At 59.9% G+C, this 209486-nt stretch overlaps 5 protein-coding genes across 10 annotated transcripts; all 5 read left to right on the forward strand.

The window, feature by feature from the left end:
- The first annotated feature begins 8669 nt into the window (after positions 1 to 8669).
- On the forward strand, positions 8670 to 105585 carry RPS6KA2 (ribosomal protein S6 kinase A2). 3 transcript variants are annotated; one of them, XM_070417355.1, is made up of 23 exons: positions 8670 to 8746; positions 11409 to 11474; positions 20765 to 20812; positions 80476 to 80592; positions 81712 to 81793; positions 83877 to 83957; positions 85561 to 85640; positions 88517 to 88623; positions 89451 to 89488; positions 90256 to 90398; positions 91031 to 91101; positions 92521 to 92609; positions 93036 to 93100; positions 93529 to 93631; positions 94982 to 95112; positions 96105 to 96230; positions 96559 to 96648; positions 97341 to 97499; positions 98345 to 98506; positions 99277 to 99352; positions 101199 to 101317; positions 101955 to 102092; positions 103034 to 105585. In XM_070417355.1, exons 1-23 carry the CDS (start codon positions 8684 to 8686, stop codon positions 103157 to 103159), a joined length of 2280 nt encoding a protein of 759 aa, XP_070273456.1. In that variant the 5' UTR covers positions 8670 to 8683; the 3' UTR covers positions 103160 to 105585. The 3 variants fall into 3 exon arrangements, with proteins under 3 accessions (XP_070273456.1, XP_070273459.1, XP_070273458.1); XM_070417358.1 differs by lacking the exon at positions 20765 to 20812; XM_070417357.1 differs by lacking the exons at positions 8670 to 8746; positions 11409 to 11474; positions 20765 to 20812 and adding an exon at positions 54903 to 55193.
- Positions 105586 to 113192: 7607 nt separating this feature from the next.
- On the forward strand, positions 113193 to 119607 carry MPC1 (mitochondrial pyruvate carrier 1). 2 transcript variants are annotated; one of them, XM_070417364.1, is made up of 5 exons: positions 113193 to 113358; positions 115433 to 115436; positions 118008 to 118104; positions 118705 to 118837; positions 119124 to 119607. In XM_070417364.1, the coding sequence occupies exons 1-5, from the start codon at positions 113288 to 113290 to the stop codon at positions 119146 to 119148; spliced, it is 330 nt and encodes a 109-aa protein (XP_070273465.1). In that variant the 5' UTR covers positions 113193 to 113287; the 3' UTR covers positions 119149 to 119607. The 2 variants fall into 2 exon arrangements, with proteins under 2 accessions (XP_070273465.1, XP_070273464.1); XM_070417363.1 differs by lacking the exon at positions 113193 to 113358 and having other exon boundaries at positions 114955 to 116488.
- A 6594-nt stretch (positions 119608 to 126201) lies between these two features.
- On the forward strand, positions 126202 to 138681 carry SFT2D1 (SFT2 domain containing 1). 2 transcript variants are annotated; one of them, XR_011471792.1, is made up of 9 exons: positions 126202 to 126331; positions 131789 to 131875; positions 132393 to 132475; positions 133420 to 133501; positions 135241 to 135276; positions 136306 to 136364; positions 137560 to 137589; positions 137707 to 137941; positions 138231 to 138681. XR_011471792.1 is itself a non-coding variant. In XM_070417362.1 (8 exons), the coding sequence occupies exons 1-8, from the start codon at positions 126269 to 126271 to the stop codon at positions 138268 to 138270; spliced, it is 480 nt and encodes a 159-aa protein (XP_070273463.1). In that variant the 5' UTR covers positions 126202 to 126268; the 3' UTR covers positions 138271 to 138681. The 2 variants fall into 2 exon arrangements, 1 of the variants encoding a protein (XP_070273463.1); XM_070417362.1 differs by lacking the exon at positions 137707 to 137941.
- A 1808-nt stretch (positions 138682 to 140489) lies between these two features.
- PRR18 (proline rich 18) lies at positions 140490 to 145129 on the forward strand. 2 transcript variants are annotated; one of them, XM_070417361.1, is made up of 3 exons: positions 140490 to 140605; positions 140803 to 141754; positions 143040 to 145129. In XM_070417361.1, the coding sequence occupies exon 2, from the start codon at positions 140816 to 140818 to the stop codon at positions 141545 to 141547; it is 732 nt and encodes a 243-aa protein (XP_070273462.1). In that variant the 5' UTR covers positions 140490 to 140605; positions 140803 to 140815; the 3' UTR covers positions 141548 to 141754; positions 143040 to 145129. The 2 variants fall into 2 exon arrangements, with proteins under 2 accessions (XP_070273462.1, XP_070273461.1); XM_070417360.1 differs by lacking the exon at positions 140490 to 140605 and having other exon boundaries at positions 140720 to 141754.
- A 34603-nt stretch (positions 145130 to 179732) lies between these two features.
- On the forward strand, positions 179733 to 188046 carry TBXT (T-box transcription factor T). The gene is given in 9 exon segments (XM_070417359.1): positions 179733 to 179938; positions 180385 to 180649; positions 181354 to 181488; positions 182668 to 182729; positions 182828 to 182889; positions 184312 to 184421; positions 184423 to 184489; positions 185543 to 185678; positions 187773 to 188046. Coding segments are annotated over 9 exon segments (1317 nt in total).
- The last annotated feature ends 21440 nt before the right edge of the window (positions 188047 to 209486 follow it).

Here is a 209486-nt window from a genome sequence, read left to right on the forward strand (position 1 = left end):
TCCCCTCTCTCCCTCCCAGTGGGGACCTGGGTGTGTTCCCCGGCGCCAGTCGGCTCCCACGGGCACACAGCGCTGCCCTGCACACGAACCCGAAGGCAGGCACACAGGTCCCTCCTTCCTGCCTGAGGGCCTGGGCCGCCACAGGTCAAAGGTCAGTCCTTGGAAACATGGTCCCATGTGGGCCGGCCTTAGGGACCGGCTGCCAGGCACCTGCATAGGAGAGGAGGTGCATAGGATCATGGGATGAGGCCCTCTTCTCTCCCAGGCTACCCACACGGTCCAGACGAGCGCTCCTCGAGTGGCCACAGTGCCCTGCACAACTGCTTGGACATGACAGGGGCTGGTAAAGGCGCCGGGGTGTCACCCGAGTGGTATGAGGCTCAGAGCAGAGGGAGGAGCCGCAGCCGGAGGGAGTGGGGAGCCCACAGGTGCTGTGTGTGCAGCGGCTCTCGTTCCAGGTGGTGGACAGGATGCAGTGCTGCAGGGAGCTCCCTCTAGGACGTGGGTCAGCGGGGGGCCACTTCCTGAGGGGAGCCCTGAGGAGGAGGGAGAGGTCCTTGGGGGGAAGGCACCAGCGAGGGCACTAGAGCTGGTGGCAATGATCCGTGATCACATCCGTGGCAGTTCCTCCACATGTCTAATGCCTATCACCAGAGTCAACATGAAGACGTATGTTCACGGAAACCTGATCTACACACGTGCTGGTCACATAGGGTTCTTACAGTTATAAGTAACAAAACATGGAAGGTACCTTTACACATGAAAGGAGCCCTCATGCACCGCTGGTGGGAATGCAGACGGGGGCAGCCACCGGAAAATGGTGTGGAAGTTTCTCAAAAAATTAAAAATGGAGCTGCCTTCTGACCCAGGGATCCCACTTCCAGGGAATATGTCCCAAGAAACCGAAGCACCACTCAGGAAGAATGTGTGTACCCCTGTGCTCACAGCAGCACAGGTTACAATGGCTAAGGCCTGGACACAGCCCACGTGCCCACCAGCAGGTGAGTGGGTAAAAAGCTGTGGTACATCTACACCATGGGATACTACGCAGCAGTGAAGAAGGACCTCCTACCCTCTGAGGCAGCACGGAGGGGCCTGGAGAGGATTGTGCTGAGTGAAATAAGCCGGTCAGAGAAAGACAAGTATCACATGATCTCACTTATGTGTAGAATCTAATGAACAAAATAGAACCAGAGACATGGAAGCATGGAACAGGGTGCGGAACCTCAGAGGGAAGGCGGGGAGGGTGGGAGGTGATCAACCAAAGACCTTGTGTGCACATGTGCATCACCCACGGACACAGACAACAGGGTGGGGGCGGGGGCGGGAGCTGGCTGGAGGGGGAAAAGGGGACGTATGTGATACTTTCAACAATAAAGACTTTTAAAAATACATTAAAAATACAAAAAAAGGAAAGAAATGCAGGGTATTATTGGCCCGAGTAATTGGGAACCTCGCCTTCAGGTGCAGTTTGATGAGGGCTCCCCCGCAGCTCCTGTGGGGTTGGCCGGGCTCCGTCCTCCCACAGGCTTCCCGCCGCCTGGCTTCTCCCCGGAACAAAAAGGCGGCAGCCGACCGGCCTCCGCCTCGTCCATCGGGGAAGCTCCAGGCCATCCTTTTTGTGAGGCAACGCAGCTCCCCCTCAGTCAGCTCCCTAACCTCCTGTTCTCCCCGTTTTCTGTGTGGCTCAGGACAAGCGGCCCCCCCTGCAGGCGCTGCCCCCCTGGAGGGGTCGGTGACAGGGCCGCGTTGTATGGTTCGTGCTTGATCGCAGCACAGGAAGTGCCTGCGTCCTATCCCGGGCGCTTCACACGCAAGTTCTCCTTTAATTCTCACAACCAGCCGGCAGCAGCTTCCCTGCCCTGGTCCCTGGAGACGGGGCGGGTGCTCAGCCCCCTGCTCAGGGCGCAGCAAGCGAGACTGCTGAGCCTCGGGACGTGGCAGGGCCTGTGCCGGCACCCGCTGGGCCCACTTCCTGCCGGCTTGTTCCTGTGAAAGTGAGCGAGGCTGAGTGAGCAGCGGCCTCTGTTTCAGGGCGATGCCCGCCCCCCCCCCCCCCCGCCGCCCCCCGCTTCTGTGCAGACAGCTGGTGCCTCGGAGCCAAGCTGAGGTGTCGCCACTTCCTGTCCATGGCCAGCACCCCACTTTCACTTGCCAGGGAGCGGGTCTCAGCTATAACAGATAAACACTCACCGAGTGACCGGGAGGAGGGAGAGATCGGGGAGCCCTCAGGGTCTCGGTTCCCGCGGCCTGCGATTCACCCGGGGTCCTGGCGAGGTGGGAAGAGGGGGCAGGTGGCAGGAAGCACCAGGGAGCAGGTGGGCGCGTGCCGACACCACAGGCCACTGGCACCGAGGTCGCCCAGGTCCAGTGTGGACGCAGAGAGCGTCGCAGGTCCGAGTGGGGCACTGCGCACGCAGCCGGGCCCAGGATAGCGCCACCGTCACCTCCACCCCTGCCTCTGCGTGTTCCCGTGTGAGCCTCCTCCACCCCCTGCCTCTGCGTGTTCCCGTGTGGACATCCTCCACCCCCTGCCTCTGCGTGTTCCCGTGTGGACATCCTCCACCCCTGCCTCTGCGTGTTCCCGTGTGGACATCCTCCACCCCCTGCCTCTGCGTGTTCCCGTATGAGCCACCCCCTGCCTCTGCGTGTTCCCGTGTGAGCCTCCTCCACCCCCTGCCTCTGCGTGTTCCCGTATGAGCCACCCCCTGCCTCTGCATGTTCCCGTGTGGACACCCTGTATCACTCTGCCCTCCCCCTGACCTTGTCCAAACGAATGGAGCTGTTTTGTTTTGCTTTCCATTCGCCAGAAGGTTTTCTCAAGGCCTCACAGTGCCGTCCAGTCCTGCCTCTCCAGGCGGGAGGCGCGAAGACCGTTCCGGCCACGTTTAAAGCCCCCGCAGAAGCGGCGCGGCCACCCTCCCGCGGTGAAGCCGCATGAAACACGCTCTGCCGCCGCGGATGGTCCAGGCGCCGTCCTCACGCCCGTCCGAGCAGCCCAGCCTGGATCCCGCGCAGCGCGGCTGGGAAGCTCTGCGGGCGTCCGTCTGCGGGAGCCACTCCACGGGGCAGGCACCTCACACGGAGAAGGGCCGGGTGCTGCATGCGGGGAACCTCTCCTGGGCCGCGTGGCGAGAGGCGACTGCCCGTCCTCCTGCGTCCCCGCTTGTTCCACTGTTGCTCCTCTTCACGGCCAAACCCACCCACCCCCCCACCGCCTCTGGGACTCAGCAGCCCCTCCCCTGCCCCGAGTTCATGCCCACGTCCCACCCAGACACCCCTGAGCACACGGGCCCTGGTATTTGTTCCTGTTGGTCCTCCAGGGGCAGTGTATCGGGCCGGGGACTCAGTCTCTGCTGTTATGCCCAGGCTAGAGGGCACCTGGGGGCCAGGCCAGTGGATACCTGGAGCCAGGCCGTGTGGGCACCTGGGAGCCAGGTGTGTGGGCACCTTGGATCCAGGCAGGTGGGCACCTGGAGCCAGGCCGGTGGGCACCTGGGAGCCAGGCATGTGGGCACCTGGGGGCCAGGCCATGTGGGCACCTGGGAGCCAGGCCGTGTGGGCACCTGGGAGCCAGGCTGTGTGGGCACTTTGGGGCCAGGCCAGTGGGCACCTGGGAGCCAGGCGTGTGGGCACCTGGGAGCCAGGCCTGTGGGCACCTGGGAGCCAGGCCGGCGGGCACCTGGGCACGGGGACAGCGCTTCAGCAGACCTGGAATGACCAGCCAGGCCGCTATGTACCAGGCCCTGGGGCAGTGCTCACCCCCGAGGACGCGAATAGGTCAGAACAGGGGCAGGGTGACCGAGAGGCCACAGTGTGACCGTCCACTGAGGGCGGTCTCAGCAGAGCCCAGGGCTGGCCTCCCTGGGAGGGGCTGAGGTCAGTGGACAGCTCCCCCTCTCCCGCCCGCCCCGCCCGCCCCCTGCGTGGGGGTAGGGGAGGCTGCCCTTGTTTCGGAGGAGAGTGGTCCCTGCTCGGTCACTGCGTGGCCGGGGGCTGTGCCTTTGTGTTGGTCCCGGGAGGGGAAGCTTGTACAGAGAGGAGGGCAGGGCACCCCAAGTCCTGTCTTCCCGTGAATCACCTGGCTCCCGAGGGGACACGGGTCAGACCGGGCCTTCTCGAAGCGGGTGTCCCGGACCGGGGGCTGGTCCCCGTGTGGTCACCGCGGTCATGGCAGGCTCTGGAGGCCAGGAGAAGCCATGTCCTCCCAAGGTCACTCCGCCACTTCTGAAGAGCGAGCAGGGGAGCAGCAGGAGCAGCCGCGGGGGCCCAGGCAGGAAGCGTCGTCCACGCCAATCAGGAAGCGCCTGTTCCTGCGGGAGGAGAAGGCGAGCGGGCGCCGGGCCGCGGGCGCAGCTGTGGGAAGGGAGGCATTCAGACGCGAGACAAAAGGCCGTTTTCAAAGAAAATCAACAGCAAAAAGCTGATGGGAAGCAGATTGGAAGGCTGAAGGCTCGTTTCACACAGATGACGCGAGAGTGCTCACAGGGAAGGAGCTCCGCCCACAAGGAGCCCAGAAACGTGTCCCTCGTCCTGGTCAGGGATGCGGGGGAAAGGTCAGGGCTCTGGGGGGTCAGGTCGGGGGCCCAGGGGTCAGGTCGGGGCTCTAGGGCAGTGGTCGGCAAACTGCGGCTCACGAGCCACATGCGGCTCTTTGGCCCCTTGAGTGTGGCTCTTCCACAAAATACTGACTTCTGCACATGGGCCACGGAGTTTCAATCGCACTGTACGTGCGCGCCCGCGCGTGGTATTTTGTGGAAGAGCCACACTCAAGGGGCCAAAGAGCCGCAGTTTGCCGACCGCTGTTCTAGGGGGTCAGGTTGGCGGACACTGTCCTACAAACGTCCTGACCGCCCAGGCGACGGAGCCAGCTCTGGTTCTGCCACGCTGGTCTGGGTTGTTACTGCCGCCTGCTCCCGGGCCTCCCACTGACCTGTCACCTGTCCCAGGAGAGGAACTTCAACGCCCCCTAGAGACCGACCAGGGCAAACGCGGTGATGTCTCTGCTGTGGGCCAGTCCTTCCGTTTGTTCGTGTATTACCCACGGGGCATCTCTCCACATTTTAAACAATACATATTTTTATTGATTTCAGCGAGGAAGGGAGAGAGAGAAACATCAGTGATGAGAGAGGATCACCGATCGGCTGCCTCCTGCACGCCCCACACTGGGGATCAGGCATGTGCCCTGACTGGGAATCGAACCCTGACCTCCTGGCTCATAGATTGACGCTCAACCACGGAGCCACGCCGGCCGGCTCCACATCTTTCTTGAAGCCATGGTTGCTCCCGTGAACTCCAGTGGGAACACCTGGCCCACAGGACGCTGACGCCTCTGGACGAGGCCCAGCAGCCAGGCTGTCCCCTGAGTGCTGTTGTGTTCGAGGTGTCAGTGGCCGTGCTTGTGATGAGCCTTCGGGAAGCTGAGGGACATCTTAGAACAATGTGTCTGCTTGAGGCTGAGTCCAGTAAACGGGCAGCTGCTGCCCAGGAGCCGCGTCGGGAAAGGGCCGCGCTGGCCCGGCCTCCCTGCAGGTCCGTGTGCCCGCCCAGGAGTTTTCCGCACGACCGTGCTGAGCCCTGGGGGGCATCCCACTGGCAAGCCAGGTGGGCGCTTTGAAAAGGAAGCTGGAGAGATTTCACCATTCTCACTCCTTCTGAAGTGTGTGTGTGCGCGTGTGCGTGTGTTCATGTGCATGTGTTCATGTGCGTGTGTTCATGTGCGTGTGTTCATGTGCGTGTGCGTGTGCTCTGTCTCCAGTCTGAGGTCCAGGCACCTAGAACTGATGGGTATTTGCCCGGCTGTTTCTCCCCCACGCAGGAGGGCCAGGCTGGCGGAGGAGGCCTGGGCACCGGGCTGGGTCAGGCTGACCGCTCAGCAGCGAGATGAAGAGCAGTGGCTGGGCGGCCAGCACGCCCCTCCCTCACCAGGCCCCTCGCTGTGATCTCCTCTCCGCACAGAGCCGTTCACGCTGCTCCAGCCTCTCCGCTGAATAACGTCCTTGGGAAGCGGCTGCCGGTACGGCTCGGCTGGTCACGACTCCGTCGTGTGGAAGGGGGGCTCCGGCGGACCCCGGGGACGGGCGGGCACCGTGCAGTTACCATGTCTCTCTGGGCCAGGCTGCCGAGTGTCCCTGGGCAGGGCGGTTTCTGGGCACCTCTGTGCCTGTCTGAAGCGTCACAGTCGCCAGCTCACACAGTGTGGCCGGGGCCTCCACGCAGCCTCTCGCCTGGGCCTCGGCTCCTGGCCACGTGGAGCTCGGCCGCCGAGGACCCCTGATTCCTGTCCCCTCCCCCTCCCCTTCCTCAGCTGCTGTGGCACCAGGAACTGGGTGCTGAACCAAGCAGTGCAGGGTGTCCCTCTGGAGGCGGAGGCCGAGGGCACTGGGTGGGCAGGGCCCCTTAGAAGGACGCCCGTTGTATTGAGTGGGGACCACCCTTCTCCAGGGGGACCTCATCTTAAGAAATTACAACTACAGTCCAGCGGGTGTGGCTCAGGGGTTGAGTGTCGACCTCTGAACCAGGAGGTCACGGTGTGATTCCTGCTCAGGGCACAGGCCCGGGTTGCGGCTCCATCCCCAGTGAGGGGCATGCAGGAGGCAGCCGGTCCATGGTTCTCTCTCATCAATGATGTTTCTACCCAATCGGCATGACCGTGATATGCTGGGGGGAGGTGGCCCGGGGGCGAGGCCCGGTCTCCGTCTTGCCTGGCGGGGTGCTGGGTGCTGGGTGCTGGGGCTCTCCACCTGGTGACCTTCGTGCTGGCCACGGCCCCTCTCTGCTCACGTCCGACGCCCACCCACAGGGACGCTCTTCGATCAACACAAACCTCTCCTGTGGAGTCCGACTCTAAGTTTTGTTTGTTTTTGCTCTGAATACAAAGTATCTGGGATTTTGGCTATTTTTTTTTTAAATTTAGTGGTGTGTTTTGATTTTTTTGTTTTGTTTTGTTTTTAGGGTTTTTTTTGCTAATAAACTAGATTTCTCAGTGATTTTGTAAAGATGAAGAAGACAAAGGGGCCCTGACCGGTTTGGCTCAGTGGATGGAGCGTCGACCTGGGGACTGAAGGGTCCCAGGTTCGAGTCCGGTCAAGGGCATGTACCTTGGTTGCGGGCACATCCCCAGTGGGGAGTGTGCAGGAGGCAGCTGAATTGATGTTTCTCTCTCATCAATGTTTCTAACTCTCTATCCCTCTCCCTTCCTCTCTGTAAAAAATCAATAAAATATGTTTTTTTAAAAGACAAAGGGATTGATAATGTTGGGAAGCAGGAAACCATTTCCGAGATGTTTTCCTCAAAGTGAGGGCATTTGCTCCGTAAGTGGACGGTCGGGAAGGAGCAGCGGCTGCATTAGCCGTGAGCACCGCTCCCCCAGGGGGACGAAGGGGTCAGAGCAGCTCTCTGGGGAGAGCGAGCGTCCTCGTGCCCTTTCCTCAGAGACAGAGAGGGGGCGAGGGGAGACAAAAGAGACAGAGAAGGAGAGGAGAAATGGGAGTTTCCCCAGAAAACTGTGCTCCGAGTGCCCCTGTCAGACCCCAGCGGGCGTCCCGAGTGAGTGGGCACTGGGACGTCCTGCCCGCCAGCCACGTGGGCGCATGTCTGGGCAGGGCCCGCGCCAGTGCCTGGCTGTTCCCATCTGTGAAATGGGTGTGAGTCCCCGTTAGATGGGAAAGTGATGAGGAAGCTGGCGGCCCACACGGCGCTCTTCCGGAACCTGGCAGACGGTTGAGTTCTACTGTTTGAGTGAAGATCCTTCCCCCCAACCCTGGTCCTGCCTTCACAGATCGTAAGCGGGGAGATTAAACCGCACGGCCTGTCCACGCTCGCTCCCGAGAACGACTGTGGCCACGGCACCAGCCCGAGGCCAGAGCTCTGCCCAGGCAGCCGTGGCTCCTGGGGACCAGACCCCCCCCCCCCCCCGGGCTCCCCGCTCAGTGCGATTGGGGACACTGGGAGCCTCTTCAATACTAGCACCGGGAGCCAGCCCCAGGGCACCGGGCCGCTGGCCTTCCTGCCTGGCCCCCTCCTGCCCGGGGCTAAAGGTGGGCGTGCGGGCTTAGAGGAGCCCTTGGCAAAGGAGGGAGGGGGTGTGTGTGTATGAGTGTGTGAATGTGTGTGTGAGTGGGTGTGCATGTGTGAGTGTGTGTGTGTGTGTGTGTGTGAGACTGTGCGCGCGTGTGCGTGCATGCTGGGAGGGAGAAGGGCAGAGCCTGCGGCAGGGCCCCTCCCTCCTCCCGCCCCTCCGCCAGTCCTTGGTTGCTAGGCAGTTTCTATGGCAGCAGCATCCTCAGACCCAACTCTCACCCCTCCTTTAGAGCCGAGTAAGGTAAAATAGTGGGGGGGTGGCGATGTCTGGGGGGGAGGCAGGGACCCGGCCGGATGCTGCCGGTCCCGCGTGCACTCACCAAGTCGCCGCAGGGGCTGCAGCTGCGGCTCCTTCTCCTCCTGCAGCCCCGGGAGGAGCAGGGCGCGAGGGGCCGGAGCAGCAGCGGCTGCAGCCAGGAGCCTGGGGTGGCGGGAGAGGACGCACCCGCCCACGGCCACACTGAGGACCCTGGGCTCCCTCCCACCCAGGCCCCAGCCTGCGGGCCCACCTCTGCCGTCAGCTCTGACGTCCTGGGCCCGCTGAGCCGGCTCCCGTCTCCGCTCTCCCAGCAGCTCTGGACCGGAGGGAAAGTTTGTCAACATGCCGATCGCACAGCTGCTGGAGCTATGGAAGAAGATCGAGGTGGAGCCCATGGAGATCGAGGTGAGCAGGGAGGGGCAGGGTGTACTTTCTCAGCGTCTGGGAGAGCCCTGCCCGCAGCAAACCGAGCATGTGTCTTCCCATGGACTCAGGCTGAGTGAGGGATGGTGTGTGTGTGTGTGTGTGTGTGTGCGCATAGAGGTGCGCACTGTGCTATAAATATGCGTGTGCACACACAGACGCACACGTAAACACCATGTATGTGTGTACACACACGCGCGCAGCACGGTGTGTGGTGCGAATGTTTTTATGGACACCAATGAATGGAAGACAACGTTGCTCGGAGCCGGCTCAGCCCGCCTCTCAGCCCCCGTTGCCCGGTTACCCGCATCCTGGGTTTTTCCTTCAACAAGTGGCCCCGAAGGAAGAAACTCTGCTTGCCGCAGGGAAGGGGGGGCAGAGGCAGCGAACGGGGCTGTTCCGGAAGGAGCCTGAGGCTGTGCCATCTCACAGGGCCCAGACAGAGGGGGCCAAGGGGGGCGAGGGGGCCGGGCTGGGCTGGGACGGCCAGATCAGCTGCATCGGGGGCAGTGCTGGCGGGGGGCGGGGGGGGGGGGGGGAGGCGGGAGGCGCCTGCCCGGGGTTGGATCTGCTCGGTGTGAAGCGCAGGTGGCCAGCAGACTCGCTTCCTGGCAGAGAAAGTTCCCCGAGGTCACTGACCGACCGAGCTGCCCGCAGCCCGCGCTGCTGGCAGCCACGCACCCTGCCTTGGAGAACAGCTGATCTCAGGCACTGGCTAAATCCCCACAAAATCCAGGCTCTGATTTTTGCCCTATTTCCTGTCCCCACCGACATGCCTATGAATTTAATTCTGACCATTTTAAATGCTTTATACATGTACTGGCATATACTCTCTATGTTAAGATAGTCACGCAACGTAATTGCAGACTGAATGAGAGCTTCTGTTTTAGAGGAGAAGCTACTAGTTTGTATTTACTACCGTTTTGGGGCCAGGCTCCCCGAATAGCTGGGCCCACACGGAGGTTTCAGCAGAGACGGGACGCGCAGCCCGGTGCTGAGCCTGCTGCCGGGTGGATGGCGCCGACAGGGGGAGGGAGAGGTTCCCCGTCTGGAGGGAGGGGCGGCTCCCGATGTGGGGACTGTCTGCACCTGTGCGTGGGCGACCGGGCGACCTCGAGGGCGCACAGCCTCCGGCCCAGACGGCAGGGCCTTCGACGGAGCCTGACACCCACGGGGGCCGCTCGGTCCGCTGCCGAATGGGATGAAAGTCGCTGAGTTAGGGGTCGGATCCTCCCCGTGTCGGGGTGCAGGCCCCGCGTCAGCCCCGGAGCCGCCGGCCCGGGAGGGAGGCCCTGTGCAGGGAGGCTCGGCCTCGGGACGGAGGCAGGAGAGAGGGGAGGCTCTGGAAATCTCCCCGGGCCTCAGGCTGCCGCTCCTGCCGCTGACGGAAGCTCGAGAGCAGCCAGTGGTTTTAATATTTTTATTTTATTTACTTATTTATTGTTAATCCTCACCCAGGGATACATTTTCCATTGATTTTGTTAGAGAGAGTGAAAGGGAGGGGGACAGACAGAGTGAAACATCCACGTGAGAGACACATACAGTGGGGCCTTGACTTACGAGTTTAATTCGTTCCGAGACCGAGCTCGTTAAGGAGCTCGTTAACTCAAATTACTCTGTCAACTCAACGCAAAACATCGGCCGAGAGACAGCTGGTATCTCGTTAGTCGGGACACTCGTAAGTCAAGGCCCCGCTGTAATTGGTTGCCTCCCACACGGGCCCCAACCAGGCCAGCGATCCAGCCTGCAATCAGGTACGTGCCCTTGACCGGAAGAGAACCCGGGGCCCTTCGGTCCATAGGCCGACGCCCTATCCACGGAGCCACACCGGCCAGGGCCATGTTTTTAAAAATGGACTGAGTATGGGCCTGCAGTGAACACACTCCCTTTAAGCATCCATCACGCCCGGAAAGGACGTGCACATTGAAAGCGTCCAGAGCCACGCTGACGGCAGGCGGCGCTGCCTGGCCACCCGCTGGAGGGCGGGAGCTGAGTGTTAGAGGCTGATGTGCAGCAACAGCTTGTGAGCTCGGGGTACGGTGGGAATGCCCAGGGCTCCCTGGGCGAGGGCCTCAGCACCAAGCCCCCGGGCGGATGCTGGGTCCGCGTGACGTCATTGCGTCCCGCCAGGCTCCAGGCCGTCGGTGCTGCTGCAGCCTGATTGCGTGATGGAGGAACTGAGGCTCAGGCCAGCGATTCGCCCGCGGTCACTGAGCAGCGAGCAGAGACCCGCCCTGCAGATCTCCTCTCCCACACTCAGCTCCTCCTTGGAGCGGAGCGGGGTGAGGGCCTCCCGGCAAAGGGAGCCTGACACCCCCTGCCCTGTCGCCCCTGTGACTCCAGCCGCCCCCGCCCGCCGGGAGGTGCGTAAGTCACCGGCTTCTCCCGTGGTGTGTGGTGGATGCGGCACACGGTTGGCCAACCTGGTCACGTGCACTCATGGCCTTAAACAATCGCTGCCTCACCTGCGGCCGTCCTGGCAGGAAGTATGGCGCAGGTGCAGTGAACTCGGGGTGAAGGGACGTGGGCCCCACGTTCTCCCGTGCTGACGGGGCGTCTAGTGAGCCCTCGGTATCGGCACCCGCTCGACGCTGCTCGCAATGACACCGCCCTGCTGACGGCCTTCCTGTGTGTCTCTCCCCAGACCCCCGAGGAGGACATGGCCCTGGACTCCGCGCCCACCACGGATGCAGACGCCGCCGAGGAAGAAGTAACTGCACGCATTTTGTTACAGGGCTGCTTGCGGGGAGGGGTGTTGAAGGTGACAGTCCTGAGTGGTTACCTGGGTGGTTGCCTGGGTGTGCGCGGCCTTTTCATTTAATTTTATTTTTAAAAATATGTTTTATTGATGTCAGAGAGGAAGGGAGAGGGAGAGAGAGCGAAACATCAATGATGAGAGAGAATCATGGATCGCCTGCCTCCTGCACGGCCCCTACTGGGGATCGAGCCCACAACCCGGGCATGTGCCCTTGACTGGAATCGAACCTAGGACCCTTCAGTCCGCAGGCCGACGCTCTATCCTCTGAGCCACACTGGCCAGAGCTGCGCGGGCTTTTTAAAGAGGAGTGGCCTGTTGTCAATAGGATAGGTGTGAGGACTCAGGGCACAGGTGAGGTACATCTCTCGCTGCTGGGAGTCTGGATGGGAGCCCCTCGCCTGCCTGGGGATGTAGGGGCAGCGGAGAGGCGTGAGTGCCTGGCATTGTCCGCGGGAGCGTGGCCGTGAAGATGCCGAGTCCACAGCTGAGTGGAGGCTGCAGGAAAGGGATCGTCTTTCTGTCTCTTGTAAAGAATTTCTTCAAGCAGCAGGCACCACGGCGGGGACGGCAGGTCAGGAGACGCAGTGACCCCGTGGCTCAGCCGTGACCACGGGGGACCAGAGGCTGCGAGTTGAGCTGTGCGAGCCGAGCTGTGCGAGCCGGTTGGCTTTTAGACCAGCTGCGGGGCAGCGTCGGTGGAGGGCGGGGAGGAGCGGCCGGGTCTGCAGACCGTCCCCCTTCGCTGAGTCTAAACGCACACACAGCAGTTCCCGTTTTGAGCTCCGTGCCACCGGATCTGCGGTCATGAGACACCCGTGTTGGCTAAATAAAGCCGAGCACAGGCTCCCGTCCTCGCCGGCTGCCCTTCAGCGCGGGTTGCTGAGCCGGCCCGTCCCCGGCTGCGGCTGCTGCCTGTTCCCGCAGCAGAGCCGCCCATAGTGCCCCAGGCCTGGCCACGCCCTGCATTCCCGGGTGGGGGCTCCACGGGGTGGGAGGGCAAGCATCCGGCCAGTGGCTTTCCTGAGAGATGGAGATTCACTCCACACCTGCCCGAGCAGGTGAATGAGGGGGGCCCTGCGGGTGGACAAGGCCTGAGGCCCGGGGGTCAGAGGAGCCCAGCACGGCTGCCCCCTTAGTGGCACTCGCTGGGCATTCTCGGGGACTGTGGTTTCCTGGGCGCAGATTATAGGCTAATTTAGCAGGCGGCCCAGGAGGCAGCGGGATGGACTGTTCATCTGGGAGCTGCCGATCGGCAGGTGGGGGGTTGTGTGGGCAGCTGTGCTCCAAGGTGCTCACACCACACTCGAGGGTTCATTAGCCTGTGTGTGTGCACCTGGTTGCCCTGCTCTCTGCTGGGCTCAAGGCCAGTTCTCACCTTGCTGATGACCTTGCCCATGACCTTGCCGATGACCTGGCTCTTGCTGACAATGTGCCCGGGTTCCTGCAGCCTGAGCAGAGCGAACGCCGGTTACCAGTGACCGTGGGGCTCCCTCCTGCAGGCGCGCTCGGCTGTCGGGAGGAGGGACGGGAAGCTCGGTGGAGCGAAGTCACAGTAGCTTAGGAGCCCGTATTTCCGGTTTGGTGGTTGCTTCTGTCTTTTCCCGAATGTCCCTCGGTTGGAGCCGAACAGCGTGGAGACGCTTCAGACCGGCTTCGCCCCCTTCCTTGGTCTGCGTCGTCTCTCCAGAGCGCTCCATGGCGGGCAGCTCCTCTTAAAGCCATGAGTCAGGCTCATCGTCGGACGTGTGTCACGCTCGTTATAGTGTCTCTGTGTCATCCCGGCCGAGGGGCTGAGAGAAGCACAGCCCCCCCCCCTTCATGTTCCTCCTCAACACGCAGCCCAACGGCCTGGCTGCGTCCCCACGGGGGGTGGGGGGGGTGGGTGCATCCCCATGGTGAGGGGGCCGGCTGTGTCCCCCCAGGGAGGCCAGGCACCTCAAAGCCCCACGCTCCTGCCCCCCACCAGGGGTGGGGGTGACAGCCTCTCCATTTGCAGGAATGAAACGAGGTGGAGGTGACGTTTCTGGGCACCTGGTTGGGGGAGATGGTGAGACTCGGGGGAGATGGTCTGCTCACAAGCAGACCCAGTTCACAGACGCATCGCCAACCCCGAGAGCAGGGGTGCCAGTGTGGGTTTGCGAGCAATGCCTGTACCTCTCAACCACATCTGCAGAGCGGGGGCCCCCTTCCCCCCACTTGGTTCCCATGCTCGGGAGGGCGGCCACCGCACGCCGGGGTGAGTCCGTGCGGAGCACTTCGCAATCACACTTCAAATGTGCCCGTCCGCACTCCTTCACCCCAATGGGTGCACAACTCAGCCCAGCTGGCTGCGGGGGCCACGCCCTCCTCCCTCCTCCCCCCGCCCATGCCCCCCGTGTCAGCGCTCACACCAAAGGTCGCCAGGAGCCTGCAGCCCCTCCTGGCGGAGCGCTGTGCTGTGCTACTTCTGAAGGGTCACGTTAGAGGCACTGAGTTACTTGCGGAAGATTTTAGGCAAAGAGAAGGGATTTAAAATGGTGTTCCTCAACTAGCAATTAACAGCGCACTTTTAACTTCTAATTGGCTCCTTGTAATTAAAATAATTCGAGGCTGTCATTAGTGGGCTAATCATTTTTCGTTAAGGCGGCGACTTAGTCTCTATGACACATGTAGTTTGACATATTTCTCAGGCACAACTACCTTCCGGGAGACGAGGTTCGCTGGAAGGTCCATGAAGTTCAAGGCCAGCAGGCAGCCCTCCTTGGAGTCCCTGCGACAAACCTTTCAGGTTTCAGAAGGGCTTCTCTCCACAGCAGAGACACACAGCCCCTCGCGGGGCGGGCCAGGCGGCCAGGGTGAGGCGTGGGCTGGTGGGAATGTGTGTCTGACCTGCTCTCTCTTGTCGAACAGCCCAAGGCAAAGCTCTTTGTTTGCTCAAGGCTTCTCTTTAAATGCCGCCGACACAGCGAGGAATCCAAACATAATGTAAACCGAGGCTAAACCGGAGAACCTGGGCCTCAGAGCAGAGGCATTTAGGAAATCAGGGGACTCTTCGAGGAGAAATGGGCCTCAGAGGGGGGCTCCGCAGGACAGAGAGCAGTTGGCTGGGCGTGAGGCTGGTGTGGGAGGGTGGCGTGGCCAGAGCTAGAAGCGTGGGCGGTGTTACAGGCGGGAAACATCCGAACGGTATAGGAAGAGTCTAGAAGGGAGGCTGGGATTCAGGGGAACTAGACGAGGAGTGTGTTCAGTGTCTGGATCAGCCTTGTGAGAAGAGGGACAGAGCTACGCGCCGAGAATCCCTAGAAACAGGAACCTGAGGACACAACCGATAGGAACAGGTGACCGTCGTCATGCTCACTGAGCACCTGCCCCGTCCTCAGAGGAGGCTCGGCCCCAGCCTCGTTTTTAACCCCCGAGAGCTCTCGCGGTCGCGGTGCTCCTGGAAGTAAGTCCCACGGCCGCTTCCGGGAGGAGCTGCACTTTGGTTTGAATTCACTCCTTTTATGTGTAGATGAAAATGAAGAGAAATAGGCCAACGCCAGGCCCTGTCCATGGTGCTGAATCCTCACCCTGACTGACCACCTCCGCGGTCACTCCCCACGTTCTCAGCCGGCGTCCTTTTCACTCTCCCCCTTACTGTCCGCTCCTCTCCAGTTCTGCTGCCATGGACACTCCGCAGGCCCACTCGGCCTTCCCGAAGGGCCCGTCGCCTTCGCCGACTGGCCCGTGTCCTGGGGAGAGGAGGCGGGAGGGCACCTCCAGCCAGGCCTGCTCTCAGCGAGATGTCTGTCTCCTCTGTGCTCCGACGTCTTCCCAAGCTGGTTGGTACCTGCCGGTCCCAGGTCCCGGCTGGATGACACACCCGTGGGAGGCTGTGGGCGTGTGAGTTTAGGTTTCAGTCGTGTCTGCGTCGTGAGCGTGTCGCTGTGTGTCAGCATCTAGACAGCCGAGCCGCCTCGGAGCAGTGACACTGCCCCACCGTTGCGCACTTTGACAAAATGCATGTCCCTCTCTTCCCACCTCACATCCAGCGAAGTCGTGGGTGGGCAGCCTTCCCAGGCGGTGAGCTGGCTCAGCCATTCAACCTGGGAACCCCACAATCCCCGTCCCCCCCCGCCCCCGCCTCCCTGGTCCCACATCAGTCAGGGGGAAGCAATGGAGATGAAACCTTTTCTAGACTGTGAACCGGTGGCTGCAGAACAATTTTTAAAAATATATATTTTTATTGATTTCAGAGAGGAAGGGAGAGGGAGAGAGAGAAACATCAATGATGAGAGAGAATCACTGGTTGGCTGCCTCCTGCACGCCCCGCACTGGGGTTCAAGCCCCAAACCTGGGCATGTGCCCTTGGCCAGAATCAAACCCGGGACCCTTCAGTCTGCAGGCCGGTGCTCTAGCCACTGAGCCACAGCAGCCAGGGCTGCAGAACAATGTCTAATTCCTGCTCCATCCTCATCACAGTGGTGCTCGGTCACTATTTCCTGAATAGACCGTGTGCCAGAAGCAGCTCCCTCGAGCTCGCTGCTCGCCCTGCCGCCCACAGCACGCCGCCCGCAATGCCGGCGGCCGCATCCCGGCTAATGGATTTGAGGGGAAGCATTAGCACAGACGCCGAGATCGCTCCCTTCAGCGTCTGTGAATACTAATGAGCAAGTGGAAAGCGAGATGCTTGTCTCTGCCTTGAAGTGGAAGCGCCTGCCTCATCTTCAGATTCGCTCTTAAGAACATTCCCCTTTGTTCTTTGCTGGTTAAGACAGCCAGCGTTTTAAAATGGTGCCTGATTATAATTGGCTTCTCAATCTTAAAAACACACAATGCCTTTCCGCGTGGTGTCCCAGTAAGATGATCCTGGCGCAATGAGAAGCTTTAGGCATAAAACCATTCATGTCTTTGAAAAACTTTATGTTTATTATTGCAAAATGTGTGTACACGCCCAGCTGGCGGGGCTCAGTGGTTGAATGTTGACCTTTGAGCCAGGAGGTCACGGTTCGATTCCCAGTCAGGGCACAGGCCCGGGTTGCGGGCTCCATCCCCAGTCGAGGGCGTGCAGGAGGCAGCCGATCCGTGATCCTCTCTCCTCATTGATGTTTCCATCTCCCTCTCCCCTCCTCTCTGAGATCAATAAGAGCATATTTTTTAAAAACACACACACAGAAAACAACAAAGTGTGTGTGCGCCAGCGACGTGAATTAGTCAGCAATGCAGGGTCGCCGGCTGCTGCTGAGCGCCAGGCGCGCGAGGGTGCCGGCCATCGTGCACGTCGGGGTTCAGGACCTGACACCCCACACGAGGAGCCGGCGGGAGGTGAGCGGAAGCCGAGGGCAGTTGTCCCCGGTGACATGTCTGCTGTCAGTGCCATCTCAATGCCCTTCCTTTAGAACAAACAAAGTTGCCACGGGGTTTCTTTACAGTCAAAGCGCAGCTTCTCCCCGACATGCCGTGTGCCGACGGGAGTGCCCCCCCCTACCCCCCAAAGATGTCTAATAGCCCCACCTAGGCCCCGAGGGTGGGCCTGTTTGTAAGAACGGTTTCCAGTGGGGACCGGGCTGAGGCCCTGAGGGGGTCCTTCATGTAACGTGATGGAGCCCTCACGTGGAGGAGAGGCCGCGGGCGTGAGGCAGGGGCTGGCGTGAGGCAGGGGCAGAGGCAGAGGTCACGGGCGTGAGGCAGCTACAGCCAAGGACGCCAGGTCGCTGCCCCAGGAGCCTCGCCACAGGTTTCGGGGGAGGAGGCCCTGCCCGCACCCGGTTCCGACATCTGCCTCCAGGAACCCCGGTTGCTGTGAGCCCCGGGGTGGCCCTGGGTCCTGGTGGCCCCGGTGCCGACACGGTGCCTTCCAGGGGGACCGGCCACGATGCCGAGCAGGCGCACTCCTGTCTCCTGCCCGGTGTGGGCAGGCGCGGGGTCTCAGCGGCGCCTTCTCAGAGGCCGTGGGTGGGCGGTCGCTGTGGGTCCGGGTTCAGTTCTGGCCGTGGGGCCTCCCCTCACCCTCAGGCCCTGGAGCTGCCCACAGAGACGCAGAGGGTCTCGGGTTCGAGTTCTTTGGAAACAAAGCTGAGGAGGCCACGTCCCCTGAATCGAGAATGACTTTCCGCTGGAGCCGGTCTGGCTTTTGTAGGAAACGGTGCTGGGTGTTGGGGGGTCGCTGGGTTCGCCCATCAGCGCCCCTGCGCGTGTTCTGGGTGCGAAACGGTGAAGCTGAAGGACGGACGGAACCACGCGAGGCTGTTGAGTTGATCTGCTCATTATGCCCCTCAGAGCCTGCACATGGGGTTTCCGCCTTTAAAGATGTCCCTGAAACGAGATGTGCGTGCGGGAACGGGGACTCAGACCTGCGGGGAGGTTCTGGAAGCGGGTCCCTGAGCTTTCCCTGGACAGCCAGTGGGGAGGGGGCGCCAGGCGTTCAGCCCCCTCTTGTCAAGGGCACACTCTGAGCACTGCCGTGTAAGCTGAGGCCTGAAGGGAAAGTGGGGGGAGCGGGGGGAGTGGGGGCTGTAGGGAGGGAAGGTGGGGGCCATAGGTGGGGGTAAACCTGCGTGAGGCTCCGACACTTGCTTTCGCCCCCTGTCCTGTGAGAGGAGCGGGTGATGCCGGTGGGACCAGCCTGCAGGGCTCCAGGCTGCAGTCTGCAGGCAGCGGGACTGTGTTCAGCCCCCGACAGCCCCTGAGCGAGGTGCTGAGGCCCCGGGGGTGACTTGGGAACAACGGGAGAAGGAGCACGCTGGGACCGTGTGCTTTTCCTGCTGAGTCCCTGCTCCTCTCGCAGCTTTGGTTCCTGTGAGGACTTGATCCAGGAGAACGGGGTTCCCAGGACGGCATTTTGACCGCGACCCTGGAGCGGTGCCCGGGCTGCATCCACCCCGTCGCTCAGCCCTGGGAGGGGCCGGAGGCGCCGTCCACAGCTGACGGGACTCGGATGGAGGGTGTATTCAGCGGCCCCTGATCTGCGGTTTCGCCCTCCGTGGTTTCGTTACCTGAGCTACAGACGTTTCAAATTCCGTGCCGTTCTGAGCAGCCTGCGGAAGTCTCACGCTGCCCTGCCTGGGACGAGCCCCCTCGCTTGGTCCGGCCTCTCCACCCTGTAGACCCTCCACAGCCACCGCTTGGTCACTTAGGGCTGTCTCAGAGGTTGGATCTCCCGTCACAGCACCTGTGCTCACGCGTGGGCTCAGGTCACCCTTATTTTATTTAACTAGAGGCCTGGTGCACGAAATTCATGCACTCGGGGAGGGAGGTGGTTCCTCAGCCCAGCCTGCACCCTCTCACCGTCCGGGAGCGCTCGGGGGATGGGAGCAGGCCTAAGCCGGCAGGCACATCCTTAGCACCTGCTGCGGAGGCGGGAGAGGCTCCCACCACTACTGCTGCTCTCGCCAGCCGTGAGCCCAGCTTCTGGCTGAGCGGCGCTCTCCCTGTGGGAGTGCACTGACCACCAGGGGGCAGCTCCTGTGTTGAGCGTCCGCCCCCTTGTGGTCAGTGTGTGTCATAGTGACCGGTCATTCCGCCGTTCAATTTGCGTATTAGCCTTTTATTATATAGGATGACAGCCCCGAAGTGAGGAGAGGGGTGCTGGTGATTCGGACATGCCCAAGGGCAGCGTCCAGTTAGGTGTGTGTTTAGGAAACAGCACAGTATGCAGGGTTCAGTCCCAGCCACGGGTTCAGGCCTCCGTGGAGTTCTCGGAATGTCTCCGAGTGGATAAGGGGGGTCTGCCGTCCTGGCCACTTTCCAGGGGGCAGTGGGGAAGGCGTGTTTCTTTTCAATAAAACTGTCTCAGGAGGAGCCAGGAGGACCGGTGAGCCTGCTGCCGGGGCTGCGGGCCTGTGTGTGCACTTCCTCCTGTGACAGCCTGAGGAGCTCCTCTCCTTTCGTTCCCATCTGAGCATCTCGGGATGCTGTGCATGGAGTGCACACGTGCTTCTATCAGTCGCTCGTGTCCAAGGAAAATGACTTCCGTCGCCCACAGGGGGCGCCAGAGAACAGGAATGCCCAGAACGCCTCATGTCTTTGTAGAATTTTCACAACTAATGGATAACGGCAACCAGAGGGATAGAAGGCAAACACAAGATTTTACAAATAGATAAACATAAAATACTCCGGGCAACGCCCTGGCTTTCCGTGGAATTGTTTATTTTTATGGGGTCATTTTTAAAAACATATTTTTATTGATTTCAGAGAGGAAGGGAGAGGGAGAGAGAGATAGGAACATCAGTGATGAGAGAGAATCATGGATGGGCTGCCTCCTGCACGCCCCACATCGATGTTTCTAACTCTCTATCCCTCTCCCTTCCTTGTTGTAAAAAATCAATAAAATATGTTTTTTTTAAAAAAATAATCAACACCACAGAGAAAAGTCTGGAGAAACCCAGCGTCCGTCCTAAGCAAATGATTCTGTACTGTCTCAATGGCTTCACCATGGCAGCGAGGGAGGCTGATCTGCGCCCAGTTATGCAGGGGAGGTAGATGGGCGGTGAGTCCACTGCGGTCCAGCCAGTCATCATTCCTGTGCAACGGCGCCACCTGCTGGTCCTCCTGTGCCATCTCACCCTCACCAGCTGCAGGTGGTAACTGGGTGGGAAATAAGGAGCCAGGTCTATTCAGACACCTCGAGGGCCAGATGCTGACGGCTCCCAGCCCAGAACCCAGAGGCCGCTGTCCTCACAGAGGGTGAGAGGCCTGGGTCCAGCTGGCCACTGCACCCTGGGCCTCTGCCGGCTGCCCCCCCCACCCCTCCCACGGGTGCTGCCCCGCCCCAGGTCGCCAACCAGGAACCCAGGCTGGGGCTGCCGTCCAGGGCAGACTCGGGCTCGAACCCCGTGCCTGCCGTGACTGTTGTAATTAGTGCACGCCGAGTGTGGGCAGATCGAGCCTTCACGCTCCTGCAGCGGGGCCAGCGTCTTGCACAGGATGGCGAGCGAGAAGCCCTGCCAGATGGGCCGGCCCCGTCACAGCCAGGCCCGTGGGGGAGCCTGGGGCCTGGGGGTTAGACGGGCGGCGTTGGGGGCTGGGCCCTGAGGTTAGCGATGGGGACACCGTGCTTCCTTTGGTGAGCGTCGTGTTGCACAAAGCCTTGCAAGTTCCCGTCTGGGTGCCGAGTAGAGGTCTCCTGAGAGAGCCCCGGAGGCCGACACCATGTGGAGGTTAATGTTCAGAAGCAAAAAGTTTCCAGGCCTGGTGGGTGCCCGTGTGCCCGTGTGCCCGCAGCTGCCACCCGCTCCTGCCCCACCTCCTGACTTACAGGCTCTCTCCGCCTTCTGCCTCCACAGGGCCAGTGTGACGCCGCCTCGCGGGAGCCGCCGGCCAAACCTGCCCAGGTAAGACGCCCTCCAGGGTTACTTTTCTCTGCTGAGAAAGTTAGACGTCACGGCTTCTCTCCGTCTGTTTGGTTTCTTCTCTGCCCGAGGCCCGGCAGCCACTGTGCACGCTCTGGGAAGAGTGGGGCCGACAGAGCGCAGGTTAAGCTGCTTGTGGTCCGGGCGCTGCTGCTGACACGAAGCCACGGGTCGAAAACGTCAGGAACCAACCTGTTCGGTGTCTGTGTGCCCCCAGGTCATCGACTGCCGCTGGTCTCGTGCCGTAAACCTATCTGTCTGCGGCCCCATAAAAAGTCCAGTGGCACTGCAGGGTACATTTTCTTTCTTCAAAGCTTAGTCTGGCATCACCCATATTTCAAATCAATTGAACCTGAAAAGGAGTGAAAATTAAGCGAGTTGTCAGCTGTTAAAGTGTGTATGCCTTTTGGGGGCCGCCCTGTCTATAACGCTATGTGCCGTGTTCTTTAAAAAAACCTATTGGATGCTCTTCAAACAGTGAGATGTGAGAGTGAGACGACGCTAGAATGAGGGCCGGCCCTGCTGCGCCTGCCCGTCCCCAGGTGGCCCCCAGGTGGCGGGTGGAGGCCCCCAGGTGGCGGGTGGGGGCCCCCAGGTGGCGGGTGGAGGCCCCCAGGTGGCGGGTGGGGGCCCCCACGTGGCGGGTGGGGGCCCCCAGGTGGCAGCTGGTGGCCCGCCAGCTGGACCAGCCTCCTGCGTGGGAAGTCCAGGTTCCCATCGGGAGCTTTTCCAGGAGTTGGGCCTGGAATGGATCACAGGAGATGGAGGTAGATTTCTGGAAGTATTTCAAGCAGCTGTGTGGGTTGAATGGTAACATTGTAGAGAAGTTTTATGAGGTAGTTTTTGGGGTGTTTCCTTTCTCCGGCTCCCACAGTCCGTGGGCAGCGTGCTATCTGCACAGGGGACACGGTGGCCGCGGGGACGGCCTGGCTGAATGTCATGGCAGGTGTGGCAGGTACGTGTCCTGGTCACGCGTGGTTAGTGTGTGAACGCACGAACCTGCCTCTGGTTCATACTAAACAGCAACTCACCTCGCCTTCTGCGTGTTTGGCAGCTTCCTAGTAGCTCCACATCGCCGGCCGGGGAAGGCGGGGGCCGCACGGGGACGCCATGGGCTCCTTGGCCACTCGCCGTGGACTTTGAGCACCGAGGGCTGCGGAGTCCGGCCCAGACGTGACCACACAGGATGTGCTGCTGCCTGCCTGCACTCACGTGTGTGTGTGTGTGTGTGTGTGTGTGTGTGTTGATGTCGTTTTAATTCTTAGTAATTTGTGAAGCAATCTGTTCTTTTGTAAGATTCCTTGACATGCAAATAGGAGAACTCAAACGAATCCTTTGCAAAGAACCGTGGAGAGTGGGTTAAGCTGCTGATATGCCTGGACCCTGGCGGCCACTCAGCTGGTCCGGGTGCCCCTGCCCGGCCTCCTGTGCGAGGCCTTGGAGTGGGGCCCCGCCCGGGGGCTCCTGGGTCCCACGCGCCCCTGGTCGAGTCACAGCCAGCTTTCCGACGAGGGGTTTGAAATGGGGCGTAAGCGGGGCTCTCCTAACTGACCCTCGTCCCGCCTCCTGGGCCGCTGGACCCTCGGAGCCTTCGCTGCCCCTGGAGGGGCGACTCCTCTGTTTCTTTGTCTCTTCCGCCCCCTCTGCCCTCGGCTGTGCGCCCCAAGCCTGGGACATGGTCGCCAGAGATGTCTTTTGTGTCCTGATGGTGTGGACGATGCAAGGGTGACCAGCAACATTAGAAAACGGATCAAGTGAGGGGCTACGATGCAGAACCCTGGTGCCCGTCTGTTTTCGGGGACAAGTGCCACGACGCTGCTCACTCAGCTCCCTGGCCAGGCCCCTGCGTCCCTCACACCACGGTGACTCGCCGTGACTCGCTGACGGTCTGTGGGCCAGGATGGCGGGGCGAGACGCTTCCCCCTCGGACCGTGGGCATGGGAACAAGCCCTGAGGGCTCCCTGGCGGAGGGGACAGGCACAGGGGCTGCAGTGGGCCACAGGGTGTGGCAGACTCTCCATGGGGCAGGTGGGGAGCCCAAGGAAGGTTCCAGAACAGCGTGTTAGCAGAAGGAGACGCCCACCCACAACCTCTGAGCTCTTCTCTTGTCCTTGAATAGTCACAGGAGCGGAATGCGTGTCGTTCCTGCATTACTTTAATCGGTGCCGTCGCTCCACCTGTGGGGAGCCCACCCGTAGAAACCAGCTACGTTTCAGGGGCAGGTTTGAGCCAGACGCTCCCTTCGATGGAGGCCAGACCTTTACGTTGACTCGTTTAGCTGAGGAAAAGCGAACATCACTGTCAGAGTAAAAGGTTGACCCGGTTTTAGCAGATTCAGCTGTCGCTCTTCCCACCTTCCAACCCAGACAGATGCAACCACAGAAAACTCCCCGAGGCTCTTCATCGGGTCCTAAGGTCACAGGAGGTGTTGTTTCCTCCTCCTACGTGTTCATGATTTACAGAGATCTAAACCGCTAGCTTCGATTAGTGTAAGAAATTGACGAGTGAGCGCTCCACTTCTCCTAAAGGACCGACGTGACTGCAATCAGGGTGACCGTAGAGGGCAGGGGCCTCGGGTTTAGTAACCGGTGTCCACTCTCTTAGACAACGTCAGCCACGGAAGGCGACCTTCGTGCCCTCAGTGACCACAGCGCGAAAAGGAGCAGTCAGCTCCCAAGTTGACAGGTTGCTGGCAGTGACAATCAGCGTGAAAGACGTTGTCATGGCAATGATACACCCAAGCCCGTGGGGGTATTCTGTCCGTTTGTGACCATGTGACCCTCATGTCGTAGCCAGAGCCATTGACACTGACCCCCAGTGACCTGGAGGCAGGAAGCGCTCTGCTCCCTGTGGATGGCGGTCGCTCCCCTGTCACCTAGAGGAGTTGTGATCACGGCTGCCCCTGCCCCACCCCTGCCCCAGGATCGCTGTTGTTCACAGTCCAGGATGTGCAGGGCATGGGAGCGGGGAAGGCGGGGGGGGGGGGGGGGGGCGGGGGGGCACTGAGTCGTCTGCCTGGGTTGGTCACTGCACGGGCGTGCTTGGCCTCGTGTCCTTTTTCTTTTTAAATCATATATTTTTATTGATTTCAGAGAAGAAGGGAGGGGGAGGGAGAGAGAAACACCCATGATGAGAGAGAATCATGGATCGGCTGCCTCCTGCACGCCCCCCACTGGGCTTGTGTCCTGCCCGGGAATCGACCGTGACCTCCTGGTTCAACCACTGAGCCACGTCGGCCGGGCGGCCTCGGGCCTTTCAAACAAGTAGGAGATGCGTTTGCGTTCTCGTCTGGGGGTGCCGCGTGGCGCCCCACCCTCCCTCCAGGGTGGCAGCATTTTCTAAGTGACGGCCTCGGGGGGAGCGAGCTGTGGGGAGTTCTGGCTGAACCTTAGACGAAGCTGGCGTTGCTCCGTGGGCGGGCTCTGCGCCCCTCTGGGGGGCCTAAGGGACAGGAAACAGCTTCTGGTCGGGGCTCTTTCTCGGCCGCGTGGCCTGAGCACTTGGTGCTGTCCCCGGAGGTGGGTGCCCCCCGACAGCAGCGCAGCCCCTCCCCCAGGGGCCGCTTCCAACAAGATTCCTTTCTGGGATTGTGGGGAGATGAGTGAGCCCGGATTGTCATGACAATCTCTCCTGCATCACAGAAGAGGCACGCGCCTGCCGGCGTCACCATGGCAACATCCAGTCCACGTGCTCACATGTACCTGCACTTAAATCCCATTAAAAGGGAAAGGTTTCTATGGCAAAGCTGCCGGATCTGACACGATGCCAACCAGGCAGGCCCAGGGCCCGTCCGCGCTGCCGAGGCCTTTCCCAAGCCCGGCCCGGCCAAGGCCTTTCGGTCCCGGCCAAGGCCTTTCGGTCCCGCCTCTGACCGCAGCCCGCCGCCCTCCTGCTCTCCGTCCGGTGCACACGGCTCCAGGCAGGAGCGAGCGTGGCCGGGGAACGGGCGTGGCCGGGGAGCGGGCGTGGCCAGGGAGCGGGCGTTTGCCGGGATGTGGGCAGCGTGGAGCTGTGGGGAAGATGACGAATTAGGGTGAACTTTCCGAGCTTTCCCGGGGCTTGTGCTCATCCTACCCGGACAGTCTCCCGGGAGAAAGACCAGCCTCAGACTCCCGGGCGGCCAGCACCAGGCAGGAGGGAGGCCGGCTCTGAGCACCCTCATGGCGGCTCCTGCTCGCAGAGACTCTGGGCGCCGGCGGTGGGAGAGGCGCTCGCTGCTCGTGCGCAGCTCCCGGATTTCTCCCGGTCGGTGGGAGACCAGATAGACGTGCCCTTAGGGACCATTCAAACCATTTCTCAAGGAGCCTGAGTTCTATTTTGTGCAAAAAATAACCGAAGGAAATGTCTGTGCCCCCAGGAAGCTCACTCTTGTGTCTCCAGAGAGCCGTCCCCAGGCAACCTGCGTGGGGGCTGTGGGCGCCCCCGCGAGATGAGCACCTTCCCCCGGGCTCTGGGTTGCAGAGTGACAGCAAGCCCCCGGGAGTCTGGGATGATCACACCCACAAAGGAACTTAGTAATAAACTCTTTAAGCCTCAAGCCTGGATACTGCGTTCTTGGCTGAATCAAAAACTATTAACATAATTAAAACAAAATATTCAGGAAGCTACCACAGGGCCTAAGTTTTAAAGAAAATCTTTTACACCAGAGGCCCGGTACAGACTCGTGCACCGGGGGGTCCCTTGGCCTGGCCCACGGGGATCGGGCCGAAACCGGCTCTCCGACATCCCCCCAGGGGTCCCCGATTGCGAGAGGTCGGTTCTCGGGTGACGCACCCCAGAATCGGGCTCCCTCCTCTCTGGTTCTGGGTGTGTCACCTGAGAACCGCAGATGCCAAGTCACTGCAGCTCGGCAGCTCCTGCGATGAGCGTCTGCCCCCTGGTGGTCATTGAGCATCATAGCTACCGGTCAGAGCATCTTCCCCCTGGTGGTCAGTGTGCGTCATAGCTACATGTCAGAGTGTCTGCCCCCTGGTGGTCAGTGTGCGTCATAGCTACATGTCAGAGTGCCTGCCCCCTGGTGGTCAGTGTGCGTCATAGCTACCAGCTAGTCATCCAGTTGGCCAGTCACTTAGGCTTTAATATAGAGAGACTAGTAGCCCTGCACACGAATCCGTGCACCAGTAGCTCGCCAGTAGCTCGCTGCCGCCTCCTTCAGCTCCCCCTGCCTCCCTGCCCCCCGCCCGCCCCCCATATCTTGCTGCCCTGCCCCCTCCTGTAGCTCTTCTCTGCCTGCTTGTAGCTCACTGCCCCACACTCCTGCTGATCCGTGATCCGGTCTTTACGCTGTTGGTTGTGCTGCTTCACAGCGAAACGACCATTTGCATATGACATCTTTATTATATAGGATTGTTCTCTTTTTAAAAAAAATATATTTTATTGATTTTTTTACAGAGAGGAAGGGAGAATGATAGAGAGTTAGAAACATCAATGAGAGAGAAACATCAATCAGCCGCTTCCCGCACACCCACAACTGGAGATGTACCCGCAACCAAGGTACATGCCCTTGACCGGAATCGAACCTGGGACTCTTCAGTCCGCAGGCTGATGCTCTATCCACTGAGCCAAACCGGTCAGGGCTGGGATTGTTCTCTTAACTCAGAAGACTGCAATGGGGTTTGAGGAGCCATAAGCTTCCCTTTTTAAAAAATGTTTTTCTTCCTTTGTTGACTTTTAGAGGGAGAGAGAGAGAGAGAGAAACATCAATGATGACAGAGAATCACGGATCGGCTGCCTCCTGCACACTCCACACTGGGGATCAAGCCTGCAACCGGGGCCTGTGCCCTGACCAGGATTCGAACCGTGACCTCCTGGTTCATAGGTTGACGCTTAACTATTGAGCAGCATGGGCTGGACTCACCCATTTAAAAAGAACATTTTTTAAACTTATTAAGAGAGAGAGACGTGTTGCTCCACGTATCCATGTTCACTGGTTGATCCTTGTATGTGCCCTGACCAGAGACTGACCTGCAGCCTTGGCGTATGGGGGCGTATGGGGCCGACAGGAACCCCCTCAGCTGCTCTGCCCCCCACCCTGCGGGCCATGCGGTCTCCCTGGTGCCCTCCCTGCCCCCACCCCGCCCGCCGCCCTGGACCTGCTGCTTCTTCGTCCTCCGGGCGGAGGACCCAGTGCTGTGCTGCCTCCAGCGTCGCCATAGAGGCCGTGTTTGCAGGCAAAAGGCCCCGGGGACCCAGAGGCCACCAGAGGCTCCTAGGCTCCCGGGCTTCCAGGACGTGCGGGCAGCAGTTACCAGGCTTCACGTCGGGGTCACCATGGCCCACGGGGGACCCACAGGGTGGTGGCCGTGCGCCCCTGTCAGGGCCTTTGCCTCCCCGGCACGGTGAGGCCCGGGGCCTCGGGAAGCCGCGTCTGCGGGTGCGTGTCCTCAGAGGCTCTGAGCGGGAAGATGCAGGTCGGTGCACGAATCCAGGCGCTGCGCGAGGGTGGCCCTGGGCACGTTAGCGTTGTTCCCGGGGCCCCTGGGGCGCACGGAGGCATAGACTCGTGATTGGGGGCACCTGGGGTCCCGGCGTGGCCCCCGGCGGTCGATGGGGACCCAGTGCCAGAGCCGGTGTGGAAGGAGACTGTCCGGGCTCCAGGGGTCTGACTGTCTTGTTCTCCCTGCTGCTGCCGGGGCCTGGCCTGCCCACGGAGGCGGGGTTGGGCATTGGGGTGATGGACATGGGAAAGGGAGGAGGGGGAGGGGAGCCCTGGCAGCATCCGCGAGCCCAGGACACGCACGCCGGCCCCCCCGGCCGGACGGTCCAGGTGTGGTCAGTCCTGCAGGTCTCCATGCACCGAGGTGCCAGGGCTCCGAGGGAGGGTGCCGGGCGCAGGGACACGAACCAGGTCTCTGTGGAGTAAGCGGCGCTGTTGTTATAGCAACGAAGGCCAGAGCCGCGGCCGGGCTCACCTGCGTGTGCCAGGCTCGCCTGCCCCGTCACCTGGTCACGCACGCGGTAGGAAGTGTGACCGCGGAGCAGCTGGAGTCTGGATCCGGGGGATGGGGCTCGGTCCTCGGTCCCCGGGGCTGCCCTCCAGGGCTCCCCGCCGAGCTGCCCCTGTGGGCTGCCCTGGGTCCCTGCCCGCCGCCCAGGCCCAGGAGCCCGGGACCCTGCAAAGTTAGCTTTTAGGGGCTGCGTCCAGGTGGTGGAGGCTCTGTCCTCCCCACAGAGGGCACCTGAGGTTCCCCTGTGGCCTGGGAGGGGTGACCCCGGACGTGGATATGACACTGAGCACCCGCCCCCCAGGCAGCAGGGAGAGCGCGTGCTGTGAGGGAGCTGCCACCCAGCACCTCCCCCGCCGCCGGCCTGAGCTGTGTGTTGCTTTTGAGCGAACAGTTGTGTTCGAGTAATTATTTCGGGATCCTCGTGGGCTTCCTGGAACCGTGTATCGGAGTTTATTTGCTCACAGTGGAAGCTTCTGGCGCCGTCGCGTTGCCGTGCAGACCGGGGCTCGCCAGGGGTGGAGGCAGCACCGCCGTCTCTCTAGGAAAAGAGGAAGCGGGAGCGTGGAGGGCGCGTTTGGACACGTTGCATCTGGTGACTCACCGCAGGCCCGCGGGTGCCGTCAGTTTGGAAACATCTGCTGCCTCCCGAGGCGCTGGCTTCTGGGGGTGGGTGCTCGCTCTCGCTCTCACTCTCCCTCTCGCTCTGGATAAAAATAACGCGCGCTTTTCCCCACGGCTCCCCTGCAGCCACACGGCGGGCGCGGCCTGGGGCTGAGCGCGCGTCCCAGCCCGTGTCCGTTTCCGAGGCCTGAGTCTCACAACACGCCCTCGGGCCCGGGCTCTCCCGCACCTCCTGTTGGGGGAGGAGGGGTGTCTCGGTCAGGGAGGGTCTCAGTCAGGGGGTGTCTCCTGTCAGGGGGGTGTCTCTCGAGAGCCGTGGCGGAAAAGGCACGAGTGGCCGCGGACGCCTTTGGGTGTCTCTCGGGGGGCAAGGGGGTGGGGGTCACTGTGGAATCCGATGTTGCTCCCCCGGCCGTGCCCTTTGAAAGGCCGGGATTGGTGCTCCCAGTTCCGTGTAAAAGTCGTCAGCGCCCAGGGAACCACCGTGCACCCAATTTCGTAGATTTTCTAAACCTGAGAAGCCGTGTCTCTCACCCGTAAAGTGGAGCGGGTCCTGGCAGCTGCTCGGGGCTGGGGGGAGATGGAATGAGTGGCGCTGGAGACACCACCACATGCCCAGCTGCAGGGCAGCGCCACCCGGAGGCACCAGAAAAGACAAGCGTTAGTGGCTGTGGGCCTGGTGTCTGACCGTGGCCTTCGTGTGGCCGTGGCCTTCACCGTGGACCCTCGGCTCTAAGCTCTGCCATGGCCTCTGCTCTGTCCCGCTCTCAAGCGGCCGTGGGCCTGGCCCTTCCCTTCCCCCTGTCCCCCTGTCTTCCTCCAAAGCGGGGCACCCTCCCACCCCCAGTGCTCTGCGACCTCCCAGCAGCAAGTGAGGGTTTGCGAGACATGTGCTGGGGCCTGGCCGGGGAGTTTGCTGGGAGGGTCTCTGAAGTGTTGGGGCCCCGCCCGGCCAGAGTGGCTCAGCTGGTTGGGTGTCTGTGCACCAGGTCGCTGGGCGATTCTTGGTCAGGACACACACCGGGGTTGCAGGACGCAGCCAGTCTCACACCGATGTTTCTCTCTCCGGCCCTCTCCCTTCCTCTCTCTCCAAAAATCAATTAAAATGTCTTTTTAAATGTTGGTGAAGTCCTTCCAAAGCACTGGCTTTGAGGTTGTCGAGTTATGACTTCCCTTCTGGTCATTTTATTTGTAATAGTAATAAACTGGGGATAACCAACGGGTGCATTGATGCCTAATGGGAATGTGCAGCAGTGCAGCAGATTACCACTCGGAAAAGAACAAACACAGGCTGTGTTCCTGGGGGGTTGGTGCATGGGACTTGGTGGTGGGACCGTGTCGCTGTGGCCGAGGGCGTGTGTTGGGGGCTGGTAGCCTGTGCATTGCAGGGAAGGACGGGAGCTCGTCCGTCCTCAGAGACCCGGAGCACCAATCAGAAGACCACATGCACCCTGCGCTCACAGCAGCACAGGTTACAATAGCTAAGACCTGGACACAGCCCACGTGCCCACTAGCAGGTGAGTGGGTAAAAAGCTGTGGTACATCTACACCATGGGATACTACGCAGCAGTGAAGAAGGACCTCCTACCCTCTGAGGCAGCACGGAGGGGCCTGGAGAGGATTGTGCTGAGTGAAATAAGCCAGTCAGAGAGACAAGTATCACATGATCTCACTTATGTGTAGAATCTAATGAACAAAATAAACTGATGAATAAAACAGAACCAGAGACCTGGAAGCATGGAACAGACTGACAAACTTCAGAGGGAGGGCGGGGGTCACGGGTCAGGCGTTGGGTGGGAAGAATGAACCGAAGAACTTGTATGCATGTAAGTATTGGCCATGAACACACACAATAGGGTGGCAAGGGCCTGGGCGGGGCGGGAACCGGGTGGGGGGGGGGGGAAAGGGGGGGCATCTGTCAGACTCTCAACAATGAAGGTACTTTTTTTAAAAACGCCCAAGTCAGGAGCGAGCCCGAGGGAGCGTGGCCAGCGACACAGCTCAGCAGCAAGGTGGGCCATGTCCCGTGGTCTGTGGTCACGTGGCTGAGCCCCTCAGTCTGTGCCCGTGTGTGTGGCTGCTTCCTGAACTGTGAGGAACCCCCACCTCCGTCACCCACGTGCTGCTCTGTTCCCGCAGGACCTGCCTCCCACCCGAGGGCTGAGGCCGCCATGAGCACAGGTGGCACGGGCCACGGGCGATGGGGCAGCTCCGGTGCGGGGCTCCTAGGTCCGTGGCCGGCAAACTGCGGCTCACAATCCACATGTGGCTCTTTGGCCCCTTGAGTGTGGCTCTTCCTAAGCCTTAGGAGTACCCTAATGAAGTTAATAACAATGTACCTACCTATATAGTTTAAGTTTAAAAAATTTGGCTCTCAAAAGAAATTTCAATCGTTGTACTGTTGATATTTGGCTCTGTTGACTAATGAGTCTGCCGACCACTGTCTAGTGAACCCTCCTTGGCGAGAGGCCAAAGGCTCACCTCCGGGCGCGGCGACAACCGTGGTTACTGTGCCCCATGTGCCTGGGTCGATGCTGCTCCCCTTCCTCTAGATCAGTGGTTCTCAACCTTCCTAACGCCACGACCCTTTAATACAGCTCCTCATGTGGTGGTGACCCCCAACCATAAAATTATTTTCGTGGCTACTTCATAACTGTCATGTTGCTACTGTTATGAATCGTCATGGAAATATCTGATATGCAGGATGTATTTTCATTGTTCCAAATTGAACATCATGAAAGCATAGTGATTCATCACAAAAACAGTATGTAATTATAGATGTGTTTTCCGATGGTCTTAGGCGACCCCTGTGAAAGGGTCGTGCGACCCCCAGGTTGAGAACCGCTGCTCTAGGTGTCTGAGCCCAGGACCCTGCCCTGCATCCTCCCTCGTCAGCTCTCCAGCCCAGCCCGGGACTTGTGGTTTTCGTGGTTGTGTTTTCAGATCAAGTTTCCTCTTCGTTCTCCTCGCACACCCTCTGTCCCTTGGCCGAGCCCGCCCACTTCTCTGATGTCCCGTCATCGCGTGGCCTCCGTGTCTGCGATGCTCGCGGGAGCAGCTCACGCTGCAGTGGGAGCTCCGTCGGGGGCTTTTAACGCCGCCTCCTCTTGGTCCGACTGTCTCCCCCGAGAGCCAGCATGCTGGCTCCTGGGAGGGTGCGGTATAACAGAAGCCGGGCTCCCGGGACCTGTGCTGGGGCAGCAGGTCTTATCCGGCCTCTGGTCTAACGGCCCCTCTGACGCCATCCCCGCAGGAAGTGGCGCCACTTGTTATGCCAGGGACGATGCAAGGCCCGGGCTGCACGGCCTCAAAGACTCTCCCGTGTGTGTGTGTGGGGGGGGTGAGGGTGTGGGTGTGTTTGGCTCCCCCGCTGACCTCACTGGTACAAAGGGCGGTGGCCTCATGACCACGGGGCAGTGGGTGCCGTGTGTGGGGACATTGGGGTGCCTCCTCACAGCCTGGCAGGGGGTGCCCTCGGCTCCCCGCACGGGGGAGCAGGCTTTGTCGGGGCTCCCTCCTGCTTGTGCTCACTGGCATTTCGGGGTCGCTGGGTCTTCAGCTCCAAGTGTGGGGCGCACAGGAGAAAGCCCGGGCGCTGAGTAACCTCCTGTCACCCTGGTCCCTTCCTTCTCTCCGCCTTCCCGCCTCCGTGGGCTTGTTCTATAGGAAACGTCCCAGCTACAGGGGTCCGTAAGGAGGGGAGAGCATGTCTGTCCATCATCCTGGAAGCGGGAAGCGAGCACGTAACACGTATGCCTCCAGGAAAGAGACGGCGTCTGACCACACACACACACACACACACACACATACACGCACACACATGCACATACACATACACACATATACACACGTGCACACACGCGCGCACACGCACACACGCACTCGGCGGGCACGCTGAGGGGCACAGAACAAAGCAAGTGGCTGGGGGGCCTGGTGCCGGGAGCAGGGTGGGGTGTCCGTGGGGTGTGGCTGACGTGCGGCCGGCGCAGCATGGAGATTGGAGCTGACGCTTCACCTTCTTTGTCCCAGACGCGAAATACGGCTCCACGTACAGAGCGGAATTGGCCCGAGCCTTTCGGCTGTTCAGGTGTGAGCTGCACGCTCGGCCGTGGACACGGCCACGGTGAGGCCGCACCGGGGGCGCCCAGCGGGAGGCCGGGAGACGGCGGGAAAGGGGGCACGGCGGGAGCTTAGGACACAGAAATGACTCCTCGTTGATCGTCTCCCTGGGGACTGGGACCGTGGCTGTTGGTTGGGGATCCAGGTTAAAGACAGGCCGTGGCCCCTGTGGAAACTGGAGCTGCCCCCATGTCTGAGCCGCCCCCCCGAGAAACGCGTGGGTCGTGCAGCACGTGGCCCTCCCACCCCGTGGCCTCCCGCCGTGATGAGTCAGAGGCGGGAGCGGACACTGGCGTGTTTGTTGGGAAAATACTCTCAACGGTAATTAAGTTTGTGGGGGAGAACAGAGGCTGCACGGGCTGCCTGTGGCCAGGAGGGGACCAGGCAGGTCAAATGCCGTGGACGCCGCCCGGCCTCACCCACCCTTGCTTGGTGGTTTGACGTTTCCTAATCCTCTCAGCACCCAGGCACCGGCTTCTGCACCCGCTCCCCCTCGCCCTGACTCTCGGGAGAGGCGGGTGGTGGAGTCGCCATGAGGAGAGCGGCCTGTCCTGCTTCATCGTGAGCACGCGCCGCCTTTATCCCCGTTCCCGGGCAGTGGCTCTTCATTTTCCTGCTTTTTATCAGGTTCCCGTCTTGTTCTCGTGGATAACAGGTTAGCCCTGCGGTTATCTCACTGGTGCAGAAAAGGCATTTCAACGTAATTGGTGTAATGAGAAATGTTAGCCCCCTGCCCTCCCACTCCTCCCCCCTCCTTCCCCTCCCTTCCTTCCCTCCCCTCCCTCCCCTCCCTCTGCCGCAGTCATGGGTGCCCTGCCACGCAGCCCGGATGTTCCCGCGCTTGTGCCCTGGCCTCTGATTTCAATGTTTCTCACTAAGTGCTGTTCACGGAATGGTCTGGGAATTGAGTTTCTGCTTCGGAAGCTTCGGAAGAGTTTGTGCTGAGGGGGCACTGGGCTCAGCAGGTTTGGGTTTCATGGGGAGGGGGTCCCATGAGGGGCCGCGGCAGCGACGGGAGCGCAGTGACCGGCTCAGTGTAGATCGAGCGTCACCCAAAACCACGGGAGGAGCCGCGGGAGCCAGTGCGCACTGAGCCTGCAGAGGCTCCGGATGGACAGCGGGACGCCGGGCAGGCGCAGGGTCGGGGGCATGGAAATGACTTCCTGTACCTGGGCAAGCGTCAGAACACCCGTGTGTGTTGTGTGTGTGTGTGCGTGTGCGTGTGTGTGTGTGTGTGCGCGTGTGTGTGTGCGTGTGTGTTTTCTTAAAGAGCTTTGTGGGGGGTTTTTGTTTTTGTTTTAAAGAACAGATTACTGATTTTAAGAGAGAGAAGGAGAGAGAGAGAGAGAGAGAGAGAGGGGAATATTGATGATACCGATCGGCTGCCTCCTGCGCGCCCTCCTGGGATCCAGCCCGCACCCCTGGCCTGTGCCCTTGATCGGAGTCGAACCTGCAGCGTCCTGGTGCCCAGGATGGCGTCCAACCACCTGAGCCTCGGACCAGGCAGGACCCCGGTGTGGAGGGCGCGCTGCCGGGAAGCGGAAGCGGCTGCCCAGGCGGAGGGCTTGCTCACAGGCCTAACCTCCCGCAGTGTGGCCTCGGCCTGGAGGCTGGGAAGCGGGTGATGACCAGTGAACTGTGAGGCGCTGGTGCCTTCCCTTCACTGTGCAAAGGCGCCTCTGGGAGGGAGATGTGGGAGCACGGGCGGGGTGGGGGCACTGGGACGCACGGGCGGGGACGGGGCACTGGGACACACGGGCGGGGACGGGGCACTTGGACACACGGGCGGGGACGGGGCACTCGGACACACGGGCGGGGACGGGGCACTGGGACACACGGGCGGGGACGGGGCACTCGGACACACGGGCGGGGACGGGGCACTCGGACACACGGGCAGGGACGGGGCACTCGGACACACGGGCGGGGACAGGGCACTGGGACACACGGGCGGGGACGGGCACTGGGACACACGGGCGGGGACGGGCACTAGGACACACGGGCGGGGACAGGACATTCGGACACACGGGCGGGGACGGGGCACTCGGACACACGGGCGGGGACGGGGCACTCGGACACACGGGTGGGGACGGGCACTTGGACACACGGGCGGGGACGGGGCACTCGGACAATGGGAACCGGACACCAACGGAGAGATCGCCCTCGTGAAGCACCCTGGTGTGGAAAAGTGCTCAGTTCAGAACCAGTTTGGACACAGGGAACACAGACGTCGCTGTGACAGGAGGAAGCAGAGGAGAGGACGCAGGAGGAGGCTGCGGGGAGAGGACGGAGAGGACGGAGAGGACGGAGAGGACGGTGGGGTGGCTGCCCCTGGAGACAGGACAGTCACCACGGTGGCGGGCTTCGCCCCAGCGCACCGATGCCAGCAGTGGGGCCTGGACGGTTGTGGTGCTGAGTCCAGACACAGACCCAGGGGGCCGGTGAAGACACTTCCGTGCGGCCAAGCAGGACCAGAAGGGAGGACGTGGGGTCAGAGGGCAGGGCTCACGGGAGACCCTCCCCTGAGGGGCTGCGCTCACGCCCTCCCCACCCCCCCCACCCCCCCCCCCCCCCCCCCCGTGGTGACCTGGGACTTCATGGGCCAGAGAAACGCCCCGCACCCACCGCCACCTCTGCGTTACCATCGTGCTTGGGCCTCGGACCCGCCAGCCGCAAGTGCCCCACACGGCACCCGCCTGCGCAAGCCCCGTCAGCAGCTCCAAGTGTCTGGGCTTTTTTTTCCTTTTTGCAGAAGGTCGGCGGTGGGCGGTGGGGGACGCTGACTCTCCGCAGACGCTTTTAGAAGAAGAGAGTGGCCTTGAGTGTCCTTGGCCGCGCACTGTGTGCTGCCCACACCTGCACTGTGACCGCTTGAAGGTGTTCTGGCGACCTGAGGGCCTGAGGGGTACGTGTGTGTCCGGTCTGTGACCTAGTGGAACGTGTCACCCTGACTCTCCGGGCCGGGCAGTTCTCTGCCAGATGTAACCTCACCTCTCCCGCAAGTCAAGTCCCAGCTGCTCCGCGGTCTGTGAGAAATCTGAGCCGATTTCTTCCAAATAAAGGAAATATTAGCCAGGATGCATCCCAGCTCCTCTGCACGCAGCTCAGAACCGAGAGGAGCTCGCGAAGCAACGTGCCCGAGGCAAGCCCCCGGCTACGCCACCCATCCCGGCACCTTCTCACCCATCCCGGCACCTTCCGTCCTCACAACCGCTGTCTTTCTCTCCCTCGAGAAACTGACACCTGAGAGCAGAGGGTGCCCTTGAAGGCACTAGAATGCAGAGGAGGAATGGGGGCTGCCACCCACCGGTTCTGTTTGTGATCAGCAAACAGGGGAGAAAAAGGTGTGTTGTTAATGATGCGGGTGTGGGGCCCAGGACGCCCTAGGTCTCAGCCTGCAGCCGCCGCCGACCTGGCCTGCCGACCTGCCGGGCTGCCTGGCTTTGCTTCTGCACCAGCTCCCGGCTGAGGCTGCGTCTCCATCTGATGAACTGGGAGGTGGTAAAAGCACCCTGTGTTTCCGAGTGAAGTCAGGGTGTCTGTTCTTTGCATTTAAAAGCTGGTCTCACCCTGGTCGGTTTGGCTCAGTGGATAGAGTGTCGGCCTGCGGACTGAAGGGTCCCGGGTTCAATTCCGGTCAAGGGCATGTGCCTCAGTTGCAGGCTCCTGGCCCTGGCCCGGAACATGCCGGGGGCAACCAATTGGTGTGTCTCACATCGGTGTTTCTCTCCGTCTCTCCCTCTCCCTTCCACTCTCTAAAAATCAATGGAAAAAACATCCTTGGGTGAGGATTAAAAAAATAAATAAAAGCTGGTCTTAGCCCGGCCAGCATGGCTCAGTGGTTGAGCGTTGACCTATGAACCAGGAGGTCACAGTTCGATTCCTGGTCAGGGCACAGGCCCGGGTTGTGGGCTTGATCCTCAGCAGGACGTGCAGGAGGCAGCCGGTCTGTGATTCTCTCTCATCACTGATGTTTCTCTCTCTCCCTCTCCCTTCCTCTCTGAAATCAATAAAAAAATGTATATTTTGAAACGATGCTTAAATTCTGCTGAACAGCAGTGTCATAATGCGCGTCAGGTGTGGTGGGTGGCCCGCGGCCAGACGGGAGCTCGGGAGTCGGTGCGGGGAGGACAGGAGGCACTTCGGACCCAGAGGTGATGCCACGCGGTTCTGGCCTCCTCGCAGCCACGCAGCCAGGACTGTGGGCTGAGCGGCGTCTGAGCTAGAGCCTGGCCAGTGCGGCTCCTTGTGGATGGATGGCTTGTGTTTTTGTTGACTTTCTCCCCAAAATGGTTACCATGTCGAAGCTGCTGTTAGGGAAACACAGAGATGGAATCGAGTGGGCACGGCTGGGGCTTCGAGCTGTGGGCACCTGTATGAGCAGAGATTCGAAACCACGCGTCACAGCCCCCAGGGATCCTGGGGGAGGTGTCACTGTGGTGTCGACTGCTTAAAGCCACAGCACCGCAGACGGATGGGCCACGGCCTGGATCCCCTGGGTGTACGTTAGACACCGTGGCCGCGGACGTGGAGAGAGGTCCTGATGTCGGAGAGGAGGGCGCGGGCACTTAGCCAGCTGTGGGTCTCTGTGGCTTTGAGGTTGAGCTGTGTGGCCGCCGGGACGTGGCTCACATCCTCCAGGCTTTAGGTTTCTTAGTGGAGGCCCTGCTCATGGTACGGGGAGATCGGGGTTTTAAAATGACAAAGATAGAGTCTCCGGGAGAAAAAAGCATAAAAACAGTATTAACAACAGGAAGCAGAGTCCTGCGGAAGGAACAGACCCTGCTGGGCAGCCGTGGCCTCGGGCGCCATCGTGGCCAGAGCCGCTGGCTGTGCTCCGTGGCTCCTCTGCCTCGGGCTCCGCTCAGCCCGGCGGCCGGCGGCAGAACAGGTGGCAACCCCGTTAACTCGAGCCCAGTGGGAAGAGCAGTCCCTATATTAAGCCAGTGACCGAGGTGCTGGCTTCGGTCCGTTACTAAAAGCGGTTCTGACTTCCCGTCCTGCAAGGAGAGGGAGCCGCGGCCCCTGGATGGTGCCGTGGGAACCCGCCGAGCGCCTGCGGATTCCCCTACCCCCCGCAGCCGGCTCTGGGCCCCGGGGAGACCCCGCACCCTGCAGCGGAGGTCCCTGCGGCTCCCGGCCACGTCTGCGCCGACTAGGCGATATGCTCTCCCGCTTCCGCCGAGCCTTCTCCAAAGTCTACAGGGCGCTGGTAGGTCCCCCTCCGTGTCCAGGGCACTTTGGGGCGCGCAGTGTGGGTGTTGCAGGCCGTCTATTTGGTTGCCACACTGGCCGGCCGGTTACCTTATTTTCACATGTGACATTTGTAACCTTTCCCCTCACTTCTTATATTTCACTTACTATGAAACGTAGAGTGTGATTTTTTTAAACATTCACTCTTCTGACTTTTTCTTTGTTTAGGTCAGTGGTTCTCAACCTGTGGGTCGCGACCCCTTTGGGGGTCAACCGACCCTTTCACAGGGGTCGCCTAAGACCATTGGAAAACACATATATAATTACATATTGTTTTGTGATTAATCACTATGCTTTAATTATGTTCAATTTGTAACAATGAAAATACATCCTGCAGATCAGATATTTACATTATGATTCATAACAGTAGCAAAATTACAGTTATGAAGTAGCAACAAAAATAATTTTATGGCTGGGGGTCACCACCACATGAGGAACTGTATTAAAGGGTTGCGGCCTTAGGAGGCTTGAGAACTGCTGGTTTAGGTACAAACGTGTCCTTTCTTACTGTGGTTCTTTACAATTTGCTCAGTTTCCTGCTCTGCATCTCGCTGTTCTCTGTCCGTGTGACTCGACCTTGTCCTTGAGTCTGTGAAGGTCGAGTCTGTGCAGGTGTTGACCTCGGTGGTGCCGACGTGGCTTCTCCGTGGCCCCTCAGGAAGGGCTGTGGTGGGGTCTCCGGGGCTCGGGCACAGGGGAGCATAGCTGTGTCCTTCTGTATTTTCTTCTGCTCCTTCCCCTCACACTCTTTTGCTTTTCTCCCCTCATTTTACCCCATTTTCTCCTCTCCCTCCTGTTACTCCTGCCCCAGGAGAGCAGGTGCCGGTGATGGTGAGCAGGGCGGGGTCCTCACTCCAGGCTCGGCTCAGGCACTTTGTCACAAGGACCCTCGGCCCATGTCTCTGTCCTTCCATGCCACTCAGTTTCATTGCAGCTTTGCAATTTGTAGTTTTCCCCCCAAAACCGGATGCCCTGATCCCGGCAAAGGGGTGGTTTCCTTGGCCACGGCCGTTCCCTGGGCATCACAGACGGCGCCATGGAGCCTGTGGCCGGGGCCTCCTCCTAGCTCCCCCGTCTCTGTCTCGGCTGACCCCTGAGTGGCAGGAGCCGAGCTATTTTGGGACGTCAGCCGGCAGATCTCTCCAGATTACGGATTACGGGGAGAAACTGAAACCGGGGAGTCTTTGGAGGCAGAGGCAGGCCTGCGGGGTGTGGGGCCCGGGCGGGCGTGGAGAGGGCGGCAGAGGGAGCCACGCCGCCTGGGTATGAGGTCAGGACCCGAGGCCGGTTCCCTTTGCATAATCCCCTCGATGTCATGCTCCCAGCCGCACCCAGAGGAAGACACAGCCCCCCCCGAGCGCTGGGCTTCCCCCACCTGGCTTGTCCATGCCTGAGTCTCCTGGAACCTGAGGCTGATGTCATGTTTCATGTTCTGCGTGAAGCCATGGAGGGCGTATCACACATCTGCGCTGTGGGATCGGAGAGACCGTCCCTGTCGTGACCAGCTCAATCCTCTGCTCAACCCTCAGCGCGCCTTCACCCATGGGTGCTCCTTACCTTGTCAATTTCAGAGCAGAGTCCACAGCAGATGCTGAGGGCCGGGGTGTGCAGGAGGCAGTGGTCCATGGCTCTCTCTCCTTCCCTCCTCCCCCCTCTTTGAAATCAAGGAATATCTATATTTTTAAAATGGCACTTTCCGGCATTTCCACAGAACAGACAAGTGTCCGGATTCAGGCACCTGACCGGCCACTTAACTAGGTGCGACGCAGTGATTGACGTGAGCGGGTTCACGGCCATCAACAACCTTAAAGCGAGCGTTTCCATTCCCCTGGGAGACGCCCCGGACGCCCCTCGCTCTGCCGCACCGGGGACGCGGGCCGGGCGCACTCAGGTGACCCCAACGAGGACTCTGATGAGAGTCAGCCTCTTTGTTCCGTCGCTTCTAGATCAATCGGCGGCGAGAACACTGCCTCATGTTCCAATAACGTTTCTATTCTGGGATCACTGATGGCCCTCTTTTCTGATCAGGGCCCTGGGAACGCGGTGGATGGGGTGGGTTCCGCTTTGACCTCAATCTAACTGTGTAACCGGGCTCACGTCATGACGCAAGGCAGGCTCTGGGGACCGGGAGCTTTTTAATTAGTTTAAAATACCTTTTTATTGATTTCAGAGAGGAAGGGAGAGGGAGAGAGAGAGAAACATCAATGAGAGAGAATAAGCAAAATACAAACTCTCCACCCAGCTTGTGTGGCTCAGTGGTTGAGCATCGACCTATGAACCAGGAGGTCACAGTTTGATTCTCGGTCAGGGCACAGGCCCGAGTTGCAGGCTCGATCCCCAATGTGGGGCGTGCAGGATGCAGCCGATGTGTGATTCTCTCTCATCACGGATGTTTCTGTCTCTCTCTCCCTCTCCCTTCCTCTCTGACATCAATAAAAATATATTTAAAAAGGGGACAAACTCTGAAAACAAAATGGGCCAGAGACATGGACATGATTTACAAAATAGAAACATAGCAAACAACCCCCGGCATTTTTACACACTAATAATCACAGATGCCAATTCAGTCAGTGAACAGGTTTCGGCCGTGTGTGTTGCCATGGATGTTGGCCGTGCGTGTTGGCCATGCGTGTTGGCTGTGCGCTACCATTGGCAGGTGCACTGTGAGTGATGTGTGTTAGCTCTGTTGGGGGTGGGGGTTGGGGGGAGAGGCGTGAATTGCTTCAAGCTTTTGGGAAACAACTGAACGTGTATTATTCACCTCGAAATTTTTGTGACTTTTAATTCCATGTCCCAATGTGTAGGAACATGTTTGTTCTAAGGCAGTGATGGTGAACCTATGACACACGTGTCAGAGGTGACACGTGTGTCAGAGGTGACACGTGTGTCAGAGGTGACACGCGAACTCATTTTTTTGGTTGATTTTTATTTGTTAAATGGCATTTAAATATATAAAATAAATATCAAAAATATAAGTCTTTGTTTTACTATGGTTGCAAATATCAAAAAATTTCTATATATGACAGCGCCAGAGTTAAGTTAGGGTTTTTCAAAATGCTGACACGCCGAGCTCAAAAGGTTCGCCATCACTGTTCTAAGGGCACAGTAATACATTCATTAATGATCTATGTTCAAGCGTGCTCCTTGCCCTGTTATTTTTCACTTAAACAGAAGTGAGGGGAAGGTCACATTACGTTGCCCACACAGGCGGGTGTTGTGCGCCCCTCAGAGGCTGTGGAAATAAACGCTGTTGTCCGATGTTGAGTGAAGAGACCAGGCTTACAAGCTGCGGGCTGTCAGGGCTCGGTTCAGGGGGTGCAGCACTTCCTGTGAGTGAACCCTAATGGTGAGAGTCCACGTGTCTCTCCAAACAGCATGGACACTCCCAACAAGGCGGTTCCCCAAGTGTGTGCCAGCAGACACTCACGTGGTCCTCAACTATCTGTGCTCAGTTCTCTCTCTCTCTCTCTCTCTCTCTCTCTCTCACACACACACACACACACACACACACACACACACTCACACACTCACACGTTGTAAGAGGACACACCAAAGTAATAGTGCTGATTCCATACGTAAGAGCCTCCACTTTTAACGAATGGCATGTCTCCTCTGACGTGGGAGCCACTGCTGTTAGTGCCGTAAAGACATCAGCACGAGTGTACGTCCCTCAGAGCCTCGCCTCAGCAGGGCCTTCTCCTCCACAGAAGTGATTTCTGAACGTCCTTCATTCCCTTAGATCCCTCTCACTCGGCCAGTCAGACAAGAGCAGGCCTCCTCATTTCCCTACTGGGGGTCCGAGGTCCAGGAGGCGCTGTCCCTGCCCACGTGGTTGGCGCCGGAGCCAGAGGGCAGGTGGACGCGGGCTGGAGCGAGAGGCCCCCGGGGTGGACACTCTCCACAGTGCACACCTGTCCCCGCCTTCGGGGACGCAGCCCTGAACCATCCTCCTTCTACAGGTCCAGTCGTTTAGGAAAGAAAAACAAAATTTGGAAGCAAACAGTTTCTTTACAGGATAGTAAAGAAGAGACACAGGCCCGTCCCTGTAATTCAGACCTGTCCTGTGGACGGCTACGGTGTGGAGCGTGTGGGCTCTCTGTGGGCGGCCAGGTGCGGGGCGTGTGGGGTCTCTGTGGGCGGCCAGGTGCGGGCGTGTGGGCTCTCTGTGGGCGGCCAGGTGCGGGGCGTGTGGGCTCTCTGTGGGCGACCAGGTGCGGGGCGTGTGGGCTCTCTGTGGGCGGCCAGGTGCGGGGCGTGTGGGCTCTCTGTGGGCGGCCAGGTGCGGGGCGTGTGGGCTCTCTGTGGGCGGCCAGGTGCGGGGCGTGTGGGGTCTCTGTGGGCGGCCAGGTGCGGGCGTGTGGGCTCTCTGTGGGCGGCCAGGTGCGGGGCGTGTGGGCTCTCTGTGGGTGGCCAGGTGCGGTGTGTGTGGGCTCTCTGTGGGTGGCCAGGTGCGGGGTGTGTGGGCTCTCTGTGGGCGACCAGGTGCGGGTGTGTGGGCTCTCTGTGGGCGGCGCCCGCCCTCTGTGATGTCCCCATCGCCAGGAGTCCTTCCAGAATCCGAGCCAGGGGGACAAGGGTAGGGGGATGGGGGTGGGGGGAGAGTCATCGTGCGATTAGTGTTGTCAGCTTGTGTTTAAATAAAAGACTTAATGAGGGATCCTACATAGTTTTAATTTCGCTTTTTAATTAATAGGCTGATATTGAGATGGGACTTTGTGTCTCAATGTTCAGCATATTGGACTGTGTTTCTTCCTGCCTCATTAGTGCTTCGCCTGGGACATCTGTCCCTCTTCCGCGGATGCTCTGTGGTCCCCGTGGGAGCCACCGAGACCTTCGAGAAGGAAACAGCTTGATTGTCGCTGGCGGTGGGTGAGGAGGGGGAAGGCGGCCACGAAGGCAGGGAGCGCACCAACTGGACAAGCATGGAACCTGCAAGGGACGGCCTCACGCACTGTCGAGGGGAGGACGTGGGAGGCTCGTTCTGTGGCCCTCGGCTATCGGCCCAGGTCAGGGTGTGAGGCTGGGCTCACGTCTCTGGCCTGTCCTGTCCTGACTCCACCCTGAGCGCGTGTCACGGCTGACACGGGGTCCCGCACACAGCGGGTGGGAGCGGAGGCACAGGCTGACCTTCTGTGGGACTGATTGCTCCCTGGTCGGTGCTGTCCCCGACTCCCCGTCTTGGGGTGCACCCCTCCCCCCAAGAGCCACAGCCCGAGCCCACTGTTCTTGCGATGCCCTAGGAAGCCGGCTGGCGTGGCGGGGCCTCTCCGAGCTGAGCTCGGCCCTCATCCTGCTCTTTTCCACTGTGAGCTGTTTCATCAGCAGCTCGACCCCTGGGCAGGGCTGGGCGCTCACTTCTGCACGTCTCTTATTGATACGAGACGCAGGGAACCGTGGGCTTTCCTAGGAAGAGACGTCACTTACCGGCTCACCAGCTCCCTCAGCACTGGGGCCACGGAGAGTCCTTTTCCTCTTACTGATTTATTATTCTTGTTTTAGAGAGAGGAAGGGAGAGGGATAGGGAGATAGAAACACAGATGAGAGAGAAACATCATCGATCAACTGCCTCCTGCAGGCCCCCCACAGGGGATCGAGCCCACATCCTGGGCAGGTGCCGTGACCGGGAGTCGACCAGTGACCTCTTGGTTCCTGGCTCAACGCTCAACCCCTGAGCCACACCCGCCCGCCGGGCACAGTGCAGATTCTGTCTTTTGCGTCTGATTGAGGAGCTCCCAGGGCCCAGTTTGCCTGGTGCTCATACCAAGAACAAGCCTGAGGAGTCGATGGAACCGAGAGCAGAGAGCGCAGGATGAGCAAGGCAGGGCCGGCCAAGGGTCAGGGCTGCTCCGACCGACCCCTGCAGCCAGGTGCCCAGTGGGTCGACCTGTGCGGAGGGGGAAGGGCAGCGGGCGGTGCAGCCAGGAGGGTGGCCCCGCTCTGGGTTGTGCTGGGGGGGGGGGCGGTTGAGGACAGGAGAGCCACCAGGCTGGGAACCCCAGTACAACGTGCAGCGGCCAGCAGGCCTGCGATTCAGAAGTCCCCTGGCACCCCCGGCACCGGGACCCTCGGACGACCCTCGGCGCCAGCCGCGAGGTGCTGGTGTGCCCGTGACCTGCCGCCCTCTGCCCAGGGCGCACGGTGTCGCTCAGGGACACGAGAAAGCTCCTTCTGGTTGCAGATAGGACTTGATGTGGTTCAGCCGCGAGGTGGTGGCGGGTTCGAGGCTGCATCCTAGACAGCGGCGTCGTGTGCCCCTGGGAAGGCCCTCACCCCGGGAACCTGGCTGGGACTCATGAAAAGGAAAGCAGACCGACTTCTTCTGCTTTGAGGGCGAAGCATTTTTATCTATTTTTGTTCATCCTCACCCGAGGATATTTTTCCATTGATTTTTAGAGAGTGGGAGGGAGGGGGAGAGACAGAGAGAGAAACATCGATGTGAGAGACACATGGATTGGTTGCCTCCCGCACGTACCCCAACCGGGGCCAAGGGTGGCGCCCGCAAGCACCTCAGTGCGTGCCCTTGACCGGAACCGAACCCGGGACCCTTCCGTCTGCGGCCAACGCTAACCACTGAGCTGGGCCAGGCAAGGACTGAGCATTTCCAACCATCGCTCAGTAAGACCAGTTGCTGTAAACGTCCAAGGACACTTGGCCGAAGGCAGTGAATGCAGTGTTTGAAACGGGGACGAAAAGTGCAATGGAAATGCCGTGGAAGTCAGTTCCTGGTGGGTTGTTTGTTCGAAGATGGCGGCTGGAGACGAGAGGGTGGCCGCCCCACCATGGCCTTTGCCCGAGTGACTGACAGTGCTCTGAGGCGGGCCCGCTCGCCCCCCCCCACTTCTGCTCCCATAGCGCCGTGCGTTGAGAGCGATATCCTCACACAGGCTCTACTTGAACACCTCTAACATCCTTACCGTAAACTCGTTCAGCGTCAGGGCGTGTGAAAACCCGACGCCAGGGAGAGGGCGGCGGGCGTAGGCCATGCTCCGGCAGTCAGCGTCCTGCCCTCCCTCCCCTGCGCACTCCGCCAGCTCGGGGAGGAGGGACAGGCCGGGCACTGGTGTGTGCACCTGGGACGATGCAGAGCGGTGGCTCCCACGCGGCTCCTGGGTACGAGATCGCTCTCCTAACGGGCGCAGGGAAAAGCTCAGCGATGTCCTAAAATAAACCTTCGCCAGCAGCATGATGTGTCCATCCTCGTCAGCCTCACGTCGCTACGGAAACGTCACTCACCGGTCACTGGACCAGCGGTTCTCAACCTGTGGGTCGCGACCCCTTTGGGGGTCGAACGACCCTTTCACGGGGGTCGCCTAAGACCATCGGAAAACACATCTATAATTACATATTGTTTTTGTGATGAATCACTATGCTTCAATTATGTTCAATTGTAACAATGAAATTGGGTTCACCACAACATGAGAAACTGTATTAAAGGGTCACGACGTTAGGAAGGTTGAGAACCACTGCACTAGACAGTCACAGCTACTATTTCAGAATCCCGGCCGGTGTGGCTCAGTGGATAGAGCATCGGCCTGCGGACCAACGGGTCCTGGGTTCGATTCTGGGCACGTACCTCGGTTGCAGGCTCCTCCCCGGCCCGGGCCCTGGTCGGGCGTGTGCAGGAGGCAGCCAGTCGATGTGTTTCTCTCACATCGATGTTTCTCTGTCCTTCCCTCTCTCTTCCTCTCTCTGTAACGTCAATGGAAACATGTCCCCGGTGAGGGTTCACAGCCGGAAGAATGCGGCGTAGGGTTGTTGCCATCACGCGGGTTCGGAGCAGGGAGCGTGACTGGGGCAGGTTTGGTCACCGTCACCAGGGTCTCAGTGACGTGTGAAGTGCTTCCAGGCAGTTTTGTCCCCGTCTCCACAGGTAACGGCTTTCATGGTTTCCGTGGGCTCCCTGGCCTGTCGGGCAGAACTGTCTGCGTTGCTAAAGGTTCCACTGAAGCCGGAGCGCAGCCTGTGGGCATGACAAGTCCTTGGCCGACTTTGGAAACGCAGGCGAGTGGGTGCCGGCCTCGGTCTGGCTGTCCGCAGCGGCTCTCAGGCACTTACATAGCCCAGCGCCCAGGCCGGTCAGCGGGGAGGAGTCTGCCTCTGCCCCACGCTCCCGGACTCGCTGAGCTGCGCGCGGGGCAGACGGTCGGTTCGGAGGGGAAGTTACGTTCTGCTTTTCCTGAGAAAAAGAAGCAGCTGTGAGGTGAAGTAGAAGAAGTCCGGGTGTGAACCGGCGACGCAGGTTCCGACTAAACTGGATCCTGAGCAAAGCGCCCGGTTCCTGGGGGACGGTGTCCGCAGCCCCGGGACGCGCAGCCGGAGGAGGAGAGAGAATCACGGGGCCACAGCGAGGCCAGGACCCGCCGGCGGGGCCGTTACAGAGTCAGGGCCACAGCAACAGGGGCTCCAACAAACACACAGAAAGGCCCGTCCCGGGATAGACCCCAACCCCGAGCCCCCCCTCACGCACCCCCCTGAGCCCCGCGAAGCTGTCTGCATGCAGCCGTGTCCCACGTCTTATCCGTGCTCCCAGGGGACACTCGCCACAGATTGGAGTCATTTAGACTCAAAGGGGCCGTGGCAGGTGGCGGGATCGGGTGAGCCTGAAGCCAACCCTGAGCTTTCCCTGCCCATGTAGCCCAGGCGCCTCTGTGTGACTCAGTTTACCTCTGCGCACAGCATTAAGGGACAGGATGCCGCCGGGCTCTGTGTCTGAGACAAGCTGTGGTGATCACAGGTCACGGGTTTGAGAAGAAATCGGTTCATGACCCTCAAGTGATGGCAGTAAACAGAGCAGGAGGAAAGGTGGCCCAGCTCCCCCGCCCCCTGCACCACTCTCCCCCCGGCCCCCATGCCTCCTATTCTCCCTGATCCCCCTGCCCCTTTCTCCTCCACCCCTGCCTCCCTCTCCCCCACCCCTTACCCCCTCCCCCCCTCCTCCCTGATTCCCCCTGCCCCTTTCTCCTCCACCCCTGCCTCCCTCTCCCCCACCCCCTACCCCCTCCCCCCTCCTCCCTGATCCCCCTGCCCCTTTCTCCTCCACCCCTGCCTCCCTCTCCCCCACCCCCCTACCCCCTCCCCCCCCTCCTCCCTGATCCCCCTGCCCCTTTCTCCTCCACCCCTGCCTCCCTCTCCCCCACCCCCCTACCCCCTACCCCCTCCTCCCTGATCCCCCTGCCCCTTTCTCCTCCACCCCCCCACGCCTCTGGGCCGCCTGAGTCCCCGTGTCCCTGTCCCAGTCCCGGGCAGAGGGGGCGCCGCACTGTTTCCAAGTCTAGGAGTGAGAGTGCGATCATGAGATTCCTGTGGGGACCCCAAAATAGAAACCCGGGGGAGGCCTCTCCTCCTCCCACGGAGACAGCGGCCTGCAGAGCAGCTGGGGGAGTAAACAGTGCATGATTCCGGGCACGGGAAGGAGCACCATGCTGGGCCTCGTCCTCGGGGCAGAACGGCCTCCGTGTTTTAAGGACGAGCGTGATCACGTGACCCCATCTGACGTGATGTTACCAACATCAATGACGTCAGCCTTGAGCCCAGTGCCTCTCCACGGGCACGAGGACTTTAAAAACAAGCAGAACTGAGAGACCGTGAGCTCCCTGCCTGTCCGCGTAGATCTGACCGCATGCTGCCTGTGGTGAGCCCCGTGTTAGGAGAGCGGCAGAGTCCTGCCAGGCCGTGCCGAGGTGCTGGGCACTGTCCTCGGAGTCGCTGGGGTCCCGCCCTCCGTGCACAGGGCTTCCTGGGCCGGGCGAGGTGCGAGGGGTCTCCCAACACCACGTTCTCCTCATCAGCTCCCGCACGGTCCCTTCCTGAGCGCCTGCCGCAGAGGGCAAGGTGCTGTCGGGAGCGGAGGCTGCAGGAGGACTGAGGCGACACCCTGTCCACGGTGGCGTATGATGTAATGGGAAGGACAACACAGAAACAAATCATTAGAATGCGAGTTCAAGTGCGATCGTCAACATAATAGCCACACAGTGCAAGGGGTTTGTGGAAGAGGCCCTAGTTTTCTCTAACTGGGCACAAGGAGACGCAAAAATGAAAGGTCCTGTTTGAGTTTCACCTTAAAAGATGGAGAGGACACCTGGAGGCAAAGACTGGGGTGGAGGTGGGGGCGGGGGGCGGCAGGGGAGCCAGGGCAGGACAAGGGCAGGAAGGTGACCCGGACTGGCAGCTGCCCGGTCCAGCGGGACTGGAGAGAGGAGCGTGAGGGCAGATGGGGACGAGAATGGGCACTGTGAGTGGCAGTTGAGTTGAGTTGGCCCGGGTGGCACAGCAGGTGGGGGCCGCCCAGGGCAGAGGTGCTAATCCGTGAGTGACGCGCGGGCTGGATTGGATGACACCACAGGAGGGAGGTCAGCGGGAGCGCTCCGGCCTGGGCGGGGCTTGCGCAGGGGAAGTGAGTCCGCAGACATTGCCAGGTGAGCTCCATGGGACCTGGCGATGGAAGGGGTGCCTCCTGGACCGGGCAGCGCGTCCGAGTCTGGTGGCTGAGCCTTCGGGAGATGGACCGGGACCTTACAGAGGAGGGGGCTGGGACAAGGGGCAGGTGTCGGAGTGAATATTGTAAATGCAGATTGGGGGACGCCAACCGCACCAGTCACCCCACCACCACGTGGAAACGGAGAACCCCAGACCTCGGTTGCTTTGGACTTTTCCTATTTTTAAGCTGTTGCTTAAAATACTTCCAAGCTGAAGTGCTTTTGCACTGTGCTTTCATGCTAGCAGCTGACATCTAATCCCTCCTGAAAAGATGGGGAGACCCAGCTACCACCCCGCCTCCTAGCCAACAGTGACGGGAGTGGGGCCTCAGACTTCCTGCGCCGGCACCAGACCGCCAGCCGCTGTCCCTGAAGGAGGTGCGACCTCGGGCTCACTAGAGGCAGTGATGGCATGGGCTGGGGGGCGGGCATGGCACCAGGGACACACGTGGGCTCAGGAGTGTGGGCTGCACAGTGTGGAACGACAGGGTGTCCCACGGGGACCTCACACCTGTCCTCCACGGAGGAATTCTCTGTTTGTGCATAGTAGCTGCCTCGTGTCCCTAGCAAACGGAGAAGTATTATTTAGGGTCACTGGCTTGTCCCCTCCGCTAGCCCAGGCGATGTGCCAACTCCTGGCTGAGAGATGGAGGTGGGGAGAGAAGGGACAGCTGACTTTTCTGCGTGAGTCTTCATTCTACACTCTGTCCCGTAGCACACAGCTGCCCGACCCACCCGTCTGTCCATTCAGCCCATCTTGATGTTTGTTTATTTTTTCAAATATTTGTATTGGTTTCAGAGAGGAAGGGAGAGGGGGAGAGAGAGAGAAACATCAATGATGAGAGAGAATCATGGATCGGCTGCCTCCTGCACACCCCCCACTGAGGATCAAGCCCGTAACCCGGGCCTGTGCCCTGGCAGGGAGTCGAACCGTGACCTCCTGCTTCATAGGTCGACGCTCACCCACTGAGCCAGCTGGCCGGGCAGCACATGTCTGATCTGCATGCACCAACCTTGTGCCTGGAGAATGCTCAAAGCATGCAGTCCCCGACGACTTGGTCAAGGGCATGGACCTCCTTTTTCTTAGATTATCAGTTAAAAAATGACAGCAGCCCAAACAATAGCTGTCCGGTGTGAATGAATCAAAATTACACCTATTTTCTTGTCCGTTTGGCAAAATATATATTTCTTGGCGTGCCTCGGGATTTGAGTAGTTCACGTGCTGTGAGATGAGAAGACTGAAATCGCTGCACTGGACGGTCACCCTCCCGCTGCCGTCACTGTTTTTAAATCGGTTTTCTAAGGGCCGGGCTCTCAGAGTACGCGACGCTCCACCTCCATTTCACCATCCGCGTGCTTAGGTGCCCGCACATCTTCGCGGGGAGGGACGTCTCGGGTTTGATCCGGAAGCAGCTCCCTCTGCTCTCCTTCTGGAAAGAGCTTTGGGAGGTAGAGCGTCTGAGGCTGTGTTTCCTCTCCGACGCCGTGCGTGTTCTTCCACTGTCGCCGGCTCCCAGGGACAGGTCGCTTCCGTCTGGCGTCCCTGGGCAGAGAAGTCTGTCTGTCTCTGGTGGCTTTTGGGGTGGGGGGGTGGGGGAGGGGGAGGGGTCTGTTTTTGGCATTTTGCAGGCTTAATAGGCTGTACGTAGGTATGGGTTTATTTTTACTTAATTCTTAACATTTGGGCACACGAGGATGGGTGTGTTTTATGAACCCTAAGTGCCCCCACTGTTGTCGCCCCTCTTCGGTCCTGCCCACTCCTGTCCTGGCCTCTCGCGCTGAGACTCAGAGGCAGGCTGGCTGCTTCTCTCTCCGGCGTCCGTACCGCTCACCCTGCCCTTCTTACGTCCTGTGTTTTTGACTTTCTGGTTTTCATTCTGTCACTTTTCAGCAGATCTGACTTTTCCTTTATTAACCCTTTCTTGGACTTGGTCTACACTGCTGTTTATCTACTGAGTTTTTTTAATTTAAATTGCTACAGTTTAATTTTTAGAGTTTCACTTACGTTTACAAATCTGCTTGATTGTTTTATCATCTCGAACTTCTTTGGAATGCTGTCAATCACCCTTTTTGTTTTTTAAACATAATAAGCAAACATTTTATATTATTTATACAAAAATGTCGACCCCTGCGTCTCACAGTCGGATTCTGCAGTCTGTTATGTCTGCTGACTCCCGCTCGGCGTAGCTCATTTCCTGGTGTATTTGCACTTGTGATGGCGGGTTGTGTCCCTCAGCCGTTCTCTGCATCTGAGCTTTGAGGCAGGTCTAAGGCGCGTCTCAGGGGACTGACGCTGCTGTGCCTGGTCCTTGGAGTGCTTCCACTGGGACCCTTTGTAAAGGCAATTGGCCATTGGCTGGGCGTTTTTCAGGCCGCCCCCTCCCGCCCCGGGGAGTGGGGAGTGGGGAGTGGGGAGGGGGATGGCCTCCCACTGGAGCTGCAGGAATCTGGGAGGAAAGAGCCCCCTCTTTCGCCGCCTCCAGGTGCACACGGAGGCGCTCACCTTACAGTGCGCTCTGTGAGGGTCCTACCCTCTGCAGGGGGCTCTCTCCCCTCCCGCCTGTGACCAGCGTCTCCAGTCCCCCCCATTCCCCAGGCCTGGGAAACCTCGGCCACAGGGCACGGGACTGACAGACTCCAGGACAGGTGCCCCTCACAACACCGGGGAATAGCGCCTCAGCCTCTTTTTTGGCCTAAATTCATTCCCCTGACCCACTTACTATTGGATCAGCCATGCTTTCAAAGGGTGAGGATTTCCCCTCGCTTTATCCAGCACTTCTGTGTGTCTCAGGAAACCGCTTCCACACGTGTAATCCTAGGAGAGCCAAGGTTGGGGCCCGTCTGCCTCCTCCCTCTGACTGGGGCAAGGGGGCAATGGGCCGCGCCTACACCCCCTGTGCTCACGCCCTGAGCGTTTCTCGCACGTGTCACGTGTGCATCTCGATGGAAGCGGTTCGTGCCGGACCTGCCTTGATGCCTACGACGTATCTCTAAAAGATGCACATTTCTTGCTGAAAAGAGTGTCGTCAGGGACCCGGCGTCCTCCTCTGGCCCGTTCCAGGTCTTGAGAGACTTCCCTGTGATGAGGGCTTTATTTTTCCTTTTTAAGACGCAGACACCCTTCCTGCTATAGTTTAATCTGCTTCCTCTTCCTGCCGACTCCCTCCCTTTCAAAGTCCCTCTGTCATCTGTGTATAGGCTCTGACCGACCCAAAGTAGCTCCTCATTTCTCCACTCACTGCTGTTTCCCTATAAACCGGGTGAGGAGCGTTCGGCCCTCGGGCCATAAAGGCCGCCCCGCCCCCCCCAGACCATTTGGCCTGGCCCTCCTGAGGCGTTAGGGGCGTTCCTGAAGGGTTTGACCAGATAGAGCAGACTCATGTAAGTGGCTCGTTGTGTATGGCCGGCGAGTGATGTCGCAAAGGTCCAGGGGCCCCTGGCCGGAGAAAGGTCCCCACCCCCGGTCTCTACGGTTAGACCAGACGCTCCAGTGCTGTCCGTCGTCCTCGCAAAGCTCCCGGGAACACGCGGGGTGAGAAGAGCTGCCTCCTGCGGCCCCTCTGGCCTGCGGGAGCTGGCACACGCTCCTCCCACACAGGCCCTGGGGGTAGAGGTCACGCGGCGAACAGCCCCTCTGTGCCCCCAGCAGTGTTCACCCCTGCGCGGCGCTCCGTCCCCGCAGACAACAGATGTCACGGTGGGGCTGGCAACGAGGGAGGCGCCCCTCCCCGCCCAGGGCATCCTGTTCTCCGGAGAGTGGGTCTCCCCGGCTGGGGAACAGCTCAGCATCTGCTTCATTGGCAGCGTTATTTGTCCTTGAAATGTTGAAATTTTATACCGCCTGTGTCTTGGGGACTGGGTAGGACTGTCCATTAGTCATCACGAGGTCCTGTCTGTGCCAAGTCCTCAGTCACCCTGACCTGCAGGACCCGCCTCCCTACCTGCCAGGCAGTGTCTCCTCAACCCCAGGAGTCGCCCCAAATGCCCCTCCGCCTAGACTTCTCCAGTTAGGATCGACTTCTCATTTATCTTGGTTCACATAGCATTTCTTTTTTAAATTATTTTATAATTAAATTTTTCGGTATTTTTCATATGTTTTTATTGATTTTTTTTTTTAGAGAGGAAGGGAGGATAAAGAAATAGAAACATGGATGAGAGAGAAACATCATGGACTGGCTGCCTCCTGCACGCACCCCCACTGGGGATTGAGCCTGCAACCTCGGCACGTGCCCTGACTGGGAATCAAACAGATGGCCCCGTGGTTCCTGGGCCAGTGCTCAACCACTGAGCCACACTGGCTGGAGCACATAGCGTTTCTCACATGTCTCCTCGCTTTGCATACAAACGGCATCGTGGGTGTCTGCTCACTTTCCTTCTCTCCCACGCCACATGGACATCCGGAGGTCAGGGCCATGTGACCGCTTCTGCGTCCCTACCGCGAGCCCAGCCCAGGCTTGGAGGTGACCCACAGTCATCGCTCGGCCCGAATGGGGTGCCTGTTGCCCGCCGGTGCTTTAGGCATGGAAGGAGCCATGGAGGCCAGTCCAGGTGCTGTGCTTAGGTCCGAGAGAAACTCAGGCAACAAGCAGAGGTAACAGGGGTGCGCCGAGCTCCGCGTCCCCTCCCCAAGCCCCGCACCCCTCGTCTGGGCATCAGCCTTTGTGAGTTCGCTGTCCTCCTCCGGCATTCGGACCCAGGTGCGTGGGCCTGGCACGCCCCGGCTTGGTGGTCTGAGGGCTTCCTTGTAGAGACACACACAGTGTGGCCGATGGGTGGCTGCAGGGAGGACAAAGGCAGCAGGTGTGTCCTAGCCTCGACAGGCACTCCCAGGTGCATTACGAAAGCTTCCTTTTCTCTTGTTGTGGGGTTGTCCACGTTCAGTAGAACAGTCCTTGCATCCACGTTTGGGGGAGTCATGACTGTCCTGGGAGATGTTTCCTTTCCAGCCCGTCACACCCAGGCCTGTGCCCTGAGCCGGCAGTGGGCACAATGTGCGGTCTGGCCAGGCTGTCCCCCCCCCCAGTGCAGCTCGGTGGAGATGGCCCTTCCCTGGTCCCGGAGCTGGTGACCAGTGTCTGTCAGCTGCTCTCTTTGCCAGAGCAGCACCAGGGCATACCCCACCTGCCTTTGCATTTGCTGAGAGCTGGGGTGCCAGAGTGGGGTGCGTGTGTGTGGGGGGGGGGGGCTGACCACGGGATGGGGGTGGGGGTGAGAAGCTGGTTCCCAGAGCAGGAATGATCGCCCTCCAGCAGAACCCTGCAGGGAAGCAGGAACCGATTTTGACATTTTCACTGTTGATTCCCAGTGGGATCACAGAGCATGCCACTGAGCCACGTCCACCGAGCAAGGTGGTGCAGTGCCCGCATCCACACACGCCCTCCCCGTGCTGGCCGCTGGGCCTGTAGCGCCCATTAACCCCGAGACCTCGCCTGCGACCTGACGCAGTGTGAACTTGCCAGCTCTCCTTGGGGTCACCTGTCGCTTTAGCACAGGTCGCCTGTCACAGGTATTCGTGCAGCTTTTGCTTCTGCCCAGGGGGGTGGCATGACTCCTGGATTTTCACAGTCTGCCCGCCTAACTGCTGGGCTAGGGACTGTGGACTGTGACCGTATGCTAATGAGATCGTTGGGCCCAGTCTTCAGCTTACACTGAACACGTGGACATTGCACAAGATAAACAAGACAGGCTGGGACTGCCTCCAGCCCTCCGGCAAGCATTTGTAGAAAAAAAGTCTGTTTCCCTTTAAGGCAAATCCCTTGCCGCCTGCACCCAGCAGCTGGCCCGAGAGCCCAGCCTCCGGACAGGCTCCTGCAGGCCCTGCTGGGTCACGCGTTCGGGTAATATTCTATATATGGAGTCGAAGGTCAGGGAGAACGGATGTGTCTTTGTTCTCCAGCCACTGCCAAGGGCGGCTTTCCCAGCCGCTGCCCGGCCCCCGACCACGTGGGGATCTTCTCATCACCCGGGAGTGGCGGGTGGACCTCCGCCGCTGGGCGCCCCCCTGCAGGGCGGGGGAGGGGGGTGCAGCGCGCACGCGCCCCCGGATTTGGTTCCATTCCCTAGAAGTGTTTGCTAATCAAAAATTAAAGTTCTGTTCGGCACAGAAGAACATTATGCCAAAGTGTGCACATGTATGCTTTAAGGAAAGGAAACATAATGACACCCTTAAGCCAGGAACAAGCACCCCGCAGGGTTAATGGAGCAGAACCCAGACCCCAGAGGCGAGAACCAGCCGCAGTCACAGCGGAGCGGCCGCCCCACCCACCCCGGCGGCGCAGCGGGGCGGTCCTGGGCGGGGCTCATTAGGCATGCGCCACGGAGGGCGCTGATTGGCGGTAGCGGGGCGGGGGCGGGGCGACGCTGCAGGGAGTGAGTACTACCAACGAGGAAGGGGGCGGGGGAGGAGTGAGCGCCTGGCGTGGAGCGGCGGGCGCTGATTGGCAGCAGCGCAGGAGAACAAGGAGTGGGTGTGGCTGGGCGTGGCGGCGGGCGCTGATTGGCCGTAGTGGGCGGGGATGGGCGGGGTTGCTTGGGGCCGGTCTTTGCGGGGTTGGAGAAAGAGGCGGGAGCGCCCGGGGCGGCGGGCGTTGATTGGCGAAGGTGGAGCTGCCCGGTCCTCGCCCCGAGGCAGCAGCTGGAGGGGCTGGAAGAGGAGGAGGAGGGATCGCTGGCACCCGGGCGCTGCGGCCGCCCGGCCTGCCCTTTGTGCCCGCAGCCCGTGCCCCGCGCGGATGGCCGCCCCGCCGGGCTCCCCGGCCACGCGCGCCCGCCCGCGGACCTAACCTCCGCGCCGGGGCTGCGCCGGGGATGCGCGTCCCCGGGCCTGCGGCTCCTCCCGGCTGCGCGCGGGCGATGGAGCTGAGCATGAAGAAGTTCACGGTGCGCAGGTTCTTCTCCGTGTACCTGCGCAGGAAGTCGCGCTCCAAGAGCTCCAGCCTCGGTCCGCTCGAGGTAACGCGTCGCCCCCGTGCGCGCAGGGTCCGGGTACGCGCCGCGCCCCGAGATGCTGCGGGCGGTCGCCGGCCATCCGAGCCCTGCCCATTGTCACATGCATGGTGCCCGCCCCACGGACGCCTGCCGGTCCAAGCGCTGAAGTTGTCGGAGAGCTGGTCCGGTTTCCCTCAGACCCAAGGGTATTGTTGGGACTTGGTGATCACGGGACCGGCCGCGGTCCGGGCAGGATTCGGGCGGTCACCTCGGTGCTCGGTGAGGAGGGCTGGCCGGTTCCTCGGGGGGCGCCCCTCGGAAGTCCCGAGTGCAGGACCTCCCAGCCCTGCCCTGCGCCGTGCGGTGGGTTTGTGTGACCGCCGCCCGGAGCCGCACGAAGTACCCCGCGTGGTGCGGATGGATCGTTGGTGGGTTTGAGTCAGGGGAGAGGGTGCAAGAAAGGATGGATACCAGCCACACCAGCCAGGCCGGCGGCTGTGAGCGCTGATGCAATACCCCTGCAGGTGCGGGGCTGAGACCCATTCGCCGGACCGGACCCCGGAGAGCCTGCCCTGTCCCTGTCCCTGTCCCTCCTCTGTGGTCCTCGGGTTCCCAAAGCCATCCCTGGACGCTTCTCCGATGTGTTTTTTGTTCAACAACCCAATCTTATTCTCTGCAGCCCCGTGTCCACATCACATTGTAGAATCTATAGATGATGAAACGGTGAAATACGTTCAAGTGGAAAGAGCCTGGGGGCCGAGGGGGTGGTGGGCAGGGCGTCGCTCCCTGGGGAGGCTTCCTGGGAGGGTCCTTGCTGGCCACAGGCAGGGCTGGCCCCTGGGAGGTCTGGCTTGTCTGTTTCTAGGGAAGTCGAGTTTGTGGGAACAAAGTCCCATTCTTCATCTCGGTTTCTTTGTTCAAGTGGCCACGGTGTGAGACACAGCAGGGCTCGGTGACAATGGAGACCTTTGGGCAAAGCTCAGGGCAGACAGGAGAGCAGAGGGAAGGACTGCTTTCAGAAGTTTCTGTTATGGCCTCGCCTAATCCAAATTCAAAGCGTCGGAAAGGGTCTTATCGGCTGGTTCCCGGTGGTAAACAAATGCAACTTATTAGTGAAATCATGGAGCGGCTCGCCGAGCTGGCGGCAGATGGGACATCGGTTCACGGGGATGAGTCCTGTCCTGGGTCTTGGGCGCGTTACAGTGCGAGTTGACAGAGAGCCTCCGAGCAGCGCTCACCTTATCCCTGACGCCCCTGAGGCACCCAGGCACCGGGCTTGTGGCACAGCTGCCGTCTTGGCTCACTCGCCGTCCTTCCCGAGGGGAGGCACACGGGTGAGCGGCTCCCAGGGGCTCAGGGAGACCCCGGGGACCCCGGAGGGTTAGCCATCGACAGCAGGTGCGCTGGCCTTGGGGTTAGGGTTCCGCGGAGAACTGGGCTGTGTGAGCGCCACACAAATATCATGGAGCCTCGTGGAGGGTTTAGAGATGACAGCTCGTCAGTGTGACCATGACGTTCCTGAAAACCACTGCTGAACGCCAGAGCCGCAGGGCTGACCATCGGGGAGAAATGGGTCCATTAGCGCGCAATCAGGGAGCATTCACCCCACCCGCGGCCGGCGCCCGGAGCTGGAGAGCAGCACCACTAATAACTGACAACTAATAACTAACAACTAATAACTAATAGCTAACTAATAACTAACAACTGATAACTAATAGTGCTGACCAGCACTGACACGGCTCTCCACTCCCGCATGAGCGCTCACCAGCCTCTGCCAGGGATGCTTCTGAGACCGTGGGTAGGCTGTCTTCCATCCACATGCTACTGCTGGGGGCAGAAGCCTGACAAACTGGGGGCCTTGCTGAAAGCTTACCAAGTAGTTCACTCTGCATGTGTTTGCCCAGGACCTGCCAGGGGCCCGCCCTTTTCTGGGCATCGTAGCCCGAGAGACAGGACCCGTATCCGGGCCTCAGGGTGCCCCCCCGTCTCGGGGACCCAGCAAGTGGCTGGCCCTGGGCGCTGGTCCATGTTCCTGCCCAGGTCCTGTCGTTCCCCAGAGAAGCCTGCCTCTGGTCGTATACCCACAGCTGGTTCTATGCCGGAACCACTCACCAAGAAGGTAGAATCTAGGAGGGAAGAGCTGTCTCGATTTGAGGTTGAATAAAACACTCAACAGCTGCATATTTCCTGTGTTTGGACTAATGAAAGAGATAACACATTTGGCCAAAAAAAAAAAGTTTGTTGTTTCTTTGAAATTTATATTTTTAAATATATGTGGAACCCAGTATGGCTCAGTGATTGAGCATCGACCTATGAACCAGGAGGTCATGGTTCAATGCCCAGGTTTTGGGCTCGATCCCCAGTGTGGGGTGTGCAGGGGGCAGCCGATCAATGATTCTCTCTCATCATTGATGTTTCTCTCTCTCTTCCTCTGCCTTTCCCTCTGAAATCAATCTATATATATAAAAGCCTAAGCGACCGTTCAACCAGTAGCTATGATGCACACTGACCACCAGGGGGCAGATGCTCAATGCACAAGCATGGAAACATGGAACAGACTGATGAATCTCAGAGGCAAAGGGGAAGGGGGAGGGTGAAAAGAGATTACCCAAAGATCTTATATGCATACTAGAGGCCTGGTGCATAGATTTGTGCACCGGTGGGGTCCCTCGGCCTGGCCTGCGGGGATCGGGCCGAAACCAGCAGTCTGACATTCCCCGAGGGGGTCCTGGATTGCGAGAAGGCACTGGGCCTCTAGTATATAATTTAAAAATTTTGTTTTTTGAAATTCAAAATCTAGTGACAAAAACGGGAAAGTGGGGGGGGGGGGGAAGGACACTTATGTAATACCCTTTGTAATACTTTAAGAAAAAAAAACAAAAAAAAAACGGGAAAGTGGCCGTCGTTACTTTAAGTTTAAAACAACATCATCTTTATTTAAAAGGCTGCCGGGAGAGACAATGTTTCATGCTCGCTTTTAAGTTTCACTTCACACCTAGAGCCCAGCATTGGGCGAACTCTAACCAGCAGAGAAGCCAGGCTGCTTCATCCGGCCTGGGAGCAGCTTATGAGCCACAGTTTGGTAGCGTCGCGCCGACCTAGATGGCCACATGGGTCACCCCGGTGGGGCGGTTCCAGGCTCTCTCGGGGGAGATGCGGGACCTTGCATAAACTCCTCTGCCCGCCCGCGTGCTGGGAAGGTGTCTGCCAGGCCCTGACCCCCCAGAAAGCTCTGACTTCAGGGTGCTGACAGCTCTGCCTGAGAACCCCAGCGCCCGCTCATGCATCAGCCCATTTTACAGATGAGAACACGGAGCCCAGGGAGCAATGACTGCGTGTGCCCTCCTCCCAAAGTGCTTAAAGGAAGTCCCTAACGTAAGAGCTGCCTGGGAGTCACTGTAGACATCTTGGCGGTGGTTGGCCTTCGCCATATGTCAGATGAGGCAGGAGGAGGCTATTCTAATTTTTAAAGGGGAGTCGCTCGGGGGGGCACTTTGGAATGTGCTCCCCGGCCTAGTTACCCCGAGAGCCTTCTCTGGGCGCGAGGACGTCCCGGTGACGGGCTCTGCTTCTGATGCACTGACACTGTGCTCCCACTTCTGCCTTTCACCAGCTCCAGCCTCGCTTTTCTTCCTGTGAAATGGGTGTGCCCTAGACCTCCCTCCGGGGTTAAGATGATGTGTGAGAACCTAGCGTGGGGCTGGACGGTGGAAGCGCTGGGCAGCACGGTCAGCGGCGGATGCGTAACCGCTTCCCGGGACGGCAGCGCTCCTCGTCCTGCCCTCGCGCCACCCGGGAGGGAGGCCCTGTCCGAGCGGGTGCCCTCGAGGCGGCCCCCTGAGCTCAGGCGGCTTCCAGAGCCAGGAACGCCCAGGCTGATGTCCCAACGTGGCCGAGCTTCGGGGAAGAGGCCTCCCACTCGGCTTCCGTGTCCCGAGAGCCACCAAAGGCAGGACTGGCCACGCAAGCTCCACGCCAGACGGGGCTGGGCCGGCGACAGGGGCTGGCGGGAAGGGTTTGGGTTTAGAATGAATGAAAGTGACAGGAGTTACTCAGGGTCAGAGGCATCACACTCCGTTCCCTTCTGGGGTGGCTGCTCAGGGCGGGTCCCCCAAGCCGGGGCTTGGCCCTGTGACCTGTGTTTGACGTTTTGACTGAAGGACAGTTCGGGGGGAGTAAGAAGGACAGAACACGAGATATTTACCTGGGATGCGATCGTGGTAACTGCTGCTGGGAGGAGAGTTTTACTTTTTGGCTCAGTTGTCACAGGCTCGGGTCGTGCTCAGCGTGTCCACCGTGTGCCTCGCGCTGCGTGATGCGGGGAAGAGGCTGGTCTCTGCCCTCGGTGAACGGAGCCTCTAGCGCAGCGGTTCTCAACCTTCCTAACACCGCGACCCTTTAATACAGCTCCTCATGTTGTGGTGACCCCCAATTTCATTGTTACAAATTGAACATAATTAAAGCATAGTGATTAATCACAAAAACAATATGTAATTACATATGTGTTTTCCGATGGTCTTAGGTGAACCCTGTAAAAGGGTCGTTTGACCCCCAAAGGGGTTGTGACCCACAGGTTGAGAACCGCTGATCTAGCGAGCCTCGCAAGAAACATAAATGCAGATGGAGAGGAGGCGCGTTAAGTGTCGGTGGACCGTCAGGACCCGCGTGTCTAAGGGAAAGCGCGGCTTTGAATGTGGGGAGACTAGAACGGGTTCGTCTGTGTGAAGTGGCGACCAGCGGCCGAGACCCTCCTCAGCGTTCCCCCGAGGTCCGTGCTGGTCACATGAGCGAAGCTAGCCGGGCACTGGCAGCTCAGAGCGTCTCTGCGAGGCTCTGCTTTAGGCTGACGGAGCTGGGAGAGGTTGTGCTGCACCCACAACCCCCCACCCCCCGGCGTTATATGTCTGCTGATGTATTTACACTGTAAAAGCCAAGAAATTAAACGCAAGTGGGAATTATCAGCGACTTGTTAAGCTGCAGCGTGACTTAAGCAGGCGGGTCAGACACAAGCCTGTTCAGTGCAAACCATCGCTCAGCGTCGGGGGTTTGCAGCTGTCAGAGCCTCCGCGCGGGCGAGCGGCCAGGAGCCGTCCCGGTGCAGCTGCGTTAGCCGCGAGGCCGCACCCGCCGGCCGAGGAGGATGTGCGGGGCCCACGCGGCTGCGAGGGCCCCCAGCGGGAGCCGGTGTTTGGAACCACGGGATGTGCATGGACAAGGGCTGTCCCCCAAACTCTACCCAGCACCCTGAGCCCTCTCCTCGACCTCTGTGGGGCCTGCACACCCCGTTTAGCAAGAATCCTGCTGAGTGGGTTTAGAGAGGACCCCCTCCCTCCCCCCATACGTGATCGCCCTCAATTTCTGACCTAATTCTCCTCCCACCCTCCCCCAGGTGATGCCTCAGCAAGGACCCGGGGGGTCAGTGTAGAGCAGGGTGGGGAACGTCCGGCCCGCGGGCCGTATAAGGCCCACAAAGCCATCTGGTCTGGCCCTGCCAAGGCATTGGGGTGAGGTGATTAAATGCTTGACCAGATGGAGAGGCTCATGTTTAAGCTGATAATTCCGTGTGGCCCGTGAGCGATGTTATAAACATCCAATGGCCCCGGCAGGAAAAAGATGCCCACCCCTGGCTTAGAGAGGATTGGCTGTCCCTCAGGGCAGCTCCATCCACCGCCGCCCCCGCCCCCGCCCCCCAGCCTGGAATCCCCCTCTTCCTCATGGTCTCGGAGCTGGGCTCGTCCCTCTCCCTCTGCGGGTCCCTGAAGAGTCTCCTCGCGTCTTTGGCGAGTGTCAGGCAGTAGCGCTTAGTGGGTTTGCACGTGCCCCTTGAGAGCCGTCAAAGGCGCCCAGGACGGCTGATCAGGGAGCCCCGCTCCATTCCAGCCACCAGTGCAGCGGCCTCTCCTCCTCCAGGTCTGGTTCGCAAAGGTCCCGGCCCCCAGGCGGTGTTCCTGCCCCCGACGCCCGCAGAGCCTGGCACAGGGCCCCGCGCTCTGCCCTGGACGGACCCCCTGGCTGGCTGCCCCCGCCTGGCCCCTCACACTCCCTGCCCTCCTGCGGGCCTGCCCAGCCGCGTCGCCCCTTTGCGCTCCTGTGACATGGGATCACGTGTCATCATGCCAACCCCGGTTACCGAATGCTTGCCAAGGGCACGTGCCTCGTCGGGGAAGAGTCTGCTCTGGGCTCTGGGTGCCGCAGGCGTGGGCCTCAGTGCCCCCTCCCGCCCCTCCGAGCACACGTGTTCCAGGTTCGTGTTATCACCAGCAGCCGCAGTTCCAGCCGTAACTCCGTTAAGGTTACGAGAGCGAGGGTTTTATCCCCGTGGCTGTGGGTTTAACATAATTCATGGAGAAGCCGCTCTGGGGGGAGCAGAGCCGCGCGCTCGCTGCGGGAGTCAGCTCGTGGCTCAGCGCTCAGCGCCCGCAGAGGGAGGGCAGCCGGCAGAAACGGTCTGCTCTGGCTCTTTACAGAAGAGAATTGTTTCTCCTTCGGCTGTTCTACTCTCCCGTGTACTGTAAGCTTCAGCTGGCCGGCGTGGCCCAGTGGCTGAGTGTCAGCCTATGAACCAGGAGGTCAGGGTTCGATTCCCAGTCAGGGCACGGGCCTGGATTGTGGGCTTGATCCCCCAGTGTGGGGCGTGCAGGAGGCAGCCCATCAGTGATTCTCTCTCATCATTGATGATTCTGTCTCTCTCTCCCTCTCCCCTTCTCTCTGACACCAATAAGACCATATATGTATAAAAAGTAGTAAGGTTCAAAAAATGAACCCAAAAGTGAGCATTTGGGCTATTGGCCCGAATTGCCAGAACAAAGAGGTCCTACACAAGATGGACAGGCGAAGCGAGACCCCCTGGGAGGATTCGTGGGCCACATGGTCACCGTCGGGATCCCAGGGCCACGAGCCAGAATGGAGGTGGCTTTGCTGTGTGAGTCCTGTCCCGAGCCCGCCTGGGACTGGTGGGTGGAGCCTGGCACCCAGGGGCGGAAACCGAGGACAATGTCAGATGGTACTGTGGCCCCTGAGACGGTGGGAATGTTGGAGCCCCCGGACGGGTGTACGGAGGGCACGGCGTCTGTGCCGAAAGCCCCGAGAGGCGGCTCACCAGGTCCCGGGCACTTCCCCAAGCCCCTCAGAGCCAAGTCCTCCAGGGACGTCACTCTTCCGGGCCACCAGGCCATCGTGGCCGCGCTCCGGCACGTTTGGAGACACGTGGTGCTCCACATGCCGTTGGCACATCTCCTGTTTCCCAATGCACGGCGGGCCCTGAGCAGCAGTGGGCACAGTGCATGCCCAGAGTTCCCCACCCTCACCCTGCACCCCCCACCCTGCACCCCCTCCTCCCGGAGAGAGAGGCGAGGGCGCTGGCCTGGGACGCTCCGATGCTGTGGGTCCATGAAGGTCTGTGCACGCAGGTGCTGTAGGCACCAGTTTGGAAATGTTGGTGGAAGCCTGCCAGATCCTCACCAGGAAGAACATGGATGGGTCTTCATAGCATGTGTATTTGGAAAAGATAATACTTTTAAATGTACGTTTCCAAACATAGTAGAGACACGTTTTCAGATTTTCCGGTTTCATTGAGATGGTAAATGGGGAAATTGAAATTAGGTTTTTAAAAATTCATTGAAAAGATGAAGTGTATTATTTTATACGTTTTCAGTTATTCTTTATTCCCCCGTGTGCTTTGGGGCTAAGGATGCTTTTGTTCATTTTCTGTGTACTTTTCTTTCTCATAAAAATCTCCAGTCTAACATGTAGACTATGTAAATAATAACTTAAAGAAGGACTCAAAACAAGATAGAAATGGGCAGTTATTCTAGAAAAGCTGTTCTGCTTATTCTACCTACTTCCCGCTTCCTGAAGCTATCCAGTTATAACTCCACAGAACAAACGATTGCGCAGATTCATTTACTGAAATCGTTTTGTGAGAACACCGCAGCATGGCTTGCTTTGCCGTTGCATTCCCTACGCCTCACGGCCAACTTGGTGCCGCCCCTGACGGTGACGGTCACACTTCGGTAAATCACCGGGAGGGACCTGTTACCAGACGACGTACAAGGCTCCGTAGGCGGCTCGGAGCGGGCAGCCCCCTGCCCTGGGAGCGGCCACGCGCTGGCTGTGAGCACCTGCTTCGGTGTCGGGGTCACGAAGCCTGTGACCTACTTGCCCAGCGTTTTATCTGCGTTCGCCTTGAGCTTTCTTTAAATGGTGTCCTCAGCTTCTGCTTGGCCACGCTGGGCGGCTACGTCTTTCGGGATCGTCTCCTGTCCGCCCTCTGCCACGTGGTCCGAGTTGGTGGGAGTGTCTGTTATTCACAGAAGAGACAGCGCTCGCAGTCCTCCATGATGCCTTTACGCGGCCGGAGTGTGAACAGGGCTCGCTTTTCCCACCTTCGCGCCGCACGGCAGGAACGCCTCGCCTCTCGGCCGCGGCTCCGGGACACCTCTCCCCGGGCGCCTGCCGCTGGCCTTGCCGTTCCTGGCAGCGCCTTGTAAGAGATGTTGTGGTGACTTACATGGAAGGAGCTATAACGGGAGGCCGGAGCGGAGAGGAATCCAACAGGAATGAGAGAATAGTGCTCCTGGCCGTCGCTTCACTTCGTCCCGGGGGGCCTGGCGCCACAGCAAGTCTGGGTCGGCGTCTACGCGTCAGGAAGCCAGGTTTTTACCTGTTTTTAAGAAAAGAGCAGGAATGATTAGAAAAACATATAAAAGAGAACGAGACTATACAATTCAAAGCGAGTAGCTTCTCTTTATGCCGAGGTGAGTGTAGAAGGGCATCGCCCGAGGCCCCGACTGTCCCAGTTGGCGGCCTCCCCAGTGCTGGGCAGTCACAGCCAATAAGACACACCCGACACGACACATTCCAAATGAAGTCGGCTTCTGGCCACTCCGCGCGTGCCGATGTGCCCAGGTCGGTGTGACTCTCACGCCCTGCCGTCCGCCCTGCAGCCACCACGATGTCATCTCTCAGACGGCAGGTCGCTGCCTCCGCGGCCGGGCAGCCCCGTGCTCTCTGCACTGACCCTGAACGCAGGTGCAGACCAGGGTTTGGCCTCCGCCTCCGTTCGGGCCCTGATGTAAGCATCCGTGCGGGGCTGCAGGGCGCAGTGTGCGAGGCTGCAGCGCGTGGAGGTGAGCCCTCGGGGTGCGTGGGGTGCGTGGGGTGCGTGGGGTCTTATCTTTCTGTGGCCTCCCCCCCTCTTCCCGGGGCCAAGCCACGGGACTCCAGGTTTCCAGGAAACCCTAGTTTGAGAACCACCAGTCTAGACAAGCGTCTCTCCATGGGGGAGGAACTAAATAGCAGCTTCCCTGTCTCTCTCACCTCCAGCCGCGCATCCCACAGCGCAGGAACCGCAGGAACCGTGGCTCCCCCTCTGCCCTGCCCGCGTCCCCGATGTCCGCCACGAGCGCCCGCACCCACTGAGCCCATTCTGGGCTCCGGAAGTGGAGCGCCAGGCACACCCGGCTCACATTGTCCCGTCATCCCTGCTGAGTTCCTGTTTCTTGCTCGTACACGCTCTATTGTTAAAAGGCAGCCCTAGCTTCCGGTTGCGTGGATGGGGGTAAACAGGACTTGGTGTAAACGTGTGTCAGCCGTGGGAGAGACGGAAAGAACACCCCATAGCGACTGCCGGCCCCACGGGCCACGCGGGAGGCTGGGCACTTTCCTCCAAGGACAGACCTGGGCCAGGAGAGGGGGGTGCTCCCTAGGCTCCGAGGGGACAGCCCGCGCTCGGCTCCCCAGCTCCTGCCATGGCGCCTTCCGCATGAGGCGTCCGGGCCGTCTGCCCAAGGCCGTCCAGATCCAAACAGTGGTCACAATGCCCTGCTTCCCAGGAGCCTCGGAGTCACTCGGGTGTCCTCTCCCCCCATGAAATGACCCCGAGCCCGTAACCGGAGCTTCTCCGAGGAACACTCTCTCCGCACACACAGGCGGCTGAGTGAGCTGAGAGCGTGTGGGCCAAGCATCTGTGCGCTGGTAGCGCTGGCGGGACAAGTTCCCGGGCTGTGGAGGCACTTGTTAGCAGCTCACACTCGGTCACCCCACTGCGAAACGGGGGGCTGTTCCCACGGCAGAGGTCACACCCGGGACTCGCGTCCCCAGTGGGTTGCGTCCGCCGAGACCCTCTCTCATTGTCACAGCAGACGTCCTGGGTCCTTGCCCCAGGGCCCGCTGGGGGTCGGGGGAAAATTCCAGGCGTTTCCTGGAACTGACTCGGCTGGACTTGGAGAGGAGAGGTACACGCTTAGTCCGAGGAAGCCTCGTCTCCCAGGCACCTCAGGAGTCATTTTCTCTCAGTTCCCTCGAGTGGTGCCATGACGATTTTTTCCATAAACAGTTTCATGAAATCTAAGTCACTCCCGTTTGGCGTGGCTCAGGGGTTGAGCATCAACCTATGAACCAGGAGGTCACGGTTTGATTCCCGATCAGGGCACAGGCCCGGGTTGCAGGCTCGATCCCCAGTGTGGGACGTGCAGGAGGCAGCCGATCAGCGATTCTCTCTCATCACTGATGTTTCTCTCTCTCTCTCTCCCTTCCTCTCTGAAATCAACAAAAATATATATATTAAAAATTAGGTGATTTTAAAAATTGCTGTTGAGTTGCCGGAGGTCTTTCTACATTCCAGACACAAGTCCCTGGTCAGGCATATACTCTGCAAACACCTCCCCGTTGTGTGGGCTGTCCTTCCGCTCTGTCGATGGCTTGTTTGCCGCACCGGTGCCATGGCTGTGGTCTTCACAGGTCAACCCCACCCCCACCTCCCCACCCCCCGTGACGTGTGGTCACCTCCCGCCCCCGCAGCCCTGCTCCGTCACCCAGACTCCCAGCAGGCTGTGTGTTCAGGATACATTTGTGCAGAATTAAACTCACGCTGCTACTCGCCCTTCTCATGGATAAAGCGAGGAAGGCGGGGGGTCTCTTTAGCGTGGCTCCCCCACAGTGGACAGGGAGGCACGTTTCAAAGGCATCACTTCGAACTCTCTGAGGTCTGCGGGTCTCCAAACAGCAGGCGCAGACGGCCGGCCGGAGAGAGGTGCTTGGTACTGCGCTCTCCATTTGATGTTCGTGTGGGCAGGAACCGGAGGCCCAGCCGGGCTGCAGCTCAACAAAAAGCACTGGAGACTCTGATGTGAGAGCTCCTCCTCCGCTCCGTGGGCAGCCGGGGGCCGGGCTCGCTCTCCTGTGGAGCTGACCCGGGTTCTGAGCCTGCCGGGACCTCGGGTTCTGAGCCTGCGGGGACCTCGGAGGCCAAGGCCAGCCTGCCGACTGGGGATCTGATGGCTGGTGGTTTCCACTTCAGGCTAAATTCACATCAAACTGCAAAGTAAAACGCTTTCCATTTGGGTGGTGAGGTCTTGGGCAGGGAAGGCTTTTCTATCTCCACCGTTCACCATGTTTCTGGGGTCTTATTCCCACAGAAAGCAGTCTCTGGGCTGCTCTGTCCCGTGAGGCCTTTGTGCCGCTTTTGTTCGGAGGTCACCTTGCAAACACTCCGTGGGATGCAGGGAGGGAGCGTGTGAGCGTCCTGCCCGCGTTTCTAGCTCAGGTGCCACCCCCACGCCGCCTCTCCGTTTCCATCAGAGGCCGAGTGTTCGCTTTTCGCGATCATGTCACACTGGATTTCAGTGCCCACACAGCGTGATATTTTAAACCTCAGAGAGGAGTGTCTGCTAGAGACTTCCAGATATAAGTTGTCCTATTCGAATGGCATCGAGCCTTAACAAGCAATTTTAAGTTCCAAGCCAGACCTCGAGGACTTGCAGTAAATCTCACCTTTTAGGCTCTGCTGACCCAGAGCTTCTAATATAACTAAGGAGACAGTCACGTTCCTGGGGTCTCGGTCACGGGCGTGGACCACAGTGGGGATCTGCCGTCAGGAATCTGCAGGAAGGCCCAGGGCTGAGAAGACCCAGGGCTGCGGTCTGGTGGGTAAAGTGAACACATGTCCACGGACCGTGGCCCTCAGGAACCGGGACCCAGTGCAGAGGAGGTGACTTGGTTGCAGCTTCCCTGCAGCCAGACTCTTTCGAGAAAGTCTGATGGACACGATTTTCAGAGAGGGAGTTGGATGGTGAGCTTGGCAAGGGAGGGTCTCTGGTGAGGGGCACCGGGCCAGCCGGGAGTCAGCACCCGTGCTGAGCACTGGGGGGAGCTGGGCGGGCAGCCTGCAGTCGCTGCCCTCCTGCGGGTGAATGGTGCTTTGCTGTGTGACGGGATTTAGGAGCATTTGCTGTGGCCCATGGACCTGCCAGCGTGGCACTTGCTCACCAGGAAAGACACACGGCTTCATTTCTATCCTCCCTCCTCGTGCGTCCTGCAGCCTGTGGTGCTCAGGGAAGACCTGCATGGAGTCACAGATAGTCGGGCCCAGGCAGGCCAGTAGCTGGGATTTTTAATTTTATATATTAACTCTTTTTTTTGTTGTTTATCACCAGCTTTTTCAGGTGAGGGCAAGAGGTTTTAAGAAGTACTGGATGTGCAGGGTATTTTAATAAGTTGCTCCCGATGTCCACTAGGCAGGAGCAAGACAGATTTCAAGGGGAATAATATAGTAAAAACGACCTCAGGGTTGGAATTTAATTTCCTACTGGTTTTGAGAAGACCATTTTCAAAACGCACCGTATTCCACTTGCTGTTTCTATTCACGTTGTGAAGTAAGGAGCTTTTTCCGCCCGTTTCTACACGTTTGAAATTCATTTTAGTCCCAGTGGTCTGCGTGCAGCTTTATGACTGAGTCCTGAAAACGGGGTGAGAACAGCAGCTTCTCTGTTCAGAGAATCATCGCTTTGTGCTCCCGTTCACTTGTTCAGCCAGCCACTGGGCAAGACTTTCTTGTAGGTGCTGAGTCAGAGACTAGCATTCACATTCCCAAGGTGAGGGGATCTAAGTCCCCCCAGAGTGAGAGACACCCCGAATTCCTACGGCAGCCTGTCGGAGAGGAAGCGACCCTGGTGGGAGCGGCACCTTCAGCCCCCCCTCGCGCTGGCACTGCCTTGGAGAGAGTCCAGGAATGAGACAGCAGTGTCTGCCCTCGGGGCCCATCTGCTGGGAAGACAGGCAGACCCTGACCAGCCGTGTGCAGCCATGACGCACTGACTAAGGCAATGGTCGGCAAACTGCGGCTCGCGAGCCACATGCGGCTCTTTGGCCCCTTGAGTGTGGCCACAAAGTTTCAATCGCACTGTACGTGTGCGCCCGCACGTGGTATTTTGTGGAAGAGCCACACTCAAGGGGCCGCAGTTTGCCGACCACTGGACTAAGGGTCTGACCTGATGGATGGTCAGGAGCGGTGTGATGGTCAGCGGGTGGGCCAGCAGCAGCAGCGGATTCGATGCCATCTACCCGCCCACTGTCACGTCCCCTGCTGCATGTGCTGCTCATCGTCGTCCTTGTCACACCGTTGAGCCCATGTGGACGATGGCTCGTCGCTAGTCTTGCTCCTGGTCAGCAGCTGTTTACCAAGAACGGGACCTGGCGTTGGTTTTGGGATTGGTTGTCGTGGCTAAATCCAGCCTCGCCGTCTCGGTGTTGTCGGAGCTGTGCGTCTGCCTGTCCTCCTGCAAGTGGACGGTGCCTTCAGCTCCGGGAGCCCGCCCCCGGCCCGTGTGAGACCTGACCTGCAGAGACCTCCCTCCTGGTGGGCAGGAGCGGCCCGCCGCTCCCCTCGATGGACTTGGTCCACAAAGAAGCCACCAGCCAGTACTGCTCCATCCGCCTCGGCGTGGCCGCGAGAGCACCTCATTGGGCGTCTCCCCGAAGGCCGGACAGCGTGCCGACCGCTCCCTCACCGGCCGTCTGGCAGCCCCGGGAGAGACGAGGAGGAGCCACTCCGTTAGGTGACTCTGATCCCCCCCCCCCATCCCGGCTTCCCATCTGCTGTGCCCTCAGCCACTCCCAGTCCCCGCCTGTGGGTCAGAGCCCACTGTCCTGAAAACCTCTGCCTCCTCGGGATCAGCTCAGCTTCTTCAAACACCACCTCTGGGGCCTTCCCCTCGGAGCCGTGATGCTGTGACCAGCCTGCTGGGCAGTTCCCCGCCCCGGCTGGCCTGGGCGAGTGACCCGGCCCTGCTGTCCTGCTCCCACCTCCCCTCCCATCAGCCCCGAGGGGCCCCAGAGCCTGTCCCAAGAGGGCGGAGGCGGCGCCCCAGCTGGCAGGAACAGAGGAGGGAGGAGGGAGGAGGGAAGATGGAGGGAGGACAGACATGGACGGGAGCTCATGGCCAAGGGCTGGTGGCGACTCCAGGCTGGGGAGCCAAATGTCTCCAAGTTCAAAGGCTCATCTCCACATTCAAGGCTCTTCAGGCTCCAGCTTCTCCTCCCAGAACCAGCTTTGCAACAGTCTGGACAGAGCCGACTCAGTCCCGTCCCTGCCGTCCACGTGGCTGAGGGTCCGTCTTCAGTTTGCAAACTCCATCCGTCCATCTGTGTCTCTGGATCGTTTCCGTGAGAGCACAGCTGCCTGTGAGGTGATGGGCACCTGGCCATCCTCCCCTGTGGGGACCTCCCTGGAGAGAAGGACCGGCCGGGGTCAGAGCCGGCAGCAGAGGCCGCGCTCCCACGTGGCCCGCGATGCCCCCTCCTCCTGAGAAGGGCTTTGTTGACTTGCTGCCGGGAGGCGGACGGTGGGAATAATGGCAGCAGCCTGTGCGCCTGTGACCGGAGATGTCGCCGAGCCGCTCCTGAGCCCATTCAGACGGGCACAGCGTGGCCGTGTTGCAGGAAGACGAACACGGCTCGCACACACGCTCCATCTGCCGAGTAGCTGCGTGGTCCTGTGACGGGGACAAAGGTGCCAAATAAAGCAGAGGAGGGGGAGGGAGGCCCAGGACAGGCCTGTGCAGAGCAGCCCGGCCGGCGAGCAGAGCGCAGAGCGGGCGGGACCACCCACCCCGGCCCCGCCCGCTCCTCCCGTTGGTGCTGCTGGTTAGACGCAGAGGCTCCTGGGAATGGGTGTTGCCTGTGTCCCCTGTTCGAGCCGCAGTCCTGTGCGTTATCCACTACAAGGCCATTGGCTTTTCCCCTAAAGTCTCTGGCGTTCTAGCTTAACTTTCCCTGGTGTTTCATTTCTTTTACACTCACCGTCCCCCTCGTTTCCCTGGGAGGGAAATCACCCCGGTTCTCTGCGCCCCGCCAGCCGCGCCACCTTCTGAGCCGGGAGCTGGGCTTGGCCCGGTCGGTGCGCCGGCCCTCACGGCGGCTCTCCCACTGCACCCGCCGACCAGCTACCGGGCGCTTCGCCGGGACCGTGCGTCCTCCTCCAGCTCCGTGGGTTTCCTGTTGTGGTCGGTGGTGCCCGTGTGCGGACCGGCACCCCGTCTCCGGTCCCCCCTCCAGCTGTCTGTCCCCGGCTCCCAGCCCTGCGAGCTCGCCTCCCATGAAGTAAATCTCCCTGTTCCTCATCCTGCGCTCTGAGCCGTTCCTGTGCCGGCGCTTCCTCCCCTCGAAGCCGTGACAGGGCCTGTGCCGCTGGTGCTGTTTCCGCTGTAGCCTGTGGTGCAACCCGTACAATATCGACTCTCCGGTGGTCATGCCGCCCTGGGGCTGGGGGCTGACGGAGCTTCAGCGGGAGGCCCGCTGCTGCCCGCGGCTTGTGTCCCGTGGGGGTCGTGACGCCCACACACCGGGGGCTGAGACAACGGCACGGCTGTGCTCACAGCAGGGAAGCCAGGAGCTTCGAACGGAGCTGTGCTCACAGGCCGCCTCTCTCCAGAGCCCCCTCCTCGCCTCCTCCAGCTCGTGGAGCGTCGGGCCAGTCCCTGGCCGTCCCTGTGGTGCGGTCCCGTGTGTGTGCTCACGCGGCCTCTTACCGGGACTCAGTCATACTGGTCACCCACCCTCCCCCCACTTAACTGATTACATGGGCAGCGGCTCCATGTCCACAGGTCACTCCCAGGGGCTGGGGGCCAGGACTTCGCCGCATATTTCCTGGGGGACACATGTCGACCCCTAACACACGCCAGTTACCATGCGACAGCAGCCACCCCACCACGGCCGGTCTAAGGGCTGCTGACGCGACGCGCGGCTTCCATTGCTGGCCCTCAGCTTCGCTCCACCTCTGCCGTCCTCCCACGCCCGCCCCCCCCCCCCCCCCGCCCCCACACCTTCCGAAGGAGAGGCCTGGCGGGCATCTTTGCGGAGCCCTGACGCTGGCTCTTTCCATCCCTGTCCATGAAAGATTAAAGCGCCCGTCCGTCTTGGTGCTCCGCGCCCTGAAACAGGATCTTCTCTCTCCCGGGCCTCAGGGAGCTTTGAGGTCACGTCCGGGGATCTGTAAATGGGCCTTAAGTTGATGTTGAACCTGCCACGCCTGGGTGGCTCCCCTCCCTGCGATTCTTGGAAGGGCCTTGCCCTCCACGCCCGCCGCCGGGGAACTAATAACTTACTTTTCTGAACGTATTTCCCACTGTTTCCAAGTTTTAAGCAAAAGGTAGAAACAAAACCACCTAGAAAGGAGGCGGATCTGAGCAGGCCGACCCTGGCTTTGCTGGCTGCCACCTGGGGCCTCTCCCGGCCGCGTCCGAGTCCTCCGTTGGCCCATTTCCGCTCGGATGCCTCCCCGGTCGAGCCAGCCCCTCCCCCTCCGGCCTCTCCTCTCTGTCCACACGCTCACGTGGCGGGTCCACGGCCTGGAGGTCTGTGTTCGGGGACAGAAGATCTTGTCTCCCCGACTGGATTACAAGTTTATCTCCACTCGGCTCACATGGCACGAGTTTAGTTTATCCTGTTTACAAAGTGGGAGGCGTTTTGGAAAATGTTTCTGTCCGACACAGCCTGTGTGGCCTGGACCTTCCTCCAACATCCTTCGAGACGGATAGTACGCTCTCGGCTTCTCACGAGGAGACGCTGGGGACCCCGGTGAGGCATCTCCAACGCACTTCTTTCCCCTGGATTTCTGCTAAAAGGCAGCGTTGGCGCCCATGTGAAAGCCGTGAGTGCAGCCCTGTCCGGCCGGCGTGGCTCAGTGGTTGAGTGCCGACCTATGAACCAGGAGGGTGATTCTCAGTCAGGGCACATGTCCAGTGTGGAGTGTACAGGGGGCAGCTGATCAATGATTCTCTCTCATCATTAACGTTTCTCTCTCTTTCCTTCTTCCTCCCTGAAGTCAATAAAAATGTATTTTAAAAAATAAATAAATAAAGCCATGAGTGCAGTTTCCATTCTCTAAGGGTAGTACCTTCAGGCCTCCATCCTCCGTGACTGAGAAAGTTCACTAACACAAGGCCGAGGGCAGATGCATCGTGGGTGCAGCTTTTCCATTAAACACGGCAAATTCCAGTAGATTTCTGTCCAATAGGCGCAGCCCTGGTGCCAGGAGCAGAGTAGGTCAGCAGTGAAGGCTGGTCCCTGGCCAGTGAGTCAAGGCGGCTCGCTTTCCAGTGCCCGTGTAAATCGGTTAGAACACATGTCCACGGGGCCACACTCTCATTCTACAGGGCCATATAGTCAGCCCACAGAGCCTCACGCTCAATCCACAGAACCACACGCTCAGCCCACAGAGCCTCACGCTCAATCCACAGAACCACACGCTCAGCCCACAGAACCACAGATTCAGTCCACAGAGCCACATGCTCAGTCTAAAGGGCCACATGCCCAGTCCACAGGGCCACACAGTCAGTCCACAGAGCCACATGCTCAGTCTAAAGGGCCACATGCCCAGTCCACAGGGCCAGTCAGTCCACAGAGCCACATGCTCAATCCACAGAGCCACATGCTCAGTCTACAGAGCCACACACTTAGTCCACAGAGCCACACGCTCATTCCACAGGGTCACATGCTCAGTCCACAGGGCCACATGCTTAGTCCGCAGGGCCACACAGTCAGCCCACAGAGCCACACGGTCCACTGAACCGCACATTCAATTGAGTAGCTCTACAGACAGGTCCCACCCACTCCTGTCTTTCTTCAGTGAAAACGGGTGAGGTCCCGGGCGGGGCCCTGGATGCCCTCAGTTGCGTGGTGAGATATTGAGCTCACTTCCTCCCACCGGCCAGTAAGCACGTGGACTCCTGGCCTTCGCTGTGGCCAGTGTTTTCGTGTCAACCTGACCATCCGCTCCCAGGCTCTTCTGTAAAGCTCTTTGCTTATGAGGTGGGTGACGGCTCCGCATCCTTGGAGGCACGTGCTGGTTGCGGCTGCGACTCCTCAGAGCTCAGAGCCTCTCCTGTTCCGCGAAGGGCACCCACCTCCCACAGCCCCTCAGCCACCCCGTCTCCTCCTCCCACGTGGAACAGAACAATGTGTTCCCTCTGCTCTGCTGGAACCTGAGCCCCCGGAGCCCCCCGTCCTTGCAGACCCGTGCCCGCCGCCCAGGCGCTCCGAGGGCCAGAGGCAGCCGGGCAGCTGCAGGCCACCTCAGCTGTGTGCCTGAGACGCTCCGCCGCGTCCCCCTCCCCATCCCCCGCCCCCCGCTGATCTCAGAATCTCCCACGCGAATCTCTAGTCACTGTTCATGAAAACCCCGAGTTCTGCCAAGTGTGTCTGAGTTTCTGGATCAATACCACGTTCAAGCAGATCGGTCATGATCTGCACGACAGGAAACGGGTCCTACAGAGATGAATTCTGAGTTTACAGCCCTTCTAAGAATTTATTTACTAAGAACTCGGTGTGGCGGCGTAACCTCTTTCTCATTTAAACTTCCAGTTGGGAACGACTATAAAATATGATGGAAGAGTGACAGGTTTGATCACATACGAAAATGAGCAAATGGGCCCCGTGTTGGAATTCGTTACCTACCGAGGGCCCTGTGCGTCCATAGGAGGCCTGGGCATTCTCATTTATTGACGGTATTTCATGGCATAACTATACGGCATTTCCTGGCCATAAAGTAGACTGTGAGATGCACATTTTTATTGGCATTTAATTACAGAGTGTCTGTCCCGGTGGGCCAGCTTCTGAGTCACTGTACATACATGTGCTGACCGTTCACTACGTTACGTCGACAGGAATAAAGGGCTGTGGGGACCAGCCCGTCGGCACATGGCTTTCCGAGCACACTCGTTCTTCACTCTCACGGCGCTTCCGGGTGGGAACGAGCAGAGAGGAGCAGCCGCGGCCGCAGAGGGGACGCTGGGAGGCCAGAAGGCTGCCACCCTCTTGGTTATCGGAACTTTGAATAAGCACCCAGAGGAGTTGGATGCACTGGGCTTTAGTTCTTTATAAATATGTTTTTGTCATTGATTTCAGAGCGAGGAAGGGAGAGGGAGAGAGAGAAATCAATAATGAAAGAGAATCATGGATCAGCTGCCTCCTGCACGTCTCGCACTGGGGATCCAGCCCGTAACCTGGGCCTGTGCCCTGACCAGGAATCAAACCGTGACCTCCTGGTTCAGAGGTCAGTGCTCAACCCCTGAGCCACACCGGCCGGGCAGGCTTGTAGTTTCTTAGGACACGCTGTCACAGGCAAGTGTTTCTCAGGGTGTGTCTTCTGGTGCCATCTGGTCCCACACCGCCTCCCCCTTCCTCCTCTCCCCCCCCACCCCACCCCCACCCCCCCCCGTAGCTACGAAACATGTGCAGGATGCTCCAGCCTCCCCGTCAGGCTTTTCCCGCGGCTGCTCTGCCCTCTGCAGCTTGAGGCTGTGCAGGTCCATGAGCGTTTCAGCCACTGAGACGTACGGGAGGCAGAGGGGAGGGGTCACTTCACAGGTCAAAGGTGACTGGGGCCGGGTCAGGCCCACGCGTGAGACCGAGGGTTTGCTGAATAAGCAGTTTCCGTGCTTTCAGCGCACAAGTGGCCACGTGTTCATTTCCAGGAACTGGCTGACGTGTAAGAGAATATCCAGGTTCAGCGTAAAACTTGTCAGATCGCTTTATCTTCTTAGAAATGCTGTTGAAATAATTGTTTTGTTTTTCCAACTTTGGTCTGTGTCTGTGCTTTAGCTCTATTTTCCCCAAGTGAACTTTTATGGCTAAAAAGAAGCCAGCAATCGAACTAAGATCAATGGAATGCATTTCAGTGTAGCAGGAAGGATAAAAACATAGCGAGTATTTTTCCTAAACATCCAAATTCTTATCCACGGCAAGTTACGAAAATACTTAAGCTCTACAACCAGCTTCTCGCCGTACGCTGTGTGTTACAGCTGTTAGGGCTCACGGGGGTTTTCTCCCGCCCTGTGAGTCGGCGCAGGCTGGCAGCTCTGACGTAGGAACCTCTGGCGAGTGCTCTCACATGGCCTGCTTCCCAGTTAAGAGGGAAATCACATCTAACGCTGCTGACACTAGAAGTTCAGTGCTGTCTGCTTCTAATTCGGCACTTACTTCCTCAGGGAACATTAATGTGTGTTGACTTCTACATGTGTTTGTGTTCTGCTAGGAACTTTGTAAAACGTAATGTCACCCTATAAACCCGGTGACGAAGAATGAGTCGCAGCTCCGTGGCACATGGCGCTAGTGAAGTGTGATTGGTGCTGGTGAGACGATTGCCATGTGGTCACCGACACCCAATTCCTGCGGCCCCTGGTGCTAAGCCCCCGAGAAGGGCCGTGCCGTGGGATCGGAGGCGGCGATTTAGAGATCTTTTACTGTCCCTGGAAGTTTGGTCTTACCAGACATGCCCCATTCACGTTAAAGGTGTTATTTCCACAGCCTGTGCCCTCGCAGTCAGCCCCGCAGGCCCGAGAGCCGTTGATGGCACAGCAGCTGAATGGGCAGTGCCTGCCTCCGCCCGGCCCATTCGCTGGGCCCCCCCACCCGGCCGCACCTGCCCAGCCGAGGCTCAGTTCCACAGGCCTTTTCAGATAGAGACGGGAACGCCCCTCGGCCCAGCTCCTCGTGGTTCCGACGGCAGGCGGCAAGGAGGAAGTGCTTACACACGTACCGGCCGCCCCTCCAACCAGAGCCGACCTCTCTCGTCTCTGACCTGCCTGCCTGGGTCTGGGGACACGGAATCCCACCTGGGAGGGAAAGCCGTGCGGGGGCACGGAAGGCTCCTCCTGGGGGCAAGGTGGACCCCAGAGTCCAGGTGGGTGTGGGCGGGGTCGAGGCTGGGTGGGGAGGGTGGTGGGGTCACCGCCCAGGGCACGTCATATGGCATACGGGGCTCGCAGGGCAGGCCGGGAGCCCTGTCCATGGTCCTGGTACCTGTCCCTGCAAAAAAGTTTGTCTAGTGGGAAAAGTAGATAACATTAAAAGTACAGTGGATCTCGCCCGGCCGGCGTGGCTCAGTGGTTGAGCGTCGACCTGTGAACCAGGAGGTCATAGTTCAATTCCCAACCAGGGCACATGCCCGGGTTGTGGGCTCGATCCCCAGTGGGGGGCGTGCAGGAGGCAGCGGATCCATGATTCTCTCTCATCATTGATGCTTCTCTCTCCTTCTCCCTCTCCCTTCCTCTCTGAAATCAATAGAGATTAAAAAAAAAAAAAAGGCTAACCCAGAAAACAGCACAACTGTATACAGTTTACTGAGCTGCATAAACAGACTCTGGGCATGTTCACAAACTCGCAGGCCGGGCCGAGCCCAGGGCTGGGCCGTGTGACTCATGGCTGCTCACTGCATCCCTGCACGGCTGTGCCTGCCGCGGTCTATATCCCAGGCCAGGAAGACTCCCCCTTCCACCTGGCTTTCTGGCTGAACACGGGCGGCGATGGGGGGTCCTGGGTCCCCCGACAGGCTCCGAGTCCCCGGGGTCCTAAGAGCAGTCTCCTCCGTCACTCCGCGGTGCCTGTGTCTGTGCAGGCTCTCGCGACCCCTGGGGCGGTGGGACGGTACAAACATGGCCTGGGCGCCCCAGCCCGTTCGGCTCAGTGGTCACCCCTGTTCCCCGAGGGGGTCAGAGGTGGGGGCACGTGCTTTCGGGTAAAAGGAGCTGAGTGTTGGGGTCAGGAGCCGGGCCCCCCCCCTCATCCTGGTTGTGACTTCGAGTCACCCACTCTCGCCTGTGGGCTCATCTCCACGGGAAGTGACTGGATTTCCCAACGAGCTCCCTCCCACCTCAAACCCAATCCTTCCCAGTCGATGGAGGGAATCCCTTTCCAAGGAGAGATGGTGAGCCCTGTGGATGAAGAGGCCCTGGACCGTCCCTTCTTCCGATGCGCCGGCGTGGGCCTTGCTCTGAGCCTCAGCCCTCCCGTGAGCTGTTTAACAGGAAAGTGCGTGGGCAGGACAGTCGCCCTCCGTCCCGGACGCCGGGAGGATCACCCAACAGCACAGACTCAGGGCCCATCGGGGCATCGTGTTTAGGACAGAAGTGCGCTTTCTTCTCTGGAAATGCAGTGTTTATTGCACAGTAAACAGACGGAAGGAGCAAGCTCACCCTGCGCAGGCCCCTCTCGGTGCTGGGGCACCTGTCCTTGCTGGGCCGTCTGGACTCCAGGCCAAGCCGCCGAGGGTGGTCCCTGCGCCTCCTGAGCCCCCCCTCTCCCTGCCCCCCCCTCTCCCTGCCCCCCCCCGCCCAGGTCAGACCCAACACCTGGCGTCCTGCTTCCGGCTTCTAATGCAGAGATGAAAACAGACAAACCGTTACAGCTCTTCGGGGAGGAGCCGCGGCATGTTCTCTCTTTAAACTCACCCCCCACTGCCCACCCCCACCCCGACCCCGCCCTGTGAGGAGTCGGTCAGCTTGGGAGGAGGAGCCGCGGCAGAGCCCGGCCTGTGCATGGTGTCCCCCACGGCGGGCCTGTGCCTGTCGGGAGTCAGGGGTGGCTCGTGTACAGACGGTGGGGTACACGGGAGTTTTGAAAGCATCTGCTCCCTCTTGGTTTGTTAGTGTAAAACCGTTCTTATCTGTTGGGAAGAGTAGGGTCCCCATGGAGCTTTGCCTGGTGGGAAGGGACTGGGTTGGAGGGGTTCCTTCGCAGCAGCCGCACGGCCTGCATCACACCGCACGACGCTCACTTTAAACATCTTACCGTTTTACCTGCCTGTGACACGTTGATAAAGCCAGAAATAAATGCATAGGCGATCAGTCAGTCAGTCAGTGAACTGAGCCAGACACCGTGCACAGGAGGGAGGTCACAGCCCCGCCTCCGCTGTTTCTCTCTTTTTGCTCGGATCTACTTTGTCCTGTGATGTTTCCGTCGGCTTCTGGTCTCCCCTTCAGTTGTCGTTCTACTACTTTGCACGGCTTTGAAGGTTGTCTGCTTTCCCTGTTGCATTTACTATCTTGCTAATTTTTTTCCCTCAAAGAATCTCTTCGTTCATAAATCTGGGATATGCTATTTTCCGTATATTTACTAAAGTAAGTGTAATTTTTAAAAGAAATATATATTTTATTGATTTCAGAGAGGAAGGGGGGGAGAGAGGGTTATCAGTGATGAGAGAGAATCAGTGATTGGCTGCCTCCTGTACGCCCCGCACTGGGGATGGAGCCCGCAACCCGTGCTCTGACGGGGAATCGAACCTGGGACCCTTCAGTCTGCAGGCCGATGCTCTGTCCACTGAGCCACACCGGCTGGGGCGTACGTGTAATGTTTAAGCCACGGCTCACCTGCGCTGTTGGGTAAGTGACACTGAGCAGACTATGTGTCCAAAACCCTAAAACCAGGAAGAAGCAGGGTCCAGACCGAAGCCCAGACTTCCTAACTGGAAACATCCAAGTTCTTTGCGCAAAACTCACACATCGCTTGCTTGTTTGTGTCCGGTTGCTCAGACTTTGCCAAAAACCTTTGGAGGCCCTGTCAGCGCGGGTGAGGTCTGTGTGCTGATCGGCGGGGCCCAGAGGTGAGAGACCGAAGGCCCAGAGGGTTCCTATGTCGGCTGTTCCAGAAGCACTGAGATAAACTCAGCCCCAAAAGAGAGTCGTCGGTCACGGCTGGATTCTATCCCTCGTATGTGGTCCCGGGAGAACCGGTTCCTCACCGGGGCCTGGGGCGGGCCTGGGGTTCCTCACCTCTGGCACACGTCTGGGGTTGGGTCACCTGCCTGGTTTTCTGGGAAGAAGATGCCAAGATTGCATCGTGTCCTCGAGGGTCCTGTCCCCAGGAGAGTCGAGAAATATGGCACACCAGCTCGGCCCCCTCGGCAGTTACAGCGAGCAGGGGCGGCCGTGAGGGTGACTCCTGGGGCAGGCGTGTGCTCCGGGCAGGGTCTGTCCTCCGCCCTCCGTGGCCCCCACGCCCACGCTGGCCTGGAGGCGGCAGCACGGAATAGTGCACGTCGGAGCCGCGCTGTCCCCAGGGGAGTGGGCTTAGGAAGAAGGAAGGAGGTTTATCGGGGCCAGCGGTCACCAGGCCTCCGGGCCTCACGGACCACCAGCGTCTGGGCTGTTGTGTCTTGTGACAGCCCCGGGGGAGGTACGTCTGGCGGACAGTGAGGGAGGGGAGAGGGAGGGGAGAGCTCGGGCAGCGTGGGTCTGGGAAGCTCTGCGTTTCATCGCGACGCCCGGGCTCGCTCTGAGCAGACGTGGGACGGAGCTCGGTCCAGCTGCAGTTCCCACCCGGCCGGGCCAGCGGTCCGGTGGATTCACTGACCAGCGAGGCCGGCGGTGCTGTGGGAGCACTTGCCGATGGGAGCGAGTCCCAGTCGACAGCTGTTTTCTTAGAAGCCGAGCCCTGTCCGCATGGCAGCGCTTCCCCAGTGAATCGCGGAGCCTCCTCCTTGTGTTCAATCGGCGCCAGGGAATGGGCCACAAGCACCACCCCTCTCACTTCCCCGCGAGCGTGTGCGCATCTCCCCGTCGCTTTCACTAACCTCTGTCTTCCTTGCGAATCACTCCTGCCCAGGGCACGTGGGCAGGGAATACAGGTTGTGCCGAGACGGGGGCTTGCAGGGGGGCCGGTGGGGATCGAGCCCGCAACCCGGGCCTGTGCCCTGACCAGAATCGAACCGTGACCTCCCGGCTCATAGGTCAGCGCTCACCCCCTGAGCCAGCGGCGGGCTCGGTCAGTATTCTAGTTTAAAGGCCGGGGCTGCTCTCTCCTGCTGGGGGCTCTGGCGCTGGGCTGGGCGAGCTCCCTGCCGCTGCTGCTGCGACATGGCCTGTGGGAGGGCAGTTGCATTCGCTGTGGCTGGATGTCGGGCAGTGAGACCGACACGAGAAGCAGACGCATCTCCCAGGCCGCATTCACGGCGAGTCCACTGAGCGGCCGCGCGGGCTTTAAAACAAGTCCCCAGGGTGGCCTTGTCCCCGAGCCCCCCTCCCTCCCTGTGCAGACCTTGCCCGTACCCCTCAGAGGCAGGCTGGTCTCCCGGAGCCCCTCCATTTCCCTGGGACGTGGTAAGGCCGTGTGGCAGACGTCGGAGAAGCCGGGGGCCCACGGCTGCAGGCGGCATCGCTGGCACGAGTAACCGAGCTGCCGAGGCCGTGGCTGCGGGTGGGACGGGGCCGGCGCAGCCGGGCCCCCGCGTGTTCACCGGGCGCCTATCTTGCAGGAGGAGGGAGTGGTCAAGGAGATCGACATCAGCCACCACGTGAAGGACGGCTGTGAGAAGGCCGACCCCTCCCAGTTTGAGCTGCTGAAGGTCTTGGGACAAGGCTCCTACGGGAAGGTGAGTCCCCTCCCCTGCCTCCGAGCGCGTCCTGTGCACCAGCCGGTCCCCTCGCCCGTGGCCGGTCCCCTTGCACGCAAGCACTCGGGTGTCTGCTGATTGGGAAGGAGGTGGGGATGCCCCTGAACACGTGGGAAGGCGGCCCCGGCTGAGGGGTGCCGTTCGCAGGCGCCCGCCCTGGGCAGGTCCATCCTGATGGGAACCGCACGCAGGTCAGAGCTGTGCCGAGCGGCACCGATCCCGAGAGCGCCACACGCTTCCTCTCCGCCGCCGCCCCGGCTCGGCCTCTCCCACGGCGTGTCCCCGGGCTCTGTTCAGGCCACGGCCCCGGCCAGCGGTATAGACGCCGGGGGTTACGGTTCCCACGTCCTGAGAAGGGAGCAAACCAAATCCCCGCCTCTCACTGTGCCCCGCCCCTAACGTGGGTGACACATGGCTGTCCCCGCCCCTAACGTGGGTGACACACGCTGTCCCCGCCCCTAACGTGGGTGACACACTCTGTCCCCGCCCCTAACGTGGGTGACATGGCTGTCGGCCTGACGCGGGTCTGAAATGCTGAGAAAGTGCCGTTCAATGTCCACGTGCCCCTGGGAGCCACGTGGAGACCAGGCTGTGAGCTCAAGTGCCTCAAAGCTGAGATGTGGGTGAAGAAAGCACAAAACCGGGGAGCAGGCTCTGTGCCCTCAGAATAACTCGGGGGGCTCCCCAAGGGGTCCCGAGGGGTGCTCACAGGGGACTGGGCAGGCCCCTTGGAACAGTGAGTTCTTGTATTTAAAAAGGAGGGGGATTCCTTCTGACATGAAATGCTTAGTGGGAGGGTCACAGCACCAGAAACAACATGATTCTCCTGTGACACATGCACACACACACACACACACACACGCACACACGTCTCTAGACATGCACACACACGTCGCCACATGCACACACATGTCGCCACAAAGCCGTGGGAGCGAGGGGAGCTCCTCCCGCCTCCCGACTGCCAGAGAACATGCTGCACTTACCCTTCCCTGTGCGCATTTGTTGTCGGAAGCTCCGCGAACTCCCTGTGTGTCCCTTGTCCAGGCAGGACACGGGGAGAAGGACACATGGCCGATCATGTCCCGTGTCCCTCTGCAGGTGTTCCTGGTGCGCAAGGCCGTGGGGCCGGACGCCGGGCAGCTGTACGCCATGAAGGTGCTGAAGAAGGCCACGCTGAAAGGTGGGGGCTCGGAGGGTCTTGGGGGGCTCGGAGGGCCTCAGGGGGCTTGGAGGGTCCCTGCGCTGCTCACATCACATTCTGTGCAGTGCCACATGGTTCAGGAGGGCGTCCCTAATGGAGGACACCAGACACGTGGCTCTGACCGATACACAGTGTGACACTTCCGAGTCTGCCGTATCCCTCGTTCCCAGAGGAATGTCGTGTGGCATCACACCCTCCTTCACACATGTCCACGTGCACGCGTGGCAGAGCCTCGATCGGGGGCCGGCAGGTGGTCACGCTGCGTGTGGACGGCGGGTCGGCCTGAGTTCATGAGGCGGGTCGCTCAGCTTCACACACACGTGGCTCGTGGCCGCTCTGTGTCCCTTCGTTGTCGCAGGGACAGGTTAGAAGCCAAGGCCCGCACCTGGTTCCCAGCCCCCTGTGTGCCCACCCGCCCTGAGCACAGGTCCAGATGAGAGACGTGGACACGTGTGTCCCCACACACGCGTGCACGGGGTGTTGGTGCCCGCAGGTCCATTCTCACGGATGCCAGGAGAGGGAGAGCCGGTCAGGCTCGCCGCTCGGTTTCCCAGGGCACAGCCCGGTGTGCGGTCCTCACACGGCCCGCTGGGCGTGGCCCCGGGCGTGGCCGTCACACAGCAGACGGTCAGCAGGGGGAGGACCTGGCCTGCGGGGAGCACACCTTCCCTGCGTCCGGCCGCCCCGGCCCTATCTGCGGGGGTTCGACCAGGGTCTGCCCAAGCGTCGGCTCCCAGATCATGTCACACATGGAAATGTTTCCCGGACGTGTTTTATCTGCGTCCCGGGATGGGCACCGCGGCCGGAGCAGGCCCTCCTCTTGTTTTAGGTGCCATCAGGGGACTCGGGGTGTTGACGGGGCTCCCGGCCCTTCGCGGTTGGTTTCCGGTCATCGCGCACGTGCGTTGGCCTCTGGATGCCGATGTGCAGCTGGTCCGTAGCTCGGCCTGTCCCTTCCCGGTGCTGTGTCTTCGCTGACTTACTAGGCAGGTCCCCAGCCTCCGGCCGCACCGTCTCGGGGACCGTTGCGTGGCTCGATGCTCGTTAGCACTGAACTCCCTAGTGGACCCGGGTTTATGGGGGTGTGACTGTAGGGTGGACACAGACACTTGCTTTCCCACTGTGACTACAGCCCCTGGGCAGCTGGAATGTCCCCAGGCTCACGTGTCCCTGGTTTCCATTCACTATCGGGCGTGTGACTGCACAGGCTCATTACATTCCAAGTGGATCTGAGCGCGATGACAAGGACATCGATCCCGGAGGGTTTCAGGGTCTCCTACCCGGCACCGAGGCCGTGCTCTGCAGGGAGACGGCGAGGGGTGCAGGAGCACGTGTCCCCTCTGTCCACCCTGCCTCCCGGTCACGTCACGGGGCCAGGGCAGGGGGGCTGGACAGGCCGATGGACCGGGACTTTCCCCAGAAGAGAACCCACCTCGGGTGACAGAAGACGGGTCGCAGGCTCGATCCCCAGCCCCGGTCAGGGGGTGTGCAGGAGGCAACCAGTCGATGTGACTCTCTCACATTGATGTTTCTCTCGGTCTCTCCCTCTCCCTTCCACTCTCTCTAAAAACCAATGGGAAAGTATCTTTGGGTGAAGATAAGAGAGAGAGAGAGAGAGAGAGAGAGAGAGAGAGAGAGAACAAAGGAACAACGATGTGTGAACTTGAGAGCTTCCTAGGTCGGGAAAACCCGCTGTAAATGACATGGGGTTTGGGGAGGTTGTTCAGTGAGATCATGGCATGAGAGCTAATGCCCTAGGGGGTGCCCTTATTCCCAGGAGGTGCTGGGCCTGGGGGTCATGGTGTCGGCCGGCAGGTGAGAGTCAGATTTCTGGCTACAGTGTGTGTGTGTGTGTGTGTGTGTGTGTGTGTGTGTGTGTGTGTGGAGAGAGAGCGTGTGCACAAATACCAGCGATTGTGGGGCCTCCTGGTCATCATCCCCTTAGTTCCACTCTGTGCACGTGTGAATGCTTGTGACGAGGAGTTGAGGGTGACTCACGTCAGTGTGTGGTGCCGAGTCCCTGGGCCGGGCCTGCCTGTGTGAGCCTGGTTTCTGTCCGCAGTTCGGGACCGTGTCAGGTCGAAGATGGAGAGAGACATCTTGGCAGAGGTGAACCACCCCTTCATCGTGAAGCTGCACTACGGTAAATACAGTGAAAAATAAGATAAAGCCACTGCTCTGGGGCCCGGGGGCAGCGCCCCCAGACGGGGCACTGAGGAGGAGCCAGCGTCAGAGAGGGCCCCCGAGTCCCCCTGCCCCCTCCGAGTCGCTCGGCCCACGTTTTCTCAAAAGGAGCAAGTGCCTTATTTTTCTCTCGAAGGCTGACTGTGAGGTGGCTATACATTATTATTCTTTAACTAGAGGCCTGGTGCACGGATTCGTGCACCTGGCCTGCACCCTCTCGCAATCCGGGGGATGTTGGACTGCTGGTTTCGGCCCGATCTCCGCAGGCCAGGCCGAGGGACCCCACCGGTGCACAAATCCGTGCACTGGGCCTCTAGGATGCATATAAGACCTTTGGTTAATCTCTCCCCGCCCTCCCCCTTCCCCCTTTGCTCTGACATTCATCAGTCTGTTCCATGTTTCCATGCCTGTGGTTTCTGCTCTTGCGTTGAGCGTCTGCCCCCTGGTGGTCAGTGCACATCATAGCTACTGGCTTTTATATAGATAGATTATTGTCATTGATTAAGTCGTTAAAAAAAGTCTCTTGGCCTAGAATGGGGCCGAACCGATGACATTTTTGTGTTGTTTTAAAATAAAGTGCTTTGTGATGCAGTAGTTTATGTAAAGCAGAGATGGTAACACTTCCTGCATTTTAAGTGGCTCCTGCTTCAAGCATTTTAAACTGCCCTGCAAAGCAGGTTATTATTTCGATTTTTCAGAAGACAAAACTAAGGCTCAGATCAAATAATTTGCCCAACGCCACTTACCTGCTGGGCCACACACCTCCTGTCAGTTTTCTGCCTTTTTATCTCTTCTGGCGGGGAATCGAACTGTGACCTCCTGGGTCATGTGTCGACGCTCAGCCACCGAGGCCCACCGGCCGGCCGGACGGTCTCTCGGCCCTTGCGTGCACGGTCAGCCCATTTGGCTGGGCACCCTGGCTAAGTGGTGGGCGGAGCTATGTCTGTGGCCCGTGACTGGGGCACAAGCAGTGCGCTCATAATCGTGGCGCTGGGATCAAACCCGGAGCGCCCGCACCACTGCCATGATGTCGAATAGCCACCCAGCTGGTCACTGCACTGCCGTGAAGGAGGGGATCGGAGCGTGGGTGCCCTCGAGCCCCGAGCCGGGGAGAATGCAATTCCGTGGCAAGGAAAGGAGGCTCCACCCAATGTGGTCAGAGCATCGCCCCCACCTCTCTCCCCTCCCCCCACCCCCAGCAGAGAGAGACCCGTCGTCCCCCAGGCCCAGCCTGACTGTGGCAACAGCAGCCGCACAGGGACTGCAAGTGCCTTTCTCCCTGTGTCTCCTGGCCCCTTTGTGGTTAAAGCAGGAGGGGAGGAGGGAAGGGAGAGAGAAATAGCCAGACCCTAAGAAGTGACGGAAGCAGGAGACTCGCTAATATCGGCCCCTCCCCACATCCTCCCGGCCGCTGGCTCCCACCGCTCCCTCCGTTTGTGAAGTGACCCAGGTCACAGGGTCGCGACACAGGATCCTTGGAGCCGCAGAGACTGACCCGGGGGCACGGCCACTCCAGGGACCACGAGGCCCAGACTGCTGACTGCTCGCTCTCCCCTTCACAGCCTTCCAGACGGAGGGGAAGCTCTACCTGATCCTGGACTTCCTGCGCGGAGGGGACCTCTTCACCCGGCTCTCCAAGGAGGTAAGCCCGCCCCGGTCGCCGGTTGTGGTCGCCGGTTGTGGTCGCCGGTCGTGGTCGCTGGTCGTGGGCTGTCCCTTTCTGTCTGGGACTCAGGGACAGAGGGAGGGAGAGCCTGGGCAGGGGGGGGGGGGGGGGCGGGGGGGGGGACAGTGTGGGCTCTCTCCCTTCATTTCCTGGTGGTCCCTTGGGCAATGGCACAGTGACCTATGGGGCTGCTTGCCTATAGTTCAAAGCCTGAGGCTATAGAATCAGACCCAGTTCTGGCAAAAGCCCTCCTAGAGCAGCCATCCTTCCTGCCTGGTGCCTGGTCCCTCCTGGAACAGGTGTGTGGTCCCTCCTGGAGCAGGTGTGTGGTCCCTCCTGGGGCAGGTGTGTGGTCCCTCCTGGGGCAGGTGTGTGGTCCCTCCTGGGGCAGGTGTGTGGTCCCTCCTGGGGCAGGTGTGTGGTCCCTCCTGGATCAGGTGTGTGGTCCCTCCTGGATCAGGCGTGTGTTCCCTCCCAGGGCAGGTGTGTGGTCCCTCCTGGATCAGGTGTGTGGTCCCTCCTGGAACAGGTGTGTGGTCCCTCCTGGATCAGGTATGTGGTCCCTCCTGGGACAGGTGTGTGGTCCCTCCTGGGACAGGTGTGTGGTCCCTCCTGGAGGAGGTGTGTGGTCCCTCCTGGAACAGGTGTGTGGTCCCTCCTGGGACAGGTGTGTGGTCCCTCCTAGGGCAGGTGTGTGGTCCCTCCTGGGGCAGGTGTGTGGTCCCTCCTGGATCAGGTGTGTGGTCCCTCCTGGGGCAGGTGTGTGGTCCCTCCTGGATCAGGTGTGTGGTCCCTCCTGGAACAGGTGTGTGGTCCCTCCTGGATCAGGTGTATGGTCCCTCCTGGAGGAGGCGTGTGGTCCCTCCTGGAGCAGGTGTGTGGTCCCTCCTGGATCAGGCGTGTGGTCCCTCCTGGAGCAGGTGTGTGGTCCCTCCTGGAGCAGGTGTGTGGTCCCTCCTGGGGCAGGTGTGTGGTCCCTCCTGGGGCAGGTGTGTGGTCCCTCCTGGATCAGGTGTGTGGTCCCTCCTGGAACAGGTGTGTGGTCCCTCCTGGATCAGGTGTATGGTCCCTCCTGGAGGAGGCGTGTGCTCCCTCCTGGATCAGGTGTGTGGTCCCTCCTGGGACAGGTGTGTGGTCCCTCCTGGATCAGGTGTGTGGTCCCTCCTGGGGCAGGTGTGTGGTCCCTCCTGGGGCAGGTGTGTGGTCCCTCCTGGATCAGGTGTGTGGTCCCTCCTGGAGCAGGTGTGTGGTCCCTCCTGGAGCAGGTGTGTGGTCCCTCCTGGGGCAGGTGTGTGGTCCCTCCTGGGGCAGGTGTGTGGTCCCTCCTGGATCAGGTGTGTGGTCCCTCCTGGATCAGGTGTGTGGTCCCTCCTGGAGCAGGTGTGTGGTCCCTCCTGGAGCAGGTGTGTGGTCCCTCCTGGAGCAGGTGTGTGGTCCCTCCTGGGGCAGGTGTGTGGTCCCTCCTGGAGCAGGTGTGTGGTCCCTCCTGGAGCAGGTGTGTGGTCCCTCCTGGGACAGGTGTGTGGTCCCTCCTGGGACAGGTGTGTGGTCCCTCCTAGGGCAGGTGTGTGGTCCCTCCCGGGGCAGGTGTGTGGTCCCTCCCGGGGCAGGTGTGTGGTCCCTCCTGGAGGAGGTGTCTGGTCCCTTCTGTGGTGGTCACTGCAGAGCCTGCTGCAGGGTGTTTCGTTTCTGTGGAGATGCTCTGTGTTTTGTCTTTGGCACCACGGGTGATGCTGAGAGAACTGGCCTAGCCGAGAAGTCTGTGCCCTCTGAGCACCTGCTCTATGTACAGGGTGGAGTCAGGTCAGGGGAGCTGGGAGGCCTCGGAGCGTCTGTGAGGAAGCCCGTGAATGTGGTGACCGTTTAGGAAAGAATTCGGAGCTGGTGGAACACGGAAGGCAGAGTGGGAGATCCCAGAGGCTGGAGGGAGGGCGGCAGCACCAGGGTCCCCGCCAGGCTGTGGGCATGGTCCCTGCCCCACTGGGAGGACCCTGTGTGAAGTGAGGTGTTGGTGTGGGTGAGCCTGACAGTCACCTCCGGTCCCCACCACCGTACGCTGCGCCCTGGCTCACGCTGAGCACCCTGGGGCTGATTTCGTGTCGCCCTCAGAGGGAGCTCTGGGCTCCGGTCGGGACTTTGATCTCGGGGTGAATGTGGATAGTGTTCCCCGCCCTCTCTGGCTCCCTGCCCAGCAGCCACGACAAGTACCTGCTGCTCTGACACCCTGGGGACAGGGGAGTGTCCTGGCGGCCCGTTGACCTTGACGTGTGTGATGTCCCGGCCTGAATCGGGTGCCCCGACACCCACGCGCCCCCTGTCCCCGGCTCGGGGTGCTCAGCTGACCCCGCACCACGGAGTGTCATCCTGGGTGGACCCCGTCGCCCTCTGGGCAGGCAGCCGCCGCCAGTTTGCGTGAATCCGTGAAGGTGACCAAGGAGAGGGGGAGAAGCGTGTACCAGGCATGATGTCAGAGCTCCTCGCCAGCCTCGTGCTTGGCTGTGTTGAACCTCACGCGTTCACATCAGAAGCTCCTTTGAAATGTAAAGCCCGGGAGACTGGGAGCTGGTGACCGGCGGGCGAGGACCCGGGAGGAGGTCCAGGCGCCGATGGCGTCAGCTTTGTAGGCCTCGCTCTTCGCCTTCCCTGACCTGAAACTATAAATAGACCCGTTTCCACTGTGAGCGCCAGAGGCATCGCCTGGGGGGTGGCAGAGTGGGGGGCGTGGTGGGGGGGACCGCGTGCAGAGCAGGACCCACCGGGTGTGGACTCCGCGGGGCTGAGCCGGGTCCCCTTGGCAGAGCGTTGATAAAGGGACCAGCCGCCAGCTCGCTCGCCTTGCTCTCTGCTCGCAGGTGATGTTCACGGAGGAGGACGTCAAGTTCTACCTGGCAGAGCTGGCCCTGGCGCTGGACCACCTGCACGGCCTGGGCATCATCTACAGGGACCTGAAGCCCGAGAAGTGAGTGGGCCACGTGGGCGCAGGCCTCGCCCCTGCTTGCCAGCCCCCCTCCCCGCCCCCCGCAGCCCCTGCTCAGGGTTCAGTTTCCACGGAGGTCACCCCAGGAGTGGGCGGGGCTTCCTCCTGCCGGCACCTCCCAGGCGGGGATCCAGGTGGGATGAGCCGTTCCACCCGCTGCCCTGGGCGGTGCCGGACACAGTGGGGCTCACGCTGAGCTGCACCGGTTCCCAGCGCTTGGACCTGGTCCCGGGGAGGCCGGCGGAGCTCAGGGCCGTGGCCGCAGGTCAGGTGGGCAGGCGGGTGGCACACCCTCACCCGCTGGTCCCACACCCCCTCATGGCCTCTGACGTCACCGCCAGCACAACACGCGTCGCTGCTGCAGGTGTGACTAGCCGGTCACACCGTCGCCAGGCCCTGCCTGCGTGTCCCACGGGGGGAGCAGCGTCCCGTGACCTCGGCGCCCCTCCTCTAGCGAGTGCAGCCGGGGGGTCCCGGCCGGGAGCCCCGAGCCCTGCTCTCTCTCGCTCTTTACAGGCCGAAGGGATCTTTATAGGTAAAAAGAGTCATACATCGTGGTGGGGCTGCAGGAGAAAAGATGTCAGTGAGGACTAGTGAGGGTTCATGGCGAAAGCTGCTCATTTCTGGGCCAAGATTAGGTGTCACCGAAAAGCAAAGATGGAAACACAGGAAGGGGTCCTTTTAGTTATGCACGGGCAGCGGGCAGCTCCCGCACGGAGACTGTGCACGGGCGGCCTGGGGTCCCTGGGTGCCGTGCCCCCCACGTGCCTACCTGCCGGGCGCTGACAGAGCCTCTGCTCTCCCCTCAGCATCCTCCTGGACGAAGAGGGTCACATCAAGGTCACAGGTGAGTGAGCGCCGGCCCTCGAGACCTCCCCCGGCCCTGAGAATCTCCCTGCAGCGGGAGGAGGGCGAGGGAGGTGGAGAAGAGAGGATGTTTCTATCTCTCTCTCTCCCTCCTCTCTCCTCCTCCTCCCTCCTCTCTCCTCCTCCTCCCTCTTCCCTCCTCCCTCCTCCCTCCTCTTCCCTCCTCCCTCCCCTCCCTCCCAGCAAACCCCGCCTACTGTCTGGTCAGTGGCCCCCGTGCTGTCAGGCCCTCTGCTGGCCCATGTGGGCGGTTAGAAATCAGGTCTCCTGGGGACTTCATGGTGGTCACTGAGAAGTACAATTTCTTTTTAAAAATATATGTATTTTATTAATTTCAGAGAGAGGAAGGGAGAGGGAGAGAGAGAAACATCAATGATGAGAGAGAATCACTGATTGGCTGCCTCCTGCACGCACCACACTGGGGAACGAGCCTGCACCCTGGGCCTGTGCCCTGACCAGGAATCGAACCATGACCTCCTGGTTCACAGGTCGACACTCAACCACTGAGCCACGCCGGCCGGCAGAAGTACAATTTCTTGACACCTTCCAGGGCTCCTGAATCTGTGGCTTCTGAAGACGGTTGCCCGGGGAGCGCCTGTGGGTGGGGCAGCGCTGGCGTCCACGGGGGTTGAGTTGGGCAGACAGAGTGGGTGGGGCCGTGATGCCCATTGGGCAGAATTCACAGAAATGCCGCGGAAGCCTCTGCTGGGTCTCAGAGACTGAGAAGGGCCGCGGCTGTTTCCCTAGACTTCGGGCTGAGCAAGGAGGCCATCGACCACGACACCCGCGCCTACTCGTTCTGCGGGACCATCGAGTACATGGCGCCCGAGGTGGTGAACCGGCGGGGCCACACGCAGAGCGCCGACTGGTGGTCCTTCGGCGTGCTCATGGTGAGGGCTGTGTGCTCATGGTGAGGGCTGGGTGCTCATGGTGAGGGCTGTGTGCTCATGGTGAGGGCGGTGCTCATGCTGAGGGCGGGGTGCTCATGGTGAGGGCGGGGTGCTCATGGTGAGGGCGGGTGCTCATGGTGAGGGCTGTGTGTTCATGGTGAGGGCTGTGTGCTCATGGTGAGGGCTGTGTGCTCATGGTGAGGGCGGGTGCTCATGGTGAGGGCGGGTGCTCATGGTGAGGGCTGTGTGCTCATGGTGAGGGCTGGGTGCTCATGGTGAGGGCGGGTTCTCATGGTGAGGACAGGGTTCTCATGGTAAGGGCGGGGTGCTCATGGTGAGGGCGGGTGCTCACGGTGAGGGCGGGGTTCTCATGGTAAGGGCGGGGTGCTCATGGTGAGGGCTGTGTGCTCATGGTGAGGGCGGTGCTCATGGTGAGGGCGGGGTGCTCATGGTGAGGGTGGTGCTCATGGTGAGGGCGGTGCTCATGGTGAGGGCTGGGTGCTCATGGTGAGGGTGGTGCTCATGGTGAGGGCGGGGTGCTCATGGTGAGGGCCTGTCCCCTCCCCGGGACAGCACGGCCCTTCCAGAACCTTCTCTGCGAGTCTGAGCGCCTCCCTGCTCTGTCTCTGCAGTTCGAGATGCTCACGGGGTCCCTGCCGTTCCAGGGCAAGGACAGGAAGGAGACCATGGGCCTCATCCTCAAGTGAGTAGGAGCCGCCCCCGTGGCTGCACCCCGTCAGCTCCTCCTCACATCGGGGTCCTCGGACCTCAGCACCAGGGGCCTTCGCAGGCGTTGGCGGCGATGCCACGGGGGATACAGGGCGGCCACCCTGAGGGGCCCCGAGGGACCGTCCACCCACAGGCTCTCCGCCAGGAAGGGTGCTGCAGGGTGTCCAGTGGCCGGGCCTGGGAAGTGATGATTGACGGGTCAGAGGGCGAGGCTTGGGCTCAGAGACCATGGAGGGGTCCCCTTCTTCTCACCTGGTGCAGGTGCACACGTTCCTCCCTCCTCGTCCCGGGGGCTCGTTCACCACACGGAGGGGTTTGCCCTTAGAATCCCCACAGACTCTAACCCAGGGCCACCGCCCTGCGTGGCATCGTCCACCCGCCCCGGGTCCCTGTGGGCAGGACGTGGGCCGAGCTCCTGGAGGGAGGGGCCGAGGGCGGGGCTGGGAGTGGGGACCCTGTCAGTGTCAGGGAGGGGCTCGCTGTGAGTGAAAGGGGGCCCCCCAAGGCTGCTGTCCTCACAGCGCCTCACTCAGCCCCGCGAGTGGACACGTGGCCGTTACAGAAGCCGGAGCCCCTGAGGCTGCGGTGTTTGTGGGTGACGTGCCCGATGGAGAGGGGGGCTGTGGAGGAGACCCCGGGAGAGGGCTTCCCAGGCTCCGGGCGTGGACGACACCCTGGCTTTGGGGTGATCGCCTCAGTTCCTTTAAGGTTGAAGGGGGAATGGACCTGCACTTTCCCTAAAGCTACACTCGTTCCTCGGCAAAGCCGAGGGGGGAGGTGGGCATGTGACCCGTGGGGGGGGGGAGGCCGGCATTTCTGGGGGGCAGCTCCCAGCTGGGGTCCCGCCTTCCCCAGGGGCCTGAAGCCCCCACCTGGGCGTGCGAGGCCCTCCTCCCCCAGGCCCCCAGGACGAGACCCCAAAGGAGAACGTCGGTGCCGGAAGCCCCCTGTGCTGCTTGGGAATCAGTCACTCCCGTGGGAAGTCACAGACGCTCACGGTGCTGGGTTCTTGGCGGCTTCGCTATTGTCCAACGAAGCGATGACATAGCTGCCGTGACGCTTCCCAGTTCTAATGTCTAATGTGCTCGGCATCACCGTGCAGCCCACGTGAACAGGACTCGCCGATACAGCGCGGAAGGGCCTGAGGCCCGGGTCAGGGCGCGGCTGCCGGTCACGGGGGTGACTGGTCTGTTAGTGCTGCCGGCCGGTCGGGAGCACGGATGCACCTGATCACCGTGCCGGGCAGCGGGTGGTCGCCCCTGGTGGCCGTGCTGGGCAGCGGGTGGTCGCCCCTGATCACCGTGCTGGGCAGCGGGTGGTCGCCCCTGGTGGCCGTGCTGGGCAGCGGGGTGGCCCCCCTGGCCGCCCTGCGCCTGACCCCCCCGCCCCGCAGGGCCAAGCTGGGCATGCCCCAGTTCCTCAGCGTGGAGGCGCAGAGCCTGCTGCGAGCGCTCTTCAAGCGGAACCCATGCAACCGGCTGGGTAAGCCCCCCCACCCCCTGGGGACCCGGGGACGGACACCTGCCCCCGCTCGGCTCCTGCTCCGGGTTCCCGGGTCCCGGAGGGGGTTGGGGGGGGGTGCTGTCGCCTGAGCTCCAAGGACACGGGCCCGCGAGGTCCGAGCTCATGGCTGCTGCCCAGGTGGTGGGAGCTGCTTTCACACCAGGTGGGGGCACCGTCCTGCCGGGGGGCCGCTCTGGGGCGGAGACGAAGGGCAGCCTGAGGGGCTGCTTCTGTGCAGCCCCTTAACTGCGAAGCCTCAGCAGGTGCCACCCCGAGGTCGCCCCCCACACTCACCTCCATGGCCCGTCTCTGCGGGGCTCCCAGGGGCCTCTGGGGCCGCCCTCCACGGGGAGGGGGGGGCTCCCCGCTGACACTTGGTCCTCCCGCTCACGGCTGTCCTGGCAGGTGCGGGCAGCGACGGCGTGGAGGAGATCAAGCGTCACCCCTTCTTCGTCACCATAGACTGGAATGTAAGTGGCCGTGGTCCCCTCACAGTGACGGGGGGCGGGGGGGGCACCGAGGCCACGTCCACTGTCACCTGGGGCCCGGAGCCTCCTGGACGGGCTGGAGTCTCACGGGCACTTGCTCAGGGAAGAGACCCCCACGGCACACGTGCCCTCAGACTTTCCACCGAGTAAACAGAACGGCCACCCCCTCAGCGGCTCCGTGTGTGGGAGGGTCACCCACATGCCCGCGGCCCCGCTGCTCTCCTCCTGCTCCCCTGCCCCCGTCCACCCCCCCCCGCCCCCCTGCTCACCTTCCCGCTCCCCTGCCCCGCGGCCGCCCCCCCCCCCCCGCCCCCCTGCTCACCTTCCCGCTCCCCCGCCCCTGGCCCTGCTGCTCACCTTCCCGCTGCCCTGCCCGCGGCCCCGCTGCTCACCGGCTCGCTTTCCCGCAGAAGCTGTACCGGAAGGACATCAAGCCGCCCTTCAAGCCCGCGGTGGGCCGGCCCGAGGACACCTTCCACTTCGACCCCGAGTTCACGGCCCGGACGCCCACGGGTGCGTGCCGGCCGCAGCGAGCGGTGTGACCCTGGTCCTTGCCGATGGCGGGTCCGCCTACCTGACCCGAGAATCCGGGCTCAAGGCGCCTTCACGGGAAATCGTGGTCCGTGCTGTTGGGGGTTCATCCAGGCTCCTGGAGACCCCAGCCCCCCACTACTTGGTCTGAGGTGCCAGTCCAGTGGCCTCCCTTTCAGATGGACACCCAGGCCGGCACAGGGCAGAATCTGGAGACACGACCCCTCGTTTCATTAGGAGACGGGGCAGGGGGCAGTTAGGTGCACAGATTTGTGAAGGACAGATCTGACTCCTGCGAAACGGAAACCCTGTCGGAGGGTCCCACCAGCCGCGGGGTCAGGGCGCACAGATGGAAGAGCAGCTTCCACGGTCGCCGCCTGCGGTCCCTCCGAAGGTCTCTCCATCCCGTCAGATCCGGTCGCTCCCTCTGCCAGTCACTGTGCTGTGATCCTCGTGGATGAGTCAGCTCCTGGGGATCCCGGGGGAGTGTGTACAGGGTTCTCTTCTTACTACGTTGGAAGCTGAAATTGTGATTTTTTTAAAATATTTTTTTTTATTGATTTCAGAGAGGAAGGGAGGGGGAGAGGGAGATAGGAACATCAATGCTGAGAGAGAATTATTGATCGGCTGCCTCCTGCACGCCCCCTACTGGGGACTGAGCCCACAACCCAGGCATGCACCCTTGACTGGAATCGAACCCAGGACCCTTCAGTCCGCAGGCCGACACTCTCTCCATTGAGCCAAACCAGCCAGGGCTGTCTGTGATTTTAAAAGAGAAGCAGGAAGTCAACAGCTGGCCAGATACAAGGCACCGAGTGCGCCAGGTTGGGACAGGGCCGCACTCGTTCCGTGGTTGAGGCTGTTGGTGAAGCCCGTTCCGGCCACGATGGCACGCGGTGCGAGCTGCGGGCAGACCTGCAGCCTCCCGGGCTTTTGTGGGACAGTTCGGGGCGGGCAGCTCCTGACCCGGCGGCGGCGGCTCAGGGACAAGGAGGAAGCAGATTGTGGTGCTGCTCACGAGGAGCCATGGCACCGGGTGGTACTGAGTTCTGTCGGGGCCTCCTGCTGCCCCGGGGGCACCAAGACCCTCACCAGCAGCCGGCCTCAGCGTTGTGTTAGCTCTGCTGCAGGGTTTAGCGAGGCTCCTCAGGCACCACGACACCAAAACCCACCACATGCACACGCCACGCTGCCCCCACGCCCCACGCTGTCCCCACGGCCCACGCTGCCCCCACACCCCACGCTGCCCCCACTCCCTACACTGTCCCCACGCTGTCCCCACCCCGCAGTCCGGCGTCCCCTCGGAGCTGACCGCTCCCCTGTTCCCCGCAGACTCCCCGGGCGTGCCCCCCAGCGCCAACTCGCACCAACTGTTCAGAGGCTTCAGTTTCGTGGCCTCCAACCTGGTCCAGGAGCCCCCGCAGCAGGACCCGCACAGAGCGGCCGTTCACCCCATCGTGCAGGTAACCCCGCGAGGGGCGCGGGGCTCGGCCACCAGTGCCGTCTCAGCTGAGGCGGGTGCTCTCCGCCCGGACTCCTCGTGCCTCTCGGCGTCCCTGAGAGCGGCCATGGTGTCTGCCCCTGGCGTGTCCCCGCGTCGCTCATCCTGAGGGAGGGAGAGTCCCGATGGCGGTCAGGGGTGCAGGCCAAGCCACAGGTGTCACTGGCGGGTGTCCTCGCTGTGGGGAGCGGAGCCGGGACCCAGGAGGCGGCTCCGGGTGTGGGAGCCACGTCCCTGTCGTGAGATGTGCCTGTGGGAGGCCAGGAAGGTGACTTTTTGTAGTTTCCTCCCTTATAAACCCAACCGGACAGGGAGGACTCCGCACAGAAACCATGATGACGTTCCATCTAACGCAGTCGGGGCGTGTGGGGCGCTGGGCTCCACGTTTCTCTCCCCACCGCCCTCTGGGGAAGAGAGCAGGGTGTCCGAGGGGGCGCTGGCTGGGAGGGGGCGCCCGGCCTCGGCGCTTGTACGCGGTGGTGACGGGGCCTCATGGGGTCAGATTTCCACTTAGATGTCGACACGCAGACACGCGTGCGGGACGCAGCGTCTGAGCCCCACGCTGGGCCTCCCGGGCGCCGTCCCCTCCTGCTCCCAGATTCTCCCTCAGCTGCTGGGGAAACTGGCCGCCAGCCGCCAGCCCCGCGTTGTCTGAAAGATCGTGACCGAGAGGCGGGGGAGGCTGGGGTCCGATGGGAACCGTCGTCCTAGCTCCCTGGCCTTGGCCAGAGGACTCGCCCCTCCCGGCTGCCGGGTTGAGGCGCACAATCTGGACCCCCTTTGTGCCTGCGCTATGTGCCACCCCGCTAGAGCTCTGAGGGCCCCGCCTCTGCCCCCCGGGCTCAGGGTCGGGGCGCACAGCCTGGACCCCGTTGCACCTGCCCTGTGTACCCCTCCCCTCCCCCCTGCACCCCCCATCCTGTGAGAGCTGAGCGCCCCGCCTCCGTCCCGCAGCAGCTGCACGGGGACAACGTCCACTTCTCCGACGGCTACGAGGTCAAGGAGGACATCGGGGTGGGCTCCTACTCCGTGTGCAAGCGGTGCGTGCACAGAGCCACGGACGCCGAGTACGCCGTGAAGGTGAGGCCGTGCCGGGCAGTGCTGAGTGCGGGCGCCGGGCCCGGGCAGCTGCCTGCACCCACCTGCCCGGCCCCACCCTCTACCTCCTCGGCTCCCACAGGACGGGGTTCCCCTTACTCTGACGCTAGTCCCCACTTGGGCCCAGAACTTCCCTGAGAGCCGGTGCCCACACCCCGTGTCCTCGGAGCGGGGTGGGGGTGGGGGGGGTGGGGAGAGGGTGCCGAGAATTCCCAGGCGGTCGGCCTGGTCCGGGGGAGCGGGAGGTGGGAAGGTTCCGGCCTCTGGCGCTGTCTGTCCGAGAGCCTCACGGCTCCACGGTCTGTTCCAGATCATCGACAAGAGCAGGAGGGACCCCTCGGAGGAGATCGAGATCCTGCTGCGGTATGGCCAGCACCCCAACATCATCACCCTCAAGGACGTGAGTGCATTAGGGCGCTCCGTTCCCGTCCACTTCTCCTCGATGCTCGGCCCGTGCAGGGTGACCGGGTGCACGGGCGGCATAGACCCCCAGAGTGGGAAGGCCGGGGCGAGGGGAGCTCCCTGTCTCTCACCTTCCTCGGGGGAACCTGCCCCAGGGGACCAAGTCAGCTGGCCGCCCCTGCCTGTCTGGACCGCAGGGTCCGGCTGCTCCGAGTCCTGTCCTGGCACAGAGGCCCATGGGCTTGTCAGAGACGCAGGGCGGAGCTCTGCCCGGACCTGCGGGTCAGAACCTGCCGTCCACACCCCCAGGTGCCAGGTGCACGGAGTGTCTGCACCCGCCGCCCTGGGCCTGCTGCACGCTTTGTGCAACCTCCATGTGTTCTGTGTCTACCTGTCCGTGGGGGGCGGCGGGGGGGAACAGGAGGTCGGGACTCATCCCAGCAGGAGCCTCGGCGTGCAGGCGTGAGCTCCCGCCTCGCTGTCATTCCTGCCTGGCTCAGGTCATTCACACTGGTTCTGTCCTCAGAGCCGCGCCCGAGTGAGGGGACTGGCCCTGCCCTCATTCTACACCAGCCTTGCTTTCACGTCCGGGAGCCCCCCCTGAGCTGTCCCTCTCTCCCGGCACAAGCACGCCCAGGGTGGGGTGGCCGTGGGGGACGCAGCACTGACCCCTGCGCCCTCCCGGCCCAGGTCTACGACGAGGGGCAGTTCGTGTACCTGGTGACGGAGCTGATGCGCGGCGGGGAGCTGCTGGACCGCATCCTGCGGCAGCGCTGCTTCTCGGAGCGCGAGGCCAGCGCCGTGCTGTGCACCATCGCCCGGACCATGGACTACCTGCACTCGCAGGGGGTAAGCGAGGCACGGGGGGCTGGGAGCGGGGTGAGGGGAGCAGAGCTGTGCATGTGGCCTCCTGTGTCTGAAATCCCTGGTGCAGTGACACCTAACCCTGCGGATTCTCTGGGCATGAGGCAAATAGTCCTCTTTTTATATAGATATATGTATACGTATATCTTTATTGATTTCAGGGAGGGAGAGAGAGAGAGAGAAACATCAATGATGAGGATCACTGGTCTGCTGCCTCCTGCACACCCCCCACTAGGGATCGAGCCCACAACCCGGGCCTGTGCCCTGACCGGGAATTGAACTGTGACCTCCTGGCTCATAGGTCAATACTCAACCACTGAGCCACGCTGGCCGGGCACAAATAATCATCTTCAGAAACCTTTATATTCAGGTTGCCTGAACTCACCGAATTTCCTTTTATTTTAAATCCTTACTCAAGGACATGTCTTTATTATTGATTTTTAGAGAGAGGAAGGGAGAGGAAAGAGAGAGAACATCACTGTGAGAGAAAAACATCGATCCGTTGCCCCTGTACGCGCCCTGACTGGGGATCAAATCCGCCACCGGCCAGGGCAGTCGCCACATCTGTCTCCCGGCCCCTGAGCCGCCCCGGGTCCAGCATCGCTGCCCGTTTGTTACTCATTCAGATCTCACTCACCGGAGAGGGGCTTGCGCGGCTCCTCGGGTGCGAGTCAGTGTGAAGCGGGGGCTGCCTTGCCCTGCTGCAGGGCTGCTCAGAGTAAAGGGCTCCCGAGTGAACCCCGGTTCCTGAGCGCACCTGCTCTCCCGCTCCCGCCCCCGCCCCCCACCGTCCAGGGCCCCCCGTTAGGCGGTCCCTCCTGCCTCTGCAGGTCGTGCACCGGGACCTGAAGCCAAGCAACATCCTGTACGTGGACGAGTCCGGGAACCCCGAGTCCATCCGGATCTGCGACTTCGGGTTCGCCAAGCAGCTGCGCGCCGAGAACGGGCTGCTGATGACGCCCTGCTACACGGCCAACTTCGTGGCCCCGGAGGTGAGCTCCCGAGCCGGCCTGGGGGGTGGAGGGTGGGGGGAGGCGTGGGGTGGCGGCCTCGCACACAAACCGAAGGAAGGGCCACTGACCTCAGACACGGCTTATTTTATCCATTTATTGACTCTGCCCGCCTGCTCGCAGCAGCATGACACAGTGGCCCCGGGTGGGAGCTGCCCAGGGGTCACGAGGGCTGAAGGAAGCACACCGCGTGTGGTCCGTCCACAGTGGACGGGACGGGACGTGGCCCAGCCTCAGGGAGGGACGTCCCGCCCCAGGCGACCCGGGCGCGCCTGGAGGACAGTATGGGAGGAGATGGGCCAGGCACAGAGGGTGACCCTGTCTGGTACCTGGAGGGTCAGGTAGAGGCGCAGAGGGCGGGCGGGCAGGGCCCGGGGGCCGAGGGTGAGAGGGGCTGAGGTCGGGGAGACGCGGAGGTTCTGGAGGTGGAGGTGGCGGCCGGCACAGCACGAGCGCACTCAGTGCCGCTCCTCAGGCGGTTGGGGTGTCGGTGTCACGTTCTATTTGACCTTCATGTAGCAGTTCTTCTGCCTTAACAAAGCGATGCTCCCTCCTCGGTCTGCGAGCCTGTGTCCCGCAGGCTGTGGCTCCCGGGGGGGCTGGCCTCTGGGGAGCCGTGGGGCGCGTTGGGGTGGCTTTGCCTGAGTGAACGACACCCGTCCCCACGCTGCGGGATCCCGTCCCACGGGAGCAGCGCGCCGAGACCTGCCTTGTCCCCGCCCAGTGCTCACCTGTGGCGTCTGTCCCCCCAGGTCCTGAAGCGGCAAGGCTATGACGCGGCGTGCGACATCTGGAGCCTGGGCATCCTGCTGTACACCATGCTGGCGGGGGTGAGCAGACCCGCCCCTGCCAGCGCCCGGGCGTTCCGTCCACGTGGAGGCGCGGCCTGCAGGCTGGCCCTGTCCCCGGGCCCGGGTGTGGGGGACCTCGGGCTCCCTCAGCCCCTTTCAGGAGAAGCGAGAAGCAGGCAGGGCCCTGGGCCACGCCTCCTCCAGGAGGTCCCTCCAGATTAGGGGCCGGGGCTGCAGGCCCCGCTCACCCACCGACACGCAGGCCTCGGGCCTCCGCCCACATCCTCCCACACAGGGCCACTCCCTGAAAGTGTCCACGCATCCGCTCCTTAAAACCATGCTCCTGGCGGCGGCCTTTGAACGAAGGGTCGCAGGTTCGATCCCGGTCAAGGGCATGCACCTGGTTTCAGGCGCCTTCTCTGGCCCCGGTTGGTGTGGCGCTTGCAGAGGCAACCAATCCATGTGTCTCTCACAGCGATGGTCTCTCTCTCTCTCCCCTCCCTTTCACTCTCTAAAAATCTATGGGAAAACGTCCTCGGGCGAGGATTAAGAAAAATAAAAATAAGTAAAATTAAAATCGTCCTCTTGAGCCAGGAAGCACCCATGAAGGCCTGGTCAGACAGCACCCGGCGGCAGCCGCCCGTGCCGCTGTGCCCGCTGTGGCCGCTGTGGCCGTCAGACGTGCGGGGACCAGTTTCCGGGACCAGGCACCCGGTGGGGTGGGTCGTGTCTCCCTCGCGAGCTCAGCTGCCGGCTGACTCCTGACCCCGGGCCTCCGCTCCCTCCCTTTGAGAGGCAAACGCTGTGTGGTGTCTGAGGCTCCTCCGGCATAAAGTCTAGCATCCTCACCCCCTGGTGCCCAGCGTTTCAAGTCGAATAAATACTCGAGTGGAGGGACCACCCATCCTATGTGCGGCCACAAAACGGACACGGGGCCTCGCGAGGATTAATGGGCCGGCCTGAGGAGGATTGCCTCGTAAATCGGTGACGAGCGTCGGAGGGAGGAGGGGGCCGGGCTCCCTGGCCTCACACTGCCAGGTCCCTGGGCCGAGGTCACGGCCTGGCTGTGAGAGCCACCAGAACCCCCTGCTCGGAGAGCGGGTACCCGTGGGCCCTGCTCTACACTCCAGAGGACAGTGCACACCGTCGCGCATTCACGGTGGGCACGCACTGAGCACGCACTGAGCACGCATGTTCTGCGTGTTCGCCCGTGGTACCGAGGTCCCTGTGAGCCCATGATTCTACCCGTGTTGCAACTGAAGCTCAAAAATAATTTGTCAGAGAACCCAGAGTCGGTGATAGATGAACCAGGGGTTCCTCAGACCTCAAGTCTCCAGCCCTCATCCATCATATCACGCTGTCACCATGGAGACCGAGCCAGGGGGCCGACCCCTATTGTACCCTGCCGCCAGGGAAGCCAGAAGTGGTCCAGGAAAGCTCGTGCTGGGTCCACGGAGCTTGGCTCACCTGCCCCGCTGACCCCGGCCGTGACCGAGTGAGGACGTGGACGGAGCACTCAGAAGTAAATTGTGCTTTACCATGAATGCTGGATTTGGAGCACAATGGGGAAGAAACGGCTGTTTTTAAATATATATTTTTATTGATTTTAGAGTGGAAGGGAGAGGGAGAGACAGAAACATCAATGATGAGAGAGAATCATGGATCAGCTGCCTCCTGCACGCCCCCCACTGGGGGTCGAGGGCAAATCCCAGGCATGTACCCTGACCGGGAAGCAAACCGTCACCTCTGGCTCCTAGGTCGACGCTCAACCACTGAGCCACGCTGGCCGGGCCAAGGAAAGGCCATTTTAACAACCAAAGGCAGGATTCCGTTTTGAACTTTGAGATCACGCGGCCTCGCCCCATACACCCTCTCGTTCCGCAGATTCACCCCTTTCGCTAACGGGCCGGACGACACTCCGGAGGAGATCCTGGCGCGGATCGGCAGCGGGAAGTACGCGCTGTCCGGGGGGAACTGGGACTCGGTCTCCGAGGCGGCCAAGGTGAGCGCACGCCGGGGCTTCCTCGGGGAGGGCGCTCAGAGCAGCCGTCCATCTGCTCCTGAGCCAGGGACCCCTTCACGCCCACAACACGGATGTTTCATCAGCAGGGTTGTTTTCAGAGCTGCTCAGCTAAAAAAGATTTTGGCAAAAACATGCCATAGCACTTTTCACATGTTCTACGGCCTTGGTGTAGCAGAGCCCATGGGATGTGTGACAGAGAGAGACAGAGAGAAGCTGATATTTTTAGAAATGGTCGTGCGTGCCCTAGCTGGTGTGGCTCAGTGGACAGAGCGTTGGCCTGCGGACTGAAGGGTCCTAGGTTCAATTCTGGTCAAGGGCACATGCCCGGGTTGTGGGCTCGATCCCCAGTGGGGGGCGTGCAGGAGGCAGCCGATCCATGATTCCCTCTCATCATTGATGTTCCTATCTCTCTCTTCCTTTATCTGAAATCAATAAAAATATATTTAAAAAATAAAAATGAATAAAAATGGGCTTGCATGACTATGGAGGCTGGGAAGCCCATTAGAAGGCAGGCGGCAGCTGGGACGGAGAACAGCGGCCAGGCCTGTCCTCCAGGGGGGACGGCTCCCGGGCGGCTGTGACCACTCGCTCCCTCTCCCGCCTCCGGCTCCCGCAGGACGTGGTGTCCCAGATGCTGCACGTGGACCCGCAGCAGCGCCTCACGGCGCTTCAGGTCCTCAAACACCCGTGGGTGGTGAACCGAGAGCACCTGCCCCAGAGCCAGCTCAGCCGGCAGGACGTCCACCTGGTGAAGGTACTCGGGCATCAGGAGGCCGGGGGGGAGGGGGTGGCGCGAACGGTGCTGCGATGCCTCCCCCTTCACCTCAGGATTCAGAGCGCAGAGCTCATCACATACATGTAACACGTGCAGGACACTGAGTAGTTACAGCTTCTGCTCCATCTCACAGCTTCAGTGAGAGAGAGAGAGAGAGAGAGAGAGAGAGAGAGGGAATCGGGGCTGTGCCAACTCCTGGTCCCAAAGTCCTCAATTCTAGACCAAAGGTCTGCACTTCCCCGACAGCCCAGACAGTAAATATTTGAGGCGTTTCCAGCGGATGCCTCTGTCTCAACTCCGCTCCACTGCGTCCCACAGAAACTCCCGAGACAGCAGACCCACGGTCGGTCGGGTGCGGCTGCATTTGGTAACTTTATTCACAAAGCAGCAGCCACCCCCTCCCCGACACACACACACACACACACACACACACACACGCACACTCCTGCAATATTCTAACAGGTCCCTGGCACATCCCCAGTGCAGAGCGTGCAGGAGACGGCCCATCAGTGATTCTCTCATTGTTGATGTTTCTCTCTCCCTCTCCCTTCCTCTCTCCAAAACCAATTTTTTAAAAACGTGTAAGTGGCCAATGGGAGGTGGCCAGGCCCTGGCCGGGTCCAGTGTGCGGTGGGGACATCGCAGGCCGAGAGCAGGCCGGCGACTGCCAAAGTGGGGGCGGTTGACCTCAGCCTGGGGCCCCGTGGGCGTCTGGAATATGTACCCCAAGTGACCAGCGCAGCTGCTGCCGCCGTGGTTGTCAGGTGAACACGGAGATAAGACCCAGGTCCCCGCAGCTCTCGGCGTCCCGCCGCAGCCCTGTGCCCCTCACACGTGGGGGAACCGAGGCCCCGAGGCCGCGCCGCCGGCTCTGGCAGGAGCGGTGGCCCTGCGGTCACTGCCTCTCCCTTGCCTTGCAGGGTGCCATGGCCGCCACCTACCTTGCCCTCCACAGGACGCCCCAGGCCCCGCGGCTGGAGCCCGTGCTGTCGTCCGGCCTGGCCCAGCGCAGGGGCATGAAGAGACTCACGTCCACGCGGCTGTAGCCAGCAGGACCCGACGCCTGGCTGCGGGCACCAGCCTGGGACCCGGGCACGGGCACTGCTCGAGCGACCACGGCGCCTTCGCTGGGCCCGAGTTTCTCCTTCAGCCTGAGAGGGTCCGAGGGCGCCCTCCCCACGCCTCCTCGCCTCCTCGCTCTGCCGCCTGCCGCCCCCTTCCCCGGCGGCCGCAGGGACTCCTGTCGCCACTGCACGCGAAGGCCTTCCCCACCCCGGCACTTGCTCACCGGGCGGATCTGCCACATGAGGCGGATCTGCCACGTGAGGGCCATGGTCAGGCAGGAGGGAGCGGGCATGGCAGTGCCTCCCTGGAGGGGCCAGCTTCGAGGGCGCCGGATGCCGGCGGCTGAAGGTGACAGAGGGCACGGGCACAGGAGCAGAGCCTGGCCCCTGACTATGACCCACGTCTTGATGGCCTCGTCTCGCTGCCCCACGTGTGTGACGAGGTCCGGGCTGTGTCCTCATAGCCGATCTGAGCAGGAGGCACCCCCAGAACCGCCTGCGCTCGGCCTTGGTGCCCCCTTGGTGCCTGGAAGGAGCCACCAGGCGCCCGTGCAGCCCCACCCCGGCTCTGGATGGCAGCGGCCCCGGGTCTGGGCGTCCCTCGGGCTGAGGGCCTGGCTTGGTCGGCTTGCTCCCCCCCCTGTCCCCGGAGACACTGTGACCTCGGGACCCTGACCTCGGGCCTCTGTCGCCCACTGGGGTCGGGGGCACGGCCGGGGCTGCGTCCGCACGGGATGCCCTTTGCGGAAGCTGAGCTGTGTGTGCTGCGCCCGCTGCAGGGTCTGTCCTCGGTCAGTGAGTCCGTGTGTCCCGGGTGCACGCCGGCGCTCAGGCTGCACCCCTTTGTTAATAAAATCCTGACGGCTCCGCCCGGGGCTGGAGGAGGCAGCGCCTGTGTCCTCGTCTCCTCCAGCTCGTGCCCAACCGGGAGCCACCCCCCACCCCCGGGCGGAGGAGGACCGTCATTGTCTGTCCCTCCGTCCGTCCCTCTGTGCTCAGGCCGGGCTCTGGGAGCGACTGTCGGGCACAGCCAGGTTTTCCCTAAAAAGACGATATTTTATTGTTTCTTTTGTCCTTCAGTCTCAGCTCCAGTACCGCACACGTGCATGCGTGCACACGCACAGACACACACACACACACACACACACACGCACGTGCACGCACAGGGGCCACTGCTGGAAAGCCCCTCCCGTGCTGGCTGTGGCCTTCAGACCCAGCAGATGAACGTGGGTCCACATGGCGCTTTTTCTCCGAGCAGCGGACGGAGGGGGACGTATTCCCACAGGGCCCGCTGGCCTTGCTATTTTCTCAGTGGAAAGTGCTCCCCTGGCTCCGTGACACCCGCCGCCCGTCTGCTTGGGTCTGAGTTGCTTCACTTATTACCGGAAACGGGGAACCGGGGTGCCTGCAGGTCCCGGGTTCACCCTCCTAGAAACCAAGTCACGCGTCCTGTTTGCCGGGGCCCCAGCTGCCCACTGCGCCCTCGGCTGGGTGTCTGCAGGGTGGGGGGGTCCCTGATCGCTGCCGGGGACCCAGAGCTGAGAGCCCTGAGCGGCAAGCGGAGTGAGGACCCCTCCCTCCCCCCACCCCAGCGAGGGTCCCTGAGAAGAGACGATGCCACACTGGAAACCAAGTCTTAGGTGACGGCGCGGGGGCCGCACCCTCGGTGGGAATGACGGGGTCTGAGAGTTCACACGCTTGCTCGGGGCTCCCCGAACCTGGCGCCCGGGAAGGCTCCCCAGGATTCGCACAGACCCCGGCAGGAAGTCACAGCCCTGCTCACACCTCAGACTGCACCCCCTGGTCAGACACCCGGACTCTGTCCTGAGGAAACCACACCCTGACCTCGGCCTCCAGCCCACCCCCTCGCGGACCCTTCACGACCCCTCTCGGGGTCACCCCACCAGTGGGCCCCCAGTTGGAGAGAAACCTGGCCTGCCCCTCGGTGTGCGCCGCCGCCCAGTCGGACGGGCGAGGTGAGTCACCTCCGTCCGTGTCCAGGAGGCTGACCCCCTCCCGTGGGACGGTGGCCAGTACTGGCCAGTGTGGCTCACTAGGCGGTGTGTCCCCCAGGCGCGGCTGGGCCCCCGCATGGCGCCGACCGCACTGTGTTTGCCCCCGAGAGCGGAACGGGACCCCGTACGGCGAGGAAAAGCCAGTGACTCCGGGTGGCCTCGCCCAGCTGGGGGGTGGGGGGCCTCCAAGGCTGTGCCGCCCACGGAGGCTGCACCCCGACCCGCTCTCCACCCGCCCCCGCCCCGCACTTCGCTCGCCGCCCGGAGATGTTTACAGGCCTCTGTTCGCTTGCGGGTTGTGTTTGCAGTGGGCGGCCCTGCACACGTATTTATTACGCTTTCCAGACTTTCTGAATAGATTTTCTAAATAAACACGGGTTTTATGACGTGCAATGTGTTCCTAGCGCAGCCTCCGACTGTCTGTGTTGTCACCAAACGGTCTGCACCTCGCTCTTTCCTCCCCGACCTGGACTCCGCCCCCCTGCGCTGCGCGGGGGCACTCCACGGGGCGGCCGACCGGCACCGCTCCCTCCCCCAGCCGTGTGTGTGTGTGTGTGTGTGTGTGTGTGTGTGTGTGTGCGCCCGCACATGCATGTGTGCACGTGCAGTCCATGTATGTGCATGTAAGTGCACTCCATGTTCTTGCATGTGTGTATGTGCATTCCAGGTGTGTGCATGCGTGTGCACTCCATATGTGTGTGCGTGCATGCATGTGTGTGCATACATGTGTGCGTGTGTGCGCGTGCATGTGTGTGTGCGTGTGCTCCACACAGAGCCCGGTGTGTGATGGGACAGGGCACCGGCAGGAGCCAGTGGAGGTCGTGTTGGTGAAGCAGGCGGCCTGGGGTGGCCGCGGGGAGCTGTCCCCACACCCCACTACCCACCCTGCACTCCGCCCTCCTTTCTTTATAGAGAAATACAACCGGGAGGTCCGCTGAGGGTCTTCACAAAGTAAATGGCATCGAGGATGTGCCTGGCAGAGGGCAGGGGCCGTGGGCCATGGGGAGGGCGCGGTGGGCACATTCGGACGGGCCAGAGAAGGCGCCACTGGGCGGTGAGAGGCTGCGGGCAGATGGGGGGCAGACATTCTGGTAATGAGCGCCCCTTAAAACTCTCAGGCTCCGTCCCACAGACAAAGCCCATGATCCATTGCATGCAGCTCAGCGAGGTGGGCACTGGGCACCGATGCGGGTCTGGTGCAGGGCACTTCCCTGCCGCCTGAAGCAGCCTGCGGCCACAGCCGCCTGTCCCTGCCCAGCTGTAGTAGGCGGTGCCTGTACAGACTGAGTGGGAACGGGAGGCTCTGAGCCGGAACCTACAGGCCCGACGCTCCGCCAGCACGACCCGTGTGGCCTCTGAGGCTCTACCCAGGGCTGTGCTGTGCTCGGCGAGAAGGCCTGTGGACCCTGGAGGTTGGTCACTCAATTCTCTTCTTCCTCCCAAGACCTTGCCGCTTCCTCTGGGAAGCCTGGCGGGATGTGTTTGAACTGGCACAACCCGCCACCAGGGGGCGAGTCCAGCCGCCTCCAAACGTGCCCCTGGCCCTGCAGGGGCTGGAGGAGGGCTCCCCACTCCGCCCACCCCTCCCTTCCCTGGGGTCCAGGCAGTCATGGCTGCCGGTGGGGAGTCCATGTCGAGAAAAACGGTGTGAGGTCGGGAACGTGTGCATCACGAACCTGCAAAGGGAGCGGCTTCCTCTCGTTAGAAGTCGCCGCCTTCTCCCTGCCCCCACCCACCCAAAGCCCGGGGAACTTTACGCTTTTAAAATATATGTCTATTGATTTCAGAGAGGAAGGGAGAGGGAGGGAGAGATAGGAACATCAGTGATGAGAGTCACCGACCTGCACGCCCCACACAGGGGATCGAGCCCACAACCCGGCGTCCAACCATGACCCCTGGTTCACAGGTCGACACTCCGCCCCTGCGCCTCGCAGCCGGGCCTGGAAAAGTTGACCTTGACACGCAGCACGAGCGGTGCTGAAAGGGGAGAGCGCCGTGGCTGCGGCTCCTGGAAGTCACGGTCCGGCTCCCATTCCGGCTCCGGCCCCTGTGAGCTGCGTGGGGCCATGGCCATGGGGCTTCTGTGACGTGACTGTGGGAAGATGTGTGGCTGTCCCTCCTTCCTCCTGTGGGCACGCGTGTGAGGGTGCACGGAACACGGGGGTGGGGGGCAGCCACACCGCGTCCCCCCTCGCTCGGGGGAATGTCCAGTGTCCCTCAGGCAAACAGCCAAGGACACCAGGGCTCGCTCGACCAGCGCACCCTTCCTTTTGGGGTGGAGACGCCGCCAAAGGTGATGGGTCAGGACAAACCAAACATTAGCTCTCAGATACGCTGCTGAGGACCGCCCGCAGACCCAGCCGCCCGCGACGTGGACGCTGCTCTGGGGTCGAGCACACGGACCTGAGCCGTCAAACGCTGGCCCGTTCAGTGGGCGGCCGGTGTCTGAGGAGCGCTGGCCTTGTTCTGAGGCTCGGTGTGTCTCTCACCTGTGTGCCAGCATCGCACCCGCAGTGTGTTCGCTTCACACACGCACAGCTCAGCGGCTACGCGAACCTCCGGGGTTCAGGTCAGGCTCAGAGATGGGCCAGCGGAGGCCTTGACCACGTCAGCAGCGTTCCCGCTCGCGGCCCGCGGCTCCGGCTCAGGGGAGGCGCCGCTGGGGGAGGCTGACCCAGCTTGTGCGGTGACTTGGGCAAGACCAGAGGAAAATAGCACAAGAACCAAGGCCAGGGAGACTCCGGACTGGGCGCCAGAGGAAACTAGCAACCGGCCCCGTCGGAGAACAGCCGGGCCGGCAACTTGTGGTCGGTGAAGAAAATCCACATTCGGGGAAAACATGTCAGGCCAACAGTATGCACCCAGAATATACATAAATTTTTCGACTGCTTGAAACACCATTTAGGTTTTATTTTTATTGTTTAAAAAATATTTTTATTGATTTCAGAGAAGAATGGAGAGAAAGAGAGAGAGAGAGAGAAAGAGAGATCAATGATGAGAGAGAATCATGGATTGGCTGCCTCCTGCACGCCCCCTACTGGGGATCGAGCCTGCAACCCGGGCTTGTACCCTGACCGGAATCGAATCATGACCTCCTAGTTCATAGGTCGACACTCAACCACTGAGCCACACCAGCTGGGCATCATTCAGGTTTTTTAAAAAGTGATAAACTGATCTAAAATGCAGCTAATCAACTAATCAACTCCAGTACGGAACAAGATGCGAATGAGTGAAGGCCGCTGGGCTGCTCGGGTGTGAGCCACCTCCTAGGCCAACACCAGACTGGCAGCGTAGACAGAGACGGCGCCAGCCCTGGCCGAGAGATGGGAGCGTGGAGTCTTTGCGACACTGTGAAGAGGGCCCTGGACGGAGTTTAAACTCGTTCGGTTCCTGTGTCCCGGTGCTCCGGCCCCTCATCCATTCACAGAACGACCAAAAGAGACCGAAGCCAGGGAACGCGGCCGTGCTTGCCGGCGCCTGTCCGCTGGGTTGTGGACGAGCTCCAGGAGATTTATGTCGACATGACCGCCAACTCAGGAATTTCTGGAAGTGACGGGACCACTTGCCAAATGTGGGCCAATCGAGGGCAAGGGTGGCCTGCTCCCTCCCCAGTGTCGCAGCCTGTGAATGAGCACAGCCTGAATGGAGCTTACAAACCTCCTTTCGAAGATGGTTTGTGCTCCAGCTGCACAGGGAGGCAGGAGGGCTCATTTACTTATTTATTTTTAAAAGATGTTTTTATTGTTGATGTCAGAGAGGAAGGGAAGGGGAAGGAGAGAGAGAAACATCCATGATGAGAGAGAATCATGGATCGGCTGCCTCCTGCACGCATCACGCTGGGGATCTAGCCCACAATCTGGGCCTGTGCCCTGAGCAGGAATCGAACCATGACCTCCTGGTTCAGAGGTCGATGCTCAACCGCTGAGCCAGGCCGGCCGGGCTGGAGACTTTATTTGCAATGGAAATTTCTGGAATACAAACCAGTCGTCGTGATTTTGGAAACATTTCTAACGCGAACGGGCGAACACTTGTTAGTGATCCTCAGCCTTGTGTGAAGCAGCTGCAAAGTCTGCCCCAAACCGAGGCGATGCCGGTCAGCGTGGGCAGCCACTGACCGTTGAGCTCAAGGGAACACAACGGAGTTGCAACAAGAGGAGGTGAATTTACTTAACGTGAACCGAGGTCATTGCGAAACCGATGTTGCTTCTGCTTCAAAGCAAATTCTCCTGAAAAAGATGAGCTGGTTTCGTCCATGTGAGTGCCAAGGTTAAAGGGGAATGATTTGGGGAGGTGCTCAGTTCAGTTTGGAATTTCAAGATGTGGCATAACCTGGGAATGGGGACAGACATCGGTACGTGGTAAACTCCACGAAACTTAAATGCAGATCAAGTTTTGCCAATGAAAACTTGGCAGCCGATTTGAGATGAACTGTAAGTCTAACATTCACACCAGATTTAGCAGGCTTAGTATGAAAAGAAGAACCTAAAACATTTCAATAATAACTTTTATGTTGGTTACATATTGAAATAACATCTTAGATCAGTGGTTCTCAACCTTGGCTGCACATTAGAATCACCTGGGAATCTTTTTAAAATCCTGATTTCTGGGCCTCATCCTCCGGAAATTCTGGTTCTTTGTTACTCATGTCGTGGCCCCACCCCATAATAAAGAAACAGAATTTCCGGAGGATGAGGCCCAGAAATCAGGATTTTAAAGAGATTCCCAGGTGATTCTAATGTGCAGCCAAGGTTGAGAGCCACTGGACTAAATAGACGAGTAAAATCAATTCCACCTGTTTCCTTTTACGTTTTAACGTGGCTACGGAAACCTCACGTGGCTACTGAAGCCTCGCATTTGATGGGCGGCTCCCGTTAGGTTTCCTCTGGGCTGCGTCCACCCGGATGGTCAGTCCCCTCCTCACGCCGGGGCGTGTGGCCCAGAGGGCTCCGTCCCCATGTCCTCTCCAACAGGTTCCATCCTTGGGCTATTCCTCTCACCCTTTCATTCCTGGAACCTGGGGGTGGAGCTACAGGCTCAATGGATTCAGGTCCCCTGCTGTGTACTTGATGTTGCATGGCTCCAGGAGACACCCCGCTGTCATCAGCGGGTCCCTCCCTGTCAATCCGTGAGTGACCCTGGGGAGGCCTCTGCTGCCCGTAGCGCCCGGCCACGCAAGCCCTCAGTGCTTGTAGCATCTATCCCGTGATCCGTCCGAGTCGGTCCCTCACAGGGACTGCCACCTGGTGTTCTTCCCCTCCTACCCTCCCTCCTTCCTCACTCGCTGGGCTCACCCTGAAGAGACTCCTTCACCGTGAGGCTGCCGGAAGCAGTTCACACAGCTACTGCTCTCGCAGAAACGGCCGAGAGTTGGCGCCCTGATCATGGCAGCGTCTCAGGGGTTATTTGCTTTTCTATGCACCTTTTTGAGGTTTAAAAAAAAATTACTGTTAAGTTTTTTAAAGTAGCCCTAACCGGTTTGGTTCAGCAGATAGAGCAGGGGTTCTCAACCTGTGGGTCGCGACACCTTTGGGGGTCGAACGACCCTTTCACAGGGGTCGCCTAAGACCATCGGAAAACACATCTATAATTACATATTGTTTTTGTGATTAATCACTATGCTTTATGTTCAATTTGTAACAATGAAATTGGGGGTCACCACAACATGAGAAACTGTATTAAAGGGTCGCGGCATTAGGAAGGTTGAGAACCACTGAGATAGAGCGTCGGCCTGAGGACTGAAGGGTCCCAGGTTCCATTCTGGTCAAAGGCATGTACCTTGGTTGCGGGCACATCCCCAGTAAGGGGTGTGTGTATGTGTGCGCGCGCGCGTGCAAGAGGCAGCTGATGGGTGTTTCTCTCCTCAATGTTTCTAACTCTCTATCCCTCTCCCTTCCTTTCTGTAAAAAATCAATAAAATATAAAAAAGTTTTTTTAATGTAACTTTTATGAGATATAATTACATAGCATCTAATTCACCCCCTTCAGGTGTGTAATTTGATGGCGTTTAGCATGTTCACGAAGTTGCACAACCACCACCACCACAACCACCGTCAGGCCATCTCCATCGCCCAGGAGGACAGCGTGTGCCTGCGGTCAGTGCCGACTGCCCAGCTCCACCAGCCACAGGCAGCCCCCCTCTATTTCCTGTGTCCGTGGACTGTGTACTCTGGACATTCACACACGTGGAATCCCACGATACAGGCTCCCTCATGTCTGCCTTCTTTCATTTAATTTCTGCCCGGAAATGTAAACTCAACATTGAACATCATCCTTACACCCACTTCACAGGTCACTGTTTTTGCTATTATAGGAGTTTCTGCTCTTAGAAAGCCTTGTTTTGTCCAGCTGAACACCGCTCAGGAGACGGCTGCTCAGCATCGGAGATGATCACAGGCCTACGAGAGGCCTTCTCCGCCCGCCAATCTCGCAGGGGAAGTTTGGTGTGGTTTTGTTTGCGTGTTTATTTGTGGGGGAGGGGGAGCAGTTTGGTTTTTATCCAGGAAGCCATGCAGTTTCTTACACCCCCCTCCTGGGTTGATATGAGGAGAAACGGTGTTCAAGTGCCTACAGGTCAACAGGAGGCACCTGTTAACGTTGTTAATCATCGAAACCCCTTTGCCTCCCTGGAGGGCGTCCACGCCACCTCCCGGGGAAGCACCAGGGCTGCGCCAACCTTCCCCGCGCGGCCAGGAGGCTGCAGTGTCCAGCCCGGGACTCAGACCAAGGCCAGGCTGACCCGGGGAGATCCCCGCAGAACGCGATTCCGATCCAATCAGCGACTTGCTGTTTTAGTTCTAAAAAGCAGTTCTCCTTCTTTAGCGCATTTATTTGTTAAGAGCGAACACCTGCTCACTCTACCAAGGTCAGAAGGAGCAGGAGGGTACGGTGCGGCCTTTCCCGCATCCCTCGAACCCGTAACCCTCCTTAGCCCCGACGTTTCTCCCGTCTGCTGTCTCCTTGTCGGTGTCCCTGTGCGCACACGAGCAGCATATCCGACACCGTTCTGCGCCTGACGCTTTTCCCGTGAACGGTAACGGTCGGCCCCGGCGCACACCGAGGCCTCTTCTTGCTGCTGCTGCACAGCGTTCCCTCGACCTGACCGGAGGCACCGGGACCCCCTCGCCCTCCCCGCGGGAGGGAGGGGCGCCCGCAGCTGGCAGTCCGCGCCCGGGAAGGGCGTGCATCGCGGGAGGGAGGGGCGCCCGCAGCTGGCAGTCGGCGCCCGGGAAGGGCATGCATCGCGGGAGGGAGGGGCGCACGCAGCTGGCAGTCGGCGCCCGGGAAAGGCAAGGATCGCGGGAGGGAGGGGCGTGCCGCCCTGGGAGGGAGGGGCGCCCGCAGCTGGCAGTCCGCGCCCGGGAAGGGCATGCATCGCGGGAGGGAGGGGCGCCCGCAGCTGGCAGTCGGTGCGCGGGAAGGGCCGCCGCCCGCGGTACACGGCACACCGCCGTCCGGGGGCTGTGGCTCTAGAGCCGCGCGTGCTGGCCCATCACCGATGTGAACACGCGCCCGAGTCACCGTCTCCCAGGCGATGCTCCTGGGCCAAGACCGTCACTGCAGCGTCTCCAATGCCCGAGTCACCCACACGGAGGCCCGGATGGAGAATCAAACACAAAAATTAACCCTGAACGACAGAAACCGCCGCCGCCAAACCCTGTGGCTCCAGGCCCCTCGCACGCCGGGGCCTGCGTGACCTTGGGGAAGCGCGGGGCGGCGGGGGGCGGGGGGGGACCGGGCGCGGCGCGGGGACCGGAGAGGCGGGCGCCCTGCCCTTGAGCGGACGCCGCCGGGAGTGTCACCGCCCAGCAACCGCCTAGCAACCGCCCGCCAGTCGCCGCCCGGCCCGGCCAGTTTACGGCAGAGGCCCCGCCCCCGAGCGCCGGGGGGGCGGGGAGAAGGTGTGCGGCGCGCGCGGGCCAATCCGCTGGCCGCCTCCCGCCCCGAGCCCTCCCATTGGCCGAGCGCCGGCGGCCGTAAGGCGGGGCCGAGCTGTCGTGACGCGGGCGGCGGGCTGGAGTGTGTCCCCTCTGTCCGCTGGGCCTGGCTGCGGGGCTCCGAGTGGCGGCGGCGACGGCGGCCTGCGTGCGGCACGGCCATGGCGGGCGCGCTGGTGCGCAAGGCGGCGGACTATGTCCGGAGCAAGGACTTCCGGGACTACCTCATGAGGTGAGCCCGGCCGCGACGCGAGCTCCGGGAGGCCGGGCCGGGCCGGGCGGGGGCGCAGGGGCCGGGCGCTCGGACAGCGGGCGGGGGCTCCCCTCTGCACCTGCCGCCGGGTGCGCGGGGGCGCGCGGGGGAGACGCCCGGGGCGGCGCGCGGCCGGGAAGGGCCTGCAGCCGGGACGAATGTGCGCCGAGGCCGCCTCTCCCTGTTGTCATCTCACGGACTTGGCGTCCGCGCGGAGGCGGCAGTGAAACCCAAAATGTCCTCAGGCGCGAGTCCCCTGCGGCCCCGGGTCGGACCGTGCGGCCGAGGACCGGCGTGGCTCTCTCCGCTCCCCGGTGGCCCTGCCCTTCCCGTCGGGAGCGGAGGGCTCCCCGCGCCCCGTCCCCCTGCCCGGCCGAGGCCGCCGCGTCTCCCCGCCCCCTGCCGCCGGGAAGCCGCGCTGCGTTGGGGGCACCGGGACTAGTGAGTGTCCGCGCGGCTTTCCCCGGGGGCGAGTGCCCGGGGGCGGCGGGCCCAGCCCGGCCCTCGGAGGCGCCCCCCGCGGGCACCTGGGCTGCCTCCCTCTAACCCGGGCCTGGCGGCGAGCCGTCTGCGTCCAGCTTCCCGGGCAGCGGTGGGAAGAGCGACCGGCCCGCGCGTGGGGCTGGGAAGAGCAGCTGCCCCTGACGGACCCGGAGCCGCTCGGCCCGCGCGGGGCTGGTGACCGCGTGGAGCGGGGCGCGCGGGGCCGGCCCGGGTGCTGGAGAGTCTGAGCGAAGCCGTCCTTCCAGGCGGCGGTCCCGCGGGCACGTCCTCGGCCCTCCCGGTGCGGGAGCCGGTGCGGGAGCCTCCGCAGCGCCAGGGGCGGCGCGGGACGACGCTGTTGGTGTCACTGAAGCGGGGCCTGGCGCCGCCCGTGCCCGGAGGCGCTGAGGACGCTCCTGGTGCCGGGGGCGGGGGGGGGTGGGGTGGGGGGGTGGGGTGGGGGGGACCCCTCAATGCGCGTCCAGGGGCCCGCTAGTCTGAGTGCACATGGTTTTTGCTGCCCGCAGTGCGCCGAGCGCCGGCTGTGCGGTGGATCCCTCCCGTCCGCACCTCCCCGTCCGCACCTCCCCGCGCGCACCTCCCCGGCCGCACCTCCCCGGCCGCACCTCCCCGGCCGCACCTCCCGGCCGCACCTCCCCGCCCGCACCTCCCCGCCGCACCTCCCCGCCGCACCTCCCCGTCCAGGTTTGGCGCTGCAGTTGTCGGGGAACTGGTTCTTCCCGCCAGTCCTGGCACAGCGGCTTCACGGTGCGGCTGCCAGGCATCCGTGTGCAGGGCTTTCGGATTGCACCGCGTCTGCGGGCAGGAATTTCCTTCTCCAGGTCCCTCTATGCCGACCTCCTGGCGGGTGCCGGTCTGAGGAGCGGCCCGCACATGAGAATGCTGCCCAGGAAATGGGCACCTAGAAGGCCTGCGGCCAGTGGAGGCCTCCCTGGAAGAGGCACCGGACTCCCGGCCCGGTCTGGCCCGGTCCCGCCCGGCCCGCCTTATGTGGACACACATTTGCCCCTTAGCAAGGCGTGTAGGCAGATGTGACGGTGGGTAAACAGTGTGAGGGCCGGCAGGTAGGGAGTTGCCTGAGCCCCTGAGCCCGGGGCAGTGTACGCTGATTTTCAGGCTGCGAGGACCAACGCCCATGGGCTTCCCCGAGCTCCTGCTGCATTAATAGCCAACTGCCGCTTTATGTTTGTACTGAAGCCGCACCAGAGTTAAGTTAGGGTTTTTCAGAATGCTGACACGCCGAGCTCAAAAGGTTCACCGTCACTGTTTTAGATGGTCAGCTCTGCCTCTTTTAAAACGTTTTTGTAGGGACAGGAAATGCGTTGTTGCTAATGTAGAGTTCAGTACCAGGCCTGTGTTCAGACCAGGAGCCAAGGCGTGTGAGGAGCGTGGCCCGTGGCTGCCCCCCGCTTCCCCCCCCCCCCCCCCAGGTCCTCCCCCTCTGCCTGTGGAAAGCGCTGCTCGCTGTCATGTGGACTTGCTGGGACACAGCCTGAGGCACAATCTATTAGGCTTTCTGCTTCTTATATTTCATAGCAGAACCTCTTAGCACCGTCAGCCAACAATTCATGCTGTAAACTAGAACCGCCACAGGCTCTGGATCAAACCTCTGAAAGTGGTGTTGGGCGCGTGTCTATGGGAGATGGTATCAGAGTATTTCAACAACTCGTTCAGTGGATAAACTTTAAGATTTTGCCTTCATAGGACAATTAAGCTGTATCCTGGCAAGAAGAATTGCCATTTCAGAAATAAAAGGAATTCGCCATAAAACTTCCTATATGTTCTAAATGGGCTGAAGCTTAGCGTTGAGGAAAACGGTTCAGTTGACATTGAAAGTTTTTCCTATTCATTTATTCAATAAATATTTCTTTGAATGCCCTGTGAATGGAAGGCACCGCTTCAGGTCCCTGCCTCTCAGTAGCAAACAGAAATAGCATTTCACGCCTCTTCCTAGGGGCTTCATTCTGTCATAACCTGTTAGTCAATGAAAGTGGGACGTTTGTTGCTAATAGAATTCTGCAGCCTTGTGCTTCTCTGCAGCTTGTCATTGTCTAAGGAACGGCCCCTTTAAGCCCGTGCTGTGTGGTGTGAGAGCCGCGAGCCCCTGAAATGGGGCCGGTCCCCCCCACAGAGGTGCCACGTCAACATCGCCGCGTCTCAAAGACACGGTACAAAATAGAGCACAGGATACCGCACTCATGCATTGCCGCTGGTTGTGTGTTCAGATTAAAGTACTTGGATATGTGGGAATAGATAAACTTAATACAATTAACTTCTGTTTTTCCTTTTAGAAATTTTTAAATTACGTTTGTGGCTCCTGCTTGTGAATTGCATTATGTTTCTATTGGCGCCCTCTAAGGATCACGCTTATTTTTTAAATAAAATTAAGGTTTAATTTCATTGGGTCCCAGTTGTTATTAGAAATGTCACTAGACGTCTCGGGGGAAAAGAACCGAGCGGCCCACTCCGCAGCGCTGGCGCCGAGACTGCGCAGCCTGGGGCCCAGTGGCCTCAGAGGACGCCGCCTCTGAAAACGCCTGACCTTCTTCTTTTTCTTTTCATGTCGCCCTGTCTGAACCGCGGTGATTTCTCACAAAACAGCACGGTAAGAAAATCGTTCCTCCTTCACTTCAGGCTGTCGCAGATCCCGCATCAACAGAGTTAGGGACAGCAGACCCCTTTGCTGGAGGTAGCGTGACCAGCACCAGGGCAAGGGGAGCGGCTGAGGGCGCCCCGGCGTCCCTGCGGTCCTCTGGTCCCTCCTAGAGTCCCGCCTCTGCAGGACCCAGGGGCACGGCCTCCTGGTAGCAGTGGGCACAGAGCACAGACTCCACCCAGTCAGTAACCAGATCATGGCGCTTCATTCGTGTGGATGTTCTTTACCCCAAGTTACGAATTTATAATGAAATAGAAGTATTTTCCCATTTAATCCAAAATATGTTAATTTTTTCCTTTCAAATATTTATCATGAAATTCCTTCTTTATCTAGACATTTATGGTGACTCTGCTAGAGCATAGACTAACGTACTTTAAAAAGGGACGCGAGCACGAGAGCCTTGCCCTAGTTAGAAAGCGCGTATTAAACTTGCTGAGGTGGGTACCTTAGTCAGCCAGTGTGGAGTTATTTTTACCTCCTAGGGACTTTATAAGAGATGTATTTAAGTACCGGCCATGCTCACGGCCACAGTGCACGCCCTGCCTCACAGGACCTGCCAGTGCAGCCCTCACTCGTCACTCCACAGCGGAGTTGGCTGTCCCTGCTGTTAAGCATGGGCCGCTGAACCTTGGTGTCCCGGACGGCCCCATGGTTGGAAAATGAAAAGCCATTGGTCCATTTTAAAAATAGAAGTTGTTGCTATTATTTTACAAGTATTTTCCAATCTTTTAAAAAAACATATTTTTATTTCAGAGAGAAAAGGAGAGGGAGAGATTGAAACATCAGTGATGACAGAGAATTATCAATCAGCTGCCTCCTATGGGCCCCCTACCGGGGATGGAGCCTGCGACCCAGGCATGTGCCCTTGACCGGAATCAAACCCGGGACCCTTCAGTCCGCAGGCCAATGCTCTATCCACTGAGCCAAACCAGCCAGGGCTATTTTCCAATCTTAATATCTGGGACTCTTGAGTGTAGATTTCCAGGTTCTCAGATCTTAAAATAGCTCACATGAGCCCAAAGAAATTTCCCGTATTAAAGTTCCTTTCTTCAGAGAAAGTATCCAGTTTAGGATCTGCATATTAAAAGATGTCAATGAAAATTTGAAAAAGAAGTTTTGATAGATTTAAGCATTAAATTATGGAGAATAGTTATCACAGGTTTTAAGTTATGGCAAGACTGAATTGTGTGAGAAGTTCATCTCACTGTAAAGTTCTCTGAATGGGACAATCAGGTTACTTGGTTGACCTCTGAAAGCTGGTCAGGACTTGGTAAACTGCCAGTCCTTTCTGGCTTTGAACTCACCTTGTAAGAACTGCTGACTCATAGGCAAACTCTTCGCCGGTTGACCAGTGAGCCCAGGACAAAGCTCAGGAATTTGTTTCCCAAGGCTCACACTGACGCCCAGCTGTTCACAGCTCCGCCTTCATTTTTCCTCTCCCTTCCTTCCCTTCTCTGTCTTCCCACAGCACTTCTGGGGCCCAGTAGCCAACTGGGGTCTCCCCATCGCCGCCATCAATGACATGAAAAAGTCTCCGGAGATCATCAGTGGGCGGATGACGTTCGGTGAGTGTGTGCTCTGAACACCGGCGGCTTTCCCCGCATCATTAGCATAGACAGCTCCCCGCGCAGCTCCGGACGGGACAGTCACTTAGGACATGGCATCACCCTCCCCGGGAGGAAAGGCAGGCGGCTCTGAAACGCTGCCTTGGGAGCGCTGGAGCCCGCTAGCCGGCGGGCTGACTGCTCCCAGCTGAAGAAGGTGTCCTCTGGGGCGTAGTTGGAAAACGCTTTCTTACGTTGACTTGAAGCCCTGATATTTGACCATAAAGCTGTTGAGAGGATGACAAAGCAGTTCCTGCAAGTGAGGGACTGTGAACAACTCCAGGGGACAGGACCGTGGCTGGAACTCAGGTGCCCACTCCCTCCCTCCGACACCCCATCCTTAAAATGTTCAGGTGATAAGTAACAGCACCCACCAGGAGAGTCCGATACCTGATGAGCTTCCCATTCCTGGTGCCTTTCCGCCAGAATTTATCTCCTGTCACAGTCTTGGCGGAAGAGCTTCTCTGGTTGGTTCAGGCTGGTGCCTGGTGGGTCTGGGGTCCCTCCCACACCAGGTCTCTGAACCGTGAGCCATTGCTCCCCTCTGCTTGGTGTTTGCAGCCCTCTGCTGTTACTCTCTGACGTTCATGAGATTCGCCTACAAGGTGCAGCCTCGCAACTGGCTCCTGTTCGTGTGCCACGCCACCAACGAGGTGGCACAGCTCATCCAGGGCGGGCGGCTCATCAAATACAAGTAAGTCCTCTTGGCTGACGGAGGGGAGAGCGGGCCGGCCCTGTCTTGGGCATTTGGGCCATGAGTGTGTGCAGACGGATGTGAAACCCGTTTCTGAGAAAGCTGTGCTGTTGAGTGTGAAACGTGCCTGGCAGTTAACGCCACGCCGTGCAGATGCACTGACTGCAGTGTGGACAGGGTGTGTCTTCCTAACATCGGGAGTGGGAACGGCTGTTGTGTGAGGTCTTCTTAAAGCCTCCGGGCCCTGAGGCGCAGTGACACCCCCTGTGTCCTTGTCTCCCTGCAGCATGAATAAGAAGGCAGCAGCGTGACCGGGCAGGGAGGCGCTGCCCGCTGCTGGGCCTCCGGCTCCGTCCTCAGGACGCCCTGCTCTGGAAAACCCGCTGAATGCTGTTTTACTAACCCAACCATTTCCACCCACAGCGAGAGCCCCTGAGCCCCTGACCCGCCCCGGCTGCCTCCCAAGTACTGACTACTCTCCTCCCCCCAACCAGTTGTCACAGGCAGTCATTCCGTGATTCCCAGCCATGCTTTCTCTGAGGCCGTGTTGTTATCTGTTAGGATTTACTGAGCGCGCAACGGAAGAGAACAAACAAAGCCGGTGACTCTCAGACCTGAGTGCTCAGAACTCTTGCCTTTTTCTGTAACGACCATGAGACAACCCCAGCTACACCCTTCAGGTCTCACCCCAGGGTCTGAAAAGTGTCCGTTTCCATGTGTCTTCTGAAATGCTGTGACTTAACGGCAATAAATGACTTAAATATTTGTCAGTGAGAGTGAAATGCCTTGCCATGTCTTTAAGGATCTGCAGGACTGTGTCCCTGCAGCACAAGCATCGGCATAATGGGGACTCCCTCCCCAGTGCGAGTGGTCAGAGGGCTCTTTCTCATGGGCCACGTTAGAAACGCCCCAATGCTGCCCTGAAGATGCCCTGGAGGTGCGCTGGCCTCCTGTCCCCTGAGGTTCCCTGAGGGGGTCAGAGCTGTGCAGTGTCCCTGGGGGCCGCAGTCCCTGGCCGCACAGGAGAGGGGGCACTGCGCTAGGCACCAGGGAGAGGAGGGGCCTCTGGGGTGGGCGGGGCCCGGGGGCATGGTGGTGATCCCGCTGCCGCCAGGGTGAGCACCGCAGGGTGAGCACCAGGAGAGCGTGGAGGGTGCGTGTGGCCCGCGGCTCCTCACTTCACCCGCATCCGCTGGCCTGCGAAGCGCTCTTCCAGAGCAGGCCCGCCGCCTTTTCTCTTTTCGATGGAAGTCTCTTGGCTGCTTTAAAATGCTGTCTGTCACTAGCACAAGGGGACACCTGGGCGGTCGGTAGGGAAGTGCTGGCCGCTGGCACAGAAGACTGACCGAACAGCTGATCTCTCTCAGTGGCCGGGCGGCGGGAGGTCCTGGGTGGCTCCTCCTGCTCCGTCGTCGGGGTTTGCCGGGCTCCATCTCCTAGACACGTGGGGAGTGTCCCGGTGACACACCTGTAAGTGTCCGGTCCCTGTGAGAGCTGCGCACACCTGAGGCTTCCTTCTCCAAGGGCTGGGGGGATGGAGAACAGATCCTGGGAACCGCAGTGTGGAAGCGAGGGTGGGGTCGGCGCCACCTGGACTGCTCACAGCCCAGAACGCCAGGCTCAGAACTAAACTACCCAGAGAACCTCCTCTCCAAACGTGATACCCAAACGCTCACCATGTTCTCCCTTTCAAACAAGTACAGAGAGCTGGAAGGCACAGGAGCCGTCCCAGGCGGAGTGGACACTGGATGTCCGAGCGGGGGTGCCGTGCTGGCTCCCGCGCTGTAATGGGCTCAGGGATGAGGTGACGATTGCGAAGCACTTCCTGCCCAGCCAGGGCCGGCCGAGTCCTGGCACCGAGCAGCCTGCTGCCCGCGGTGCACGGCCCGGCAGGAAGCTGGTCAAGGGCCTCTTGTTTCGAAATGCCCTTCGCACGGTTGGTTTAGGGCTGTCCCTCCCTCCTGGCCTTCCGCCCACTGCCCATGCAGGAACCGGCTCGGCTGCTCTGCTGCTCGCTCCCCAGGCTGCGTTCAGCCGCTCCGTCTTCTCCACCTTTTCACTAAGATTTCTCAGACTCGTGTGCACCGAGCGGTGACAGACGGTAGTGAGAAAGGAAGCAGCAGGCGCAGTTCCATCTGCAGTCCTGACACCCCATGTGCCAGCAGGCGGCTTCCTCGCAGTATGTCCTGTCCAAGGTCTAGAAGAGAAGCGAATACCAAGGCCGCGTCATCAAAAGCAAAGCCCGGGGACCCGGGGACCCGGGACTGAGGCTCGGCAGGTTGGTGGCCTGGGGAGGGGAGGACACCAGTTGCCATTGGAACTATTTTAAATTTTTTCTGGCTTTTTCTCTTGAGCATGATAATAGACTCATGACTTTTTACAGACTTAATGTGTTGTTCAAATTCTCACCCGAAGATACGTTTTATTGATTTTAGGGAGAGAGAAAGCGAGGAACATCGACGTGAGAGAGAAACATCGATAGGTTGTCTCCAGTATATGCCCTGCTCAGGGATCGAGTCCACAACCCAGGTATGTGCCCTGACCAGGAATCACACCCGCGTCCTGTTGGTGTACAGATGACACTCCAACCAAGTGAGCCACACAGCCAGGACAAGACGATGCGTTTTTGTCAGCTACGATGATTATTCTTTTGGCTCCCATGTCATTCCTTCAGCGGCTGGGCCGCCCCTCCTGCTCTGTCTTCTGGGGTTTGCCGGGCTCAGTCTCCTAGAGACGGGGGTATCTTTGAGAGTTCCTCTTGTCCCCACACCAGCTGGAGGCCTCCTGCCTGACCCCAGCACGAAGCCGTTCCCTGGGGCTCTGGCCAGGTCTGAGGAATGGTCCTTGCACCACCACGCGGTGCCAGAGTGGTGTTGCTTCCCTGCCCGTTCAGTGTCTGAAGCGCACAAGTTCCTATAATGGTTCCAAGTGCACAGAAGGTAACCGTAGACTCTGTTATGTAAGCACTTTCCGAGTCAAGCTGGCTGCCATTGTCAGGAAGTCCCGAGAAGGGGCAGCTGCTGGCAGTGCTCTTAGCACAGATCCCCGAGGTCCACCTCCCCGGCAGCCGGAGCGACGGGGCCACCTGAGCAGCTCCGTCCGAGTTCCAGTCCTCGTCACTCTGTCTGCGCTGAGGACTTCTGGCCAAACGCTCACTTCGCCGTTTACTGTCTAATTTCTGGTACAGTTACCACCTAGAGTTTAAATGTTCAATCTTGTCCTGATGGGAAAGTTTTGTCTTGTGCCCCTTTTTAAGCTACAACTTTTTTCTTTAAATAAAAATGATATCCACATTTTCTTCCTGCCATACTATGTATTTTCATACCAAGGCTAACATCTTCTAAATCCAACTGCTTCTCTCAGGTACCGTTCTCCTAACCTGAGGAGTCAGTGTTTACTCTTCCTTGAGGGGGTGAGTTTTAAGGAGATAGACGGGTGGCACAGTGCGCGGAGGCGGCCCATGTCAATGCAGGCTCCTCAGGGTTTTGTCTGCAGTCGCTTCACTCAGAAGTTTCTGTTTGCAATCAAGGACTCTCGCCAGCCTTGGACAAGGAACGGACTTGCTCTCCTGCCCACACTCCCAATGAGAAGGCAGCGGCGGCGGCACGCGCACCCGGCAGTGTTTTTACCAATATCACAGGACCGCGTCTTCTAAGGGGAGGCCCCGGCCGGGTGCTTCGGTGCCCGAGCTCTGCAAGCTGTCAGGGGAAATGTACTGGAGAGGAGGTGTAAGCCGATCCTCCTTGGAGCTGCAGGGCCCTGTCTCACGTGGACAACACAGCCCCTACTGGCAGGACCAGGCTACATTCCACTGCAGGCGACTCGGCTCGACCACAGGCGAGTCTGGGAGGTGGTAGAGCAACAACCGCTGCCTCGCAGGGAGGGAAGGCTCCTGTCAGTTTCCGCAAACATGGCATTGTTTTGAGTTTGCAATAAAATCCACACCCGATGAAATCGTTGCCATCACGTCTTCAGGGGTAGCGGCCCTTCCAGTGCGAGCTGAGGTCTCCCAGGGACAGTCCCCGGTGCTGCAGGAAGAGACTGCACCCTGGGCCTCCAGGAGCAGGTAGACTCCAGGGCAAACAGGAGCCCGAACACCCTGCCCCTCCTCCCGCAGGCCCGCGGCTCCTCACTGGCCCTTCCCCAGGTTTGAAATGATTTTGTGGCAAAATTGTGCCACCTTGTGGCCTCACTGGATTCAAAAGCTGAAATGACTAATGTTGCCCTCAGTCAGTGTTGACCTAGTATCTGTAAGGACTATAAACACACTCTTCAGTCCAGCGGGTGTGCTCAGTGGCTGAGCATTGACCTACAAACCAGGGCACACGCTGGAGTTGCAGGCTCCACCCCCAGTGGGGCGTGCAGGAGGCGGCCGGTCAGTGATTCTCTGTCACCATTGATGCTTCTATCTCTCTCTCCCTTCCTCTCTGAAATCAATAAAAATATATTTAAATAAAAACACTCTTCAAAACAGAGTCTCCTTAGTAGAACACCCCGTCTCTACTGCCACACACATGAGAAGCTAAGACAAAAAGCTCCCGGCTCTCCCAGATTTCTTGTCGGGGCAGGGCAGACTGAGAAAAGTGCAGTAGACTATAAAACCGTTATTATTATTATTTTTTGTCCAATCAACCCCTCTACAGACATGATTAACAAATGACCCCGATGCAAAAAACACAAAAATCACAAAAACAAACCCACACCTACCTTAACCGACTTGTGCCTCCATAAATATTTGAGTGGGAAACGCAGGTGAGCAGACTTTTCACGTCAGGACGACTGCCTGCGGTTGGTCCTCCCGCCCCCACCCAGGCCTGTCCAAGTCTCTGGTCACGAGGTTTTTGTTCATCTGGGTGTCACTGGCTCGGCTCCTCACCAGCTGTGAGACTGCAAGAACGTCACTGAGTGTCCCTGGGCCCTTGTGGTGTTTTTTTTGTTTTGGTTTTTTAAGATAATTTCCAGTGAGCTTCTGGAGTTACAGCCCTTTGCTCATTCACTCATGGGGAACTGTTTCCAGAGCATCTACTGCAGGGGTCCTCCCTTAAACAGGGGGCCAATTCACTGTCCCTCAGACCGTTGAAGGGCTGGACTATAGTTTTAAAAAAAAAACTGAACAAATTCCTATGCACACTGCACATATCTTATTTTGAAGTAAAAAAACAAAACGGGAACAAATACAATATTTGTATTTGCATGTGGCCCGCAGGCCGTAGTTTGAGGACCCCTGCTCTACTGCATCATGTGGCGCTAGACTCTGGGAACCCGGGAAGAGAGGAAAAGCAGGGAAGACGAGAGACCTGAATTCACTCGGCCTGTCCTGGGGGACGCCCCTTCTCTTCGCTGGGAGAAGGGGACGGTGTCGAGACAGGAAGACCACATCCCCCGTTACCAAGCAACAGTCACAAGATGCTGAAACCAGGAAACCCACGGGAAGGGCTGAAGGACTCGCAGGGCCCGCAGCTGAGATCCTTGTAGCATTCTGGGAAATGGCCCACCAGGGAGAATTTCCTTTCCTGTGTTCCCAGCCAGTCCCATCACAGGGCGGGGCGGGCCTGCTCTCGGCATCTGTGTGCCCACCCTGCCAGCCTGGGCAGCTGCCACACGGACTCCCTCAGCAGTAACTGAGTTGACACCAAGACTTGCTTTCTCCTACAACTAACCCTGGTGGCCGTGGGGAGGGAGTTTGTCTCAGCTTCTTTGCTGTGCTTTGCTGTTGCTCATTCACTCTTGCTGGGAGCACCTGCTGAGTGTCTATCACGAGCCAGGCCCTGTGCCTGGGGTTGGGCCTGGACGCGGTCAGCAGTTGAGCGGGATGACTGGCCAGGCCAGTTGGCTGAGCAGCTGGTGGGTCCGCTCGGGATGGACAGCAGGTGGCAGGGCCCAGGGCAGCGGCGAGGCCATGTCTCGGTAGGTCCGGAAGGCCAGGGGAGACCCCCAGGTCCAGGGGAGCTGGCCGAGGATGGAAGCTGGCAGGAGCTGGGTGGCCCACGGCGGTGCAGGAGCAGGATTTCAACCCTGAGAACCGAGCTTCTAGAGGCCTCTTGGTGGGATCCTGGATTTCAGCCTCTCAGCGGGTGGTCTGGCCAAGCATGCGAGTCTCTGCATGTACACACGTGTGCAAACACGTATTGCTCAGTGGATAGAGCGTCGTGACACACGAGGCTGGAGAGAAGAGCTGGGCTGGTCATGACCAGCTGTGCCTTTATTCTGAGGAAATGAGGGGCTCGCGGCAGGTTTTCAGCAGAAGAGATGAACAGTTAGTGGCCACAGCTGCCCGGTGGACATGGCCACGAGTGGGGCCAGGCCGGAGGATCAGCGGAGGCGGAGCTGACACTGGCCGCGGCCACGTGGCTGTGTCCCTGAGGCCGGGGCTGCGGGTGATCCCCGCGGTTTGCTGGTTTGGGTGGAAGTGTGAGGACGCTGCTCCCTCGGTCCCAATGGGACACCCTCCCCTGGCCTCTGGTGGTCAGCGCCGGTCACCGTGTCTAGGGGTGACGGGCACAGAATCACTGAAATGCCGTAAACTATCCTATGGAAAATGAGAAGCATAGTTGGAGCCAGGCTGTTTTCCTAAAGGTTTGTCTCCTCGCTTTTCACTCAGTCATTATCCCAAGTTCTCCTTCCGCCCCCACCTTGACAACCAGTCCTGCCCACGGTGCAGCTTCCTATCTACGTAGCGTCAGGTAACTATGGCGACAGACCTGCTAATAGGCAACTGACTTGCTCATTCACAAAGCATTTGGGTCCTCAGTCCTTAAGGAAGAGAAGCTATCGGGTTACTTTTTGTACCAGGATTTGCTGTCGTGTCCGGAGAAGTGAGGAGACAAGCTGACGGGACAGTAAACGGCCAGCGATGAAACATTACACATTGCACCCACCCACCCGCCTGGGTTCTGCGCGCCCAGGGACTTCCAACCCCACGGGGCTCCCTTCGCGCCACTGTCCTCACCGCAACCGGCCGTGACCTGTGCCCTGCGGTTAACGACGCCGCATTCACGGCACGTTGCTGGTTCGTCAGCATTGACCTCGGGCCTGCGAGAAGCCCCTTTAACACGCGTCTTCTCCGCGGAGCGCGTCGCAGCTGCCGGCCCTGCGGACCCTGGGCGGAGCCTGGGCCGTTTCACCCGTGAACCCACGACAGAGACGCGCACAACCGCGAACCGCGGGCTGAGCAGACCACGGCCCGGGCCCCTACACGCGCGGATTAGTTCAATGGAAGCGCGGGGTACGGCTCTGCCGCAGAGCGCGCGCCGCCGAGAGCTGAGAGCTGCAGGCCGGCGGGCCCTGTGCGCATGCGTGCGCGGCGACGGCGGCCGCTCCGGACGCGCCGGAAGCGGGGGGGCCCGGATTTCCGGTCGGCCCGGGGGCTTTCGGTTCCGGGTTCTCGGCGGCCGGGCAACGAGTGTCGGCCGCTGGGCCCGGAGCGCGGCCATGGAGAAGCTGCGGCGGGTCCTGAGCGGCCAGGACGACGAGGAGCAGGGCCTGACCGCGCAGGTGGGTGCTGGGCCGGGCCCGGGGGGGGTGGCGGTGGCCCGGGGGTGGGTGCTGGGCCCGGACCGGAGGTGGGGCCGGGGGCCGGGGGGCGGGAAACGGGGCCTGCGCTGCCCGCGCCTGGGTTGCGGGAGGGCTCCGCCTGCGCCCGGAGGGTTTGGGGCGCCCAGGCTCTCGTGGGGTGCGCAGCTCGCTGGGACCCGCCCCCACGCCCCGTTGGGCTTTCCGATCCCGAGGGGCCCGTTTGCTGCCCGTCTGCCCCGCGCTGCCCTCACCGGCTCCGCCCGGGTTCCTGCGGGGCGCGGGGGGCTCCGTGCGCCCCGGGAGTCGGGGGGCTGCGGGGCGGCGAGGGGCGCTGTCTGCAGGAAGGAGGGAGAGAGGCGGCCGAGCAGGCGGAGCCTGATGGGAGCTTTAAAGCCCTCGCGTCCGCCTCCCCGCGGGACCCGATGCGGTTACTTCCCTGTCGGGAGGGTTAACACAGGAGCCAAACCGCCTGCTCAGGGTTCCTGTGCGCTGCGTGCTGGCCGGTTCCTGTTTGCCGGTCACAGCCGGGGCGTTGGGCGTCCAGCAGGGTTGGGGGAGGGCGTGTTGTCTGCCCCCTCCCTGTCCTGCTCCCTCCCTGTTCTGCTCGCTCGGCACGTCTGGTGGGCGGTACCGGGCCAGGGGCAGGGTCAGACCCTGTAAGACCGGCACCCGCTCTCCGGGCACCTAACCAGCTTGCAAGTCAGCGGTAATGCAAGACCCACGAGTCACAGCAGAAATGCACGTCACCAGCGCGTTAGGGACAGTTGCGTTGTGTCCCAGTTCACGTGCTAAGTCTCTGCTGTGCAGTGGCCGTGGCCGCCGCCTCGCGTGGCTGTTTGCACTTAACCTGTAATTACGGTAGTTACACCTGCCACACCTCAGGTGCTCAGCGGCACGTGCGGGCGGCTGCTCATAGGACGGTGGGTGAGCAGGACACCCCGTTGCGGAAAGTTCTGTTGGGCGATCTGCTCCACACCTGGGGGCATGGAGGCGGTGGAGCCGCTTGTCTGGAGCCCACCGGCTAGAGGGGAGAAGCTCATGGGGACACCAGAGCTACTGCTTCCTGTTGCGGACGTGGCCGAGGATGCAGAGGGGGCCTGGGAGGAGCCCCTGAACGCTGTCGGGAGCTGACGGAGGGGAGTGATTACGGTCTGGTGGGGAGGGAAGGAGACTGGAGGCTCGCTGTTCCTTGGGACGAAGGACAGGAAGTTGCTGTTGCTCTGGAGGGTTCTAGTCCTGGGAGGGAGGAGGGGTGGTATGACGGAGGGGGGGGGCCCTCCCTCTGCCCCTGCTTCCCCAGGGCCCTGCTCACTCACCCCCAGGGCGGCCTCTGTGAGCGTCCCCCTCCCTCCTCTCAACCCCTCACCTGCTGAGTTTGTCTTCGCAGCCCCTCCCGCCCCTGGCAGTCCTTGTGGGGCGTTTGCTGGGTGAGGACAGCGCTCTTACTGGGTTCCAGGGCCAGGAGCTCCGCTGAGCGGGGAGAGAAGCCAGTTAAAGCAACAAGCCAACAGTGGGAGGGCTGACAGCCTGCTGCCTGCCCCGCCCCCTCGGTTCCATTTCCCAGGCGATGGCACTTGTCAGGTCCAGGAGATCAGGGAAGACGGGGGTCATCTCACTGGAGGGAGGAAGCCCCGGACAAGACAAAGTGGGCAGTTTTGTGAACCCTGAGTCGGGAGGAGGGTGAGCGGTCAGAGAGGAGAAAAGTAACTTCAGATTCCCCTCGCCCCCGTGAGAGCCCTCGACGGAGAGGAGCTTCCTCTCCATCTGCCCAGGGCCTCAGGTGAAGAGACCCAGGCGTGAGGGCGAGGGGCTGACATACAGAAGGGGCGTGAGGGCGAGGGCCCCGTCCTCCGCTGCAGCTCCTTGCAGACACTTTGTTGCACACGTTCTGTGCCAGCAGACTCCTCCCCCAGCACTCAGAGCAGGCACCTGGGAGCACTTAGTAGGAGAAGCATGGATGGGTGGGTGGGTGGTGGGTGGTGGGTGGTGGGTGGATGGATGGATGGGTTGGTGGGTGGGTGGATGGGTAGATGGGTGAGTGGATGGATGGGTGGATGGATGGATGGATGGATGGGTGGATGGATGGGTGGGTGGGTGGGTAGATGGATGGATGGATGGATGGGTGGATGGATGGATGGGTGGGTAGATGGATGGGTTGGTGGGTGGGTGGATGGGTAGATGGGTGAGTGGATGGATGGATGAATGGGTGGATGGGTGGATGGATGGATGGGTGGGTGGATGAGTGGATGGATGGATAGGTGGATGGGTGGGTGGGTAGATGGATGGGTAGATGGATGGGTGGGTGGATGGATGGGTGGGTGGATGGATGGGTGGATGGGTGGATGGATGGATGGGTAGATGGGTAGGTGGGTGGGTGGGTGGGTGGATGGATGGATGGATGGATGGATGGGTAGATGGGTGGATGGATGGATGGGTAGATGGGTAGGTAGATGGGTGGGTGGATGGGTGGATGGATGGATGGGTGGGTGGATGGATGGATGGGTGGATGGATGGATGGGTGGATGGGTAGGTGGGTGGATGGGTGGGTGGATGGATGGATAGATGGATGGGTAGATGGGTGGGTGGATGGATGGGTAGATGTGTAGGTAGATGGGTGGGTGGGTGGATGAATGAGCTGGTCAGCAGAGGCTGGAGGGTGAAGTCAAAGGAAAGTTTTCCTTGTTTAAGATAGAAAGCGTGTCAGCAGGTCTCAAGGTTGGTGAGGATGGTCTCGGAGAGCTCGGGCTCACTATTGGGGGGAGGGGAGAAGCCAGTGAGTTCCCTGAGAGCTCGAGGGGTTGGACCTGAGGCAGGGAGCCCAGTGCAGTGATGGAGGGCAGGCAGGGCAGGGGAGAGGTGTCTGGAGCGGGGCTTGCTAGTTGGTAGCAGCTAGCAGGGGGGCGTTCCCATCCATGGCCTCCTTTTCCAAGACACGGGGTGGCTGTTAGTGTCTGAGCCTCGAGTGAGGGGTGGCACCCGGGGAGAGGGCCTGTTTCCTGTGCTCACTCTCGCCTTCCTCCCTCTAAGCGCGATTGTTCTGAAAGGGGAATTGTAGGAACACTGCACCGTGTAGTCATCAGCTGAGGCCACCGTGCTTCCTTTATTCAAGTGGCCGGGAGCAAGGCGCTGGCCCGCACAGCTGTGCCCTGTGGGAGCGCCAGTCTCCCCGGCTTCTCCACGCAGGAAAGCAGCCGTGTCTCCTGGGCTGAGGTTCACTCATCCCTGAGCCGCTGCTGCGCTGTTTTCACTGGTGTGTGATGGCCACGTGCTGGTCAGGCCGCACCCTGTGCTCTGCAGCCGGAAGGGTTCCTGCTCCCCCGAGGCCCTTGTGACCAGCAGCATGGGGGGGGGGGGGGGGGGGCAGGGCCCCAACCGCATGCCCAGCCATTTGCTGAGGAGGGAAGGTCGCCGGGGTCCTTGTTTCCCGGTTTTGCCCGTTGCTAGGCACGATGGGGGGATTTCCCCGGTGACCTCTGGGCCTGTCCTTCCGCTCTGCTCCTGTGGGTGTACCTGCCTGCTCCCCGCATCGCAGGGAGACGGAGAAGGGAGCACACCTACGCCTGTGAGAGGAGTGAGGGCGGTGGCAGGCCGGCACTGACCTCACCGCAGCGGGTGGTCTAGACTTGGAGGGAAGTAAAAATGATGCCTTTTCTCCTCTTGTCTCACTGACGTTTACAAGTCATTCTTACTTAGGATCCTCCCGTGTTGGTAGGAACCAGCGGGGCGTTCCCCATGCCAGGTGCAGCCTTCAGGGTTTTCGTGCATTTGAAATATACTTGATAGTGTGGTTAAAATATACTTGATGGGTATTCTTCTGGATCAGAAAGAATGAAGTTCAGATGGTTTATAGGCAAGTTCATTCTTTGTTTAAAGCCCAGTTTTGCTATAAGCGGATGACATTGCTGGAAACAAGAATGTTTGAGTTAAACATTTAAAAAAAGATGTAGAGTGGGTTAAAAGTGCCCTACCTGGTTGGCTCCATGGACAGAGCATCGGCCTGTGGACCAACGGGTCTCGGGTTCGATTCCGTCAAAGGCACGTACCTTGGTTACAGGCTCCTCCCTGGCCTGGGCCCTGGTCAGGGCTCGTGCAGGAGGCAACCGATCGATGTGTTTCTCTCACATCGATACTTCTCTATGTCTTTCCCTCTCCCTCCCTCTCTCCCTAAAAATCACTGGAAAGATATCCTCGGGTGAGGATTCACAACAAAATAAAGTGGGTGAAAAGTGATGGGTGTTACTTTGACAAAATCCTTACTCAGTTATTTTTATCTACTTTGCATGCTACGTAAGGACTCACAGATCAATGGACTCAGGTAAGGATGTAGCCAAAGGTATTGTGAGCTTTTGCATGTAAAACTCTCTGTTTTTACTTCATTATTCTTGAAGTTCATTATAAGCAGTCTTGTTTTTAAGGATACACTGTAATGTAGGTTAGAAAGTTAAATTTTGGTGTGTAAACGCTTATGTGTATGTCTGGTTTCTTGGAGCTGTTGTACTGTCCCCGCTTCTCGGGAAGCTGGGTCTTACTAGTGCCCGTGGTAACCCGAGGTGCCCGCTCACCGTCACCGCATGCCGCCTGCGCTGCTTTCCCAAGAGCCCAGTCGTCTGCTCTCCCCGCGGGCGGTTAGCACTTGCACGACGAGCAGGAATGTGGTTGCTCTAGAGCAGCGATCGCCAACGTTGGGACCTCACGGACCACCAGCTGGCGACGCTGCTCTAGAATAAATTACTGCTCACAAATGGTTTTAATGCTGGTTGGGGAGACCCCCCGCTCTCCTGAGCTGCTGCAGTGAACTCTTGGCAGTGGAGGTTGTCAGGCAGGGGTGTCTGATGGCAGACACAGCTGCTGGCTGCCCAGGTCCCCATCGTCAGGCGGGTGTGCCCCCAGCAGCTGAACCCACTCTGCCCCCAGCCTCCGGGCTGTGAGCCGCTGGCGGGAGCTGGTTCCAGAAGGCCGCCCTCTCCAGCCCCTCACTGCCCACAGGGCACCTCGTCTCAGCGACCTAGACGGACACTGGGAGGCCGTGGGAGCCCAGATGCCCACGGCCCAGCCTCGACATCTGTCAGCAGTGTGCCGTCTCGTTGCTCCTGTCCTCTGCTCTTTCAGTCGCCCGGTATTTTATCACGGACCTTATGCCTTCTGACCTTCTGTCCGTATCAGAGGGATGTCCTGTCTCTGACAGGAGCACATCCTGTGTGCACACCTGCCCAGATGCCAGTGGTTCCTCAGGGCCACGCGGTCCCAGACCACCTTCGTGCTTCCCTGACGGCCACGGGACCCTAATGTTAAACGACACTGCAGTTTGCACAGTGACAGACACCACACTGGGCTGCAGGGAACCTGGCCCTGGACTCCGTGTAAAGGACCGGAGTGTGTGGTGGCCCAGGTGCATGCTCTGACCCCTCCCCCGCGCCCCCCCCCCCCCCCCACCAGGTCCTGGACGCCTCCTCGCTGAGCTTCAGCACCAGGTTGAAGTGGTTCGCCATCTGCTTCGTGAGCGGCATCTTCTTCTCCATCCTCGTGAGTGAGGCGTGGGGTTGCATGGTCATGTCTGCGTGGGGCCGGGGAGCGCAGCGAGCAGCCTGCTTTACTGGATGCTCTGAGACTGTGATGGGACCTAGCTAGTCGCTTGCAGAAAGGCAGATATCAGTGCAGAGATGTAGAGGTTAATGTTGGGGGGCTGTGGATTATTATTTTCTTAAAGTTAAATAAAATCAAAAGAGCTGCAGAGCCCGTAATTTAGATGTTAGTTACCTTTTCTAACTCACCATTTAAAAGGCGTTTCAGTAGACGGAGATTTACCCACATGCATGTATAAAGGAAGTTGTGTGATGGCTCAGTTATCTGTACTTACGATAGACTTAAGATTCAAATTAGCACGTAACCTTGAAATTAACTTTTAAAAATGACGTGGGACTGTATCGAGCACATTTATACTTAAAATCGTACTGCCCCACATTTCTGTCACTGCTCTGGTAGCACGTTTCACGTGACGCCGGTACCGTGGGAACTTCAGTAACTCTCCGTCCTCACGCAGGGCACTGGCCTGCTGTGGCTCCCCGGGGGCATCAAGCTTTTCGCCGTGTTCTACACGTTCGGGAACATTGCTGCCTTAGCCAGGTATGTGCGGGCGTCGGCCTCTCAGGTGCTTTATCTGCTGTCGTTTCCTCCTAATAAACACCTTCCTAACAGGACGTATTTCTGTGGCTCTGACACCCGTGAATTCAGCCACAAAGTCCGTGTTCGTGTGATGAGTGTGTACTGACTCCTGCTGCGTGCGGTGTGCCAGCTGCCATGAGAGTGTCCTGGGAGGAAGAGCCAGCCCTGGGGCACCCGTACATGAGGTGGCACTGTTATGGCCCCACGTTCCAGCTGGGCATGTGCCTAGTGAGTGATGGGCAGGCTCCCCCAGACAGGCCTCTGGAGCCCAGTGCCTGCTCTCAAGAAGCCTGCGTCCCAGTGAGGGAGCTGGGCCATGCAGGAAGTCGGGGTAGGGACAGGGGGCGCGAAGGCAGGGGGGGGCGGGGGGGGAGGCTGGTCGTGCAGGAAGTCGGGGCAGGGGCGCGAAGGCGGGGGAGGGGGGCTGGCCCTGGGACTCCTCTCGCAGCATCCTGGGTGTGTGGGGTGTATTGGTGTCTGCTGGGGCAGCTGTCAGATTTATGAGCCCGCGGTTGTGCACTTCGCTTTCCGAGGGGACCGTCTTTCTCAGGAACATTCTGGATCAGAGGTATTGTCTGAGCTCAGCCAGCCTCCCGGGCTCGCACCTGCCGCCCGCCCCGCCTGGGCTGGGTGAAGCTGGCGTGGCACCTCTCGGCGTGGCTGCCGGCTTGGCCCTGCCGCCCTGGTCTTGTTTCTCATTGGTCTGATAAGGACCAGCATGGATAGGAAGTGGTGGCGATGGCGTCAGCTCAGGCCACTGGGGCTCCTGCTTCTCTGAAGGGGCACTTGTGTCTCCTGGAGGCTCAGGTCTCCTCGGTGTGAAGGAAGATGAGCCGGACTTAGAGATGGTGACGCGTGGATGTCAGGTCCGCCCGGCGCCCCTCAGCCCCGTTTGTCGCCCACAGCACGTGCTTTCTGATGGGGCCCTTCAAGCAGCTGAAGAAGATGTTCGAGACCACGAGGCTGCTCGCCACCGTCATCATGCTGGTGAGTAAAGGCGGAGGCGCAGAGGCTTCCGTTGAGGGATTGGTTGCTTTGTTTCCCACCAATGGCCCGTCTTTCTGTCGGCCGTGGTCACGTTTCTCTTGTTGCACGTGATAGTGGCGTCCTCGGGCTGAGGCAGGGGCGACACGGTGTCACCCACAGCATCGGCCTCACGTGAAGGGAGTCAGAGCTGCTGCGTGTCGTGGTCCAGCCACGAGCGGTTCTTGGTGGGCTGCTGTGGGCGCTCTTGGAGGGGGGCTGGCAGTGGTTCAGTGGCCTGTCCCTGGCACTGTCCCTCCGTCGGCTGGCTGACACTCCCAGCAGCAGGCGTCACTAGCTGTGGGCTCTGTCCCCGGCCATCGGTCCCACTAATTCAGGGCTCTCTTGTCTTTGGATGTTTGTGTCAGAAACGTGTAGTTTTCATCGTCATGCATCTGGGGGTGTTCGCGGGCCGTCGCTTTGGGTGCGATGGCAGAGGGAACCCGCGGCCTCTCTGCCGAGCCTCTGCCCCACGTGCTGTCCTGCGTCTCCTCCGAGCTCTCCCCTAAAGCTCCTGAATTGAAATGTTAGCACAGCTACTTTGTCCTTTTAACTCTTAACTCGCTTTTTAAACACAATCTTTGTAGATTTGTAAGTTAGGGAATGTTTTCAGGGTAACTGTGTCTCCTCCCTCCTCCTGACTAGAGAAAAACTTTGTAGCCTAATTTTTTGTTTGTGTCCTTACTCACCGTCACCATGCTCATCGCATTGTATCGCACTGACCTCCGAGAGGTCAGCTGCGTCATTTTGACTTTCCTGGGGCAGCTCCTGTAGCAGCAGGTGCACTGACGGTGACCTCGGTCTAGGAGCTGAGACGTTGCCTACGCTGTCACACGGCTGACTCTGCCGGGGCACCGAGGCCCGAGAGGCAGTGTCTGCCCGGCAGGCAGGGTCGAGGGCTGTTCAGACGTTAGAGGCCCAGCCCTTTCCCCAGGGACTGCGAGTCACTCCTCGGATCTAACTGGTGGTGACTCGTCAGCATTCGCAGTCGGACGGCCTCGTTTTGCTGCTGACAGGATGGTGCCTGACGAAGGGAAAGAAATGCTGACACTTAGCACCTTCTAAGTGCCCCCCCGCCCCCAGCATGTGAGGGACACACTCTGATCTGTTCACTACAGATGAGCAGGTGGGTGGCTGCTGTCCTTTCAGAGAGAAGGTGGCCGAGGTCTAGACCCGATAACTGACTAAGGACACTCGGCTAGTGGCGTCCGAGCTGGGCTCTCGCCTGGGTCTCCATCTCCAGACCCCCTGCCTGTCACTGAGCTGCCACCTGCCCCTCCTTGGGCTCCCTGCCTCCTGGGCATGGATGGGAGGGAGTGACGGGCCCTCTCTGTGGGAAAGGCCTCCCAGCCTCCCGTGTGGCTCGGCTCCCGTGCGGCTCGGCTCCCGTGCGCTCAGCTGTGCTGACACCTGGCGGTGCTGGTCCTGAGCATCAGCATAACCCAGTGCCCCTGAGAACAGCTCCGTCACTAAACGTTCTGCAGACGCTCTCTGTGGCCGCCCTCAGCAGAGGCTCCTCCGGGTGCTTCCGTGTGCAGGGAGCATTGCGGTCATCGCCTCTGGGGTCAGTAGCACCGCGGACTGCAGAGCGGGCCCCTGGCTCCGCCGTGCTCTGTGGCGGCATCCACGCCCCCACAGGCGGCGATGTGCTTCTTGTCCAGCATCTGCGAGGACGCACACTCACCGTGCTCTCTCCTCCCCAGCTGTGCTTCGTGCTGACGCTGTGTGCTGCTCTGTGGGTGAGTACCTGGCCACGCCTGCTTCCCACTAACTGTCCCCTCAGAGGAGCTCCCAGGCCGCCCCTCAAACCCACCAAAGATCGGTGTCCCCCATGTGGATGGTGACATCCGGTTGGTGACAGACCTGCCGCGGATTCTGCAGCGGAAACGGGCAGAGCTGACGGGTCCTCCTGTGCTCAGGCTGCTGCCCTGTCGCCCGAGAGAATTTACCAGTCACATCCCAGTCACGGGCGCAAGGAAAGGTCTTAACAACCTCTGCATGTCCCTGTGGAAATGGCTTTCTGGTTTTGGAATGGGCTGGCAGCCTGCTGATTTATAAGCAGTAGATTAAATAAAAAGTAAATAAATGACCATTAAAAATGGACAAGGAATTCTAAAAGTGGATCATTTAAAAAATCATGGAAACTGTTTATTATGCATTATTCCAGAAGATCACAGTAAAATGCAGTTTTCCTTCAAAAAGTAATTCAAGAAAAGGGCACGTGAGACAGAGTGAGATCTGTAAGTTCTACAGAGGACGCAGCTCTCCTGACCGAGGGAAACGTCCACATGCCTCCAGGCCCTAACCATGCGGAGGCGTGCGTGCAGCCCGTGTGTGCTGTGCGGTGCGTTGGCTCAATGCCAGGCGTGTAGAGAATGGAAATCGGTGGATACAGGTAGTTAAGTTTCACATCTACTGCATCGTAACCTTGTCATACTGAAATCTGATAGAGTGGAGCTGTCATCTTACATTCTGAAGGGAGTTAAAGGTGGGCGTAAAGCAGTGGTTCTCAACCTTCTGGCCCTTTCATACAGTTCCTCATCTTGTGGCCCAACCATAAAATTATGTTCGTTGCTACTTCATAACTGTCATGTTGCTACTGTGATGAATCATCATGTAAATATCTGATATGCAGGATGGTCTTAGGCAACCCCTGTGAAAGGGTTGTTGGACCGCCAAAGGGGTCGTGACCCACAGGTTGAGAACCGCTGGCGTAAAGAGTATCTTGAAAGATCCTTCACTCGCTCTTTCTGTTTTCCCTGTGCTAGTGGCATAAGAAGGGGCTGGCTGTGCTCTTCTGCATATTGCAGTTCCTGTCCATGACCTGGTAAGTCTCACCCGATCGGAAGTCCACGCCCTGAGCCGGGAGAGCACCTGCTCTGACCTGGCCTCCCGGGGAGACGGTGGGCTCTCACCGGGGTGGAAGCGTGTGCCTCGGCGGGGCCAGGCCTCCGGAGCGGTCAGCTGACTGAGTCTGCGGGGTGTCCCCTGGGACTTCGCCGGGCTCCGTGGTGACTGCAGGCGGGCAGGGAGGCGTGTGTGTGTGTGTGTGTGTGTGTGTGTGTGTGTGTGTGTGGCGGGGGGTCCTGCATAATCACACCAGGGTGCCTGCACTTGTCTTCTGAGACGTGAAGGAGAAGTGATAAGACATGCAGGTGACGCCGCAGGAACGCACGAAGCGAGGCCGTGTCACGCCTGAGCCCGAGGGTGTGGGCCTGCCTCTTGCTGGGCAGGTGCTGGGCTGCTGGCTCCTGCTGATGCCAACTCGTGGGGACCGCAGTGGGAGCAGCTGTGGTCCGGCTCCTCCCCATCCTCCGTGGCCCCCTGAGCCCCCATGGCCTGGGCCGCATCCCGTCCAGCAGTGGCCAAAGGCCCTGGAGTGAGGGCTGAAGTGCTCTCCTCCCACACTCCGCGTCCCACCAGGAGGGCTCCACACGCTGTCTTTAGCGGAGTTCTGTTTCTCCCTCCGTGGTCAGCAGGCCCCTCCCTGTGTGCTGTGTTCAGTCTCCTGTTTGCTGTTGCCCGGCCTGGGGTCATCTTTCTTTGGCCCGTTTCTTCCTTTCCACCCTGAAGTGCACCATCAGCGAACGTTACACGCACGGCCCGTGAAGAGGTTTTGCTCTCAGTGAAACGGGGAGAATTTTTACACTGAATCCGCCGTCATTTTCTGTGTTATGTTGCTCTTTATTTCATCAGCTGTATTTAACGATTGATTTATTTCTAAGGGAGAATGTACTTTATTCTCAATCGTTTCTATTTAAAATATAACTTTAAAGGGTAACTTCTTATTACAACAGCTCAGACGAGCAGGCGTGAGTCGCTTAGCGAGTTTGTGGGGCTCGGGGGCTCGGGAGGGTGCGGTGGCCCAGCCATGCACACGTTCACGAGGTCCGGGTGGTGCTGTGGCTGCTGGTCCGGGTCACACGGGGGGCGGGGATCGTGCCCTGGGTGCCGCTGTACTGCCCGGTGCGGGGATATGGCGTCGCTGAGACTGAGGTCACCAGCTGCCCTTTCTCTTGCAGGTACAGCCTGTCGTACATCCCGTATGCAAGGTGAGCTTGTTTGAGTCCCTCCCCTGTCTGGTCCTCCCGTTAGTGTCGCAGAAATACATCAGTTTTAGTAATTTCTACATTAAATTGTGACTTAAAGGCTGACTTTCCTCCCACAAGGAAACGATGTTCTAAGTGGGATGAATAGAGAGAAGTTTGTCGAGGGGGCGCCATTGTGAACGTGTCAGCGGGGAGGCTGGGGACCGACTCCTGCTCCGTCGGGCGCCTGGGCCTTTGCTGCCAGGAACTTGGACGAGAGCTTCTGGATCCTTCCACAACTGCAGATACTCGCTAGATAGGCCGTGGGGACTCCAGCAAAACAGATTGTTCTCTTTAAAGGGAAGTTGGTGAAAAAGTGAGTCTGACACGTGAGTGCTGTCTGAGCAGTAGCATGTGTCTGTCCTGTGGGGCGGAGGTAGCTGCCCCTGGACTTGCCCAGAAAGTGCACTTGCTGTCGTGGGGGGAACGCACTGCTGAGCCGTCGGACGGTCAGGAAAGCGCTGGAGGCACAGCTTTGCCTCCTGGCAAACTTGGAAGCAGGTTGTATGTGAAAACAGCCAAGTTGGAGCTAGTGAGAGCAGCGAAGGAAGCGGGTAGGAGCGGCCCCTGCTTGAGGCAGTTTCTGACCTGGTTTCCTCCCCCAGGGACGCCGTCATGAAATGCTGCTCTTCTCTCCTGAGTTGAAGACCAGAACCTCTTGGCAGAGCGTCTGGGAGTTGCCGTTGGTTTGGGAGTGTGTTTTCCTGAGCCGGTGATCGCCCCTCCCCCGGTGGCCGTTCAGGGCCGCATGCACCGTGGAACCGGCGGCGGCGAGTGAACTGTGATGCTCCCACCACTAGATCCTGCCATTCATTGCTCTTCCCCATGGAGGCTAATCCCTGCCGATTGTGAATGATCTGTAGCGTTTCTAATCCTTCCTAAACAGCGTTTGATTGTGAATATCCGGGGATAAGTCTCCGCTGCATGAACTTTGTTGGCTTTTCTAAAATGTCAAGATTTAAAAATACTTTAAATGTGAAAGTTTTTACTTTAAACTAAGAATCGCTTATCATATGTAATAAAAATAATATATAAATCTTTACAATTTTAAAATAAGCCCATTGTTGGATCAAATTTATAACCGTTGAAGTGGGCGGAGCCTTGATTCAGTTGAGTGAAACTCCCTGAGGTTTCTCCGGAGACGTCTCTGTTCTAACCGCTGCCGAGGCATTTACGAGTGTGTCCTTCTGGGGTCCCCTGATCCCAGCAGGCAGGGGCTCCAGGAGGGTCCGGGTGTGCGGGTGGGAGAGCCGACAGCAGGTCGGGCAGGTGAGGGACCAGCCCCTGGCAACCCAGGAGCCTGCTGGGGGGGAGGGGGGAGGGTTAGAGCCTGGTGGAGAGGCAGGTAGCGGCTTGGGATTCTCACCAAGGGAGGCCCTAGAAGGGACCAGGCAGGTCCCCGCCGCCTGGAGAACTGCAGGGCTGCCCGCCTGCCAGGAGCCGGGACAAGGGAGGGGAGGAGACGCCCTGCTGACCCTGCAGCTTTGACCCTGGGTCCATGCCCAAGCCTCCGGGCCGGGGCCCCTCAGGCTGTGCCCCCAGAAAATGGTGCTTGACCCCTTCCCGCCTCATTTCCAGTCCCCCCTTCCTGACAAAGCTCCCCCACTGCTTACGCACCCGGAGCAAATGCAGCGCTTCCAGAGCCTGGAGAGGCCTCGGGTGGCCTGGGCTGTCCCACACTCACCTGAGCAGCAGCTGCAGTCCTGAGGCGCCCCCCTCCCCCACCCCCTCTCCCACCCCACCCCCATGGGATAGGGAGAGGGTGGGACCGGGAGAATGTGTGAGTGTGGGATGGTTTGGGGGTGCTGGCAATCAGGGTGCTAAACCTTCCTCTCGCCCAGCCCCTCCCCGCTGTGGCGCCAGGTTCTTGCCTGTGTCCTGGCCCAGTAGCCACCTCCCTGGAACACACGGAGTCGGGGTGCAGTGGGCGGCGGGGGGCTGGAGGGGGCCCTGCCCCCAGGAATGCTGGCTCTGGCACATCTGAGTTCCCCACCTCTGAGCCCTGTTAGCTCCCCTGGCCACAGCCAGCTCCTGCCCGGTGAGCCCAGAGCGCGGCCTGTGGGGACCCGTGGTTGGAGATTGGTCACTGACTGTTCTTAGGTGACCAGGGCTGCTGACCGGAGGCCGACTTGTAAAATATCTGTATTTTTATTGATTTCAGAGAGGAAATGGGGTGGGAGAGAGACACCAATGATGATCATCAATCCACTGCCTCCCTCACCCCCCACTGGGAATCAACCCTGACCTCTGGGGTGGGGGGCGGGGGGGCTGAAACTGACTTTCTGAAGCATCGCCTTGTAATTGCTCAGGTGCTCAACCAGCCTCTGAAGACTAGGGGTGCTCCCCCCAAACTGGAAGGTAAGTTGGCGGAGCTGCCTTCATTGAGCCACTGCTATGGCGGTCATATCGCCTTCACACGGGAATCGCGCAGGAAAAGAACTCAAGTCTGCTCACTGCTTCCTTTACCATCATCACGTGGCGGAAACGACATCCCCAGGGAGCTTGAAATGACCCCCTGAAATGACCGTGTCCAAAAGTAAACAGCGACCAGCCACGATGCCTGTTCCCGCTGGTGTCCCTGCGGCCTCCCCGGGGGTCCCTGCGGCCTTCCCGGGTGGCCCCTGAGTCCTTCCCGGGGGTCTCTGCGGCCTCCCCGGGGTCCCTGCGGCCTTCCCGGGGCCTCTGTGGCCTTCTGGGGGTCCCTGCGGCGATCTTCCCAGCGCGCTAGGCTGGGGGCTTGTGGAGGATTCTCCCCGACGCGCCGGACCCGCCCGGACTGAGGTCACGCCCCGTCCCGGCTGCGCCCGCCCCTTCCCGGCGCGTCCCCTGGTCTCCAGGCTGCAGCAGCCGGGGCACACCCGCGGGCACAGCGGCGCCCCGGCCGCACTCCTCCCGAGGGCGCCAGGCTCTGAGCGGGCGCCGGGGCCGAGGAGCCCCGGCCCAGACGGAGGGGAGGAAGGGGACGTGGCTTCCAGCCCCGGTGAGAGCGCCCGACGGGAGGGCCGCAGACGCCGAACCCCACGGAGGTGGCGGGGGGCGGGGAAGACGAGGGCGGAGGTGGGGAGGACAGAGGAGGACCGGAGAGGACGGCGGCGGCCCCGCCCACCGACGGGGAGGGCGCCCGGCTCGCGCCCGGGACTAAGGGCCGTGTCCGCTCCGGGCGCTGATGCTCCGCAGGCTCGGGGGCTCCATGCCCTTCCCGCCGCCTCCCGCCCGGGCCCCGGGGGTCCCCGCCGCGCGCCCGCCGCCCCGCAGGCCCGGAGCCCCACGGAAGGCAGCTGCGCCCGCCCGCGCCCCGCCCGCACCCGCGCCGCCCGCCGCCCGGGAGAAGCTGCGGCCCCAGGCGCCGCCGCCCCGCTCCTGGCCCTCGGCCACGCTCCCGAGGCCCCCGGCCCGCCGCGCCCCCGGCCCGGCCCCTGCGCGCGCTCCGGCCCCGCCTGGCCCCGGCCGCAGCCCCGTGCGGACCGCGGGGACCGTGGGGACCGCGGGGCCCGCCGCCGCCGCGCGCTCCTCCCCGCGCCTCCCCCCCGAGGCCGCCCGCCCGGCCCAGCGGCGCCACCCGGAGAGGCAGCTGCTCGCGCGGCCCCGCCGGCCGCCCCTCTCGCCCGCGGCCGACGCCCGAGCCCAGGTGGCGGGTCCGCGCGGGGGAGGCGACCCCGGGGGCCTGGGCGCGCGCCGGCCGGTGGCCCCGCTGCTGCCCCGCGGCCCGCAGACCCCCGGGCGGCCGGACCTGCGCCAGGCGCTCCCGGTGTCGCTGCTCAGCGCCCGGCACCGCGACCACGACGTGGAGGCCGAGGAGGAGGAGGCCGCGGCCCCGGACGAGGGGCTGGTCCGCAGGTGCACCGCGTGGCTGCGGGGCGTGGAGGCGGCGGCGGCGGCCACACGGGCCCTGGACGCGCTGCCGCACCTGAGCGCGCTGTGAGCCGCCCGCCCCGCCCGCACCCGCCGCCCACACCCGCCGCCCGCGCGCCAGGTGGGCCTCCCGGACGCTCTGCCTGGGGCCCCGGAGCAGGGCCTGGACGGTCGCCCGGTGCCCACAGCCGCACCTGCGCTGGAGCTCCACCTGGGCCACCTCGTGGGACAGCCTCTCTGCGGTCCGCCACGCGTGTCCGGGGCTCCTGTGAGCCAGGTGGGCCCCCGAGGAACAGGACAGCCTCGCTGGACCCCCGTGGCCCACCCCCTGCCCAGGCGGCCCCCACCCCCGAGGCGGGCAGCCTCGGGACCTTTCCTGGCACCGGAGGGGCGGGACCAGGAGGGTGGCCCGTGTGGTGGGCCGGGACCTGGGGCTGCAGGGGTGAGGGCGCTTCTCCTACACAGGAAACACGTGGGGGTTGGGCCGCCTGAGGTGCCAGGTAACCCAACTGTCCAACCCAGAGTGGCGGGCAGTGCCGGTGCAAGCCCCCCCCACAACGCACACACGCACATGCTCTCTCACACACACACACTCACACACACATGCTCACACGTTGTGACACACACATGCTCACACACACACACACACTCACACACACATGCTCACACATACACACATGTTGTGACACACACATGCTCTCACATACACACGCTCTCTCTCACACACTCACACACATGCTTGCACACGTCTCCCCTGGGGGACTGTTCCCAGCGGCTGGGGTGAGGTGTGGGCAGGAGCCAGGGGCAGCCTCGCTAACATGCATGGTTTCATGTGATGAGCTGTGCTGCTCACACGGTATCTTTATGCCACAGGAAGGAAATCACCACACGGAGAAAGCTTAGCGGGAGGTCGATTCGGGCGGAGGAGCAGCTGATGGATGGAGAAAGCCAGGAGTTGAGGGGTGGGGGTGGGTGGGCGTGTTCAGTTGTATGGAGTGATTTTTAGAAATATTCCTATTGATTATTCGGGTGAAGGGTAGACTCCTCCGCCTTTCAGGGCCGCGCCCCTCCCTGCTGACTCTGGGCGATTCCTGGGGCTTCTCTCCTTCATCCGAGTACATTTAACTCATTTAAGGTTGAGAAGGAAAGAACGGTTATAACCAGATTAGGCCGGTTGTGGGAAATACATTACCGCAGCTTGGGATGGACTTTGTAATGTTTACTGGTTTAATGTTTATGTTGTTAGACTTTAATGTGTTGAATCTCTTTTAAAAATAGATTGTTTTTTAAGGAAATATGTTTCAGAGAGAGGGAGGCAGAGGGAGAGGGAGAGAGATGGAAACATCAGTGATGGGAGTCACTGACGGCTGCCTCCTGCCCGCCCCCTACTGGGGATCGATGTGCCCTGGTCGGGAATTGAACCCTGACCTCCTGGTTCCTGGGACGCTGGTGGGGCTCACGTCTTAATTGTATTTTACATTGAAGCTTTCCATGTTTTAAAACCAGTTTTATATTTTTCACATGGAGATCTTCATGCTAATCTCTCCCCCCACACCCCTCAGCACAAATCTAGGTAGACATGACACGTTTAATTCAGTGGGAGCTGGCGCAGCTCCCAGAGGAGCCGTGGACACAACACCCCTTCACACTGAATAGCTGTCTTTCCTGACCCCTCCGAGAGCGGAGAGCCGAGAGCGGAGAGCCGAGAGCCACGCTGCTTCTAAGGGAACTGGACATATTAGCACCGGAGGCAGAGTGCGCGGTCCTGGGAGGCGCCACCGAGACCCCGTCCTGTGAGAGCTCTGCGTCCGGGAAGGGGCTGGACTCTGGCCGGTCACTGGTCACCAGCAGGCGGAGAGAGAACCGTGAGCTCTCGGTGGGCAGCGACGTAACATGGTCTCATTTGCATGTGGTGTGAGGACGGATAGCCAAGGGACCCGGGTTTGTGCCCATCGTCACAGGAATACATTTCAGGGACTTCCCCAAAGTCATGGCTTTGGGAGGCCGCCCGTCTCTGCTTTTGTGTGTCTCCCGTCCTGTTGCTGTTCGGGCGCGTGGGCCTCGCCACCCGCGGGCCTGTCTCTGGGTCCCTGTGTTTCCTTCCCGTGCCCTCTCTCTCCGGGTTCCCTGTCCACACACCCCCCACCCCCACCCTGTGACTGGCCACAGCCGTCACCGATGGCTCTGTCCTCGCTGCATCTGGCGAGTAGAGTGCCGTGTGCCGTGTTCTCCACGGGAGGCGGGTCCTGGCGCTCCTGTTGCTCCGCAGGTGCCTGAGGCCTGTCCTCGTTGCTGCCGCCGTCCCAGGAGGCCCTCCAGGTCCCCGTGACAGTTCTCGGTGTTGAAATAAAAGACAAGTCCTGACTGCTGTTTCTGTTTGAGGAAGACACTGAATCCCGGCAGGAAGAGCGAGGTCGCCAAGGCAATAGACTTCGTCCCGGGTGGGTCCGTGGCACGCCCACCCCAGCGCCTGGGATTGCCGTTACCAGGATGTCAAACACAATGACCGGCGATGACCAGATATGAGGAGGAGGAGGCTGTTGGGTCCCAAAGCCCCATGAGAGCTGTTTCCAAACACACTCACAAAAGTGGGTGCCGCCCAGCCACAGTGCTGGCCGCCCCCAGGCAAGCACTTCTGGCCTCTCACCAGAACATCCTTCTTCCGCCAAAAGCAATTTCAAAGGGGCAGGCACAGCCATCAGAGCTGAGGTCAATGTGAATAACGGGCCAGGTGGGGCTGAGCCGGGCACGTGGCCGCGGTGTTGGCTGGGGCAGCCTCACTGGCCGGCCTGGGGGCTGCAGTGGGCGCTGGCTGGCAGAGCCAGTCGCCGAGCCCTGGAACGGTGCCCGCTCTGCACAGACGGGGCCTCAGACAAAGGCCCCTTCATGACTCGAGCCAGCGAGTGCCCCCTCCTGAGCCCTCAGCGGGTCCGCGGAGACGCACCCGGGGTGGCGGAGCCAAACCCCAAGCCCCAGGGTGCATCACCTCGAACAGTTGCCCATCTGTCCTAAAGCACAGCTGTCCCGGCCGCCGGCAGCCGTGGCGCCCACGGCCCCCGTGGCCTCATCGAGGGGAGGATGTCATCTGCAGGGTGAACGTCCCGGGACCTGTGGACACAGACAGTGGCTGTCCGCCTGGTGGCAGAAAGTGCGCCCACATGTTCTAAGTGCAGCACAGAAGTGAACGGCCCACGCACGTGCAGAGGAGAAGGTGGTGCAAGTGACACCCGGAGCCACAGATTCTATCCCCACGGACCCCCCGGGCCGGGACCTGACCAGAAGCGAATGCCGGAACCCCAGAGCCGGACCGGAAGGTCTGCACCTGAACCCAAAGCCTTTGCAGGCGGCAGGCGCGCTGTCCAGGAGGCTGTGGTGCTGAAACGCTTGGTTCTCGCGGGGACAGGCGAGCCCTCTTCTGCCCACAGGTTCCCTCCCCGCTTCTGCGTGTTTGTGACGTCAGTGACTTTCCTCCCTTAATTAAGATCTAGCCCAGCCCGGGTGGCCCAGTGGTTGAGCACCAACCTACGAACCAGGAGGTCAGGGCACACCCCGGGTTGTGTGCTGCATCCCCAGTAGGGGGCGTGCAGGAGGCAGCGGATCCATGATTCTCTCTCATCATTGATGTTTCTATCCCTTTCCCTTCCTGGCTGAAATCAATAAAAAATATATTATATATATGTGTGTATATATATAATATATATATGAAGATTTGAAGCTCATTCGGCCCTTGTCGCTCCCATAAACTCACTCACTCACACTTTATATTCGACTCAGCCCTGGGGGACTGACGGAAGGGTGGCCTTGCCTCTGACGGTAACCGCTGACTTCCCGGTGGAGTGAACAAATCCAGTGTAAAAGGAAGAGCTGCAGTGCTTCCCGACCCAGGGACACGGGCGCCCCGACATGAACCGGGACTCGGTTTCCCCTTATTCCCAGTCACACTTCTCGCCCTGGTGCCAGGACGCTGGCCCTGAAGCACCTCACAGGGTGGGAGGTGCCATGGACTGAACACTAAACAGGAGACGACTTCTGCGCCCACAGGTACTAGCCGGCGGAGGCGGCCTCGGGCTAAAGGCATGAGCCTAAGCATCACACATTGAGCACGAAGCTTCTCCGGTGCCGGCGGATTTCCAGTCCAGCTCCCACTGCCAGACCCCGGGGGCTTCTGGGAGGAGGGAATCTGAAAGGCCAGGCCGCTCACAGTGAGTCCAGCTCGAACCAGAAAGTGAGGATGGTGGGGATGCGGGCCACGGACTCACAGCGTCGGTCACCAGGGTGTCAGGCTCCTGTGGTGACAACCGGCCGGAGACGCGCAGTGAGGCTGGGTGGCGTGGGAGAGTCACGGCCGGGCTGGGGGTGAGGAAGGTGAAACAGGCAGCCTGAGGCAGCAGAGGGACAGGAGGGGACCTGCAGGACAAGGGGGTGGGCACCCAGAGCACCTGCCCGCTCAGCCGTCGGCCCTGCACTGTCCCAGGAAGGACCCGGCCCGCTGTCTCCAGGGATCGGGGAGATTACGACCTGGAAACGCGCAGGCGTGGCGTCCCTGTGCTGGAAACACGGTGGGAACAAGCAGTGTGTTGCTTGGTGTCGTTTGGAGAATGAACCAGCAGCAGCAGATTGTTATGCCCTGATTCTCACGCAAAGAGCCCAGAAAAAGCATGCGTCGCGTTAGTAAATGCCTCAGCGACAATGTGGAGGTTTGGGGTCATGGAAATGGCTTTTCAACGGTGGTGGCATCTGTCTTCTTCGGTTCCAGCTGAGCTAGCTGCTCTGTCAGGAGGGAGTGAATTCGGTTCGGCCCTGGATTGGTGGACAGTCGCTGACACCCGGTCCCTCGCCCCGCGTCACAGGGCACCTGCCTGTACCCTCATGAGTCGGGAGGGACAAGCAGACACCTTTTGGGGCGATGAGCATGTTCTGAAGTTGACGGTGGTGGCGGCTGCACGGCCTGCGGATGTCCTCAAACACGTGTGAATTCTCTCAGGTGAAAGGCACCCCCAGAGGCGTCTCAGGGCCGCGGGGGAGGCAGCAGAAGCAGGGACAGAATCTCAAGGAAGTGGCACCCCGCTCTCCGGCCCACTGGCTTCCCCGGCCTTTTCTAGCCGCCTGTTAGGAGGCACCCCACCCAGGGCCTCAGTGCTGGCGCCAGGCTCGACTCCAGGAAGGAGAGAAGCTTGGGCAGAAAGCAGGCGCAGCAAGGCTGAGAGCTCGGGGCTGGGGCGGGGGAGGTGGTGCTCGGGGTGGGGGGTGAGGGGGTGGAGGAGGTGGTCCTGGCAGGGGAGGGGTGTAGGCCGTTCCCTCTCAGCCCATCGACACTCTGCTCCTCCCCCTGCTCCCCTCTCACGTCCCTGTGAGCCCCTCATCGGCTCCTGGCAGGTCCTGGGCCCGGGAGCCTGGGAGAGGGGGCCCCTTAGCTGCTGGCAGGGGGCTGGGGGAGAGCAGGCACCCTGGGGAAGGGGAGCGGCCACGGGCTCGGGGACACACCCCATCCCCACCTGCTGCTCCTCCTGGGAGGTGAGTTTGCAGAGCAAGCTGCACCCACGGCCTCCCTCCCTGCTGGTCCCAGGGACCACGTTCTGCTAAATGTCAAACCATCCTGACGGTGAACTTGTGCTTCCGGAAGAAACCTGTGGCTCAGGAGGTCGTGCACCTGGAAGTCCCCTGAGAAGCTGATGGGACGCCGCACGCCTTGCGGGCTGAGGACCGGTCTGGGGGAGCAGGTGCGGGACGGCCTGAGTGCACGGCACAGTGGACGTGTGGTCTTCAGTGGCCCTCTGTCCCGGGCCTCACTCATCTCCGACGACGCGAGTGGTCAGGGGCAGAAGCCAGCCTGGGCCTCTGCATGGCCGGCCGCCTGCAGCCTGGCCGGGCCGGAGCGGAGGCCTGAGCTGCACCTTCTGACACAGCCCCGGGATGGAGCCGCTTCTACACGTGTGTGTGTGAGCCCTCCACGCAGCCCTGCCATCCACGGCCCCAAAGAGCGCGTGACAGGTTGCAACCCGCCCGGTACACGGGAAACTTGATGTCCACGAGCCAGGCCACACCCCGCGCTGCTGGGAGCTGCGTGGCTCCGGCTCCAGGGCGCCCTCCGGAGGAGGGAGGGACAGGTGCGCGGCCCCACGAGCTCGCAGGACGCCGGGCTGCAGGCAGGTCCCGGGTGCGGTGCGTGGATTTGAGGTGACTCGGGGGCTTCCTGTGTTCTTTGTCGGGGGGCAGGGTCTGCAGCCGGGGGTGGGAGACGGGGTAACACCCGAGAACAGTGCACGTGCGGCTGCCAGGACCCACGGAGCGCGACGGGGTCAGCAAAGGGAATCCGCGTCTTCAATGTCCTCCGTCCGCTCTGCTCCCGGTCGAGCCGCCCGCTCCCCCTGCGCTGAGGGTCGGGGTCGGCGCTGCAGGGTTAATGAGGTCACGGGTGTGGCCCTCGGAGCGGTGCGGGCAGGGGCGCAGCGGAGACAGCTGCGGGGGTGAGGGGGTGAGGGGGTGAGGCTGTGCGGGGGTGAGGGGGTGAGGGGGTGAGGGGGTGAGGGGGTGAGGGGGTGAGGGGGCCCCGCCAGGGGCCTGGGCCAGCTGCGGCCCTGCGAGCCGGCCACACAGGGACTCAGGACTGGCCTCTCCCTCCGACCTCGCCCGGGGCAGCTGGAATGAGGCCCGCAGAGCTGCTGACACCCATCGCTTCTCCACCTCCCTCAGCTGGGCCCCAAGTGAGCAAGTGCGCAACAGCTGCCTCGTTTAGGCCAGTGGTTAAAATGCTAATGGAAGAGCCACACGCTTCTTAAAAAGATGAAACCCCGAAACATCAGCGCTGGGAAGTATAGGCCCTGCCACCCAACACACCGCCCACCCCAAACACACACACGCACACGGGCACACGGGCACACACAACTTTCTCTCACACACACATGCACGCACACACACAGGCACATATGCGTGAAGGAGAACAAGACAGTGAAAACCAGGGGGCAGCCATGGACTCAGTGGCAGAGAACGGGGGTCATTCTGAGGCGTCGGAGCACATAGGGTCACACACAACACATGTCCTTTCTAACCCGGAGCACATAGGGTCACACACAACACATGTCCTTTCTAACACGGAGCACATAGGGTCACACACAACTCATTCCCTTTCTAACACGGAGCACATAGGCTCACACACAACACATGTCCTTTCTAACACGGAGCACATAGGGTCACACACAACACATGTCCTTTCTAACACGGAGCACATAGGGTCACACACAACACATGTCCTTTCTAACACGGAGCACATAGGGTCACACACAACACATGTCCTTTCTAACACGGAGCACATAGGCTCACACACAACACATGTCCTTTCTAACACGGAGCACATAGGCTCACACACAACACATGTCCTTTCTAACACGGAGGAAAACCAAGGCCTGGTTGACAGTCTCACAGGTTTGAGAGATGATTTCACCGAGCCAGGCGAGATCAGTGAAGATCGCTTTCAGATGAAAACACTCTTTCATTTTAAAAGCCATGGAAACACAGTGACAGCCGCCTTGACCTTCCGCCTGCAGCCCCGCTTGCAGCCGTCTCTCTGTCCCAAATTGTGCTCACCTGTGCAAGGAAAAACGACCCAGGCACAGAGTGTTGTTTTGTGGGTTTTTAAAAAATAGATCTTTTATTGACTTTTCAGAGAGAGAGGAAGGGAGAGGGAGAGAAACACTGATAGGAGAGCCAACATCGGTGGCGGCCTCCTTGCACGCCCCCTGCAGGGATGGAGCCTGCGACCTGCATGGGCATCAGAGCCCCAGGCGTCACAGGCGGGAAGAGCGAGGCCAGAGGAGAGAGGCTGCGTCTGAGTCCTGCGGGTGAGAAGGAGAATGTAGGTACCGACAGTCATGCTAGGACCCGAGGGAGGAGGCGGAGGGATTGACCAGAGCACATCCGCGCATAACAGACACGGAGAACAGCGTGCCGATGGCCAGAGGGGGGCAGGCTGGGTCTGCGTGGAGGGGGCAAAGGGGGGGAGAGGGGAGACATCTGTAATAGTGTCCACAGTAAAAAAAATAACCTAAAAAGAGACAAGCAAAATAAGCCCAGAGCAAGCAGAAGGAAGGAACTTGTAAGGACAGAAGCAAAATGAAATGAAATTGAAAACAGAAACACAATGGAGAGAATCTCAGAAACAGAGTCAGCTGATCGAAAAGATTAGCAGCCAAATTGACAAAGAGTCACTCGTGTCGGCAGTGAGGTGGGAACATCACTATGGAGTGAGTGGGCATCAAAAAGGTAACCCCGTGGCCGGCCGGCGTGGCTCCGTGGCTGAGCGTCAACCTGTGAACCAGGAGGTCAGGGCTCCGTGGCTGAGCGTCAACCTGTGAAGCAGGAGGTCAGGGCTCCGTTCCCAGTCAGGGCACAGGCCCGGGTTCGGGCTCCATCCCCAGTGTGAGGCGTGCAGGGGGCAGCTGGTCAGTGATTCTCTCTCATCATTGATGTTTCTAAGTCCCTCTCCCTTTCCTTTCCTCTCTGAAATCAATAAAAATATACATATTTTTTTTAAAAAATAACATTAGGAACAACTCTATACCATAAATTTAACAACTTAGATGTAATGGACCAATTCCTCCCTAAACTCCCACACACCATGCAACCAATATAAATCAGCTCACTTGCATAGCCCTGAAGCTACTAAGGAAATTGATTGTGTCATTTTAAAACTCCCCAAAAAGAAATCCCTGGGTCTAATGACGTCACTGGAGAATTCTGTCAGTTATTTGAAGAATAATTAACATAAACTTCATACAAACTTTCCCAGAGAATAGGGGTGAACACCCCAGTTAACGTCATTAAGTTGCTTTTAGTCTGACACCAAAACCAGAGACAGTAGAAAACAAACCAAAAAAAAATCCCCCCAAAACCGAAACGCCGGCATAGCAATATTCCTCCCGAGTATAGACCCCAAATCCTTAACAAAATACTAGCAAGTGAAATGTGGCAACGCACAGAAAATAACACCCCCAAAGTAGGGTTTGTTCTGGGTGTGCAGGGCTGGCGAGGTGTTTGAAAACCAGTCGGTTTAATCACAGGGCTAATGAACACACACTCACAACAGTCCGTGCAGAAAGACTCCTGGCTCAGGGCGTGCAGGCAGAGCCCGCAGCTCGCACTGCGCTTCAGGGAACAGCTCACCTTCCCCCCGAGATTGCCAGCAGGCAGTGGGTTGGGCTGAGGGAGATGTGGGTGCTGGCACCTTGGATTTAACCGGGACAGGCAGGCTGGCCCTGAGCGGCTGGGAGGAGGGGGAGGCGGCTGGGGGTCTCTGGGTCTGGGGGTCCAGAGAGAAGCAGCAGGTGCCAGGGCCCTGGGGACCGGGAGACTCCGTGGGTCTGGAGGGCAGAGAGGCTGAGCTGAGCGGACGGGGCAGGGCGGGGGCAGGGTGGGGCGCTGTGCCCAGGCCTAGCTGGGCTTAGGCTGGGCGTCAGGTAAGGCGGCCCCGCAGGCCAGAGCAGCGAGGGCCTGAGCGGTGAGTTCCTGTCAGCCCCACACTCAGCACCCTGATGCCCCTGGGTTTTTCCGCTGCTGTGAAGGTGCCCCCAGCTGTGCATGTGGCGCTCCTGTCCCCGGGGGCACATTCCCCCTGGGACCTGTGGGAACTCCTGTCTCCTAAAGCCATACTCCGGGCACCCGGGCACCCCTGAAACTGGGGAGACACCCCGTTTTGGGAGGACTCCAGCATGTGGCCACTCACGTTCATTAGCTGCCCAGGCAGGAGGCTGTTGGGGTCCAGACGCCGGGAGGGGCAGCCCAGCCGGCAGCCCTTGTGGGGGGCAGTGCCCGGGAGAGACGTGCCCCCCCAGAGGGGAATCGCCCGGCGGGGAGGGTGAAGGAGCTCTGCTGTGGCTTAAACTGCGTCCCCTCAGAGCGACTGTGACTTCTTAGGAAATAAAGTCATTGAAGATGTGACGGTAGGACCAGGCCGGAGGGGCGTGACTTCCATGCGAGAGGACTGGTGTCCCAACCCAAAGGAGCTGTGGTCACACCCGGGAGGCATGAGGAAGGGGACCGCTCTGGGTCCCAGCAGCTATGAGGCTGGGGAGCAGTGGCGTCTGGCGCGGGGGTGGGGGGGGGTCCCCGGCCAGCAGGCGGTGTCCCTGGGAACCCCTTAGAAGTGCAGAGTCTCAGGCCCGCCTGCTGCTAAGGGGCTGTGGGGGGCTGTGGGGGAGGGGCTCCAGGTGATGCCATGCCCACTGGGGTCACAGAGGCCTGGCCCTGGGCACGGGGGGGGGAGGGGGCGCCAGGGGAGAGGGCGCCGGGGGAGAGGGAGGGGGTTGAATAAACAGCCACCTGCAGAGGAGGGTGTGGCCCTGCGGGGGCCCCTAGATGTGCAGACACCTCGGGGTGGCACCCACCTGGAGGTCAAGCCCAAGCCCACTCCCCTCCTCCCCCCACTGCTCCCCCCCCACCCCGTCACCTTGATGGGGGTCAGAAAACACACCCCAGCCTTTCTGCTGCCGTCCTCAGGGTCAAACAGGCCTCTCACGGGCTCATTAGCATCCCGGGAATATGTGCATGCAGCCGTCTGTGCTGAATACACAGCCGGAATCAAAGGCCTTCCCACCTTTTGCCTCCTCCTGAACCGTGTTTGTTTTAAAGCCACTTCCTCGGGGCTCTCCTTCCTTCCAGGAACTCCTCTCCATTTTAAAGGACAATTACCCTCATTCCCTCTCCCCGACTTCTGAGGCGCCCTAATGGGGGCCCCAGGCGCGCTCCCTGCCTTTAGGGCCGCAGCCGATTGACGACTACAAAGGACTCACATTTCCCTACGAGGCCTATGTTGGGGGGGAGGGGGGGCGGGGGCGGTAGGCTGAACCTGCTCCCGGGAGGACGGTATGGGAAGGTCTCTACGTGTCTGTGTGGACATTACAGAACGGATTTCCGACTCAGAATAGCACGCTGAGCGGAACCTAGGAGAACACATCACCTCCCAACGCGAAGTTTCGGGTGTTCACTCATGTTCAGCAAATACGGATGCACTGTTGATGCTTCCAAAAGTCAAAATAGGGGGCTTTGGGGGGTTTTTTTTTGGACCAAAAACGCCTGTCTCTGAGACTGGTTTACTGGCGACGTTAACAGCGTTAATGAACTTGTTATCTCATTTTTATCACGACCAAAGGTATGAAAATCTTAAAACCTGGGCCCCTGTCAAATTAGAGGCCTCGGGGACCCCTTGGCCCCATGGTCTGTCTCCCAGGGAGGGGGGAGGGGGCGGGTGTGGCCCCCACCCCCAGCTCTCCTTGCTGTAGAAACAATGCCTTTTGTAACAGGTTTAGCTATCTTTCATCCCTACAGCAACCTCTTGTCTTGCTAATGAGAAGCGAGGGGTCTGAGGTATTTCCTGGTTGAGGCAGCGGTGCCCTGGTTTGTAAAGTTTAATAAACACTCAACCTCGGGAAGGCTCCTGCCCTTCCCATGAAACCCCTGCAGCCTAGAAAGTTCTGGACTGGACTCCAGAGGGGGGATTTGAGCTTAGCCTTGTACATCCTAGGGTCCCTGGGGCCCTCGCCCCCTGCAGCCTCAGTTTCCTGCTTTGTGGATGGATGGCGGAGAGGGGAGGGCGGGGGGAGGGGACGGGATGGCGGGGCAGATGCGCCGGATCTCATTTGCTGTCGTGTTGGAGACTCTCTCCCCACAGCGCGCCCTCTGTTCTGTCCGTCGGTCATCCTCGCCAGATCCCGCGTCCCTCCCTCGGGCCCAGAGACAAGGGACGCAGTCTGTGCTGGGCAAGGCTGTGCTTGAAAACACATCTTCAAATGGACTCCGAGGCACCGGGCAGATTTCATGCCGTCCTGTTGACAAGAAACTTAATCAGAGTGAGTTTCCAACTTGAAATGACGCACCCTTTCCTGGCTCATGCATTTAAATTAGGACGTACATGGCACCTAGAATTTCCAGAATGGCTGTCCGATGAGTCACCCACCGGCGGTTCACACCCCTCTCTGAGAGGGATGTGGTGTCATTTGGCAAAAGCAAGAACAAACTACGTTCTGGTTTATTTCTGTGGCCAAGCCGAATACTATATTGCACTGCAGTGTAAAGAGGCGTATTCCTTGTGTCACAGCGAAGGGCACATACTCACCGCCTCGCCACCACACGGCCCCTACTTAGTGCTGGGGGAACACCAGGGGGGTGACTTACTGGGGGCAGGAAGCCTCTTCCCCCAGCGGCTCGCAGGCTGGAGCTCAGAGGGAGGGGGTCCCTGTGCGGCCCTTTAGGAGGAACTGCCTGGGACTCCCGCTGCCTCCGCCTCCCTCAGCGTCAGTCCTGCTGGTGTCCACAGCCAGACAAGATGGGGACTTCTCCTCCTGGCACTGGGACCCGCCCTGCTGGGGGCCTGGTGTGGGCTGGGACCCCTCGCTCCTCAGGGGCGGCCCCCACAGTGAGGAATCCCTCCGGATGTTCATCCACCGCACAGCGGGTGGGACCGGCCTGTTCCACTTCCCCACCTTCCCACAGGGTCCCTGCGGCTTCTTCTTTAAGCCCCTGTGGTTGGACTCCCCTTCAGCCAGGTTCCGGGCGGTTCTGAAGGGTGGCGGTTCTGTAGTTTAGCTTGTGCTGTGGTTGTGGGAGGAGGCGAGTCCCGTGTTTACCTGTGTTGCCGTCCTGGCCGGCAGCCTGGTCGTTCCCTTCACTTACTGCAGCGGTTCTCAACCTGTGGGTAGAGACCCCTTTGGGGGTCGAACGACCCTTTCACAGGGGTCGCCTAAGACCATCGGAAAACACATCTATAATTACATATTGGTTTTGTGATTAATCACTGTGCTTTAATTATGTTCAGTTTGTAACAATGAAATTGGGGGGCACCACAACATGAGGAACTGTATTAAAGGGTTGCGGCATCAGGAAGGTTGAGAACCACTGACTTACCAGATATCAGCGCCTTGAACGAAGCTAGTAGGTACTGATGTCCAGCCAGCTGCTGAAGGAGCAGAGCAAACAGTGCATCTGCAGCCGAGTGGGACCAGGGCAGCAGCCCCCCCCCCTGCCTCCCCCCCCCCCCCCCCCCCCCCCCCCCGCCTCCCGTCCTCCCCAAGCTCCCGCTGCAGGTTTATCCCCGGTGTGCGCTTCGAGACCCAGCCTGGGAACGTATTTCCAGGGCACCGGGTCAGTGACTTTTTAAAAGAAATATACATATATATTTTTATTGATTTCAGAAAGGAAGGGAGGGAAGAGAGAGCTAGAAACATCAATGATGAAAGGGAATTGTTGATTGGCTGCCTCCTGCACACCCCCCACTGGGGACTGAGCCTGCAATCCGGGCATGTGTCCTTGACCAGAATCGAACCCAGGACCCTTGAGTCCACAGGCTGATGCTCTATACACTGAGCCAAACCGGCTAGGGCTCAGCGACCTTTTTTCCTTTCTGAGAAGCTGCTAGCACGCGTGCCACTCACTGTTCGCATCCACCGGAGGCTGCTGAGGGCAGGGCTGGCTGTTGAGAGCTGTAGTCTCTCCTGAGCTGAGGGCCAGGGAGATGCAGAGCCAGGTGTCTTGGGAAGAGCTGGCCCCCAGGGACAGCCCATCGGTTCTGGGAGGACTGGGTCTGGGTCCTTCCAATGAGCTCAGTCATTTGCACAGAACTTGGGACTTTGAAGCCCAAATAAAGACACCAACCCAGCCCAGCTCACCTACATCATAGCGGGCTCGCAGGCGCCATCCCCCGGAAGGAAAGTAGTCAGGATTTCAGGATCTCAGGTTTTTTATTGATTTCAAGAGGGAGGGAGGGAGGGAGAGGGAGGAAGAGAGAGAAACGTCCATGATGAGAGAATCATGGGCCGGCTGCCTCCGCACACCCCCTATGGGATTGAGCCTGCAGCCCGGACATGTGCCTTGATGGGGAATCCCACTATGACCTCCTGGCTCATAGGTCAACGCTCAACCACTGAGCCGCGCCGGTGGGGCTCAGGACCCCGGTTTTAAGTCTGCAGAGGGCAGATGGTCACCTTTCCCATGTCTGAAACCATCCGCTCACCCTCCTATGGAATTAGAGCTCCGGTCCCTCTTGGTCCCTTGGAGAGCGTGATGCCCACGAACATGAAAGTAACTTCAATGCGAGTGAGGCAGTAGGGCTGGGACGGGGGTGGCAGCGCTAGCCTGCAGCAGAAGTCCTTGGGTTGGAGAGATCATCTCATCCTTTATTTTCAGCAAACATTCCCCAGGGGCCGGTCATTGTTCTACTACATATACCAACCAGGCAATCAATAAAAACATACACATATCAGCAATGGGAAAAGGGGTGACGATTAAGTCATCATTTCTGGCACCAGAAATAATGGAATGGTTTTCAAATAATGGGAAATTCTATTTATTTTGCTACTTTGCATGCTTTAGGTGCACAATAAATATTGGTTTCGTGGGCTTTGCTTGCAAAACACCAAAATAATCCATTTGATCAAAATGGTGCTTTTGTCAAGCAATCCCGTGTATGATTTCCTGTGACCCTGAGCTCAGTGGAGAGGACTACACCATGAAAAATTACATTGTACCCCAAACGGTGACCAGAACCAAATCGAGACACCCCCTTCCGGAATGCTCGTGCTATTATTTTGTTACTAACAGTGGAGTGCTGCCTACTGGGCACGGTGGCATTACGTCTGCATTTATTATTTTCACAAAAGGATGCGTGAGCTGTCGGCACATAAACAAGGATGTGTGAGTATCTTTCAAAGTCAAAGCTACAAACTGTGGTCTTCGAGTCCCTTTTACAGATGCGGAAAATCGAGGGCCAGAGAGGGGAAGGCACTGGGGCCCTGTAGTGGCGGAGCTGGAATCGGCACAGGCAGGAGGCCGCTGGGTCCCAGCTCCCGAACACTGTCCTGTGTGACTGCAGCCTCTCGGGTGGCCTGTGTGGGCAAAGGCTTCCAGCGGCTCACAGTGGACGTGATCCCTGCAGCAGGATAATTATCCCTCGGAACTTTATGGAGCCTTTATTATTGTCTGTACCTAGTTCTGTCGCTGTTGCTTATATAATACCAGTCATTCCCAGTCGTTCTGCTGTTAGGGTCAATTTGCATATCACCCTTTTATTATATAGGACTAGAGGCCCGGGGCATGAAATTCGTGCACTGGGGGAGAGGGGGTGGTCCCTCAGCCCAGCCTGCACCCTCTCATAGTCCGGGAGCCCTCAGGGGATGTCTGACTGCTGCGGAGGCGGGAGAGGCTCCCGCCACCACTGCTGCTCTCGCCAGCCGTGAGCGCTTCCCCTGTGGGAGCACACTGACCACCAGGGGGCAGCTCCTGCATTGAGCATCTGCCCCCTGGTGGTCAGTGCGTGTCATAGCACCTGGTCATTCCGCTGTTCAGTCAATTTGCATATTCCCTTCTTATTGGCTGTGGGTGCCTCCATCTTTGTCGTGAAGTTACAGTCAATTTGCGAATTCCATCTTTATTAGATAGGATGGTCTTTATACTGATTTTCTGTGCAGTTCTAGCAGGAATGCATATCTGTTTTCTAAGCCCATCACAGAGCAGAACCCGTGAACTGAATAGTAACAGTGGTGCCATCAAACCACACGAATGACAGTCTTGGGGGGGAGCCAGAGAGAGAGAGAGAGACTTGCTCACTGTGTGGACCCTGAGCGCTCAGCCCGGGAAGAGTATATCGTGGGCCGAGGGGCAGAGCGTCTCGGGCAGGGCCTGCCTGGGGGCCTCAGAGGCCAGGACGGAGGCCAGGATTCTGGGGGGAAAGTGTGAAAAGGGCTCCGGAGCCCAAGGGCACCCCGGGAGCAGCCGAGGGATAAGCTGGGCTGGAAGGACTGAGCCTCAGGTGATGAGCGAGCTCCTTGGGCTTGAACAAGGGCTGCCTGTCAGTTAGGAGCCACGAGGGCTGGGAGCACTGCGGGGAGCAGGGAGAGGGGACCCTGCCCTTCCGCCTCGCCCGGGGGCGTCACGGGCTGGGAAGGACGGGCAGGCAGCAGGTGCCACATCTGCAGTGACCTTGCTGCGAACAGATGATCTTGAGCTCCATCACCTCGCGGGGAGGTGTGGGGGGCGTTTAGTATCCTCTTCCCAGGGGCAGGCGCGGGACCAGGACCGGAACTCGGACTCAAGGGAACAGAAGTCGTGGGAGAGTTCAGCTCCACCGATCGGTGTAACGATAAGCACGTGAGTTGTGTAACCATTTATTGTCAGGGAGCCCAGTAACCCCCAGCTGGGCCGGCCACGGGGAGCGGGGAAGCCGATGTCTCATGCTGGGGGCCTTGTCCCCCCGCTGGCTCTGCAGACCCCCCTCCGAGGTGACAGTCTGGGTGGATAGCAACTGTCGGTGGGAACGGCACCGGAACAGCCAAGCCAGCGACCCTCTGGCCTGAGTAAGATGGTGAGGTTTGGACTTGGAGCTGAGGCTGTGTAGGACGAGTCCTCATTGTGGGAGCCTGAGGAGGGACATGAGCCACAGGAGCCACGGGAGCCAGGGGCAGATTGGCAGGTAGACTGGGGCAGCCCCTGAGCCTTGCCTCCTGGTATCAGTGACTTGGTGTATGCCCACCTCTGAGTCACCAAGTGGGACATGTGACATGCTCCTAACCAAGGGCCTGTGGACACGTGTGGCTGCCACTCTGGGAATCACAGTACCGTATGTGAGACTCCATTTTGCTAGCAAACACCGCCTCCCCCCTGGGTGACTCCGAAGCAGCCGCTGCCGAAAACCCTAGAGAAAAGGAAGTGGGTGCTGCCAGCCTCCCGGTGAGCAGTTTTGCCCGCTGCCCCCTCAGACCTACAGGTGAGAAGGCAGCTGCCAACACCGGGCGCAGCCCCTCCCCAGGCCTCTGACCGCAGAGCTGTGAGGTCACAGACGGCAGTGCCTGCAGCCGCTGCAGCTGTAACCTGTGACACAGCAACGCATCGTGAACGAGTGCCGTTCATCCCATGGACACGAGTGGCGTGTGCCAGTGCACCGTGAAGGTTTCAATGGCTACGTGATTTTTGTCTGTCTGATTATTTTTATTAATTGGAACATATCTTTATTCTTATTTTTAAATATATTTTATTGCTTTCAGAGACGGAGAGGGAGAGAGACAGAAACACCTATGATGAGAGAGAATCATGGATCAGCTGCCTCCTGCACGCCCCACACTGGGGGTCGAGCCTGCAACTGGGCCTGTGCCCTGTCACTCAACCACTGAGCACCAGCCGGGCTGACGTATCTTTAGAATATTTATAACCCGGGTCATTGATGCAGGAGGTAGATGGGAAGGTGTTTGCCTAGAGCTATGATTGCTCTATACGCCTCAGCCCTCAGGCTGTAGCTGACACAGGTGAGCAGATAAAACGGAGGGGGAGGGGGCAGAGGGATTAGGTGCTGCACCCTGAGTGCTTCCTGCTCCCAGGAGCTCCAGGGCCAGCTGGTCCTGCAAACAGCCTGAAGCAGCTGGCTGGCCAGGCTGTCACTTGCCTGAGGACAAGCTGGGATTTGAGCCCAAGTTATGTTGCCCCCCCCAAACTTACGTCCTTCCCACACACCCCGCCGTGTACCCCCCAGTGTTACGCATCTGTTTGCTGTTACCAATGCACTTTTTAAATGACCATCTTTAGATATTTTGTGGTTTTCACCATTACGTTGAACACGAGATAGTGGACATGCAAGCACCTTCCTGGATTCTTTCAGCAAATACTTTTAGTGTCGTTTAAGAATATTACCAAGTGGGAAATTAATAACTAGTTTTGCTGGTTACCAGCTACATTACTGTTTTACTGTTTCCAGAAGCATTTGCATCACAAAGAACACGGCCCTGTGTGTGTACAGTGGGGATGAGAGAGCTGAGATGCGCGTTTACCGAGCGCTTCACACCTACTGCGGAAGCATGACTGTCAGAAAGAGAACTTGTAGTGCCAGGACCCAAAATGTTGGTTTAAAACTTTAACGAATTCATGTGTTTCTCGTTCAGCTAAACATCAGCGAGATGCCGTTAATGCCATTATTAGAGCTGGATGAAGCGATCCCGACTCAGTATCCAGGGCTCAGCGCAGGAACTGAACGTGAAAACACCTGCATTGATTTCCTTGAGAAAGACAAGCCCCTGAGCACAGAGGTGCCCGTGGGGGGCCTAGAACCGGGAGGGCCCGCGCACGCCCCCTTCTAGGATTGCAGGGATCTGCTGTGCCGTCTTCAGCTTTGCCATGTGTGTCTAGGAGTAGATGTTCATGGTGGACACATTCCCCCTGACACAGGGCGCTTGTCACACGTGCAGAAATCATGTAGGCGTTCTCCAGCGCGTTCCTGCTCAGCGAGGACTTGCCCGGCGTCCTGCCTGCCGAGCGGGATGAAACTCACCCCAAACCAGCTTCCCACCTGCTTTCCAAACCGCGGAAGGTCAACAGCTTCAAAGGCCAGTGCTGCTGGAGGTGTGCACAGCGCTCGGGCCTGCGCCGCGTCTGTGGGAGGTCCGGCTGCCGGGAGAAGGAGCCTGGCGTTCCCACGGCCTGGGACCGAATGGACGCGGATGTGTGTGTCCCAACCACAGGGTGGGGGTGGGGGGCAGGGGCTGCTGCAGGGACCTCGCCCCATGGAGGGGATGTGCCCCAGTTCTGCCCCCACCCCAACCTGAGAAAGCGCTGTCACCCCACCAGCTGGCTCTGAGGTGCCCTCCACGGTTCAGACAGGAGTGGCCGTGGGCCTCTCACCCTTCCTTGCCTGAGCCATCCCTGCAGCTGGACAGGAAGTTCATGTAAGGAATGGTTTAGCCCTGGCCTGTGTGGCTCAGTGGATAGAGTGTCGGCCTGTGGACTGAGGGGTTCAGGGTTCGATTCCCAGTCAGGGCATGTGCCTGGGTTGCAGGCTCGATCCCCAGTGGGAGGCGGCAGCCGATGGATGACTCTCTCATCATTGATGCTTCTCTCTCTCTCTGTCCCTTCCTCTCTGAAATCAATAAAAACACATTTAAAAGAAGAAGAAGGGTTAAGATGTGGGGGACTGGTTTGCAGGAGGGTCTGTGTGCAGGGCCTGGCGCCAGCGTCCCGGCCAGTGGGCCCCGGACTGCGCTTCTGTGCAGCTGGAGCCAGGAGCAGGGGGTCCCAGGACCCAGTTTCTCTCTCCCGAGGGCGCTCCTGAGGGCGGAGGGAGCAGGGCTGCTCCAGGGCCTGCGGCGGTGGGGGGTGGGGGTGTGTGTGCGTGCTCATGAACGCCCCCTCCGCCTGAGGGCCCCCCGCGGGGCTGTTTACTCTCCCAGCTCTGAGCTCTGGGCTTTTCCCTCCCCCAGGCTGCGCTCCCCCTCCTGTGCGGGCCGGGGTGAGGGGGTGTCACTGGTCTAAAGCAGCTGCTCCCCAGATGGAGCCACACTCCCTGGAGCAGGCCTGTCCCCCACACAGCAGCCGGGCTGGTCACAGGTGGGAGCCCCCTCACACCCGGCAGCCAATCCCCCTGACAATGGTTTTACGAGGTGTCTCCATGTCAAAGGGGGAATAACTGCAGATGGAATGTGAGGAAACGGTGGTGTCTTATCTAAGTCACTGTCCACCCCCCCCCCCCCAATGCCCTGGTGTTCACTCCCTAAGTCACTGTCCTCCCCCCCCCCCCCAATGCCCTGGTGTTCACTCCCTAAGTGACTGTCCTCCCCGCCCCCCCCCATGCCCTGGTGCTCACTCCCTAAGTGACTGTCCCCCCCCCCCAATGCCCTGGTGCTCACTCCCTAAGTGACTGTTCCCCCCCCCCCCAATGCCCTGGTGCTCACTCCCTAAGTCACTGTCCTCCCCCCCCCCCCCCAATGCCCTGGTGTTCACTCCCTAAGTCACTGTCCTCCCCCCCCCCCAAATGCCCTGGTGTTCACTCCCTAAGTCACTGTCCTCCCCCCCCCCCCCCCAATGCCCTGGTGTTCACTCCCTAAGTCACTGTCCTCCCCCCGGGAACTGGGCGGGCCTGGAGGTGCCGGCTCCTGGCTTTGAGGTCTGCAGGCTTCCTCCACCGCCAGGTCCTCTCCGCTCCTCGCAGAAGTGTTCTCGGATGCTCGCCGCCCAGCCCCACCGGGGACATGCAGGCCGACCCGCCCTGTTCTCTGGGCAAAGTGCCGAGGGCACGTGCTGGGGGTGGGCGTCCCCTGGGCGTCCACAGCTTGTTCTGTGGGAGCTTCCTAGGCGCCCACCCTCTGCTCTGGGTTTTACAGGCGATTTTATCTTTCACACGACCCCGTCCATGGAAATGTCTCAGGAGCTGTTGTGCCAGCTTGCAGATTTCTTACGTAATCTGTGCAATTTATTCCGTCATCATGAAAAGTTAATTTCCAGAGAAGACGTAAGTGTTGTTGGCTGAGGGACTTTGTTTTTAAAATATGTTTTTATTGATTTGAGAGAGAGAAGAAGGGAGAGGGAGAGAGAGAATGAAACATCGATGAGAGAGAAACATGGACGGGCTGCCCGCATGCCCCTCACTGGGGATCGAGCCCGGAACCGGCAGGAAAGCCCGGAAGGGCCGCGATGACCGTGTCCTGAGGTCCTGTGAGAGCAGCCCCGCCTGGCGGCGGCACAGGCTCCCGGGAGGGGACGGAGGAAGACTTGCTGCCTCCAGCGCTGTGTGTGGTTTCATGAAAGTCCTTGGCTGCACGTCTTGCTGTGCTGTGTTCTGGACTTTTCTTCACCAGACGTGGTTCGGGCACATCTGGGGCCCCCCGGCTGGAGGGGGGCCGGCTTTCTGGTTTGCTCTCCTGTCCCGTGGGGTCCTGGGACCATGTCCAGTGCGCTGCGCCCTCCAGACGGGTTGGGCAGGGCTGGGCCTTCGCACCTGGGTGCCAGGGGCACACCATCCCGCCTGCGAGACGGGGCCGTACCAGGGCCCGGGTGTTGGGCTGGAGGGGCTGCAGGTTGGCTTTGCAGCGAGCGTTCGTCTCCTGGCTGTGGTCTCTGGACAGGGGACCACATGGTCTCATGACGGTGGACTCAGCTTCCACACAACACGTCGCTCAAAATAAATCTCTCATCTTGAACTAGGAGAGCGGTTTTCTTAGATAAAGTCAGAAATGTGGGCTCCTGAAGAAACAGCCACAGCAAAACAGGACCCATGGAGAGCAAGCCACTGCCTCCACGGAAGGCGGGGCTCGGCCCTTCTCACAGATGGTTCCTGTCACCCCTGCACCTGGTCACCCCTGCACCCGGCCACCCCTGCACCAGGTCACCCCTGCACCCGGTCACCCCTGTACCCGGTCACCCCTGCACCCGGTCACCCCTGCACCCGGCCACCCCTGCACCAGGTCACCCCTGCACCCGGTCATCCCTGCACCCGGTCACCCCTGCATCTGGCCACCCCTGCACCCGGTCACCCCTGCACCCGGTCACCCCTGCACCTGGCCACCCCTGCACCCGGTCACCCCTGCACCTGGCCACCCCTGCACCCGGTCATCCCTGCACCCGGTCACCCCTGCATCTGGCCACCCCTGCACCCGGTCACCCCTGCACCTGGCCACCCCTGCACCTGGTCACCCCCTGCACCTGGCCACCCCTGCACCCGGCCACCCCTGCACCCGGTCACCCCTGCACCTGGCCACCCCTGCACCCGGTCACCCCTGCACCCCGAGAAGGTGCCGCGTGGGGAAGCGTTCACTCGGGCGAGCGCGGGAAAGATCTTGGTAGACGACTTAGGAGACTTTGTGGAGGTTTCAAGACAAGGATGGAAATTTAAAAAGAAAGCTGGACGGTGAGGCTCTGGAGGTTTCCACCCAGGAAGGACTCACAGGTTCCCTGAGCCCAGGAGACACGTCTAAGGGCGTCCCGGCCCCAGACCCCGGTTCTCCTGTGGATTTCCTATCTGTTTCCTGTCCAATGAGCACGCGCAGTTCCTACGCATCCCCAGTGTCTGCAGAGGCCAGACCGGACCGTGGGAAGCGATGGCTGAGAGGGACTGTGGTGATGCCCACAGGCGGGCCCTGGGGCAGGCTGGCCTCCTGGGAGGGGTGCGCAGGAGCTCTGCCACCTGTGTTTCCAGCAGGAGCCTTCCTGCAGGGCCTTGAGGTGGTGCCCCCCCCCTGCCCCCCAAGCTGCCGCCGGCCCCAGGCTGCGGGCTCCCGCCTTTCATCTGGGCTCTGCCCTGCCCGGGAGCCTGTTTGGTCTGCTCCCCGAAGGCAAACAGACCCCTCAGCATTGCCTCCCAGGAGCTGGCCCGGAGACTGTTCGCGGGAAGGTGAGAAAAAAATAAAACTGAAATGGAAAGAAGTGCTGCTGGGAATTCAATCCGGAATGCGTGTCCGGAGAGCTGGACCCTGTGTCCACCAGGAGGGCAAACGTGCGGACAAACCCTGCTTTAGGGGAACGACCCAGGAGAACATTCAAGAAAAATGGAGCCCGCAGGTGTGCTCAGTGGGTGAGCGTCGACCTATGAACCAGGAGGTCACGGCTCGATTCCCGGTCAGGGCACAGGCCCGGGTTGCAGGCCTGATCCCTGGTGGGCCGTGCAGGAGGCGGCCTATCCACGATTCTCTCTCATCATGGATGTGTCTCCCTCTCCCTCCCTCTCCTGTCCTCCATTACTCTTTCATGAATAATTATTTGTGTCTACTTTGCACCCCCAAACTTTGAAACTAGGCAGCATCCACAGGGCCACAGAGAAGTGTCTCATTCCCGCCCGTGCAGGGGACTGGGCCACGCGTGGGAACACGTTGCAGCTGACGGAACCGCTCGCCGTTCCTCGGGTTTAGCAACACCTCTGTCCTGTTTATGGCTCCGGCTGCTGCTGCTGATTGCTGTGGCCACACGCGCCATCGGACCCTGTCGCCCTGCGGGCGCCTCCTATGTCGGCACCCCCGGTCCAGCGGCTGCGAAGTGAGGCTGAGCTCCGTGTGGCACAAATGGCATCAGCGACCTCGAGCGGGCACACGCCAAGTGGAGTCCCTGGTTCTAGGAACCAACCGGAGCCGCCTCTTCGATCCAGGATCAAACTTTGGTTCCGCCTCTTGCTAGGAAGACACGTTCCGCTGTGTTTACAGGGCGCGAACATGGACTCCACCCGCCGAGGGCGATTTGACATGAATTCCCTTCTCCGATTTGCTGTCTGTTTAGACCCAGCTCTGGCGGCCGTTTGAACCCGGGACCCAATGCCGGAGTGAAGGTGGCTCCCTCTCCCCTCGGGGGTCTGGGTGGCCGTGGACTTGTGCCAGCGGGCTGTCCCGGGAAGTCTCCGGGGACGTCGGGGTCCGGGGCCTCGCCCAGCCCTGCACTCAGCCGTGGGCCATGGGGAGGGTGGGCTGCACCCCACCCCCCAGCAGGCAGCCGGCCTGAGGCCTCCCCCGCCCTTCGCCTCCCTCTCAGCTCAGCATGGGTGTCAGGGAAATCATTAAGGCCCCGGCCGCCCCCACACCTGGGCGGGGTTCCCTGCTGTAACTTTATGGCCCCAGGAGGCAGGTTTGACGCCAGGAACAGCTTCTGCCAACAGCTGCAGACGAGCCTGCTCCCCAGACAGTAAAATGTAAAGAGGGAGGAGAGGTGGCCTTTGAAGTTTACAAAACAGCATGGCTTTGACCACTTCCTCTTTCCTCCTCAATTGGTGTCCCAGGTGTGCGTCCCCTCATCGGGCTGCAGGGCTCCCGGACTCTCCCAGGCCCCCCGCCTCCGGCCTCGGGGCCTCACTGTGAGGAGCCAGGGTGAGTCACGGCGGCTGCAGGGACCGCTGCGGGGATGCGGTGCACAGGACATGCACTCGCACGCACGCAGCTCGGGCTCAAGGTGAAGGTTAAAGTGCAGGCCGCCCGGGGCCGCGTCCTCCCAGGTCTTCACTCTGCTCTGGGCCATTTTCCTTTTTTTATTTTTTATTTAAATATATGTTTATTGATTTCAGAGAGAGGAAGGGAGGGGGAAAGGGGGGAGAGAGAGAGAAACATGGATCGGCTGCCTCCTGCACACCCCACACTGGGGACCGAGCCCACAACCTGGGCCTGTGCCCTGACCGGAATCGAACCCTGACCTCCTGGCTCATAGGTTGACGCTCAACCACTGAGCCACACCGGCCGGGCTGGGCCATCTTGCTTCTGTCAAAGGAACACTGAGGACATGAATCGAAGCTTCCATTACCCCTTCTTTGCATTTCTATACCTCGACTTCCATCTCTAATGCTTTTCCTTTTCACTTTGCTTTCCACATATTTTGTTGTTTAAAAAAGGACTTGAGAATTTCAGTTGTTCTGTCACTTTTGTTCAGTTTAGCATGAACTGTCTCGGAGGTGTGCGCGTGCACATGAGTGTGTTTGCATGTACGTGCGTGTGCATGTGTGTGCTTGCATGTGCGCACGCGCTCGGGCATGACTCCACAGCATTGGTCTCCAGGAGGCCGCGCTGGGCCAGGGCGTTGCGTCTCCGGCTGGAACACGCGGCGGGAAAAGCATAAAAGATGCTTTTAGATGCCGCAGCCCCTCGCATCGGGCAGCTTTGTGACTTCCGGGTGACTCCTTTCGCTTCACGGATGGCCGTGACTTTCTGGTTAATGAAACGCAGGCAGAACGGGCGGCGTGTCGAATGTCTGGTGTTGAATCTGAAGCAAGAACTGGGCTCGTTGTGACGGCCGGCACAGAACCGGAGAGGACAGATGGTATCCGGCGTCCTGTGTCCCCTGAGTGTGGGAGGAGCAGCGCCGGCCTCTCCTCCTCACGGGGAACGAGACCAGATCCCCCCCCCCCCCCCCCCACACACACACCCAGGTCCTCACCTGTGAACGTAACCCGACCGCCTGACACTGAGCCTTTAGTTCCCCGATTGCCCCGGATACGTCTCGAGTGCTCCGTAGCCGTGTGCTGGTGGCTGCCGTGTGGGACTGAGGCAAAGGGACGGTCCCCGACGGCAGAAAGTCCGTGGGAGGCGCTGGCAGGTGGCGTGTGGCACCCCATGGGCGGGGGAGCCGAGGCCCCGGCTCCAGCCTGACTTTCCGTCCGCCCCTGACGGTGGAACATTCATGTTACGGGGTCACTGGTAGCAGTTCGAGTGGAGCCATCCACTCACGGAGCACGTAACTTGTGAAATGTTTCGGCGCCGGCTGACAGCGTTGGAAACGGGTGGGTCTGGGGAACTGTCTCCGGAGACCCGACAGCGAATTCCCCCGGAAGAGGGTCAAGTTCCAGGCCTTTCCGGGACCCTGAGCCCGAGTCCTTGGGGACAAACTGTCCCAGTTCCCCGTCATACCAAATTGCAGCGTATTTTTAATTATCTCAGACGTTCTCTCCCCCGGGGAGCGGGCTGAGCGGCCCCTTTGATCCTCCGGGTTATGCTAATGCGGCAGCAGGAAGCGCCCCCCCCACTGCCACCCTCTGGGCTCAGCTCAGCACCATTCATCTCCTGCTTGATTAAGGCCCTGACTTGAAAGGCCGGGCTCCTAGGCCTGTTTACATCAGCTGTAGCCATCAGAAGGGAAAATACGTCGGGGAAAGTGTTTAAGGGACTCACTGGTTAATTAGAATCCACAGTTAAGATTGGGGACTTTTAGATTCCCCAGGTCCGCAGGTTTTTCTGTAAAGGGTGGGGGTGGGGCGGGCTTCACCCTCCTTTATGGAACCGGGGACCACCCCCACCATCACCTTTCTTCCCACATCCTCTTACCCATCACCCCAGACCCGTCTCTCTAATCTGATGATGTGACAGCCCGTCCACCCACGGGCAATGCCACCCAGCGCCCGCCAGGCAGTCAGACCCTGGGTGGTGCTCACGGCCACACTGGTGCCTCCAGGACAGAACATGGCCTCTGTCCGCGGAGGGCTCAGCTCCGTCCCCTTTGCCGGCCTTTTCCGTGACGATGGCTGATTGACAGCTGCTGCCTCGCCGAGCTGGGAAGAAAGCCGGCCCCAGGCCCCTCAGGGTGAAGAGAAAATGGCCCGTTTTACTTCACTCACTGGGGCCGTGGTGAAGGAGGGCTCACTCGGGGGGTGGCCTGGTCTGTGGGTGTCCACAAAGGCATGATGCCCGCTGTCCACCATGGCAGTGTCAGTCGGGTGCTTGTTCTGCCCTGAAACTCCTGGGATCCCCCTGGTCACCCTCCTCCCTCCCTCTCACCCCGGGAGCCTCTGGTAGTCACTGTCCACAGTCTCCCTTCTCCAGATCGTCCTGGCGTTGGGCCTGCAGCCTCAGGAGGTGGCTTCTCTCATTAGTGACGCACATCTAGGTCCCTCCTGTCCTTTTTAGCCCGAATAACGTTCCCCTTCTGGAGGGAGCCGTGTCTTTACCCGCCACCCACCGACGGACCTCGGCTGCTCCCCAGCGTCGTCCGTTGTGCCTGAAGCTGCCGTGCCCCCAGGGGCCGCCGTCGTGTGGGTGTACGGGTGTACGTTTCCAGTTCCTTTGGGGGATCGCGGGGAGCAGGGTTGCTGAGCTGGAGGGGAGAGTGTGTTGGCTTCTGTAAGACGCCGCCCACCCGTCCCACGGCACCTGCCCCAGGTGCACCCCGCAGTGCGTGGACCTCGCCAGCGCGTGGGGCTGTCACTCCCAGGCTGTGGCCACTCCACCGGGGGCTGGGGGGCCCCATGGTTTTCACTTACATTTCCCAGACGACATATGCTTGTTTGTCACCTGCACATCTTCTTTGGTGAGGTGTCTGTTAATGTCTTCAGCCCATTTTGTTTTATATATTTTTAATTGATTTTCAAAGAGAGAGGGAGAGGGAGAGAGAAACATCCATGAGAGAGAATCATGGATCGGCTGCCTCCTACACACGCCCTGCTGGGGATCCAGCCTGCAACCCGGCCATGTGCCCTGACCCGGAATCGAACCTGTGACCGCTGGGCCACACGGGCCAGGGCAGCCCATATTTAATTGTATTGTTTTTTTATTGTTGATTTTTAAAGAGTCTTTGCATATTTTCAATACGAGTCCTCAGATACGTTTTTGTAAATACAGGGTGTCCCCAAAAATGTATACACACTGTAACAGCTGACAGCTCGATTTTGAAAATGAAACGCATTTAGTAAACACTGCCTGATGACTGTTCACAGTGAGTGTAGACAGGCTTGGGGACGCCCTATATTTTCTCCCGCCTGCGGCTTGTCGCTTTAGTCCGTTATCGGTGTCCTTCACAGAACAGATGCGTTTACCTTTTAATGACGCTGTTCGTTACCCTTTTCTGTCCTTCTTGGGTTGGGCTGCTGTTCGTGTAGCATCTTCAACTCTCATGGCCAGACCGGGGCACCTAGGTCTTCTCCTGCGTTATCTTCGTAGAAGTTTATAGTTTTGCATTCGAGTTTAGGGCTGTGATCCGTTTTGAGTTAATTATTTCATGAAAAAGCTTGGGGTCTGTATTTAGATTTTTTTCGCAGGTTGCTTCAGATTTCCTACACAGACACCCAAGGCGTCTGCAATAAAGTCGGTTTTACCCCTTTCCTTCCAGTCGCCATGGCTCGTATCCCCTCTCTTTCTTTTATTGCAGAGGCCGTCCAGTTCCCTTTCGGGGCGAGTTAGAGGGGGGAGGGCGCACCGCTGCCTCCGTCCCTGTCTTAAAGGGGAAGCATCCTGGCCTCAGCTGCTGAGTGTGATGCCAGCGGCGGGCTCTGTCCACGGTGGGTGCTCTTTATGGGGTGGGGGAAGCTGCCCTCCGTCCCCGCTTGTGGAGGGACTGAGGGGACACGATGGGGGACAGCACTTGGCCAAAGACCTTTTCCTTTTTCTAAAGTCTATTTAAAAGATATTGTCATTGATTTTTAGAGACAGAGGAAGGGAGAGGGATAGAGAGAAACATTGACGAGAGAGAAACATCGACCAGCTGCTTCCCGCACGGCCCCTTCTAGGGAACAAGTGCGCAACCCGGGCATGTGCCCTGACTGGGAATCGAACCAGTGACCTCCTGGTTCATGGGCCAACATTCAAGCACTGGCCACACCGGCCGGGCAAGCAGAATCCCTTTTTCTGCGTCCCTGGACTTCTTTGGCCTGTTACTAGGGTGGTTCACATGGACTGATTTTGAAGATTGAACCAGCCTTGCATCTCTGGAAATTCGACTTGGGTGTGGCGTCTTGCTAGATTCGATTTGCTCACATTTTGTTGGGAACTTCTGTGTCTGCATTCTTGAGATAGTTACCTTTTTTTTTGGGGGGGGGGGGCGGGCGGGTGCTGTCTTTCTCTGCTTTTGGTACCAGGGCAGGGGTGGGCAAACTTTTTGACTCGAGGGCCACAATGGGTTCTTAAACTGGACCTGAGGGCCGGAACAAAAGCATGGATGGAGTGTTTGTGTGAACTAATATACATTCAAAGTAAACATCATTACATAAAAGGGTACGGTCTTTTTTTTTTTTTTAGTTTTATTCATTTCAAACGGGCCGGATCTGGCCCGCGGGCCGTAGTTTGCCCACGGCTGTACCAGGGTAACACTAGCTTCATGACATGAGCCGGGCGGCGTTCTCTCTGCGCAGGTTCCCCGGGTGAGGTTGTGTGAAATGTTGTGTTCATTCTCCCGTAAATGTTAGGTAAAATTCTGGTGGGAAACCACCTGGGTCTGGAAGTGTCCAAGTTCAATGTCCTGGGTGGTCCTAAGACTCCTCACGTCGGGAGGTTACTCTCCTCCTCTCGGCTGGCTGGTGTTGGTGGGTTCTGAGGCCGCTCCGTTTGCTCTGCGTTGTCCGCGTTATGCGTGTGAATGCGCACCCCCCTTCGCGCTGCCGATGGCGCAGGGTCTGTGATGACCTTGTTTCGTTCCCGACGCAGCGATTCATGTCTGTCTTTCTTGTTTGTCGGTCTTGCTAGAGGCTCATAGATTTTTACTGAGTTTTTCCCGAAGAACTGCCTTGGTTTCACTGATACTGTTTTCCTACTTTTAATTTCACTGAGTTATGTCCTTGTCTTCATTGTTTCCTCCCCTCTCTTTCTCTGGGTTTATGTGCCCTGACCAGGAATCGGACCGTGGCCCCCTGCTCATAGTTGGCACTCAACCACGGAGCCACGCCGCCGGGCATGTTCACATCTCTTCACGCTGTTACCGACTTCCTTCTCAGCTCCCTCCAGCTGCAGCTCGCAGAGTTCGCTGCATTGTGTTTTCATTTTAACTCCGTTCAGTATGTTTTTAATGTCCTCGAGCCTCCTCTTGGACCCACGGATTACTTGGGGGGTTGCTGGCTACTTCCCCCCGACACTCTTCTCCTGGTCTCCCCCCCACCCGCTGCTCCGTCCGTGGCTGAGATGAGGGGATGGGACCTGCCTTAAGGGGTTGAGGAGGCCAAACCTGGACCCGGAGAAAGAGCTCGACTTCTAACGAGAGGCCTGGCCCCACCCCGTGCTGAGGGATAGGGGCCCCCAGGGGGACAGCGTGCATCTCCTAGCATGGGTTACCCCTGAAGACACGGGCAGAAATCCGTCATCCCGAAGCTAACACAAGCACGCGGATTTTAAGGAGTAAAAGCAATTTAGCAAGAACTCTTAGTAAAAGAGGTGACTTCAAAGAAACTGCTCTCAATGCCAGCTGGGGCCCAGATGGCTGTGGGCTCCTTCCCTTCGACGGCAGGGAGGTAGGTAGGGGTCCCCCATCCCTGTTGGGGGAGGTACATCTGGGTCCCCCATCCTGTGCAGGGAGGTAGGTATGGGGTCCCTCATCCCTGTGGGGGGAGGTACATATGGGTCCCCCATCCTATGCAGGGAGGTACGTATGGGGTCCCTTGTCCCCTACGACTGAACAGGTACCCTGTGTACACAGGTAGTCAAGCCCTGACCCTGGCTCAGGTCCTGCCCTGAGTGGTAGGAACTTGAACTTGGATCACTGGCCCCAGGTCAGGTGACAGCTCCCCAAGGATGCAGGGTGGTGGCAGGACTGGGGGAACCTGGCCTTTCCTTGGAGCCCCTGGAGCAGGGCCCCCCCAGCCACAGCCAGGCTTTCCTAGCACAGAGCTCGGAGCTGCGCCAGGCCTGCCCGGTCTCCCTGTCCGGGTCTCCCTGTCCAGGTCTCCCTGTCCGGGTCTCCCTGTCCAGGTCTCCCTGTCCGGGTCTCCCGCTCATGAGCCGGGTGGCAGCTCCGAGGGGCCAGGTCCTGGGAGAGCCGTGTTAGGCGGGAGGCCTCTCCCCACCGACACCACGCAGCCTCCACCAGCCCCTGGGCACGGAGGGTGACACCCTGCTCATTTGCAGAGAAAAGTGTCTCCCTGTTTCAGGGACCCATTCAGGCCCCGAATTAGCCCCTGAACGAGGCAGGCGCGGTTTTGACGGAAGAGAGACACGCAGCCTTTCTTGTTGCCATTTAGGGGCCTAGTGATGCCTGTCCCCCTTGAATCAGGGCGCAGAGGTGGGGAACTGGCAACATGGCGGGAGGTGGCCGGCCGGGGGGAGGCAGAGGCAGACGCTGCTGGGCCCAAGGCCAGGCTGGGACCCGTGAGCTGCTCGGCGGTCAGGGGACCCTCAGCGGGCGTCCGTGCACAGCAAGCGCGTTTGGTCGGCGTTTCTGGCGGAAATACAGGTGTTTGCTGCGTCCTCTCCCCACTCCATGCCCATCTCGAGGGCAGGAGGCTTCTCTCCGCTGAGCTGGGTTTGTCCAGGAGCTCACCTCCTCCTGCAGGAAGCCCCCCTGGATTTACCGCCGTCACTGGTCCTGCCACTCGGGCGGAAGGAAAGGGCCCTCCCTGGAGTGCATTCCTCAGCGGCTTGAGCTCCCTGACGGCTGTGTGTCCTCCGCAGGCCCCAGCGCTTTTCCTGGAAGAGCAATTTGTCAAGCAGCTGCCGCGGGAGCTAATAAAGCCTGTTTGTTTCTGCCGTGGTGTTGGCTGTTTGCAGTTTCACGTGGACGGAGACAAACGGCGGCTGGGCTCTCGGCACCTGTCTCATCCCAGGGGGACGGGCGCCCGTGCGGGGGCCACTGGCCTTGTCCCCTTGCCCCTCTCCGGGCCCCCAGGGCCGTGCTAGGGCTCCCCCGGGGCTCCCCGGACTTCGCTTCAGCTGCTCTGGCCTCACCAGGAGAAGCGACGGGAATGGAAGGATGAAGCCCCCTGGGGCCCACGCAGGCCCCCTGGGTGGATGTGACAGGGTGTTGCTTTGTTGGCTCTAGATTCTGTATCCTCCAAACAAACCAGCGCCAGCCGTTACCCCACATCCCCCAGAGCCGTGTGGGGTCCGCCGTCACCACTCAGGTGTCAGGTGGAGGGGACACCCTTGTGCTATCACTGGAGGGCGCATAATTTCACCCTAAGGTGACCCACAGGTCCCTGGCCTCTGGGGCTGATGGGGCTGCAGGGAACCCCGCACAAGACACAGTCTCCCTGCCTCTGTCCCGCGTCCCCGGCAGCCCGGCTGCAGGAGGCAGCCGCTGACAGCTGTGGAGAGAGGGGGCAGCAGTGCGTGCGGCCTGTGTTCCAGGTCCCGCGCAGCTTCTCCGTGGGCGCCTGTCCCTCCCCCTTCGCACGGCCTCTGAGTCCGTCCGCCAACTCGCCAGGATGGCCGGTCAGAGACAGGCCCGAGAGCCCGCAGCGGCCGGCGGGGTGGACGGCGCCCGGTCAGGAGGCACCCTCTCCCGGGCACCGCAGCCTGGCTCTCGGCGAGGCCCTTTGAGTGAGCTGGCTGTTGGGTGCTCAGAAGGAGCAAAAGGAAATGTGCCTTCCTGGGCGGCTGTGATGGGCGGGTCCCACATGCTTCCTGCAAAACCCACGCAGCGCGTCCACGGTGGGGCCCGCAGGCGGCTCTGCGATGCTCCCTTCTCCACGGCCACAGGGGTTTCTCAGGATGACAGGAGCCCAAGGCGCCCAGCGAGGCCGGGACACACTGAGGCCTCCCAGCAGCGCGTGCGGGGGTGCTGGCCTGACAGCTCGCTGTTTGCTTTTCTCAGTTTGCTGCTACCCTGCGGGGACCGGGGACCGTGGAGAGGAGGGCCGGGCCAGATGTGGGCCCCAGGGCCGGGCTGGAGGTCGGGCCCTGCCGTCCTGGTCTGGGAGCCGCACAGTGAGGCTCTGTCTTAGGTCTGGGGGGCGGGGCAAGGGGCCAGCGGGGAGCTGGCCGGGAATGCACAGGACGGTCCTGACCTGTGGGAGGGCTGCCTGGAAGCGGTGTCGCCATTATCGTGAAGGGTGACAATGCTGAGCTATGTCCATCCTAAACTGTTTCCATTCTGGGTCTGGGACCAGTGACCAGAGGACAGAGGTCGGTGTTGGTTTGGAGAAAGGGTCACTGTCCCACACGCTCACCATACAAGAAGCTCAGCAGCGGCGGGTGGGCTGGGAGAGCAGGGAGGCCGCACACGCCCTGCCCGAGTGGCCGGGAAGCAGGCAGAGTGCCTCTCCATGCGGGCTGCCCCCCTTCCTGCCCTTTCAGAAATGTCACGGCCGTTCCTCTGGGCTCCGGGGTGGGTGGGGGGGAGCCCCATCCCTGAAGGCACAGGTTCGTCTGACCTCTGTCCTCTGGTCTGCTTCCTGGGCGCCGTCAGATGCTGCTGGGTTATAGGCGTTTGTTAGACACTAACTTCAAGCCAACGCACCCAGCACGCACACACGAGCCCTCGTTCACTTGGCTTTTCATGCAAGTTGCGATTATGGCTTTTCCGCACACACATGCACACAATACATGCACATGCACGCACACACATGCACACAATACATGCACACACACACACACACGCACACACCCCCTTGTTCAGAGTGATTTGCTTCTATTCCTCTGAGATTTGGTTTTGGTGAAGATTCGTCTGTGTTGCTAGAAGCAGGTGCTGTTTCATTTAGCCAATGCCTGTGGCTTCAAAACATTCCCCAAAGCAGGGTGATTGAACATGAGACGCTCATCTAACGTGTATGCACTTTATTTCCAAAACTTTGAGAACTGCCACGATTCCCCAGTGGCCAAAAGATTCCGTTTGAGATATAAGGCCCCGTGGATTCATCTGATCAGGAGAGGTGGTGGGAATAGGGGTAGCGTGTACGTGGACACAGCCACACGTTTGCAAGTGAAATTCAAGAAAGCCACTGGAACTCACCGACCAACTTGTTACAGACCCCAGCACAAAGCCGGGGGCGGGGAGCCCCTTGCAATATGTTGTATGTGATTCCGTACATGTGATTCTTCAAGAGAGAAGATTCATAGGGTGTTTTTGAAAATTTTTGATTTTTAATTTGATTAACATGTGATCCCAAACCTGTTACTATCAGGGCGTTTAATAAAGGGGAAAAGGCGTGTGTAGCAAAATAGACATTGGTGTTGCCGCCATGTTCAGAGTTTACGTGCAGAAAAAGTGACTGAAATACAACTTGGCAAAGAGAAGCCGCTCCTTTTCTTTAGGGCTGACCTTCCAGAACACACAGGTGAGCCCGCTCCTCCTGGCCGCCACAGAGCCCACCCGGGACACACCGCAGAGCCCTCCTGTGTCCTGGGCCCTCCTGTGTCCTGTGCCCTCCTGTGCCCTGTGCCCTCCTGTGTCCTGGGCCCTCCTGTGTCCTGGGTCCTCCTGTGTCCTGTGCCCTCCTGTGTCCTGGGTCCTCCTGTGTCCTGGGTCCTCCTGTGCCCTCCTGTGTCCTGTGCCCTCCTGTGCCCTGTGCCCTCCTGTGTCCTGGGTCCTCCTGTGTCCTGTGCCCTCCTGTGTCCTGGGTCCTCCTGTGCCCTCCTGTGCCCTGTGCCCTCCTGTGCCCTCCTGTGTCCTGGGCCCTCCTGTGTCCTGGGTCCTCCTGTGCCCTCCTGTGTCCTGTGCCCTCCTGTGCCCTGTGCCCTCCTGTGTCCTGGGTCCTCCTGTGCCCTCCTGTGTCCTGGGCCCTCCTGTGTCCTGGGCCCTCTTGTGTCCTGGGCCCTCCTGTGTCCTGTGCCCTCCTGTGTCCTGGGCCCTCTTGTGCCCTGGGCCCTCCTGTGTCTGGGCAGTGCAGGCTGTGGCGCCTGGCAGTCCCTGGCAGCCGTGGGTCAGGCTGCAGTGTGCAACCTCACTCCCAATGGGCCTCCTCCTCAGGGGCTTCTTCTCAGCTGGAAAAGGCGGTGGGAATGGCCAGATGGGAATCTTTTCTCACAGACGTGCCAAACCCTCCCTTTGTCTCATTTTTCCTGTCCATCTGGTGCTTGTTAGGAGGGCTCTTAGCTCCTCCCTCTCTGCCTCCCAGCTGATGTCCAGAGCCCAGCCCTGGCCCTTGTCTGTCACTCTCCTGGTCCCCTCCCTCCAAGCCCCGGGCAGGTTTCTGCTGGGCCTGCCTTTGCAGCCCCTTGTGCCCCTTGTCGCTGCCATCGGCTGCCCCATCAGCTGCCCCCAGTGTGACCCGCTCTGACTATCCTCTGTGGGTTTGTCTGTCTGCGTGCGCACGGGATTTCCACAGGAAGCCCCCCGGCCCGGCTGCTCCTCAGGGTCCTGAAGGCCTTTCCCAGCTTCTTCCTGTCCGTCCTCTTTCCCCCCTGTTGGTTCTTGAGGACACTGGCATCCTGTCCCTCACGGAGCCTGCCCAGTGGCGTGCCCACACCTGCCTGCTGACCTCTGCCCACCCCTCCTTCCTCCCACACCCACACTCAGCACGTGTCTCATGGAAAATGTCCTGCCGCTGGGCCTCCTGTTCAGCATCCGTCCCACCTGCTCTTCGGAAGCAGGCGTTAGTCCGTCCAGTCTCCACTGCCATCAGCAGTCAACTCTTGCCCAGTCTGTGTGGCTCAGTGGTTGAGTGTTGACCTATGAACCAAGAGGTCGCTGGTTTGATTCCCGATCAGGGCATAAGCCCAGGTTGTGGGCTTGATCCCCAGTGGGGGGCGTGCAGGAGGCAGCCGATCAATCAGTGATGTTCTCTCTCGTCAATGTTCCTATCTATCCTTCTCTCTCTAAAAATCAATAGAAACGTATTAAAGAAAAAAGTCAACTCTCTGTAGTTGCTTTCTCATCGTGGCTTTAGAATCGGGGGCATAAACGCGCTCCCAGGAGGACTCCGGACAGAGGCCCAACTGCACAGGAAGAAACCTGAGCTGCCCACCAGGCACCCAGACACCACAGCCCAGCACGTCAGGGCCCCTGATTGCTCCTCTGCAGCCTTGAACTTCAAAGAAGCCATGGCCCGAGTTTCCAGGAGAAATGTCACAACCCCCATCATTCGAACCCTCGGCCTGTCAGCAGGTGTGTTTGTTTTTAATGTGTGGACGCCCATCACGGAACCATGCCCTGTCCTGTGTGACGAAGCCGCTGGATCCCACGGCCACGGCCACAGCCACACGGCAGCGAGGTGGGCTTGGTCTTGAAGTGCTTCCTTCGCTGTTGGTCATGGAGCTCCAGCCCGCAAAGGCCATACCTCCCCGCCCGCACTCAGGGACAGCTGTCCCACGCTCACGCCATGGCTCGTGGCTACAATGGGTGAATCAGCCACTACGGAGTTTCCTGAGAAAAAGACTAAAAAACCCCCCCAAAACCAAGTCTTCATTCTTTTCCACAAACCAGAGATGCCCCAAGAGCCCCATGGGCTGTTAAACACGCTCAGTGCCACGGAGTCTAAAGGATTATATGGTGCGACTTTAAAAACCGTAAACTTCATTGGGTCTCTTTCCGTGGGAGCGACCAGTAAACCAACTGGTGCCAGGAATGATTGCTGTTTAGGACCCTTAATGTCTGTGAAGTTCAGGACTCGCCAGGGCTGTGTTAAGTCTGCTGAGCAGCGTGGGAGAAAGCTCGCCCGCCAGCGTGCTCAGTGGCTGAGCGTGGACCTATGAACCAGGAGGTCAGGGCACAGGCCGGGGTTTCAGGCTCAATCTCCAGTGTGGGGCGTGTAGGAGGCAGCCGATCCATGATTCTCTCTCATCATTGATGCTTCCCTCTCTCTCCCTCTCCTTTCCTCTCTGACATCAACAACAAAAAAAATAAAAAAGGAGAATAAGGGAGGAACAAAATGAAAAGGGTGTGGAGAACACAGAGCCGTGAACAGGGGGCGGTGCTTAGGTTTTTATTTTCACACACACGTATAATGTTCTAGGTCGGGCACAGATCATATCATCAAAAAGAAATGCATGTTTTCCTTCCCCAAGAGGAGCTGAGAGCTGTGCCCCTCCCCGCTGAGCCTGTCCCTGCACCGATGGGCCCGGCTCTCTGGGGATTGAGGGTGTGTGTGGTTTCTTGTAAAGTGCTCCCTATTTGGGGGAAATCCCCCTATTTTGGGGGGGACCAGGGGCATCCCAAGGCCCAAACTAAGGCCTCTTTCTTTTCCCTGATGGCTGGGCTTCCCCGGGGGGAGGGGGGGACTTCGGGGAGAAACAGCCGGAGCGCCCCGCCCCCTCCAGGGAAGCACCCTGCCATCCCTGGGCCAGGAAGCTCCGCTGTGAACAGACACGTACTGGGCCTGCCCTGAAAGGCCAGAGTGGAGACACTCGGCCAGCCCGAGGACCAGGGAGCCGAGCCCCAGGGAGCAGGCCCAGAGGGGAGGGAAGCAGTTAGGGGTGGAGGCCAAGCCGCTGCCAGCCCTGCTCAGCCCGTGCGGTGGGGCCTGGGACCCCCGCGGAGAACCTGGGCCTCGCGCCCCACGCTCCCCAGCTCACGCGCAACAGTCCCCGCGCGTTAGAAACGGAACCGCCTCTGCCCAGGGCTAGTGTTCCCTTGGCCGCGTCCCCTCCTGCCCGTGGAGCCGAACTGAAGCGAGGCCCACGGGGAGCGGCCTGGGGACCTGCAGCGCTCGCGGGCTCTTGGGAGCGCGGGGAACCTACTCCGAATCTCAGCGCCCAGAGCGCGCGCCTGGGGGTCGGAGCGTCAGGAGCTTCGCGCCAGCCCTGGGCCTTGGAGGCCCTCATTGCCTGGGGATCCCCTCGCCTGGGACGCCCCCTTCTTCTCACCCAGGTGTGGGGCTCGGCAGGGCGCACCTCGAAGGTGACACTTCAGCCGCGTATTCCCTCGGGAGAGACTCACGCACAAGCCCCACAGCCCGGGTGCAAGGGGCTCAGGAGGGTCGGCGATTCCGGCCTGGAGCGCGCGGGGCGGAGCCGGCGGGGGAGGTTCACGCGGGTGCGGGTTCCAGTCCTGCCCGCTGAGCCCCTTTCCAGGGCGCGGGCTGTTCTGCGTGGGGTGCCCCACCCGACGCACTGGCTTTTCGCGGAGGGCGCGGGGGTGGCGGGCGCGCAAAGGCCGGGAACTGAGGCGGCAACCGCCTGCCACTTGGAGCGGTGCGCAGAGGCCGAGCGCACAGCCCGCGCTCGGCTCCCAGCTTCTCCTCCGTCCCCCTCGGAGGCTCCGGTCCCGGGAGGAATGTGGTGTAAAGACCTCAGTGAACCGTTTCCTGCCCATTGTCACCTTCCCTCGCTCTCCCCTCGGAGGTTCTCACCAAAAGGCAATAAACCCTGCGCTGAGGCCGCGGGCGGGGAGGCCCTCCCCGAGCCCTGCTCGCCCTCCCGGGAGCACCGGCCCGCCCCCTCCCACCTTCCCCAAAGCAAAGGGCAGAACAGAAGCCGGGAAAGTCGGGTCCCACGCAGTGCGCGCGCAGCCCTCTCCCCCAGCCCTGCTTTTAGGGGGGAGCGAGCACACTTCCAAAAAGGCTCCTTCGGTTGATGTGCGTCCATTTCCCGCTCTGGGCGCGGCACCGGCCCGGGGCCGACTCGGGCCTGGGGCCTCCCTTCCAGGCAGGTGAGGGCCGAGGAACGCGGGCACCGGGTGGCGAGCCACGGTCGTCGGTGTTCATGGAGCCGCCTGAAGCGCCGCGGGAGGGACGTGTGAGACCAGACGCGGCTCCGTGGAGGGCTGGGCCTTCCGGGCATGGAGACGGGCCCGGCCCGGGCACCGCGGGGCTGTGCGCGCATCCGGCCGGCGCTTCGGGCCCCGGCGCAGGTGGGCTCCCGGTGCGCTCCCGGCCCGGCGCACCTGCGGGGTCCGGATGCGCGGGGAGAGCAGGAGGCCCGCGCGGGAGGTGGGGAGCGTCGTGGGCGGCCGCAGCCCCTGGGCCGCGGGACTGGGGCGAGTCCGGCCTCCGGCCCCTCCCGCCTCCCGGACCTCCTTTGATGGAGGCGCAAACATTTGGGAAGGGGCGGGGGTGTGGGGCCGGGCCAGGCGGGGATGGACCTCCGCTTCCTGGAAACCCGCACACGGGGCCCCCGGTCGGCCTCCGGGCGGGTCTGAAGTGGCCGCGCGCGGCCAATGGGCAGCGGCCCCCGCACTTGAAAGGGCGCGCGGCCCAATCCGCCGCCGCCCCCTCGGCCGCCGGGGCTATTTATGGATTCGGACCGACCTCTCCCCCCAGAGCCCAGCTCTAGGCTCCCGGAGGAGTTCAAGTGGACCCCCGCCCCGCCCCCCGCGCCGTCGTCTCCCTCCGCTCCCTCTCCCGGGTCACCCGGTGCTGGGACCCGCGCGCCCGGTCGGGTCTTGGCCGAGGGCCCCTCTTCTCGGAGGAGCGGCGCCAAGTGTGGGGAAGGTGGCTCTGGGGTAGCGAGTCGGGCGCGGGGGGCGGCGGGGGGGCGGGCGGGAGGATGAGCTCCCCCGGCGCCGAGGGCGCGGGGAAAAGCCTGCAGCACCGCGTGGACCACCTGCTGAGCGCCGTGGAGAGCGAGCTGCAGGCGGGCAGCGAGAAGGGCGACCCCACGGAGCGCGAGCTGCGCGTGGGCCTGGAGGAGAGCGAGCTGTGGCTGCGCTTCAAGGAGCTCACCAACGAGATGATCGTGACCAAGAACGGCAGGTGGGTGGGCTCGGCCGGGCCTGCGCCGCCGCCCGGGCAGCAGCAGCCGGAAAGTTTCTTACTGTCCAACTAAAAAGGTGCTGTGGCGGCCTTTCTGCTCATTTCCCCTGAGCTGGGAGCAGACCCGGGCCACGAGCCAGCGTCTCCGGGTCTTTATTCGCGGGAGGAGGGCTCCTTGGCGGAGTCCCGGGCCTCCAGCTGCGCTGCCCACTCCTGCCCCTACGCCTGCGGCTGGGCCGGGACCTCGGCGGGGACCTCCGCCTCCGGAGGCTGGGGAGGGTGGAGGCCGCCTGAGGTGGGGGCGGGGGCCCTGGGGGGCTGGAAGGTCCCAACGCTGGGCCCCTCTTCGCCCATCTTCGCCCAGCAATGTCAGTGCCCGCCCCCAGTTCTCAGCCTGTGGCCCACGGGCGGCCCAAGCTCCTCCCGCCGCGCCCCTTCCGTTCCAGGCGCATGTTCCCGGTGCTGAAGGTGAACGTGTCCGGCCTGGACCCCAACGCCATGTACTCCTTCCTGCTGGACTTCGTGGCGGCCGACGGCCACCGCTGGAAGTATGTGAACGGGGAGTGGGTGCCGGGCGGCAAGCCCGAGCCCCAGGCGCCCAGCTGCGTCTACATCCACCCGGACTCGCCCAACTTCGGGGCGCACTGGATGAAGGCGCCCGTGTCCTTCAGCAAGGTCAAGCTCACCAACAAGCTCAACGGCGGCGGCCAGGTGGGTGCGCCAGGCGCGGGGCCGGAGAGGCGCCTGGAGCCCCTGAAGGGACCTGCTTTCGGGGGGGCGCCTTCTCCCTGGAGACCTGCAGCCCCCCTAACCCTAACCCTGACCCCCTCGGTGAAGCCGTCAGTGTTGCCTGCAGTGACTCTATGGGGGTTACAGCACCACCTGGGGGACGTGGAGGGGCGCAGCCTAACCTGGCCGAGGGGGGCAGGTCTCCGGTGGGGGGCTGGGCATGTAGAGCCCCACTTCCCTGGGGGCAGAGCAAACACCTCCCTGGCGGTGGGCGGCCACTTCAGAGGTGAGAGGCACCACAGTCCTTGTGGAGAATCCGAGCAAACCCGAATCCGAGCAAACCCGCAAATGCGTCCTTGCAACGGCTGGACCTGGGCTGGACCTGGGACTGTCCCCGGCGGCCGTGAGGGCCAGACCAGCTGGGCGGTGGCGTTGCCTGTGGCCGTGGGAGGCCGTGGGCTGGGTCTCCCCCAGGTCCCAGTGGCCTTCGATGACTGTAGCCTCTGGCACTCCTTCCTCCTTGATGGGGGCGCCTGAGGGCAACCCCCCAGGAGCAGGGAGCCGGCGCTGTGATCCATGGGAGGTTGGGGGGTCGGCATGGGGTGCCTTCTTCTCCACGGCAGGGCAGGGGGTGTCTGGGACCCCAACTGGGACATGCCTCCACGCCCGTGTTTGTGTCCCCCCAGATCATGCTGAACTCCTTGCATAAGTATGAGCCTCGAATCCACATTGTGAGGGTGGGCGGCCCCCAGCGCATGATCACCAGCCACTGCTTCCCCGAGACGCAGTTCATCGCGGTGACGGCCTACCAGAATGAGGAGGTGAGGGGCGAGGGGGTGCGGGGGGGGGGGCCTGTTCCAGGCAGAGTCCCGGGAGGGGCGGCCAGTGCGATAGTGTCCCTCAGGCCAAATGCTAGCGCCTTTACAAATAAGTGTGTTTTGTCACCAAATGACTTTTTATTTTTATTTTTAAAACATACTTTCATGGTTGATAGTATTACAGATATTGCCCATGCCCCCCGACCCCCAGGACTTCACCCCCTATTGCCCGTGCCAGGGGCTGTGCAGTGAGTTTGTGGAAATCCTTCGGTTTCTCTCTTCCCGTCCCCAACCCACATGGAGACGTGCCCGTCTGCTCCAGGCCTCCCGGCTTCGGGTCTCGTTTTGTCATCAGTTCCTTTCGTTCATTAGATTCCACATGAGCGAGGTGCTGTGACACTCGGCCTTGTCGCTTTTCAAATGATTTCCCACAAAACCGGGCAGAGGGGAGAAGAGTTTCAATAAGTCCTCGTGCGAGCATTGCCGCCTGTGACTGTAACAGTGTCTAAACTAGAGGCGTCTACAACCTCCACAGGCAAGGATGTGCCAGACACTTAGGTAAAAGCCTGAGGCTTTCTTCAACAGGCCTGGGCCCGGTGCTGCCTAGGAACGAGGCGCTGCTGGTGCCCGTCCAGGCCGCGGCGGAGCTGGGGGTGTGGACCGCCCGCTGGAGCGAGCAGGTCGCTGTTTCCCGAGCCGGTCGGGTTCGAGCTCCGCGTGTCGGTTGATGCACAGAATGTTGTCAGCAGGAGGCCCAGTGTCTTGTGAATTCCACTTAGAAAACGGGCTATTCTTTTTTGTTTTTAATATATTTGTACTGATTTCAGAGAGGAAGGGAGAGGGAGAGAGAGAAACATCCATGATGGATCGGCTGCCTCCTGCACGCCCCTCATTGGGGATCGAGCCCACAACCCGGGCCTGTGCCCTGATGGGGAGTCGACCATGACCTCCTGGTTCACAGGTCGATGCTCAACCGCTGAGCCACGCCGGCCGGGCCACCGTGCTATTCTGTATGAAATGGTGCCACTCCCCAGCCACGCGGACCCACCGAGAAAACTACCCGGAGAGGAGTGGGGTCATATTTGGATATTTACACGGGACGCGGGGGCCTCCCCTTGTCTCAGTGCCGCTGAACCTCCGGCTGTCGCCAATACACAGGACATGCGGCTTCTTGTTTTTCAGATCACAGCTCTCAAGATTAAATACAACCCCTTCGCCAAAGCCTTCCTGGACGCGAAGGAGAGGTGAGCGAGTCGCTGCCCCTTCGGGCAGAAACGCGCCGTAGCTGCGAACGCTGTTTTCCGCGTGTTCTCTCTGACGCTGCAATACGCTTTTTGGACAGAAGCGACCACAAGGACGCGATGGACGACCCCGGGGACGGCCAGCAGTCCGGCTTCTCCCAGTGTACGGTTTGTCGCCTCTGCTGGGAGCGGAGCCGCCCGGGTCTGTGTGCGGCGGGCAGACCCCTGTGGCTGGGCGAGGCTCAGGGCCCTGTGCTGCCTCTCCAGCCCCTCCAGGCCCGTGGCCTCGAACCTCTGCTCCCCCCATGCACCTTCCAGGGAGGCCTGGGGGAGGTTCCCACCTCTCTCCTCGGCCCCCAGGCGCCCCCCCTCCCCGGGCGGGACATCCCTGAGACCTGGGGGTGGTTAGAGTCTGTGCGGACGGAGGGGAGCCGGCTGTGGGAGCCGCTCTGGACTGTTCGTGTGTTGTTCCTGACTGAGGACTGCAGGGCCGACAGGAGCGATGCTTGGGAACAAAGGTGTCTCCTTAGAGGCCCGGCTCTGGGAGGGCAGGTTAGGGCGCTGGTTTGGGGGAGACGCTGCTGAGGGGGCTGCTGAGGGCCAGGCGGCTCCAAGTTCCGCTTCCCCTGGGAGCCGGTGAGCGAGCAGAGGGAGGCAGGTCTGATGGCGGCTGGAGGGGGAGCACCTGGTCCAGCCCCGCCTGGCGGGGAGGTGAATGGCTGCAGCTGGGAGAGAGGGCAGCACGTGCTGGTCCTCAGGAGGCCGATGAGCAGCGAGCAGCTCCCCACGCGCTCCGGCTGCGCCCCTTCCCTGAAGACCACCTGCTGGAGCGCCTCGGGCCTCCCGGGCGGCACGTACCGGCTCCTGGGAGGGCAGCACGTGAAGGCAGCACGTGAAGGTAGTATGTGACCGGCTCACGTGAAGGTAGTATGTGACCGGCTCCGGCAGGGGTGGGCGTGCTGGAGGCCGTGGGGACCTGGTCCCGTGTTGTCTGAAGGGCCGGCCGCAGGTCGGGGGCCGCAGGTCGGGGGCCGGGTCGGAGCAGGCGCCCCTGGAGGTGGCTTTTCTGAGTTAAGGAGACGAGGCCCAGTGACTTCACAGAAGCAGCAGGACCAGGAGAAACCGGCCTCGGAGGGCGGTGCTGGGGCGGGTTTCTGATTGACGGGTCCAGCGGGAGAATGAGCCTGAAACAAAACAAGCAGAACACGGGGGTCCCAGCGCCCCGTGAGGACAGGGGCTCCCCGGACTGCAGTGGAGGCAGCCGGGCGAGGGGGACAAGGGGACACGCCGCTGCTGCCCCGTCGGGCCCCGAGTTTGTCTGCTGGTCCGTTTGCTTCATGCTCAGCAGCGCGGCCTGGGCTGCCGGCCGGGCGTCTGGGGGGCCGAGGTCGGTGCAGGATCCTGGGGGCCTCAGGTCTGGAAGCCGGGTCCGCAGGGCCTTGGTGCGGAGCTGTGGCCACGAGGTGTGACCCTGGTGTGACCTGGGGAGCCCCTCATGGGCCCCAAGAACAGGATCCGCTCCCTGGCCACTCTGTGTCCTCTGGGATGGAGGCCGATGCCAGCGACCAGCCTTCTTTCCTCACAGCAGGGGGGTGGCTCCTCCCCGGCACCAGCGCGCTGTGCCCCCCGGCCGCCCCGCACCCCCAGTTCGGAGGCCCCCTGTCGCTGCCCCCCACGCACGGCTGTGAGCGGTACCCCCGCCCTGAGGAGCCACCGGCCGGCGCCCTACCCCAGCCCCTACGCGCACCGGAACAGCCCCCCCAGTAAGTCCAGGGCCCATGGCGGAAGGGGGCTGGGGGGGGCTGAGGGGGAGATGGGGGGCCTGGGGGCTGGGGAGGCAGCAGCAGGGCCCAGAGGAGGAAAACTCGCAGGAACGCACCCAAGCCAGGCCTGAGGTGAAGGGCCCTCCATTCCCGTCCTCGGCCAGGAGCCCTGCGCCAGCGGGTCCGAAGGCGCGGAGGTCCCACCCCCACCCCGCACCCCACACCCTGTGCCCAGGCCTGGGGTCTCCTCAGCCTCCCCAAGGATTGTGGGGGTGTTCGGCCGGCACAGAAGCCCCCGCTTGCTCAGAGCCCCGTGTTTGTCCGAGGGTGGGGTCCCGTCCCCGCAGCCTGTCGCCGCCCCCCCAGGCTCTGCCCTGGTGGTTCTGGGCGCCAGCCGCGGGGTCCCTGGCCTCAGGTGGCCCTTTCCTTGGCTGTCGCACCGCCTCCCGCCTCCGTGCTGTCTGCCAAGAGGAGCAGCAGCTGAGGAACGCGCTCAGGCAGCCACACCATTGGGCCGGGACGGGGCTCCCTGGGAAGGAGGGGTCGCTGGGGCTAGTTCCCCCCCAGGCTGGGCCCTGGCGAGAAGGTCCCCTTTACACCTCCCAGAGCCTCAGCGGCCCCAGCCCTCAGCTCTTAAGAACTGTTTGGGGACAGGGAGGTGAGAGGGGTGAGTCCTCAGTGGAAGGAGCGGAGGTTGTCTGCAGGCGGCCGAGGCTCTAACGACAGGGCAAAGCCTCGTGCAGCGGGGTGCGTAGTGGGTGCGCGTTCACACCCAGGCAGGGGGTCGCAGGGCACAGCCACCCCTCGGGCAGAGCCCGGCTGCACTCATAGCAGCTCCAGCAGCTCCGGGGCCTCACTCAGCCACCTCAGAGCCTGGCCCGCACCCAGGGGCCTGGCCCGCACCCCGGAGCCCTGGCTGCAGGAAGGGCTGAGGGCGCATTGCACAGGGAAGCGCAGGCCCGCTCGGGCTGGTGGCTGCGTCCCGGGGACTATGGGCTGCACCTGTGGCTCCTGGAGGACCCCGCTGACAACCACGCTCTCTTGCCCCCGCAGCCTATTCCGACTCCTCGCCTGCCTGCGTGTCCATGCTCCAGCCCCACGACAACTGGCCGGGCCTCGGGGTGCCCGCCCACGCCCACACCGGCGTGCTGCCCGTGAGCGCCGGCTCCGGCCCACCTGCGGGCGCCAGGTAACGTGTGCGCGGGGAGCGGTGCGGCCGAGCCGGGACCCCTGTGCCTGGCTGCGTGCCGCGTCCACTCTTGGGCCTTGATCCTGCCCTTGACCTGGGGGTGGGGTTTTCACGTGTCGGCTGACCACTCGCCAGGGCTGTGCAGGGGTCCCAGGTCCCACGGGGTTCTGCTCAGGCCTGGGCTCTGGGCGTGGGGGCTGGGCCTTAACGAGAGGAGGCCGGCCCTGCATGTCCCGGGCCGACAGCCGCTGAAACCCCCGCCTCCTTTCCTTAAGGAAGGGACACAGGAGCCCCCGCCTCGGCCTCCTCCCAGGGCTGTGGGGTCAGTAGGTACATTTTTAGAAAAGGATTGAACATTTTTCAGCTGCAGTTGACAGTCAGTGTCAGTCAGGGGCAGGCACACAGCACAGCAGGCAGTTACGTGGCTCGTGCGGAGCCCACGCGATCCGTCCTCCCCCGGACACCGTGCAGGTGTCATTGACGTGTTTCTCACACGGGACTTTACCCCCAGGCTGTTCCGTAAACGCCAATTCGGACTTAAGAATAGGTTTCCAGAATCTTCTTCGGCAGGAGCTAGTAACGAAGGACATGCATCAGTTGGCCTTCCTGTAGGGCAGTGATGGTGAACCTTTTGAGCTCGGCGTGTCAGCATTTTTGAAAAACCCTAACTTAACTCTGGTGCCGTGTCACATATAGAAAATTTTTGATATTTGCAACCATAGTAAAACAAAGACTTATATTTTTGACATTTATTTTACATATTTAAATGCCATCTAACAAAGAAAAATCAACCAAAAAAATGAGTTCGCGTGTCAGAGGTTCGCCATCACTGCTGTCGGGAGTCGAAGCCGTGAGCATGCGTGCTGGTCCCTGGTGAAGGCGGGTGACTGACCCATTAGCTGGAAAGTTACGCAGAAGGAGACGGGCTCAGAGGCCCAGCGGGCCGGCACCTGGATTACGTTTCCTCGTTAGATTCTTACAATAAAAGCTGACGGAGCTAGAAGCCAGGTCCATTTCCCGACGAGGAGACCCGTTCAGAGGCAGGACAGGACCGGGTGTGGGGCTCCCCTCCGGGTGGGTCTGTGGACGTCACCTCGACCCCCACGGCGATGCAGCGCGTTGTCACAGAACCCCAGATGTGCCCAGGAAATGGTGCCCCTGTAATAAGAACTGAATTGTCTACAAACCAGCCAACTTTCGAGGGCTTGAGGTCACCGAGACCCCGTACATCAATGTGTGACCCGTGGTTACAAATGGGGTGCTGGCCGCGGGACCCCTGAGGCCTCGGCACTGCCCTGTCCTCCCGGCAGCTCAGAGCCACCTTCCTCTTCGCTGGGACCTGGGTGTCGCCGCACCTCTGACCCCAGGCTTGTTGGCAAGTTCAAGTCCATGTGAGCTACGGACAGCCCGCCCAGCACCAGTCTCCTTCGCTCGTAGACGGGTTCTGTGGAGGAGAAAGACATTGTTAAAAAGCAATTTTAGCCCTGGCTGGTGTGGCTCAGTGGATAGAGCGTCGGCCTGCAGACTGAAGGGTCCTGGGTTCGATGACGGTCACGGGCACATGCCCGGGTTGTGGCTTGATCCCCAGGCCCTTCCTCTCTGCTGTGCCCAGTGCCCAGGGGTGGCGGCCCAGCGGTTCCAGCCCCAAGCGCAGGGCCTGGTGCCTGGTGGGGGGACTCAGAGGGACGCGTCCGCAGGCCCGGGCTCTCGGGGTGTCATCTCCATCCCGAGGTCCCTGGGTGGGGGGGTCACACAGATGCCTCGTGAAGCACATCCTCGGACGTGGGGTTCAGTCCATCTGGGGTTCTGGGTTCCTGTCCTGGAGTCTCCATAGCAAACGCTGAGGGCTGGGCCCCGAGGGCGGATGTGCCGATGTCCTGCGGCCGGCTTCCCGGCGGCTCTCCTGGCTGACAGCTGTGACGCTGACACGCGCCCCAGTGGGTCTAACATGGGAACTGCGGGCTGGAAGGCTATGTCCCCAGTTCTCGGGAGCAGGGTTTGGGGGCCCCTCCTGCGCTGGTCTGGGCCCGGCTCGGGGTCTCTGATGGTCTGTGCCCAGCGCCAGGTCCCTGACGGCGTGTCCTCCCCTTGCAGCCAGTACCCCGGCCTGTGGTCCGTGAGCAGCGGCGCCGGCACACCGGGCGCTCAGCAGGCCGCGATGCCCAGCGGGCTGGGGGCCCCGTTCTTCCGGGGGCCCGCCCCCCACCCCGCCGCCCTGGGCCCCCCGGGCCCAGCCTCCTCCTCCTCGGGGTCCCCGCTGTATGACGGGGCCGCCGCGGCCCCAGACGTGCCCGACAGCCAGTACGACACCTCGGCCCTGGCCTGCCTCATAGCCTCCTGGACGCCCGCGTCGCCGCCTTCCCTGTGAGCGCACCCCGGTCTCCAAAGATGCAACGACTTCTTCGCTGTGGCCACGCGTGTTGTCGGTTCATCTGGGCACATGGGCGCCTCAGGGTCGGAAGGAAACACTGTCACAGACAGGCGCCCTCGCCCACGGGTCCAGGTCGGCGCGGCCGGGCCGTGTCTGTGCTGCAGGTGAAGGACACGCCGGCGGCCCCGCTCACCAGGTTCATGGTGAAGGGATTGCTCCGTCCGGGACGGCCTTTCCCGCATAGACGGCTCGGCACGCAGACTGTGACGAGGGCCCACCTTGAACTCCCTCCCTCCCTCCCGGCTGTCAGGGCCTGGGCACAGATGACGTCATGGTCGCCTGCCTGGTGCCTGGTCTGCCCGGGGACGGGTGTAGTGAGCCTGGGTAGCGATGCTTGTATTGTCGAACCTGCAGCTGTTTCTGCTTTTGTTCTGACACCGTCGCCAAGACAATCAGCAGAAAGCCTTTCTGCACAATAAAGGCTCTACCAGACGCTGGTGCTGTCATTCACCCGCCTCCCCTCCCCTCCCCTCACCCCTGCCCTTCCCTTCCCTGCCCTTCCCTTCCCTTCCCTTCCCTTCCCTTCCCTGCCCTGCCCTTCCTGCTGAGACTGGCGGCTTGCCAGGGAGACTGTGCCGCTGGTCCTAGCTGGCGGCAGAGACCTTGTCCCAAAGAGACACTTCCGTCTGTCCGTCCGTCCGTCTGCCGGGAGAGGATAGAGGCGGGTGTACGGTGCGGTAGAGGGACGGGCCCGCACCAGGGCAAGCATGTCAGGTGAACAGGCACATGTTTGGTGCATAAAGACAGACCAGCTGCACCGAGGTTTGAGCAAAGGGTGTCTGTAAAGACTTCCCCCTGGTGTCCCCGCAGCGACCAGACCCCCCCTGTGCCGATTGGGGCGCTTTCTCTGCCGGGGGGGGGGGAGGGGGGGGGCGGTCCTTATTCTAATCTCACTGCGGCCACTTGATGCTCCAAACCTCTGCTTCCCGGAGGCTACAGGTGGCCAGTCCACAGAGCCTGGGCACAGGCAGCTGTGTGAGCGCCCCCGTGGGTGTGAGTGCCCATGTGGGTGTGGGGGCCCCCGTGGGTGTGAGTGCCCCTGTGGGTGTGGGGGCCCCCGTGGGTGTGAGTGCCCCTGTGGGTGTGGGGGCCCCCGTGGGTGTGAGTGCCCCTGTGGGTGTGGGGGCCCCCGTGGGTGTGAGTGCCCCTGTGGGTGTGGGGGCCCCTGTGGGGGTGGGGGGCCCTGTGGGTGTGGGGGGGCCCTGTGGGTGTGGGGGGGCCCTGTGGGTGTGGGGGGGCCCTGTGGGGGTGGGGGCCCCTGTGGGTGTGAGTGCCCCTGTGGGTGTGAGTGCCCCCGTGGGTGTGGGGGCCCCTGTGGGTGTGGGGGGGCCCTGTGGGGGTGGGGGCCCCCGTGGGTGTGAGTGCCCCTGTGGGTGTGAGTGCCCCCGTGGGTGTGGGGGCCCCTGTGGGTGTGGGGGGGCCCTGTGGGGGTGGGGGCCCCTGTGGGTGTGGGGGGGGCCCTGTGGGTGTTGGGGCCCCTGTGGGGGTGGGGGCCCTGTGGGTGTTGGGGCCCCTGTGGGTGTGGGGGGGCCCTGTGGGTGTGGGGGGGCCCTGTGGGTGTGGGGGGGCCCTGTGGGTGTGGGGGCCCCCGTGGGTGTGAGTGCCCCTGTGGGTGTTGGGGGGCCCTGTGGGTGTTGGGGCCCCTGTGGGTGTTGGGGCCCCTGTGGGTGTGGGGGCCCCCGTGGGTGTGAGTGCCCCTGTGGGTGTTGGGGGGCCCTGTGGGTGTTGGGGCCCCTGTGGGTGTTGGGGCCCCTGTGGGGGTGGGGGCCCCTGTGGGTGTTGGGGGCCCTGTGGGTGTGGGGGCCCCTGTGGGTGTGGGGGGGCCCTGTGGGTGTGGGGGGGCCCTGTGGGTGTGGGGGCCCCTGTGGGTGTCCAGGTGACCAGGACTGTGGGAACGTCCCCGAGCAGCGGGAGGAGCCGCTTGCAGGGACAGCCCGGCCGCCTCAGTGTCTCGGTTGCATTGGCCCTGCCGCCGTCCAGCCCTGGCTCTGGCCGCCTCAGCCGCACCTGCCATGTCCAGGGCGCGGATCCTTGGCCTCGTGGAGTCCCCCGGGGAAGCATGTGCCCTGCCCTTGGGTAGCAGCGCCTCCTGCTCTCAGGGGGGGTGGCTGCTTGTGAAGGGCCCGTCCACGTGGTGCCCTGACGGTGGGTCTGACTGGTCTTCAGGTGCAGGGTGGCCATGGACGTGGTGGAGAACGCTTTTGGATAAACCGCTGCCCGAGGAGAACTGGGAATAAACCTGGCCCCGTGTAGGCGGTGGCTCCTGCCCGCATGGGTGGGGTCGCTGCGGGGTGAGGGGCCCTGAGGGAAGGGGCGGGTGGGGGGCGTGCACCCTGCGATCCCATAGCACTGAGACCCCCTCGCTGAAAGCCGTGTCCCCGGCCGCTGTGGGAAGGCTGGGCCAGGGTTTCGTGTTTCTGGGGTCCCCCAGTGCCGCCCCTGCCCAGACCTCAGGAGCTTTCGGAATAGGAGGAGCCTGGGTCCGAGGCCAAGGCCACACATGCTGCAGGCTGCGGGGCGCCTGAGTCCCAGACCCTCCCCAGGGCCCTGGCGCTCTGCGTGGGAGAAGGTTTCACACACAGAAGATGGCCAGGGCCTGGCGTGCCGAGTTCCTATAGGGCCCGGAGTTCACGGAATTAGTATGTTAACAAACTGAAGGGTGTGTTTCCGGTCCAGCCGTGGGGCCGTGGCAGCTGGTTAGGGCCAAGGGCGTGCGGTTGGTGCAGAAGGCCTGGTCTGAGCCCCCGTGCCCCTCGCTGAGGGACCGGATGGTGAGTGCCTCTTCCACCCTGACTTCCTCTCCCTGTCCTGGCTGGACACACTGATTGGCAGAGGCCTGAGTTAACAGACCTCCTTCTTCTCAAATAAAAATTGGTTCTGAAAACAGGAAGGAGAGAACGTTACAATCACAGACATTAGTGACGTGGACAGCAAACCCGTTAGAAAGCAACCAGCCGCATGAAGCAAGGCCAGCGAGGTGCCCGCTCGCTCGGGATGCGCCTGAGCGGGGAGCAGGCTGGCCTCTCTCTGGTCCGAGGCGGAAGCGGAAGGACTGCCCGGAGCCCTGCCAGGTTCGGGGGGAAGAGGAGATGAGACCATGGTCCCTGCCCCTTCATGGTTGCGCTTTCCTGACAGACCTGCCTGGGAAGGTTTTGGGGGGGGGGGGCGGTTCCCCCACCCCCGCCCCGGTTTCTCTTCTGCTTGAAAGAGAGGATTTATTGCTGACTCATGGGTCTCCATGGGCTCAGGTGTAAAAACCTCTGGGTATAAATAAACGAAAGGCCCTTGTTTTGTTCCAGGGCCTCGTACAGGCCTCCCCTCCCCCCTGTAAATCCCAGCAGGAGCCCATGCCCACGCCCCGGCCCCCAGAGGCCCCCCACTGTGGTTCCCGCCTAGCCATGCTCCACGCAGTATTTCCCACGTACGGAGGGAGAGAGGGTCGCCGGCTCTTCCCTCCCCTCCGGTGACTTCTTGCTGCGGCTCCAGCTGCTGAACAGATGTTCTTCCCCCATCGGTTGGAGATGCATTGGCCGCACATGTACTAGGTGCACCGGTTAGTAATGCGGATTTTCTCATCAAAGAAAACACGATAATTTCAAGAGAAACATCAACAGTGCTTTATTCAAAGTAACGTCCATCGCTAGCTACACATTCCCCCATCTTTCAGGTAATTTGTGGAGACTGTCCCAAAAGAACTTTTCTTGTTTTGAGGCAAACCATTCAGGGACCCAATCTTCCACTTCTTCGTACCCTTTGAAGTGCTGCTGAGGAAGTGCGTGTGCCATCAATCGGAACGAGTGGGAATCTGAGGGAGCGAGGGCTGGTGAACATGGCGGGTGGGTTCATACTTACCAGGCAAGATCTTTTAACGTGTTCTTCACTGGGTTTGAAGTGTGTGATGGTGCGTCATCATGAAGCAACATTACTTTGCTGTGTCTTCTGGCCCATTCTGGTGGTTTTATGATGAAAGCGTGGTTCTAATTGATTATTTGTTGTCGGTAGCGATCAGTATTAATGGTCTCACCTGGTTTGAGAAGCTCATAATACACCACACCTTCCTGATTCACCAAACGCAGAGCATTGTCTTCTTTCCAAAGCGATTTGGCCTTGCAGTCGATGTTGATGGTTGACCTGGATCAACCCATGATTTTGTGCATTTGGGATTCTCAAAATAAATCCACTTTTCATCACCAGTCACAATTCGATGCAAAAAAGACTTTCTTTCGTGCCGTTGAAGCACCATTTCACTGACGACTTTTCGGTTTTCCATTTGTCTTTTGTCCAGTTGATGTGGCACCCGTTTTCCTTCCTTTAAAACCTTTACCATTGCTTGTAAATGATCAGAAATTGCTTGTTGAGCAACGTTTAATCTTTCTGCGAGTTCTTTTTGAGTTTGACACGCATCTTCATCCAATAATGCTTGTAATTGTTGGTCTTCAATCTTTTTCGGTTGACCTGGATGTTCTTTGTCTTTCACATCGAAATCATCACTTTTAAAGCATTTAAACCAGCATTCACAAGTATCTTGAGATGGAGCATGTTCACCATAAGCTTCCTGAAGTATTCAGTAGCACTTTTCTTCAAAAAAAAGTAATGAATTAAAATTTCCCGCAAATGCTCTTTTTTTGGCACAGAATTCGACATTTTTAAATGTAAAAATATCTATGATGTTAACACTTCCAGCAAATTTGACATATGAAGTTTTGAAGCTTGTTGTCAATACAACAAAATAGCATACATATCAAATCGCATGTATAGCAACATATGCAACTCCATCTATTGAAAAAAATCCGCATTATTAACCGGTTCACCTGGTATGTCTACTCTTTTTCCCAAAGGTGTGTGTTATATTTCTTGACAAACATACCCACTCCCTTCTTGTGTGTCTCTACTTTCTATTCTGTTCCGTTGATCTATTCCCTAACCTCGTGCCAATATCTCACTGTCTCACTGTAGCCGTATAATAATTCTTTTCCTTTTCAAAGAAGAGTTTATTGATTTTCAGAGAGAGAGGAAGGGAGATGGAGAGCGCAAAACATCTATGTGAGAGCGTAATATCCATCGGCTGCCTCCTGCACGCCCCCTGCTGGGGATCCAGCCTGCAACCCGGGCATGGGGGACCCCGGGCATGGGGAACCCTGGGCAAGGGGGACCCTGGGCATGTGGGACCCAGGCATGGGGGAACCCTGGGCAAGGGGGACCCTGGACTCGCTCCGAGGCCACCACACTCGGGGATGAAGGGGGCCGTTGCTGCGGCCACGCCTCCCCCAAGCTCTCTGTGTGCTCTGCACTTCGCGTGCGAGTGTGAGAAATGAGCGCCATTCCTCACCTACGTAGGAGAATTTTCTCATCAGGAGGGACAGCCAGAAGCGAGGAGGGGAGGGACATTCTTGGGGAGTGACTGCTGGAGGGGGGCCCGGAAACAGCAGGTGGTGTGTGCTCAAGGCGAGGGCACACGGTGCTGAGAGTGGCACGTCCTCTCCGCAGTATCTCGGGTTTATTTGGACCCGGAGAGCTCGCCGCGCTGCCGTGGCTGACGGCTGGCTCCTTCTCAAGGCGTCTCTTGTACAACGACACCTGCATCCGAGGGGCCTGTTTTCAACATTTCCTTTCACTTTAGGGCAGACTCTTGAGGACTGTGGGCAGCCTCAAGCATCGATGCCCAGAACAGCACGTTGTGAGCTAGGACTGTTTCTGGGATGATTTGATGCTGTTGTTTAGAATATCGACATGAGATTAAAGAAAGGACACACCGTTATTGTAGATCTAGAAACGGCCTCGCCTGTCTCTTCCCAAGAATCCGACCCAGTGGGGAGCGTTCTGAGCAGGAAGGAATCGCACTGGAGGAGCTTGCATTGTAAGCACTCCTCACACACTGATTCTCTGTGGCGATGTTCAGTTCACTGTAGATCGAGCAGTACCAGAAATCAGAGGTTTTGTTGTGTTGCTTGGTCACGTGCTCCAGTTTTGGGTTTTGAAGATGTGCTGCTGCCTGTGCAGAAGTAGCGCCATGAAATGTCGTAGCGCAGGGACCCCGTCCTCACGCCTGGGCCCACGCGCCTCGCTCCGTTTCTGACCGGCGCCCTGGGGTGAGCGGCCGGGGTGCGCTCGTATAGGCCCATCTTCTTGTGATTATTGGCTCGTGCTTTCTATTTTGGTCGGAATTTCTTTCTTTCCGTAGCAGGAATAGTTCTCCCTCCCCGACTCCTCGATTCCTGTGTTTCTCGGGGTTGTGCGCCCCTCGCTCTCTGCCCCGCTCACGGACAGGGGGGCGGGCGCAGGTTCCCCGCCAGCACAGACCTGGGGCGCGGGTGTGAATATTTTGCCCCAGATTAGGGCGATGACGGGGTTTTTAGAGAAAACATGGTGAGAGAGAGAGAGCTCCTTAAGGTGGAATTTTTGTTTAATGAAGTCCCATGACTCTTAACTCGCTGTGCCTGGAAGCTCGGCGTCTGGATGCGGGGAGCGGGCGGGGTGGGGTGGACCAGGGATGTCAGGGAGGCTGGTGATGGATGGCTCCGCTGATTGCGGTCCGGACGGCGGGAACATTCCCTCCCCGTGAGGCAAACAGCCCGTGTGTGTGCTCAGATGCCTGGCCGCCCGAAGGTAAACAGGCGGCCAGGGCTCCCGGGCAAACAGTGGCTGGGCGGCCACGAAGGCGAGGGGCACGGGGTGCGGTTTGATGGCGGCCCCTTGTCTGTCCCCTCGCTCGACCCCTCGTTCCTGAGGTTTTTCCAGGCAAAAGGAAAACCTTGTGATTCCGAATCGACGGGATGAGGAGGTGGAGACGCAGAAGGAGGGAGATGAGCGAGGCCGTGGCGTGGACGGAGGGCCCCCAGCACCCGGGGCCACGCCTCTGCTGTGTGGTTTTGGGGTCACTGGCCAGTGTGAGCGACAGGTGTGAAGCCCTAACAGTGATGGCGAACCTTTTGAGCTCGGCGTGTCAGCATTTTGAAAAACCCTAACTTAACTCTGGTGCCGTGTCACATATAGAAATGTTTTGATATTTGCAACCATAGTAAAACAAAGATTTATATATATATATATATATATATATATATATGTTATATTTTATTGATTTTTTACAGAGAGGAAGGGAGAGGGATAGAGAGATAGAAACATCGATGAGAGAGAAACATCGATCAGCTGCCTCCTGCACACTCCCCACTGGGGATGTGTCTGCAACCCAGGTACATGCCCTTGACAGGAATCGAACCTGGGACCCTTGAGTCCCCAGGCTGACGCTCCATCCACTAAGCCAAACTGGTTAGGGCAAGATTTATATTTTTGGTATTTATTTTATATTCTTAAATGCCATTTAGCAAAGAAAAATCAACCAAAAAAATGAGTTCGAGTGTCACCTCTGACACGTGTCATGGGTTCGCCATCACTGCCCTGGGATAAACGTGAAGCTGTGCACGCCTCGCCCTCAGTGTTCACACGTCGCCGTGTCGGGCCGCGGGGGGCGGGGCCGTGGAGCAGGGGCTGCAGCGGGGCTGGGACTGCCCTTGCTGAGCTGACCCCCAGGCGGATGGTCTTCTGTGGCCCTCGCCGTCCCTCTTCCCAGGGAAGCACGGGGCCGACACCGACTCACAGGACGCTCCCGGCTCCTGGTTCAAATTTCCCGAGGAGTCAGAGTCCACGGAAAGGGCAGAGGCGGGCCATCGCTCTCATCAGCTGGTTTTTGACGAAGGTGCCAGGTCAGTCAAGGGCGCCCTCCTCAAGCGGCGGCCCCGGGACAGCTGGGAGCCACACGAAGCAAATACAGGCGCTTTCCTCGCGCCGCTCAAAGCGTCAACTCGACAGAGGTCACAGGGCCGAATGTAACAGGCAAAACTTCGATACTTTTAAAAGAAATCTTAGTGACCTCGAATTTGGCAAAAAATTTTTTTAAAGGGGCCCCAAAGTATAAAAGGAAAAAAAAAATCAATAAATTTGACTTCCTCAAAATAGAAAAAATTAGCTCTTCAAACCACACTATTATGAAAATAAGACAAGTCACAGGCTGGGAGAAAATATTTGTAATGCAAGCATCCGACTTGTACATTCACAATATAAACAACTCTTACAGCTAAATCCTAGGAGAACAAACTGCTGCCGCCCCCAAAAGGGCAGGAGGTTTGAACAGACCCGTCACCAAGTAAGACACATAGTTAACAAATAAGAAAATAAAAATATGCTCCACATAATTATTATGGAAATGCACATTGGAACCACATGAGAACCACTGCACGTCTGTTACAATGACACATCCTAGAGCCTGACGATTAAGTGCTGGCAGAGATGCGGGAACTCTCGCTGCTGGTAGCCACGTAACTTCCGCGTCTTCTCTGGGACATATTTGAGCACGTGGCCCAGCCTCTCCCGCCTGGATACCTACCCGAGAGAAACGGGAATGTTATTCCTCGGAAACGCTGGCCCATGAACGTTCAGAGACTTTATCTGTGATCCCCAGCATCTGGAAACAGCCCACATGCCCTGCCGCCATGAACGGAGAAGCAAGCTTTGGTATCTACACAGCGAACGTTACTGAGTAATAAGAGAACCAACTGTTGCTACATTCCAACGTCCTATATCCTATATAATAAAAGGCTAATATGCAAATTGTCTCATCGGGAGTTCGACCGACCAGGAATTCGACCGCTCGCAATGACCTGCACTGACCACCAGGGGGTGGCGCGGAACGAAGGAAGGCCCTGGCCACCAGCTGGAAGGCCCTGATCAGCCCTGATCGCCAGCCAGGCCTAGGGACCCTACCTGTGCATGAATTCCATGCACCAGGCCTCTAGTTCAATACTAAAATAACTGTGTCACATAACAGGAGACAGACAATAGTGCATAGCGTATTTATGGCGTATTATTCCATGTGGCCTATTATGCCCTCTGTCCGGCCTGGGAGGGGAGGCAGAGAGAAGTCATCTGAAATACAGATGTGTAGCCACAGTGATGCCCTGTGTGGGAAGCTGGAGGGAATGGAGAGGGAGAGAATGTCTGGACGCCACGGCGTGTCCAGGGCCCGAGCTGTGGCGATGGCCCTGCGGGGCACACGTAGGAACTCATCGGGCCGTGTGACTTAATACGGACACTTCGTTATGTGTCCGTACGCACCAGGGAAATGGCACACACTTAGGGTGAAGAGGGAGTGTCCAGGTGCCTGAGGGTTTGGCAGGTGGCAGTTTGGGTCAGATGGGGGCGTGCACGGAGGCAGGGAGGCGGCGGTCTGGATGAAGAATTGGGGTGATTGGGGTGACTGGTGTGACCCGGACATGTGGGTTGGTGGGATGGCTCTGGTGACCTGCTGGGCAGGCAGGTGAGCGGTTCTAGCTACAGCGGGCACACCGGCCACGCTGCTGTCCACAAGGCTGGGGTGCCAGGCCTGTGACTGCCAAGCCTCTCAGGCCAGGGCTCCCTCAGGGAGGGGCAGGCTGGGGGTGCGGCTCTGGGAGGAAGGGGTAGCTGGGAGGCCTACCCGGGGGCGGGATGGGCCATGGGAGGCTGGGGCTGGGGACATGGAAATAGTCATGTAACAGTCACTCTGTATGCAATGTGATAGTCACATACCTATACACACATTACATAGTCATATACATACACACATGTTCACATTTACACAGCATACACACGTCCAAATATATGCCTAGATCTACATTTACATACATGCACACACGCCCATATAGCATACAAATACACGATCACACACACATATGCATATTCATACAGCATGCACACATATATCCAGATACATGCACACACGCACACATTTATACATGTATGCATGTTCGTACAGCACACACATGTTCACACATGTACATAGTAACACAGCACACATATATCCAGATACATTCACACATGTACACATTTATATATGTATGCACGTGTTCGTATAGCATACACATATATGTTCACACACACACACACACACACACACATTTGTAACCTTTATTACCATCTGTCAGGTGCTGCTTCTCCCCGTTTGCCCGTGAGGAGGGGACAGTGAGAGGGAGGACTCTGCCACTGAGAGGCCTGCCCCACTCCTTCTCGGCCGCTCTGCCTCCTGCCTCTCCCCGCTCCGCCTGGCCATGTGTCACGTGCCCCGTCCTGCGGGTTGTGACACACTCCATCCAGTCTCACCCGCAGGGGCAGTGCCCCCGGGACTGGGCGAGGCTGCCCGGCGCCCCACGCGCTCCTCCTGCTGCTCAGCGGCCGGGCCGGGGGCTCGGGGTCTGAGCAGGAGGGTGGGCGCCCCGGGCGGACACAGGCCTTTCCGTCGGTCGGCACTGCTCGCCCCCCCAGCCTGGGAGCGGCCAGGAGCTGGACGGGGGGGTGGTGAGAAGGCTTGTGTGACTCAGTGCGTAGGGCAGGTGCTAGTTGTCACACCCGTCGCCCTGGCCTTGTGTCTCACCCAGGGGAGCGGGGCGGAGGGCAGAGGGCGGAGGGGGGAGGGGGGAGGGGTAGAGTTGCCATTGGAAGGCCACCAGCAACACGGGCCGCCTGGTGTTCCCATGCCCGGCCAGAGGCGTGCGGGGAAGGCAGCTGAGCTCGGGACGGCTGCGTGTCCCCACCTGTCGACAGAGCCCCCCGTTTTCCTGGCCGCTCCGTGTCTCCTGTCTCTAGGGAGCCTTCAGGGAGGGACGGCTCCCAGCATCCGGCGTGTGGCCTGGGGCTGCAGCCGGGGGTTAAAAGGAACAACAGTCACCTGGCTGTGGGAGGGACGGCCCACGGCGTCCCTTTGCTGCTCTCTTGGCCCGACCCACACCCCCCACGACTAGGAGGTGGGGAGCTGGGAAGGGTGTGTCTTGCGTCCCCCAAAGTTGGGAGCGGTAGGAGAGTGACGGTCTCCATGGGGACCCAGAGGGCGGGGCATGTTTGGGGATGACGTGTGGTTGCGAGGCACTGGCCACTGTTGGCAGCCGAAGCGACCGGTCATTGATGCCGACACCAGTGTTCACACCCGTGTGGGGTTCAGGCAGAGACCGCGCCTCCCGAGGGGGCAGGCGGACCGGGTCAGCTCGGGGCACGGACACACGCCTTGGGAGGGTTTCCCTCTTCCCCTTCCCTCTGCCTCCCCTCCCACCCGCACAGAGGGCATCCCAGGAGGAAGGCCTCTCCTCTCAGATGCAGCCGGCAGAGGCTCTGCAAAGCGGTGGTTGACTGACACCACCGTGTTCTTCAGGCCAAGAGCTTGCGTCTGGAACCGGGGGCGGGGGCGGGGGCGGGGCTCCGGGACAGCCACAGATTCATGGCATGGGTTGCAATGAGTTCTCTATTGTCTTCTTATTTATTTATTTTATTTTAAAAATATATTTTATTGATTTTTCACAGAGAGGAAGGGAGCGGGATAGAGAGAAACATCGATCAGCTGCCTCCTACACACCCCCTACTGGGGATGTGCCCGCAACCAAGGCACATGCCCTTGACCGGAATCGAACCCGGGACCCTTCAGTCCACAGGCCAATGCTCTATCCACTGAGCCAAACCGGTCAGGGCTGTATTGTCTTTTTAAATGTGTACTTTCCTTGAATACTTTGTTATAAAAACACATATACAAAATCTCAAAGAATAATGCAATAATGACCTTGCTATCTATCCTGCAGCTTATAAAGAAAAATATTGCAAGCATAGTTGAAGCCACCACTCTATACACCTCCCTAATTGTGTTCTGATTGCGGACAACCACTCTCTTGAATTTGGTGCTCATTTCCATAGAAACAGCTATATTTTGACAGCTGTATATATATTTTGGAATATATACTTATTCCAAAACAGTATATAGTATTTTAAACCTTTTCTTGGGCAATAATCTTAGACATACAGAAATGGTTCAAAAATAGCACAGAGATCAAGTGTGATTTATTCCAGGCATGCAAGGATGGCTCAACATCCACAGATCAGTCCGCGCCATGCACCACAGTAACACAGTGAAGGCCAGCAGCACATCACCCTCTCAACAGGTGCAGAAAAGGTGTGAAAAAACTCAACATGCATCCACGATACAAACTCTCAACACAGGGGACATAGGAGGCATGTACTCAACACAGTAGAGGCCATTATGGTGAGCCCACAGCCACATCCCACTCAACAGGAACAGCCAGAAGCTTTCCCTCCAAGATCAGGACAAGGCAAGGATGCCCAGTCTCACCACTTTCATTCCACAAAGTTCTAGAAGTCCCAGCCAGAGAAAATAGGGGGGGAAAAAAAAAAAAGCCCTGCCAGCATGGCTCAGTGGTTGAGTGTTGACCTATGAACCAGGAAGTCCCGGTTCGATTCCCGGTCGGGGCACATGCCTGGGTTTTGGGCTCGTCCACTGAGAATAAGTGATCCTCACCATTGATGTTTTTATCTCTCTCTCTTCCTTCCTCTCTGAAATCAATAAAATTATATTAAAAAAATAAAAATTCAACTTAAAAAAGGAAGTAAGTAAAATGCATCCATATTGGAAAGTGAAGCTCATTGTTTGAAGAGGACAGTGTGTCCCCACAGTATTGTACAGGGTGCGACCACAGTAGGCGTAGAGTGGTGAGGAGCTGAGACCGAGTTTATCCTGGTATTATTGTTCATTAATCATTGGATTATTTTCCATACAAGCAACTGTAAGCCTACTTTTGCCCACCTTGAATATAGAAAACCCTAAAGAATCCATTAAAAACTGTTAGAACTAACACACACAGTCAGTAAGATTGCAGGGCACAAAATTGACGCACAGAAGTAGGGCGCCAACAGTGAACTGAAGAAATAAGGAAAACAGTCCCACTTACAATTGCATCAAAAAGACGAACATACCAGGCACACGGGGAAGGGACCATCACAACTTACCAGTGAGAAAAGCAGAGGCCGCGCGTGGGCCTCGGGGGAACGCCAGCTCTAAGGGGTGTGAACAGAGGGACAGGGAGGGAGGGAGGGGAGACGTGGGTGGCAGAGGAGGCCCTGTTAGCTTCTGACTCAGTTCCACCAGCCAAGGGGCGAACACAGGAATGACCTCAGGGGCACCATGACTTGTGACAACTCGATGTTCAGCTGCAGTTGTCCAAACGGCCACGCGATGGCAGCACACCACCAGCCAAGCGTCCCAGGTCCCTGGTTTAAAACCTCCCCCTCCCTGGTCACACACCCTCTTCTGAGTGGAACCTCTGCTGGTCCATGGACGCAGTCGCTTATTGGTCCAGCAGATATTGAGGGGGTTGTTGCCATGTGGCAGGTTCTGGCACTAGCGCTGCAAATGGGAGTTTTCTCCCCGGGTGTGGGGTTGGGGTGCAGAACAATGAGCCGGAGAGCGGTGGTGGTCTGAGAATGACAGAGCTAGGAATTCGGAGAGCAGGCTGTGCTGGCGGGAAGCAGAGTCATGGACAGGACTCGGCCATCACTGTGTGGTCATCACCGCAGGAGCGGGCCTCCCACACAGCTGACCCGGGACAAGCTCCACGACAACCCATCACCTGGGCTCAAGCTCCCCCTCACGCTTGTGGGTCGTTCAGCCTCTATTTTGCCTGGTTGTGGTGTGACTTTCCTTTTGATGTATGCATCCAGTTTATCTATCAGTCTGTTCATTCGTTCGTTCATCCACTCACCCACCCACTCACCCATCCATCCACCCATCCATCTACCCATACATCCATCCACCATCCATCCATCCATCCATCTACCCACCCATCCATCCACCTACCTACCCACCCATCCATCCACCCATCCATCCATCCATCCACCATCCATCCATCCATCCATCCATCTATCCACCCATCCATCTATCCACCCATCCATCCATCCACCCACCCACCCACCCATCCAGCCATCCATCCATCCATCCATCCATCCACCATCCATCCATCCATCCATCCATCCATCCATCTACCCACCCATCCATCCACCCACCCATCCATCTACCCACCCACCCAGGAGTCAAGAAAAGAAACCAGACAAGTTGGCAAGTTGGAATAAAGCCAGAAAGTAGAAAACGGGGCTGGGAGTGGAGGAGAGGCTCAAGGCCAAGGCTGTGTAGGGGCACTTTAGTGCTGGAGGGACAGGAACAGTGGACAGTGTGTGTGTGTGTGTGTGTGTGTGTGGAGGGGGGCACTGTCACCGGGACTCCAGGTTTCAGTATGACAGGAGGGTTGCAGCCAGATGCAAGGGCCAAAGAGAGAGGGGCTGACCTGGGGTGACGACCACTCTGTCAACACGCCTGCTGGTGCCACGAGTGTTGGGACAGGCCTGTGGCCGCGGCAGGCAGGGAGGAGGAGGGTGTTTGGGGGTCTTGTTTGCTTGTTAAGGGTTTGTGAGCAGAGGGCAGTCACCCAGCGGACTAGACTGACAGACCCCTGGAGACCGAGGCGATGGTGGAGCTACTGGATGGTCAGGGAGGAGCCCTGGCGACACTCTGGGGCAGGGGTCCTCACACTACGGCCCGCCGGCCACATGCGGCCCGCCGAAAACATTTCTCCGGCCCGCCGGGTGTTTTTGCCGCTGCTGTGTGCATAGGAATTTGTTCATAGTTTTTTTTTAAACTATAGTCCGGCCCTCCAACGGTCTGAGGGACAGTGACCTGGCCCCCTGATTAAAAAGTTTGAGGACCCCTGCTCTGGGGTGTTGTGTCATGTATCCTGGCCAAGGAGGGGTGGTGTCTGCCAGGTCACGGGCAGTTAGAGTGAAACGGGCTGAGGAGCAGGTGAAGAAGGGACTAGGAATGGAACAGAAAACCGACCCTCGGTTTGAACCCGCGCTCAACCTCTTACGATGGTTGGATCTTGGGGAGTCAGGTAACGGGCCGGATCCCATGCTCCCCTCTGTAAAGTAATCATCAAGCGCTTGCTACCACCTGTCAGTGTTTACCGAGCCCCAGAGCCAAGCCACGTGCTCCCCCGGGCATCGCTCTCCACGGCTGGTGAGGCGATTTCCCAGGCCACAGGCTGGTCGGGGCCACTCCTCTGTCACGGGATACAGGGCTCCCTAGCTGCGCCTTTACCGCTGTCCTTAGGGTTAAAAAATAATCGGTATTCAAAGTGTTGTGAATCTTATAGAGGGGTTACGACCTCCCATGGTCTGCTAAATATACCTCTGTTAATACAGCCCCACGTTCCGAGAAACGCAGTTTCACCGTCAGCGTACGGTTAACTCAGCTCTGGGGCATTTGACTGATTTGAAAACCCGGTGCCACACGGGGGTGGCAGAGCCCTCAGAAGGGACAGACGCTGAAATCACGCCTGTTCACACGTGTGGCGCCGTCTGGCGCTTGAAGAGGGCGGGTCAGGAGCCCTCCGTGAGGGAGGAGCTGCTCTGCTGACCGGAGTGCCCCTCCCCCTCCCCTTCCCCCTCCTAGGACTTTTAGACTCTTCCTTCCGTCCCGTTGCATCTGTGGGCAACTCAACAGCCTGTCTCCTGAGCTGGTTCCTGGCCTTCGCCGCCGTCGCTCAAAGCAGCACCCACCTCCGCCTGCACGTGGGACGGGATGCTCTCTGTCCGGGCGCTTTGTTTGTTTGTTTATTTACTTATTTATAAACATGTTTTTATTGATTTCAGAGAGGAAGGGAGAGGGAGAGGGAGAAACATTAACAATGAGAGAGAATCATGGATCGGCTGCCTCCTGCATGCCCCCCACTGGGGATGGAGCGGGAATCGAACCCTGACCTCCTGGTTCACAGGTCGACGCTCACCGCTGAGCCACGCCGAGGGGTGGAAGGGGCTCCTTTCACTGTCCAGCTCCCCAGTTGGTCAGTACGTCCCGTCCCGTCGGTTTCCAGGACCGGCTGAGAGAGAGTGAGGGGCTGAGGCAGAGGCAGCAGGAAGCGGCCCCTGGGAGACGGGCAGCGGACTCCAGGCAGGACTGTGCCCACGCAGCGCAGACGGGGAGCCCGGGGAGCTGCGCGTGGCCGCCAGCGTGTGGCCCTCCCAGGGCTCCCACCCGCGGCCTCTTCTGTTTCTGTCGCTGGTGCCTGGGACGCTCCCATCCGAGCATGAGGCCAGGTGGCCAGCACCGCGGGCGGCACTTCAGACCGGAGTAGGGTTAGCGTAGACGAGGCTCTTTAAGAACAGCGCCTGTGTGCACCCTGCAAGGAGCTGGGGTTCCCCCTGCCCCCCCAAAGGACACACTGGACTGTGTGCGCTGTGCGGTGCGATTCTCTGTGGTTTATTCACTCACCATCATGACGGAGGAGTCCTGGTCAGCACCCTCCCCGAGGCAGCGCTGGGCTTCACAGCGAATGAGAACCAGAAGGTGAACCGCACCCCTAGCCCAGGAGAGAGAGGACAGGCCCGTCCAAGGTGAATGTACCCCTAGCCCAGGGGAGGGAGGACAGGCCCATCCTCACGGCCTGAGGGCCTGCTGGGCGCTGCTTGACCGCTCCTCTCAGCAGCAACCTCCATCCGCCTTTCAGATAAAGCACTGAAAGCCTTAGAGCAGGGCTCAGCCCGGCCGGCCTGCTCAGGGCTGAGCATCAGTCTATGACCAGGAGGTCACGGTTCGATTCCCGGTCAGGACACAGGCCCGGGTTGTGGGCTCCATCCCCCGTGGGGGGTGTGCAGAAGGCAGCCGATCCATGACTCTCTCTCATCATTGATGTTTCTCTCTCTCTCTCTTCCTCTCTGAAATCAATAATAATAATAATAATAATAATAAAAGAATGGGTTCAGACATATTTAAAAATTAACATCAAGCCTGGTTTGGCTCAGTGGATAGCGTCTTGGCCTGCGGACCAAAGGGTCCTGGGTTCGATTCTGGTAAAGGGCATGTACCTTGGTTGCAGGCTCCTCCCTGGCCCGGGCCCTGGTTGGGGCTCATGCAGGAGGCAACCAGTCACTGTGTTTCTTTCACACGGATGTTTCTCTCTGTCTCTCCCTCTCTCCCACTCTCCCTAAAAATCACTGGGAACATGTCCTCGGGTGAGGATTCACAACAACAGACCATTAACGTCAAGCTCTTGCGGAATAAATGGTCAAGTGCCATTGATGGGAGAGCCCGCAGTAACGCCTGTATTTTTCCTCCGGGTTGAGAACCACACGGCCTGAGAGCCAAGAAAGGTGACAAGTTTTCCTGTTGGAGAAACTGTAGGAGCGGAATTTGAACACCGAGAAGCAGCTTTGGCAGTGCCCTCGGGGGAAGGGAGCGTGTGGGCGGCCGCGGGCTGCTGCCAGCCGGGCCTGCCAGCTGACGTCAGGGCCGCCGCCCCCAGATCCGCGCCAGCTGGGCGGCCAACTGAGCGCGCGTGGATTGCTGTGGAGCGCTTGGCTGTGGCCGCGGGAGGGGACGGACTCCACGCAGGCTGCTGGCAGCGCCGGGAGGAGCCGGGACACAGGAGAGTCGTGGGGATTCATTTTTGTCAGTTACGTAAATTAGAAACACGCACAGTTCCAAGTCGGAGTTGAATTTAGTGATGAGATCAGTGAGTGGGAACTCTGACCACAAATCGCTGCACTGTGACCTCCCGTCTAACGGGCTCGGCTTGCCGCGCGGCCAGCACCCCACGGCTTCCCGTGTGCGCGCGAGAGGCGGTGCCCACGGAGGACGCGGCCGTGCTTTCTGGTTTCCTGTGTGGGCTTTGGCCTCACTGTCAGGCCAGGCTCCTTGCTCTCAGGCTCTGAGAGACCGAGAAGCGAGGGAGAGGGGGTCCCGGCCGTTTCACTCCAGGAAGGAAACAGCTCAGCTGGGGGGCTGCATCGGCTCGGATCCCACGACCAGGGCTCGCAAGACGATTCTCCAGAAAAAGGCCTTGGAAACACTGAGAACAGAAGGTGGCAGGCCCTGCCCTCCGTGGGGGCTTGTCTGCGTCGGAGCAAATCGTCAGGACAGTAGAGCCGCCGAGGAAAGGCGGTGCCACAGGGCTAGGAGACTCTGGTTGAACAGAACTTACCCCGGGCGTGGGGCGTGTTGGCTTGTTTCTAATCTCATCTTACACGAACGTGCAGCTCTGGGAAGGCCAGTAGGAATATAAGATACAGCAACTTGTTTTGTTTTAAAAAATACTGATGCCCAGCCAGCGTGGCTCAGTAGTTGAGCGTCGACCCATGAACCAGGAGGTCACAGTTCCATTCCTGGTCAGGGCACATGCCCGGGTTGCAGGCTCGATCCTCAGTGTGCAGCCTGCAGGAGGCAGCCGATCCATGATTCTCTCTCATAATTGATGTTTCTCTCTCTCTCTCTCTCCCTCTCCCTTCCTCTCTGAAATCAATAAAAATATATTTAAAAAAATACAACGTTCAGCTCTAAATTTTCCCCTATGCATATTAAAGAAACCAGGGAATTTTAGAAATTAAAAGCTGCTAAATTTCTTAAAGGTGAATTCGTAAAAATTTCTGTTCTCAACAAAAATGTAAAGCACTTCGAAATATATATTTAATTATTCATTTTAATTTACTTTTGATAAACCGTTGTTTTATAGTTCATGAAGTATTTACTTAAAAGCCGAGAAGGGTATATGCATCAACATGTTATCTGTCAAAAAGATTTAATGGAGAAAACAAGTTACAGATATGGAAAAAATGGACTTTGATCCGTACCTCACACCACACACAAAACCCATTCCGGATGGACGGAGACCGGGGGTGTCAGAAGCAAACGGGAAAACCGTCCCTGCCATTTGCTTGCTTTTCCCCGTGGGGCGGCGTGGACGCTGGTCCAGGCTCTCCGGGTGTCTTGTTTTCTGGGTCACTTTTTGCTAGTCCTGGTCAGGACTATGACCGCAGGCTAGCTGACGGCTGCCCTGCCCGGTGTGTTTGCCTCTGAGATCTCCACTTTGACAATGCACTGGGGGTGGCGATGCTGTCGTCCGTTGTTCTGTACTCCAAGTCAGTGAGCCTCGGCTTACAGGAAAGTTGCTGGTTTCCGTGACTTGTCCCAAATTGGTACAACTGACTCACTGATGAAGCCGAAGGGGGTGGGGTCAACCATAGGCAAGATCCCTGCAGTCTCCCACCATTCTTACATAAAGTCTTGTAGGTTTTTATGAATAAACACTTCCCAATAGGCTTTTGGTCAATTAGAGCCTTGAAATTTTTTAAAATAATAATTATTTTTTAAATAATTTTTTTCTTTTTGGGGAGAGGATTTGCTGCCATTCTTCATGCTGCCAGATGGAAGTCCTGCCCATTGATCTGAAACATGTCTTCTTTCCAAATATGAGCATTTGATGCTATAACTTTTCCTCTAAGCATTGCTTTGGCTGCTCCTCACAAATTTTGACAGACTGTTTTTATTTTTCTCCAAATCAAAATATCTTTTAGTTTTCCCATTGACTTTTTTTCCTTTGAAACACTGCATATTTAGAAGTGTTCAAGTTCTAAGCATTTGGAGATTTACTACATATATTTCTTTTACTGACTTTTCATTTAAATTCATTTTGTTCAGATAATCTACTTTGTAAGATTTCAATTCCTTTACATTATGGACACTTGTTTTTTGGCCCTGAATTTGATCAATGTTGGTAAATGTTCCATATGTACTTGAAATAAATGTGTTGTGCAGGGGGAGGATGCGTTTTTTTAAAAAATAGATATCAATTAAAACAAGTTGATCTTAGTGTTTATCAAGACTTCTAAATCTTTATTAGTCTAATCTGTTGTCTTCTTGTTTTATCAATTACTGAGAGAGATGTGCTGTAAGTTCCAATTAGAATGATAAATTTGTCTGTGTTTCCTTTCACTTTAATCAGTCTTTGCTTCACATATTTTGAAGATCTGTCAAGCGCATACCAAGTTAGCGTTGTATGTCCTCAAGATGAATCGGTCCCCTATCATTATGGAATGTCCCTCTTGTTTCCTTGAATTCTTTGCATTGAAATCTACTTTGCCTAATGTTCACCTTGCTATTTCCGCATTTTTGGACTGGCGTTCTGATCATTTGTTTTTCAGTATTTTACTATTAGCATCTCAGTGCCCCCCCCCCCTCCTCCCTCCCTCTCTCTCTCTCTCTCTCTCTCTCTCTCCCTCTCTCTCTCTCTCTCCCTCTCCATATATATATTTGCCTTTAAACTGGACTGTTTAGACCAGAAGTCAGCCAACTAAGGCCCCTAGGCCCAAACCACCATCTGGTTTTGTAAATAAACTTTGCTGGATCACGGCCACGTCCATGTATTTGGGGCACGCAACGACCGACTTCTTGCTCCAACAGCAGAGAGCGGGCTGCACGCCGAGCGTAACATGATTATTATCTGGCCCTTGGCAGAAACCCCTGGGTTCGACCATTCACTGAGGTCATCAATATGCTTGGGCTTCAATCTATTATCTTGTTACTGGTTTTGGTTTTTCCATCTGTTGTCTATTCTGCTCCTTTCCTGTCTTCTTTTGGATTGGCTGTGTTTTAATAATTCAGTGTGATTGGCTAATCAGCTGCATTCCTTTCTGTGCATGCATGGCTGCTCTGGGGTCTAGCATGTATCTTAAAAACGTATCAAGTCCACCTTCACATAACAGGAGGCCACGTGTCTATAATATTATGGGTCTTGAAGAAGCCGGTGATAGTTTCCTGGAGTTTCCTACTCCTTATCCCTTTTCTTTTCTGGTGGATGCATTTTACCTTTTCATCCGTTATAAACCCCAGAATATGTTTTTATTATTTTTACTTTAAAACCATCAATCTCTTTAAAAGTCATCATCTCCACAAGAATTCTCGTTATGTTTTGTTCCACATTTCAGTTCTCCAGGCTGAGGAGCAAATCCAGCCTCTGTCCCTCCTGCTGTGATCTCTAACGGATTCTGACGACATTCCAAATTCTAAACCCAAATGAAAACAGAGGGTCTGCACGCTTCCGTCCCCTTCTGGGCATTTCCACCTGCGGTGTCTCACTCCGTCTTCCTGGGGGGATGGTACCGTCATTCCCGTTTTATAAATGACTAGAGGCCCGGTGCACGAATTTGTGCACAGGTGGGGTCCGATCGGGGCCCAGCTGGTGGTGGGGAGGGGACATGGGAGGTTGGCTGCCAGCCCCGCCCCTGGTCGGGGTAGAGTGGGCTGATTGGGGGCGGAGCCAGCCTGAGGGGTGCTGCGGGTGGTTGGGGGACCCCAATTGTGCTGGTTTGCTGCCGCAATACTTGTCATAGTGACTGGTTGTTCTGGTCGTTCAGTCGTCTGGTGGCTTGGGTTTTATATATATAGACGGAGAACCAGAGGCGAGCCACTGTCAACCTCACTCCAAGGCTGAACACTCACTGGCAAGAAGCAGCTTATCCATCAGCATCACTGTCCGCTTTAGTGGTTCCTGGCGGCGAGCTGTGAACACCTGACCCTCGGTCAAGGACCGTGAGGGGCCTGGGGTTCCCCCGCCTGCAAGCTCACGGCCAGCCTGCCCAGGCCACGGTGCCCATCAGGCTGCAGAGCAGGTTCTACTCACGGCTTTAGGAGAGCACGGGCCCCCCAACCTCAGTCCCTACAAGGCCACCCACGAGGACACCTGGCCTTG

Source organism: Myotis yumanensis, unplaced genomic scaffold (assembly GCF_028538775.1).
Source record: "Myotis yumanensis isolate MYYU_CA2020_CCGP unplaced genomic scaffold, mMyoYum1.0.hap1 SCAF_6, whole genome shotgun sequence".
NCBI lineage: Eukaryota > Metazoa > Chordata > Mammalia > Chiroptera > Vespertilionidae > Myotis > Myotis yumanensis.

What these genes read in the sequence shown, in the direction of transcription:
- SFT2D1 (XM_070417362.1), top strand. Translation starts at nt 126,269, where the DNA reads ATGGAGAAGCTGCGGCGGGTCCTGAGCGGCCAGGACGACGAGGAGCAG. An exon ending in CGCTGTGTGCTGCTCTGTGG is followed by an intron (nt 135,277 to 136,305) that starts GTGAGTACCTGG and finishes TCCCTGTGCTAG; the next exon opens with TGGCATAAGAAGGGGCTGGC. An exon ending in TCGTACATCCCGTATGCAAG is followed by an intron (nt 137,590 to 138,230) that starts GTGAGCTTGTTT and finishes TTCCTCCCCCAG; the next exon opens with GGACGCCGTCATGAAATGCT.
- PRR18 (XM_070417360.1), top strand. Translation starts at nt 140,792, where the DNA reads ATGCTCCGCAGGCTCGGGGGCTCCATGCCCTTCCCGCCGCCTCCCGCC.
- MPC1 (XM_070417364.1), top strand. Translation starts at nt 113,288, where the DNA reads ATGGCGGGCGCGCTGGTGCGCAAGGCGGCGGACTATGTCCGGAGCAAG. An exon ending in CAGTGGGCGGATGACGTTCG is followed by an intron (nt 118,105 to 118,704) that starts GTGAGTGTGTGC and finishes TGGTGTTTGCAG; the next exon opens with CCCTCTGCTGTTACTCTCTG. An exon ending in GGGCGGCTCATCAAATACAA is followed by an intron (nt 118,838 to 119,123) that starts GTAAGTCCTCTT and finishes GTCTCCCTGCAG; the next exon opens with CATGAATAAGAAGGCAGCAG.
- RPS6KA2 (XM_070417355.1), top strand. Translation starts at nt 8,684, where the DNA reads ATGCCGATCGCACAGCTGCTGGAGCTATGGAAGAAGATCGAGGTGGAG. An exon ending in CCGTTCACCCCATCGTGCAG is followed by an intron (nt 95,113 to 96,104) that starts GTAACCCCGCGA and finishes TCCGTCCCGCAG; the next exon opens with CAGCTGCACGGGGACAACGT. An exon ending in CCAACTTCGTGGCCCCGGAG is followed by an intron (nt 98,507 to 99,276) that starts GTGAGCTCCCGA and finishes CTGTCCCCCCAG; the next exon opens with GTCCTGAAGCGGCAAGGCTA.